General features: G+C 40.9%; 2 protein-coding genes and 1 pseudogene across 3 annotated transcripts; 1 reads left to right on the top strand and 2 right to left on the bottom strand.

Moving 5' to 3' along the window:
* Positions 1-39,625: 39,625 nt before the first annotated feature.
* TAPT1 (transmembrane anterior posterior transformation 1) lies at positions 39,626-114,984 on the bottom strand. 2 transcript variants are annotated; one of them, XM_087724625.1, is made up of 14 exons: positions 114,606-114,984; positions 102,390-102,520; positions 94,011-94,129; positions 72,255-72,417; positions 66,731-66,866; positions 63,707-63,804; positions 63,500-63,569; positions 60,200-60,280; positions 51,076-51,185; positions 48,601-48,660; positions 47,470-47,538; positions 46,572-46,648; positions 44,863-45,023; positions 39,626-41,353 (listed from the first exon to the last, which is right to left on the bottom strand). In XM_087724625.1, the coding sequence occupies exons 1-14, from the start codon at positions 114,982-114,984 to the stop codon at positions 41,130-41,132; spliced, it is 1,878 nt and encodes a 625-aa protein (XP_087580751.1). In that variant the 3' UTR covers positions 39,626-41,129. The 2 variants fall into 2 exon arrangements, with proteins under 2 accessions (XP_087580751.1, XP_087580752.1); XM_087724626.1 differs by lacking the exon at positions 63,707-63,804 and having other exon boundaries at positions 66,702-66,866.
* A 5,842-nt stretch (positions 114,985-120,826) lies between these two features.
* LDB2 (LIM domain binding 2) lies at positions 120,827-227,229 on the bottom strand. The gene is made up of 8 exons (XM_087723789.1): positions 227,017-227,229; positions 190,447-190,549; positions 162,222-162,394; positions 153,994-154,116; positions 151,980-152,063; positions 127,196-127,319; positions 124,289-124,440; positions 120,827-122,614 (listed from the first exon to the last, which is right to left on the bottom strand). The coding sequence occupies exons 1-8, from the start codon at positions 227,146-227,148 to the stop codon at positions 122,384-122,386; spliced, it is 1,122 nt and encodes a 373-aa protein (XP_087579915.1). The 5' UTR covers positions 227,149-227,229; the 3' UTR covers positions 120,827-122,383.
* Positions 227,230-254,912: 27,683 nt separating this feature from the next.
* On the top strand, positions 254,913-255,985 carry LOC148043893 (E3 SUMO-protein ligase KIAA1586 pseudogene; annotated as a pseudogene).
* Positions 255,986-272,708: the final 16,723 nt, after the last annotated feature.

Here is a 272,708-nt window from a genome sequence, read left to right as displayed (position 1 = left end):
AAGACCAGACAAGAAATAAAGGATGGAAACTGAACAAGGAGAGATTCAACCTAGAAATAAGGATAAATTTTCAGACAGTGAGAACAATCAATCAACCAGTGGAACAGAAGTTGCCTTCAGAAGTTGTGGGAGCTTCATCTCTGGAAGAGACTACACTGCCATCTGTCAGAAATGGTATAGGGTCTCCTGCTTGGGGGGGGGGGGGCTAGTTGACCTACAAGGTCCCTCTCAACTCTGTTAATCTGTTAAAGACTACATATTTAACATAGCATATTGTGGAAGTACATGATTGTTAATTCATGAGTTTGAACAGTTTTAAGTAAATGTTTTAATATCAGAGCCTTTTAATATTATTTTAATTTGTATTAATAAAATTGTTTTACATACTTTTTAAATGGTTTGCAGTGACTTTGCTGTTTCTCAGTTAAGCACTAAGATTTTTGTTGGAAATCCTCTTTAGAAGAATGCACATAAGGACATCCAAAAATAATTGTCTTAAAGTTGAAAACTGATTATTTTTAAATTATGAAATGCCTCATAATTAGCCAACTAAAACAGAGTACAAGTAACCCTCAACTTGCATTCATTTGTTTAGTGACCATTCAAAGTTACAACAGCACTGAAAAAAAGTTACTTACAACCATCACAGCATCCCTAGTCACATGATCAATATTCAGGCACTTGGCAATTAGCATGTATTTATAATGGTTGCAGCATGCTGGGATCATGTAATTGCCATTTGAGAACTTCTCAGCTGGCTTGAATGAAACATGCAAAGTTAATGGTGGAAGCTGGATTTGCTTAACAACCATATAATCCATTTAACAACAACTGCAGTTATTCACATAACAATAATGGAAAAAAGATAGTAAAACTTAAATCTGGGCTACTTCCTTGGCAATGGAAATTCTAGTCTCAATTGTGGTCAAGGACTACAGACAAGGGAGGAATGATGACCCTTAAATCAACTTCAGAAGAAGTTTGCATTGAAAACTAATTTGCCTTGTAGTCAGTTACCAACACATCAGGATTATAATTTTACTAATAGGAATAAAATCAGTTATTATTCATAAAAGCTTCCCTTGAATAACACTGTGCAACAAGAAACAAAAAATTATTAAGCAATATTAAGGCACCTCCTGAAAATGTCAAATGATGCTGCACAGTTTCTAAGACACTAGAGAGGCACACAAACTTTAAAAATAAAGTAAACTATCCCTTCATTCGCCATTCGGTTTGGAAATACCGTATTTTTCGGAGTATAAGACGCTCCGGAGTATAAGACCTTAGTTTTGGGGGAGGAAAATGAAGAAGAAAAAAATTCTGCCTCTGCCTACTAGCATCCATGGTATTTAGCTGACACATGGTAACAAGGGCAGCCAATGAATAGACACAGCTACTAAGTCAGCCAATTATAGCTATTTGGACTCTGAAATTTGCTGTGTGGGCAACAAGAAGACAGGAAGAAGCCTGGCTCAGCCGAGAACTAAAAGTGAAACTGCTTGTGTTTTGCTTGTATTTACTGCTACCTTGGAAAACCTGCTTTTGGTAATGTATGTATATTATTATTATTTTGAATACTACTGAATCAGTTACTTGTGTGCACTTTCTGAATGAAATTACTGCTGCAAACTCTGACCAGCCAGGTCAGCTTTAGCACTTATTGCAGTCTGATTCAGCACAGCTGGTTGGCGGGTGGATCGGACTGCCGGAATACCCCCAATCAGCTGTTCCAGGCTGCAGGGATTGCCACAGGCCATCGCTGCTTCCATGCCTCACATTTTTGGGTGGGGGGCTGCATTCGATGTATAAGATGCACCCAAATTTTCATCCCCTTTTGGGGGGGCAGAAAGGTGCGTCTTATATTCTGAAAAATAAGGTACTATTTTCCTGCTTCAGTTAAGTCTTGTCCAGAGTAACAACTAGATGTGGGGAGCTACATTCGATGTATAAGATGCACCCAAATTTTCATCCCCTTTTGGGAGGGCAGAAAGGTGCGTCTTATATTCTGAAAAATAAGGTACTATTTTCCTGCTTCAGTTAAGTCTTGTCCAGAGTAACAACTAGATGTGGTATTTACATCAAGGTCATACATTCCATAACTGCATCTCTGCCCTTTCAGACTTGTCTGCTCAACTCCAGGAATTTCAATAGTTCCTAACCACCCAGAATGTCCTACTCTCACCCAAACTAACAATAGGAGACAAAGCTTCTCAACCTTTGCAACCTGAAGATGTATAGGCTTCGAGAATTCTCCAGCCAGCTTTGACAGCTATGAATTTTCAGATTTGAGGTCCACATATCTTCAAGCTGCAACGGTTGAGAAACCCTGGTACATAGTAAGAAATGGAGCAATGATCAACTAAGCTGCTGAACAAGCATTTAATATTTACCATAAATTGCAGAACACAACATGATTTTATGCCCTTAGGAGTCTGGCTACTCAGAAAAACAATCATGCAAAAAAGAGATTGAAAATTATTCATCAGCCAATTAATCGTATATATTTTAAAGCATTAGAATAGAACAGAGCTGGAAGGGACCTTGGTGGTCTTCTAGTCCAGCTCCCTGCTCAAGCAGGAGAAACCATACCATCTCAGACAAGTTCTTCTTAAAAACCCCAGTGATGGAGCGCCAACATTTTCTGGAGGCAAGCTGTTCCATTGGTCAATTGTCCACAATGTTAGAAAGTTTCTCCTTAATTCGAGGTTGCTTTTCTCTTTAATTAGTTTCCAACCATTATTTCTTGTTCTGCCCTCTGGTGCTTTGGAGAATAATTTGACCCTCTTTGTGGCAGCCCCTCAAATACTGGAACACTGCTATCATGTCACCCCTAACACCATTAAAACAGAGATCTAAATAGAAACTCTGCAATCCGGAAGTATATTTTAGGAAAGGATAAAAATAATAAATGCCAGGGCTAGCTAAATTTTCTGCTTTGTGTTCAAGAAATTGGCATTAGCAGCCAAGGACAGAGTAAAGCAGATTTGCTTAGCTCCTTCTGAAGTTAATCAACTGGAGGAAATCACCCTTACTACCATGTCACCAACTTCACTATGGTTATTTTGGTTTATTCAACTAACTCAGTGGTTGTAGAATATATAGCACCATAAACCATGGCAATATACATTATAAGCTAACACCTAGTGGAAAGGTTTACAGACATTTTGAAGCCAAAGTGCAGTTGTATAATTTGGAGGTTAGGTGCGTGATGGAAACACAGCCAGTGAATTGCAAAGAGGGAAACTATAAAAATAACATTCTAGGTAATCATCATCATCAGGGTTATGATTGACTTTTTGAGTAGTCAGCTCTCAAGACATGACCAAAGTATGATAACCTCTGTTTGATGATCTTGGCTTCAAGTGATATGTTTGGTGAGATTCTTTGTATGTTATTTTTGCAGTCCATGGAATGCATAATTGTCACTCTACCACCACATTTCAAAGGCATCCATCCTTCTCCTATCTACCTTTTTCAGAGTCCACGTTTCACAGCCATAAGTAGCAATTGGAAAAAATATTGAGTTAACTAATCTGCATTTGGCTGTGACGCTGATGTCTTTACTCTTCCAGATATTATTTATGCCAGACATTGCAGTTCTTCCAAGTGCTATTTGCCTTCTGGTCTCAGGTACATTCATCTTAATTACTGAAATTCTTCCCATCATTGACAAATCTAGTTTTTCCTATCTATTTAAATGCAACTTTATCTCCCTCCATATTTTAGCATAATTGTTTTTATTTATTTTTATTTCAGACTATACCAATATTGATTAAAGGTTCTTTTTTTAAACAATGGCAGAAAGATATAACTAAATTTATTTGGCAAAACAAAAAACCAAGAATTAAATATAAGCTTTTACAGGATGCTAAAAAAAGAAGAGATCTAGATTTAGATTATATTATGATGTTGTTGTTTGGTATGGTTAAAAGATTAGATAACTTTGAAAAGTTCAGGGTTGTTAGATCTTGAAGGTTCTGATTTGAGATTTGGCATGCTTACTTCTAGTAAAGCAAAGGAAGAAACCATGAAGATGAGGATTTTTTCCAATCAGAAAATCTTTGCTTTCTTGGACTGGTCAAGACAAAACTAGACAACTGTTATCCCCCCAACCCCAGCTTCCAAACTAAAAAGAAGATAAAAGTAAAAACTTAATAAATATTTATTATTAGTTCATTTCAAAAATGAATCTTTATACAACAGAGTTCACAAACAACGGACATTCCCATAGCATTTTTAAAAATCATTTGTGTTCATCTGCATCATGATGTAATTCTTTCCAGTGATGTCTTTTTTGATTTAACAGATAATAGACACTATCATCACCTCCTCCATTTGGTCTTGAGTTTTTACAATAATATGAATATTGGTCAGCAGATTACGGAAGACTGTTCAGCATAGGAGCTTCATTTTATATGGAAATGGCTCCCTTAAGCTTGAAACAACGATATACAGGTAGTCCTCAACTTACAACAGTTCATTTAGTGACTGTTCAAAGTTACAATGGTGCTGAAAAACGGGACTTATGACCAATTTCCCAATTGCAACATTGCAGTATCCCTGTAGTTACACGATCAAAATTCAGATGCTTGGCAATTGGTTCATTTTTATGATCACTGCTATGTCCCAAGGTCATGCGATTCCTTTTTGCGACCTTCTGACAAGCAAAGTCAGTGGGGAAACCAAATTCACTTAACAACTGTTACTAGATTAACAGCTGCAAGTGGTTCACTTAACAACTGTGGCAAGAAAAGTTGTAAAGCAGGACAAAACACATTTAACAAATGTTTCCCTTAAATTTTGGGCTCAATTGTGGTTATAAGTCAAGGACTAGCTGTACTGGGTGTATACTCATGCTCTGTTAATATAGCACTTAATCAGGGATATGGGGCAAAGGAGATAGTCAAAATCTGCAAGATGGCAAGCACAGCATTGTGATCAAACCCTGAACGTACGCAAAACGTATGAGGCTTCAACAGTGACTATCCTGTTTATGTTGCAACAGATCTAATAGCCCTTCTACACATTGGATCATTTGAAGTGGAGACTGTGGGTCATATACTCCTTTGATGTTTCTTTTACACAGAAATTCGGAAAAACATATCTTTCCAATAATTGCTAGGTATCTTTGCTGTTCCAACACAGTCAAAAATTACAGCACAGGTGGCTAGATTCTGTGCATCAGCATTGGGAATTTGTAGCACACATTTTTCAAACCCACCATAGCTATTTTATACAACAAATGTGCAGATCCTTTGCACTGCTTAGTCCTTTCCCTTTTAGTAATAAACTGATTACGGGCCACACAGTTTATGGATTGTGATGCTAGTATAGTTAGGCCATGTATAATTGACAGACTGGATTTTATTACAGATTTTATCTGTAATTTATTATTTTATTCTAGAATTTTTAATTGTATATTTATTGTTTTAATTTGTTCTGGTCTGACTGTAATAAAAATTCTGAAATCTGGATCACTTCTCTGTGTTTAAGTTTGAAGCGCTTCATATTAACAATCAGGTATCAGGATTTATTAAAATCATTTTCATAAAGTGAAGATATGGCAAATAACCACTCTAAAAATCAGCCATTTTTAGTGAAGTTACACAACACTTCTCGTGTTTTGAGCTAAAGTCTCTCCAGTGCGAATGCAGGGAAAAACTTTGGCAGGCTACTTTACGCACATATGCTGTGTGAATGATGAAACTGCTTATTTCAAGGAGGCGAGAGCTGGCTACAGGTCCCTGGCAAAACCCATTGTTGTAGTCCTGTATTTGATCAAGAAGTGTAATATTGACTGCACAATTTCCACCCCTGGTCCACTACAAGCCATTAACAAGCATGACCAAGGTTATTCGCATATTGAATTCTGGCTTGAAACTTGGTTGAAAGGGATCTAGATTCGACAACTTTCTCTATAAAGGGAAGTTTGGAAACACTGTCCAATCCACTGCATGAACCCAACTATGATTCTCCTTCCTGGCCATCTAACAATGCAGGAACAATCCTAGGTGCAACAAACCAGTGGCCAAACTAAAGCACAGAGAATCCTGTCCACTTCTTTATGAGTTGCTGCCTCAAACTCATTCCAGACCCTAAGACTAGACTTGTTTTTCTTGACAACACCTGTGAAGTAAGCTGGATTGAGAAGGAAGGATATTTCCAGTCTCACACCTAACCATCTACAGCTCAAATTTGTCTGCAGTTGTGAAAACAGAAGCATTTCTGTCTCAATACATGTTACATTCACACATTCAGCCTACCCAGGTCAGTGATAAAACTGGGGCCCCGTTTGCAGAGTCACAGTAAGCTAATTAGTGCTAACTCTGGTTTTCTTGAGGGAGAGTAGCTTTGCAAACCCAGCCCCTTTGCTCACTCTCTGGTTCACTACGACGCACAGATCCAGAAGAGGGTTAATTGTACAACTAAGTTAAACACAGCTCTCGCTTGAAAGGTGAACAAGGGAGCAAATGAGATATTTCTAATCATGGAATTCATGCACGCCTGAATCTACATAATTTTACAGGGCATAAATCGCCGGTGTGCGTGCGCGCATAATTCGTGCCTTCTCTCACCTTTTTGTTTAAAAAGATTTGCCCTTCCCTCTGAGCCAAGCCCCCACGCACTCCGGTCAAGCCCAGCAGCCTTTCCCCAAGGTGGGATGGGAAGGTGCCGGAGCTGTATCCCCTCGCGCGGCTTTCCCGGTTCCAGCTGCACTGGAGAAACGCCCCTCCGAATGAAACGCTCGCGTAGAATCCGTGCTCTCCCTCGGTGAGCGGCTCTGCAATCCAGCGCCCGCGGGATCCCTTGAACGTTTCCCGGAAAGCGAGCGCTTCCTCGCGAGTAACCCAGCGGAGCCGCGCCCCCCCGTCCCCCGGGTATCCGCAGCTCCGAGCACGCCCACCGCCGGATCCTATCTGCCTCAAGACTTCGCCGCTCCTACTCCGGGAGCGGGGCCGAAGCCCACCTTGGCACTCACCCACCGATGACCCCGGCACCGCTTGGCTCGCTTCGGCTCCTCTCCGCGCGCAGCAACAACTGGGCGGCAGCTCAGCCGCACGCACTCAGCTTGTCTGCGGCCGACTCCTTAGTGCACGCCTGCCCCACGCGCCTGAGAAAAGCGGGTTTGGACAGGGCCGGACGAAGCTACACCCACCGGTGCCGGCTGGGTCGGGACAGCGGGCTCAGTTGGGGGATCCGTTGCGAGATTCCGACGCCATTGCCACCGTCGCTCGCACAGCAACCGGGAGGAACCGGTCGGGTAGCTCCAGCCGGTCCCGGGGGCCTGGAGCAGTGTGGGCGAAGAGGCAGGGGCTCTGCCCTACGGAGTGGGCACGATGACCAACCCAGGCTCTGCCCCGCGGGGGCTGAGCAACTGGATTGCGGCTCAGGGGAGCTCAACGAGCGGGGAGGTTCCCAAGGTGCAGGCGGAGGCGGAGATGTGGGCGAACCCAGCTGGCAAAGTAGGATGCTACTCTGGCGCGCAAAGCAGGGCTAGGGCTGAGTGTGAACCCTTAATTAAACCGCGACTTGGTGAGATGCCGTTGGTCTCACATACACTACACACCCCAGGGAGGAGGCTGAAACCACAGAGGCTCCTGTCGCCTTCCCTTGGCTCTATTCGAACAATCCATGCACCCTCTTTAATAGGAGAAACAGCAGTTTTGCTGCTCCTAACCTGGTCTATGCCCGACTGAGCAGATAAAGGAGTCAAAAGTCATTTGATTACTGGAAGTGAAGGAAGTGGCCAAAGGACATCAGTCCAAGATCTAGAGCAGAGCTTCTGCAAAGTCTTCCAGCAGCTCCTGAAGCACAGAAATAGTGTAGAATTAAGGCAGAACACAACTTCTGAGCTCCCGGGATGATTGGAATTTGAAATGTGCCTTCACAAAATAGCTGAAAAATGGTAGCTCTTAGAGTCCCCTTGAAAAGGAGGGAGCTGAAGGTGGTGGTTTCTTTGCAACAGACACACACACACACACACACACACAGAGAGAGAGACACACAATTTATGTATATGAAAAGATCTTTTGAAATATAGAGAAAAAAATCTGATAAAGCTAGAGTATTTGTGGCCTTAGCCAGGTGTTGTGGCCCAGTGGCAGACTCCGACAGCGAGGGGCCCTATGAGTCGGCCCTGGAGGATGTAGAGGACCCTGGACAGGGTTCCGACTCCGAGCAGGGTGCAGAGAGACTAGTTGGCCACCAGGTGGCTCCTGAGCCTTGGACCAGTGGGGAGGAGACAAGGGAGAGTGATCCAGAAACCAGCAGTGAGTTGTTCCTGGATGCATGCCATTGAAGAGCTACTAGTCAGGAGCAATTACGCAATTACAGGAGGTAATTGTGCCCAGCTGATGGTCATTAGGCTCCTCTCCAGACTATAAAAAAGACTGCTTGTGACACGCCCTTCTTGCAGAAGTCAACGCTTCGACTAAAGAGAACGTAACTACCTTGGCAGGCTAGATTGCTGCCAAGGTTTGTCGGACTTGCTACCAAGGTCCTTATCTGTTTGTTTTGCTTGGCTTTCAGCCACCGAGATTCTGGTCTTGCTAATTAAAGTACATTCTAGTAAAGCTTGTCTCGGCTTTCATTACTGGACGGAGGAGGGGGTCAGAACAGCCAGGTATTAAAGAATGTGACCCTCTCTCCATTTCTTCTTTGTCAGCGATAGCCAGAAAAGCCAATGCAATTCTAAGGTGCTTGAAACTCTAGAAAAAGTGTAGAGAAGAGCAACTAGGATGATTAGAGGACTGGAAACTAAAACATGAAGAATGGTGACAGGAACTGGGCATGGCTAGTCTAGTGAAGAGAAGTCATGAGAGCAGTCTTCCAATATTTGAGAGGCTGCCACAGAAAGGAGGGGGTCAAGCTATTTTCCAAGGCACCCAAAGACAAAAACAAGGAATGAATGGAAACAGATTAAGGAGAGAATCAACCTAGAAATAAGGAGGAACGTTCTGACAGTGAGAACAATCAATCAATGGAACAGCTTATCTTCGAAAGTTGTGGGAGCTTCATTACTGGAGGCTTTCAAGAAGAGATTGGACTGCCATTTGTCAAAAATGGTGTAGGGTCTCCTGTTTGGGTGGAGGGTTGGACTAGTTGACCTACAAGGTCCCATCTAACTCTGTTAATCTGTAAATGTGTAGAGAGTAAGGAAAATGACTTTGACAAGAATGTGAAGGAAGTCTTACCTAGTCAAAAGGGGATGAACATTTTTAAAGTTGAGAACAACCAGCTAACATTTAGAAGCAGCTCAGGCAGATATCTCCCTGATTCACTGAACCATAAGGAGGGGGGGGGGCAAGAGGAGTGATGGTCAGCACAAGCAGATTTACAAGTTTTTATGTCATAATCAATTTTTATAAAAGTCATTTTAACTTTCCCATAGAGTTGATTTCATGATCTATGTATGACACATTTTTAGAAACAGAATATGCCTGAGAAAATCTATTTTTCTCTCTCCATCAGAGGTGGGTTCCTACCAGTTCGCACCTATTCGGTAGAACCGGTTCGTCAAATCTACCGAACCGGTTAGAAGAGGTTCCACCAGTGGACCCGGAAAGCAGGCCACACCTACAGAAGAGGTTCCAAAAATTTTTGAAACCCACCACTGGTCCTTGGACATGATTATTCTACACTATCATGCTCATATTTATAAAACTCAGTGCCTCTGTGAAAGGTAAGGATGACTACTGCGTTTGTGGTGCAATCAGAACATTGCGTGTGTTGAAGTTGTTTTAACGCAAACCAAAGATGCCTTTTAAAAAACAAGTATACATCATATTCTTATGCATGACAGTGCTGTGTGTGAGGTAATTTAAGGTGGTTCTGACAAGTGCCGTCGGCATCTTCATATCCAGTCACATGGGCGGCAAGTCACTCTCATCCGGTCACATGGGCAGCAAGCCACTCCCATAAAGGAGGCCACACCCACAGAGTAGGTTCAAACAATTTTTGAAACCCACCACTGCTCTCCATCCATTCATGTTTGAACCTTGTCACCATTGACCTACATTTGGCAACATTTAGGAGACAGAGTAAAAGTTATTTTAGGGCCACTCGGGCACCTTGCATAAGGCTGTGGGGCTCCTGCAATTCTGTAATGTTCTAGGGAAAGGTAGACCAGCCTATAACGGGGCTGGTTCCATCATGGTAGAGATTGAGCCAATGGTGAGTTCCTACCTGTTCAGCCGAACCAGTAATGGTTTGGTGGCCTGGGTTGCTGGAATCGGCAGTGATCCAGGCCTGCCATGCCCCCAAACTGGTTCCCTGGTTGGCACCATCAGCGGCGTCTTCCTGTTTTGTGCAGCAAAGTACATACATGAGTGAACCAGCAGTAGTGCCAGCCAGAACCCACCCCTGTTGGCTTCATCAAATCCCTGGAATGGGTAAGTTGAGCGGTAGCAATGGGAGGTGCCCAGCCAAGGAGGGCCCGGGTGGGTAGCGGAGCACAGAGCCAGGGAAAGCCATAAGTTTCCTAGAGGGAATCAAAGCATTCAATTTTGCAGCCCGGAGGCCATGCCTATGTTTATAAATCCGGTGGACAAGTGGCGGAGGGAGAGAAGAGAACAACGGGAAGGAAATGGTGGGAGATAGGAAAAAATGCAAATGGAGGCAGTGGACTGTGCAAGCAGGGTGGGAGAGAGGGAGGAAAGCTAACCCAATCCTGGCTCAGGACAAGGGCAGAGGAACCGGCTGCAACCGCCCCAAACACCCCCAGAGGTGGCAGGGGCCATGGGAAATCGCTCGACACATTGCATTTTTGGGTGGTTTCAGGCGGCGGGGATCCTCACTTCCACATGGAGCCTGATTCTGGAAGTGGCCTGGGAATTGCGTCCAAAGCCTTTTCAACAAAAGCGTTTTTAGGCGGCAGCACCATGATCCCCTCCCCGATTCCAAAAAGGGTGCATGTGGAAGCCAAAAAAGTGCATTGCAAAAGTGGAACTGCCAGCCACCTGAAACGCAATGCACTTTTGGGCCTCTGCATGCACCCTTTTTGGAATCAGGGAGGGGATTGTGGCGCTGCTGCCCAAAAACGATTTTGTTGAAAAGGCTTTGAATGCAATTATCCAGGCCGCTTTGGGAACCATGTGGATCCCCGCTGCCTGAAATCACCCACAAATGCACTGCACGGAGCAATTTCCCATTGCCCCTGCCGCGCCTGGGGGTATTTTTTGGGGGGGGGTTGCAGCTGGTTCCTCCATTCCTCATTCCCCCCTTGTCCCGAGCTAGGATCGGGTGAGCTTTCCTCTCTCCCACCCTGCTTGCACAGTCTAGCACCTCCGCCTGCATTTTTCCTATCGCCCACCCTTTTCTTCTTGTTGTTTTCTCTCCCCCCCCCCCCCGCCACTTGCCCACCAGATTTATAAACACAGGCGTGGCCTCCGGGTTGCAAAATTGAATGTTTTGAATTGATTCCCTATGGGAAACTTATGGCTTTTCTACACCCTAAATCCTCCGGCAATCTATTTTGGGGAGTTTTCCCCCTCTTCCCCTCCCCCTCCTCTGTCAGAGTCCCAAAAAATTTTGCCACCATTTTGGTGGACATGGCTTGGTGGGGGTGTCATGTGACTGAGTGTGTGTGAGTGACATCAAGTTGGCCACACCCACTCAATCACATGCACCCTAGCCACGCCCATAGAACCAGTAGTAAAAAAATTGAAACCAATTCCTGGACTGAGCCACTGCATTTATATGAAAAGAGCCAACCCAGAATCCAAGGCTTTGAGTTTTAGGCCCCAACTCAACAAGTCTGTTTGTAATTTGTAATGTTTCCTGTATGCAATCTATGACAAATTGACCAGTGGTGGTTTTCAAAATTTTTTAGAACCTCTTCTGTAGGTGTGGCCTGCTTTGTGGGAGTGGCTTGCTGGCCATGTGACTGGATGGGAGTGGCTTGCCAGCCATGTAACTGAGTGGGAGTAGCTTGGCAGTCATGTGACTGGGTGGGCGTGGCCAACTTGTAATATGTGGTGAAACTCACTTAACATCGCTCTTGTTTAGCAACCAAAATGTTGGCTCAGAAATTCTGGCATTTGAGCACGCAAGTCTTAAAGCTGTCAAGTTACAAGACCCTTGTACCCCTAACCCTTTAGAAAAAAAGCCCCCAGGGTTGTTCAAACTTGATAGCTTTAAGACTTGTGGACTTCAACTCCCAGAATTCCTCCTCTCGCTCTTCATCTTGATGATGTGTGGACGGGCAGGGGGAGGGAGCTGGAACCGGTTCTTAACGACACTGTAGATTTGTAAAACTAACCTCTATAGAAGAGGTTAGAACTGGCAGGAACCCACCCCTGAAATTGACACTATCTCTCCTCTTTTACAACATTATATATTCAGGATTACCTTTTTTGGGTAGATAAAAAAAATTTCTAAGATCACAGGATGTGATGTTAGGTGGTTGCCACAACATTGTGACCAAACCTTTTCCTGTGCTATGGGTATCACATAAACTCACCATCTTGATTTTTTTTTTTACCCTTCCCTACAAATACTTCTAAAGAAATTCAAGGCAACGTTGTTGAAATGCAATGATTGTGCAATAGAATTAGGTAGAATAGAGCAGAGTTTTATTCTTTATTTAAAATCTTTTTTAAAAACTTCTCATGTTCAAATATCGTTTTCCCCCCTTGAATAGCATGGGGCTTTTTGCTACATTTTGTCCCCTTCAGGTCAACTTCTCTCTTTCATACGCAATCTCTTTTTAAAAGGGTTGTGTTGCATATTTGATAGTGAATTCATTCTCTCCTTGTCTGTCATCAAATATCATCATTACAACAGCCAAAAAAATAGGTCCTGGAGGGAAAAATGTGAAATGAATTGTTGGATGTAACTGGATTATTTAATATGGCATGGGGACAAGTGAATAGGAAACGATTTTCAACAAAACACAAAGGTGCATTATTTACACTTACAAAAGCTACTTTGAGTAAAATCTTCCAGTTTCCCCTTTCCTGCTAGGCATGGTCTATTGTGTAATTACAATTTTTTTGATGATGTTTTCATCTTCTGCAGGGATTGGATTGTAGGGAGTTTTATCAGCCAAACCCATGGAGAGAAGAAAGATAGGCATATAGAATCCATCCAGGGGTGGGTTTCTCGCCCTGTTCCAACCAGGGCCCGCCGCGAACCGGTTGAAACCAACCCCTGAATCCATCAAGGCAATCTCAAATGAGGTCTAGGACAAACAGAAAAAATGTTGAGGGCCCTAAAAAGATCCCTAAAGGGATCTGACCCAGATGAAAGAAGACCAAAGATCTCTGATCCTGAAGTGAACAAACTCGTAATTCTTTCCAGCCTTATTTCCTTGCTTTGGCTGGCTTTTCATCTCACATTATCTGATTTTGATTTAGCATGTGTGAACCCAACAAAACATGGTTTCATAGTTGTGCTAAGCTATAGGTTGTGCAAACATGTCTTGCTGAATTTGTCTGTATATTTGAAGCCACTTGGCTGTAACTCTTAAAATTCATGTGCATATTTGTAACACCTCACTAATTCTCCTGCTACTTAGTTGAGTTAAGGAATCCAAAGGAATTTCTAAGATCAGTTTGTTTCTCTATTAAGGAAAGGGTAAGCCATCATGTGAACCCTATGCCCTTTTATTAGAACACAGAATAACAGAGTTAGAAGGGACCTTGGAGGTCGTCTAGTACAACCTCTGTGTGAGCAGGAGACCCAAACCATTTAGAACAAATGGTTGTCCAATCTCTTCTTTTTTTTTTTTTTTAACAGAACTTTTTTTATTTTTCTTTAAAAAAAACAAAACACAAATATGTCATCATTTGTCAATCATTAAAACATTGAAGTACAATTTTTTTTGTGTGTGTACCCCTCCCTCCCTCCACCCCCCCACCCCCCCTCCTCCTCCCCCCCCCGACTTCCCAGAACCCGTACACGGTATAGAATTTTAACTAACACAGTCTAAAATCTATTGAGAAAAAAGAAATAAAGAAATTAATGACATTCTAGATTGACCTTAGCTTCTTCTTACTGAACTAACTTTAAACAATTTAAATCATTTCTGATCTTAAGCATAGGCTAACTGGAATTTCTTAGTCCCGTATTTATTTTGTATATAGTCAATCCATTTTTTCCAGTCTCGTTTATATCTCTCATTTGAATGATCTTTGAGATATGCCGATATTTTAGCCATTTCAGCTAAGTTTGTTACTTTCAATGTCCATTCTTGAATTGTAGGCAAGTCTTCCTTCTTCCAATATTGCGCCACCAACAGTCTTGCTGCAGTTATCAGGTGCAGAGTCAAATTGGTCTCTACCACTGTAAAGTCAGTACATATACCTAGTAAAAATAACTGAGGACTAAACTTTATCCTTCTTTTAAAAACATTTTGCATGACCCACCATATTTTTATCCAAAATGCTTTAACCTTTTGGCAGGTCCACCATATATGATAATATGTAGCATCGAGAGAACCACATCTCCAACATTTAGGCTGTACATTCGGATACATAGAAGCCAACTTTTTAGGATCTAAATGCCATCTATAGAACATCTTGTAAAAATTTTCTCTCAGATTTTGAGCTTGTGTAAATTTCACATTTCTTACCCAGATTCTTTCCCATGTATCCAACATTATTGGTTCCTCAATATTTTGAGCCCATTTTATCATACAATCTTTAACTAATTCTGTTTCCGAATCCATCTGTATCAATACATTATATATCCTCTTTATATGCATTAAGCTTTGATCTCTTATTTGTTTAAACAAATTATCCTCAACTTGAATAAAACCAATTTTTTGATCTATTTTCCACCTAGCCTGTAATTGCCCATACTGGAACCATGTTTGAACTACCTTCTCCTCTTTTAATACTTCTAAAGATTTTAATTGTAATACCCCCCTTTCCGAGGTAAGAAGCTGTCTGTAGGTAATTCTGTCCTGTTTTTGTGCTGTATTCATATTTTCAATTGCGTGTCTAGGAATTGCCCACATGGGTATCTTGTCATTTAATTTATATTGATATTTCTTCCAGACCCGCAATAAAGCATTTCTTAAAATATGACTTTTAAAGTTCTTATCCAATTTTTTGTTGAATAACAGGTAAGCATGCCAACCAAATACCAGATCGTGTCCCTCAATGTTCAATATTCTATCATTGGTTAAGTGAATCCAGTCACTAATTACAGATAATACCACTGCATCATAATATATTTTTCATCTTTACCCTCGGCTTCTTTCCTGCCCACACAAATTTGTTGATACCCTTCTGCCATTCTAAAAGGTTCGCATCTTTTTTAAGTATAGGTAACATTTGGAAGAGAAATAAAAATTTTGGTAAAATGTTCATTTTCACTGCCGCTATCCTACCCAGCAAAGATAAGTGCAATTTCTCCCATTTTTTCATCTCTGTCTGTATGCTATGCCAAAGTGGTTCATAATTATGCTTATATAATTTCCCATTTGAAGTTAAAATGTTAACTCCAAGATATTTAACTTTTTTAACTACCTCACATCCTAGCATCACTCCTAATTCTTCCTTTTGTTTAATATTCATATTTATAGCTAATATTTTGGTTTTTCCTAAGTTTATTTTAAAGCCCGACACTTGACCATATTGATTAATCATATTCATTAAAACCATACTAGATTCCTGCGGTTGTTCCAATATTATGACCAAATCATCCGCAAAAGCGCGGACTCTATATTCTTGCTGCCTAATCTTGATCCCTTTTAAACCATCCAAGCCCCGTATTTTATTCAACAATACTTCCAAAGTTATAATAAACAATAATGGGGACAAAGGACAGCCCTGTCTTGTACCTTTTCCAATTTGAAAAGAGTCTGTTAGACTTCCATTGACTATAATTTGTGCTGTTTGCTGTTGGTATATTGCTTTAATTGACTGTAGAAAATTATCTCCTATCTGCATTCTTTGCAGTATCTTCAACAGAAATTGCCAGTTAACTCGATCAAAGGCCTTCTCAGCATCCAAAAATATAAACGCAGCAGGGATCTGGTTGTTCTTTCCCAAATATTCTAATGCATTAATAATTAATCTAACATTACTTTTCATCTGTCTCCCTTGTATAAAACCTGTTTGGTCCGTGTGTATCAATTGTTGAATGACCAACATTAACCTATTTGCTAATATTTTAGTAAAAATTTTATAATCTACATTCAGTAATGAAATAGGTCTATAATTTTTGGGTTGAGTAGTATCTTGTTCTTCTTTGGGTATCAAAGATATAAACGCTGTCTTCCAAGATGGAGGGACTTTACCTTCCGTTTGAATCATATTAAATAATTCTCTAAGAGGTTCTACCATTTCTAACTGTAAGTTTTTATAGTAAACCGCTGTCAAGCCATCTGTACCTGGTGCTTTCCCTAACTTTAATTGCTTAATTACCTGCAGGATTTCCCCCGAGGTTATTGGTTGATTCAATTTTTGCCTGTGTTCTTCTCTAACTGAAGGTATTTTCTCTTTGTCTAAATATTTGTCTATGTCTAAACCATTAATTTTATCCCCTTTATACAGTTCTGTAAAAAATTCCCAGAAAGCCTTTTGAATCTCTTCCTGTTGAAACACCTCCTTCCCTCTGTAAAACAGTTTAGATATGTTTCGAGTTTTCCTTTTTTTCCTAATCTGATAAGCTAACCATCTGCCAGGTTTGTTTGCATTACAAAAAGTATTGTGTTTTGCATATAATAGATTAGTAGCCACCTGGTCAGAGATCAACATGTCAAATTGAGATTTTAATATGTTAATAGCTTCCTTAACCTTTGTATCGTCTGGGTTCATTGTTAACTCCAGCTCTTTTCTCTTAATTTCCTCTTCCAGTTCTGTTCGTTTTAACCCTTGCTTATTTCTATGTGTTTTATTTATATTCATCAAAACTCCTCTCATATACGCTTTGCTTGCGTCCCATACAAATTCCATAGATGTACCCTTATTCATATTCAAAACAAAATATTCAGATAATAATTTTTTACAATCATTAATATACTTTTCATATCTAAATAAGTTTTCATTCAATCTCCAAGACCTTCTTGCCTGCACTACCCTTCCCAATTCCATCCAAACTGGATTATGGTCAGAAAGGACCCTAACTGCAATCTTTGTTTTCTTGACCCTAGAAAGCAAATCGTTAGTGGTTAGGATAAAATCAATCCTTGAAAGGGATTGATGCCTGTCCGAGAAGAAAGTGAAGTCATATTCCTCTGCATTTCTTTCTCGCCAAATATCTCTCAATTCAAAATCATCCATAATGTCAAAGAAAGATTTGGGTAACTTAGCTCGCATCTTGGTATTTAGGCGGGAAATCTTCTTATCTCTCTTAGTGTCTATCACTCCATTCCAGTCACCCAATAGTATACAGGAACTATAGTCCCACTGTACTAATTTAGCATGAAGATTTCTATAGAATCTATCTTGCTGTTGATTGGGAGCATAAATTCCCAAAAGTAATGTCTTTTTCCCTTCTAAGATTAAGTCTAAAGCAATATATCTTCCGAAGGGATCTGCTTCTATTAATTCAGCTTTCATATCTTTTCTTAAGTATACAACTATACCATTCTTCTTTTCCATAGCAGAAGCTGCAAAATGTTGACCAAGTTTTGAGTTGATCAAATATTTTTGATCAGTTGACTTGATATGAGTTTCTTGCAAACAAATTACATCGTTCTTAAACTGTTTGAGATAATGAAATATTTTCTTCCTCTTCTGTGGAGAGTTCAGTCCATTGACATTCCATGTTAAAATCTTAGTTGTCATTTTTGGTTGGTTGAAGCATTTTTAGAGCTTCCTGCACGGCCTGTTTAACCTTAGGTCTAGCTCCTCCCATTGCTTCCAGATTTGTTGTTGTAGATCCTTGATCGATGGCCGATGATTGTTGATGCTGTTGCTTTTTAGCTTGTTTCTCCATACGTCTAGTAGTCATGCGGCTAGGTCTTGGTTCCATAGCACCTTGCACTTCTAGAGAAGAAAGATGCTCCATCTTGTCTGATGGTTGTGTAGTTTGCTGTCTATCCTGTCTTTCTTGTGGTCTTTCTCTGGGTCCAGATGGTGCAGGGTGTCCGGCCTTCAATATATTATAATAAAAATCTCGGGCTTTCCATACAGAGTTGAGGCGGTACCTTTGCTTATCAAATGTAAATATGATGCCAAATGGTGCATCCCATCTATACTGTATCTGACGATTTCTGAGTTCTTCGACCAAAAAAGCGTAGTCTCTCCTGGCTCTTAACATTGGAGGTGGTATCTCTTTCAAAACAACCAGGTCTTGACCGCCAATTTGAAGCTTAGTGTTATAAGATGCTTGCAGTACCATATTTCTAAACTCTCTTGTAGTAAAATATATAACGATGTCTCGAGGAAGCTGCTTCTGCTTTGCCAGCCAGGAGTTGACGCGGTAAGCTTTGTCAATTTGCCAGCCTTGATTGGTCCCTGGTCTTCCCATCAGGCGGTCAAAAGCTTCCGATAGGATCTGTTTCAGGTTCTCCTGTTTCTCCTCACGCAGCCCCCTTACTCTTAATGCGAACTCCATTTGTCGGTACTGTATCATAATAATTTCTTTTTCAGCATTTTCCACTTTTTGTTCCACCACCTCTGTTTTCAATGTCAAGTTAGCATTGGCATCATTAAGAACCTCTAAAGTATCTTCCACTCCAGAAATATGTTCTGTTAATACAGTTACAAGACTCAGCATATCGTCTCTAATTTTATCAACCTTAGCCTCAAATTTCTCATACAACTCCTGTTTAAGTCCTTTTATTTCACTTTTAATTTCATTTTTAATTTCTTCTTTCATTTCTTTTATTTCCTCTTTTCTCTCCTCTCTATTATCTCTAAATTTATCTTCCATTTTAATTGTCTGTGCATTAAGAGCCTCGCTTAGATTACTCAGAAAAAATTCTTTCGTTAACACATCCCCAGCAGGGGGCGTAGGAAGCGGAGGCTGCAGCTTTGTGCCAGGCACTGAGGATGTGCCCCTGGAAGTAGAGGGTGACGACTTCAAGTTAATATTTGGTTTTGAGGCCATTTCAAAATTTATCTGCCTGCAGTTAATAAAACTCTATTGCCTAAATAAGCAGCTTTAAAAAAAAGAGGCTTTTATTTTGAAGTTTAAGGCTTGGCAAAACTTTCAGTGAGTAAACATTGTAACAAGACCATTCAGCAGATTCATCACCATTTAACTTCCAAATAAGCAAGGTTAATAAAGGAGTAAAATTCTTCTATTGTGAAACCAAAACAAATGATAAGCAATCTCTTTTGTTTTGCATTCTTTTGAGGGTTTGCATTGTCTAGCAAAAAGTGTTCGTTATTACCGGAGAAACCAGGCTGCTCGGCGCCATTTTAGAAGCCTCTGTGTAAATAATTTTTCGGAGGAGAAAAAGAAAAGAAGCTAAAATGTTGATAAGCAATTAATGTCCACAGTGAACGGATCCAGCTCGTGATAAGAATAAATCAAACAAAGCTTAGAGCAGAGTGGGAGAGACCTACTTTGTCCTGCACAAGGCAGTTTGAAGTTCCCAGCACGGACAGCCGTTCTGCCTTGGGCTAGCCCCCCTTTCCTTGCAAGCACAAAAGCTGCAAAAATCGAAGAGCATTTGCCAGCAAAACAGTTTCTTCTTTCCTTCTTGCCTGAAGGATAAGAAAACCTGATAAGACGTCAGATGGAAGATCCTCTAAACAGGTACGTAGCCAGGAATTCGGAGGCAGCTGATTTTTTGCTGCTTCCACCAGTAGGCTCCTCCCAGGAAGTCCCAATCTCTTCTTGAAAATCTCCAGTGATGGGGTACCCACAACTCAGTGGTGGGATTCAAATTTTTTAACAACTGGTTCTGTGGATGTGACTTGGTGCTCATGTGACTGAGTGGGCGTGGCCAACTCGACTTCACTCTTGGCAAGGTGGGACAGCACAGGCGGGCTGATGCTGCAGAGACAGGGTGTTTGGTGCTATCGGCAACCAATATGCATTTTACAAGCCTTTGTAGTGTCCTGCAGTCGTGTAACCGATTTATCACATTTTTGCCACAAACTAGCATTCACTGCCGGCTTTGGGCAAAATTGTCCTATATTGAACAGTGGGTTTGCTTAACCAACCAAGTCACATCAGATCTATGGTGTTACTTAACAGCTGTGATCTCCAATATGTTCCAATAGCTCCTTTGTATTTTGTATGGCTAAATAAACTGGTACAACACAGGCCTTATCAGTAGTTTCTCTTTTTGTTATCCTTTCTTATTCCTTTCTTAAAACAAAGGCAGGATTAGATTATGAAAAATCAGTCTGTAAACTTCAGTCATCAGGCACAAAATACGCAATGGCATTTACTAAACTCACAATGTAGCATGTATTATTCATAAAGCATATTATTTTTTTACAAAATTAAACAAGGTTGGTTGTTTTGATCTTCAACATATAAACAAAGATCTTCAGAGCCGCCCTTATTTAGGCAAGATAATAAAACCACATATATGCCTTCAAAGAAAATAAGGCTTAGCAAACATAGCTTGCCTCATTCGCATGCTTCTCCATATAGTTGAAAGCATATTCATCAACATCCACCAAAACGAAGGCGCAAGCCTAGCTTGCCTTCGCCTCTGCCACCAGCGGTCAGCCGCGGGAGGAAGGTAAGTGAAGAAAGAAAGCAGAAAGATGGCAGAATTGGTGGCAACTGCCGTGACGGTTGGGGTCTCACCATACCTGGGGGTATGCAGTGGGTGAGTGTGGTAGCAGCGGCAGCAGCAAGAACAGCAGCAATGGTGGTGACAACCATGATGGCAATGCCAGAATTAGCAGCAATGGCAGTCCCAGCCATGGCGGCCCAGCATCAGAAGGCGCCAACCGGCCATGGTGCACTCCGCTGTGGGACATGGCTAAGGACGTGTTACACATGCCTAGGCCAGAGAAGCGGTTCTCCTTAACAAGCTCCAACTGCTCCAAGTCTGGGTTCATGGGCGCTGAAAGTAGCAGCATTTTCCAGCCATTTTTGAGCCTGGGAAACATCAGAAAATGGTCAAAGCTGGTGCAAGCAGCCTCCAGCTGCTGTTCTTCCCTGACCAGAACTGAGCCAGCAGCAGGCGCTAGAGGCTGCTCATGCCAGCAAAGATCAGAAGCTAGAGCTTCTTGCACTGAAAGAAAAAAGGCAGGTAGGCCGGCCGGCCGGCCTGGGAGTCTCTCAACTGGGGCTTTCCATAGAGGCAGCAGGTAGGCCGTCCATTTTGGGAGTCGACCTGGGAGGGGGGGTCACCTAGCTAGCTAGGCCGTGCGATGGAGACATGGCGGCAGTGGTGGAGCTAGCCAGGCAAGGCCTGGAATGGAGGGTGCTAGTTAGACCACGCACCACATGCAATGGAGACACGGGAGTGGCAGCGGAGCTAGCCAGGCTAGGCCAGGGATGGAGGGGGCACCTAGATAGCTAGGCCATGTGCCGTGTGCGATGGAGACACTGCAGTGGTGGAGCTAGCCAGGCAAGGCCAGGGATGGGGGGGGCAGCACAACAGCCTAGGTCAGCCCGGGAGTCGGCACTTGACTGGGGCTTTCCACAGCGGCAGCAGCAGCAGCAGGTACGTCAGGTAGGCCAGCCCGGGAGTCAACTTGACTGGAGACTGCAGGCTCTCACTCACCCAGGGAGATCAGGGCCATGGCAGAAGGCAGGCAGCAATGGTAGGTGAGCAGGTGAGATGAAGAATGACTGGGTGGGGTTGGGCAGGGCAGGTGGTAAGGGGCAGAGGCAGCCAGTAGTGTGATTTGCCAGTTCTCTGAACTGCACAAAATCGTAACAACCGGTTCACCTGAATTGGTTCGAACCGGCTAAATCCCACCCCTGCCACAACTCCTAGAGCAAACCATTCCATTGATTAATCATTGTCACTGTCAGGAAATTTCTCCTTAATTCTAGGTTGGATCTCTCTTTAATGATCTTGCACCCATTATTTCTTGTCCTACCTCAGGTGCTTTAGAGAATAGATCAACCTTCTTTCAAACTGGAAAATATTCAGACAGATATAAATATTCTCAGATGACAATGTTATGAACACATTTTGGAGAGTATATCTAATGGCACGTCATTTTAAAGACAGTAGTAGTTCTGGCCTGATTTATATCAAAAATATCTTTAGTTAACCTAATTAAAAATAAATATTTAATTCCTTTCTTGTTCTGTGATAGAAATTTTTGACAAGAAAAATCTCACAGATCTTCAAAGGAGTGTGTAATAAAATCCTTCATAGTTAGCTTGGCAGAATCACAGAATATCAACCAACAAGAGGGGCTTGAAAAGTTTTCACATGAGCATATTTTCTTCTCTTTTCATTTTTGGTTGATCATGGGATCTTGTCTTTGACTATGCATCTTATTTTGATGTCACACTTACTAATGGGTTGATTGACCCAACTGTTATATACCCATGTAATTTTCAATACATGCACTGAAAGTCCTTTTATCTTTCTATTATTTAACCATTTTTCCTGAGATTGAGCTTTACAAAAGAGGAAAGGCAAAAAGTAGTTTCTCGTAACCTTACTCCCACTTTTTATGTTAGTCATCTCCCTTCTATTGTTTTCCATTTTGCCTCTTGCATTTGGTCTCCTGCTTCATCATTGACCTGAGAAAGTAATATGACACATTTGCAAGTTTGAAGAAATTAGTGCAGTTTTATTTACTTATTCAAAATTTCCCACTATAAAATGTGGGAAACATAAAATGTTGCAAGATTGAGTTTTTCTGTTGAGTTCTTTCTGTCTTAGAAAAGATGTTGAATGGTGCTGATTAAGATATCATCATTATCTCTAAGTTGTCTTCAGTGGTGGGTTTCAAACTTTTTTAGAACCTATTCTGTGGGCGTGGCTTGGCAGTCATGTGACCGGGCAGGTATGGCCAACTTGACATCACTCATGCACACTCAGTTACATGGCCACCACCCCCAAGCCATGTGGCAAAAATGTTTGGAACTCCTATGAAAGAGGGGGGAAGAGAGGGGAAAACCTCCCAAAAATAGACAACTGGAGGATTAAGGGTCGAAATTAGGGAGATCAGAGAAGGCAGGACAGAGAGGAATCCAGTAGAAAGCTATCACACTTTGAGGAAAGAACTTTGGGAGATCGGTGGAGGCAAGATAGAGGGGAATCCAGTAGAAAGCTATCACACGCTGGGGGAAAATCTTTGGGAGATCGGTGGAGGCAAGACAGAGGGCAATCCAGTAGAAAGCTATCACACGCTGGGGAAAGTACTTTGGGAGATCGGTGGAGGCAAGACAGAGGGCAATCCAGTAGAAAGCTATCACAAGCTGGGGAAAGAACTTTGGGAGATCGGAGGAGGCAAGAGAGAGGGGAATCCAGTAGAAAACTATCACACACTGGGGAAAGAACTTTCGGAGATCGGAGGAGGCATGACAGAAAGGAATCCAGAAGAAAACTCCTGACTTGCCTCTGCTGTCTGGTGGATTGTGCCGCTGGACCTCTCCATGCTTCTCCGTTCACCACCTCCACTCCCAGGTATGGGACTTGACACCGAATTGGGCTAGGATAGTGCGGACTGGTGAGAGGAGTGAATGATGGAGCAGCTTCCAGATGGGCGCTGCGTTCCGGAAGTTACTTCTGGGTCCATTTCACCATCCGGTTCTCCCGATCCAGTGCGAACCGGCAGAAACCCGCCACTGGTTGTCTTCCAAATAAACTCTAACAAGCATTTGGTGCATGTTGTTGGGTTCTGCTTCATTGGCATTTGAGATGCACAAGTATTTTGATACCCAAACCAATAGTTCCCATGGAAGGATAATTGTTTGTTTAACTACTTACTCATTTGATAGAAAAGGAACTCATCAGATTTGCAGATGTCACCAAGCTGAGGGGAATAACCAACACTATAGAAAATAGACTAAAGATCCAGAAGGATCTTGATTTGAACACTGGGCCCTATCCAACAAAATGCAATTCAATGGTGACAAAAATAAGATTTTATACTTAGGCAAGAAAAATGAAGTGCACATGTTTAGAATAAGTGATACCTGGATCAACAATAGTGACTGTCAGAGGGATCTAGGAGTCCAGCTGTAAGGACCTGCCTGTCTTCCTTTCCCAAGAAAGTATAGACTCCTGAAGCATGGTATTTCAAAACAAACCTTTTATTGAGAAGTAGTAATAGCAGAACAGGTGAAGCAGATTCTAAATCCCTTCCCAAACTATAGAGTTAGAAATAGGGCTGTAGGATCCCTCCCTCCAGTCCGAATGTGGATTTAGCCAATCCACAGGTGTGAAGATATTTATTGTAACGGCTGTCTTGAGAAACAGATAAGGAGTCGTTCCCAGGATCTTCTTCCACTTGCAGCAAACTGAAACAACCCACATGGCTTTCCCTCCTTCTTACATTTCAAAGAAAGTGAGAAAACTGCAAGGCACTTAGACGCCAGGAAAAAGGTTATAAAATTACAGCTTATCCCCATTCTCCCCCCTCTCTCCATTTGAATGGCAGTATCACATTAGGGATCTGACACCAGCAGTGTGCTGGTACCACCAAAAAAGCTAATGCAGTCCTAGGCTGTATCAACAGAGGAATAGTATCAAGGTCACATGAAGTGTTAGTACTGCTATATACCCCCACTGGTAAGATCACACTTGGAATGCTACATCAAGTTTTGATCACCACAATATAAAAAAGATGTTGAGACTTCGGTGCATAGAAGAGCAACAAAGATGATAAAGGATATGGAGGCTAAAACATATGATGAACAGTTGCAGGAACTGGGTATGTCTAATCTAAGAAAGAGAAGGACTATGTGTTACATCAGTGGTGGTTAACCTGGTCCTTACGGCCCACTAGTGGGCGTTCCAGCTTTCATGGGGAATGTTAGGGGTTTTGTCCGATACTGAAGCACTTTCCTTTTTTTAAATTTAATTGACTAAAAAAATTCATAGCATTATTTAAAAACATTTCCATTAGGTTTTCATAAAATCGCCATTACTGTGGAACTGGTGGGCGGTTAGAAAATTTTACTACTAACAGAGATACAAAAGTGGGCGGTAGGTATAAAAAGGTTGATTACCCCTGTGTTACATGATATCAGTCTTATAATATTTGAATGGCTGTCGTAGAGAAGAGAGGGTCAACCTATTCTCCAAAGCATTTGAGGGCAGGATGAGAAAAAATGGATGGAAGTTATCAAGGAGAGAGCCAACTTACAATTAAAAAGAAATTTCCTGACAGGGAGGACAATTAATCAACTTTCCTCCAGAAGTTGTGGGTGCTCCATCACTGGAGGTTTTTAATAAGGGATTGGACAGGCTATTATCTGGAATAATATAGGGCCGTGATGGCGACCCTATGGCACATGTGCCAGAGGTGGCACACAGAGCCCTCTCTATGGGCATGTGCGCTGTCAGCAGCTGCTCTTCTGGGCTCTGGCGCGCCCATGCATGCCAGCCAGCTGGTATTCACGCTTGTGCATGCCAGAACTCAGAAGACAGCAGATGCCTGGTGCGCATGCACATGATGGAACCCAGGAGAGCAGCTGTACACCACACACACACGCACACCGGCCAGCTGCACTCTTCTGGTTTCCAGTGCTCTGGCATGTGCCACATGTGCACATAGGTGCATGCTCCAGTTTCGGCACTTGGTGCCCAAAAGGTTAACCATCACTGGTATAGGGTTTCCTACTTGAGTGGGGGCTTGGACTAAAAGACCTCCAAGGTGCCTTTCAACACTGTTGTTCTGTAATTCTGATTTATAACAACAACCTGGAAGGATTGGAGAGAGACAGAAAAAGAGGGAGGGAGAAAGAGAGCGAGAGATCGTGATTGGCCCAAAGTTGCCTTGTTATAACACTATTTTGAATTAGAGTCTATCAGAATGGTATATATCAGTGATGGCGAACGCATGCATGCCCACACCCATAATGCTATGTCCTCCCCCCCATGAGTGCACAACACCCCCCCCCCCAGTGCTTGCCACAGGCCTCACTGAAGCCTCCAGACTTCCTATAGGCACTACTTCTGAAGGCAAGTTCTTCCATTGGTTGATTGCTCTCCCCATTAGGACATTTCTCGTTACTACATTGCTTTTCTTCTTGGTTAGTTTCCAATCATTATTTGTCTTGCTTTTTGCTGCTTTGATCCTCTCAGCTTTGTAGAGCCCCTCAAATATTGCAACAGTGCTATCATTTCACCTCTAATCATTTTCATTAGACTAGACACGCCCAATTCCTGTAACAGTTTTGTATGTTTCAGCCTCCAGCCTCCTAATCAGAGGTGGGTTCCTACCAGTTCCCACCGGTTCAGTAGAACCAGTACATCAAATCTACTGAACTGGTTAGAAGAGGTTTCACCAGTGGACCCGGAAAGCAGGCCACACCTACAGAAGAGGTTCCAAAATTTTTTGAAACCCACCACTGCTCCTAATGATTCTTGCTGTTGTTCTCTGCACGTTTTTTTCAAAGTCTCAACATCTTTTTAATATTGTGGTGACTAGAACTGAATGCAGTATTTGAAGTGAAGTGAAGGCTTTATAAAACAGTGGCGCAGTGGTTAAATGCAGCACTGCAGGCTACTGCTAGATCAGCAGGTCAGAGGTTCAAATCTCACCGGCTCAGGGTTGACTCAGCCTTCCATCCTTCCGAGGTGGGTAAAATGAGGACCCAGATTGTTGGGGGCAATATGCTGACTCTCTGTAAACCGCTTAGAGAGGCCTGAAAGGCCTATGAAGCGGTATATAAGTCTACTGCTATTGCTGCTATTGCTATTCACGTGATTTTGATTCTATCAAAATCTATTAATGCCTCTATTAATGCATTCTATTAATGCAACCTAGGATAGCATTGGCTTTTTTGGTTCCACCACAAAACTGCGCTCGACTAAACCGAGCCCGACTAAACCGCGTCGCTGACGTCATCAACAGGGCGACAACAGCGCGGAGACAGAAGCACGCTGTAAACCCTAAACCTAAAATTAACCCCTAAACCTAAACCTAACCCCCCTAAACCTAATCCTAAACCTAACCCTAACCCTTAACCTAACCCTAAACATAACCCTAACCCTAAACCTAATCCTAACCCTTAACCTAACCCTAAACCTAATCCTAACCCTTAACCTAACCCTAAACCTAACCCTAACCCTTAACCTAACCCTAACCCTAACCCTTAACCTAACCCTTACCTTAAGTTGAATCGGCTTGCTTTCAAAGCGCTATTTAAAGCACCCTTCTTTCTCCGCGCTGGCTGTTGTCGCCCTGTTGATGATGTCAGCGACGCGGTTTAATCGGGCGCGGCTTAGTCGAGCGCGGTTTTGATGGGTCACGGGCTTTTTTGGCTGCTGCTACTGCACACTGTTGGCTCATATTTAAGTGATTGTCCACTAGGACTCAAAGATTCTTCTCTGTTACTGGCATTAAGCCAAGTTTCACCTAGTCTGTACTGATAGTCAGTTTTTCTTGCCCAAGTGTACAACTTTACTTTTATCTACACTGAATTGCATTTTGTTAAATAGGGGCCAGTGTCCTAATCTGTCAAAATCCTTTTGGATCTTGAGCCTATCATCTAAGGTATTGGTTATTCCTGCCATCTTAATGCAAATTTGATGAGTTCCCCTTTTTATAAAGATATTGAAGAGTACTGGGCCCAAAATGGAACCTTGGGTTATTGTTGTTGTTAGTTGCGAAGTCATGTCCGACCCATCGCGACCCCATGGAGAACGTTCGTCATGTCCTTCCTGTACTCTACCATCTTCTGGAGTCCATTTAATCTCACACCTACTGCTTCAATGACTCCTTCCAGCCACCTCATCCTCTGTCGTCCCTTTCTTCTTTTGTCCTCAATCTTTCCAGCATTAGGCTCTTCTCCAGTTAGTCCTTCCTTCTCATTAGGTGCCAAAGTAGTTGAGCTTCATCTTCAGGATCTGGCCTTCTAAAGAGCAGTCAGGGTTGATCTCCTCTAGGATTGACCAGTTTGATCGCCTTGCAGTACAAGGGACTTGCAGGAGTCTTCTCCAGTACCATAGTTTAAAGGACTCAATTCTTTGGCGCTCAGCCTTTCTTATGGTCCAACCTTCACAGCCATACATTGCAACTGGAAAAATCATAGCCTTGACTATACATACATTTGTTGGCAGGGTGATGTCTCTGCTTTTTAGTATGCTGTCTAGATTTGCCATAGTTTTCCTCCCAGGGAGCAAGTGTCTTTTAATTTCTTGGCTGCAGTCCCCATCTGCGATGATCTTGGAGCCCAGGAAAATAAAATCTGTCACTACCTCCATTTCTTCCCCATCTATTTGCCAGGAATTGAGAGGGACGGATGCCATTATCTTAGTTTTCTTAATGTTGAGTTTCAAGCAACTTTTGCACTCTTCTTCTTCACCCACATCAAGAGGCTCTTTGGTTCCCCTTCATTTTCTGCCATTAGAGTGGTATCATCTGCATATCTGTGGTTGTTGATATTTCTCCCAGAAATCTTAATTCCAACTTTTGATTCATCTAGCCCTGTCTTTCTCATGATGTGCTCTGCATATAAGTTAAATAGGAAGGACAACAATATACAGCCTTGCTGGACTCCTTTCCAATTTTGAATCAATCAATGGCTTCATGTCCAGTTCTCACTGTTGCTTCTTGACCTGCATATAGGTTTCTGAAGAGACAAATAAGATGGTCTGGTATTCCCACGTCTTTAAAAACTTGCCACAATTTGTTGTGATCCACACAATCAAAGGCTTTAGCATAGTTGAGTTTGAGTTTCATTTTATTTATATGCCGCCCTATTCCCGGCGGGACTCAGGGCGGTGCACAAACCCAAGGGGGGGAAGGGAAAGACACAAAAACTACAAAATACAGGGCATTTAAAAACAACCAACAGCCACACGATTCGAGAGGGGAAGGGAACTCATCAACCCCAGGCCTGCCGACACAGTCAGGTTTTAACGGCTTTTCAGAAGGCCTGGAGAGAGGTGAGGGTCCGAATCTCTGCGGGGAGTTCGTTCCAAAGGGCCGGAGCTGCCACAGAGAAGGCCCTCCCCCGGGTGGTAGCCAGATGACATTGGCTGGTAGACGGAACCCGGAGGAGGCCTGCTCTGTGTGATCTAATGGGTCTTTGGGAGGTAATTGGCAGCATAGTCAATGAAACAGATGTTTTTCTGGGACTCCCTAGCTTTCTCCATGATCCAGAGTACATTGGCAACTTGAACTCTAGTTCCCCTGCCTCTTTGAAATCCTGCTTGTACTTCTGGTAGTTCTTGATCCACATAGAACTGGAGCCTAGCTTGTAGGATTTTGAGCATAACTTTACTAGCATGTAAAATGAGTGCAATGGTGCGATAGTTTGAACATTCTTTGGCATTGCCTTTCTTTGGAATTGGAAGGTAAACTGACCTTTTCGAATCCTGTGGCCACTGTTGAGTTTTTCAAAATTGCTGGCAAATTGGATGCAGCACTTTTACTGCATCATCTTTTAAGGTTTTGTATAGCTCAGCTGGAATACTATCACCTCCACTAGCTTTGTTGTTGCTCAGATTTCCTAAGGCCCATTTGACTTCACATTCTAGGATGTCTGGCTCTAGAACCACCCCATCGTGGTTATCAGGAATGTTAATCTTGTTCTTGTATAGTTCTTCTGTAATTTTTCCACCTCTTCTTAATCTTGTCTGTCTCTATTAGGTACCTGCCATTTCAGTCTTTTATCATGCCCATCTTTGCATGAAACGTTCCCTTCATATCTCCAATTTTCTTGAAGAGATCTCTGGTCCTCCCTAGTCTATTGTTTTCTTCTATTTCTTTGCACTGTTCATTTAAGAAGTTATTCCGATCTCTTCTAGCTATTCTCTGGAATTCTGCACTCAAGTGGGTGTTGTTAAGTAAGCTCCCCGTTGGGAGAGCGAGTACATTCAGCGAAGCGTTGTGAGAGCTTTGTTGGAGAATACACAAACCAGCATACAGAGACACTGCAGTTTAAATAGGCTTTTACTTTCATGGAAATAGAGGTATCAGAGTCCATCAAACTGTCCAAGTCATACACGGATAAGACAGTCAGTCAGCAATGTCTTTCAGTTAGGGGATAATCCAAATAACATAGTCCAGTATCATATAATCAGTTCAGTACACAAAGTTTGCTAACAGTTGCAAAACTTACAATAGCTCACGGCACTTCCAGATCAGCCCAGCATCTAACAAACAGAGAGAGCTAACAGTCCTTCTGGCTCCCTCTTATGGCTGATTGAGGAAAACAGCAACCAATCACATTTTACAGTATGCTTTAAAGAAACAGGTACAACATTGTTACATGATTTATATATTGCCAACCCAACCGTTAGATTATATTCCTAATATTCTCCCCTTTGGGTAGGACAATATATAAATCTTACAATCTTAATCTGTATTCCTCGCAACAACGTTTATGCTTTATATTACCTTGGGCCTTAGTAAAATGATCTGCGATGTTGTCTTCAGACATACAATACTCCAGTGAAACTAATTTACTATTCACACTTTGCTGTACATTCAGATATCTTATATCTGTGTGTTTTGACCTAGTTTTTACAGCAAGATTGGATGCCATCTGGATTGCTGCTTGATTGTCTTCATAAATAATAGGCTCTCGTATGTTAATTTCCATATCAAGCAGCAGTTGTTTATAGCACACCAAGTCTGTACATAATAATGACAGACATGAGAATTCAGTCTCCATTGTCGATAGGCTTAAATGTTTTTGTCTAATAGACTGTGCAGAGCACAGTCAATCTGATTTCTGTGTTGATCGTCTGGTGATGTCCATGTGTAGAGTCATCTCTTGGATTGTTTGAAAAAGAGTGTTTGCTATGACCATCATATTCTCTTGACAAAATCTAAGTATACTATGTCCACAGCATTTCATTGATCCACTAATTTAGTCACCTTTGTTGAAGAATGAAATAGATTTCTTTGCATTATCTGTTTTTGATGAATTAATGTTGGCTTCTAGGTATAATTTTGCTTGCTTCTAAGTGTTCACAGGTTTCTTGCCTGATAATCTTTTCCAAGATCTTCAGGTCTTGATGTCAAGCTCACTGGTCTGTAATTTCCTGGATCTGTCCACGCTCCCCTTTTTTGAAGATGGAAACTACATCAGCTCTTTTCCAGTCCTCAGGCAGTTTCCCAGTGCTTTGAAAGATAAGTTTCAATGGTTCTGAAAGCATGTCTACCAGTTCCTTCAGTAATCTGGGATGTAGTCCATCAGGACTCAGTGATTTGAATCCATCTAGAGCTGGCAGGTGTTCTCTTACCTTATTTTTGCATGTTTTAATTTTCATCCCTAACCTATGATTTACTCTTCTGTTTTTGATAATTTGAGTAGTGCCTCCTTCTTTCCCATCTTATCCAGTGGTGGGATTCATTTTTTTTTACTACCGGTGCTGTGGGTGTGGCTGGGTGGGCATATGACTGGGTGGGTGTGACTGGGTGGGTGTGGCTAGCTCAACATCACTCACATCAAGGGGCACCTCGCCCAGCACCTCTCCTCCCAGCTACTCCGTGTCACACCCAAACTTAACTAGCTATAGTTATGTAAAAATGTTGTTCATCTTTTTTTGACTTTATTATCTGCATCTACATACTATAGATGTAGTTTCATGGATCACAGGCTTTTCAGGGGCTGCCACAAAGAAGGGGGAGAAATATATTATCCAACGAAGCAGAAGGCAAAACAAGAAGTAATAGATGGAAACTGAACAAAGAAAGAAACAGCCTAAAACTAAGGAGAAACTTCCTGACGGTGAGAAAAATTAACCAGTGGAACTACTTGTCTCCTGACATTCTGGGTGCTCAATCACTGGAAGTTTTTAAGAAAAGACTGGACAGCCATGAAATGGTATAGGGTTCCCCCCACCACAAGTCCCTTTTAAGTGTTATTCTGTTATTCTGACACCTTTTCCAGGCCCTCCACTCAGATTTTGGCATCCTCAGTTTTCCTGCTTGAGCAGGGGGTTGGACTAGAATAGCAATAGCAATTAGACTTATATACCGCTTCATAGGGCTTTCAGCCCTCTCTAAGCGGTTTACAGAGTCAGCATATTGCCCCCAACAACAATCCGGGTTCTCAGAAATCCCTTTCAACTCTGTTATTCCTGAAAAACACACACACACACACACACACACACAATTTAAGCAAATTTCCTTTTTTTGGAAACCTTAGAATTAGAAGGTACCTTGGAGCAGTGGTGGGCTGCAAATTTTTTAACAAATTCTGTGCTCTAATGACTGGCTGTGCACTCTGCCAGTCAAAACGGGGTGCAGGGGTTAATTACAAAATGTGGGCATTGCTTTATGACATCCAGACCCAGTGAGCAAGGGGTGTGAATTGCACAGAAAATACACTTTTGTTTGGTTATGCAGAAATATCTCCAAAGTCAGATGTATACTAAATGTAGACTGACTTTTAGCTACACATCTTCCTAGCAAACAGCAAAATTTGAAGCTCCAGATAAAGAGGATTCATTTTAGGATGAGTAACCGCAGTTTGCATGCTGGAGGTCCCTAAGGAAATGCTTGAAAACTCTGTATTTTAAAGAACATTTGAGGGAGGGGTGCAGAATAGCCCTTCTCTGCCTGAGGCTGTAGAGACCTGGCACCAATCAAAACACTGTTTGTGAAGCAACTGATCAACACTTAGAGGGGAAAGCCACTAGTATATGCAAATAAGAGCAAACCCCACTCTCTTCTAGTATTGATGATGTTATCTTGTTTGCAGGGACGTGCAGTCAGGGGAGGCAGAGCCTCACCACTGTCATGAAAAGAAAAAAAATGTAAAAGGAAAAAGGCTGAGCTAGTTGCTGCCAGAGTCTCAGTGGATGACTCTGCTTAGTGCTTAACTGTTTAAAAAAGCCTCCCAAAAACTACAGGAGGCAGGAGAATGAGGTGCCTCATCTAGTCTGACTTTATGATCACTCGAGCAGAGCTAAGCAAGGGTTAAAAGCTGAAAAATTCCTGACGTAATGAGGCACGTCGTTCTCCTGCCTCCTGTAGACGGCGTTTTTTTAGAGGCTTTTTAAAACAGGTAAGCAGAGTCATCCACACGGTGACTCTGGCAGCAACTAGCTCAGCCTTCAGCTCGTCTTTTTCCTTTTACATTTTTTTTCTTTTCATGATGGCAGGCAAGAGCAGAGTTGAAATCCTCTTTGAAACAGCTGGAAAAGGTACGTGATTGCATGCAGAGCTACATTGCCTTTTCACACACACATACACACCTCTGGATAAAAGTATATAAGCCCAGCTTCACTGATTACAAGTTTGAAAAGGCAATGTGGCTCCACCTGCAATCAAAGGCTCGGATCGGAAGGCAGCAGGGGAATGGGGGGGGGTATGGCAGAGGAGCTGTTTTCAAGCCATTGGAAAATATATCCAATCCAACTTCTTTGTTTGTGTTTGTTTGAGATTGAGTGAGAGGGATCCAACTTCTTTGTGTGTGTGTGTGTCTGTTTGAGAGAGGGGGGAGGGAGAGAGAGAGGGAGGAAGGAGGGGGAGGGAGAAGAAAAAGAATGATGGAAAATTTTTTTGCAAAGGAGAAAAACAAATGCTGTCGCTTTAAATCGGAACTGAGCATGCCTGGCTGTGGAATTCTGGGCGTTGAAGTCCACAAGTCTTAAAAAAATTTGAAACCCCTGTGTCAGTGGCCACCAGCCAAAAACCTCACTGCATGCCACTGCTTGTTTGGTAATGAAACATCTACAAGAAAACCATCAAGCTCAGAGAGCACAAATGACTCCACAGTTCAACTCTGAGCTACAAATATTCTCTTCTAACGTTTTGGTTATAGGGACTCAGTGCCTGCATTATATGAGATGGCTCCCAGTGGATTTCATTCTAAATTTTGATTTCTGTAAATAAGGAATGTAGAATTATAATGGCTGAGTATTTGAGCCTTCATACATTAAAAAAAAATACAAAGCTAAGGGATAAACAAATAAAAAAGATTTGAAAAAAGAAAAGGCTCAGGAAAGAAAAAGAGTGTAAGTGTAAGAAAGAAAGAGGAAAAGAAAGAAAACCAAAAAGGAATGACTTACAAGTTTCTTTGGTACAGATTGCATTGGCATCCTTCAGTCTCAAAAGACTATGGTATCATGCTCTGGAAAGAGGTCAAAGCTGGAATGTCCTCTCCAGCATGAGGCCTGGATAGATTAATATGGAGGATAGACTGTTACCCAAGCAGCAGATCCCTCTCTCCACGCCGCTGAAATAGTCCAATGGAACGGCAGAGCCAATATGATTGGTTCCAGATGCGTCACAGGAGTTACCAGAATGTGGTTGTACACAGTCACAAACTGCTTCCAGGACTCTGGCTCTGGATTTTGCCTCATGGTTGACTCCTGAACCCTTTTCCAGTAGTGGATATAGCCACACGGCAGTGGAGGTTTGTAATCAGTTTCCCTTCTCCTAGAAGATGATTCTGCTGCTTTATCTATCATTGGAGCGTAGAGCCCTCTTCTGCCTTCAAAACCGTTGACTGCCTTTTCCTGTAACCCTGGAAAGGGGCCCTTACAAGGTGGTAGCAATAGCAGCTAGACTTATATACCGCTTCATAGGGCTTTCAGCCCTCTCTAAGCGGTTTACAGAGTCAGCATATTGCCCCCAACAACAATCCGGGTCCTCATTTTACCCACCTCGGAAGGATGGAAGGGTGAGTCAACCCTGAGCCGGTGAGATTTGAAAAGCCGAACTGCTGAACTGCAGTCAGCTGAAGTAGCCTGCAGTGCTGCATTTAACCACTGTGCCACCTGGGACAGCTGGACCAAATTTTTTTAAGGAAGTGTTACTCCTCCATCACTCACCCTTTGTCCTGGCTTGTGACAGGCAGAGCCTGGCTTCCAAAACGTTGGGCCCAGGATGATGGGTACAGATATAAGTACAAAATATATCAAATTTTTACTCTAAGATTAACATTTGTCTACATTATTTCCATAATCCCATATCTAATCATCAAAGCACAGATGAACTTTTAATTTCAGTTTCTCACAAAAAGTCCAGTAATGATTCATATCGCTTTAATCACTATTTGTTAAGGAAACCATAACTGATATATTTAATTGCACAAAAATAAAACAGGAATGGAAAATCCTAAAATGTGGCAGGCTTGAGCCCCTAATACAATGGCTTCCAAGCTCGACAGGCTTCCCACCCTCAATAGAAGTGTGTGTCGTGTAATGAAAGTAACACAGGGGGTTCATCAGATACCTAAGCGCTCTCACCCCTCCCCCAGGGGGACCCTTTGGATTAGCAGGGTATTTATCATGAATTGTTTAATTAGTCTTCCTGCCTTCACATTCCAGCTTTTTACCCACGTAGCTTCTGACAAAGGGTACCCTTGCCAGTGAACTAAGTATTGTAATTAACCCCCATACAACCTGGTCTAGAATGTTTTTTACTTCATAATGGTTTTCCCCTTGCACTACTATAGGAGGAAGTGGGCCCTGGGTCCAAGGCCTTAACCTAGATCCCAAGGCCAGTTTTAATAGGCTACAATGAAACACAGGATGTATTTTCCTTAGAATGCTGGGGAGATTAAGCTGAACTGTCATCGGATTGATTACTTTCACTATTGGGAATGGGCCTGAGAACCTAGGTCCCAATTTCTTGGTAGGCAATCTTAGCCATATATAGTTGGTGGACAGAAAAACTTTGTCTCCCACTTGGAAGAGGGGATGAAGGAAACAATGCTTATCTGTCTGTTTTTTATATTCCTCAGCAGCGTCTGCTAGTGCTTTCTTCATATTCTCCCAACTCTTCCTCAAAGGCTCCATCCACTTAGTCACAGTCATCGAAGAGGGGAGGCTCTCTGGGTAGTTCTGGCATGGGGACAAATTCAATGCTGCTGGTGACTTGGAAGGGGGTTAGTCCGGTACTGCTATGCACAGTGTTGTTATAAGCCACTTCTGCAAACGGCAATAAGTCTGCCGAGTTCTCTTGCTGGTAATCCACATAGCATCGTATATATTGTTCCACCATGGTGTTCACTCTCTCCTCCGTGGCATTAGTACTTAGATGAAAAGCTGAGCTAAGTCCTTGTGTGGATCCGACTGATCTCAAGAATTCCCTCCAGAAATTAGTTGTGAACTGGACTCCTCAATCCGAGATGATTCAGCGGGGAATTCCATGTAGTCTGTAGATGTGCTTGATGAACAATTTAGCTGGCTTCTTCACAGAAGGCAGTCTGGAGCAAGCAACGAAGCGTCCTTGCTTGGAAAATAAGTCAATTACTGTCCAAATGACTCTGTTTTCCCCATCTCTGGAAGTTCAACTATAAAATCCATTGCCATGTCTTCGGAAGGTAAACTGGGGCTTCCTAATTGTTGAAGGAGCATTTTGTGAACAAATTGTGCCTATTAGGTTTATATTAGGTTTACACAAACACACACATACTTTGTCATTGTACATTACACATACAACGAAATTCACATAACACCCAGAGACCAGTCACAACACCCATAACAATCCCCAAACACCCACCAAGAAAAAAACTCCGCCCCTGAACCACCCGAACATCCACATAGCAGACCAAGTAGTACTGACCAATAGCTCACTGATGGTGACCTTTAGTTCATTGTTGAGTGCAATTATAGCTCTGGGATAAAAACTATTCAGAAGGCGTGTGGTCCTAGTTTGAATTCTGTATCTTCTGCCAGAAGGCAACAGTCTAAAAAGATTGTAAGCAGGATGGGAAGAGTCTCTGAGGATGTTATGCAACTTCCTCAAACAGCGAGATGTGAAGATGTCGTCCAGGCTGGTAACTGGAGCCCGATGCTATTCTGGGCAGTTTTAATAATTCTCTGTAGAGCTTTTTTGTCTGCTGCAGAGCTGCTCTCATACCATGCAAGAATGCCGTATGTCAGGACACTCTCAATGGTGCTGCGATAGTGGGACAGAAGTAGATGCTGAGATAGATTTATCTTCCTTAGCATTCTCAGGAAGTATAGCCTCTTCTGTGCCTTCTTCACAAGCATGTTAGCATTCATGGCCCATGAGAGGTCCTCTGAGATATAAATGCCCAGAAATTTAAAGCTACCAACCCTCTTCACCTCCTCGCCATTTATGTACAATAGTAAATGTACATCTCTCTTTTTCCTGAAGTCAATTATAAGTTCTTTAGTTTTTTGGGTGTTAAGTGTAAGATTATTTTCTTTACACCACAATGTCAGCCTTCCTTCCTATAAGCAGACTCAATGTTCTTATCAATGAGCCCCACCACTGTCGTGTCATCCGCAAATTTAATAATTGTGTTGGTGTTATGCAATGAGGTACAGTCATGTGTGTACAAAGAATAAAAGGGCTTAGCACATAACCCTGGGGGGCTCCTGCACTTAATATCAGAGTAGAAGAATGGTGAGATCCCATCCTTACTGACTGTGGCCTATCTGTCAGAAATTCCTTTATCCATAAACAAATCCTCTGATTTACACTTCTTTATGTAACTGGATACTTGATTTAGTTATTGTAGGCCCATTTTGTGTGAATTGGAAGAGTTTCCAATTCCATCTTCTTGAGTACAGGTTCCCCACAGAGCTATTTCTTGAGTTCGTACCAGTGGTGGGTTCCTACCGGTTCAGACCAGTTTGGCCGAACCGGTAGTGGTTTGGTGGCCTGGGTTGTTGGAACAGGCAGTGACCCAAGCCTGCCATGCCCCCGAACCGGTTCCCCGGGCAGTGCCACCATCTTGTTTTTTCAACTTTCAGAACAATTTTAATTGCACTGTGTATCAAGCATGCACGCATGGAGCACGCACACAAGCGAACCGGCAGTACTACCCACCCTTGGTCCCTACTGTTTATCTTGATGACCCATGACTGCTGTGCCAAGTCTGCTATGAATTATATTGTGAAATATGAGGATGACACAGCAGTGGTGAGTCTTCTCTGGGATGGTAGTGGAGATTCTTATAGGAAGGTGAAGACTTTGATGGACAGGTGTAATAAAATAACCTGGTTCTGAATGTTAATAAAACAAAGATCATTGTTGATTTTAGAAAGAGCCAGCATAATCACACTCCACTTTCTATCAAGGCTGCAGCTGTGGAGATGGTCAACAATATTAAGTATTTAGATACAGATAACTAATAACCAGACTTGGTCTCTTCATATGTTATTTTTAATGAAGCATAGAAATCAGCATTTGAATTTCCTGCATCAGTTGAGGAGAGCACATCTTTCTCCTTATATCCTGGACACTTTTTACAGAGGCATGAGAGCGTTTTAACAAACTGTATCACTGTTTGGTTGGTGCTAGCAGTGCCTCAGATAGGTCCATAGAGTGGTAAGGACAGCTGAGATTATAGGAAGCTCACTTCCTGATATTCAGAATACTGCTTATAAGCACTATGTGCTCAAAGCATTGTTAGAGAGCCCACACACCTACTTCATGGTCTGTTTCTGCTGCTTCCCTCTGGGAAGAGGTTTTGAAGTATTTATAGCAGCAGTACTAAATTCTGCAACAGATTTGTTCACTATGCCATCTTGTAAACTCGCAGGATTCTTTTCCCCCCGCCATGTATATGTATACATTCGAACTAAACTGTTATGGTTCTGTGTGTCATATATGTTGGTGTATGTGGCTATTTGCATAATGGTTATCCTTTGAGAGCTGAATGCAAAGAAATTTCATTTTAATGTATGCTGATTAGTGTACATTTAAAATCACAGTAAAATTCTATTGTCTTCTATTCATTTTGTATTTTCTATTTTGTTTATAGTACACTGCTCACAGTCAGTTTGGACTTGGGTGGGACTTAAATTGAGTTAATTAATTTCATTTCTGTAAAGGCTTGATGCTCTTTAAAAAGTTCAAAGGCAGGTCTGGTTATTTCACTCTATTCTCATCAATTCCTAGATTTATTTGATTCATGAATATATCTGCATTTGGTTGTATTGCAGGATTTGGTTTAAATAGATAAGATTGTATTTATTTACTACTTTCTGAGTTGAGAACAAAGCTTTGTTAAAGTGTGTGTGTGTGTGTAAGAGATAGATAGATAGATAGATAGATAGATAGATAGATAGATAGATAGATAGATAGATAGATAGGTGGGTGGGTGGGTGGGTGGGTGGATGGATGGATGGAAGGATGGATGGATGATATTGAATGATTAAAAGTTGATTTGTGTTTGATGAGATATATGCTGCATAAAAATCTTAGGTGGTGGTAATGGACCAATTCTAGTAAGTGTAATCAAAATCCTATCATCAAAAGAATACAAAATAGAGGGGAAAAGTAGGATATCATAATGAACCGGGGGGGGGGGGGGTTAAGATTTTTTTTTTAGTTGAAATTATGTCTAGTTCAACAGATTTCAGGTCAATTTTTGCTTTCTTAGAACAAAGAAATGCTAAAAACAGCTTATTTTCCCAACAGACTGATGCCAATAGAATTTTAGCATCCGATAAAACCAAAAGGGCCTTAGCCAGGATTCTAGCCAAGAAATATAGAGCTTCAACAGCACAAGAGAACAAACAGATCCTCTTTGTAGTCAGAGATACATGAACCTTCCAACAGCATTTTCCACATGAACATGGACAACCCATCAATCTTTAGGGCTCCTGCTGGAAGAATCGTATCTCCTATAAGTGTGTCCAATACTTGAGGATGGATGGATCTGAAGTAAAACTCAATTTGCTTCCTCATCCTTCAAATTCTAGCAAAAAAGCTGGGAGTCTTGAATATGTGGTTGCTGTTTTCTTTTGTAAACAAAGGCTACAAAATTTAGTTTTTATTTTGACACACAAGATGCAATTATAAAATCCATACATAATTGTTTTACAAGGAAAAGGTCATTCCAAGCTTCCTTTCAGCTACATTTAAATAAAATCAAATTACAAGATTTAACAAATGTTCTGAATTTAATTTTAATGAATCAAATTTGTCAGAAGCAGTACGTTTTATGAAATTAATATCTTGTAAACTTCAACTTCAAGCTTTATATTTCTCCCAAAATGTTCTCTTAAGTTGAGAAGCTGGTCAAAGGAGGTTGGCAGCATGAGGAGAAAATTATTAGAAACACTTGACTATCCATACTGCCTTCTTTCTTGGAACCTGCTTGTCAGGATACCATTCCCACATATTCATCCTCTCAACTTTGGGGAAATAATAAATGTATTCTGGACTTCAAACATTTGTTTTGGCCACTCTGCAACAGCTAAGAAGTAAGTTGCCAAAGATTTGCTTATTATTCAACACACACAATTTTGCTTTTTATTTTAAAAAAAAGACACTTGATATTGCATTGTGTTCCTTAGGCATTGAGGATAGAGAAGAAAGGAGCACCTTGAGTATAAATTTGCTCTTAAATATGTGGAGCTAAAAAGAACCATAATTCTTGTCTTAATCTTCTGTGCACTCCTCTATACGCATCAAGTGAAGCTGCTTCGTATTTCAAAACGCTAGTTTCATAAAGCTGGTTTTCAGGAAAATCTATTTCAGTCTGTCATTTTGGCAACATGCAGTTTTTCCAGCCAAAGCAAAAAAAGAAATACTCTTCAGTTGTTTGACATATAATGCAAAGAAAATTGTTGCACAGTGAATAGGCTGGCAGCTGGAACTGAAGCCTACTGATTTCTACCTTGATACTTAAAACGCTGAAGAGCAAAGATAAGCTCCTGACTTTTTGTTCCTTCAAACTTTCAACTCTTTCCTTGTTATGATCAATTTCTGATTTAAAAGTTTAAGATTTAGGATGAAAACAATTAATAGAAAATCTTAAAGGATGGTCCATTTTAGTTAGATGAAATGCATTTTAAGCCATCTCCTGGGGGTAAGTTTATCCTGATTATTTATTTTCCTGTAAATCGGGGGGAAAATGGCAAGAAGAGAGGTGCTTCTCAAGAACTTTTCAAAATTCTCTGTTCCAAATTCTCTGGCAAAACGAAGTGTGAAGGAAGCACAGATTCATACAGGAAAAGGGTTTTAAAGGTAGGTCACTTTTCAGAAAAGCGACACTGCAGCTCTGTCCAACTGTCAATGGTTTCTTCTTTTAAAAAAATCATTTTTCAAAATACCAAGGTTACAAAGCTGACACTTGATCCATTTTTCAAGCCAACTTACACCCTTGTCAATAGATTTGTTGTTGATAATTTAAGTTTTAAATAAATATTGGTATGCCTATTTGGCATCTGTCTGTCACTGACTGCCCTTTCTGTTCCAACTGTTCAGTCTCCCACTCACAGACTGCTAGTCAATTCGATTTCCACAAATGGTAAACCTGTCTATCTCCAACAAATCTTTCTTCGTGGATTTGGATTCTGCGCTGTCTTGGCATATGTCTTTCTCATCTCCGTCAGGAGTGGTCAGAAATTGGTCAGAGGGGCTTGTCACCAGTTGGGGGGCTACATTTTCCTTTGGTTGCACAGGCTGACTGGTCACTGAATCAGAGAAGCCTTCCTCAGTGGAAAGTCCTGTGTAAAATATAAGCACAAATTCATTTTGTTGTCTTTATTTAGATCACTGTAGCTACCCACTCAAAAAGACTCTAGTTCAGTGTCTACCAATAAAATATATTTCAAAGGGGAGGAAAAAGGGGAATCCAAGAACAACAAACACCCTTATGGCATTTTCAAGACTAACAAATGGATTGCAGTCTTCTTCATCTGATACAAAGCTGCCATCACACTTTTCATTGGGTTTTCTGCAAACAGTGCAATATAAGCACCTTGTCTCAGGGAAGACACAAGACAACTCAAAACTACTTTGTTTGGGTTTTTAAGAATTCAGTCATACATTTTCTTTGGTTTGCTAATGATAGTGTTCCATACTAAGTCTGATTCTTGGGTTCTTTGATGACGTATGATTCCATTTTCATGTAAGACCTTTCAGCCAATAAATACGCAAGCATGAAGGTGTATAGGCATTCATGACGTGAAGTCTTGAATGTGGTTTGAGTATCCTTAGCAGGTAGAACAACTCATTACACAAAAATGTAAGATGAAGCTTTGTCTCCATTATCATAACAATAGGAACTCTTAGCACAGGACAGCATAAAACATGTGTTCATTCAATAAGGGACCTTTATAATTAGAGCTTGTAATTATGACCACTAATTTGGAAAAGCTTTAAAGATCACATTAAAGAAATACATCTTATTGAAGCTGGTGGTCTTTAATCAAATAGGAAACTTTCCAATCAGAGATGTAACAAATGGGAGGAAAGGGCCATTTTCCCCCAAATTAGTTGGAGGTACCACTTTTTACTCCAATCTTGGAACAAATGAGATTAAGTGACACTGTTCTTGCAGCTTGCTTTTTTGTTTGTTTCCTAGATCACTTATTATCTATTTATTCCTGCAGTGAAAACTGAAAAAGCAAATTAGAAAATCAAATGGAAGGTACAATTATCATTTGCTAGAGCCCCTTGAAGAGAGGAAGGGGAAAGAAAGAATATGCAATTACTTACCATATTTTTCAGACTATAAGACGCACTAAATATTTTAAAGAGGTAAATTAAAAAAAAAGTTTTTGCACTCTTCAGACCTCCCAAACCCTTGGCACACCTAGTTTTTTTGTGAAAAACATGGCCTGCAGAGAGTTTGAAAGGCCTGCAAAGGGCTCCTGGGGGCTGCCCCCCCCCCCAAAACGAGCAAAAAATGACCCATTTTTCACAAAAACAGCATGCATAGGCTTTGGGAGGCTTGTAGACTGCTCCTGGGGGCTGGAGGAGGGCAAAAATGAGCAAAAAATGGCCCATTTTTTGCTCATTTTTGCATTCCCCAGCCCCCCAGGAGCATTTTGCAGGCCTCCCAAACCCTCTCCACGTCCATTTTTGCAAAAATTTTTGCTGTATTGAGTGTATAAGACGCACCCAGATTTTCACCCTCTTTTTTTGGGGGGGGGAGGTGCACGTTATACTCCAAAAAATACAGTATGTTTGGGACAGAAAACCATTTTGGGACTCAGAAAATAATTGCTGCTTCTTTGACAGGTAATAGCAATAGCAATAGCAGTTAGACTTATATACCGCTTCATAGGGCTTTCAGCCCTCTCTAAGCGGTTTACAGAGTCAGCATATTGCCCCCAACAACAATCCGGGTCCTCATTTTACCCACCTCGGAAGGATGGAAGGCTGAGTCAACCATGAGCCGGTGAGATTTGAACCGCTGAACTGCAGAACTGCAGTCAGCTGATGTAGCCTGCAGTGTTGCATTTAACCACTGCGTCACCTTGGCTGTACACTCATATTAAAAACTGTGCCATGGGGAAGTTAGACTTTTGAACTGCATCCTGAATATTATGCCTGAAGTTTTTACAATGCAGATGGCAAAAAGTTGTGTTTCATTGAGCTTTGAAAATGCAAAAGTCTGCCTTATGAAGAAGAAAACTTAATGCAACTGTCAGAGAAGGGCATTTTATATTGGCTGCTGTGATGTTCATGGCTGATTTTGAAAATAATGCATTGCTCTGACTTCTTTTTTTAAGTGGGCTCACTTTTAGGACTGCTTGTATAAAGAAAGATGAAAAAACAGGCGGCGAGTGCACTTTCATTGTTTTATGGTGGGATTTTAATGTTTATTTTAATCTTGCCCTTAAAAATTGTTTCCTTGGCCAATTTTACTGTCTGTCACAGGTAGGGCCATGTAACCTATCACCTTACTTCCTTGCATGCCTGTGTGAAAAGCAAGTAAGGAAGGTATGTATTATCACTATTCTCTATGATGGTATACCTGATACATTTATGAAATATTTGCCTCATCAAAACACAAGGTAGTTGAAATTCTCATTGTGGAGTCACTCTATTCAGAGTTTGGAATAAACCCGTTATTCTTCTTTGATACTTCCTAGCAGCACAAAATTAGCTACTGTTTGTACTGATTGAGCCTTCATCAAGATATTCTGACTACCAAGATTGTTCTTTTTACTTCTACCGTGTTTCCCCAAAAATAAGACAGGGTCTTATTTTCTTTTTACAAACAAAATATGGCTTGGGCCTTATTATGAGGGGAGGGTTTATTGTTTTGGGGTTGCCGGGCGGCTGCTCTCTTGTGAGCAGGGCACAGCTTCATGGGCGAATGGCTGTGTTGCGCTGTCAGCGCAACAGCGCAACACAGCAGCCATGAAGCAACCACACTCATGAGCAGCCACCTGACTAACTCCCTTTCCAGCCGGGCACAGCGCCATTCACTGACCTAGGGGTATCGCCAAGCCGCGTGAGCACCCGTTTGCTGCCACCCGGTTCCTGCGGCTTGGCACCTTCGAAATGGCAGTGAATGGCGCTCTGCATGGCTGGAGAGGGGGGCTGTGTGAGTGGCTGTTCTGTTGTCGCTCGCGCGCCTCCCAGCCTCACGATGCGCTGGCCCAACTCTCTCCACAGAGCCAGGGGACCTCTGCTGCCGCCCCCGCCACATGGCTTTTTCCGCGGCTTCCAAACTGAGTCTTCTGGCAGTGGCCACTCTGGGCGTATGCTCTGTGGTTGTGGGCCAGCTGCCAGCAGAGTGTACAACCATAGAGCGTACGCCCAGAGCGGCCACTGCCGGAAGAGTCAGTTTGGAAGCCGCAGAAAAAGCCATGCGGCGGTGGCGGAATTCCCCTGGCTCTGTGGAGAGAGCTGGGCCAGGGCATCGTAAGACTGGTAGGCTCTGCCTAGCCGGAGGGTTGTCCAGGAGGCTTATTTGCAGGGGAGGGCTTATATTTTTGCCCACCAGAAAAACGTGGCATGGCCTTATTATCAGGACATGTTGTAATTTCGGGGAAACACAGTATGTAGAGTGGTCTGAGGACTCTGAAGCAATAAAAGGACTGCTGAGGGTTCATATGCACTTCAAACCCTGCAAAATTCATTCTTCTTAAGAGGAAAAAGTCTAAAGCTGGTTTTATTCAGAAGATTTAGCTCCTTAGATGCTACCAGTCACTTTATACTAAGTCAAATAAGATGCCTCTACTTAATACTGGAATCAGCATTTTGAAGTTTCACTTACCTTGAGGAGACTTGTACTTGCTCTGTGCTTTGCCACCAGATTTTCCTGGGGTGCTGGAAGGAGGTGGGTTGAACAACTTCTCCTCCATGTTTGCTTCTTTGACATAATGGCAGGACTTTCCCAGCAATACAATGCTGTTAAGTACCTTAAGTGATATTAAACTGAAAACAATAAGTGCACAGGATTAGATATCATGGCCTGAGTAGGTTCACCTCCCCCAGAGGCTTCCTCAAGCTGTTTATTAGGACAACACATAGACACTATTTTAATCTGCTGTGCATTAACTAGAAATGTAGAACAAACTTATTAAATTTGTGCCAGGGAGCCTGGATTCATTTTGGTAAAGAACTTGATGTGCGTTCAAGAAGGGGCTTCAGATGAGTTTGACTACCTGGACCAGGCTGTGTGGACAAATGGTCCTGTTTTTTGCAAAAAGCTGGCTGAGGCAGATGAAGAACCACTACCCAGCTACCAGTGCTGTTCTTAAAGATGAGGAGGCAGATGCTACTGAGTCCAACTTCAAGGAGGCCTCCCAATAATTATCATGCAGCATATTACCATCATATTCGAACATCAATACTCTGCATTATTGAGTGTGTTGGGGCAGCAGGGCAGGCAAACCTGCATTCACACAACTTTCCCTGTATTTCCACACTCAAGAACAGAGAGGTTTATACCTGCCATGTTCAAATCAACTGGATAAGAGTGTACTAACGATGATAAAATATTTTATTTTATGATTTCCCATTATTATTCATCATGAAATTCTCTCTTCAATAGTTTGCCAAGTCTGGAAATCTTAACTAAATCATGAATTGAGCACTGATACCAAGTTATGACATCAAGTGTAATTAGTGGAAAATTAATTCCATTAAAAGTAGCAGCATTTGCTTTCGAAATAAAGGTTATGGTGGGCAATACTTCTGTGAAATACATTTTACCCTCTTTAGAAATGTAACTTTCTAGAGATGGGTGGCACAAAAATTCAATAAACAAACAAACAAACAAGCAAATCGGAAGCATGTTTTAAAGTGGTAGTTGACTCTTGGAAAGAGAAAATAAACACATTAAGAACTTATTGTCCAACCTTGGAGACATAAACATCTTATCTTTTAAAACAAGAATTTTATGATTCTTGACGAATGTATCTTGTCTTTTTATCTACATTGAGAGCATATGCACCAAAGACAAATTCCTCTATTGGCCAAATCACATTTGGCCAATAGAGAGTTCTATTCTGTTCTATGTGGCTTTCAACTATTGAGCAGTTTGCAGAATTGATTATTCTAGATCAATCATGGATGACTAATAAATCATGGCATCAGTTTATTAATATGTGTATGTCTGTAAGTATACATATCTTGTACGCTTTTCTTTTCTTTTTTTCTTCTAATTTTGTGTACTCTTTTTCATCACATATTGTATTTAATTAATGAAAAATATTTTCTTAAAAGCTCAATGGACAAAGTATATTCAACCTGTGTGATTAAGCAATAATCATCATGATTAAGAAATTTTAGTTCTAAACATTTTATTTATATAGTAAAACCTTAAATCTTTGTATTTAATATTTTATTACCAACTCTATGGTGCTGATATATTCTTAATAACAAAATGGAACTTTATTGTAAGAACTTTTTATGTTTCACGTTTTGGTATTCTGATATACCTACAGATAAGCTTTACACAATTATTTGATTTACACTTACCCACAGCAGAAAAGAATTACACAGGAATAGGACAAGACCCCTTGGACTTTTACAGAACTTGTAACAACTCTGATAAGCTAGAAAGAGAAATAACAGGGAATTATTTCTGAGTTATTATTATTAATTATTTCTGAAAAGGCATGTGTCAGGCCTGCAGTTATATTCCTTTTGGGATCTTTGGCCTGTCACACTCTCTTTTATTTTCCTACGCTGTTTCATTAGTGTAGTAATTGGGAGGGGGAATAGTAAGGAGTAGAATTGTAGAATGTATTGTTGTCATCCCTTTCTAGAAGCTCAAGGTCATCTTTTGTCTCTGCACCTCTGCATCTGACCGGAACTAGATGGGTGGAAATGCCAGTGTGGGTGAAGAAGATTGGACCATGTGATAGATTTATAGGTGTGGGGATAAGATCATGAACTTTCAACTGGGTGGAATCCCAGGAAGCTTTACATTTGGGAGTTCCACAGATGTGCCAACATGTCTGTCTTATTAAATTGGAACTTTAAGGATAGCTCTGCCTTGGACTCTGATTTAATTCTGCATGATATTTGGAATGCTGACAGCATGAATGTGTAGTTGAAATTGTTTTAAGTTATTTTAAATATAATTTAACATTTAAGATACCCCATGTTAAATTATTTTAACAGATAGCAGAAGCACACAATTTTATTTCAATAACATACAATAACCACACTCTAACCCAGGACAGAGGGCCATCTCAATTTAACCTTAAAATCTTGTTCACCAAGTCCAAAATTACAGGATAGAGTTATCCAAATTTTAAAATAAGAGTCAATATTATTTTATTTTTATTAACTAAACATGCTCAGGAAAATATTATTTGATCCCCTGGGGCAATTTTCACTAGGTACTATGTGGGGGAAAAACATGACTTACTAAAACAGCCAGTGGAAGTGGAATAAAGCCCATTCTCCTGGATACAGAGTCACTGTAATCTGTATATGCCTGAAGGTAGAGAACAGAGAGCAAACTATGAAAAAAAAGCATTAGAACATGCAAAACATTGAAGTACTATGAAGTCTTGGAAGTCTGTTTACGGAATTGCAAATTACATATTATTACCTTACATTATTACATATTGCAAATTTATTTACTTTAAATTCAAACTCATAAAGGGAATTAAAAGTCAGTTCACAACTGATCAGCATATATTAGTGGTTCAGGGGCAGAACCTGGCTGAAAAAAGCCAAGGAAATTTGATGGGGTTAGTACTTTGAAGGGAGAGCATCAGGAAGCAATAAATCTGGAAGCCACCCTGAGCAGTTGAAGTAAATACTGGAAGAAGTAAATGGCCATCTATTTCCATAACTGTTGCCACAAAAGTGACAAAAATATGTCCATTTTGTCATTAGGAGTATTTTTTGACACTTCTAAATTATCTAATGGAAGGCCCTGGGATGGATCATACAAATTAACAGGTACAGCATTGAATGGTTTTAAAACTAGGTTTAATTACTTCCTATAATATTTTATTCTTAGTTCATTATGACATAAATAGTGCAAGTGAAAGGCATTTCCTAGGAATACTGGAAATTAAATCAGATGCTTGTGGCCACAGGGATGTCCTTGGAAGTTCAACTTCACAGAGATCCAAGTTACATATAGCAATAGGAATAGCAGTTAGACTTAAATACTGCTTCATAGGGCTTTCAGCCCTCTCTAAGTGGTTTACAGAGTCAGCATATTGCCCCCAACAATCTGGGTCCTCATTTTACCCACCTCGGAAGGATGGAAGGCTGAGTCAACCCTGAGCCGGTGAGATTTGAACAGCCGAACTGCAGAACTGCAGTCAGCTGAAGTAGCCTGCAGTGCTGCATTTAACCACTGTGCCACCTCGGCTCATCTATATCTACATATCTACATATGATGATTTCTCCAATTGCAATACTTTTCTAGTTTCTTCCTAATGTAAAATTAAGTTGCAAGCAAATCTAATTAAATGTGCACATTTCTCAGTACTGAATTTAAAAAAAAAAGATTTGTATAAAACTACAAGCCAACACTTACATTTTTCTGCCGACTGCTAACAAAGTCAAAGGCAAGGCTGGCTTTATATTCACTGTAAACCTGTGGACAGGATAACATATGCAAATCCTTTTATTAGCCATTTGACAGATTAATAGCAGACACTTATTATTAGAGAGAAAAGATAAATGTGCATATGAAAACCCTTCAATCTGTTTGCTTTTGAATATTCATGTAGCCAGGGACAGCATCTGCAGTAATCAAAATCCTAAGTCAGATGGAAATAACACTATTTGGTTGCTTCAATTGGACTAGGGATAATAGGTGGTGTATATGTTTGTGTTCTTAAAAGGAGGATAGAAGATGAGGAAGTGTGTAGATAATCCACTCAAAGGAAGTAAGAAATATGCAAGAACCAAGTTTGTGGGCTCCAGGCAGGGGTCAAAACCCTTTCTTGGGCTTGACATGCCCCTAATAACACCCAGACATTTAATGCAGGTTTTCTTATCTTCTCTTTCTATACATAGGACAAATGAGCTGGGTGATTTGACGAAGAGAGAAATAACCATTCTGTAACCTGCTTTCAGTGAACAGCGCCTCTTTCCCCAGCCTGCCAGGTACAGACAGACCCTAACATTTAGAAGCTTCAAAGTCATTATAGTTAGAATTAGAGTACATTTTTTCTCATTTTCAGTAGGTTTATAAATTGAAATACAGTGTCATCTTGCTTTTTCATCTTTGTGCTTCAACATTTCCTTTTCCTATTTCTTTTGTACTTCAATTTTGTAACAAAAGACATATATTTTGTTCCTCCCTGCGGGGGGAACTCAGAGACTGCTAAGGCTTGTGAATCACCTAAGGATGTGTGACCTGGAGCTTTGTCAGTGAATGCAGTGTATTCCTGCCTTTCTAAATAAAAAGGGGTTTCTCCTCAGGAGTAGGCTGTTGAGTGGGGCTCAAGAAGGCTGGGTCAGAACACCATGCTGCCACTCCACCGTATGCTTCAAATGCAGAAAAAGAGGGGCACTGAGCAGCCAAATGCCGAGCATTGCACCCAACACAAAAAGCCAAATTCCTGTATGCATAATATAATAAAGGCCAAAACTGAGGATTTAGTAAACATTACAATACACATTGATTGCAGCAAGAATATACCTAGCACAGCACCAAAAAAGAGATATCTTGAATACATTATTAGACAGGGAAACTAAAATGGAACAATAAGCTGCAATGCTAAAATTGACAATATACACCCATCATGAAAGTTTCAATAGGAAGGCCTTCGTTATATACAATATATTACATAGCTAGGCAAATTTAGACATATATTTTAGAACTCAAATAGAAACCAACAACAATTAGTAAGTGTCTAAACTGTGGTTCATGCTTGGGGATACAAATAAAAAGAAAGAGGTAGATAATTATTTTTTTTCTCATTTTCACTAGGTTTTTATAAATTGAAATACAGTGTCATCTTGCTTTTTCATCTTTGTGCTTCAACATTTCCTTTTCCTATTTCTACTTTGTACTTCAATTTTGTAACAAAAGACATATATTTTGTTTAAAAGGATAAATAAAGGGATAAATACAATGTTAAAAAACCATCAATCAAACAAAAAGTATAGCAGTTCTCAACTTAACGACAATCACTTAGTGACTGCTCAAAGTTACAACAGACCTCCCCAGGCTACTTATGATCCAGATTCAAAGTTCCAATTTCCCTCCTCCTCCTCCAGATTGCATGACTGCATTTTGGGCACCTGGAATGGGTCAATAATTATGGCTATTTGCATCATCACATAATGACTGCAAATAACTTCATAACATTTGGCATTATGTGATCCATTTTGTGATTTTTTAGCTCAGTTATGTCTGTAAGTTGAGGACAGAAGTATTAATATTAGGCAGAGTTCTTTATTAAAATCTTGCTCAAGAACAGAACCAAGAGATAAGTGAATAAAAGGTGACAAAAAAAGTTAGTTTAGCTGTAAATCTGAGCAGAAGGAACAAGCGATTGCTGTATCTCTCTCCTATAATCAGCTTGGATTATTTTTCCATGTTTAACAACATAATCACCCCTGTCTTTTCCTATCCCCAACCTATGCTATCAGTTAAGTTTACAAGTTAGCTTTTAAGTTTTTAATATGCAGATAGTTCTCTATTTTGGTGTTTCTCAATCTTTGCAACTTTAAGATATGTGGACTTCCAACTCCCAGAATTTCCCAGCCAGCACTGCTTTCACAAACACTGCTCCATAGTACAAAGATGTGGGAAGAACTCAACATAGGGAGCCTGCCTTTAGGAATAGCCCCAATCTAAGTGTAACTATAATAATTAATTAATTTTGTAAGATCTAATTCCATTAAAAAAAGAAGTATGGTATATTTAGCTATTTTTAATCAATGGGAGTAACTCATGCACAGGTGAGAAAGGCAAGGTAATATTTCCCTCATTTCTTCTATAAAACCTAAAGCAGATTTGGTCCAATCATTTGGAAATGTTTAAGTATATACTTACATCAGCTGTGATATCATTGAATTTGGTTATGAAAGCATGTTTCACAATATCAACAGCAACTTCTGATGCAATCACCATGCAGACATCAGGGAACAATACCCACAAATGATCTGTAAAAGAAGGAAGGAATTCACAGGAATAAATTTGGTCTGGAACAAAAAAAAAAAAGATCTAAACACAGATGGAATGTCTTATTTTGCATTCCCCTCAATATATGCAAAATAGAATCCTTAATCCATATTCTTAAAAGCGAAGTCTGAAAATATTTAATAGAATGCCGGCAAAATGTGAATCAGGACCAATTTCCTGACATTATCAGGGTCCTAAATCTGATCAGTACAAGGGTGAAATTGCATATAACCAAAGATACTGAGACGAATTGTGCTCTACTGAATGGAGCAGAGCAAAATACAAGGCATAGTCATTTGTTATAATGTCACTAAAAGCACTTCAGTAACTTGTAAAAGAAGGAATTAAAATTATGTACCAGTCAGAACTTAATATCCAATGGCAATACAAAGATATAAAGAATAAAGTAATAAATAAATAAAGTAATAAATAAATAAATAAATAAATAAATATCTGCTGGTTTAAAAAAGATTAATGGAGTTGTTCTATACATAAAGCCTCAACTTAAACCTAAAATACTTATAGCAGATGAACATGGTAGATTTGTAATCATGGAAATTGAACTTAATGGAATAAAATCAATAGTGATTGGCGTGTACAGGTCAAATGATGATAAAAGATTTTTAAAAGAATCTGATGGATCAATTATTACCCTTTTCAAATGAAAATTAGTTTGTGTTGGGGGATTTGAATTGAGTAATTGTACCAGTTTTGGATCTACTACTTTGAATCTGCTTAAACATTTCCAGGATAAATTACCAAAGACCTTTTTTGAGATGAACAACAATTTAACACTAAAAGATTCATGGAGTATAAAAATGGCTATTCCAGAGAATATACCTTTTTTCAGAAAGACAAATCTTTTTCAAGGATATGAAATGAACTAAAAACCTTGCAAATAAGATTTTAAAAGTAGATATTTTACCTAAATCCTTTTCTGATCATAATTCAGTGCTTTTGGTAGTAGTAGGAAATAGTTTGAACTTCAGATGGAGATTAAATGAATCTATTTTTCAAAAGGAAATGATAGTAAAAGATTGTAAAAAGAAACTACACGAATATCCCAAAGCTGTTTTTTCAGGAGGCAACTGGACTTTCTTGTTTTTTTTCTTTTGAAGACTTTTCACTTCTCATCCAAGAAGCTTCTTCAGCTCTGACAGGATAGTGGGGAATGGAAGGAATTATATTCCTTGCAGACAGCTGATAATTTGCATCCTTTTAGAGGCTCCTTGAAGCACTTGGAGATTTATCTGTGTCCTCAGGGTCACCTGAGTAGTGTTCCTAGTTCCTGAAGTCTGCAATTTTTCCTCTGGAAATCCATTCCTATATGAAATTACACAAATACTTTGATAATAATTTAGGTAAAGGGACAACGCCTGTGTGGGATGCTAGTAAAACTGTTATGAGGGGTTATTTTATACAGTATAATTGCTTAGAGAAGAAAAAATCCCAGGAAAGACGCAAAAGATACTGGATGAAATCAGACAGAGAAATCGAATTGCAAAAGACACCGACGAATTCTAAAACTTTACATGAAACTAAACTGCTACAACTCTCCATGTTAACAGAAATAGAAACAAAACTGAAGTACACTAAACAAAGACACTTTGAGTTTGCAAATAAATCAGGGAGATGGCTGGCATATAAATTAAGAAAGGAAAGGGAAAAGAGAATGATTGAGAAAATTTTTGAAGGCAGCAATATAATAACAGAAAACAAATTTCTCAAAAAGTCTTTTCATGATTTTTATACTAATTTGTATAAAAGAAAGGAGTTAGATATGTCTAATATATAAATATCTTTTAAGACAACAGCTACCTAAATTATCTCAAACTCAGAGACAACTTATGAATGATCCAATAACTGCCTTTGAGATATCAGAAGCCATTAAAAAAATGAAAACAGGTAAAGCTCCAAGCCCAGATGGCCTTATGAGCCAATATGATAAGTGCTTTGCGGATGAACTTATTCAACCATTAAAAGAGGAAAGATACCTAAAATGTGGAAGGAAGCTAATATTGTGTTGTTACCGAAGGAGGGTCAAGATGATACAAAGATGAAGAATTACACAGCAATATCATTATTAAACAAGGACTATAAATTCTCAGCTAAGCCACTGAGATTGTTGATCAGAAGGTCGGTCGTTCAGTGGTTTGAATCCCTAGTGCCGCATAATCGAGTGAGCTCCCGTTACTTGTCCCAGCTTCTGCCCACCTAGCAGTTCAAAAACACATAAAAATTGAAGTAGAAAAATAGGACCACTTTGGTGGGAAGGTAACAGTGCTCCATGTGCCTTCGGCGATGAGTCATTCCAGCCACATGACCACGGAATTGTCTTCGGACAGCTCTGGCTCTTTGGCTTTAAAACGGAGATGAGCAGTGCCCCAAGACCCGGAAACGACTAGCACATATGAGCAGGTGAATCTTTACCTTTTTATAAACTCTTTGCTCAGTGGTGGGTTCCGGATCCCGGTGCAATTGGTACGGTGCAAAGTAAGGAGCTCGGGCGAGCAGTGGGCCTTCCGGAGCACCATACCGGAACGGTACCCGTTGCTCCCGGCAGGCACCAGTACGCCCGTACCGGGGCATACCGCTTGCAACCCACCACTGTCTTTGCTGCAGTTTTGGCAGAAAGACTAAAGAAGATTTTACAAGCATATATACATGAAGACCAATCAGGCTTCCTGCCAAAAAGACAGCTAAGAGATAATGTAAGTATTGTATTGAACATTATTGAATATTTACAATATCAAAATGAGAAACAGGCAGCTTTAATATTTTTAGATGCAGAGAAAGTCTTTAACAATTTAAATTGGGTTTAAAGTGCTAGAAGAAATGGACTTTGGAAAGAACTTTATTCAAGGAGTCAGAGCATGTCACAGAAAGCAAAAATTATCATTAGTGATGATTTAACTAACTCAGGTGAAATTCAAAATGGTAAGAGACAAGGATACCCTTTGTCTCCTTTACTATTTACATTGGTGTTAGAAGTTTTGAACAGATATGAGGCAAGATGAGAAAATAATGGATATAACTATCAAGAGAGAAGTTTATAAATTGAGGGCATTTGCTGATGATCTGGTTATATTCTTGCAAGATCAAAAAATAACACAGAATATTTGTTGAGCAAATTAAATGAGTTTGGGATTTTGGTGGGTTTTAAAATCAAGGAACAAAAAACAACAATGTTGATTTAAAATATGTCATCTCAAGATAGTGATATATTAACTAAAAAGGGTTTTAAGGTTGAGAAAAAGGTAAAATACTTGGAGGCTTTGTTGATAAACACAAATATAAAATTGTTTCAAAATAATTATGTGCTTCCTTGGAATGATATTAAAAAGGACTTACAGTGATGAACATATTATTGCTAAGGTTTATAAAACATTATTGTAACTGAATTTGTAAAGTGAATATGTAAAACATTATTTGATTCAGTGGGCAAAGAATTTTGCATATAATTTGATGCTTAAACAATGGGAAAATATGTGAACAAAAGGTTTAACATTCACATTAAACTATAATTTAAAAGAAAAAAATTTATAAGATGTTGTATTGCTGGAATTTAACACTCAATAAGCTATTTAAAATGTATAAAGGTATTTCAAATTAATATTGGAAATGTAAATGTAATGAAATGATCTTTTTTCATTTATAGTGGACATGCAATAAAGCAAAGAAATTTTGGAGTAAGATTCATATTTTAATGCAGAAAATTCTTAAAATAAAGATAAAGATGAAACCAGAAACTTTTATACAATACAATAGCAGAGTTGGAAGGGACCTTGGAGATTTTCTAATCCAACCCCCTTGCCTAGGCAGGAAACCCTATACCGTTTCAGACAAACGGCTATCCAACATCTTCTTAAAGACTTCCAGTGTTGGGGCATTCACAACATCTGGAGGCAAATTATTCCACTGATTAATTGTTCTAACTGTCAGGAAATTTCTCCTCAGTTCTAAGTTGCTTCTCTCTTTGATTAGTTTCCACCCATTGCTTCTTATTCTACCCTCAGGTGCCTTGGAGAATAGCTTGACTCCCTCTTCTTTGTGGCAACCCCTGAAATATTGGAACACTGCTATCATGTCTCCCCTAGTCCTTCTTTTCATTAAACTAGACATACCCAGTTCCTGCAACTGTTCTTCATGTGTTTTATTCTCCAGTCCCCTAATCATCTTTGTTGCTCTTCTCTGCACAATCTTTTCTACATCAAAACTGAATGCAGTATTCCAAGTGTGGCCTTACCAAGCATTATAAAGTGGTATTAACACTTCACATAATCTTGATTCTATCCCTCTGTTTATGCAGCCTAGAACTGTGTTGGCTTTTTTGGCAGCTGCTGCACACCGCTGGCTCATATTTAAATGGTTGTCCACTAGGACTCCAAGATCCCTTTCAGTTACTACTATTGAGTAAGATACCACCTATACTGTACCTATGCATTTCGTTTTTGTTGCCTAAATGTAGAACCTTACTCTTTTCGCCATTGGATTTCATTTTATCAGATAGTGCCCAATGTTCAAGTTTGTCAAGATCCCTCTGTATCTTAAGCCTATCTTCTGGAGTGTTGGCTATTTCTGCCAGCTTGGTGTTATCTGCAAATTTGATGAGTTCCCCATTTATTCTCATCCAAATCATTGATGAAGATGTTGAAGAGTAAAACAGAGCCTTGGGGTACTCCACTGCATACTTCCCTTCATGTAGATGCTGTTCCATTGAGGACTACATGTTGAGTGCGGTTGGTCAGCCAGTTACGAATCCATCTGGTGGTGATGCTGTGCAACCCACATTCTTCTACTTTATCTAGTAGTAGGTTGTATCAAAAGCGGTACTGAAGTCCAAGTAAACTATATCGACGGCATTCCTCTGGTCCACTAATTTTGTCACATTGTCAAAGAATGCAATAAGATTAGTCTGGCATGATCTGTTTTTGACAAACCCATGTTGGCTTTTGGCTATTACTTTGTTTGCTTCTAGGTGTTTGCTAATTCGTTGCTTGATTATCTTTTCCAGAATCTTTCCTGGTATTGAGGTCAGGCTGATAGGTCTGTTGTTTCCTGGATCTATTTTTCCCCCCCTTTTTTGAAGATGGGAACCACATCAGCTCTTTTCCAGTAGTCTGGTAGTTCCCCAGTGCTCCAGGATCTCTGAAAGATATAGTTCAGTGGTTCTGAGATCTTGTCTGCCAGTTCCTTCAGAATCCTGGGATGTAATCCATCCGGTCCTGGTGATTTGAACTCGTCTAGAGTAGATAGGTGCTCATTTACCATTTTCTTCCCTATTTCAACTTGTGTTCCTAATCTGATTTTTGTGGTACTGTTTTTGATAGATTGGATTGTTTTATCCCTTTGTGTAAAGACAGATGCAAAAAAATGAGTTAAATAGTTCTGCTTTCTCCCTGTTGCTTGTCACCTTCTTGCCACTCTCTCCCAGCAATGGACCAATTGTTCCCTCAACTTTTTTCTTGTTTTTAACATACTGGAAGAAGCTTTTTTGGTTATTTTTTACTTTTGTGGCAAGCCTTTCTTCATCGTGAGCCTTAGCTTTCCTCATTTCATCTTTACAGGCTCGGGCTATTCGCTTATTCTGCCTTAGATATGTCCCCCTCTTTCCACTTTTTATACTTATCTTTTTTGTCTTTCAATTTGTCAGAGAGTTCTTTATGCAGCCATGCTGGTTTCTTTTGGGAGCTCCTATTTTTCTTCTTCATTGGTATTGTGCTAGACTGGGCTTTTGTAATCTCATTTTTCAAAATTTCCCAAGCTTCTTGAGTTGTTTTCCCTTTGAGGATTCTCATCCATGGAATTCTTCCCAAGCTCTCTCTGAGTTTATTGAAAGTAACTCTCTTAAAGTCCAAGACTCTAGTTTGCCTTTGTTCTACTACTTGTGTTTGCATAAAGTCAAATTCCAATATTGCACGGTCACTTGCCCCCAGGGTTCCTGTGGCTTCAACGCCTTCTATCATTTCCTCTCTGTTAGTGAGAATTAAATCCAATATGGCTGATTGCCTTGTTCCCTTCTCTACTTTTGGGGAAACAAAATTGTCTGCTAGGTTTGTTAGGAACCTGTTGGCTCTTCCACTTGGTGCAAAGTTTGTTTCCCCAGGGTAGTTAAAATCCCCCACTACTATTGTGGTGTGCTTCCTACATACCTTAGTTAGCTGACTAGAAAAAAATTCATCTACTTCCTCTGCTTGATTGGGTGGCCTGTAGTATAGACCTATGGCAATGTCATCCCCCCCAACCTTTAATATTGACCCAAATGCATTCAAGATAGTTCTCATTATTGTTGTGCTCTATTTCTGTAGAGATGTAGTTATTTCTTATATATAGAGCAACTCCACTTCCTCTATTATTTGGTCTATTTCTTTTAAATAATTTAAATCCTTCTAGCTGTAAGTTCCATTTGTGGGTTTCATCCCACCAAGTTTCTGTAATGGCAACAATATCGTATCTGCCCTCATTTACTTGAATTTCTAATTCATCTTGTTTATTCACCTCATACTCTGTGCATTGGTGTATATACATTTGAATCCATTTTGATTGACCCTGTGTTTACTGTCTACATAACCTGTGTTATGTCTTGACTGCCCCTATTTTCTTGCCACTTGTATGATTCATGCACATGGTATGGCACTCACTATTAAATGCTTGGTTTTGCTTGACAGCAGGAGTGATAATCATACCCGCACAAACATCTGTGATACATGCACTGATAACCCTATGAATTTTAGATTGCTGTGGACAGAAATGTTCTGTATCAATTAATTCTCTGTCCCCGCTGTTCAGTTTAAATGTTTATCCCAAAAAAATCTGTGAATTTAATGCTAAGTAACTCAGTCCCTTTCTTGGATGGGTGCAAACCATCTCTTTTGTACAGTTTTTCATTGGACCAGCTGCAGACATGACTAATAAAGCCAAAGCCTTCCCTTTTACACTACTCCTTTAGCCACACATTAAACTCTGCTACATGCTGGCCCTTCCCTTTTTGTTCCTTATATACTGGTAAAACCTCTGAAAAGATAAGCCTACAACCTACACTGCTAAGTTCATACCCAAGCTCTGGAAATCATTCTTCACAGAAATTATATCTTTTTGGGACAGATCATTTGTGCCAAAATGTATAATAGTATCAACATCACAGTCCTTACTTGCATTCTTGACTATCTTAAGAATACGCCTCTTGTCTCTGCTGGCAGTAACACCTGGCAGACTCCTGACCTCTTTTAAAACCTCCATATCCTTTCCTAAATTTACATCCCTTACGAATGAATCACCAACCAGAAGGTGACTTCTCTTTTTACATACCTTGATCTTCTTGTGAAACTGATGTGTGATACCTGGGTCGCCTTTCCAAAGAAAGTTCTTCATGTTGGACCACGGTCCCCTGCTTATTTGAGTCATCATTATCACAACTACCTTGACCTGTCTCTTTAGTGTCCCCATTAAGGTCAGCAAGGGCACTATATCTGTTATGCTGGGTCACAGCAAAAGCTTTGTTTTTATGGTTCACAGCTCTCACCCTGCCAGATCTCACGGTTGTCCAGACTACTCTTTTCCTGCAGGATCTTTGTGGTAGAGGGGGCTGATAGCGTGGCATCTCCATAGTGTGGAATGGCCAAATTGGGCACCTAATTTCTGCTTGGAGAGCACAGATTAGAGATTCTAGATAGGTAGTCTGTCTATGTAGACTAGTAATTTGTTTACAAAGGGGACAGTATCCAAATTTGAAGAGAGTACTGCGAAAGACACGTGCAAAACAGCTATTACATTGAACTAAGTCAGTCATTTTGAAATAAAATAAAATCACAATTTTAAGCGCACTAATCTAGAATGTATTATTGCTATTTTGGTTTATGGATATATGATTTGCGTGCCGTTAGCTCCAACCACCAGCCTCAGGAAAGTTCAAATGAAATGGAGTTAAAGGGCAACTATCTACTCCTCTTTGTCTCTCTGATCTCCCCCCCCCCCCCTGTAGCCAGCAGCTCCAATCATCAGCCTCAGGAAAGTTCAAATGAAATGGAGTTAAAGGGCAACTATCTACTCCTCTTTGTCTCTCTGATCTCCCCCCCCCCCCCTGTAGCCAGCAGCTCCAATCATCAGCCTCAGGAAAGTTCAAATGAAATGGAGTTAAAGGGACACTACCTACTCCTCTTTGTCTCTCTGATTCCCCCCTTGTAGCCAGCTGCTGTGTTTCTTTTCTTCTGGGTTTAATGGAAAAAGACTTAGAAAAGAAAATTTGGAATTTGATCTTATATATGTTGATGGCAGCATGACAACTGTATGCCCCAAAATGCAAGGACATTTTGATTCCCACCATGGATGAATGGCTACAGACGTTGATGAGCTGGCAGAGATACCTAAAGTGACTGCTTTGATTAAAGAAAAGAATATAAGTAGTTTTGTTGCTACATGGAAACCACTTCTGAACATTGTGATTGAGATGGAAAAAAATGAAACTTTTTGGGTTTCACTGATTAGATTGATTTGTTGTTATAGAAATGGCTAGTTTATATTATTTTCGAAAAGTAAAAAGTTGAGGTTCAATGTTGATGCTTTATTCTACTGCAACAGAGGGAGTTGGAAGTTCCTCCCCTCTTCACTTTTCTTTCTCCTTTCCCTCCCCACGGTGTCCTATTATTTGCTTTCATATTTTTGTATTTTATTCTATAATCTAATAAAATGTTTAAATACACAGTACAAAGAAATAAAAAATAAAGTGAAAAATAAATTAAAATTAAATGAAAAAAATAAAGGAAACAACCTCATTTTATTATTGCAACAAACAAATACATGTTTGACAATTAATATATATGAACATCAGCAAGTATTGCGGGCCCAACTGGCAAAAGAAAGCTCAGAACTGTATTGGTTGGAAACATATAGAAGAGGCCGTCATCCTGTAGTGGATAGACAATGGCTAATATGATGATGATAATATATGAACATATCTGGAATATTTCATTTTAATGTTTATGTCTAAAGTATTTACCTGGGTTCCATGAAAATTGTTCCATATTTCTTAGGCAAACTATCAGTAACAGCACATAATTGGTGAATCTCTCTTTGATATCTAAAATAATGATGACAGTAATAATAGTAATTATCTCTTAACTCTACATAAGTTTCCAGTTTCCTAAAAGCCTACTATACCGAAGATCCAGGAGGAAGGCAAACAAACCACTCATAATTTCATACAGGTAGTCCTCAACCTACGCCTGTAATGGAGCCTACCCATTATAGTTGCAAGTGATGACAACTGTTGAAACAACCTTGTTTAATAACTCCCCCTGCTCTCCCTAATGCCACTGTTAAATAAACACAGACTGTTAAGCCAGCACAGGGTACCCCATAGGTGTGGGAGGCCTTGGGAGGCCCATCACCCAGCTGGGTGTAAAAAGGGGGCAGACAAACAGCAAAAAGCTCTGCAAAGCCAAAAATAGCCCAGCAAGTGGGAAGACCCCAGCTAGATTACATTACAATGCCAGAAAGCTTTCCAAGCAAGGCTCCATGCTCACGTAATGAAACCATCCTTATGGGCTGGATCTCTACTGAGATTAATTAACTGGTCATCAGGAGACTGGCTCATGGCTTTTGCTAGCTTTGAGGAAGTCAGTTGCCTAGATGCAAAGGCAGCAGCTGCAGGACCAGTTTCCCAAAACTTTTCACTTAACCCACAGCCAGAAACCCACATTTCTTAAAAGACAGTCGACAGGCAGGAAAAAGCATGGAAACCTTTGGAAAACATTTTGCTGCCCATCTGGCTGCCTTTAGGACCCAGCTTCTGCCAGGGCCGTTTGGTGCAAATTTGTGCAATAGCTGCTTTTTCTTTAGAGCTAAACTTTTTCTTCAGTTCCTCAAGGCAAAAAGTTGCAGAAAGATTCTGTTTCCTTCCTTTCCTCTATTCTTCAGCCTGGCAGTGATTATTAAGGTAAATAATTTATAGAGTTTGCCACCCTTTCCAGGCATGCAGTAAATTTAGCAAATTAAGTGGTTAAAAGGATTGGAGGGGGTCAAGATTGTTGGTTGGGCCAAACTGATACTGAATCAATGGCTTTCAAAAATTTGTAACATCTTGCATGACTTTTAAAATGATAAATGGATTTGCATATTCTTATGAATAAAATTAGAGTTACCATACTTGGGTTTCAGAAATCCAAGTTCTCAATTTTGGGCTGCTGTTTATAGGTTCTTTGGATTTTGCAATTGATACAGCAGGCCAAGCAAACCCAATAAATATCTAGTTAAATGACATAGTTTTGACAGTTGTATAATTCAAGTTAGCCGCCATTTAGATCTTACTCTAAGACAGTGGTTCCCAACGTGGGGCGGGATTTGATTTTTAATGGGGGCAATTAAAAAAATGAGCTATTAACTGAATTTTTTGAAAGCCTGCTAATTGTTCTTATATATTTGTGATGAAACAGCTGTTGTTTCATTTACCTATTGTTGTCTTTGTTAAAGTGCATTTCCTAGGGCATGGTTTGAAAAAGATATCTCAGCTGGGGGGGGGGGGAGCAACTGCCAGCCAATCCGATGTATTCCCACTAAGGATCATGGGACAGGTCTCTCTCTCTCTCTCTCTTTCCTGTGGGCTTTGCTGCTGGGTGATTGCAGGGAGAGCTGTTCTGTGGGGAGACAGAGTGGATGGCTGCTGGGGGAAGCCCAGCAGTGAGCATACAGAACCAGGACCCAAGCTTAAGTAAGAAATTGTTAGATTTACAGTTACTTTTAGTCTGTGTTTTCCCAGGCTATGTTTTACAAGACCTTTCCTCTCAGAGCAAACTGGGGCTGGACCATGAATGCATAGGCCTTGCCAGGCGTGTGTGATTACCTCCACCTACTAAAGTACCAACGCATTTCCCCACTAAGATGCAGATTCAAATAGAGCGGGAGAGTAGGGGGGGATCATAGGTTAGAACCTCCCTTTCTTCATGACAATCTTATTATTCATAAATTAAGCAAGGAATGTTTTTAAAATTTCCTTTGCGTGAGACAGAAATTAAATACCCAAATCCAACCTATTTTGCAAGAAAACTGCTGTTACATTCCCATCTTCATATTTAGCTGAATGTGGCTTTTGTGCTGTAAATGATTTGCTACCGAACAAAAGAAATTGACTGGATATCACTGAACAAGGAGACTTGAGAATGAAACTGACTAAATTGGAGCCTACTTAACTACTTAAGTAGACTAAAGCTGCAATCCTACAATTTTCCTGGGAGTAAGCTCCATAGAAGACAATGGTACTTACTTCTGAGGAGACATGCATAGAATTGTGTTGTAAATATGATCTTGAGGTGAGCTCAAATTGTATTTTGAATTTGTTAGGCACCTTTATTTTAAGATGTATAGTAATTAATATGGTCAAAGTATTACAAAAAACTTTCATTAAAATTATTCTATATTTATGCATTTCAATTCTCTTATATGTTTTGAAACTCCTGTTTTTTCATATCCTTTCATACTATTATTTTTTAAGTTCCTCAGGACTTCTACTGTCTTTTGTTCTTTTATTTTTCTCTTTCATGGAGATGCCATATTCTTTGGAACCTTGTTTAAACCAAGTTAATGGCCTTTTAGGCTTCCTCTATGTAAGTAGGAGTTCACTTTTTGAATAGTAAGAATTATATGACACGAGGGGGGGGGAATCAGGATTTTAGAGATGCTTAGGTGGGGCAGGTTAGGAACCACTGCTCTAAGCTAAAGGTAATGATTCCCCTCGCACATATGTGCTAGTCGTTCCTGACTCTAGGGGGCGGTGCTCAACTCCGTTTCAAAGACTTTGCTATCTGAAGACGTCTCTGTGGTCATGTGGCTGGCATGACTAAATGCTGAAGGCGCACAAAACGCTTTTATCTTCCCACCAAAGGTAGTTCCTATTTTTCTATTTGCATTTTTACATGTATTTAAACTGCTAGGTTGGCAGAAGCTGAGACAAGTAACAGGAGCTCACTTCGTTATGCGATGCTAGGGATTCGAACTGCCAGCATTTCTGATCAACAAGCTCAGCGTCTTAGCAACTGAGCCATCACGTCCCTCTAGATCTTACTCTAGTGATTTCCAAATTTCCTTTAGAGGAATGAGATTTGAGAGCCTTCTGACTTTGCCCACCCATGGATTTAAACATTTGTGACCCCTCTCTAAGTTGCTTGTGCTCATCCACACTCATCCCAGATCACAGCCCACAATCTAGAATCTGTACAATTCAGTGTCACTAAATCAACCTCAGATTTTAGACTTTTACACATAGAAAGTAGTATTAATGGCTATCATCCAAAAATATACATACCACTGTTTGACATCTGAAATAAATTGTTCTTCTCAAATTTCTTGAAAACACTTCCTTTTATTTCCACAAACTGCATTTTAAAGAAAACAAATTCCCATTTTAGGCAAATCTGGATTTAAAAGAACATTTCTACAAAACCAAATTATTACTTCTTAAAAACATCAATAGTGACAGATAAGACTTGCATTAGATCTTTCTAAAACTTACATTGTTAGACATCATGATAGTAAGAAGTGATTTATTGTGGGAGTTGAAGGCTACATTGAGTGTTGTTGCTTGGACCATAATAAGGATAGCATGCAAGACTGTAGTCACATACATTAAGGAAAAAAAAATTTTACCAGAAAATATTAGTCTGAATTTCAAGATCCCCTCAATAATCAGTAGAGTCTGATATTTCACCAAGCTCTACTAAACAATACACTCAAAAGTTTCCCTTAACTGTTGATTCCAGCATGCAATAGAAGTTCCTTTCTTCAATGCATGATTCAAGTAAAACTGTCAAAAGAAAGGGTTCTGCATAGTAATGAATATTGGCCAGTAAATAGTAATTAAACACAATATATTTCTTTACACTAGCTGTAGATTCTTCACATTTACTGTATAGATATTTCCAAATTGTTCATTCCCCTTATTTCATCTGATCATGAAGTTTTGTATTTCTCTTCTATACATTTCAATTTTCTAATATTCAAATATTCTAAATTAAAATAATAGCTAGACTAGAGCATAGAAGAATTTGTGTGGTGGGATAGATCAGAAAATAAGAACAACAAACGTCTTTGTAAGTTGTTGCTGATTCATGAACCAATTCCGACAAGGAGTCACTATTGTTTATGGCATAAATATTAATTTATTCTTTCCATGAAAAATATTTGTAAGAAATATTTGCTGTGATTATAGATAGCAAATGAAATAAAAGAGTCAACAAGACTTGTGAAAGCTAACAATACAATAATCTCTGCGATAGAATTGCCCCCAGAAGATTTCACAATGGTCAAAAGTTTCAAGTAGACATTTTCATATGTCTATATCCTTTTCATCTTCAGATACCCCTGCACCATGGCAGACAACAGTGATGTGCAAATCCTTTGTAAGCCACCATGGTTTTTCTGCCCCCAAACTCTTATAGCATCTTCCCTATCTGTTCCTGGCTGTGACTGAATGGTTGGGCACACTTTGGGTCTGCTGGAAAAAAAATCAAAGCATCGGTGTGTAAATATGTACACCAATGGAGACAGCCAGGAGCAGTTCATGAAGTAACTGCCTGAATCTGGGAAAAAATGCAACTGTTTCAATGATCTGTTCATTGCAAAGCATGTTTCTTGATTTGTATACACCCAATGGATAATTTTACTGTAAAAATCATGTGGAGGCACTCTTTATCAGTCTTATAATTTAGTTTTATATTTTTAATTAAATACAGATGCTGCTTTTCCATGGGACTCATGTGGCATAACTAAAGAAAATATGACGCCAAAACAAAGATACCAATGAAACAATTTAAGTAACGAAACAAGTGAAAATGTTAGCAATAAGAAAAAGTAAAACAAAAATATAGCACCATCAAACCAGCATACCAAAAGTATCCTTTCCCAGAAAAGAGAAAAGTTGCTAATTTTTTCATGTAAAGGAAGAATGAGAGTACAACACAAAGAATTATGCATGCTTATTTTAATATAGCAAAACCATGGTTTGGGATTACCTATTGATGGGCTGTCTGTTAAAATAAAAGCAAGATCATGGCACACACTTCATGCATATTAGAAAACTCCTGGGACATTAATTAGCCAAAGCTTAGGAATAGGGACAGGTAGAGACCAATAGAACAAATTGTAGAATTATTACTAAAATGTTTATTAGAGGATATTTCTTATTATCTTGCCTTGTCCCAGCTTCTCCTTTGGTGAAAATGTATAAAGCTTACTTAATCTTTTGTTCTAAACATTTTGGCCAGGAGCCCTTTTCCTTGGAGTACTCCAATAAAAAGCAACCAGAAAACCTGCACCTCATATCTGGCATCTATCATTGGCTTCGGCACCAGGCTCTTCCCTATATTGGGGACAACACTATTTTATCAGCTCTGACGGTGCACATGGCTGAAATGGAGTTGAGTTTGCTTTCTTCAGAAGAAACTGAAACTATTTTAGATCATAAGTCATTTAATTATTAAGTTGAGTGCTTCTTGATGACATATCAAAGAGAAGTTTGAAAATTAAGCAAATAAGAAGGATGAAGAAAAGCTTTTATTTGTTGGCATTAATCAAGGCAGCATTGAGGAAGAGTATTAAATGTTATATAATATACCAGGCAGCCTATTATAAGTAAACTCCAAAACTTCAATCATCACTGAAATGCTTCTAATACATGCCAAAATTGTTTATCATCCAAGAATAATCTGTAAAGTATGTTATTTATGGATGGACAGATTTAAATAATATGTAAAGGCCTTTTGAAACTAAGTTAAATGAAGTATTTTGAATTAGGATTAGCAACCTAGAGATTTAGCACAGCCAGTGAGCAAGCTGGACTGTGAAAAAAAGTACCACTTTAGCCACTGCTAACATGTGGCTCAGATAATAATGAGACTGGAACCCACCAAGTTGAACAGTTAGTCCTTTACAGGAACAAAAGCACATCCACCCGTTTTTTTCTTACTTATGCAGGTTTTCCAACACAGAGAACCCCGTTTGTGTCTTCAGGGAAAGCTTTAACTTTCCTTCATACTCCTCAAATCCAGTCAACTATTCAATAGTTCCCTCAATTCTCATGGGTCTTTCGATGGAAAAATAATTAGTAAGTTTTCAAGAATCTTCATTTTTATTTTGTAAGAACAATTCACAGAACCCGTTAAAATAGCTTTTAAACTTCTGTTTACACTTCTGTTTACCTTTGTAAAGGTTCAGAACAACTATTCTATTTATATTGACTACTGCCGTTTCTTCTAAGGTCATACAGCTACCACATATGACCAAGGAAAGGAGAATCAGTGATGCCTAGATCTGTTTGTACAGTGGAATGAAGAAATTGCCTCATAAAACTGTACATCCTAGGAAAGAATCGGTCCAGAGAAAATAGGCTGCCATTCTATTTTTTCCTTGCAAACTAAGTTTTTCAATTTACTGTATTATTAGAGCTCCTTTATTTCCTTTCCGGATTTGTTGCCCTCTTTACACTTTTATAAATTTTTGAAACTACGTACACAGATCCTGAAATAACACAAAAGGATACAGACATACAGCACTGCCATGAAGAAATGGGGAATGACCCCTATGTGTGCTCTTTTCCTTTCTTTTGGTTCTGTTGCAGTCCAATAGAGAGCATCCAAGATATCTTGTCCAAAAGATGAAAATAAACGATCAGCTACCTAAAGAAATGTACATGGGCATTCAAAAGGTTAATTTAATTTTGCAGCTTGCTTCTCTTAAGCAAAAGTTAATTGACTTTAGGGCCATAATGCAAATCTGTTTGAAGGTTAAGATACAACAACAGTGTATGAACGAACTTCTGGGTTCAGACTTTTGATTTATTACGTTACCTATTGCATTTTTTACACATCAGCATTGAAAATAATTTTAATCATTTAAGATTATTCAGAACAAAAACAGCACAAAATTTTTGACCTGCCTCGCCATTCCTTCAAAAAAGTGTAGACTCTGGTATTTCAGAAGGAATCTTTTATTGAAAAGAAGTGAAAGCAAATCAACATCAAAAGCATGCTCTGGGACCCTCAGGCTATACAATCCATGATTAAGGGACTTAGGAACCCCTCCTAATGTGGATTCCCACCAATCCACAGTTGTGAAGATGTTTTTGTACCGGACTCTCTGAGAAACAGATAAGCAGGGATTCAAACCACACTGCTTCCCCCACTTCCTGCATCCTCTAGGAAGTGAGGATTTTCCGGACCTCTGAGGCTGGTTATAAATTGGGCAAAAGGTTAGATAAATATGCAATGCAAGACATAGAAAGGAAAAAAGAACAAAATGCATCTGACAGAACCTAGTATCTTGGTACAAAGTTTCCACTGGTTAGGGAAGCCTAGTTTTTCATTCTTGTCTTTCTGGCCTAGTTCTGTCATTAAGCTTGAACAATCACTTTCACAATGAGATTTCAATTTTATTATGCTTTGTCTTGATTACAGTAATTGTTCCCTCTATGTAACTTTAAGAGAAAGCTCTCTTGTAGCTTTTCTACTATGTTACTCTGGATATAATTATGCATTAATTTCTTTCTAACTTTCTACTTAGAGACATTACATCTACCTTTGCTAAGGAGCTGTGCTATTTTTTAGTCATAGCATGATGTTTAAAACATATAGTCATATTCTTCGCCCCAGTTAGATCTATTCAACTTAAACACGCAACTCTGAAAATATTCAAGAGGCCTGTGTAGCTGTGAATCAGAGGGAATATTAGTAGTAGAATAACCCTATAATTAAGTGGGCAGCCTTAACAGAAACAATTAATTTAAATCCACATGGAAATACTGGTCTCATTGGTTAGACAGATCTTCTGAAACTGAATACTGGAGCAAGGATATGTGTGTGTGTGTGTATGTGAAATATTCAAGTCCATCAGTATAATCAGGAGTGCAGCAACAAAGCTAAATGTTGGCTGGGGAATTGTGGGACTTGAAGTTCACACATCTTCAAGATGTCAAAGGTTGTGGACTTCCGGTTGACATCACGGCGATCTTAGACACAGGGAACAGGTCTCTGTGTTCTCTGTACTGAGTTCTTCCTGGTTGTGGATCAAAGATGCTCTGTGGGAGTGGTGAACCAAAGAGGGGCACCCTGTGAGGTCAAAAAGAGTTGCAGCTCTCCTGTCTGAACCTGGTTTTTTTTTCTTTCCCTCTCAGCCATGGCAAGAAGAACAGACAGCCTAAAGATGGCTGCCACAAAGCTGGGACAACCGAAGAACAACTAAGACTGGTGCTGGAACAAAGTAGGTGAACTGTTCTGGAACTGGGGGAGGGGATTTTCTGTTTGCTTTAAATTTAACCCCAAGGGATAATTTAGAATTATCTGCTCAGAACTATGTATTAAAGGGGTGTCTAGGCATTCTGAGAAAACACTAGACTGGAAATGGAAGAGAAAAATAATAAAATTTAAAATATACAGGAAATTGGACTCTTAAATTGAGAAGAAGTGGTATTGGGAAGGCATTTTAAAATGCTGGAATATTTTATCTAGAAAACTTATTCTGCTTTTATAATTGTTTTACAACTAGAAATAACGATTGACTAACAATACTGAAATTTAAGTGGAGTGTGCACCTGCTGACAAAGGGGAAAACTACAAATTTAGAAATACCTATATGAAGGTGAGGGAAAATCCATGGGATTATTTTCAGTTACCCAATGACTACTGGAGACCCAAATATGAAAATGAGGAAACTATTTAATTAAAGGGACACTTGAATGTTATGACAGAAGATTGAACCTGCAAAGAGGATGTAAAGAGGTTTTTGATAATCTTTGGGACTATTTAAATGGGACTGAGTGTTTAAGGACGGGATATAAAGAACTGGGATTTGTGCACTCCTAGAAGGGAAATTTAAGACTGAATAAATAGTTCTTGGATTGTTCGACAAAAATTGAATCCTTTAAAACAAAATAAGATATTTTATAAGGAAGAAATTACAGGAATTTCAAGGAGATGGGTTCGCTTTTTCAAAATACCAAAGACATCGTAGAGAAAGGATTTAAGGAGATTACGGAATAAAATGGAAATATCATACGAGGAAGGATAGGTAAAGACCAAAATGCCCAGGAAAGGGAGGATTCAACCGAAGAAATGAAGGAAGAAGACAAAGAGATGACAATAATGAAAATAACAGTGATTGATGAATTAAACCAGGGAGAAAATATATTAAGAGAGTTGAAAGATATGTCTGAAAGAGAGACAGAGGTCTGGGTAGAAACTTTAAGGTTGGGGTTAGGCAGTGGAAGAGGGTAGAGGTGGGAGAAGTACCAAGATTGGTCATCCAAGAAGTAGATACAAACAGAAATAAAGATTTAAGGGAGAAATTTGGCAGGCAAGTAAAAAAAAAAAGCATAGTAAATTGTTGTGGCCCAGCAGGATCCGGTTGAGCTGCTGATGGACTCTGATAGCAAGGAATCATATGAGTCTGCCCTGGACAATGTGGAGGACCCTGGGCAGGGTTCAGACTCAGAGCAGGGACCAGAGAGGCTGGCCGGCCAACAAGAGGTGCCTGAGGCATGGAGCAGTGGGGAGGCTCAAAGGCAGTTTGTCGCTGATGCTAGATTGAGAAGGGCTGAGAAATGGAAGCAACTCCGTAGGCAGACTCACAGAAGATGATTAAGCACAGGTGGTTGTTGATTGGTCCCTCCCAAGAGAGATTATAGGTGAGTTGTTGGGAGGGGACATTTGCAGGAAACAACCATTCGAGTTAGTAGTTAAGAAAATCTATCTGTGTATTCTAGCTGTGCCTGTTCATTTGTACGTTGCTTCGTTTGAACTATCTGGGTTGCTGCAGAGCTACTCTATTGAACATGAGTTGCCTGGGCCGTCAGCCAAAGGATTCGTTGAATTGATTCGTAATTGAACAGTGGCAAACAGCCACGCCTGTGTTCTGGTTTATTCACAGGCCGGCGGAGTCAGAACAGTTTGTTTCCTGCCCAAACAATTTACATTAAGCCACCATGGAACAGCTCCGTGCCGAAAACGCTCAATTGGCACAGCAGGTGGCCTTGCTGGCCGGCCAGATAGCTCAACTTCAAGGGCATGCTATTCCCCCCAAGCCTCGGAGGAAATGTCCGGTTGCCATGCCTGATACGTTTGACGGAACCCAAGCCATGTTTCCAGCTTTCTTGGGACAATGCCAGCTCTTTATCAGCCTGAGATCGGAGGACTTTCCCACTGACTGGGCTAAAGAGGGATTTATCATCAGCTTACTCTCCAGCTCCGCAGCTCATTGGGCTACCCCTTTGTTGGTCCAATCTAGCCCTTTGTTGGACAATTTCAGGGGTTTTTGTGATCACCTCAGACTCATGTATGAGGATCCCATTAAGGAGGAAACAGCCACCATACGTCTCAAGATGCTGAAGCAGGGCCGGGATTCCTTGCAGGACTATGTTCCTTTTCTGTCTCTCTCTTTTCTTTTTTTTTAGGTAGGTGACATGATTAGAAGTTAGATAGGACAGAAAGAAAAATATTGTAATAAAGGGTGACATGATTATGAAAGCTATAATTAATGATAGAAAAAAGAGAAAGGAATACAAGTACATATATTTTTATATAACAAAATGGAAGTAATGACAAGAGATTGCAACCTATTATAAATGTGTATTATTATTAGAAATACATAAGTTGAATGAATGTAATAATTACGATTAACTTTACTAATTTTATTTGTATTAGAATATATGATACCCAGGTGCCACTGTTGACGCATTGATTTTATATATTTATAAAAAATAAAAAATAAAAAAATCACTTGAAAAAAAGATGCCAAAGGTTGAGAAACACTCCCTAACTACTACATCACTGTTGTCTTTTTCCTTTATCTGCAATTCTGCAAGACTGTGGTCAAAGATGCATCTAGCTTACAGAGTTGTTGAGAAGTACTATTTTGGCACTCTCATGCGCTGAAGCCTCTTTTAACCTTTGAACCTCTGCATAATTTTTTTAAAAAGGTAAAAAACCAAGATGTATTCTTTCTAAATGAAATAAGAGTAATAATTAACAGTATCAGTTAGAAGGGACCTTGGAGGTCTTCTAGTCCAACCCCCTGTCTAGGCAGGAAACCCTACACCACTTCAGACAAATGGTTATGCAATATCTTCTTTAAAACTTCGAGTGTTGGAGCATTCACAACCTCTGGAGGCAAGTTCTTCCACTGATTAATTGTTCTAACTGTCAGGAAATTTCTCCTTAGTTCTAGATTGCTTCTCTCTTTGATTAGTTTCCACCCATTGCTCTGCCCTCAGGTGCTTTGGAGAATAGAATTATTGGCCTCAAATTGAAAACAGAATTCATTTGTTTACCAAAGAATTTGTTTCTTTTGAACATAATTTGGATAAAAAGTAAGAATGAGTTCAACTCAGCATTTGACCCTGAATTGGGTCATTGTCAGAATCATCTATTTTACAACAGCTATGCATTGATAACCTTCTAAATCCCAAAGGAGCTTTTTCAGGAAGCAACTGGATTTTCTTGTTTGTTTTTTTCATCACTTTGTTGAGAATCGAAGGATTTATACTCCTTGCAGACAACTGGTCATTTGCATTTTTTAAGAGAGTCATTGAGGCCACTTGGAGATTTATCTGTATCCCCGGGGTCACCTGAGTGCAAATAGCTGTGAAGTTACAATGACACTGAACTAGGAGACCTATGGCTAGCCCTTAAAAGTTGTCATCGGTCCAGTGATTGCTAAGTGATCATGATTTGGTGCTTGGCAATTGGTTTGTAATTATGATGGTAGCATCCTGCAGTCACATTATTGTTTTCCACAAGGTTAATGGGGAAGCCAGCAGGATTATAAATGGTAATCTCAAGGCTGAAGAATGTGCTACCATATGCAATTTCCCTACTGTTGGCAAATAGGACTGCCAGAAATGCTGTCATGAGTAAGTACAGGTACATGAGATTGCACTGCTTAGTAATGGAATCCTTGACCCCAATTACCATTGTAAAGTGAGGACTATCTATATTCCTAACACAGTGAAAAAGGAATTACAACAAAGCTTTGATATGTTAAGAAAGACTGGGTGTTATTCATTATTTACTTACCTCAAGCATATTATAGATGATGTAGAGTTTAATTACAGACTGTCCTCTTATCAGATGGTACATCATGGAATAGTCAACATAGTGCATCATGAAGTAGCAAATTACAAGTATTACACCTTTGAAAATATCACACACCTGGGCTGGCTGCAGCAAGCGTCTATCACTGAAATATAAAATTACAAAAAATAAAGAACACATTTGATACAGATGAAGCCACTGATTACTAAATACATTAGCTTCCCTACAGAAACAGCACTTCTAGCACCTGCTTAGACTTCTTCTTCAACTGGGAGATTCCTTTCTGTTAGTCTAATGGGATGAGATGGCAGTTGGTTTCTGTTTTTGTGACCGGTTTCTGTTTTAGACTTTTTTACTTTTACTCATACCATTTAGAGATTTGCTAGCCTCAATTGTACAAACTACTTGAGCCTTTGAAGCTGAAAGTTAATAGTCTATTAATTTTAGAGACATATGAAGAGTTAACTAAGCACTAATATATTAATGAGAAAACCTGTTTTTACAAATTTCATTTCTACTGCACCCATAGTTTGAAATTTTGTGAATGTTTTCCTGATGTTCAAAATCCTCTGTAACAGTGGTGGGTTCCAGATCCTGGTGCAACTGGTAGGGTGCAATGGGGCCACACATCCATCACATGCACACGTGCAGCACGCGCACAGCAGAGCATCACGCAGGCGCTGTACGCTCTGTGCGCGAAAGCCCCGATAGGCTCAAATGCAGGTAAGGAGCACAGGTGGGTGGACGGGCCCTCCAGAGCACCGTACCAGAATGGTACCTGGTGCTCCCAGCAGGCACCGGTACGCCTGTACCGGAGCGTACTGGTCGTATCCCACCATTGCTCTGTAGTATTTTCAAGAGCAATTATTCCACATTTAAGGATCCACAGTGTGCCCTGAGGAGTTTCTAAGGCTCTATTAAGTGATTGGCTTATCTAAGAGATAGACCCAGCATGGAGCTGTCCCAAATGTCAGGAGAAGTGTGGTTGAGTTTTAAGCACAAAATGAATGCAGAAATGTTCTTTCACCTTATTCTGCCACATTGCCTCATGTGATCTTCAGTACTAGATTTTATTTCAATTATGCAAAATTCATGTCAGAGATTGGAAAATAGAAAGCAGTCAGGCAAACTCTTGGTATACTTTTTTTTTTAAATGACCCTAAATGTGAGCTCCAAAAGCATGCTTTTTACAACATAAGGACAGAGGCAACTTACCCCTCCTGGTTTGGTGTAGTGGTTAAGGCACCAGGCTAGAAACTGGAAGATCATGAGTTCTAGTCCTCCCTTGGGACAGGCCATGAAGCCAGCTGAGTGACCTTGGGCCAGTCATTTCTCCTCAGCCCTAGGAAGGAGGCAAAGCTTCTTTGCCTCCTTCTGAAAAACCTTGACACGAAAACTGCAGTCTCCAAGAATCAGACACAATCGAACAGAAGAAAAAAAAAACTCCAAATAAATTTTGTCTTCTTTAGAAAAATTTCAAAATATCTAAGTTAAATTAAATCTGATAAATACAAAAGTACATTCGAATTTTTAAGTATCAGAGTAGATTCCTATAAAAATATTGTAGAAAAACCTAAATAATAATACAGCTACTCTGAAAGTCATATTAATATTTTTCCAAACTTACTTTATATCATCCTCAACAGCCAAAGTTATCCTAAATAAATTCTATACACAAACAACATCAGATCCAGCTGCTTGTTAAGACTATATCGAGGTGCAAGGCTTTTCACAAACAGTCAATATGAGCACAGACCTAAGTATATATAAATGGAAATATTGACAATTCAGCAAGAAAACTGTCAAGATCATGGAACAAGGACAGATGTTATACAGCATCCAAGATCCTGGATGTTTGATCCTGGATGCCCAGCAACTCCACCTGCTGTGAAGCTTCTACAAACCATGATTTTTAAAATTCAGATTTTATACTAAGTTATGGTTTGAAGCAACACCTTAATTCTGCAAATGATTTAGATCTGTGATGGCGAATCTATCACATGCGTGCCACAGGTGGCACACGGAGCCCTCTCTGTGGGCATGTGAGCTGTTGCCCAGCTAACTCCACCGCACATATGCATGCGCCACCCACTGGCCAGCTGATTTTTGGGTCTGTGCCGCGCCTGGAGGAGATGCATGCACATGTATAAGCGGGACAGGTAGCATGAGGTTAGTGCTGGGGGCGGTTGTGTTGCATGAACCCCCAAGCCCTGTTTTTTGTTTCAGGAGGCTTTAGGGAGGCCTGCTAGGCCCCAAACGGGGAGAGGTTGCGCACATGTGCAGGGGGAGTGTGGGGTGTTGTGCACACATATGTAGGGGAGTGGGGCACATTGCATTATGGGTGTGGCCAGACGGGCAATTTCAGCACGCGAGAACACAAAGGTTAGTCATCACTGATTTAGATCATTCCATTGAAGAGGCTTCACTGCCAATCTCTTATGTTTAGAAAACATAATAGAAAATAACTAGTAATAGTCCTTAAGTTAGTTATCACAATTGGGACCAGTAACTCAGTTGTTTTTGATAGCTGAATAAGACCCACCACTATGCTCATGGACTTAACTTCAGCTTTCCTTTGATTTCAGACCTGAAGGTCATAAATGTGAGGACTGGTCGTGGTTATTTTTTATTACCGTAGTAACTGTGAAACATAATAATAGAGTCATGGCTATTATAAGGAAAATCAAGGGATATGGCAATCAAATAATTCAATTTCAGCAGAATTTGCAGTTTAGACCAAATCAGCATCAATTCTACAAATCCATCAAAAATGAGAAAGGAACAACCGCAAATAATGGAAAGCTTGATAAAGCTTTAGAACTCTAAACTTTGGAAAGGTTTGTGGGAAAACAACAGGAATCACACTGGGAATGAAAAATGGATCAACCAAGCTGAAAGTACTCAGTATGGAAGAGATTAGGATGGCTAAGGAAATAGTATGAAAGTAATCAGAGAAGGTAAAAAACTGGAGTGATCCTGAACCAGATGAGCTCCATGGAGTTTGGCTAAAAGCACTGACAAATTCATATTTGTGGTTGGCATACTGATGAATATAATTTTGCAAGCTGTAGAAAATGGAAACTGGCTAGCAACTGGAAGAACATTCCCATTTCTCAGAAAAAGAAAAAGAAGGGAAATGAGGAGAGACACATACCTGTTTGCAACAACAAATTCTCTTAAAGGCATAATTATAAATCAAATCTAGTTATTTGAAAATAAACAATTTATTTTCTCTAGAATAAAAAGGGTGCTGCAAAAGTTTGAAAGGAATAAAGGATGGGTTTGATTGACAAATTGGTTTTAAGGAGTGGAGTAGAGTATAATAATTTCTTTTATGGCCAAGCGCGACCGGCTGGGAAAAAGCAGGTTCTGCTTGCATAAATCCAGCTGGACAAACTGCTGTTGGGAGGTCTTCGGACTGAAAACCTGTCCTAGAGGGACAGGGGAGAAGAAGGGATGGCTCTGATGTCCTAGAGGACCCAGCAATTTCTCGGGAAGTTGGAGAAAACCCCTTCAAACTGGCAGCGGGGTGATGGCCATAAGTGAATGACCGCTATAAAGCTGGGGCACCTGGACTAAGTTATTGGGCAGAAGCGGTGTCTGGAGCAGAGTGTTGAAACCAGGTGAGTGATTGACCAACAGAAAAAGGAAAAAGCTGATCTTAATCTTAAAAAGGATCCCGAAGCGAAATCTGTACACCATGATGCCCTGTACACAATCTATACAATATGACCTCCTGGGAAGTGCAAGAAATGCACAAATACATAGACAAAAACCTAGCACGGGGGTTCATCGAGCCAGCCAAGCCACGGGTCGCAACGCCAGTTCTCTTCAAAGAAAAAAAAATACAGAACTATGAGACAATCTGCGGACTTTAGAGGAATCAATGCATGCACAACCTACACCCACTACCCCTCATGAAGGATATGTTATCTCACCTAGTTAAGGAAAAAGTCTTCACCAAACTAGACCTCAGAGAAACATACTACTGAGTATGCATCAGGGAAGGAGATGATTGGAAAACAGCGTTCAACTGCCCCCTAGGGAGCTTCCAATTCAAAGTGATGCCTTTCGGACTGCAGGGAGCCCCCAAAGTGTTCATGCAGTTAACAAACAAGGTGCTGCACGAGCACCTCTACAAAGGGGTCCTCGTCTACCTGGATGACATCCTCATCTACACGGAGACCATGAACAACCACATACCCCTGGTCTGACAGGTACTGGAAAAATTTCTGGCAGCCAACTTGTATGTCAAGCTATCAAAATGTGAAGTCCACTATGCACAGCTAGACTACCTGGGTTACCAAGTGTCAAATGAGGGAATAGAGATGGACCCAGCCAAAGTACAAGCTGTCCTAGGCTGGCAAATCCCTCGCACCTGCAGAGAACTACAAAGCTTCCTATGGTTCGCAAACTTCTACAGGCAATTCATCCCCTCCTTCGCGAAGATTGCCAAACCCATGACAGACCTCCTAAAGACAAGGAGCCCAGGAACAAAACCTCACCCGACAACCTTTACAGTGAGACCTAACCTGCCAAGAGGCATTTGAAACACTAAAAGAAATGTTTGCAAAGGAACTGGTGCTGAAGCATCCTAACCCTGAACAACTCTTCGTTATCCAAGCAGATGCCAGCGACATGGCAGTGGGAGCAGTGCTACTCCAAAGAAACAGGCAAGGAAACCTACAGCCCTGTGCCTACACGTCCCTCAAGCTCACAGAGAGACGATGGGCTGCATGGGAAAAGGAGGGTTTCACAGTGAGATGGGCACTGCTAACCTGGTAATACCTGCTAGAAGGGGGCCAGAAACCAGTCAAAGTCTGGACTGACCACAAAAATCTGGAGGCTCTCAAGACCCCATAGAAACTATCACCCAAACAAGTCCGATGCGCTCAATACTTCAAACGTTTCGACTTTGTACTAAAGCACACTCCAGGGGGGAGGAACTTTCTAGCTGATGCCCTCTCTAGCATGCCCCAGTACAAATGTGAACGGGAGCAGGTGGTGGATGCCATCGTTCCCCCTACTCAAATAACTGCCCAAGTGACCACCAGACGACAATGCCATGACCAGCAAGTGCAACCAGCAAGCGACCTTACTACAATCCAAAACTGAACTGCTAGCAGACACCTGGTTCCAAGACAACCAACACATCTTGACAAAAAGAAATGACCTCACATGGAATGGGACAAAACTCTTATGTCCCAGAATCCCTACACACCCTAATTCTCCAGAGGAACCATGATGCCAAATCAGCAGGAGACTTTGGGTTCCTAAAGACTTTACACTTATTCCAGAGGCAGTTCTGATGGCCCGGCATAAAGAAAGATGTGGACAGTAATGTGAAAAATTGCACCATCTGTGCCACAATGAAGAGACGACCCGGAAAAATACCCAGACTGCTGCAACCAGTAGCAGAGCCATGGGAGGGATGGCTCTGCTATTGGCCGTGGGAGGAGATCACAATGGACTTTATAGTAGAGTTGCCTAAAAGGGGGGGGGGGACACGATGATTTGGACTGTAGTAGACGTGTTCTCCAAACAGGCACACTTCATATCCTGCAGCGGACTACCCTCAGTTCACCAGCTGGCCAAACTGTTCTGAAGTACATCTACCGCCTGCATGGAGTACCTCAAAGAATTATCTCAGACAGAGGGGTCCAGGTCACGGCTAAGTTCTGGAGAGAGTTCCCGAGGTCCATTGGGTCATCCCAGGGCCTTAGCTCGGCTTTTCACCCAAGCACCAATTGGGTGGGTTCATAGAGATTAACACAGTAATGCAAGAAACAGAAACTTCATATAGATATTAGCACAGTAGTGAGGAAACAGAAACCTCATATACAGATCACTCCCTCCTTCCTCCCACCAAAATGCCAGGGGACCTGACACAGGTCTTCAATGGAAGGCAAGCTGCTTTATGAATATTTCAATGAAATTTTAGTGAATGAAGCTGATGGCTAATGGATTAGAAGTCAAAATCAAACGTGGAATTTTCCAAGACAACTCATTATCACCATTATTGTTTGCACTCTTAATGGTCTCACTGAAAACAAGTTTGAAGAAGACAAACTGAATATATGTGTGTCAAAACGGAGTAAAAATTTCACATTTATTCAATATGGATGATTTAAAATTACTTGGAAGAACAAAAGCTGAACTAGATTCCTTATTAAAAAACACAACAGACTCAGTAAAGATATGAAGTACAATATTGTATTAACATGTATGCAACCATAACCGTAAATGCAAGTAAGACTGTGGAAGGTGATAGAATATGCTTAACATGAAGATTTTGTAAGAAGTGGCACAAAGAGGTTACAAATATTTGGTAATTTTGGAGTCTTACAATTTATCACAGAATCAACTCAAAGAAAATACAGTGAGTTGGAAAATTTTGAAATCAAAGTTAAATAGTGAAAACATCATTAAAGCAATTAATACTTGGGCGGTCTTTATTATTCAATCTACAGCAGGGATAGTTGATATTTGTATTCATTTAAATCAGAACAGTGCAGGCAATGACCCCGTGACACTCTATAGAAAGAAAAGTTGGACTTTGATGAAGGAAGGAAGAATATTAAAGAAAAAAAGGAGAACTGAACAAATCAACCCAAAGTTCTTACTTGAGGCACAAATGACCAGGCTCAAATTCTACTTAATGAATCCTTCATTAGAACCCATCCTGTGCAACTCTTCTCTGGCAATTGATTCCACAAACACCCTAAAAGACAAGAACAGATCTGCTGCTTTTTTCTAACTTTAAATGTTTTAAACAAACTTTGAAGAAGAAATGGGAAAGCTTATGATATTTATAAAATTTTAGCTCCTCCGATAGAAATATTACCTAGTTTGAATTTTCAATGATATAAAGATAAAGAATTCCCCTATCCAATTATATTCATCTGTAGGGGCAACACTCATCTGTTTCTTAGCTGAGGGAACCAGCAGTATCCAAATACTTTCCCATGGTCATGTGGCCAGAATAACTATACATCGAGATGCATGGAATGCTGCTACCTTTTTATCTACTTGCATTTGCATGCTTTCAAACTGCTAGATGGGCAGAAGCTGAGGCAAGTAATAGGCGCTCGCCCCATTGTACAATGCTTGGGTTTCAAACTTGGGTGCTCAGCTTTCCAGCTGACAAGTTCTATCTTTAACTGCTGAGCCATCACACCTCCTTTCAACAATGTAAGTAATGTTATTAACAATACAAGTTAATAAAAATGGCTGAGGAGTTGATTTAAGCCCCATTATGATGATAGTAGAACAGCTTTCCTACTTGGGTTAAGGAACATGAAGACATAAATCAAAGAAATAAAGTTGTAGAACTTCTAACATCCGTGGTTTCAATCATGGCTATAGCTCTAGTAACTGACTCTAAAAGGAGAGTAAAGAAAGTTCTGCATATGGTATTTCTACCCACCCATGAGTCTGTGAAACAACAAATATTAGACAACTGCATCCCTAATCAAAGTCTATCTATAAATTAATGTCCCAAACTTCAATATTTGTTCATTGTCATTTCACTTTCAGCTTATCCAATTGCACTGTGAATATGCCATTTTTTTTGCAAGTCCTTATGGCAAACACACAGAAAAATCATCACTGGAAGAATCTGAAACTCTGAAATAAGACAGGTAAACCTATTTTTTTCTCTGTGCCTAATAAAAAAAAATAGTATGAATTTTGTAGCCTTAGAATAACATAATTAAACCTGAATGGACTTAGGCTCTTACTTTGCTTGAATATGCTAGCAAATGCAGTGCCCATACAATCACTCTCATCTACAATACCTAGCTGAGATTCATATCGTTTTCAGGAGCAACATTTTTTTAGGAGCATAGTCTGTTCTCACATTATATGAAATGGTAAATATTACATCCAAAAATGTAATGCATGAATGAAAACACATGCTTTGTATTCACAAAAGCTTTATTATACCTATATCATAGCCATATGATAAATGAAAGAACCTCAGGAGAAAGTTTTGGGACATTTATAGCATGCATTTTTATAAGAAATATATAAATAGACTACTAATTTTTTTTCTCAGTTGCAGCGTAACTATCAATTAACATGCTCCCTTCAGCCAAACAACATTTTAACAAAACAAAAAAATATATAAATACCAACCTCATCCTTAGGCCCATCCTTAGGTGATAGCTGTCTCAAAACAAACATGGCAAAATGAGACAAATCTTAAAACATTTTCCCTAAAAATCACGTATCTTAAAAAAACTGCCAGCTCATTATTACAACAGGTAACCATGCCGGAGGTGGTTGTTGTATTGATAGCAGATGTCACCTCTCCCCCTACTCTGCTCTCTACCAGCCCATTTTTTGGTTATCATATTGATGTATTCTCATTGCACTATTTTTCATTGTTTATTTTATTGTTCTATTATTTTGGTTCTGTTCTGTTTACACTACTTTCATTTTCTTCCTTATTACTCTAAGAACCTAGAGTATTCCCAAGGCAAGGTAGGCAGCAAATAAATTTAACAAATAAATAAATGATACCTCTCATTTAAAACCACAAACATCTTTTATTATTCTGCACATAGCCATTAGCCTTTATTGTAAATTTTCATACAAAGTGGATTAACTTTCCCATTAATCTGCAAAGTTTCCTCGGGAAACTGACGTAGGAGAGAGTCAACCTAGAAATAAGGGGAGATTTTCTGACAGTGAGAACAAATTGACCAATTGGACAGCTTGCCTTTGGAAGTTATGGGAGGCTTCCAAGAAGAGATTGGACTGCCATTTGTCTGGAATGGTGTAGGGCAGGGGTGGGTTCCGGCAGGCACTACTGCCGGTTTGCGCGCATGCGCAGTGCAATTAAAATTGTTCTGCATGCGCAGAACTGAAAAACAAAATGGTGTTGCCACCGCCCAGGGAGCCGGTTTGGGGGTGTGGCAGGTCTGGGCCGCTGCTGGTTCCAGCGACCCAGACTACCAAACCACTATCGGTTCGGCCAAACCGGTCCAAACCAATAGGAACCCACCACTGTTGCAGGGTCTCTTGCTTGGGCAGAGGGTTGGACTATATGACCTCCAAGGTCCCTTCCAACTCTGTTAATCTAATCTGCTCCATGTTTTTCATTATGATCCAAAAAAATTTTGGCTTCTTTTCATGAACACAACAAAAAAGCCAGAATTATCTTGGCTTAAAAGATGAAATTAAATCAGAGTTTGCAAAGTGTAATGAGAACATTCCGTTTCATGAAAATCTGAAATGAAATGCCAACGCTGGCATCAGAGAAGATGAAGGGCTAAATGAAATTAAAAGGATACAAAAGGACAAAAGAAAATTTGTTTCTAGTTTTAGAAACACTTTTCAAAATGAAGTTAAGGAATACCATCTAAATCAAATGACTTTGTTCAATGTGTGCAGAGTAGAAGCCAAGGTTTGAAAAAAGTTCATCTCCAAACATCTATTTTTTTTACATTTGAGTTCAATGTAATTCTGAATTACATTTTCAGTGTTTATGTGAAGAAAAGCAATTCTGCTTTAACAAAATCTCTACAGATTCCCATCTCAAGCTGCAAAAGCTGTCGGTTTTGCTGGCCCATTCCACTTTAAATGTGGCTCTTCTGAAAGCAAAGAAGGCTGCAAAAAAGCAGTCCTATTTAAATGAGCATGTAATTATTATTTTGCTACAAGACGACAGTACAGTATTCCCAAAACCTTATCCACAATTTTTACTGCCTATTATTTTAAGTGACCTGAAAACTAGTACTGTAACTATAATAAACAAAACCCGATTTTATTTTTTTACATTACAGTCAACCTAGCAAATTCTCATTTCCCCAACATGGTTAAAAACTCATCCGAGGAAGGTGACAGAGTGCATGGGGCAGCTTCACACACCTTGCCTCAGCATTAGTGCATTGCTTGTCCTCCTGCTCCATTACAGACAGAATAAGAAGAAATGGACTGGCAGACATGCGGGGGCCTGCTGAACAGGGCTGCTGGTGCTGTGACCACAAGGCGAGACAGATGTCGGGCTGTGGGTGGCCTGGCTGCAGGGGCCCCAAGATAAGCCGGTGCAGGACGCATGGGGCAGCTCCACCTCCCCCCCCCCGTCTCGCAGAGCAGCATTTACACACTGTGCTGCCTTCTGCCCCACCGCAAGCAAGCAGAAGTGGGTCTCCCATACACGGGGAAAATAAGGCACCCCCTGAAAATAAGCCCTAGGGCTTATTTGGGGACCCAAAAGTAAATAAGACCCAGTCTTATTTCCAGGGAAACACGGTACTTAAACCCAAGAATTACAAATTTCCCCCAGAAATTGGCAGAACAATAATCCTAAATGAAACATAACAATTATTTCCTAAACTTTCTCAGTACATCTCAAAGGAGGCTCTAAGGAGTCATTACAAACAAATTAATTTCTCTTAAGGGTCTTGACTATGTAGGAACCAGGAAAATGCAGAAATACTTATGAGATATGTGCTACCTACCCCAAAAAGGAAATGCCTCTACTTAAGAAAACATGTTTGTTTACAAATATATACAATGCTGCTCTAAGTAATAGTATACAGACATTACCAAGAAGATAAAACTAATCCAAATATTGGAGTATAGTCATTATGGGAGGATAGTAATCTGACCAAACTAATGTTTTAATCTTGGCACACATGTAAATAACTTTAATGAAGGAAAAGAAAAATATTTAAGAAATTTAAATATTTTAAATTTTAATAGCGGAGTTAATCAGACTTTACTAAAGCAAAAGTTGTTCTACTACTATAGACTTGGTTTAAGGAAAGTAATAAACTTAAATCTAGCAAAAATATGGTATATTACATTAATCCCATTGCCCATATATCCCATACTAACGGGATATATTACTAATCCCATTAGTATGCCCAATAATAATTAATGCTTTGACAAAAATGTTGCCTTGTGCAGACATCAACTTTTCTCCAAAGGCTGATTTAAGGTAGCAGTTTTACTTTATTAATTAAAGAAAGTATGACTATGGTAGCACTTCTTTTTTTTTGCCAGACCAAGTCTGTTATTGGAAACAACATCTGGCTTGCAGAGGTTGGTAGTGTTGGAGACCTAATTCTCCCCTCTGATTCTTCTGGGACATAGTCATACATTCTTAGGCATCAAAGTACACCGGAAAGGATTTCTTAACAAAAACTTCACATACGTGTGCAAACAGAAATAACTTTTAGCAACCATATGCTAGCCAAATGATAGAAATATATAGGTAGTCTTCTTATAGCAATTATAATTGGGACCAGCAATTCAATCATTAAGTGAGGTAATTAAAATGCAACTGTTCTTACAATATTGCTTTAGCTTTCTGTCTTAACTGGGAACAGTCACTATACAAAGAAACCACTAAACAAGGACTGACTACCTTAAAAAACTCAGAAACTCCCAAATTTGTGCTTATTTCCTCAATAAATTATAAACCGAAGCATACAAAGAGATTAATTGAAAAAAGCATAAAACTGTCCCACCTGTCTCTGTTTATAGATAAGTTCGGGAAACAGAATATAGAATTAAGGATGTAAAAATTACAACTTTCATGTTGTTATAAATAAGAATCATAATTGAACTAGAAAAGGCTGTTTAGGTTTTTGGAATATTTAAGAGTGAAATAACATATAACATGATCTGAATAGGGCAAAAATAAAAGGAAAAAGCTATAGGATAGCGATATAGGATATCGATATAATCTCTCTATTGAGATCTTGAAAAAAAATAGAATGAAGGGAAGAGCACTTTTAGTTTCCATATAGAATAGAATATGATGCTGTGCCTAAAGAAGTATTTTTCAAGCAGCTCAGTCCGAAGAGAATATCCACAGAGAAAGGAAGATAGAGCAGCCACCATCAACAGATTTAGCTTTTGTACCTCATTTCTGAACATTGCAGTTGTTTTAAACAGTCCCCCTTACGTGATGGAATGATACCCTTTTCTATCACAATGTTGATTAAACATATGGACAGTTCAAGAAAACTATAAAGCGTCAAACTTTTATTATTATTAAACAAGCATACAGAGGAGTGCTCCATAATGAATTGAGCAATAAACAAGAAAACCAAATCTGAAACATTTATGAAATATTGACAATATCAAAAAGGTATTTTGAGCTGTGCCACTAATCGATGGGGTGGGACCACATCCCTCAACAACATAAAATCTTATTCCATCCCAATTTCTAAAATCTAGGGATGCAGAGGGATAAGAAATCACTGAACTTTTACAGTCACTCAAACAATGAATCTGTATTGTGCTCAAAGCCTTTGCAGCACCTTCTGCATGTTGATTATAGGCACTCAACAATTGCTGGCAAAAGACAATTCATACATTCATTTTTTCTCATGAGCCCTATAATAGGTAATCTATACAATGTTGATTTATTTACTTGTTCTTTTATATGGCTACCAATTTACCAGAAAACACTGGGTGGCTAATAAACATTAAAAATATCAAGCAAACAAAGTGGATTATATTTGAAATGTTCTTTCTCTATGCACATCAAAAATAGTGTGCTCAGCAACCTTAAATGTTAATAGTGTGTTTCCCTGAAAATAAGACAGGGTCTTATTTTAAATAAGGGCTTAGCTTTATTTTCAGGGAGGTCTTATTATTTTTCAGGTACAGGAGGCAGCAAGCCCATCGGCCCCACCCTCTCTGTCCCACCACCTGCTTGCCTGCGGCCACAATGACCACAGTTCTCTGCGTCCCTGGCCTTTGCCTGCCCTGCTTGCTAGCCTTCTGCTGACTGGTCGCCAAACAGCTGACTGTGTTCTGGCCTCACGGGGGCACTTCGCCCTCCTGCCAGCACTGCTTTTGGCCATCCTGTTGGCTGCTCCTGCCTGGTGCAGGGTGAGTCGTCCCAGATCTATGGCCTCTGGAGCGTGCCCCTGCTGCTGCTGGAGCCTTGCACCACCTTGCACAGCCAGCACAGCTAGTGCCCGTCAGGGCCTGAAGAAAATGGATCCCCCCAAGCCCCACTGGCCATCACAGGTGCCCCGACATGAGTGACGTTGAGCTGGCCACACACACCCGCCCATGCCTCCCCGATGTCGAATGCAACCCTGATGTGCCCCTCAATGAAATCGAGTTTGATATCCCTATTTAGAAATTTCTGCCCAGAGCTATATTTTAATCAGTAAAAAACAGAAGTGGTTTCTATTTATAGAATGAGATTGTACCAACTCATTTCTGTGAGATTTCAAGTGGGAATTCTCACTGCAACAAACAGCTTTGTTTAAATCCTCCATCTGACCATGGAATCCAGGGTATAACTTTAGGCAATTATTAGATGAGTCCCTATGGATTTTACTTTGTTAGTCATTGTCACTATAGGGGGTGGTGAGTATCTCTGTTTCAAGGCTATTGGTGTCTCAAACCTGGGTTTCTGGCTTTCTAGCTGACAAGCCCAGCATCTTAACCACTTAACCACCACACTGCCATTATTAGTTAGCTACACAAATGAAATTACTGAATGATGGGATGGGGAGAGAGAGAGAGAAAGAAAAAGAAAGATAAAGATAGACATAGAGAGAAAGAGAAAGAAAGATAGAGACAAAGAGAAAGACAGAGACAGAGAGAGAAAGAGAGAAAAAGAGAGACAGTGACAGAGAGAGAGGGGAGAGAGGGAGGTATGAACAAAACACCTGAGGCCAGGTGTGGCAAGAGGTAGCTGCGAGGGGAGGGGTGAGGCAGGGCGGGCAGGGCAAATAATTTAACAATAATGTCCTAATCTGGCTGGCTGCATGTGTGTCATGTGACTGGGTGGGAGTGAGTGATGTCGAGTTGGCCACACCACTGAATCACATTGGTTGTTAAATTATTGGCTTCCAGTGTTTTCTGTGTGAAACTGGGCCAAATGGCTCTTTGAGTGTTGCAGACTCCTGGTCTAGGTAAAGGGACAAGCTTAATGACAATATGGAATGCTAGTAAAGTGGTCATGAAGGCCTATTTTATATATTATAATCATTTAGAAAAGAAACAATCCCAGGAAAAGGATATGGGATCAAATTTGTCAGAAAGAAATTGAATTGCAAAAGATACCTACGGATCCTAAAGCTATGCATCAAATTAAATTGTTATGGCAACAACTCTCTCAGCAATGGTGAACCTTTTCAGCACCGAGAGCCCAAACTGGAATGCACGTACATGCACACCAGCCACCTGGTTTTCTGGTTTCCGGTGCACGCATGCGTGTCAGCCACCTGGTCTCCGCGTCAGAGCCCCAGAAACCCAAAGACCAGCTGGCCGTTACGCATGTGTAACAGTATCAGGTGGCAAGCATGCATGCTCAAAGAAAGGGCTCTGTGTACCACCTGTGGCACACGTGCCATAGGTTCACCACCACGGGTCTAAGTTAACAGTACAGGAAATAGAAATTACATTGAATTATGCAAAACAAAGACCCTTTGAGTTTGCAAATAAACCAGGGAGATGCTTGGCATATAAACTAAGAAAGGAAAGCAAAAAGACAATGATTGAGAAAATCTGTAAAAGCAGCAAGGTAATAACAGATAATGAATTCATTAAGAAATCATTTCCTAACTTCTGTTCAAATTTTTATAAAAGACAGGAGTTAGATATGTCAAAAATAGATGAATATCTTTTATGATAACAGCTGCCTAAACTATCACAAACCCAGAGACAACTTATGAATCACCCAATAACTGCCTTTGAGATATGAAAAGCCATTAAAAAATGAAATCAGATAAAGTCCCAGTCCCAGATGGCCTTACAAGCCAATATTATAAGTGCTTTGAGGATGAACTTCTCCAACCACTAAAGGTACAATGAATGATATACTACAGGGGCGAAAGACGCCCCAGATGTGGAAAGAAGCCAACATTGTGTTGTTACCAAAAGAGGGTCAAGATGCTACAAAGACAAAGAACTATAGACTAATCTCATTATAAACAAGGATTACAAACACTTTGCTGTCATTTTGACAGAAAGACTAAAGAAGATTCTACAGGCATATAGAACTTTCTACTGAAAAGATATCTAAGAGACAACCTGAGTACTGTTTTGAATGTTACTAAATATCATAATGAGAAGCAGGCAGTCTTAACATTTTTAGAGAGAAGGCCTTTGACAACTTAAATTGGGTGTTTATGTTTAAAGTGCTGGAAGAAATGGACGTTGGAGAGAACATTATTCAAGGAATTAAAGTATAAGACAAGGATGTCCCTTGTCCCCTCTGCTGTTCATCATTGGAAGTTTTGAATAGAGGTATTAGGAAAGATGGTAAAATAAGGGGGATAAGCACCAAAAAAGAAGTTTATAAATTGAGGGAGTTTGCTGATGATCTGGTTATATTCTTGCAAGATCCAAAAAATAATATATAATATTTGATAAGGAAATTAAATGAGTTTGGGGCTTTAGTGGGTTTTAAAATAAACAAACAGAAAACAACCATGTTGATCAAGAATATGTCATCTCAGGACAGTAATATATTGACTAAAAAGTTGCGTTTTAGGGTCATGAAAAAGGTGAAATACTTGGGGGTTATGTTGACAAATACAAATATAAAACTGTTCCAAAATAACTATGTCCCTCTTTGGAGGGATTTACAAAGATGCTCCTGGGGAGGAAAGCTATGGCAAATCTAGACAGCATACTAAAAAGCAGAGATATCACCCTGCCAACAAAAGTATGTATAGTCAAGGCTATGGTTTTCCCAGATGCAATGTATGGCTGTGAAAGTTGGATCATAAGGAAGGCTGAGCGCCAAACAATTGAGGCCTTTGGACATTGATGCTGGAGAAGACTCCTGCGAGTCCCTTGGACTGAAAGGCGACCAAATCGTTCAATCCTAGAGGAGATCAACCCTGACTGCTCTTTAGAAGGCCAGATCCTGAAGATGAAATTCAAATACTTTGGCCACCTAATGAGAAAGAAGGACTCACTGGAGAAAAGCCTAATGCTTGGAAAGATTGAGGGCAAAAGAAGAATGGGATGACAGAGAATGAGATGGCTGGATGGAGTCACTGAAGCAGTAGGTGTGAACTTCAATGGACTCCAGAGGATGGTAGAGGAGAGGAAGGTCTGAAAGAACGTTGTCCATGGGGTCGTGTTGGGTCGGACATGATTTTGCAATTAACAACAACAACAAAGATGAAGAAAATTGCACCTATCACTATTGGGTAATTTGTAATTAAGATGAACATCTTACCAAAGATGCTTTTCTTATTCCAGACATTACTAATACTCGCAACTGATTATCCATTTGAACAATGGCAGAAGGATTTTTCCAAGTTTATATGGCAAGGAAAAAACCAAGATTTGTATACAAGCTACTGCAAGACGCTACGGTAAGAGGAAGTTTGGGTTTGCCAGACTTAAAATTGTATTTTGATGCATGCTGTCTGGCTTGGTCAAAAGAGTGTGTTCTGACCCAGGGTTCCTTAACAAGCAAGAAGCGGAGTCTTGGTCCCAGCAAAACCCCTTTTATTTACACGACTGTGAATTCCTTTCATTCACAGTCCATAAGGCTTAGCAAACAGTCTCTCAGAGGATTGTTTATCAAATATGAACCTTATCTCGTTTGGCGAGCTGCTAAATAACTAGTTCTAAACACAGTGCAGGGCAAAACTTGGCACAGAGTCTCTTATAGTTACAAACAGAACTTTCTCTCTTGACACAACCAAATTTCCTGCAAAAGCCCCCTCCCCATTTGCTCCTCTTTTGTTTCCTATGGGAGGGGCCAATTACCTCCGAGGTGTGGTTTACGCTTTAGTCGATCCTGCTTTCTTAGTTGTTCTTGTCTTCTGGCAGCTCTGCGCATGCGCACACTGTGAACAGGCTCCATCTGTTCTTCTGCCTTGCTGCTGTCTAATGCCCTCTCTATCTCTGAAGCAAAGCCCTTGTCTGATCTTTCAACCCCCAGGACTAGCCTATGTTCCTCTCTGACTCTGTTGCCAGCTCCGCTGGTTGCTGGTGGGCCACAACAGGGTGAACCTCCAGAACAAGAGGTTACTTGAATTAAAGGGCCATGAATTAAGGTTTGGATGGCACGGTTATCTATGGTATGACAAAGCTAAAGTTAATGTTGAAATTAATAATCACTTTACTAGACATGCCATACTAAGTGTCTCGAATAATAAAAGAAGATTCTCTACGAAGTTGCCTCTTTGGGTGTCCCCAAAAAGTTTTCTTTAGAAAAGAAATGGTGGCAAAGCCAGATTGGTGGATGTACAGTAAAATACTATCTTTCAACTTTGGTGACCCTAAAGTCGAGGGAAGAACTTGAATCAGAAAGTTATGTTTGCCATTGATTTACATATCAACAACTAAAAGAAAGATTTAAACTAGATAAAAAGAGTTATGGGTTTGATTTCATTTTAAAAATAAATTTGAAATTTTTTATAAGATGATGTATCACTGGTATTTAACACCGGATAAGTTAACTAGAATGTATGAAGATATTTCTAGTGAATGTTGGAAGTATAAAAATAAAGAAGGGACTTTTTATCATTTCTGGTGGACATGTGTTAAAGCAAAGACATTTTAAATTCATATTTTAATACAGAAAATTCTTAAAACAAAGATAAATATGAAACCTGAAGCTTTTCTTTTGGAAAAAGAGTTTGAGAAACAATTCAGAACTTCAATGTTATATATGTTGACAGCAGAAAGACTACTGTACACCTAAAAATGGAAGGACATTTTGATTCCCACCATGGACGAATGGCTACAGAAGCTGATGGAGTTGGCAGAAATGGTTAAATTGACTGTTTTGATTAAAGAAAATAATATAAGTACATGGAGACTGCTTTATGCTTGAGGTGGAAAAAATATGAAACTTTGATTTTGGGTTTTACCAATTAGACTGATACATGTTTTTATAGAAATGGCTAATTATAATTACTATGGAAAAGCAAAAAGTGGTCATTTGATGTTAGTGCTTTATTTTACTGCAACAGAGGTAGCCAGAAGTCAACACTTTTTTTTCTTTTCCCCAGCCCTTCCTCACTTTTCTTCCCCCTTTTCCCCTCACTGTCTTAAAACATGTAAAAAATGTAAAACCTCTAAATAATAATTCTCTTTATTACTCTGGCTCTTTTTTGCCTGGCATTAGGTTAAAATCTATTGATGTGATTATAATGGTATATAATGTGCATGGTATACACATTAGCATAATGTTTTCACCTTAATAAAAATCCACTTCAGAATAACCTATATTGTATACATTGATAAATCAAACTATGATTTGAAAATTACAAGTCCTCAGCCACAGATTGGGCTTTGGTCTTACTTGATACACCTGTTCTCTGGGAGGTTGAGATACCATCCAGGAATGGGTTAACTCCATCTGTCATCTAATTGGGATGAATCTGCAAACTGTAATGACATGTCTCCTCTGCTAGCTCCTCCCAGCTTTTTGATGAAGGTGTCACAGCAGATTGATGTGTTGTGATGAAGAAATGTCTCCTGGACCCAGGACCAGACACCAATCAGGGTGGAGCTGGATGCTTTCTCCACCTCCCAGAGAATGGGCATATCAGATAAGACCAAAGCCCATTCTCCATAGTGGTGGAGATAGCATCCAGGAATGGGACATACCAAAGTATGGCTGTCCAACAGGTGGACTACAGGAGAAACCATGGTTCTGGAGAACCTGATTTGTGAGTTCCAGGTCCTTCTTCGCCTGTGGTTCTGATGATGATTGAATAAGGATATCGTCCAGATAGCACTGGATCCTGACTTGCATGGTGCGAGGGTGTCTGCCAGTGCTGCGAGCAGCTTGGTGAACACTCTGCGGGCGGATGACAGGCCGTGTATTGGTAGTATTTCCCCCCATAGTAGAAATGGAGAAACTATCTGTGGGTGGGGAGGATGAGCACGTGCAGATATGCCTCTGTGAGGTCCACCAACATGAGGAAGTCGCCCCTTCTGACACTCTCCAAGATGGTCTGGAGCGAGTGCATCTTGAATCATCGGTACACAATGTGACAGTTCAAACGTTTAAGGTCTAGAATTGCCCTCGAACCCCACCTCTCCCAGGCCTTTTGAACGATAAACAGGATGGAGTAAAATCCCCAACCCTGCTGCTCCTCTGGAACCGGCTGGATCGCCTAAATATCCAGTAGATGCTGAATTGCCGATTCCACGAGGAGCTGCTTCGCCCAGTCCTTTGATACAGGATACCTGATGAATAAGCTTGGATGATGGTGGTGGTGGTGGAGAGGAACTCCAGTGGGAGGCTGAATTTTACTGTCTCCCTGACCCAGGCATCCATGGTGATCTTCTCCCATTGCGTGGCAAAGGCCAGTCGACCCTCCAACACTGTCCACTCCTACCTGATCTGTTGCCGCTATCTGGGTGGGAATTGTCTCTGTGGCCAGGGAAGGCTAAATCCACCGTCCGACCTTCAAAAGGGTGAGCAGGGAAGTGGGCAAGTCTCTGCTCGCCAGGAAAGGGACAGCAGGATTGGTTCCAGGGAGTCCCCAAACAATTTTTCCCCTGTGAAGGGGGCGGAGGCCAGTTTCCACTTATGTGTGGCATCCGCTAGCCACTGGCGGAACCAAAGGAGACATCTGGTTACTACTGACGAGGCAAAGGACTTGGATGTGAAACATGCTGCATTCAGTGTGGCATCCACCGAGAATTCCATTGTGGACTTCAATTTATTAGTATCTTGATGTGACCTAGAGTCACTTGGAGGGATCCTTTCCTGTAACTGCTTCAACCACAGCAATGAAGCTCTATTGAAGGAGGAGGCTGCTGTGGAAGCTTTTACAACCCAGGTGGCAGCCTGGTGACCTTTTACTAAGGTTTGTTCAGTTGTCTTGTCCTCCAGTCAAAGGGCTTCCTCTGAGGAACCAGCCATGACTGATGATGTTGACAATGCAGCCACAGGAGTATCAACTATGGGGACCTCTAGGGCCTTGGATAGATCTGAGCCCATGTTATATAAATGCTTGTCCTAACTGTTGGGATAGGGTCCTGACCCAGGGGAGGTCCACTGCTTTGCACTACATCCAGGAGCTGGAACCACCTCTCTCTCCGCTGCTGGTTCTGAGAAGAGTGTCTTCCAGGTCCCCTGATCCAGGTGCTACCTCCTGCGTTGTTTGATTGGCCCCCATATTGGCTTGAACAGCAAGAATCTAAATAAAGATGGTTGGAAAATGCCAACAAAGGCAGGTTGATCAGGCATTAGACCCTCACCATCTGACAGCTCTAAGTCCCTGTGTGCCTCCTCTTCTCCTAACAAAGAAGCCTGACTGGGAGAGGCAGGAGGGTAGTGGTCTGGGGGGCATAAACCCCTCAGGCTCATGATGCTCCATTTGAGCGGTGGGCTGTGTTGGTCTGAGATCACTGAAGCTGCTCTCTGTTGTAATCCTGCAGCTATCTCATCTGATGGCCTCTGAAATAATGCCATGTTGGGAGGAGGTAGAGCTTCTGTTTGTTCCTGAGAGCGGAGGCCGGTAGCAGTGGACGTGCAGGTTGCTTCTGTGGTTAAAACCCTTTATCTCCCTGGCTGCTCCCTGGCAGTCATTGGAGATTTATGCTCTGGCGGGGAGCTGAAGAAACTCCTACCATCACGAGGCTGATTGGAGGGAGAAGGAGAAGTCTGCCACTCCACGCTGTCTGGAGACCACGCGGCCAGCTGTGGACTATCACAAGGGTGAAGCAGCTCCAATGACTGCAAGGCGAAAGGATGGGGGCTGATCTGCCCAGGAGGCCTCTGATCTCTGGATCTCCTCTGCGCCTCTCTCTGGGCCTTCATGAATTCACAATCCAGGGCCCTCTGGCAGCGGCTTTTGATTCACTGTGTGGCCTTAGAGGACCTTTTGGAATATTCCCTTGTATGGGGCTCAGAAGCTTTCCTCTTTCTTGTAGGACTTGATCCCAAGGGTCTTGCAGCCTCTTCTCTGCGAATGGAGGAGATCTCCTGGGTTTCAGCCTTGAGGGCTGCAAAGCGGTATGCCCGAGATCTGGACTGTGGCTCACCAACCTCTTGGTTTAATGATGCTAAGGGCTCCAATTGGGGACTTCCACATGGCTTGAGTCATCCCGACAGTTTGGGACTCACCCCTCGCTGTGCCTTCCCTCCATTCAAATTTGGTGCGCAATTTAGCCGCTCCCCGAGCCCAAGTGTCAGCACAGCAGAGGAGGCATGTTGTCACAGTTTGCAATCCAATTAGATGACAGATGGAGGTAACCCATTTCTGGATACTATCTCGCAATACTATGAAGAATCTTGCATTTAACATATTTCAATTTGCAATATTCTCGCTTTTAAGTTTTAGAGAATATCTGAGATAGATATTCATTTATTTTGGAAGTCTTGAACATAGTTTTCATATTATAAACCTCTATTTCAGTGTTATAAAAAGATTCTATGTTCTCATTAGAAAAGCCATGTCACCAGAGTCATCTTAAGGATACATTTATTTATATTTGATTTACTTTAATGAACGTATAGGCCACTGCAATTGTAAAAAATGTATGTGATATGGATCCTGGCTCTTGATAGAAAAATCAGTAGGTTACAGTGGCAAATGAATTGCAATTTAATTATACCATAATTTGCAAGAAAAGGTACTTATGGAGGTTAATGCTTCATTCACCACTTTTAAAGTTCTATAAATGTCCTCAGCAGTTATACAGAACTCAGCCATGTGAATCATTGAAACAACTGGAAATGTTAGACTCTTCTAACATACTCTTAAGACAAAGGTATATAAACAATTAAACATTGTTTTTACATAACAGGAAGAGTAAAAAACTTACCGCAAACTACTACAAGGCAATGTGACGAACCTGAACATTGCCAGAAAAACTCGCAATGGGAGCAGGGTGAATACATAAAGGAAAGCATCCAGGCACAAAAAGATCCCAAAAATCATCAGCTACAGAGGAAAGAAAGAGAGAGAGAGATTCAAGGTTCAATCAAGTTTCATACTGAATTAATTACATGTAGAACAGATATGACTATAATCATAACCATCTTCATAAAACAGGACAATTTACATAAAATTATATATAAATACAAAATTCTATTTCAAAGCCTGGCAAAACCAGTAGATTTCCCACAATTTACTTAGAAGCAAGGAAGGGGCACCTCTCCAGGAGGAAGTTCCAATTTTATACCAGACAAGGGACAGGGACGTTCTCATTTAGCAAGGTACTATTTTTTTAGAGCCGCGATGGTGAAACTATGGCACATGGGCCACAGGTGGCCCACAGAGTCTCTGCGGGCACACAAGCTGTCGCCCTAGCTCAGATCCACGAATCTGAGTGCGGCATGCCTCACAACGGCCAACTGGTTTTTGGGTCTCTGCCGCACACACACGAGGTCACACATGCATGTGCAGGGGCCAGAGGAATGTGGGGGAGAGTGTGGGATGCATGCGCGGGGACAGGGTGCACACAGGGGGTCATGTGCATGTGGGGATCACGCAGGCATGCAAGGAGCACACGTGCATATGCACATGCAGGGGGTGGGGTGCACACATGGGATGGGGCACATGCAGGAGTGTACGTACATGCACAGGGCACACACAAACATGCAGGGCACACATGGCACACACACAGTGGTTGCGTGCACATTGCACTTGGTGCCAAAAAGATTAGCCATCACTGCTTTAGTGTAAAAAAGAAGTTGGAACACATTTAGCAAAAACTCTCTTTGTAAGCCACTGGCACCTGATCTTTGCAGATATTTATGGTTTCAGTGACCCTAATCTTCACTCAGTAGATGAAGTGTTTAGATTAGATTAGATTAGATTAGATTAGATTAACAGAGTTGGAACGGACCTTGTAGGTCATCTAGGCCAATCCTCCGCCCAACTAGAGACCATTTCTGACAAATAGCAGCCCAATCTCTTCTTGAAAGTCTCCAGTGATGAAGCTCCCTCAACTTCCAAAGGCAAGCTGCTCCATTGTTCTGTCAGAAAATTTCTCCTTATTTCTAGGTTAAACCTCCTTGTTCAGTTTCATAACCATTATTCCTTGTCTGGCCTTCAGGTGCCTTGGAAAACAGTGTGACCCCTCATCTCTGTGGCAACCCCTCAAATATTGGAACACTGTTATCATATCTCCCCTGGTCCTTCCCTTCACTAGACTAATCATGCCTAGTTCCCGTAACCGGTCTTCATATGTTTTAGTCGCCAATTCCCTAATCAACCTGTTGTGGCCCACCAGCGGCCAGCAGAGCTGGCAGCAGAATCAGACAATGAGGAGGTTGGGGAGGAACATGGGCCAGTTCTGGAGGCTGGGGAAGGCTCGGACAAGGGCTCTGTGTCAGAGGCAGAGACGAGGCCATCTGGCAGTGACCAGGTGCCTATGGAATTAGACAGCAGTGAGGCAGAGGAACAGCTAGAGCCTGTTCCCAGTGTGCACATGTGCAGAGTTGCCATCTGTGGTACTGGCTTATTTCTCGCCTCATAGGCCCGGACTATACAAGCCCACAACCACCATCCAATGGTAGAGGGGGACACCCGTGACCAAATGGCAGAAGACTGGAAAGAAACAAATAACACCTCCGTCTTCCTGGAGGGTGCTGTTCTCTTCATGTAAATACGGAGAGCTCTCCGCACATTCAGCTTGTGCCACGATTTTGTCCTTTCTATGAGTGGGGTTAGGGCAAAAATCTGGGAGAATTAACTTCTGAGTCCTATGAAAATAGGAACTTATCTTGGGGATAAATGCAGGATCAAACCTCAGCACGACTGTGATAGGCTGGAAAATACAAAGGTCCTCCCTGACAGAGAGAGCACCCAGCTCTGAGAACCTCCTAGCCGACGTGATGGCGACAAAGATGATCACCTTTAGAGCAAGGAACTGCAAGGAAACGGTCCGCAGTAGTTCAAAGGGAGAATCCCCTAGGGACAGGAGGACCGTGGACAAATCCCAAGATGGAAACCTGTGAATTACCAGGGGCTGGAGGTTAGCCGCCCCTCGTAGAAACCTCTTCACCAACGGATGATAGCCCAGGCTCTCCCGACTATCCAAGACCAGGAGAGTTGACAGAGCCAAGACTTGTCTCCGAAGCGTGTTATGGGCCAATCCCCTCTCCAACCCGTCCTGGAGGAATTCCAGGATATTAGGGAGCGAGGGACGTTTGGGATCCACACCCGCCTTATGGCACCAAGTACAAAAAGTGGACCATGTGGCGTTGTAAATCCTGGTTGTGGCTGAGCGTCTGGAAGCCACGATTGTTTGTATCACCCGCGAGGAGAACCTTGCCTCTCTCAAGATCTCCCTCTCAAATACCAGGCAATCAACTGGAGCCATTGAGGCTCTGAACAGACCAGGACCCCCTGGCGAAAGGAGATCTTCTCTTGTGGGATCCTCCAGGGTTTGACAATGGACAGACCTAAGAGGTCCGCGAACCATGGCCAGTACGACCATTATTACCTCTGCCCCTTCCTTATCTTCCCCAACACCCCTGGGGTCAGTGGAAGTGGGGGAAACGCATAAAGCAGACCCCGGGGCCACTTGATGCGTAAGGCATTGCTCCCCTCCGCTCGAGTCGGGGTCTGCGTGAAAAACCTGTGGAGCTGGGCGTTTTCCGGGGACATGAAGTGGTCCACCACTGGCCATCCGAAACTCCTGCAAATCTTCTTGAACAGTTCCGGGTCCAGCTGCCATTCTGTCTGGTCCACCATGGCCCTGCTGAGCCAGTCAGCTTGGTGATTGGCATCTCCGGATATGTGCTCCGCCTTGATGGACAACAGATGCCTCTCCGCCCAGTGGCCCAGGCGCTGGGATTCCATCCAGAGGGCTCTAGAGTGAGTCCCTCCCTGCCTGTTTACATGTGCCTTTGTAGCCATGTTGTCTGTCAGAAGTAGGATGTGTCTTTGCTCTACAAGGGCCTGAAAGTGTTGAAGGGCCAGATGAGCCGCACGGAACTCTAGCCAGTTTATGTTATGTGTAAGATCCAAAGGAGACCAGCGACCTTCAGCCAGCTGTGTTCCCAGCAATGCCCCCCAGCATAAAGGCTCGTGTCCGTGGTAAGAGTGAGTCTTTCTGGCTCCCTGAACATATACCCTTTGGTATATGGGTGGGGAAACCCACCACCTAGGGAGAGTCTCACATGGGGAGGGGGTACTCGAACCTGAAAAGGAGAGGCGCTGCGCTTGCTCCTTTGGTACGGGAGCAAGAACCACTGGAGAGTTCTAGCATGGAGCCTCACCAAGGGAACAAGATCTATACAAGAAATCATCTTCCCTAACAACTGAGACAAGGGGACAATGGGCACACGCCGTTCTTTCAGCACCTGGTTGACTATGACCACTCCCAAATGCAACAGCCTGGTAGAAGGTCGCATGCCACTCTTCTGGAAGTTTACGGAGAACCTATACCTCAGCAGGGTCTCCACTGTCAGGCCAAGATCTTGAAGGGACCGCTCCGATGACTCCGCCTGGAGGAGGATATCATCTAAATAACAATGAAGTCTGGTGGGAACTGAGGTGAAAGTCCTGGGAGCCGAAACAAGGCCAAAAGGAAGAGCCCTATACTGGTAATGGCTACCAGCGTAGGAAAACCTAAGAAACTTCCTGTGCTCAGGGAGAATTGATACATGAAGGTAAACTTCCATCAAATCGATGGAAGCTAAGTAGTCGCCTTTCCTGATACCTTCCAGAATGGAATGAAGGGAGACCATCTTAAACCGTTTGTATACTAGGTAGCAGTTCAATCTTCTAAGGTCAAGAATCGCCCTCCATCCCCCAGAGGACTTTGAAACCACAAAGAGGTTGAAATAAAACCCCTTGCCCTGGTCCTCCTGAGGAACCACCTCTACCGCCTGGATCTCCACCAGGTGGTTGATCGCCTGGTGCGTGAGCTATCTCTTAAGTGCGCACTTGGAGGATATAAACGTACGAAAGGAATTCAGAGGGATGGATAGGAATTCCAGCCGCAGGCCAAACTTCACCGTATTAAGGACCCAGAGATCCGAGGTAATACTCTCCCATCGGTCGGCAAACAACGCCAACCGACCACCAATGGGAGCCGTCCAAACCTGCTAATTTATTCCGGCAGAAGGGACGTCTGCCCCCCCAAAAGGGCTGCTTACTCTGGGGTTGAAATCGTGTCCTATCCCCGTAGGAAGACCTATCCTGCCACCTGTCCTGACGTGGCTGAAAGCTTCTAGGCTGATAATGATAGTCTGTGACAGTTCCCCTATAGGGTGCCCTATGTGTATATGGTGTGTACTTGTGTTCCTGCTTCTTAGTCGTAGCAGGCAAAACCTTACGTTTGTTCTTATTCTCAATGAGGATTGGGTCCAGAACCTCGCCAAACAGCTTCTTCCCTGCATATGGGCCAGCCGCCAGCTTCCACTTCGCTTTGGCCTCCACCTGCCAGTTTCGGAGCCACACCATCTGCCTAGCTGAAATAGAGGAAGAAAGAGCCCTGGAGGCAAACTTAGCGGCGTTCAAGGTCACATCTGTCGAAAACTGAGTCGCAGCAATGACCTTGCTGATGTCCTGAAGCAGCCTCAAATCGTGCGCCGGGACACGCTCCTGCATTTGCTCGAGCCACATCAACGTGGCGCGATTGAAGGATACAGAAGAAGCGGCTTTAATCGCCCATGTTGCCACCAGGAAGGTCTTAAGCAACACCAGTTCAGTCCTCTTCTGCTTTCAGGTTGTCGGCCACATCACTTGCCCCCATGGGAGTTGGGGATGCCAGGGCGGCTACAGGAGCGTCCACCTCCAGAACCTGTAATGCCTGGGAGAAATCAGGCTCCATATTATAGAATCATCTGCCATTCCCACCTGGGGTGGGGAAAGTACCTGGCTTGGCCCACTGCTTCTGAATGACATCCAGAAACAGTTTCGGTGCAGGGATCTCCTCTTTCCGCACCGCGGGTTCTACAAAGAAACACTTTTTCTTTGGCGCTGCCTTGGAAGTCGAAGCCTCGGCCACAGCCTCCTTCTCCTTCTCCTTGTCATCCTTCGTCTCAGCGGCTGCAGTGCTCCTGGCTTTAAATAGCAAGGAACGGAACAAATTAGGAGAAAAGAAACCGGCAAAAGCACGAGTATCCAGTGCCAAACCTTTATCATCAGAAAGCTGTCTCCTTTTGCTCCTCCTCTTCCTGGAGCAAAACCTCGCACCTCAGCGAAGGAGGAACCTCTCTCTGTGCCCTGTCTGGGCGAGAAACCAGATCCTGGATATGTTTGCGCTTGGCCTCCATCAGTTCTGTGTCTGCCTGGTCAGTGGAGCGACCCTGGAGGGCTATGCCATGTGCAATGGCTCGATGAATAAGATTGAATGTTATCAGGCAACTCCTCAAGTTCACCAGTGTCATGAATAGGCCCAGGCCTGGGTGCCAGCTGGTGCCTGTGCCCTGCGTCAGGAACAGGCGCAATGCATGGAAGCGAATGGTACTCGCCTTCCTCGTCCTCAACCTCCGAAAGTGGAGGTGAGATGGAACTGGCCCTTGGGGATCCAGAGATCTTTGGAGGGGAAGGGGAGGGAGAAAGTGGAGCCGCCCTTAGGAGGGGGGGATCTCACCAAAGGCAAAGGGGCCTTATCTCCACCTCCCTGCCTGGACTTCTCCCCATCCCCTGTACTCCCTTGCCTGGAGGGAGCTTGCTTCACTAGTGGAGGAGGATCCTGAGGGGAACCCTTCCTCTTCTTAGAGCTCTTCGATGGCGCTACAGAAGTCACCCCAGAGCTGCTCTCACCAGGGGAATCAGTCATGGTACTGTAGCAATCTCTTTGCCCCAAGGCCTCACTCTGCCCAGTTCAGCAACCAGCACAGTAATCTACAACTGTTCTCACCGGAGATGGCAGTCGCAATGAGCCTCGTGGCGGTGAAAAAAGGAAAAACAGAATGGCCGCTGACCATGTGATCCACCGGAGGTCCAAACAAAATGGCCACCACCTCATGGCCACTAACAAAATGGTCATCGACGACACAAGGACCTTCTCAAGATGGACACCGCCCAAGAAGCTCTCCCAAAATGGCCGCCCCCAGGGCCCCATACTCACAAGGGAGAAGCTTCTGGAAAACAAATGGTGCCAGCGAGCAAATGGCCCCAAGAACGTCCGGATCCGCAAGCCTAGCTAGTGCCGATCGCATCTTCCCGTCGTTCCAAACTGTTTGCATTTACACAGGAGTGCCGGCGCTCCGCACACGTGCTCCACGCACCAGCAGCCTCGATGTCCACCCACTGCAGCCCCTGAAAACCAGCAGCAATGCAGGGAAGCCTCCCTGGCCCGCTCATGAGCCAGCAATCAGAATCAAGCCAAACGGAGCCGCAATAGACTCCAATAGCCGGCACAGCCAGCTGCTTGCCTGCGAGAAACCTGAAAACCTCCAGCAGGAGCCAGCCCACACAATTCACTACTCTAACAACAACCAGGTGGGAAAAAACTTGTGAGCCAAGTTCAAACACCTTCCATACAATAGTAACATTAAAGACAAATGATAAAAGTAAAGAAAAAAATACTGTAAAGCAAACTATTCTAAAAAAATTTGTCTTTATTTATTTTCAAACCTGCTCCTTTTCCATATTCCTCTATTTTTTTCTATCAATTTGGGTGCAGTTTTAAGTGGATCCTCTAAGATGAAGACCAAGTCATCTGCAAATGCTTGCAGTTTATATTCTTCCTTTTTTATTTTCATTCCTTTTATGTCTTTTTCTTCTCTGATTTTTCTGTTTAAAACTTCTAGTGTTAGGACAAATAACAAAGGGGATAATGGACAGCCTTGTCTTGTCCCTTTCCTTATTTCAATAGAGTCTGTCAATTCTTCATTTATCGTTATCTTTGCTGTTTGTTTATGATATATAGTTTGTTTGGCTTGAGTAATTTTTTTTTACCAAATCCCATCTGTTCCAGTTGTAACAACATAAATCGCCAACTCACGTTATCAAAGACTTTCTGTGCATCAAAAAACATCAAAGCCATTTGCTTTTCAGGATGTGCCTCATAATATTCCAAAGTATCCAGAATTATTCTTATATTATCTTTAATTTGTCTCTTTGGTAGAAACCGATTTTGATCAGGGTGGATAAAGTTATTTAAGTATTTTTTGAGTCTTTCTGCCAATATTGAAGCAAATATCTTATAATCTGAATTTAACAAAGAAATAGGTCTATAGTTCTTAATTTGAAGTGGGTCAGTCTCCTCTTTTGGCACAAGTGTAATATATGCTTCTGACCACGATTTGGGTATCCTCATCTTTAACATAACCTCATTCATAACTTCTAGTAATGGGAGACACAACAATTCCTGCAATGTTTTATAGAATTCCACTGGTAGTCCATCCAGACCTGGTGCCTTGCCATTGCTTTGTTTTTTAATTGCTTCAGTTAGCTCCATCGTCGTTATGTTGCCTTCTAGCATCATTTCAGTTTCTTTAGGTATCTGGGGTAAGTTTGCTTCCTGTAAGTATTGTTTAGCTCCTCTCTCTTCTATATTCTCTTGTTCATACAATTTCCCATAATAATCTTGTGTAATTTTTTTCTTTTCTTCATTTCTATGGCAGATTTCATTAATTGCAATATTTTCCTTGATTCTCTCTTTTTTCAATATGTACGCTAACCATCTGCCTGATTTATTTGCATTTTCAAAGTAGTTCTGTTTAGCACCTCTAATTTTTTGCGCTAATTCCTTTTTTTCCATTAACCCCATTCTATATTTAATCAGGTTACTTTACTTTTCTCATGTGTTGTTCTATTACTTAAGATTAACATGTAAATTAACTCAAAAATAAGGATGTTATTAGATTGATTTAGCGTTTGTATGCTTCCATCTATCTTCCATCGGAGAGTGTTTAATTTTAAGAGACTCCCACTAGCATTTGTCCTAAAGTCCAGAAACAAAGTCTGCATTTTCCACCACAAGAGATCAACAACTTTTTAAACTTGAACACATTTTTTTTCCCATTGGTGATAGAACTGCTCCTCAGAAAGCAACAAATGAATTTTGGCTGCACATGCCGTTCTACTGCTGATACATCACTGCTTTGGAATCAGTCCAACATATTCAATTATAGTGTTATCACATCAGACTTAAGGCAAATTGAACGTCAGACTGAACACCCAAAACATGCAGTCAGAATAATATTCTTTATATACTTTAAAAAGGTTTATGTGTTCTATAAAGTGAGACTGAGCATTCCTTAGGCATAAAAATGCTGATAAATTAACTTACCTTTTCCAATTCTCTTGGTATTCGCATGCATGTGTACACTCTCTCTCTCCGTTCTGTGTACTTGGCTTCATTGTGTTCAAGGAAGTAACCTCTTGTTAGCTCTGCATTGATAAACCTCAGTAGAGAAAGATCTGCATTGAAAGAAAACCTCTTTTTAAAAATGTTGAATTATTTAGCATTCCTTTTCTCTTTTTTTTCTTAGCTGCCATAGTAAACTACTTTAAATTAATCTATGTCAGGGTCTCTAAACTGGCTGGGAGTTGAAGTCCACAAGTCTTAAAGTTACCAAGTTTGGGGACCCCTGATCTAGACCAACACACAAGTGATAACATCACTTCAAATCTTACTATCTTTCCTCAGCATGCATCAGTGCCTCATCTACAACTCCACAGTGACAATATCTAGAATTTAGCTCTTTACTATTTGTTGTTGCCTTCAGTTCCACCCACTAATTCTTCTCCTAATGTCTATGGATTTGCCTCAATCTTATTCAGTTCCAAGAATCTCCAAACTGAGTTAAACAAATTCCTGGCAGGAATTCCAGACAGCTCGCTCTACCAGTCCCCTATTCATTTTACTGGATGAAATGAGCCTTGCTGACTTATAACGTAAATCAGCAGGACTCTTCTTACTAGGGTTGCTGTTTAGCACTACAGTTTTTTTGCCTTTATTTAAAGACATGTAAAGACCCAAAAGTTTTCAAAAGCAATTAGAATTCAGAGGTTAAGGAAATAAATAATGGGTTTAAATCTGGAAATTGAGAATGAAAGTGATACATAGAGTCTATGAACAGAAGGGAGAAGGGATAATAAGGAAGCTTGACAGATTAGAGAAATGAGCTCAAAACAATGGAATGAAATTTAATAGAGACTAGTGCAAAATACTTTATTTAGAGGGAGAATCAGGTGTACAATATAAAAGTATATATGTATGAAGGGAGATCCCTGCACAAGACTAAGCCTTCCACAGAACTTCAATTTTTTTGTAATGTTTTGTAATGGATAGGATAGCCTGGCAGAGATTTTTTTTATGTTTGATATCCTTGGCCTGACTTGTTCACTATTGTTTCAAAGCAATGCAGATCGTAGAGGTGATAGTGAATCTCTTTGAAAGATTCCTCTCTTGATATTAACCTCTCCTATTTTATTACTATTGATCAGTAACTGTAGCTTCCATTGCACCACTGATCTTCTCATGATAAATTATTAATAATGTGTAATAACTATAATAATATTTAATTAATGATTCATTGTTTAATAACATATTAAGTATTATTATTAACTACAGTTTATCACAAGCTGATGATAAATCAACAAAAACTCATAGAGTATATTTTTAGTTTTTGATGTTTTGTGATGTAATTTGTTTTTGTTGTTGTACACTGCCAAGAGTCCTCCAAAATTGAGACAGGCTCTAAGTAACTTTAAAACAAATATTTATGTATTAGGCAAGAGTAAGTTAGGAATACACATGCTGAATCCATGATCACGTTGAAATGGCTTCATGCAATGTGTTACATCATTCCTTCTGTTCTTTGCATGAATTGGCAAACAAGCCAGAAATTATATGTTCCTTTATATTTAATCTAGGAGACCGCGGTTTAATCAATTTAGCACAAGCAGGCTATAAAGCTATAGTTTAAAATTAATAATGAGAAAAGCTGTATTTTAAAGTTCCAAATCCACTTGTCTAGAAATTAATCTAATATTTGTCAAAGAAAAAAATACAACCCTGCATATACAGACACTACAAATTACTAAATGTTGAAGACTAACTTTGTGATTGTGACTTGTACTCTGGAACTATTACAGAGTAAAAACAGATTCAAATATTTGCACAAGTTTCTAAACTGCAGTTTTATTAACAAAATGTACACAAGTAATGCTTCTACTTCTGCCAAAGTGTTTCTGACGCACAGAAAATTGGACACTGCACACTGTACAATCTCCCCAAATAATAATTAGCTCTAAGTCAAAAATCAGTACTCCTTTTCTGTTCCTCTAAAATAATTCAAATTTTCTAATTATAATCAAGGCTTCAATTTTTATTACACTGGTACAAACTTACTTTTCAATCCAAAAGATCATGCCAAACCAATCTTATTTCATTCTTTGACAAAGTGGTAATGAAATGCTGTGGGCATAGTAATACTTAGACTTCAGCAAGTCATTCCACAAAGTAGCCTACTTCTTCTTGGTAAACTAGAAAAATATGGGATAGACAGTATCACCACCAGATAGATTTGTAACTGGCTGACAAACTGTACTCAACCTATAGTCCTTAATACTACTACATTTACAGGGAGGGAAGTAAGCAGTGAGGTGCCACAAGGTTCTGCCTTAGGCCCATCTTCATAAATTCCTTAGATGACGAAATAGAAGGGGCACTCATCAAATTTGCAGATGACACAAAGGTGGCAGGAATAGCCAACACCCCAGAAGACAAGCTCAGGATCCAAAAAGATCTTGATAGATTTGAACAATGGACCCTATCCAACAACATGCAATTTAACGTGGAGAAAAAAGAACGTTGGTCCTTACTTTAACGTTTCTTTTCTGTGGTAAGGCGGAAGGGGCTACAGCTGGGTTTAGTCACAGCCTGATTGGTCCAGAGACTGAGGGATTTTTCTTAAGTATCCTCCTTTCCCTCTAGGCTCCCAGTTTCACAAGGTCGAATGGAAAAAGCTACAAGTAGTATGTAAGGAAAACCAAGACACACAAAAACACAGACCCCCAACTGCCCCAAACACCGCTGATCAATGTCATGGGTGGGATGTAGCCCCTCCCGCCTTACTACAGAAAAGAAACGTTCAGGTAAGGACCAACATTCTTTTTTCTGTAGTTTCGGCGGGAGGGGATACAGCTGGGACATTGACTCCGGGGGGGGCGCTACTTGTTGGAGCACCCGATGGCCGAAGGCCGCGTCCACCGAAGCGAAACAATCCAAACGGTAGTGTTGGATAAAGGGAGTCGGGGAGGCCCAAGTGGCCGCCCAACAGATGTCGTCTAGAGGAGCCCTGGTGGCCCATGCGCCCGTGGTAGCCGCACTCCAAGTGGAGTGGGCCATAATTCCCTGCGGTGGAATCTGAGATAAATGCGCAAGGTGCAGCGGACATCTAGCCTGTGCCAAAGAATTTCCCTCTCATGGGAAGGAGAGGGACAGAAGTTAGGGAGAATGACCTCCTGCAATCTATGGAACAGGGAATTGACCTTTGGGAAAAAGGTCAGGTCGAGTCGCAGGATGACCCTGCCTTGGTGGAATTGACACAAGTCATCTTTGAACGACAAGGCACCCAACTCAGATATCTGCCTAGCCGAGATAACAGCGATGAGGAAGGCCACCTTTAAAGTTAGGTACCTGAGGTGTACCGTCCTTAATGGTTCAAAAGGAGGTCCTGTGAGAACCCTAAGTACTAGGGAGAGATCCCATGTTGGAAACCTGTGCACTGGGGGCGGGCACAGGTTTGCTGCCCCTTTTAGAAAACATTTGATCAGAGGGGATTGGGCTAGGGATAAACAGCTCTCCCCTGCCAGGACTTCTTATCCTTGTTCTCCACAAGGATTGGGTCAAGGGAAGCCCCAAAGAGGTTGGGACCAGTGAAGGGGGCCGCTGCCAGATTCCATTTGGACTTGTTGTCCATTTGCCAATTGCAGAGCCACAATAGGCATCTCGATGTTACAGAGGTGGACAACGACCTAGAAGCGAATTTTATGGAATCTAGGGTGGCGTCTGCAGAGAACTGGGTGGCTGAGATGATCTTGGTGAGGTCTTGATGAAGACGCTCATCCTGCAGCGGGATGCGGTCCTGCAACTGCCGCAGCCACATGACCACCATATGATTAAAGTAGGAAGCTGCTGCAGATGACTTAATGGCCCAGGCGTTAAAATTCTTACGGATTGTAAGCTCTGCATGCTTGTCCTCGGGCTTTAGCTTGTCGGCCACATTGCCTGAGACTAAGGTAGCAGCATTAGCAAGGAGGGTGTCTATGGTAGGCAATTATAGGGCCTGGGAAAAGGCCTGCTCCATGTTGTAGAAGTGCCTATCATTACTCCCAGGGTTGGGCAAAGGAGGTTGAGACCACTGGTTCTTGACCACTTCTAAGAAGAGGGGGGGGCTGGAACCTCCCCATCAGTATTGGGATTTATAAACATGGCTAGGTTGGGATCCCTGTGTTAGGACAGGAGCCCCGTGCCAATTTGAGTAGTCTTTTTGGCCTTATGCAGAAGAGGTTTCAAGGTCAGGGGAGGAAAGAGACCTGGAAATGCCGGGGGGGTCAGGAGGAACTGAGTCCTCATCTTCCGAGAACCCTAGTTCCGGATGGGCCACCTCCCCCAAGATAGAACCCTCACTGACTACCAAGGGGGAAGGAGGCCGAGGTAGATCCTGGCCCTCCTAGATGAAGACGGAGATCTGTGTCTGGGGGCAGAGTGAGGCCTTGCTACCCTTTGGAAGGGGCATTCCCTTTGGGAGAGGCCCGAAGCGATGCCTTTGGCTATAGCGGTGGAGATGAGTCTCCTGATGCTATCAGGCAGCAGCTCCAGATCCTCCAAATCCTCTCGGAAGAGGGCCCCCGGGGGGCAAGCTGGGCAGCCGGCAGGTAGTCCCGAGATGCCCCCTCTCCTGGATCCTCTCCCCTCTCCCTATATGATCTAGGGGATATGGGGGGCAGTGAAGGAGAAGCCACCTGTCTGCAAGGACTTGCAGGTGAAATAGAAGGGGAAGAAGGGCTGAAACCCCTGGGAGGTGAGCCAGAATGGTGAGAGCTGGGCCCTATTGGGGATCTGGATCTGCAGGGGGATTCAGGCCTAACCACTTGCGCTAGCCTCTCCGCCCTAGTCACCTGCTTTTCCAAGGACTTTTATCTCCTTGACTCATCCCTAGCAACTGCTCTGGAAGGGTGCTGGTCAGCTGTAGGCTTGGAGGCCGCTGCCCTGGGCCTGAGCCTGCCTTGGCCTTCGCCTGCCATTTCTCCTTGGGCCTGCATGGATTCAGGGGCTGTGGAGGCCATGCCTCACTCACGTGGTCTGTGCCTGGATTGACTGCAGCAAGCCTGCTGGCCTTGATGCGCAGCCACACTGCAGGTGCTGGCCAGAGTTTGACCCAAAATTCCCCCCTTCCCTCCAGTGCTGGTCCTTTAAAGTTGAAACCAGCTGCCAGGATCTGTGCTATCTTGGAACCAAGAACAGAAAGGAATCTCAATTTCAGATAACATAATTTGTTCAATTTCTTTTCTAGTACTTCACTATTTTTTCCATTTTTTGATTTTCTAACTGTACCCAAATGCAGAGTAAAGAACCATTGCAGTAAAAATAAATGTTCATAGCTATTTTAATAGACGCAAGTACATTGCCAGAATCTTGTTTATTTCAAATACAATCCCTATCTTAATCATATATATGCTATAGTAATGCCGGAAATGGGATCTATCTATCTGATGTTAATTTCTACACCCAATGAGCAGCAGAAATATCATGGTTTAAAAGCACTTCATAAAAATAGATCGGTTGAACAGGTGAAAACATCCAACGGGTTACAGCTTTCTTTTGAACATCACCCTGGAGGCAAACCTTAACATTTTCCCTTTTTGGCAGTTCACTCCCTTCTATCCAGGACATAGCATATAAGTTGCTTGAGCAGGCTCTGCAGTGTTGTTGGAACACTACACATCCTCTAATCCATCTGTTTTCCTTGTCACTCTCTGGGAGGAGGCTTCATGGTATCTGAAGAACATCCAGATTCAGTCAGTTTTGTTCCATACAGTATAAACCTTGTGAACTCTCAAGCTTCCTCTTTCCACTATGTAATCAAGATGGACAGTGGTTAATATTTTATATATAGTAATATATAGGTAGGTATATACATATATGTATATAGCATATCTATATGTGTGCTATGTATGTGTACATTTTTGAGAGCAGGCAATAGAAATTCATTTTTAATCTGTGCCAGTGTGCCCACAGTAAAAAATGACAATAAAGGTTATTCTATCTTTTTCCAAAGTCTGTTTAAGAATTTGATTCCCACCTAATTTTTCCTCCATCATATCAAGTATTTTCATTACTAAACTTATGATATATTCCTAATCAATTTGACTAGCTAAATATCTCTCACTGCAAGGAAACAAAAGTACCCAACAATGTATGGACATTTACTGAAGGCAGGAAGACTGTAATACAAATAATACCCTGATTTTATAGTACATCAAGCACACAATGTTTTATGTAGACTCCAAAGTCACCAAATATAAAGAAGCTTACTTCCTGAATACACATTTAAGACTGTATGGTGAGTCATTAGCTGAAAATAGTAATGAGAGATAAAGTCTTAATCCTAAAATAGAAATGTTACCCACTTAAATATCTGTCCACAACTGTTTTTCGCTTGTTAAAGAGAAGATCTGATCAAGAAAACCTATATAGTCACACTCGTACACACTTCTCTCCATCTTCTAAGAACTAAGGATAGTATATGCCACATTTTTCGGAGTATAAGATGCACCAACGTTTTGAAGAGGCAATTAAAAAAAGTAGGTAGGTAGATAGAGGGATAGAAAGGGAGAGAAAGGGAGAGAAATACAGTAGGTAGGGAGGGAGAGAGAGAGAGAGTTAGGTAGGTAGGTAAAGGGAGAGAGAGAGGAGAGAGAGAGAAATGGAGACAGCGAGAGAGAATGTTTAGGTAGGGTAGAGAAAGAGAGAGAGAAATACAGTAGATAGGTAGAGAGAGAGAGAGTAGTTAGGTAGGTAGGTAGGTAGGTAGGTAGGTAGGTAGGTAGGTAGGTAGATAAAGGGATAGAGAGAGAAAGAGGAAAAAATAGAGAGAGAAATACAGTAGGTAGGTAGGGAGAGTGTAGGTAGGTAGATAGAGGGATAGAGAGAAATAGAGAAATACAGTAGATAGGTAGGGAGAGAGAGTAGTTAGGTAGGTAGGTAGATAAAGGGATAGAGAGAGAGAGGAAAAAATAGAGAGAGAAATACAGTAGGTAGGTAGGGAGAGTGTAGGTAGGTAGGTAGAGGGATAGAGAGAAATATAGAGAGAGAAATACAGTATAGGTAGGGAGACAGAGAGTAGTTAGGTAGGTAGATAGGTAAGTAGGTAGATAAAGGGATAGAGAGAGAAATAGAGAGAGAAATACAGTAGGTAGGGAGGGAGAGAAACAGCGTGTGTAGATAGGTAGGTAGATGGATAAAGAGAAAGAAACAGAGATAGAGAGAAATACAGTAGCTACGTAGGTGTTTCTGCTGGCACTGCACTTGATTAATGTAATTGTCATCAATCAGTTAAAGAACTTTCCAAAAGGAAAAAAAGTTTTTGCACTCTGCAAACGTCCCAAAAATGGCCCGTTTTTCACAAAAACGTCCCCGTGGTTTTTTTCCCCAAAAAAAGGCATGAATAGCCTAGGGGAGAGTGCAGAATGCTCCGGGGAGGGGGCAAGAACGAGAAAAAACTGCCTGTTTTTTGTAAAAACGGGCCCGTTTTTTGTCAAAAAATTGCATGCATAGCCTTATGGAGGCTTATAGAATGCTGCTGGGGCTGAGGGGGCAAAAAACAGCCCGTTTTTTGTTCATGTCTGCCCTCTCCAGCCCCCACGAGCTCTCTGAAAGCCTCCATAAGGGTATAAGGGGCGGGGCTTCAGGAGGCAAAAAATGCTGCATTCGATGTATAAGACGCACCCAGATTTTCAGCCTCTTTTTTTGAGAAAAGGGTGCGTCTTATACTCCGAAAAATACGGTAAGTATATAAGATTATTTTTATTGTCCCTTTTTTTCTGTGAACACACTAGATAAATAGATAGATGAGATAAGATACATAGATAGACTGGCAGACAGATACCGTGTTTCCTTGAAAATAAGATCCAGTCTTATTTTCTTTTTGGCCCCAAAATAAGCACCAGGTCTTATTTTCAGAGGATGCATTACCTGTTTACCTGAGGACCACCACAGCCACACCTCCCATGCACTGACACCTGTCATGCTGCTCCTTGACTTCTGCAGCCACTTGTAACCGCTTGCAGCCAGATGTCATGTGACTCATCATGCTGGTGCTGTCACTCGTAGAATGCCAAATGATTTGTCATACTAGTGCCGCTTGGCTTGTCACGTCAATGCTGCTGCTCGCAGGGGACTGTGTGGCGTGTTATGCCATTGTGCACACAAGTGGCAGCACTAGTGTGATGAGCCTTGCAGCAGCACCGACACCACATAGCATCTGGCCACAAGCAGTTGCAGAAGAAGTTGGGCAGCAGTGTGACCGGGGTCGGAGCATGGGAGGCCTAGTTGTGGCTGTCCTAAGTTAAGTGGTTAACTTAACCCACCCACCCACCCCGGCTTGGTTTTTACACCTGCATCTCACTCCACCTTGTACAAACAGATGGTGGGTGGGGATTAACTAGGGCTTCTTTTGGGGGTAGGGCTTATATTATATATTAGGTATAGGCATGAAAATTGGGGTAAGGTTTGTTTTCAGGGTAGGTTTTATTTTTGGGAAAACACAGTAGATATAAACACATACTTGCACATATGTATACATATAAATATACATAAGCACACACAATCTCTCTCTCTGTGTCTGTCTGTGTGTGTGTGTGTGTGTGTGTGTGTGTGTCCATTTATAATACATGACAGAAAAAGGGTTTTAAAAGTTAACAAGGTTGATACCATATGGTACAACGCTATTACAAAATCTAGTTGTTCTGTTTTGGATACCATGAAGCCTTCTCCCAGAAGGAAGGAAACAAACAAACCAAAAAACAGTCATAAAGAAGATGTATAGTGTCTCAAACAATACTGCAGACCCTGGTCACACATCGCTTTTAAAAAGTTATTTATATGCTATGTCCTGGATAGAAGAAAGTGAACTTCCAATAATCTTTTCTGCTGTCCTCACCACTTTCTGCACAACCTTCCTGTCCAAACAGTAATACTTCTAAACCACAATAATACAACACAACAGGATGCTTTCAATGATCTCTCTGTAGAAAGTGGGAAAGATGGGGGAAGGAAGATGTGCTCTTCTCATGAGACACAGAAAATGCAGCTGCTGCACCTGTTTCACCAGTTTCACTGTTGAGTGTCCAAGCTAACCTGCTTGTCAGCTGCATATCCAGAAATTTGATACTACTAACCACCTCCACAGTTGCATAGTTAATACAGAGGTGTATGGCTATGTCTGCCTTTTCTGAAATTTATCTCTTTCGTTTTCCCTACATTTAAAATCAGTCTGTTTTTATTACACCAGTTCATCAAACCTTCTACCTCAAGGGTGTCAAACTCAAGGCCCACGGGCCGGATTTGGATCGCAATGAGGCCAAATCCGCCCCACATGGTCATCCTGGAAACTGTAAGGGTCCGCCCAGTCCCTGTCATCCCAGTGGGCATGGGCGCATTCAGGCCCAGTTCTCAGTCGCTGCATGCAGAGCAACTAGTCTGTGGGACTATGGTAAAAAAATAGTTCAGACCTTCCAATCTCACGAAATATTTTTTTCCGTGAGAAGTTGGAAGATCTGAACTATTTTTTTTACCATAGTCCCACAGACTACTTTAGTTGCTCTGCATGTGCGGCAGTGAAAGGAGCTGGAAAGTTTAATGAAGGGATGTGGCTACCCTGCATGGCGCAATGTATGTGTGAGGGTTTGGCCTGGCTGAAGGGCCCTCAGGTAAGCCTGGGCGGGGCAGGTCTTCACCCACTGCCTTGCTTCATTCTTCACTTCTTCTCCTTGCTTGCCACTGTAACCTGGCAGGAGGTGCCAGGTTACATGCACTGATGCGATGGTCACAAAGAGGGGGGGGGGCTGTAGTACGAAGCAAGGCAGAGTGGTGCAGAGCTTCCTCTCATCTTGCTTCATACTCCACCACCAGTGGTTCCTGTTCCCCGCGCCGCTGCTAGCAGCTTGGGTCCCCCTCCCTCTCTCTCTCTCTCTCTCACACACACACATGGATTGCGCTCTCTCTCTCCCTCTCTCCCCCATTTGCATGCAAGCATGCTCTGTAGGACGAGGTCTCATTAAATAGTTAAATGGAAAGTAGTTGAGGGGGAAGGGAGGAGCAGGAGGTCAGCAAACACTTTTTACACCAAGAATGAAAGTTTCTGAGTCCCTGACTCTGCAAAAGAGGATGGGTGCCTGAATCTGTGCAATGTTATAGCACTCAAGAGGAGCATCCATTCTTGGCATGAAAAGCATTCTCCAGCCAACTCTCCTCTCCCTTCCTCAAAGCAACCTGTGCTCAAGAACATATTAGTCCCAACTCGTATATACTGGGGCTTATCAGTGAGAAATTCAAAAATCTAGTTACACAAAGGGTTAATGTAGCCTAAAAGAACCAGTTTATCTTTTAAATGTTAAGGAATGATCATATGAAATGCCAAAGTAAAGTCAACAAAGAACATTCACATAAATATTTCTTTCCTCTAAGTGTGCCACGCTCAGATGGAGAATAGAGGAAATAACATCCTTTGTGGAATGATTTGGATGATAAGCAAACTGAATTGAGTCAAACACTGGAGGGAGGCTGGATACTTTAAAGTCAATCAGCCTTTCAAAACATTTCATAATGATAGACGTATGTGCAATCAGACGATAATCATTAACATAAATTAAAATTATTCTTCAGCAATGAATGTAGAGCAAAAGTTCCAACAAGGAAGTCCTGGCTGACATTTTCACACAAACAAAAAAGTAAGACATTTGGGAGTTGATTGCTTGGAAGGACACCACGCTAGATTTTCTATCTGCAAAAACAGCATTTATGAGTTGACCACTCAGAGGAAAAACCTGTTCCAAAAAATCCCACAGCATTCAATCTTCTTTTTAACACTGTAGGTGAAATGAGGCTGTTGGGAACAGCCTTTGTCTACCTTCATCAACTATGAAATTTGGCAGGAAGGAGAACAAGTCAGATAAACATTATGAGTCCACATCATTTTGCCCCCACTATTGATGGGTCAATTCTCTTTTCAGAATCTTTACGTTTTACCTGGCCTCAGAAGACCCTGAAAACATCAAGCTGATATTGCAGCTGGATAATAAGGACCCTCCCTGCCAAAGAAAAAAGCAAAGGAAAAAGACCTTAACCACAAAAGGGCACCTTTTTCCAACGTATCCCTTACACTCCTGTTTTGTTTTGTTTTTTGCCACAGTAAATTAACATAGCTCTCCTACACTCTCCAAAAGACAAAAATAGTGGATCCAACATCTACTAGGCTGTACTTTAGTAGCAAAGATTACTTACGATAACATTTCAAATGCACATAGCAATAGCAATAGCAGTAGACTTATATACCGCTTCATAGGCCTTTCAGGCCTCTCTAAGCGGTTTACAGAGAGTCAGCATATTGCCCCCAACAATCTGGGTCCTCATTTTACCCACCTCGGAAGGATGGAAGGCTGAGTCAACCCTGAGCCGGTGAGATTTGAACCGCTGAACTGCTGATCTAGCAGTAACATCCAATTAAGTGGCTAGACATAAAATACTTAAGCTATCCCCTAGCAAGAAAGCAGTCTTGCGCACTCAAGTCCAATGCCAAGAATATATTTCATAGCATTAGATGATTCTTTACCACTTGTTCCTGGGCAAAAGTAAAGCTAATTTTATATTGATATGCCCTTATCTAAGTTTCACATATAAAGCAGAAACCTATCCCAGAAAACAGATTAAGACCGAGATCTGAGCCTCCTTTTTCAAACTTGGATGCCTAAAATAGATCCCCCAAAATAACTTGGTGAGGTCTTTCATGAGCCAGAGGGAGGCAATGTGAACATGGTGAGGGCCAAATTCAGGCACCCTGAGACTCCAGCATACTCGTTATGGAGAAAGCATACAGGTCAAAAATCCTCTTTTGGACATCAAGGGGAAAGAGGTATCTTTGTCGGTCTTGGCATTCCTAATCCACCCTACCTCGGTGTAAAACTTAAGGACCATAGCTTGCTAAAACGAAACCACTTTTGGAAGATGCGGGTGGAGGAAGAAAGCCCTTTATGGAATGTTTGCGACCCAACAGAACAGAGGTTGGGGTGCAAATGGGGCTTTCTCCGCTCTTTCTTCTCCCCAATTTTTCTGCATACCCCCACCCCGTTTCCCACGGGGAAGAACCCAGGAAGCGCTCTGCACACATTAAGGTTTTTCTCCTCCTTTTCTGCACTCCCTTCCCAAGCTTTTCACAGGAATGAAATTCCAAAGAGGCACTCTGCACATGTCTAGGGGTCCGCGACGGAATCTCACCCGAGGGCGCGCGGCGCTGCTGTTGCTTGCGGTATCGGTCGCTCTCGTAGAAGCCCAGCGTTTCAGTATGGGGTGGAGATTGCCCATCGCCGCCGCTGGCGAAAGTGCTCTGTCGCGGCTGCCCGTCTTCCTCTGGCAGCAGTAGTGGCAAGGGTTCCGGCGGGGAGCCCCGGTGGGGTCCGGCCCCGCCACCGCCATTCCCGCCACCCGGAGCCGCCTCGGCCAGCCCCGCCATCTTCGCGCGCGCGACGGCGGCGGCCCCCGGCAGTGGAGGGAAGCAGCCGCCACCCCGGAGGACGTCATCTCCGCGCGACACAGACCGCACCAGCCGGGTCCATTTCTCCCGCGCGCGTGAGCAACGAACTCCCTGCGCCGCCATCTTGGCTGTGTTGGCCAGCCGACTGTTGCCCTGGTGACGCCCCGCCACTCGGGAGGTGGGGCCAGAAGTCTTAGGCAGCGTTCCCTGGACGCAGGAGAGAAGAGGAGGGTTTGAGGAGCGGGGTTCTGCTCGGGGGTTTTCAGCCTCGGCAACCTTAAAACCAGTGGATCGCAACTCCCAGAATTTCCCTGCGACCTGACAGGGAAATCTTGGGAGTTGAAATCTAGTCGTCTTAAATTTGATGATACTAAGAAACGCTGCATTAACCCGTTCCTTTGGGTTTTATCCAGCAGTTGTGTAATGAAACGGCTCCAGCGCCTTTGCCCAGTTGTTCCACCTGTTCCCCTCAGGATGTGCCTACACTTCTTCTCGTGCAGAGGTAGTAGTGGCAGCGGGAGGTTTCGCCCACCCGGCTGGACGCTTCTGCGCAAGCGTCACGTCTCAGCGCGAGCGAACTGGTAATAAAAAAAAATTGGAAACCCTCCACTGTTCTTGTGCCATATCCGTCATCGGATGTTGGCGATCATGTTGGCAGTCCTATTTTTGTCAACAGTCAGATGAAAAAGTGCTGCTGAGTTTTGTCCTCCAGTTAAAATCTTTTATTCCTACATTGCATTCTGAAGTCTGGAATGCAGTTTCAATGCCTAAATCCACAGGCGCTTTAAGAGGTGTGTCTTTATTGTAGCCTACAGCAGTGTTTCCCAACCTTGGCCACTTGAAGATGTCCGGACTTCAACTCCCAGCATTCCCCAGCCAGCGAATGCTGGCTGGGGAATTCTGGGAGTTGAAGTCCGGACATCTTCAAGTGGCCAAGGTTGAGAAACGCTGGCCTACAGGATTGGGCAGGCACAAAACACTTTGCCATCTAGGAATTGAAACGGCAGGACGGAGCTGGGAAAATAAAATGGCCCTCATTGAGATACCCTGGTACAAATCCATGGATTGGCTGTCTTTTGAAGACAGACCATCCCTGGGTTCAATATGTGGCTCAGGGCTAAACTTTGGAGTTGACTCCCTGAATTTGGCAGTTTGCTTGCAGATGGTTCATTATTCAACATTTTCAGTGAATGTGCTCCCTGCCTTTATGTTTTTGAACGTCCTTCCATTGGAATCATTTTTGACTTGAACCACCAAGGAGGAAAATACTCTTCACACTCAGTGATGGGATTCAAATATTTTTACTACTGGTTCCTGAAAGATAGTCCAGACAAGAAGCACTATCTATTTTATTCTGCTTTATTAATTGTGACAGAATGTCCTCCCCCTCCTTGTCAGCTCTCCAGCCCAAGAAATTAAGGATGGTGCCTTCTGAGATGTTTGCCATATCCCCATTCTTTCTGCAGGCTCAGCTGCAGCTTAATGAATTATTGCCCTGCCTATGGCCCTTCCCCATCTTCCAAGATCATTCCGTCCCTGTCCTACTGTCCTCATTTATCTGTACTCATTTCTCTTATTAATGTCCATGTTTATACTTATACCTATTATCTTGTACATGTTTGACAAACTAAATAAAATTAAAAAATAAAATAAAATTACTGGCGGGCTGGAGAAAGTGGAAAATAGGTTAGTCCCTGTATTTGGAAGGTTTTAATGTTGCCATGGGGAGAAAGGGCTTGGATCAGTGATGCGATTCAAGTAATTTAACAACTGGTTCTCCCTAATGACTGGCTGACTAGGCGTGGCTGGGGGGGATCATGTGACTGAGTGGGCATGGCCAGCTCACTCATGGCAAGATTGGGCGGTGCAGGCAGGCCAAAGCGGTGGTGGCGATGGCTAGAGCCTTCGTGCAGGAGCGAAGCGCCCCATTGCACAGCAACAGCATTTGCCTTCACCACAGTACATTTGTACTCAAGCAGCACTTCACTCCCATTACTTCGGGCTGCGTCCGTCACTGCATGAGAGAAGCGGCCGGGTCTGATTTTCTGGCGCCTCATCTCTTGCTGGGTCTCACTGCCTGACAGTCAGTGGTTTTTAAAAGATTTTTGCAGCAGGAAATGGCAAGCGACTACTTCCGGCCTTTGTTGGTGCAACTTGGCATGTCTCAGTCGCTTGGGGAGATGCATGACCTGCTCTCCATCCCGAGACACTGACTTGCTACATTCGCCATGGTCACCTCATGGTGTCAGCCCTGGAGCCATCTTTAATAGGAGTCTTCAGGGCTGCCACAAAATAGTGGTACCCATAACAGTGTCTCAAGGGGACATAGAAGCCATCATAGACACTGGCTGTACCAGGTGCCTGATTAGCCTCCCTACCATCCACAAACTAAGGCTGAACACAAAACACCTGGGGCACGCCATGCATTTCAAGCAAGTCAATGGGACAGTAATAGGTGGACCCCTGGCACTTTAGTCACTGAGCTCATGAAACTGGAAATTGGGACACCACTGGGAACTTAAATGCTTTGTGGAAGCTCTGAAGATGACAGAGTCACTGATCCTAAACCTCGCTTGGCTGGACAAATAGGGTCCAGTCATTATATGGGAAGATTGCTACTGAAGACTAAAAATTGGCATCACCCCACTGCCTCCACCCCCTTAGGCTGAAGCTCAACCACTTCAGTCCCCAAGCAACCCTGGTCAGGGGGAGGGGGGCACAGCTGCTGCAGATAGCCTGCCTGGCTTCCCCCAGCTGCCCAAATAATACAGGGACCTGGCAGACACATTCAGCAAACATAAATGTAACTTCCTCCCCCTCCACCGCCCCACCACTTGTGCAATAGAATTTGTGCCAGGAGCTACGCTGCCAAAACCCAAGATGTATTCCATGACCCCTAAAAGAGATGAGCGAATTAAGAAAGTACATCAACACTAATTTGATGAGGAGCTTCATCCAACCCGCCAAATCAAAAATGCTGTTCAAAGAAAAGAAGGATGGGGGTATGAGGCTCTGTATGGACTTCCATGGAATTAACACTGTGTGCGTGGAGAACACCTACACTCCCCCCCCCCCGCATGAAAGACAAGCTAAATCACCCAGCGAAAGGCAAAGTATTCAAGCTAGATCTGTGGGAAGCATATTACCAGGTGTGGATTAAGGAGGGACATGAATGGAAGACCACCTTTAACTGCCCATTAGGTAGTTTCCAGTTTAAGTCATGCCGTTTGGGCTTCGGGGACCCTCTGCTGTATTCATGCAGCTAATCAATAAGGTGCTGCATGAGCACCTGTACAAAGGTGTCCTAGTTTAGCTGGATGACATTCTCATATTCAGCGAGACACTCAAAGAACATATTAAACTAGTGTGGCAGGTTCTGAAAAAACTATCCGCGAAGCTCTATGCAAAGCTGTCCAAATGCAAGTTTCATAAGACTTCCCTAGACTACCTGGGCTATCGAGTGTCAAATGACGGAGTCGAGATGGACCCAGGAAAAGAAGAAACAGTACTTGATTGGCAAACTCCATGCAATTGCAAGCAACTCCAAAGCTTCCTGGGATTTGCAAACTTACACACAGTTCATTCCAGCTTTGCTGAAGTAGCTCTACCCCTGACAGAGCTGCTGAAAACATGACGGGCTGCTAGGAAACTGACCCCTGCTGTCCCTGGGAGGAAATTGCCATGGACTTTACAGTCAAACTCCGAGAAAGTGGAGGAAACACAGTCATTTGGCTGTGATTGGCCTATTCTCAAAGCAAGCCCACTTCACTGCCTGCTCAGGATTCCCCTCTGCCAGGAAATTGGCCAGAATGTTTTACAGCAAATATACCAGCTACACAGAGTGCCCCGCAGGGTCATCCCTGACAGAGGGGTTCAGTTCACTGCTAAGTTCTGGAGGGAGTTCGTGAAGTTCATCGGATCAACCCAGGGGCTTAGTTCCATCTTTCCATCCAAGCACTAACGGAGCCTGCAGGATGTGTGAATGCCATGATGGAGCAGTACCTGAGATGCTATGTGGACTATCAATAAGATAACTGGGCAGATTTGCTGTCTTTTGCAGAGGTGTCTTATAATAACACAGTGCACAGTAGCACCGGACTGACCCCCTTTCAGATACTAGCAGCATAGAATTTGTTTCCATGCCCGAGCTGCCATGAGAGTCGCCTTCATCCATGACCCTAGCCAAATGGATGGAATAGCTAAAGCTGGGTTGGGAGAATACTACACAAGCACTAGCTGAGATGGCAGACGCATACAAAAAACAGGTGGTTACAAATGGTAAGAGATATTGGACTGCACTATTTCTGGAAGGATACAGGATGATGAAATGAAATGTCACAATACAATTTAGTTAAATGTAGTTAAACTTTGAGTATTATGTATAAGATAAAGTAATAATAGTGATAGTCAAATAAATGATCAATAATGCTAATAAAACATTTATATATACTAGATTGATAATATAAAATTTTATATAAACTGTAAGTGAGGATGGAGATGATGTCGAAAAGACTTTTTATAAAAGATAAATAATTCTATATAGAATAGAATATAAAGATGTAATATCATTGGATGATTTCAGGATGATGTAATGAAATGCCATAATATAAATTTACTTCAAATTTAATATGCCTCATATAAAAAGGATGTGATAATAGCTATGCTTAATGGAAGTTTAACAATTATAATAATTTATATAAATGTATATTAGATTGATGATACTAAAAATGGAAAAAACATGGAATTGAATATTAGAGAATGTTATTAATGCTAAAATAATAGAATGGTTTAGAATAGAATACAAAAAATTCTTTATTATTGGATATATTGAAGATGATATAATGAATCATTATAATATAAATGGATACATATTTAGAATATCTTGTTTAAAATGGTGAAACAATAGCAGTAACGTGCAGTGAGGTTTATGGCTGGTAAGGCAAAAAGAAAGAAAGCGGCTTTTGCCCGCCCCGCCGCTATGCCCGAAATAGAGGTGGGACGCCTCTATGCCGGACATAGAAAGAAAGCGGCTTTTGCCCACCATGGCGGGGCGGGCAAAAGCCACTTTCTTTTGCCAAGAGGCTGCAGCCCGCCTGAGCTGCCCGACTCTGGGCAAAAGAAAGAAAGTGCCAGCCTGCCAGCAGAGGCAGGTAAAAGACCCGCCTGTGCTGGTGGGCTGCCCCGACACAGAGAAAGAAAGCTGGCGGGCTGACCTCCCTGCCTCTCCTACCCCCTTCCCTCTCTTCTCAAACAAACTCTCTCCCAAATTGAGAGTTTGAGTGAAGAAACAAACACACACCCACACACACACAAATTATTTACAATTACTTACAAATTACATTAATTTTGAATACCCTCCCCTCCCTCTGACTCACATACCTTTTCCAGCTGTTTCACAATCATAGAGGATTTCAACTCTGTTCTTGCCTGCCATCATGAAAATGTAAAAATATAAAAGGAAAAAGGTAAGAGCTGCTGAGGTCAGGCTGGGTTAGCTGCTGCCAGAGTCCCCAATGGATGACTCTGCTTAACTGTTTAAAAAAGCCTCTTTAAAAAAGGCCCTCTACAGGAGAAGGCAAGAGAACCATGTGCCTCATCTACATAAGGAATTTTTTGGCTTTTAACCCTTGCTTAACTCTGCTCGAGTGATCATAGTCAGACTAAATGAGGCACGTGGTTCTCCCGCCGCCTCCTGTGGAGGGCACTTTTTAAGAGGCTTTTTTAAACAGTTAAGCACTAAGCAGAGTCATCCACTGTTACTCTGGCAGCAGCTACCTCAGCCTTCTCCTTTTACATTTTTTTTCTTTTCATGATGACAGTAGTGAGGCTCTGCCTCCCCTGCCTCCCCTGACTGCATATCGCTGCTGTTTATTCTGTTAGAAAGGAAATATATAAACAACATATTTGTTAACACAGTTTATTGGCACACGTATTGGCAAAGCATACATAAAATACAATTGTATCACATCAACTCACTGTATTTTTACATGATGAATTGAAAATATTATGTAAATGAAAAAAATACTTTTTTATAAAGTTTCACATAAATATATTTGATCAAAAATTAATTACTTTGAAGGGCTTTACAAAAAGTATTATACAAGAAATAATGCATGAAGAGAATCAAATAAACAATATGCAATAAAACCCAAATTGGTTTTTGTTCAAATTGTTCACAAAATTTATGGATTACATGGCTTTCAAAATTCAGATCAACAGCAATTTTACAAAGCATAAACTTTCATAGGGTACAGCTACCCTCCCACATAAAAATATTTGTCATGTGTTTGATGAAACAAAATGGCTATTTATAATTGTTTCAGTGCTTTTCACAAGGGGACGAAAAATTTTGGATTTAGAATCTGTTACTTTATTTGCCTGAAAGCAATGAAGAATAGAAAAGGGAGAGAAGGAAAGACGGCAAAAGGTCAACTTGTGTCAGGAAAGAGAAAATTATGAAGATGTTGAGAAAGAGGGCTTTTGACAAATCCCAACTTCAGTAGAATGAAACATATGTAACTTTGATCTCACAATTATTCCTAGCCAGACACATAGCTAGATATGCATGGTCACACCCCTTCCAAGAAGTTTTTCCAATCTTTGGAACTGGAGTTTTCAAGTTTCAGAGTGGTAACATTTAGGCTCTGCTATGGATCAGAGCCACAAAAAAAGATATTGGGATATTGTTATGATTTTATTGCAACTGCTTAGAATCTTATCATTTGAAATCTCAAGGCTGAATTTTGTAACCAGTAACATTAGAATGATGGGATCATTAATAAAGTCCACATTATCATGGCTGAATCATTGGTGTCCTGGAAAGCTTGGTTTCCTTCTTTGAGAAAATATTTTAACTTCAAACATTACAGTAGCATTCTCCATCATGTGGCATCAGAGCTTCTGGTCCTCAGTTGCTGATTCAAATGGGGAAAAGTTTCAGTCCAGACTATGTAGACTAAATGCTAAAACTTTGCTACTGTTTTTTTTTAATAATAACAATAAGCTGTTTTTGGAGCCTGATTTAAAAAAAAATTCTCTCCTGCCTTTCGCCTTCTCAAATGGCTATCCAGAAAAATCAATGGCACAGAAAGAAAATAAGGGCTGTTTCCAAATTCTGCTCTTTCCATTTATATTGCAGAACAAGAAAAGCCAGGATATCCTCTTTCATGGTAAAAAAAAAAGTCATTCGATCCTGAGCACTGACAGAAGATATGGCCTTTATAGAATAAAAGGAGATTATCCTGGGGAAAAATCCTCCATCAAAATCTAAAAATTGTCATGAGGTGCTACTTACATATTTAGTTTCACTGAGGTCAGTGCCAAACTCTTGCAAGTACAAGCATTTCCGAGATCATCCCCTGGGTGCTTATAAATTGTTTTTCTAGTTCATAAAAGCTGTACATTTAGAAATAGCTTCCACATCTGTTGAAAATCTAGAGGTTTTTGTTCTGCTTACCTATGGAATGCTGTGAGATGGGGGTTAGTTGCTGATACCAGTCGAGCAGGGGGTAGGTATGGAGTTCTACTGGGAAGCCTGGGGTGTGGGGTTCTCAGACTTGGTCTCCTGGTTGGTAGACATTTTACTGTTCCAAGGACTGTTATTTCCTAGGGCAGGGGAATTGTTGAAGTCTTCATCATCATCCAGGCCATTGGCTGCATCATATTGCGTGTTTTCCAGTCTAGTGATCAACCGCTCATCTTCATCACCAAATTCTCCGCCCATCAGAGTGGGTTCCCCAACGACCATCACATCCTGGGAAGGGATCCATGATTTGTTAGATGTTATAAACTGGAGCAAACTAAATAAAGTATCTCAATTCCTATGAGAGGATTACCCAGAATCCTTCTAAACATTTCCCCATATTATCATTGCTGGGCCTCAAAGGGGTATATCAAACCTGTTGGCATTCTGTTTGTATATGCTAACTTGGAATCTAATTTTCAAAAATCCCAAACTGTTGACTGAAAGGGTTGAAACAGTTGTGAAAAGGTAACACAACACTGTATAGAATCAACACATTATTAACAATTTGCATTCGTATTTTGGGGGTTTTCAGGTAGCAAAAGCAAGTAGTATCACCACAGGAATAATTTTAGTAATCTCAAAGACAGAATCTAGTGAAATCTGTTCTAACAAGATGCTTGGAAGCTTTTCTCCTGATTAAATCAGGGGTGGTCAAAAAAAGTCAAGGTGCTGGCTGTGACTGCATGACTGAAGACTTGTTCATAGGCTCATCTTGACTTTTCTGACCATCCTCCCCATATAACCCTGCCTGACATCTTTACAACCTAACTTATTTCTCCCTTCTTTGCTACAACCCTTTAAAAAGCTGCCTTTAATGCACAGCAGTGGGGGAAAAAGAATGAATTCAGGATTTCACGTTCTTATTCTTTGCTTTATTTGGATGGTTGGTCCAAGATGCTAAGTCCTTAAAAGACCCTTTTCCTGAGGTCTTATTATAGTAAGGTGTTCTAAGCCAGGAGATCACAAGGATTGTCTGGCTGTTTTTGTGGAAGAATTCTCTGAATTTGTATTGTTGCCTGGGGAACTCTTGAGTGTAGGATTTCTTCATAGGACCCAACATGGCAAATGTACTAATCCCCTCCATAAATTGTGAAAGCTCTCCTCTTTGGAATGTAGCTGTGGTGCTCCAAAGCAGACAGTGGGGCATATTCTGGATCAGTGCCCTCTGAGTGCATATCACAGGAACCCCAAAAACCTTTAGTATGCAACTCTGTATTGAGTATATAATCTAGCTCTGAATTTGTAAATAACTAGTTTCATATTTACTCTTTGACAATGTAATTGTGATGTGCTTTTAAATATTTTTTTCCACTATGCTAAATAACTAAACTCCAAGCACAATTGCTTGTTGGTGCTTCGTGACTCATCCTAAGCCAGCAAGAAACACAAAAGGATAGCAATCTTTCTTGACCTCATGGCTAATTATGCGGAAACCTCTTAAATGCAATAGCCATAAAGGTCATGGGCATTTTATGAGACGGCAAGTGACCTCATGTGCAGCACAATCGCATCATGCAAATGGCTTCAGTCACATCATTAGCCCATAGAAGTCGTGTCATGCATGGTACCGATGTTTATGACTGCACTGCTAGTCAAGAGTGCTTGCCTGCCCTGCCCATTGTTTTTTACGAATTGGATTCAATTTCTAAAGGTGTGCAGCAAGGCATGGGAGCATTGCTGAGCTCTATGGAGGGCAGGTAAAAGTGCCCCTTGAACCCAGCCCTTCCCCACTGGCCAATGCTAAGAAGGTAACTTCTGAAACCCTGCTTGGTGCTTGAATAAATTGCTTGGGGATCCAATATGGGAAGGAGTTGCTTAATGATTTGTAGCAGTTTTTGCTCTTTTAGGGATCCAGGCCTACAGGTGGTCTTAGGTGAGGCTTAAAAGGAAAAGGGGACTTACAGGTACCTGACTGGCAAGGCTCAGGTTCACTGCTGCAGCTTTCTTCTTGCTATTGGTGCTGTTGATGTTATTCCCGGCACTGCTATTGGAGGTGCTACCGGTGGAATTTTTTCTTTTTCTCCTTTTGGTGGTTGGCTGTCTTGCAGGCTCTACTGTGGGAGAGAAAAGGCTGAGATGCAGCACAAAGGCATGTGCAGAGAGTCGAAGGAACCTGGCTACCATGCATGAGTCTGTGCCCTCTCAAATTCATTAAATGGGGCAGGCACAACGTTGAAAATAGGGCTAACTCTTGGGAAAGTTAACCTGTCAAAAAGCATAGATAAATTAAGAAGTAGGAAAAAGAAGGAAAAGTTGTTTATAGTTTGGCATCCATGATACAGAAAAAATGCTCTGCTATATGCTATTCTGTACTTCTGTATAGATTGTGTTGTATTATAATAGTGTTTCCCAACTTTAGCAACTTTAAGATATGTGGATTTCAACCCAGAATTCCCTAGTCAACCATGCTGACTGGGAATTCTTGGAGTTGAAATCCACATAACCTTGCCAAGGTTGAAAAATACTGTATCGTAGTAATAGTGTTTTATAGTCTTTGCACAAAGTTGCTTGCCACACTCAGCTGAGCAAAAAGTGGAGACAAATTGCTTGGATTCATAACGGGCATAACAAGAAACTAGATTACCTTGGCTTAGAGTCAGAATAAAAACCTAAGATTTACATCCATTCACTTTGCCCTCTAAAAGACAACAGAAGCATTATCTTGCGTGGGGTGCAATGAGGTTTATTTATGCAAAGATCTCTTCTCTTCTGGACAAATCCTGAGTGGGAGGGTCAGAAAAATACACTGAATCAAAAATATTTTCTACCAGAAAGACTTCATATTTGAGGTACATAGAATCATAGGGTTGGAAAGCATCTTGGAAGTCTTGCAGCCCAACCCCTTACCCAAGGCAGAAGTCCTACCATCTTGGACAAATGGTTGTCCAATCTTTTCTTGAAAGCTGCCAGCAATGGAGCACCTACGCAGCTGGAAACATTTCCTAGATTCTGCTAGGCAAAATAACCAATGATAATTTTAGGAGATATGCTTTAGGTCATGCTTTTTTTTAGCTCTAGACAATCTTTCATATTCATATCCCTATCTGTGCCATTTAATTTCCCCCCTTCTCTTTCTGTCCCCCACCCTGTTTTATTTTCCTCTATGGCTACATAGAGGAAATTTATTACAGTCAAAGACCAGTACAATTAAAAATGCTCAAAAGAGTATCTGGTAAAGGTTCTAGAATGGAATAATAGTAAATAAAATCTCTGTTGAAATCATAATTTGACAGCTTATTTATTGTTCTATATAAACAAGAGCATGGCCTGAGCTATGAAATTGTGAAGGCCTATAGTTATTAGGTACTAAAATACAACAAGGTGATAATATGTGTTAGGGGTATCTCCGTTGGGAGACAGAAAGTAGTGCAGCAGAATGTACAGCTAGAGAGAAAGAATGTTGCTAGTAGAAACACACGAATAGAGTTTCAGACACTGCTAGTAAAAACAAGTAGCTTTACTACAGATAATGGCTTCATAAGCAGTGATAGTAGATAGTAGATATTAGTCCAAACACAATTCAAAGAACAAACAATAGCTTACAGTAGCAGTTCACATTCCAGTCATCAAGTCATCAGGCATAGGACAAGCAGAGAGAGAGAGTGAGCTTTCCTGACTCCTTCTTATTGTAAAGTTAATCACACTTTTTAAGTACATCCACTCATTTAAAGCAACAACGACCATTTGTTGTTGTATATAGAAATATATTGCCTACCCAACACTAGGAGTATACTCCCAACATTTGGAGTGTTAATTGTATAAATGGATTATATTGTATAATATGGATTATTTATCAGGCTTTGACACATCTTTAATGCTGCTGCAGCTACATTTAGTCATTTGTTACTAAATCTTGCTGGACCATTCATAAAGGAGCATGTCAATCTATAAGGAGGGAGGGAAATTGCTTTCATCATTTGGGTGGAAGGCATCAAGGAACAAGACAGTTAAAAACATTTGTATGTAAACATGGAATATGTAAATATGTGCATATTTAAAGAAAGTCATGGCACCCTACTGAAACCAGGACAACCTCAGAAACGTGATGAAAAGGATCTGCTTGCAGGAGCAGAGCACAAAACAGTTGCCTTTCTATCTCCTCCTCTGTTCTGGACATGCCAAACATCAGGCGCCAGCTGCTGGGCTGAGAAGGAATTTATTCTCTTCTGGGTGGATGGGTGGGCAATATAAAGATCAAGGAATGGTGCCACACAGTAAATGAAAGGTTAAAAGGCCCACCTGGACCCTTTCTCACCCTTCTTCTCATGACAAGACTAGTATTGCCTAAGTTTGACTTCAGGTACAATCTAAAAGCGTCAGCCTCAACCATTTTTATCCCAGATGTTCTTGACTCTGCATACTGCAAAACATCTTGGGAATGTCACCTGCACACTTTAGGAATTGTGCATTTTGGGCAACCTCTACAATGGCTGGCATGCTAATTTCAAGGGCAGTTGGGTTTCCATACCTCTTTTTAAGGGTGTGGGATTACATCTGTACATGATCCAGAAGATCTGCATGCAACTAAGAAGATGAGTAGTTCCATATGCTAGGCAGAACATATTCTTTGTCATTATTACAGTATATAATGCACACCATTTGTACAATGACGATCATCATGTGTGTGAGGTCATGTACTCTCTTTCTCCATACCCCTCTCATAGAAATGCTCACATCTAGCAATCCAATAATTCTATGAAAACAATGATTTAGAGAGAATATCTGCAAAATAGTCACAAGACTTTCAATGGTATTCCATGTTCTTAAATTCTTACCCACTTAGAATCAGAGACCAGAGAGAATTCCTACCTGGAGGTGCCACCATCCTCTGCCATTTTTGAAACAAACATGTTTTCAAGCAGTCCCGAGGACTTAAATTATATGTTTTATGTCTTGACATTAGTTCTTGCATTGGCTCCAATATAACACACAACTGCAAAGAAGGAACAGAAAAAAACATTTGTGGACATTTTAAGATTCAACCATTTCTTTCATTGCTCTCCAACTTCTTATTTTCCTGCTAAGCAGAGAATTATGAACATAAATAGTGATTAATAGGAAGTTTTCCAGTTTTAGGGTTTCAAAGATGGATTGCAGGTTCATTATTTTGTTGCAAATAAATATGAAGTGAGCAGTATAACTTTTTTGTTGTTTGGATTTTAATCAAATCAGAAAATTCCCACTTCTACTGCCAGGGGCAGGTTTACAAAGGCTCTCCCCAATGTATGGTTGCCTTCACTGTTACTGTTTCCCAACTAACCAAATGTTCCCTTCTTTCATTGCCCCCATCCTCCCCACCGCAGCTAACCCAGTGCACAGGAGGCGATCTTGCGGAGCCTGGCAGTAGTTGCAGCTCATTGGCGTTTTGGCCGCTAATAACAGCCAGCTGGGTGTTGGCCCTGGGTGTCCAATAAGCTGTGCTCAGCCCCACCTGCACTGCATTCGTGCACTTCGAGGCCCTGTAGCCAGGCCACCTCTTGCCCTGCCACCTGCGTTGCCTCACTGCAGTGGCAACACTGGCAACAGCAGCCCTGTCCAGCAGAAGCCCCGCCATCCATTTGCTCTCCTCCAGCCTGGGAAACCCATGAGCCCGGAGGGGAAGGGGGCTGGGAGTGGGCTGGGCTGCAGGGTTCTGGTACCCTATAAGCTTGAGGACTGGGCAGCCACATCAGTTTCTCTGGGAAGAGGGGAAGGGGAAGGCAGGAGGAGGAGAAAAAGGCGCTGGTCGGATACAACAGTCATCAGGAGCCTCTACTGGAATATCTAACAATTACTTTAAAGTTCCAAGGAAAGAATTACAAAGTACCAGAGTACCCAGATTTTAATTGTGAGAACACAAAGGGCCCCCAAGATATTCAGGGGCTTCCCCAAGAAGGAGTGATATGGTCTTCTAATGGGCTATTACAGAGAAGAGGATAACAATCTACCATATTTTTGTGGAGTACAAGATGCACCTTTTCCCCCCTCAAAAATGAGGGAGAAAATTTGGGTGAATCTTATACACTGAATACAGCATTTTTGGCCACCTGAAACACTGCCCCGCGCATCCTGTTTTTCGCAAAGGGTTTGGGAGGCCTGCAAAATGCTCCTGTGGGCTGGCAAGGGCAAAAACAAGCGAAAAATGGGGTCCGTTTCTCATGAAAATGGGCCTGTTTTTTAAAAAAATGAGTCGTGCAGAGGGAATAGGAGGTGTGTAAAGTACTCCTTGGGGCTGGGGAGGGCAAAAATGAGTGAAAATGGGCTGGTTTTTCACAAAAAAATGGGGCTATTTTTGCCCTCCCAAGCCCCAGGAGCATTCTGCAGCCCTCCCAAAATCTCTGCATGCCCTGTTTTTGTGAAAAATGGGCCAATTTTGCATAAGAGGCCCATTTTTTGCCTCCCAAACCTCCCATGCGTTATGTTTTTGCCCTCCCTGTCCCCCCAGGAGCACGTTGCAGACCTCTCAAACTCTCTGCATGCTCCTTTTTCACAAAAAACAGGGTGTGCAGAGGGTTTGGGAGGCCTGCAGAGTGCTCCTGGCAGCCAGGGAGGGCAAAAACGTTTTTTAAATTTACCTCTTCAAAATCTTGGTGAGTCTTATACTTTGGTGCGTCTTATAGTCTGAAAAATATGGTATTCTCCAAAGCATCTAAGGGTAGGGCAAGAAGATGAAAACTAATCAAGGAGAGAATCAATCTAGAACTAAAGAGAAATTGCCTGTCAGTGAGAACAATTAATCAGTGGAATGACTTGCCTCCAGGAGTGAGGAACCCAACGCTGGATGTTTTTAAGAAGAGAATGGACAATGTCTGGCATGGTAATTTGCATCCTTTTAGAGAGTCACTGAAGCATTTGGAGGTTTATCTGTGTCCTCAGGGTTACCTGAGAAGTGCTTCTGTCAGAGCTGAAGAAGCTTCTTAGATAAGAAGTAAAACGTCTTCAAAAGAAGTGCCACTTGAAAAAGCACCTTTAGGACAAACATGATTGAGAATCTCTACAGACGTTTAGCTATACAATTTGGGATAAACACCCTTTTAATAGTGTGGGAGTAGCAATGGATTTCCAGAGGAAAAATTGCAGACTACAGGAACCAGTAGCACTACTCAGGTAATCCTGAGGACAGATAACCTCCAAGTGCTTCAATGACCCTCTAAATTTTTGACATATGTGTACCCCTTCTATAATTTTCATAACGCTGAGTACCCCTCATAAAAAACGCTGAGTACCCCTCATAACTACATAAAAATATGTAGTTAATGATTTTCACGCTTTCATCCAGAACTTTCTGTAGATCAGCAGGCATCTTACGTGTTGCCAAAGCCTCTCTGTGTATGCAACAATGTGTGGATATGACATTTGGAGCAACATTTTGAATTCTTGCAATGAGTCCTTTATTAATTCCGACCATACTTTTTGCTCCATCTGTGCTCATTCCAACACATCTATTCCAATCAATTTTGTTCTCTTGCATAAATGTATTCATAACATTGAAGATATCTTCTCCTGTTGTGACATTCCCACGTGATCCCCACCAAACTCCGGTGCAACGCATACCCCCACCAAACTCTTTCCGTACCCCTGGGGGTACGCGTACCACACTTTGGGAAACATTGCTCTAAAAGGATGCAAATTACCAACTGTCTGCAATGAATATAAATCCTTCCATTCCCCATTATCCTGTCAGAGCTGGAGAAGCTTCTTGGATGAGAAGCAAAATGTCTTCAAAAGAAAAAACAAAGTCCAGCTGCCTCCTAAAATAGGTTTTCTTGCTATGCAAGTCAATCAGCAACAAATTGGTCCAGTCATTGAAATCATCCAGGAAGAAAAGTATTTAGCCCCCCCAAATTTCTTGGAGAAGTTTTCCCCTTTTCTTGCTTCTATTCGTACCCACAGGACTGGGCCTTGCCAGCAGCAAGACCAAGCAACAAGAAAGAGAGACTTCCTCTCCTTTAGCAGCAGTTGTAGCAATCTGTATGGGCCATTACCCAGGAAAATGCTGCGGGAGTCAGAGGGCCCTGGATGCTGGATGTACAGATACCTTCTTCTTTTACTACAGCTTTCTTCCTGGCACAATTGTCTCTTTTTGTTGAGTAAGTCTGGCTTACTTTCTGAGATGGGTCAAGAATTGGGAGAAGAGAAGAGAATTAAACCTAGACTAATTTAAGCACAGGTTGTGTACATCGCAGTTTGCTCTCCTATGGAAACTTTATTTCGATTAATATGGATAGAAAATGCAAATGAAATGAATGAAACCCTGAGATGGAAAGGATTAAGGACCTTGAAGGTGAACCAGAGGTGGGTTCCTACCAGTTCAGACCTATTCGGTAGAACCGGTTCATCAAATCTACCGAACCGGTTAGAAGAGGTTCCACCAGTGGACCCGGAAAGCAGGCCACACCTACAAAAGAGGTTCCAAAATTTTTTGAAACCCACCACTGGCAAGGATCTTGTAACTTGACAGCTTTAAGACTTGCATGCTTCAATGCCAGAGTTTCTGAATAGCTACTTGGACCGACCTAAGTACTAATTCATAATTTCATATCCGGTCAAATGGGCGACAAGCCACTCCCATTCGGTCACATGGGTGGCAAGCCACTCCCACAAAGGAGGCAACACCCACAGAGTTGGTTCCAACAATTTTTCACCACTGCGGTGAACCTATGGCACGCATTCCAGAGGTGGCATGCAGAGCCCTCTGTGGGCACGTGCGCCATCACCAGCTACTCATGGTTTCTGGCATGCACATGCATGCTGGCCAGCTGATCTTCACATATGCTGGAGCCCTGGAAATCCAACCACTTGCTGGCCAATGCACATCTGCCTGCTGGAAACCAGAAGATCATATGTGCATGCCAGCCAGCTGGTCTTTGAGTTTCTGGGGCTCAGGTGTGCACACACCCACATGTGCACATACGCATATGTGCATTCTGGTTTGGGCACTTGGTGCCAAAAAGATTTGCCATCACCGATTTAGGAGATCAAGATTGACAGATAATTTTTTTTCACAACACATGCGACAAGTTAAGCTTTTAACTTGAAGCTTAATATGAAAAGTTAAGCTTATCATCATATAGAAATTCAGGTTTCCCAAAATAAATCCTATCCAATTGTGCTTCATCTCTATCACGTCCAATTTGCTTTCTTGTATTTTTTTTCTCTTCTTTTTCTCCAACCCTGTTTCTATGATTAAGCAATTCCTTTAATCCTCCTGTTTCTGTTATTTTTATCTATTTCATTCTAATGAAAACAAATTTACCAATAATAATTTTCTTTGGATTGAATTAACTCCATAATCTTCACCATCCTGTGGTTTAAAATATTTTGACCCAGGCTGTCTTTCTTGAAGTCCCTTAGCTTCAGAGCAATAAATAACTCTTTCATACATGCAATCTTGGACTGCAGTTTTGTGAAATCACTATCTATAAAGTGGGGGGAAGAGATAAAGTTTCTTCAAGATGAACTTGATTACAAGTAACTACCTAGACATATCCATGTTGTTTCCTTGGTAACAGGACAAAAGTAGATTTCTTTCACCAGCATCTTTTTTCCAACTTCTCAGTTTAAACTAGAGTTTTGAGCATTCCTGGTTGCCTAGGTATGCTTGATCTACTTTCTGAGATCAGCTAATATGTTACACATGCACATATTTGTTACACAGGGAGGACGCTGTAAGGACTTGCCTCTCCTACCCCCTCAAAAAAGCAGAACCCTTGAGAGGTCAGTTAGTGTCGCGGTTGGAACAGTCTGGAAATAGCGGAGCTTCGTTGAGCTCCATGAAAACCAGCTGGTATCTGCTTGCCGAGAGACCCTGCAGGGTCAAAGCCACCCGGGAGGTGTGGTGAAAAAAGGAGAGGTGCTTCATTGATCACGAGGAAACCTTAATTTCCTCATTAGATCCAAAGAAAACTCGATGGCCATTTTGGCAAGTTTGACAAGCTGTGACAACTGGGACAATAAGATTATGTGCAGGAGCAGTTCATGGACAGAGCATTGAAACTGGGTGAGATAACTTCCAACTTTTATTTTAGAGATTTAACCCAAATAAAAGAATTACAAAAAATAATCTCCAAATGTTAAGAAAGCAGCGATTGGATACATGGAGAAAGATCAAAGAACTCAGATGCGAAAGAAATGTCTAATAGAAGCTTTAAAATATAGAACACCTGGAGAAGAGAATAACAACTTGAAAAGTGATTATTGAGAGAAACTGCTTTTCCTATTTTTACTTTTAATCCCCCTTGATCTGTTGACAGTCAGCTGTTCGATGTTTGCATGTTATTTAATGTTGGAATTTGGAGCAGGGTAGCCATCTACTGGAGGGAGAATATCACTGCAGTATGGGAAATTAATGGGAATTATTAAATATAAACAGAGGAAAGGATGGAAAGTAAATAACACCTGGAAGGCCACTTGACCTTGATTCCATTTCAGTAGGTAAAGATCTCACTTCAGTAAGTTCTTTAAGACAAACAGAATTGCAAATAACTAAAACTCTATTGAAACTGTTCCCTGGATGGTGGATTTGAAAGATTTGATGAAATTTGGTGGGCCGAGTTGGATTTGGATTACTAATGCTACTTGACAGAATATCCTACAAGGTGAAGGTGAAAGAAGAAAAAAAGAAAAGAAGAACAGCTAAATAAGACTTGAAAACTTGCACAATTGAGAAGGTGTGAACTGGAAAATTATAAAGAGTATAAAATATCAATTTATAGCTTTTAAGGACCATAAATGTAGGGGAATTGGCAGTATAATTTTGGGACTGACTAAATCTTATTAATAACTGGCTTTTTTTGGAGTTTTTAGGTGGCTTTTTAGTTTTTAGTTTAAGGATGACTGCTGTAGTTGTACCAATTCTGGATGCGTTCCGGCACCCCCTGGATGCCACACACCTTACGGAGGCCCAAGAAGAACATGTAAAACTGGTGCAGTAAGTTCTGAAAAAAACTTCTTGCTGCCAAACTCTACGCGAGGCTATCAAAGTGTTAATTCCACAAAACCTCCCTGGATTACTTTGGATATCGGATCTCCAATGAGGGGATAGAGATGGATCCAGGGAAAGTGAAAGCTGTGCTCAACTGGCAACCCCCACATACCCGCAAGCCAGGGGTGGGTTTCTCGCCCCGTTCCAACCGGTTCGGTTGGAATGGGGCTGGCGGCATCCTCATGCACGCACGCGGCGCACGCATGCGTACTAGCATCTGTGCGATGCTCCAGCTGCTCCTGGAGGATCGCGCAGGCACTGTATGCGTCCTGCACATGCGTGGAAGCGCAGAACTCGTCAAAACTGGGTAAGGAGCGCAGGCGGGCGGGTGAGCCCTTCGCCGTTCCCGGAAGTTACTTACTTCCGGGTTCGCCGACCAACAGGTTCGCAGGGACCGCCGCGAACCGGTTGAAACCCACCCCTGCCGCAAGCAGCTTCAAAGTTTCCTGGGGTTGGCTAACTTTTACTGGTAGTTTGTGTGGAAGTCGCCCTGCCCCTGACTGAACTGTTAAAAACAGGATCATCGCCGACAAAGCAAAAGCCAAACCAACCAATTGTGTGGACAATGCACTGTCAAAAAGCCTTTGAGAAGTTGAAATGGCTCTTTGCCTAGGAGCCCATTTTGCAGCACCCAGATCCAGAGCAGCAATTTATAATACAGGTAGACACCAGTGATGTGGCTGTAGTAGCAGTGCTGTTGCAAAGAAACCCAAAAGGACAACTCTTGCTTTGTGCTTATGTCTCCAGAAAACTCACCGACACTGAAAGATGGTAGACCATTTGGGACAAAAAAGCCTATGCAGTTTGCTGGGTCCTACTCTCATGGAGACACTTCCTAGAGGGGCGACAAAGTGCCATTCAAGGTTTGGACTGACCATAAAAACCTCAAAGCCCTGAAGACCCCCCAGAAACTGTCTTCAAAACAGGTGCGCTGGGCGCAGTACTTCAGGACATTTAAATTCGAACTGAAGTTTAAGTTTATTTTATTTATATGCTGCCCTATTCCCTAAAAGGGACTCAGGGCGGCGAACAACTTAAACGGGAAGGGGAAACATACAAGTACAAAATAGACATTTAAAATGACCAACAACCACACCTGTCGAGAGGGGAAGGGAGCTCATCAACCCCAGGCCTGCTGACACAGCCAGGTTTTAACGGCTTTTCGGAAAGCAGGGAGAGAGGTGAGGGTCCGAATCTCCGTGGGGAGTTTGTTCCAAAGGGCCGGAGCTGCAACAGAGAAGGCCCTCCCCCGGGTTGTAGCCAGATGGCATTGGCTGGTGGATGGAACCCGGAGGAGGCCGACCCTGTGCGATCTAATGGGTCTTTGGGAGGTAAATGGCAGCAGGCGGTCTCTCAAGTACATCCCTGCAGGGAAAAACTTGGTAGCAGATGCCTTGTCAAGAAAGCTGCAGTTTGACAGTCAGAGGGAGGAGGAGGATGCCATAATTCCTCCAAAACAAACAGCAGCACAAGTCACCACCAGAGGCTAGACCAGATGGCCGACCAATCCCAGACAGGACAAACTGACTGCTGCACTGAAAGCAGCACTGACAACTGACCCCTGGCTCACTGACAACAAAGATGTCTTAACGATGAGAGATGGACTAGCCTGGAAAGGATCCAAAATATACATTCCTGCCAGAGAAGGAGTCAAGTTCACTGCCAAGTTCTGGAGGGAGTTCCTGAGGTCCATTTGGTCCATGCAGGGACTCAGCTCAACTTTCCATCCAAGCACGAACGGGGCAGTTTCAAGCCTGCCACATTTTCTACTGTGGGAAAATGGGAGGGGGAATTATACGGAGTTCGGTGATGCATAGCCATAACAACATTCTTTTTAGAAAGTCAAGGTTGCTTTTGTCTCTGCACCTGGCCAGATGTGGATGGGAGGAATCTTTCTTTGTGGCAATGAAAGATTGGACCATGTGATGAACTTGTGGGTGTTGGGGCAGGATCTTGAACTTTCAACTGGGTGGGAAAACCTAGGAGCTTTCAGATTCAGATTTTCCCAGATGTGCCAACATGATATCTCTAATAAAGTGGAACTTTGAGGAAACACAAGCCTCAGAGTTTTATTTCGCTGGGAGTGTTTTTTGGAACCCTGACATCACATTGATCCTTTAAGAGCTTACAATAGAAATAATCAGAAGTACCTCAGCGAGACAGATGGAAAAAAATGTGAGCTCTGAAGAGCCTCACATAAATTCTGTCTGACAAACCAGACAGAACTTTTGGATCAGAACTTTTCGGGGGGGGGAGTGAAGAAGGAGCTGCATCTCATTAGACCCAGAGGGATGTAATAGGTTCTTCGTAGGTTGGAGATTAGCTTTCTGAATCAGTGTCGGGGGAGCATGGCAACATGGCAGCATGGCAACATGGCTGCTATCAAGTTGTGGGCCTCTGGCCAAAGCATCGGAGCGGTGTATGAATGGAATGTGAAACCTGGTAAGAAGATTTAATTAACCAACTGACATAAATCAGAATTTGGAAAAGGCAAAGAACCTTGTGAATATAAATTATATTGATGGATAGATTGGGATTTTGGCAGAAAGAAAAGGAAGAAGGGGGGAAAATAGTGGTTTAAATCATTAAGCCCAAAAAGAACTGCTTGTTTTAAACAACTTGGAGACAGAAAGGAAAAAACAGAGAATTGACTAACCCATTGAAACACAAACTTTGAATTTGGATTTGAAAAGATTGTGTCTTTAAAAGAGATTAATTGACAATTGGGAATTCTATAAAGGAATAGAAGAAGGAGGGGAGGAGAAACAAAAGTTAAAAGCATACCAAGGAGATTTTCTTTGTTCGAGTTTGTTCTAATTAACATATCTTAAGCAACTCTAATCAATGAGAGCTGGAATGTAACAAGGGAAAAAATCAAGAAAAAGCACTAGTCTGGATATAAAACTGGATTTAACAATATCAAGCTGTATTGGTGGAAACCATCGAGCTGAAAGAGCCATTTGGGAAAAACAAAGAAAATGAGTTGATCAAGACGTCTTCCCCTTCTCTTCCTCTCCATTTTAGCTGAAGCAAAACATAAGCTGGGTCAGATCCTCTCCATTTTAGCTGAATGAGAATATAAATTGGATCAGAATTGAGAAATAAGAAGAACCTTGGAAAACTTGGAACTTAAATTATAATTAACTGTATAACTAACTGTAATCGTGGAACTGGACATAATGGAAAGGTGGGAATTTGAAGAATTACATGAAATTATAAAAATATGCATAAATCATTAAAATTAAGTTTAAATAGAATTTTGAAGTTAGAATCTGAGGAGAGGCAGGAAATGAGGGAAGAAGAGGGGGAGGGTAATGAAATGGTAAAAATGGTGGAAAATAAAAAGCAGACAAAATATTTCGCTGGGTTTGACATAGGTATAGGGAAAATTGAAAAGGGGGGATATGTCCCAACAAAGGGAAATAAAAAGCAGACAAAAGATTTCACTGGGTTTGACAGTGGCTTGGGGAAAATTGAAAAGTGTGGATATGTCCCAACAAAGAAAAGGGAAGAGACAGGAATGGAGAATTGGGACAAAAGACTTACTAGGAAAAAATCAGATATTTAGAAATTGTTATGTGGGATTGCTGGAGGAGGAGCCAATGTCGCGACGATATGGACGTGTAGTCTCGATGCTCCGATCGGACCTAAACCATCCCAAAGAGATGGTGAACAGGAAAAATATGTCTTGCTGACCTCAGGGACATTGCAAAGTCCCTGAAAGAAGCAAGAGAAGTTCTTCAAGCCGGCGACAAAAAATCCAGCCAAGGCTGACGAAGTCAGGGCGGCTCCAAAATGGAAGGATACAAAAAGAGAAAGTGTTTCCAGCTGGTGAGGAACTTTTACTGTTTTAAAAAGAGACTGCCTATAAAAACTTAAAATTATTTATTTATTATTATTATTATTTATTAATGCTTATAGGCCGCCCTTTTCCCTGAGGGGACTCAGGGCGGTTTACATAAAATAAGAGGGGGGTATACAGACAATAGACACAACAATACATAGAAGTAAAATAGTAAGCAACATTCATTCATCATTCGGGAGAATAAAATTGGAGAACAGAAGAATCAAGCGGTGGAATTAAATTTGGAATGGTTTTGGGCAGTGGTTATCTTACTTTTTAAATGCTATCTTCATGGATGGAATTTATGCAAGCCTTTTGAAACGGATGGATTAAGTTTTCTTCTTCTATTTTTTATTGTTCTCTGTAACCTATGGACTAAAGTTTTCCTCTTTCATTGCTGTGAGTATTTTTCTAACTCATTTAAAGATTCAATTCTTTTTTCTAACATGAAATACAAAAAAGATACAAAAGAAATTAGATTTGCAACGGTATTACTGCTGCTCGGAGACTGGGAGGGTTTGTGGATTGGAGTATGTGTATTGAAAATGGAACACTTTTTTTCTCCACTGATTGTTTTGACTTAGCACTACAAGATTTCACTGCTTGGTTACAGAGAGTGATAAGAAGAGAAGCACACAGATGTCCCTTTGAAGTATATTTTTAATCAGAGAAAAGTGAAAACAAACGTTCTTTGTGAATCTATGTTTTAATTTTATTAACCTTCCAAGCTAGAGCAGCTGTGTTTGTTAGAATGGCACAATTTCAAAAGAAAATAGAAATCTCAAGTTTACAAAAGATACTTTCAGAAATGCAGAAATTATCAAATACATATGAAAGGATAGAGAAAAAACTGGAAGATTTAGAGCATATAACAACAAAATATGATGAAGAAATTGATGATATCTATCAAATGCAAAATGGGGCGGTTAAAACTCAAAAAATCGAAGTGGAAAATTAATATAAAGAGATTAAACCTGCTGATATTCAAGATGATTGGTTTGTCTCTGAAAATGGAAAGAATGGAATACTGAAAGAGGAATTAAATGGAGAGGAAATTTATTCCAGAGGGCAAGATACAGAAGAATAAAAAACCAAAGAATCTATGGATTTAAAGAGAGAAATTTTATTAGCAAAAGCATTGATAATACTGCTGACAATCAAAGATAAGCTCAATAAGGAAACAGAAAGAAGGCATCAAAATTATATGAGAGATCTTATAAGCAAGGAGTTGCTAAGAGGAGTCTATACAAAGCTGACCAAGAAGATGATTAGAGGACTGGCACCAGAAATGGCAGAAGATATGAGACTGTTTTGCTATTGGAAAGATACAGGTTGATAGATGGAAGAATATAATTTAAAACTAGTTAAACTTAGTGAAATTTATTGACAATAGATATAGCTTAAATAAATAACTGATAATGTTACTAATGTATACAATGTGTAGTATTATGATGAGTATAATTGGATATGCATCAGCAGTAATAATAACATTGGTGAAGGATTGGATAGAGCTAAAGAATAAAAGAATTTTGACCTTAGAAGGCCATGATCTGCAATCAGGCTGGCATGCATTCCTATGGAATGATAAAAATACTTTCAAAATCATTTAATCAGAAGAGCGTTATTGCAAAAATGGCTCAAAATCAAAAAAATCCACTATGTGAAAATCCTGAATTGGCTATCACTGACAGAAAGGACGACTCACCCAAATTTTATAGATTTGAACAAAATGCTAAGATACAGAGACTTAATTGATAGATAGGGAAATTTAAAAACAATTGAAGAATTGGTAGATCAGAACATGAAAGTTGACTGGCTAACTTACCTCCAAATCAAAACTAAATACAATAAAGATACTAAATTATATGACATCGAAACAGAACCACACGAATTGGATAAAATTATTAAAAGCTCAGAAAGAAAGATGATAGGGAGAATATAGAAATTCCTCCTGAAGTATAAAATGGAAGAGGAAATTGTGAAAGAACAAATGATAAATGGGCACTGAACTTTGGCTATAATATTGAATTAAACAAATGGGGAAAATTTTGGGGAACAAACTTAAAAATGACACTATCAGTTGCATACAAGGAAAACCAGTACAAAATGTTTTACAGATGGCACCTGGCACCAACAAAGTTAGCTAAAATTTTAACAAATACTTCCCCAAAATGTTGGAAATGCGAATCAATACATGGAACATATTACCATTTATGGTGGACCTGTGAGGGGGCTAAATTTTTTTGGAAAATGATCAAAAATTGGCTGGAGGCAATAACAGCGGTTAAAATAAAATGGAAACCTGAAGTTTTTTCATTAGGAATAATGTCTGCGAAATACAAAAAAGAAATCCAGTATTTAATACTACATATAATTATGGCGACAAGTATTGCCTTTGCCCAGAAATGGAAAAACAAATTAATTCCAAGCGAAGATGAAACAATAAGAAAGGTTATGGATTGTGCTGAAATGGATAAACTAACTAAAGAAATCCAGGAAAAGAAGAATCAGAATTCTACCAGATATGGGATAAATGGTATAGGTGGATGGAGGAAAGAAACAAAAACCAATGAAGGAATATAACAAAACTCAAAAAATAATAGTTATGAGTAAAATAAGAGGGTTAAGAATGGTGAAATCCAAATGAAATACAATAGAAGGGGAAATAATATAAGGTGAGTAGTATCGATTGATAATTGCTATTATAAAGAACAGGAAGCTCCTGTTCGTATTGTATTGTGTAAATGTGGTGTATGTCTAAGTTTTGTGTGTGTGTATTTTACATGTTTGTTAATAAAAAATAAAAAATATATTTTATATTCCACCATAATTCCAATACCCCAATTATCTAGAAAACACCAATAGGGTCAATTATTAATTATTATTATTAATTATTAATAAGGATTAATCAGTCCTGGGATTATATCTCCAGGTCCCCTAAATTTACAGTGCTTGAAAGCTATAAATTTCAATATACTTTTATATTACACTGTTAATAATAATAATACAATTAAGTATACCTAATCATAGTCTTCCATCTTCTAACCTTAATATGTTTAGGATTATAATAAATTCTATTATGTATCAATATGTGTAGTACTATTTTCCCAATTTGTACTTTCTACTTTTTTCTTTTAATTTTTAATACAGTCACTGTATTGAAAGGTATTTTATCTCTATCAATCATCTCTTGTCCTTTTTGTAATTTCATCATTTATTGACTTTTTGGTAACTCTTTTATATTTCTCTCTTGGAATCTTAAATCTCTTTCTAACATTTTTATACAAACTGAATATTCTGAATATTCTCTCTGCCTTACCCCTTGGCTCCTCCTGCTGTGTCATTTGAATATCCATCCAGAATCCTTTAATTATTTTTGGGAGATCTTTCCTTTTTTTCTCTGTTCTATTGTAATTGTTTTTCATAAAAAGTTTTTTATTTTTTCATTTTCATAATAACCACATGTATACTGTTACATAACCAACATTATTTTATATTATTAAATATTAGCAATAGCAGTTAGACTTATATACCGCTTCATACGGCTTTCAGCCCTCTCTAAGCGGTTTACAGAGTCAGCATATCGCCCCCACAGTCTGGGTCCTCATTACACCCACCTCGGAAGGATGGAAGGCTGAGTCAACCTTGAGCCGGTAAGATTTGAACCGCTGAACTGCAGATAACAGTCAGCTGAAGTGGCCTGCAGTACTGCACCCTAACCACTGCACCACCTCGGCTCTATATTTACATCATTTACATCAATTCATCTTACCATCAACCCCCAAGAACAATTATTGACTCTTCTGCTCTCCATACACCATATTTGTACTTTATCCATCACTTTCTTCTCCCTCTCTCCTCCTCCTCCCTACCTCCTTTCTTCCCTCTGTCATCCTTCTCTTCACTACTTCCGCTTCCTCTGTCCTTTTTCTCTCTCCCCTTTCCACTCCTTCTTTCTCCTCCGCTTCCCCCCGCCCTCTCTCCTAACCCTCTCTTCTTCCCTTACCTCTCTCCTCTCTTCCACATTCTTCATCTCATTCACTTTCAGCCTCTGAGAAGCTCCATTTTATGTTGATGGTATTTATAATTTCATTTCAATAAACATCTTTAATTTTAACATGTTTCCTCCTCCTTTTTTTGAAAGAAAAAAGTATACATCTATAACAATTATATTTTTAACACCCCCCCCAAAAAAAACCTTCTTTTTGGCCGGAAGGTCGACCTGGTTACGATTCCCAGCTATTCTCATCATAATATTGTATAGTTATACATCATTACATGCCCTAAATTTTTAGTTCTGTCTTTATAATCTAAATAATTTTCCATTATATGTGTGTTCCCACTCCATTTTTCCATATCTTAACAGCTTACATTTAATTGTCCCTAAATAATAATCCTTGCTGTTCAATGCTCATTACAATTCCATTGGTCTGCTATGTAAAATAACAAGCAATACACATCTCACTTTGTTCATCTTCTTAAGAATTCTACATGCATCCATATTTCATATATTTTAACTTATATTTAATTGTCTTTCCATTATCATATTCAATCAATAAGCAACTCAGTTTAATTATCATGTAAAAGAGTAAATCACATACCTCTACTTTATATTCTCCACATAACAATTTCTTTTTTTCAATAATTTTTAAAAAAAAATTAATTTAAAACAAATACAACATCCTTCTTTACATGCTATCGAAAGTGTATCAGTTGATTACAAAAGACTTTCATGCATCTTCTGTCAACAAACATAATTCATATTAACTTAAGTATTTTAACTCAAATACTCATACTTGTCACCATCATCGTATCTCCATTTTCATTTGACTATAATTGTTTAAGCATCCTTCATCATAAAATATACCAAAATTTAATACATAACCACATACTGGCCTTTCAATTACTATTTCTAAAATCCTCCACTAACACTAAATCCTTATGTCCTATTCTAGCTAAACATCCATAATATTTAATAACAAAGTTTTCTAATCCTCCTTTCCAAATCACTATTTAAAGTTTACATCCAGTTTCCTTATGCTATACCCATATCTATATATATGTTGTTATTCTTATCCCTCTTTTATTTGACATTATTATTATTATTATTATTATTATTATTATTATTATTATTATTATTACTATTATTATTATCCTTTATGTATAATCCAAAGGGATTGCTAATCTTCCTTACATTGGTACCATTCAATATAAATCCCAATTTGGTAATGCTAAACCTGCCCTCTCATTGCTGTCTTGCATTGACTTTAGTTTAATCCTCGCTTTTCGTCCCTGCCAAGTGAACCTAGCGGTTATTTTGTTTAATTCTTGAAAGAATTTTTTAACCTGGATTAATAGGTGCAGCTTGCAACAAGAATAGGATTCTTGGTAAAATATGCATTTTAATTGTCGCTATACGTCCCATGAGTGATGACTGAATATTTTTCCAATTTTCTAAATCTTTCTTTATTTGTATCACTAATTTATTATAATTATTGTCTTTAATTGTGGAACATTTTGCCAACACCCAGATCCCCAAGTATTTCACTTTCTTAGTTACTTGCATTCTGGTTGCTACTTCCAGTTCCTCTTCTTGCTTTTTTGTCATGTTCTTGGTTATTATTTTTGTTTTGTCTTTATTGATCTTTGGTCCTGCCACTTCGCCATATTCTTCTAATTTTTGAATTAATTTTAGGCTGGATTCTAATGGGTCCTCTAGAAAAAATACTAAGTCATCAGCATAGGCTTGGGCCTTATATTCTTCAATTTTTGAGTCTTAAACCTTTTATTCCCTGGTCCTTTCAAATTTCATTTAATAAAATTTCCAAAGTTAATATAAACAGCAAAGGAGAGAGGGGGCATCCCTTGTCGGACTCCTTTTTTATTTCAATCTTCTCTGTTAGATCTCCATTCATCAGAACTTTGGCTGTCTGAGTGTTATAAAATCCTTCTATCATTTTTATAAATTTTTCTCCAAATTTCATCTTGTCCAATAGTGTTATTATAAATTTCCAGATTATGTTGTCAAATGCTTTTTGTGCATCAAGGAAAAGCAGTACCATTTGTTTTTCTGGATGTGCCTGGTAATACTCTATTATGTCTAGTATGACTCTCGTATTATTTTTAATGTGTCTGTGAGATAAAAATCCATTTTGGTCCAGGTGTATTCATTCATTTAAAACCTCTTTAATTCTTTCTGCCATAATTGCTGCAAATATTTTATAATCGGAGTTTAGTAATGAAATTGGCCTGTAATTTTGAATTTCTTGTAGGTTGATTTCTTCTTTTGGGATTAGCGATATTATTGCTTCTGTCCATGATTCAGGTATCTTGGCTTTTCCTAAAACTTTGTTAAACATTTCCACTCCTAGCTCTTCCAATATTATTTTGTTATATTTGTATAACTCCACCGGTATCCTGTCTGGTCCTGGGGTTTTATTATTTTTCTCATTTTTCAGGACTAATTCCACTTCGGCTAACGTTATTGGCTTGTTTATCACCTCCCTTTGTTCTTTTGAGATTGGTGTTATCTTTTCTGTGTTTAAGTAATGTTTTATTTTGATTTCTTCCATACTATCTTGCCCGTATAGTTTTGCGAAGTATTTATGAATAATATGCTTTTTTTCTTCCGCTTTGTATTGAATTCTTCCCTCATCATCTTTTAATTGATGTTATCCTTTTTACTCTTTCATTTTTCAGTCTGTATGCCAGCCATCATCCAGGTTTGTTGGCTTGTTCAAAGTAATTTTGTCTGGCTGCTTTAATTTTCTGTGCTAATTCCTTTTGAGTTATTAAGTTGATCTTATGTTTTATCATCTCTCTTTTTTCTTTTTTAATTTTATTCTTTGGATCTTTCTGGAGTTCATCTTCGGCTTCCCCTAAGTTCTTTTTGCATACATTCTTGTTGCTCTTTTTGTTTTCTAGTTTTTCTTGCCATGTAGGCAATCGTAAGGCCTCTTGTGTATGCTTTCATAGTATCCCAGAGATTTTGAATTGAGGTGTCTTCTTTTTTATTTATTCTAAAGAATAGTTTTAATTCTTTCTCCAGCATTTGAGTGTATTCTATTTCATTTACAATATTTGAATTCATCATCCATCTTTTTCTTCTTCTTTGACCTTTTCATCTTAATTTTATTGGATTATGATCTGCCCACTCATTTACTTCTATTTCAATTTCGTCTAATTGATTACATAGATCAGGTGAGATCCAAGCCATGTCAATTCTTGATAGGGACTGATGGGGATTTGAATAAAAGGTATATTGCTTTCTTGTTTTGTGCCTTTCTCTCCAAATATCATGTAGTTTATATTCCATTGCCATCTCAAAAAAGGATTTGGGCAATGTATTTTTTTTGTTTTATTTTTCTTTTTGCTTTCATAGTCCATTTTTTTATCCACTATTGTATTATAATCCCCAATTAAGCAAATATTTTTATATTCTAATTCATTTATTTTGTTGTGTAATTTCCTATAGATTTCCTCTTGTTTCTGATTTGGTGCATATATGATTATTAATAATATCGGTTTTTCTGTTGTTTCTAATTCTAATTCATTAGCATCCTGCCTTCTTCATCAGAGTAGACTTCTTTGGAGTGTATTTTTTTCCCTTTATATAGGTTGCTATCCCTCTTTTTTCATCTGCCAGTGCTGTATATAATTTCCCTAGTTTTTTGTTTTCCAGTAAGTTCCTATGTTCTCTTTTAATATGCACTTCCTGTATACAGGTTATATCTACCTTCAGTTTCTTAAGTTTATTAAACATCTGCGCTGGGTTGTTTTTTGTTTTTTTTTGGTGCGTTCAGTCCATTCAAGTTTATTGAAATAATTGTTATTTCCTGGTCATCTTTAGATGGGGTGTTTTTTGTTGCTTCTGGTATGTATCTGACTTTTCCCTCTCGTGCCTTTCTTTTCTGCTCTCTCTCTCTTTCTTACTTCTATTCTTCTCTCCTATTTCTTTCCTTGTCTCCTCATGTTTCTTCCTCTTGACTTCTACTTTCTAGTTCCTCTTTACTTCCTTGTTCTTCTTCCCCTTTGCAGTATTCTTCACAGAACTTCTGCACTTCTTCTATATTCTCTATCTTATATCTTTTTCCTTGCCAAGATACCAGTACCCCTTCTGTACATTATTCTGTTTTTATTTAACTGATTTGTTAAAAATTGGTATTGTCTACGTTGTTCCCGAATTCTCTGTGGAATCTGTTTAAGAATGATCAACTCTTTTCCCTGTAATGTAATCGTCCCTTCTCTGTTGTTTTTTTTGTACACTTCATCTCTAGTTGTTTTTTTTTAGCAAATCTTACATGCACTTCTCTCAGCAGCCTATGTTTTCTGGCATAATTAATATGCACACGGTAAGCTTCATCAATGTCCCCTCTCAACTCTTGTTCTTTTCTCTGTAAAATTTTGGTGAAGATTTCAATCATTTTTCCTTTCAGGTCTTCCTCCTTCTCTTCCGGTATGTTTTGGAATCTTAGGTAGAGGGCAGCTCTTTCATTTTCAAGTTGGATTATTGACAACTCTATTAACTTGTCTATATTCCAGCTCCATTTTTCCATCTTCTGATTTGTTTGTTCTATTTTTGTTCCGATGTTCTGGATTTTCTGTTCATTGATTGCTAAGGCATTCTGTATCCTTTCAATTTTGTCATCCACGTTTTTGATATTTCTTTTCAATTCTCCCATTTCATTTTTCATTTCTCCATGATTCCTCCTTTTCTCTTCATGATTTGTAGCTGTCACTTCTTGGCTTTTCGTCAATGTCTCTTGTATCATCTGGAGCATCAATTGCATACTCTGCATTGTTGGTGCTGGTCCTGTTGTTCCTGCCATGGTTCCACCTTTCTCCAGCACCCATGCGCTCTCAATTGATCTTTGATTTGAGGAGGGAGGTGTTGCTGAAATCATATTGGGTGTAGTTTTTTTCACTAACTTTACTGAAGTTGCCATTTTTTAAATTAATAATTTTTAAATTATGAAACTATTAGTGACTCAACAGGGGACAACAAATACATTGTATGAAGAAATGTTATTGATCTTTAAATGTATTTATGAAGAAGTGACAAAGAATCATAAGGAGAGAATGGTATTGTTTAAAGACAAAGATGTGAATGTAGAAGAACCCCCCAAAATGGGGAAAAAGATTAGTACAAATTGGGAAAATAGCATTACATACAACGATATATAATGGAATATATTATAATTATAATGTGCATTTAAGGTTAGAAGTTGGAAGACTATTATTATGTATATTTAAGTGTATTATTGTTAGCACTGTATAAAAAGTATATTGACCCAGTCAATACACTATCCACAAAATATGTATGGCTGTTAAAGGAAAATTGCAAATAAAACATATGTACAAAAATAGAAAAGAAAAGAAAGCAGAACTCTTGAAACAGGCAGCATTTCAAAAGGAACTTTTATTGGGAGATGGTGATAGCAAGAATGGGCAGAATCAGTAGTTCCTGCTCAAAAACATTAGGTTAGAATTGTAGAAATCCCTCCCCCCTTCTCCAGTCTGAGACAAGCCAATCCACAGGTGTAAAGTTGTTGTAGGAACTTCAAGGTGAGAAGGTGAGAAGAAGTTAGGTGCCGCTTTCTTGTTCCCTTAGTGCTGAGACAAAACAGATGGCCCCAAGCCATTCTCTCCCTCCTCCCTAGCCCAAGCCTGAGATTTTAAAAGCTCATAAAATGTCACCAGCCCTCCACTCCTCAGAAGCATCCCGATAGGGATCTTTGGGGACCTGACATGCTGCCCCTCCCCCAGGAGAAGGAGAAGTCCACCTGGAAGAAAATAAAATAAAGAGGGGAAAGAGAAAACATAAATGGTTAGATAGGCTTATCTGGATAATGGTCGCGAAACTATTTTAGTAATCTAGGGGCCCTAACTTTTTTTTAAAAAATGTACCCACTTATTTGCAGATGAGTGGAAGTTTTTCCAAGTACTGGGTTATGTCATGGTGCTTTCTTGAATCAAGTATTTTCTTGATTTCAAAATGCTGCTTGCCTCCATCCATAATGGGATGTGGCAGTGCAGCAGTTTTAGGTCTTAAAGGTGAGGTTATTTTGGGCTTTAGGAGGCTACAGTGGAATACTGGATGTACCTACCTAGGATTTTTTATAATTGGAGTTCCATTGTAAATGGGTTTATGATACACGTAATGGGGAAAGGTCCTATGAATTTGGGTTCCAGCTTTTATTTTGAAAAAAGTTTTATTTTTATTTTTAAACAAACAAAAACAAACAAAACATGAAACATAAAACCCTCATCAATTGCATATAGCATGTTGTTAGGTTACAAGCATTTGTGCATCACCACTTTCAATTGTATATAAGGTCACAGATTATCCATCAAGCATACATAGATACATTATTATCATTATACATCATATTGTTCAGCTATAATTGATATTCCTTACTTTTAAACAAATATTCTAGAAACTAGATTCACATACATACCAATATTCCATTGCATCCTATTTGTCTATTTAATAATAATAATTATATGTCTTTATAGAATCACCTATCTCATTAATTATTTTTGCAATATGAAAGAATTCTCCAACATTTTATATTTATGCATGCATCACTACTCTCAGTTGTACATAGAATTACAGATTGTCCATCGAGTATACATAGGTACATTGTTATCATTGTACATCATATGTTCAACTATAATTGTTATTCCTCCATTTTAAACAAAATGTTCTAGATATTTGATTCATGTATATAGCAATATTCCATTACATCATTGTTTAATAATAATATGTCTTTATAGTATCATCTATCTTATTCTATTATTCTTACAATATGAAAAGCTTCTCTAACATTTTTCATTTCCATGTTTTTTTATCTAGCCATTGATAAAACAAGTCCCATACCTTATAAAATTGTACATCTTGGTCTCTAATTTCAAATGTCAATTTACTCATTTCAGCACATTCCATTATTTTTCGATAAATTTCCTCCCGCGTTGGTATTTTCTCATTTTTCCAATTTTTTGCAAATACAATTCTAGCTGCTGTTAAAACATTTACAATCAAATATTTCAAATCTTCATTATATGTATTTGAGGGCTGCAGGGATTGTAGGAACTGAGTGGAGAGGTATACTCTATCTCTGACTCGGAATGGTTTTGGTTCTATTCATTTGTTGCCTGCCTGTGCTTTGTAAGCAGCTCTTGCTTCGCCTAAGGCTTTGCATATGACTGGCCAGGTGTTTCATAGTTGTTCTATCCAGTCTTTATGGTGGGTTCTTCAGCTGGAAGTTCTGGCATCGCATTGAAGTCCTGCCCAGTGGCTACGCAGAATGGAGTAAATCCAATGCTGGTATGGACTGCATTATTGTAAGCAACCTCTGCGAAGGGGAGGTGGTCGATCCAGTTGTTGTGTTGGTAGTTTATAAAGCATCTGAGGTATTGTTCCAAGACCAAGTTTGTTAGTTCTGTCACAGCATTCGTTTGTGAGTGGTGACTCGAACTCAAACCCTGATCTGTTCCCAAAAGGGCCAGAAATGCCCTCCAGAACTTTGAGGTGAACTGGACCCCGCAGTCTGAGATTATCCATCGTAGGGCTCCATGTAGGTGATATATGTGACTAATTCTTTGCATCAGTCTTCATACAAAAAGAAACAATAGTCCAACCTACCAAAATATGGTAAGAGAACACCTGTCTGATCTTGATGAGTACAAATCACCAGAGCCTGATGGATTATATCCCAGAATTCTAAAGGAGCTGCCAGATGTCATTTCAGAACCACTGTATCAAATCTTCAAAAAATCCCGCAGCACCGGAGAACTACCAGAGGACTGGAAAAGAGTTGATTTGGCTCCCATCTTCAAAAAATGGGAAAAAATTACACCCAGGAAACTACAGACCAATCAGCCTAACATCAATACCCAGGAAGATACTGGGAAAGATAATTTAAAAAGCAGATCTGCCATCATCTAGAAATGAGTAAAGTAATAACTAGCAGTTAGCATCGGTTTGTTAAAAACAGATCGTGCCAAACCAATCTTATTTCATTCTTCAACAGTGACTAAAGTAGTAGACCAGCAAAATATTGTGGACATAATATATTTCGACTTCAGCAAGGCATTCTACAAAGTAGACCACAACCTACTTCTTGGTAAGCTAGAAAAAAGTGGGATAGATAGCGTCACCACCAGATGGATTCGTAACTGGCTGATAAACTGTACTCAGCAAGTAGTCCTTAATGGTACTATATCTGTATGGAGGGAAGTAAGCAGTGGGGTACCACAAGTTTCCATCTTAGGCCAAGCTCTACTTGATGTTTAGTTAAGGATTAAACAACAAAATTACATGGAAACCCCAAACTAGTTATCGACATTGGAGATGTTCTTGCACCCGAATTTTATTAATTTAGGGAAAGTAATTGCTTATAACGAGATACTAAACGAAAGAGGTGAACTAACATCTAGAAGAGAATTATATGAGGAAGGAATAGAACTGGAATAGTGGGCTTACTTACAAGTCCAATCTTGATACGTAAAAGACAAAAAAGAATGGGGTATTAAGAAAGAACCCACAGAATTAGATAAAATTTTACTAGGTGAAGAGGAGAAAATGATTAAAAAATCATATCAATATCTATTGGATTATAGACTAGCGGAAGAGCAGGTAAAGAAAACCATGTTAGCATCGAGTAGGAACTTTGGTTACAGCATAGATTTGGACAATTGGCAAGACTTATGGGAAAGAAACAGAAAGTTAACTTTAGCCACCTCGTATAAGGAAAACTTATACATGATGTTCTACAATTGGCACATCCCACCCACCAGATTAGATAAAATTAACAAAAATTTATCACCATGATGTTGGAAATGTAATCTGCATTAGGGACCTTCCACCATATGTGGTGGGAGTGCACAAAAGCTAGGGCTCTTTGGCACCAGATAAGAAAGTATTTGGAAGAGATGCTAAATCAAAGCATGGAGTTGAGGCCAGAATTTTTTCTACTAGGGATCACAAAAGAAAAACATGGCAAAGATGGACTATATTTAATGGTGCATATTTTAACGGTGCCAAGACTGGTTTTTGCACAAAAATGGGAAAATAATAAGGAGACTCCCTTGGAACAAGAAATAATAAATAAGATACTGACATGAAAAGTGTCTCATGAAAGGTGGCCAAGCCTCGCCGGGGACCACCACCAAGGCCTGGATGAAAGTGAGCAAGGCAGAGGGCAAGCAGGCGGCATGCGGGTGGAGGCCCCAGGAAGAACAGAGCCGAGGTGGCGCAGTGGTTAAATGCAGCACTGCAGGCTACTTCAGCTGACTGCAGTTCTGCAGTTCTGCAGTTCGGCTGTTCAAATCTCACCGGCTCTGGGTTGACTCCGCCTTCCATCCTTCCGAGGTGGGTAAAATGAGAACCCGGATTGTTGTTGGGGGCAATATGCTGACTCTGTAAACCGCTTAGAGAGGGCTGAAAGCCCTATGAAGCGGTATATAAGTCTAACTGCTATTGCTATTGCTATTGCTATTGAACTCATGGTCTCCTGCTTTCTAACCTCGTGCCTTAACCATTAGACCAAACTTCCCATTCAATTTCCCATTCAAATAGAAAACTTGTCTGAATGCCTTTGGACCAGTTACTAGTCTGCAACCTAACTTACTTCACAAAGTATTGTGCGTTGTTTTGACACATGAGAAAACATGAGATAAATGCAACTGCATAATATAGAATAAAACCACGCTAAAAGACTGCTATATTTATCTTTTCCTGTAAAAGTTTTTAAATTTCTGAAAGGCAATGGATCATTAACAAAGCATATATTGTCTATAGCAGTGATGGCAAACCTATGGCACGCATGCCACAGGTGGCACACAAAGCCATTTGTTAGGGCACGCAAGGCGCTGCCCTGCCAGCTGGCCAATGCGCATGCGCGCGCTGGCCAGCTGAGTTCACCCTTTTTTAAAGCCATTTTTTGCCCTCCCAAGACTCCAGTGGCTTTATAGGAGCCTGGGGAGGGCGAAGAGCCTTCCCCCCCCCCCGGAAGCCCCCCGGAGGCTTCCGGAGCGCAAAGAACCGCCCCTACGGGCAAACCGGAAGTTCGGGAATGGACTTCCGGTTTGCTCGGAGGGTCGTTTTGACTGCTCCGGAGGCTTCAGGGAAGCCTCCTGAAGGTCCCTGAAGCATCCAGAGCGCTCAAAACGACCCTCCGAGCAAACCGGAAGTGACTTCCGCTTTGCTCGAAGGGTCGTTTTGACTGCTCCGGAGGTTCCAGGGAAGCCTCCTGAAGGTCCCTGAAGCCTCCAGAGGGCTTCCGGGGGGGGCAGGGGAGGCTGTTTTCACCCCCTCCAGGCTCCTATAAAGCCTCTGGAGCCTGGGAAGAGCAAAAAAATCATGCAAAAAATGGAGGGTTGTGCCTGTAGTACGCGCATGCGCACTGGGAGGAATTGCATTATGGGTGTGGCATGCCCGCACACGACCCCCTCCAGAGCTCCTCCCACTTATGACACGCGAGCCAAAAAAGGTTCGCCATCACTGGTTTAAAGCAACACAACTGAAGGTGGAATAAGTATTTTCATTGTCCTAGAATTTTAAAAAAATGTCCCATCTTCTGACTACACTAGCGAAGTTGTATCTCTTTGTTAAGAAGAACCACTAAGTAGAATGTGGAGCTAACAGATTAATCTCAGGTTTCCAGAAAACTAGTTTTGTTAAACATTTTTGTTGTGACTTAATCATGAAGATGATGAAGGCATGCAAAGTTTGAAGGTGAAGAAAGAACAAAAGTAATGCTTGAAACGAATCACAGAAAGCTTACCCTGAGGTAGTTGAGAGTGAAGTTAGTCAGACCCATACGAGTGATATTTTTGGAGAGCTGCTCCAAAACCTGAGGGTCTTGTGCCTGCACCAAAAAATAGATATATATTTTTATGTTTAAATGAGAGATATGCAGTACTTCAACATAAATTGCAGTTGATCAAACTCTTAGGAATCATTATACTAAAAAAAATGATAGAATAGTCAAGATGGTGGGTTTGATCATAGTTGCCATCTTGAGATGTTTTTAAATAATCTGTCTGAAGCAGTTAAGTGGTTTTATCTTTAGAAGAGCCATGTTCTCACTATATGTTACCACAACACTAAAAGAGCAAGGATACTGAGGTGATCCATTTTTGACATCTTCCTGAGGCAAATATTGCTTTGAATCATAACCCTAATGTAAAGTTAAAATATGGTGCTTAAGTAAACGCCAGATTTTAACTTTATCTAATTTAGTTCATAGCTTAGGACATTCACAAGCTAATGAATTCACATTATTCTTCTGAGGTACTTCTTCAGGGTTTCTTAGACAATGCCTTAGCACAACAATTAAAAGACTTGATTTGGTCTGGTGGTTTTAATGGCTTTAATCTTGAAACCAGAAGAGCATGAGTTCTAGTTTCACTTTAGGCAAGGCATCCCACTGGATGGCCTTGATTCAGTTTCTTTCAGAAGAAAGCAGTTCTGAAAATGCTGGCAAGAAAATTTCAGAGATTTGTCCAGGCAGTCACTAGAAATCAAGATTGATTTGATAGGACAAACAAATACATTTTTAAAAAAATGCAGAACAATTAAAAGAAGTGGAAACAAATGGACAAATATATGTTAGGCTTATAAATTATTAAACAAATTATTACAAAAATATCTCAATTGGTAGGTCTAACAAACCAGTTTGTGCGATTAACACAAAATCAGTTTGTGTGACTGACAGGAAAAGAAATTCCTAGAGATGCAGGAACCATAGAGTTAGTAAAACAATAATGCAACTTGTTCTGATGCTGATACTCAATTGCACTTAGAGCTCAGAAATGAATTTACTTTACATCCAATTATTCCTGGCAAGTATTGATGTACAATACCTTTTGATTTATTTATATTGATTGAAATATTTATATAGCTATTTAAATATGCAGTTCCCAAAACAATTAAAGAAAAGAGCCATAAGTCATTTCCATCCTTCTAAAACAAAACTATCCAGTATACAAAGATGGAGAATGGAATATCAGCTGTTATGTGTACAAACCATTATTAATTAAAAGCAGAACCAATTCTTCATGGATGTTTAAAACTAAACCCCACACTTTCAGGACAAAGATGTGTAGAATTCAATATAATGCACAGAATATTCTGGTGTTCTATGAAATGTTTATTTTTGGGTCAGGTTCACCAACTAATGATTCTAGAATATAAATATTTTAGAATAGGAAATTGTGAAATTCCAGATATGATCCACCTTGACTCAGATTATATCTGAAAGGCCAAATCAGTCATTTAGAGAAAGCAAAAAATTATTCTGGAAAGCAGTGAAATATCCATGCCTGTAATGCAAAGTTCTGTGCCAAGTAGAGAAGATTACCATTTTAAAATAAATAAATAAAAGTGGATTCAGCACTTTTTCTGTTCGAAGAGGATTCTGAAGATAACTATCCACTGAAAATTCCTTGCTCTTCTATGTACTATTTAACAAATCTTGAGGGTGAACTTGAGAGCAGGATCTTCTAGCTGGCCTTCCTGGCTAACAAGTGTCTTGTTCTAACATTCAGTAAGCCTGAATATGTGCAAGTATGGCACTGAATGTGCCTCTAATTTTATTTCAAAAAGCAATGTATTAAATAAAATTTCAGAGATATCAACCTAGTGCTCTAGTTCAAAACATCACTGAACAATAACAAAGGCAAAATTCCTAAGATTTTTCCCTACAACCTAAGATAAATGTACATTTTCTGGTGCAACAAATTATGGCTTTGTTGGTTTCCTAAAGTTTTAGAAAACAATTTGGGCTGAATACTTACATGCATGGCTAAAATACTGTGTGGGACAAGTTCTCTGTATTGTCTAATGGTAAAGTGCCATGTTTTTATTCTCATGAGGTCATCAAAGGTAAATTCCAAGATCAGATGTCCTTCTGTGCACACCTACAAGCATAAAATAAAGAGCAACATTTACTAGAAAACTTTTGAAAACTTTTTCAAATGTCAATAGATTTTGCCATTTGACTTCATTAGGGAATTGTATCCTTTCCATTCCTGAGCAAAGAATTAAGAGAAAGCAATTGATGGGAGTTGATCAAGTTGTAGATTTTGTAGCAATGAGTACTAAAACCTTGTTTATCTCTTCTTTTTCTCTGAAATTGCTGTTGCTAGATAAGAATACTAAGTCTGTTAGTCTGAGTGCGATCAGTAGTAGTATATTCAGGATAGCTGATTTTTGAAGTAGATGATGTATTTGCATACATATAGACATATGGTGTTGATAGGCAATGAAATACGAGTAATTATTCAACTGATTTCAATACAGACACATCTCACAGGTGTTAATGTTTACCCCATTTTATTTACTGTAGTTTTTTTCTCTTTGCTTTTACACTTTTTCTTTAGTTTTGTTCTGGTTTCCTCCAGTCAGCATATCATAATTAAAACATGCAAGTTATCCATTAATAACATTAATTTAAATAAGGATGAACTTTCTCTGCCTCTACTGGGATGAGATACCATTTTCCTGTTGAACTTATTTAGTGACAAATTTAAAACCACTGGAAGAGGCCCACCCTTTGTCTTTAGTTTGGACTGCTGTTTCAGTGGTCAGCAGGAGTTGGTAGGTGTTAGGTTAGCTCCCCATTGGGAGTATGTTCAGAGAAGCATTGTTAGAGTTGTGTTGGAGAACACACAAACCAGCATACAGAGACACTGCAGTTTAAATAGGCTTTTACTTTCGTGGAAATAGGGGTATCAGAGTCCATAAAACAGTCCAAGTCATACATGGATAAGACAGTCAGTCATCAATGTCTTTCAGTTAAGGGATAATCCAAATAACATAGTCCAGTATCATATAATCAGTTCAGTACACAAAGTTTGCTAACAGTTGCAAAACTTACAATAGCTCACAGCACTCAGATCAGCCCAGCATCTAACGAACAGAGAGAGAGCTAACAGTCATTCTGGCTCCCTCTTATGGCCAATTGAGGAAAACAGCAACCAATCACATTTTACAGTATGATTTAAAGAAACAGGTATAGCATTGTTACATGATCTATATATTGCCAACCCAACCGTTAGAATTATATTCCTAACAGTAGGATCTGTCCCAAATTTGGCTAGGTTTTTCCTCACATCAGCTTTTATCAAGACCCAATCACCAGGTTGGGCCAAAAGAAAAGCTTAAGCCGAGATCTGAAAAAGAAACAGCTTTTTATTTTTGATCAAAGCAAAGAGCTGGGTAGACCATTTCATGCACATACAGACAAGGTGTATGTAAGGAAGGCCACACTTTGGGGAAGGTATGGCATCCTTTTATACATTCAGAGACACCTTTCCAAGCAGTCTCCATGTTTCCAGTGTCTTTCTTTCCACTTGGAACTGAGTATATAGTAACATCATGCATGGATACAGGACTATGCCTTTACCCCACCTGGGAGAGTCAGATCATATATCCCTGTTCTTGATACAGACCTCTTGTCAACAGAATCAGACCATCGATTAGAGAAATACAAGTGTGGCCAGTGGATGCATCGGAGCAACTTTAGGAGCACTGATTGGGCACTGAGGAGGACAATATTGATACTTAAACTTCTACAGCACTGTTTTATATCAAAAGCTGCATTTATGTTGTCACTACCACCAGACAAATACGGGTGTTCTCTAACAACAAGCCCTGGATAAATAGAGAAGTGTGTCTTTTACTAAGAGCTAGAAATGCTGCTTTCCATTCTGGTGATGTGCTATAGTATAGCGAGACAAGAGCTAAATTGAAAATGGTATCAGGGACGCTAAAGCTACCTACAGATGGAGGATTGAACATCTTTTTGATAACTCAAGACTCTTGTCGGGTATGGCAAGGTCTGCGACAAATCATGGAGCAGAGCAATAAAAATAGTTTGTGGTAACAGTAGTGATTCTTTGGCTGAGCAGCTAAATCAATTTTTCAGCCATTTTGAGGTGGAAACAGGAATGACCATCATTCCAACATCTACCATTGATCGACAACCATTTCTACTGCAGATCTCTGATGTGAGACACGCTTTCCAGAATGTTAACATTCGGAAGGCAGCTGGGCCTGATGGAGTCATGGACGAGTTGTTAGGGACTGTGCTTCACAGTTAGCTGGAGTGTTCACAGATATTTTCAATCTATCCCTGTTGCAGTGCTCCATCCCTACCTGCCTGAAGACATCCATTATAGTGCCAGTCCCTAAGAAGATAGTAGTGGTATCTCTTAATGATTATAGACCAGTAGCTTTAATATCTGTTGTCATGAAATGTTTTGAGAACCGGTGTTGAACCATATTAAGGCTAGTCTTCCATCTACTTTGGACCCATACAAATTTGCATACAGGAGTAATAGATCAACTGATGATGCTACGTCTATTGTTGTCCATACTGTATTGAATCATTTGGAACAACAGGGAACATATGTAAGGTTGTTATTTGTGAATTATAGCTCTGTCTTCAATACCATTCTACTCAACGGGTTGTTTCTTAAAATATCCAATTTGGGTATAAATCAGAGGATTTGTTTGTGGATAAAGGATTTTCTGACAGATAGGCCACAGTCAGTAAGGATAGGATCTCACCATTCTTCTACTCTGATACTAAGCACAAGAGCCCACCCACCCCCCGATTGTGTGCTAAGCCCCTTTCTTTATTCTCCGTACACACGTGACTGCACCCCATTGTATAACACCAACACAATTATTAAATTTGCGAATGACACAACAGTGGTGGGGCTCATTAATCAGAACAATGAGTCTGCTTATAGAAAGGAAATACAAGGGCTGACAATGTGGTGTAAAGAAAATAATCTTACACTTAATACCAAAAAAAACCCCTAAAGAATTTATAATTGACTTCAGGAGGAACAGAGATGTACATTTACCATTGTATATAAATGGCGAGGAGGTGGAGAGGGTTGGTAGTTTTAAATTTCTGGGCATTTATATCTCAGAGGATCTCTCATGGACTATGAATGTAACATGCTTGCAAGGAAGGCACAGAAGAGGCTGTACTTCCTGAGAATGCTCAAGAAGATAAATCTAAGCATCTACTTCTGTCCCACTATCGCAGCACCATTGAGAGTGTCCTGACATACGGCATTCTTGTATGGTATGGGAGCAGCTCTGCAGCAGACAAAAAAGCTCTACAGAGAATCATTAAAATTGCCCAGAATATCATGCGGCTCCAGCTACCAGCCCTGGATGATATTTTCGCATCTCACTGTTTGAGGAAGTTGCACAACATTCTCAGAGACTCTTCCCACCCTGCTTGCAATCTTTCTGGACTGTTGCCTTCTGGCAGAAGATATAGAACAATCAAAACCCGGACCACACGTCTTCTGAATAGGTTTTATCCTAGAGCTATTATTGCACTCAACAATGAACTAAAGGTCACCATCAGTGAGCTGTTGGACAGCATTAATTGGTCTGTTGTATGGATGCTTGGGTGGTTTAGGGGTGGGGAATTTTTGGAGGGTGTTTGGGGATTTTCATGTGTGTTGGGCCTGGTCTCTGGGTGTTATGTGAATTTTGTTGTATGGGTATACTGTATATATATGTACAATGTTAATAAAGTAAATCTAAATCTAAACCCAGATGGACATTTCTTCCAACAGAAGGCAAGGTTTTGATTGCATGGTTATGGCCAACATTTTGATTTTTTTAACCCTTTCATGTGGATATCCTGTGATGTGGGTAAATCTGAAATGTCCAGATTAAAGGCTATGAAATGTTGTTAAAGGGACCATTGGAGAACAGCAGAGGGTCTTCTGCATGTTTCTACTGTTCTCTGGTGGCTGGTGGTGGTTTTGCAGCTCAGATCCGTTTGTAGTGGTTCTAGTGACTAGTCCTTGTACAAATACTGAGAGTTTGATGTAAATATTCACCTCTTCCTAGTAAAACCAATGGTGGATCATATCCACTGAAATCCACCTCCATTAACACCAGAATTTGCATCTCGATTCTTGAACATCCTTCTTTAGGAAAAGCTGAGCAACAGCAACCCCCAGATTACAGCACAGTCTTTAAAAAGACATTCCCCTTTCCAATTTGTAGAAAAACAAAACCAATCCTAAACTTACTTACTAATCAATTAAGGCAAAATCTTATTTGAAGCTCTCCTCCCTAGCTACCCCTGCCAGCTGCCTTCCCCATAAAATCCAAAATGAAAAAGGTCTCCAATTAAGAAAACATTTCCAATTGTGCTGAATTCACATTCCTGCACTGTGAGCTCTGACATTCTGTTTCTGTGGCAACCCAAATCAGCTGATTTGTTGGCATAACAACAGAAAAGGTATAATCCTACCAGACTGTTTCTAATCAATGCCCCTAGTACAGAGGCTCTCTAGAGAATCAACAAGAAAGGGATCATTAACTCAGCAGATCATGTGGAGGTACTAGAGTAGGCCAGGGGAGGAGAGGGGAGAGGGAGTGGAAAAAGAACATTTCTACAACTCACCAGTCCCTAGCTAACCCTTTTCTTTTCTTGCTAATTGCAAGAATTTTACAACTTGCACTAGATGGAAGGATAACTCTTTATTTTAGTTCTTTTTTAAATGGAATGGAATATGTATCTTACAAAGTTATGAAATATTTTTTGACCTTCACTTTACCGAGACCAAAAACCTGAGATATAGTTTGTATAAATGTACAAAATAAAGTATGTGTGGGTTTTCCTCTTTTTTTTTTCAGATCAGATAAAATTGGAAAACATAAATTGAACCTCAGGGTTGTACCCAAGATTGAGGAAAATGCTTCTGATTGCATAAGAAGGAAAAGTATATTTTAGCTGTATCTGGAGCATATTATTAACATTTCTATGAGTGCTGATGTCTATAAAGATATTTATATTAAGCTATAAGAATATACTGACAATCTATTTTTAACCAAATCCATTTCTCTGCACTGAGACAAACCATAAAAAGTTATATTCCCATATGTGAAATACAGTAAAAGAATAAGGCTCAATTTATCTATGATCTAATAAAGGAGGTCTCTAAAATGTTGTTCATATAGTAATGTTGGAGACAATGCTAACAACTGCAAAGAATCCAATATAAAAGACATATATTTTAAATTGAGTATCCTTGTTCATTTCATTGAACAGCCTGCCAACGATCAGCCTGCCATATCCTTCAACATTCCAATTTTCATAATGGAAATGTCACAAAACAAACCTTTAGCATATCTTTTAAAACTTTAGCATATTTTCAAAAGCGCAAACTTTTTTCCAACTCCAAAACTCGATAATCTCCAGTTCTACTGTTATCTGCAGCAGTTCAGATATTTATTTCAAGATTGATCTTGAGGAGAAAAAAACCCACTCAAATGTTTCTTTGGATTTCTCTTCCTAGGGATCAGATGTGTTGAGCCTTTTTGGTGTGCACACAAAAAAAAAATCGGAATCCACTCTAATGCAAACTGAAACCACAGTTGAATTTCCTTTCCTAAATTTTGTATAATGTTACTTTACTATATAGGTTCTTTCCCAGGCAGAATTTTTTAAATCAACCAATTTTCTAAACACTTTGGAGTGGAACACGTATTTTATATCCCAAAACTCTAATTTAGTTGGGCAGTACTTCCTGAAGAAAAATACATTAGGCATTGCAAAACAAATAGATGGTTATCTTTTTATGGATTAAAGTAATTTTAGATCCCCTGAGAATACTGAAGGCAATATTAGAAGCACACATTTTAAAACAGCAACAGATAATGAGACAAATATACTCAGGCAACACCATAATTTAGAAAATTATGACATTAACATCTCAGAAATCAAGAAAGCTTTAAAAATTAAATGGCTCCAGCAGAAGTGGAGATTGTTCTAAAGAATTGAACAATTACTGTGAAGTTCTATCCAAGCTATTTACACTTCACTGAAACCGTATTTACAAAATAAAAAAAAATCATCTATCCAGTTATGGATCAAGAGAGCTAAATACAGTAGTAAATATTTCTAAGATACTTGAAGTCAAGCAATGCAGTGGTAATGCCTACCTTCTCTCTCTTTAGGTTTAAAAATTCAAATTAACACTCTTTTAAGCCAATTTGGTCTCTAATTTTGAGTTAAGTTGGGATTAAGAACACGAGACATAATAAAAACAATTCAGACCAGAAGCAAAGTGATCCATTGCTAGGGAAGTGGTCTTTTGTAGGTTGCTACCAATTATTAATGAATCAGATGGGTTAACTAATTATTATTTATTTGGTGACATAGCGGGGGATTACCAGCAGTAAAGAAACTCCTGATGAATGGACAGTGGTATTGCCCTTAACAGTGCTGATGAAATCTGATGAAATATTACATTTCTCACCACTACGACTTTGAACCACTGCCTCTGAGATGCTGGTGATCACACATGAAATGGTTGCACACTCCTTTGGCCAAAGATATTGCATTTAAATAAACCTGAGTAGTAAACCAAGAAGATATCAATAAAGATAATCTTTTAGTTATAAAAATCCTGCCCAATTTATGAAACCACAAGTACATAGCTGTGATAAATAGCTGAGAAAGTATCACTTGTATTTAGCTTTAATAAATAATTGGAAGTAGATTTGCCAAGGTATAGGGGTAGGGGAGGTAAGAGATATCATGCACATAATTATGCCTCTGTGCAAACTATACAATTCACATCATTTGTGTGTGAAGCCATGTTGTGCCTGGCATCATTGTAGCTTTTACTGGATGTTGTTATTATAGACAGTGGCAATCATTTTCTCAAAAAGATAAAACTTATTGGGAAAATAAAACCTGTTGCGTAAGGAAGAGCTCCCAAAACTTTGAAATAATGGCCGACTATTTATCTTTAAAGGCAAAATTATAGAGGAAAGGATGGTAAGCAGAGATATTACTGGATCACAACCTTTATCAGCTGGCTTCCAATTGGAATTCTAGTGATAGCTTTAACTTCTTTATCCAGAAGGCTTGACACCAAGATATTTGCAGTGTCTACAAATCTGATTTTTGTAAGATGGAGAAACTGTGACAATAAAGCATTGCTTATCAACTATTTTTGGGGGAACACCTACCTCTAGAAGGTAGAATAGGTGCGTTGGTAATTGACTTCCAGAAAGTATTAAATATAGTTGGGAAGTGATCCTTCACCAGTCATTTTATATATTTTTTTAAAAAAATTAAAAAATTAATAATTTTTATTATTAATGCTACTTTTGATTTGATTTAAGTTATTTTGAGCTCTAGTGTTATGAGGGTTGTAGAGTAAAAAATTAATTATTACCTTTTCTTCGTTTAGCATGAGTATTAAATTAAAGTTGGTTTTTTTATGCTTTATGTCATTTTGTTCAGTTTTTAAGGAACTGGGGACTACAATGACTTGAGGGCACTCAAATACAGCGATGATGTTGCTGTTGAGGATGATGATGTCTGATCATTTGTCATGGCATCTGGGATTGTTGGAATCTGTCCAGCTCCCTCAATACCTAGGCACACAGAGTTTTTCCATTCCATTCAAGTGCATGTTCAAACATTCAGCATGAATTCTTCCCTAGCTTTACTTTCTTCAAATTAAGTAGCTCTTCTGGTGCTGCCAGACTCTGTTTCTGGCTATCATAATCTAACATAGTTCCAGAATGTCTTCTGGATAGAGGATAGGGACAGATCACCTCCAATTTAATACGATATATGAGATGTGCATGTTTGTGTTTGAGTGGTGCAAACTTGGTCTCTATATAATTGAGTCTTTGCATGACTCATATGTCAAGCTCATGTTTAATGGAACAGTTGTATGACTGTCCCTTTGCTAAACAAATTGAAATATCCTCTGGGTTTGTGTCTAGATCTGGCAGTCTCGTTTTCACACTCTTAAACTAAATATATTAAAATTAATAGTAGTTCTTTTTCCCAGTTTCTTGCTTATGACTAACAATCTAGTTATGTCCCTTAAAAAAGAATACTGATATTTAAGAAACCAAGATATTCATCAACCATCAGGAGAAAACATTTGTTATACACTGAAAAGTATCTTGAACACCCATTATTTGCATGTTTCATATCACTCTTTACTATTACCTTTGTGAACATAGGTTTTCCATGTTGGCTGATCATGGTGCATTGATCACAATCCACTGTGATGGAGGAGCTGTGATAGGATTCTTTTGAGTGCTTGAGGATGTAATACAGGTCTGTCACTCCTCCTTCAAAGACAGTACTAAAATAACGAGGGATGAGGGTCCTTCCAATGGCTGTGGGGAAAATAAAAAGCACATGAGCTGCTAGAGAGAACACGCTAAACTTTTGACAGCTGTTAATTGACTAGACCCCATTGACTTTATAACAAACCAATCCTAGTTCCCAAAAACAGTAATAGAATAACAACTGGACATTTTTATTCATTTAACATGAATAAAAGAGAATGATAATTTTATTGTAACTTTTATTTCTGCACCATGGGTCTGCAGAGGTGGATTTCAAGAAAATTACAACTGCTGGGTCTATACAATTGAAGCCCTGCATCTTGTCCTATGCACTGCAAATGAATACAGTTTTGTCCAGTTTTGTGACAATCATAACTGCCCCTCTGGATTCTCCTGTTGCGTGTCCTTAAGTAAGACTTGCAAGGTGGAATATTCTTGCAAAGGATTACAGCCAGCCATCAATGCCATTTTCATTTATTCTCTGTTCTATTTCAGAAGGGCAGCATTCCAGCCATTCTCTGCCTATTTCAAAGTAACTGGGCCCAGCCTTCATTTTTCAGCTTTCTTTCCCCTTCTGCAAGGAGACTTATTGCCCACTATTCTGGGTAGATAAAGGTGCTTCAGATATACAATGATCCAGTTAAATGATACATACAATATTATAAAGTTATCAATGTATAAATAAGTTTATAAACTCCTACTCTGTTTACTGAGGTTAACAGAGTTTTAAAATTGTGATTTCCATGGTTTTAGAGACACTTTATGAATAAATCTTACTACCTTATCAGATTTAGAATTATTCACAAGTGTGCATAAGGTTGCAAATTCACCACTCATCCTCCTTCCTCAAAAGAGAGGAATAGGACACCTTTGGGTGTCTGCTTTCTCCCAAGGAAAAATGTTGGAGCCTGGTTGTCTCAACTGGGATCATTATGTCTCATTCATAATCACATTCGTCAAGTTCTGTTGGAATGAATTATACTTCAGTTGGTCTCCCTCAACTAGTTTTCGGACTAAACTTCAAATTATCCACCAATTGTAATTCTTTTTAGATGGGAAGAAGGCAACCTCAAACAATGTTCAAATCTCTTCCTCACTGCTATTATTGTTGATTGAAGTCTACATTTGGAGAATAGACAATTGGTTCATATTTTGCACCACTGGTGTGTAATAGCTATCCTATATGATGTCAAAATGTATGCCCAAAGGAGGTGGGGCTTGCATCACAATGCTTTCATCATTCTGCCCCTGGCAACATCTCTTGTAGATGCTGCGAATATACTTGATTAAAACTTAAATTAGTCCAGTGCCAAGTATCCACTTTTCCTCTACTCTGTTACACATCACTGCATTTTATTTTTAATTACCAGCACACATACACACATTTGTAATTTGTAGAAGACCAGCATCTTTTCTATTTAGAGTGGGGAACTTATCTGCATAGTTCCAAATAATTTTTTTTAAAAATCCTTCCAGCTTCCAGTATGTAAAAATGATAACCACAAGATTTAGAAGTTTGCTAAGCATTATTTCCATTATTTGTTTTTAAAAAAAAACATGGTAGGAAATTTTAGTATACAATACTCAGTTTGTTAAACCTTCTTAAATCAAAGGAGACCATAGGAGAGATCCTTGCAGAAAAATTAAAATGAACCCACAGCAGGCAGAGAAAGTACTTGCTCATTATTTAAAGGAGAGGATGTATTTGAGCAAAGGAAAGAGATTGCCAATATAATTAATCACTAATATTCTATTATAGATGCAATAGTATTTTTAAATTTATTAATGCAGTGCTGGAATTTAATAAAGTACTTCTTCACAATTTCTTCTCAGAATCTTGGGATATAATTTGTGGAATTACTGCTAATTCGTATTACTGGAATATGATTCATGCAGTCTTTACAGACTGAAGTATCCTCTATCTATACAATGTTACTCAACACTAGCATTTTAAGGTGCGCAGACTTCTTCCTGGCATGGCTGGCCAGTTCAAGTGGTTGGAGTCCACACATCTTTTGCTAAGGTTGAAAAACATTACTCTATAGAATAAGCTTGTTCTCTAATTAAACACACTCAGGATGGCCTGAGAACTGAAGAAGGCAAGAATGGCTTTAAGAAGAAGGCTTGCTTATGGAGAAAACCTCCTGACATCATGTTTCTCTGTCACTGTCAATTTTTATGGGATTAAGAATTTTTATTAGTAAAATAGGTAAAATATTGCTGACTGGTTATTTCAACCCACATTCCTCTACTATTTGGAGATGTTTCTTTATCACTGTAAGCCAATGAAATTTCTTGTTTTGCCATTGCAACTTCACATCAGCATGTTCTGCATTTTATTTCTCTATTTAAAAATTAGCCAGAGGAAAGAAATGGAAGGGCAGCACACAGTTATTTTTTCAAAAAAGGCAAAACATCATATGCTTTGCTTCGTGATATAGAAATATATAAAAACGTAAATATAGAAAATGTAAAGTATGTCCTATTAAATTGATTTCTTAACCTCCTGGATTAATCAATACAAATTACATTTCAAAATAATCATGCTGTAGTTGCCATATAATACCAAAAAGTTTCACTCCTATGGCTTGCCAAATATATTTGCATTGTTTACCATTATATATATATTTAATAACTGATGATCTCATGGAGTAAGCAGAGGTAAGGAAGTCAATTTCTCTTACACTAGGAAAAGTATTGCAGTTCTCTCTGCCTAGCCCTTCAAGATACTACTGGCATTGTAATCCACTGCTGGTAATGTCTGCACCCCAAATACCTTCTGCAAAACACCACATTGGATATGGCTGGTAGGAAGCTGGAGCTGGCAATAGAATCCCTAAACAGATGTGTCAGGACTGTGGGAGAGGAAGCTGTTACCTAGGCAACCGACGACCAGCAGTGGTAGACCTACTGAGGTAAAGAGCCAGAGTGACCGGTAAAAATGCTGTGGGTTCTGTGGAAGAGGACAAGAAGAATCTGCTTAAGCTGGGAGAAAGTCAAAGAGACTTCAGCATCAAAATTATCTCTCCCTAGAAGAAACCATTCAGACTCATAGAAAAGAAAAATGATTAAATGTCCCTAAAAAAGTAGCACCATCAAATGCTTCTATGATAGATAGAAAAATACCCCAAACTTTCCTAGGAAAAAAAAGGAGAGTATTGGTGATAGGATAGTCATTTTTTAAGGGAACAGAATCAGCCGTCTGTAGACCAGACAGTCAATCCAGAGAGGTATGTTGTCTTCCTGGAACAAAAATCAAAGATGTGGCTGAGAACCTAACCAAAATAATAAAATCACAAGATTACTATCCTTTTCTACTACTACAGGTAGAGGGATGAATGACTTGAAAACAATATTGAGTGATTACAAGAAGCTAGGCAAGAAAGTGGAGGACTTAGGTGCACATGTAGTTTTTTCATCTATACTGCCAACGAAAGGACAACATCTGGTAAAAGAACAAAGAATTCTAGAAATGAACCACTGGCTAAAGAGTTGGTGTCACCAAAAAAACTTTGGATTCCTGGACCATGGTCTGTGATATCTCCAGGATGACCTTTTGGCAAGGGATGGGCTGCACCTCATAATGACTGGAAGAATGTTTTCAGAAAATGACTGGCTCAATTTATCAGGAGGGCTTTAAACTAAAATTGAGGGTGGGGGGTGACCAATCTTTAGGCTCTCCAGGACCTAATTCCAAGCAAAACACCTTAGAAAGTAAGTCAAATAATGAAGTAAGGAGGGATGTGAAGGAAGACAAATTCATACATCAAATAGGAGACATAGGAAGCATATCCAGAGTCAGACATAAAGATCTCAAGTGCCTATATACAAATGAACAAAGTCTGGGGAATAAACAGGGTGAACTTGAACTATTAATACATGAAGTTAGATATGATATAGTTGGAATAACAGAAACTTGGTGAAATAAAACACATAACTGGACCATACTGATAGAAGGATACAAACTGTTCAAAAAAATGGCTTCTCTTCTAACTTGAGAAAGTAAAGACTCTTAAAACGAATTATTTCAAAAGGAACCTTTAATCAGTCAGGATGGAAACTATTAGAAGCAAACCAGCATCTGAAAATCTTTAGGCCACGCAAATGGGATTAAGCTGATAATGACCCCTCCCTTTGTCCGAATGCAGATTCTGACCAATACACAAGTGTGAAGATGCGTCCTTAACTCTTCTGCCCTGGGAGTCAATAAAGCACATGTTCTCATGGCTATCTCTAGTTAGACATGAAAGTTATATATCCCTCATGGCTATCATAAACATCCCTCCAGAGATATTGGGACCTTCAGTCTCCCGGTGACAGGAAACCAGTTGTAAAGTTGTAAAACTCAGTTGTTTCAGATGTAGCTAATGATTTAACTCCGAGGCTCCCCTCCTCCCAATTGAATGGCAGTACCACTTTTAGGGATCTGACACCAGACCCCATAAACCAGGAGATAGAGTTGCATTGTATGCAAAGGACTATATTGCTACAAAAATGCATGAAACCAAAGACAAAAACCTCCTAGAATGGATATGAGTCAATATAAAAGAAAAAAAGAATGACATGGTCATAGGTATATACTACAGGCTACCCAATCAAGCAGAAAAAATAGATGTCCTTTTTGCTAACCAATTAACATGTAGGAAACACACTACAATAATAATGGGGGACTTCAATTACTCTGACATCAATTGGAAGACTAATTCTGCACCAAATAAGAAATCAAATAGGCTCCTACCAACCTAGCTGACAACTTTGTCATCCAAAAGGTAGGAGAGTGACAGCTATACTGGACTTAATTCTAACAAACAGAGAAAAAGTGATAGAAGGAGTTGAAACTGCAGGAACCTTGGGTGAGAGTGACCAAGTCATACTAGAATTCAACATAACACAAACATAAGAAAAAGCACATAATAATACAGAATCCTAGATTTTAAAAGATTTGATTTTAACAAACTCAGAGTGAACTTGGGAAAGATTCCTTGGATGAAAATCCTTAAGGGGAAAACAACTCAAGAAGCTTGGGAAATTCTGAAAAATATGATCATAAAAGCCCAAACCAGCACAATACCACTGAGAAAGAAAAACAAGAAATCCAAGAAGAATCCAGCATGGATGCACAAAGACCCCTCTGACAAATTGAAAGACAAAAAGGGCAAGCACAAAAAATGGAAAGAAGGACACATAAATAATTAAGGCAGAATATTAACAGCCAGAATCTGCAAAGACAAAGTCCGGAAAGCAAAGGCTCAGAATGAACAAAAACTTGTGACAAAAGTCAAAGATAATAATAAAAAAGTTTCTTCCAACATAAAAATAACAAGAAAAAAAAATCAAGGAAACAGTCGGTCCACTAAAGAGAGAAGATGGCAAAGAAGTAACAGGCAACAGAGAGAGAGAGTTGCTTAACTCGTTTTTTGCATCAGTCTTCATGCAAAAAGAAAGTATAGCCCAACCTACCAAAAACATAATTGTAAAAGACAGACTAGAAGTTAAAATAAGCACAAAAAAGAAGGTAAGAAAATACATGTCATGGGTCTAGGTCAAAACCTGACCTAATGCCAGTGATACTCTGTTTCCCTGAAAATAAGACCTCCTCGGATAATATGCCCAATCGGGCTTTTGGGCGAATGCACTAAAATAGGGCCTCCCCAAAAATAAGCCCTTCCCGAAAATATTGCAACACAGCAGCAGCCATGAGGTGACCACACTCTCCGCCTCTTGCACCTCAAAATTAATGAGACCTCCCTGAAAATAGGCCAAGCTCTTATTTCGGGGATCAAAAGAAAATAAGACTCTGCCTTATTTTGGGGGTAACATGGTAGTGATCTATAAAATAAGTGTCAGACATTACCCAGTTAGATCCCTAGGAAAGAAATACTCTTAATTGCAATTGGTTGAAGTGATCAGTTCTTTTACTGAAGATCAGTGGTTGTAGTGAAAGCAAGACTAGATCTGAGTCCATTTGCCCTTGATTTATGACCACAATTGAGCCCAAAATTTTTGTTAAGTGAGACATTTGTTAAGTACATTTTGCCCCATTTACAACTTTTCTTGCAGTTGTTAAGTGAATTGGCTTCCCCATTGACTTTGCTTGTCAGAAGGTCACAAAAAGTGATCACATGACCTTGGGATATAGCAACGGTCATAAGTATGAACCAGTTGCCAAGCATCTGAATTTTGAATTTGTGACCATAGGGATGCTGCAATGTCATAACTGTGAAAAATGGCCGTAAGTCACTTTTTTCAGTCCATTGTAACTTTGAACGGTCACTAAATGAACTATTGGAAGTTGAGGACTAACTGTATTTGCATGCAAAAGGTTACAATTTTCCCTTTTCCCTGGTCCTCCCCCCTTGACCAACAATGTCCAATAGCATTCCAGATTGATATTTTGGGAACTGCTTTGAAGCTGGGTGATTCTCAAAGTAGTTTCATATTCTATCCCCAGGCCAGGTATCCTTGGTGTCTGATTTATTCTGGCTTGACATCTCTGGTTCCTGTCAGCTTGTTTCGTTTCCCCTTTTAGCTGTCTTTTTTTCTTGAGCCCAGTCTTCCCCCAATTCCTTCCCTCTCCCTTTTCAGTTTATGACAAGATGCCAACATAGTGAAGAAAAGCAACTGAAGATGAAGATCTGACAATAAGCTTGTGTAGTTCCTAATTCATAGCATTTCTGTCTTTGAGGACTAGGCTTCTGGAAGAATTGCTAGTGATCCTTCCAGTGGTGGGTTTCTGCCGGTTCACACCGGATCGGGCGAACCGGTTGGTGGATTTTATCGATCTGGTGAGAGGAGGTTCGACCAGTGGACCCGGAAGTAACTTCCGGAATGCCTGCCCCGGCCCTGTCACTCGCTCGCCCTTCACAGCTCACTCACTCCCCTGCCCGTCTGCACTAAACTAGGCTAGCCCAGCCCGCCGCTCACTGATTGGTTGGAGGCCAGCCAATCAATGAGCAGACAGGAGGAGACCTGTTTAAAAGCGTGGTGCCAACGGCCAACATTCCTCTCTTTCTCGTTCCCTAGCTGACAGCTTGCTGATCGGTCCTCCCTTCGCTTCACCTTCCAGCAGCTTGCTGCTTCCCTCTGGTAAGCAACTAAGCATGGCGGGGGGCGGGGGGAGGTTAGCTTACACCAGCTCGTGAAAGCTGTGAGCTGGTGTATGCCGCGTGGCCGAAAGCAGGTGGGCAGCAGCAGTGGTGGCAGCGCCACGCAGCTGAAAGTGGGTGGGTAGCAGCAGTGATAGCCTAGCTTTCGCGAGGGAAGGCCTAAGTTCAGGCCTTCCCTAGCGAAAGCCGCGGGCTGGTGTACACCACACAGCTGAAAGCATGTGGGTGGCGGAGGCCTAGCTTTCGTGAGGGAAGGCCTAAGTTCAGGCCTTCACTACCAGTTCCGTAGTGCTTTGGCGGCCTGGGTCACTGGAACTAGCAGCGACCCAGGCCTGCCATAACCCTGAAGCAGTTCTCTTGGCAGCAGCATAGTTGCCGCCATCCTATTTTTTGCTTTTGCACATAACAATTTTTATCGCAGTGTGCATGCATGCATAGCACGCATCAAGCGTGCGCACGGTGCACACATGAGCGAACCAGCAATAGTGCCTGCCAGAACCCACCCCTGCTAATTAATATTTCCTGAAGCTATATCTGAGCTTGAACAAGCTTATGTTTCTCTTCCTATAGATTTTTCCTGGATTTTGCAATGCTGTTTTCCTAGATTGGTGAAACAATGTGCCTATTCACATTGTAAGAAAGAAAAATGTCTCAAATGAAATGTAAAAAGCCATGGTGGTGCAGTGATTAGAATGCTACTTCTACTGACGGCCAGCTGACTGCAATTTGGCAACTCGAATCTCACCAGGCTCAAGATTGACTCAGCCTTCTATCCTTCCCAGTAAAATGAGGACCCAGATTTGTTGGAGGCAATATGCTGACTCTGTAAACCACTTTGAGAGTGCTGTAAATCAGTATATAAGTCTAAATGTTATTGCTGTTAGCCATAATACATAGTTAAATATGCATAAAATGTGTACTAATATTTGCATAACCTTTTATTTAAAATTCAAGAAATTAGAAGAAATATAGTTTTGGTTGGAAAAATGGAAAATTGCAAAATCAAATTGGACAAATTCTGCTTTACCCATTTATGTTCAATTTACAGAGCAATGAAAATTGTAATGAAATACACACATTCAAAACAGGTAGAAGTTATGCCCAAATAGTGTAATACAGTTTTTTCATTTGTATGAAAGCATCAAAATCTGCAAACATCTCTAAATGAAAGGCATCCATTAAAGAATGTTTCGACTCAAATCAGCATTTGTCTTCCAGTCCCAAGGAATTGGAGCTATGTAGGATTCAACCTCCAAGAGTTACATTCTGTCTTTAAGCAACTCATCAGAAAAACGTTGAAGGAAGTCTTAAGAGTTTTGCTAATACAATTTATCAAAACGATTCTGCATGTCCTTGGTGGCCCTTAGAAAAGGAACTCAAAGAGATCAGGTGAGGAATTGTGATTATGATTTAAGTGACACGTTTGAGGGAAGCTAAAGGCATGTTTCTAAGAGCTTTCTGAGAAGCTTAAATTAAATAGGGTTAATTCCTAGAAAAGTACATCAAGGATTACAGCTGAGATGTTCACTGATGGTCAGTGACTGACATGTCTCACATTATCTAATCACTTGGTGATTAGAAAACCCCAGGCTTTGGGGTTGAGCAGTAACAGGTAGGTGGAGATGAAATTGCTGAGCCAAACATACGTTCTTCATATCTATGCAGCTTTTGGAAAGAGCCCTGCCAGTTATAGTGACAGTGGACATTCAAAAAAGAAAATCTTCCCAAAACTCGTGTGTTTCTCCCAGATCCTCTGATAGGCTTTCCCCTTGAATTTTTCATGACCTCTGTCCAGCATTTTGAGGCAAAGAGCTTATGCTCTTCATAGTTAGCAATTCCTGATCAGCAGAGTCTACCCAACCCAACTTTATACTTGTTCATCTCATTACATTCTGCAGCTCCTTCATCTCCTGATGAAGTTTTGGATAAGACTTCGTTTTCTTACTGTGTTGGAAAGAAAGCTCAGGAGATATGATTAGTAGTTGCTTGTTTCAGTAAACACTGAATATAACATATGCCTCTCAACTAATGTGTATCCAAACACACAATTTACAAATAATTAACATCATGTTAATTAGTCAAATTAATTTATGCCACTTGGTGGGATTATTTTTTCAGAGCCTTTAGGGAATTTGCCAGCAGTTTGAGCCAGAAAACTGAAAATTAACTTAGGAAAAGTGTTGTGATTGGCTGTGACATGCAGTGTGAACAACCAAACCTGGGAGCCATCAATGCTAATGGCTACCCCTTGAAAGTAAGCTACCAATGTGGTGCTAGCAGCATTCCACCCATAAAAAATTATATATTGACTAGCAACATCTCCCCTTACATCTGGACATACTATGCTCTAATTCCAGAAAAGTTTTTAATATATTGCTTCTCCCAGGATGAAGGCAAAGTGAAGCTGAGCTAGCAAATATGTGTTTCAGACAACAAAGGGCATTTTGACTCTGCCATTGATCCAGAGGTGGGTTCCTACCAGTTTGCACCTATTCGGTAGAACCGGTTCGTCAAATCTACTGAACCAGTTAGAAGAGGTTCCACCAGTGGACCTGGAAAGCAGGCCACACCTACAGAAGAGGTTCAAAAATTTTTTGAAACTCACCACTGGTGGGTGTGTAATGTCCCACAGTTATCTACGCATTAATAATGATCTAGTAATATTTCCTTATACATTTTAGGGACCTTTCCTTACATAATTGGTGCTTTCTTTCATACTTTTGGATTTCTAATTTCTGTTTCTGTTAGTTGGCAATTGCGAAAACCAATCCCACGTGAAAAAGTATTCAAAGCCTTCTTGATTTTAATTGTCAATTTATTTATTCCTGCACATTGTAATACTTATTCTTTTACATATCTCTGTTTTTATACTGTTGTGCAAACACAATTCTAGCAGCTGCTAACATGTGTAAAATTAAATATATATTATATTCCCTTTCAAATAACCAACAAAATATTTCTGGTTTTAATTCCATATCTTGCTTCATGATTGCTTCTAACTTCTGAATAGCTACTTGGACCGACCTAAGTACTAATTCATAATTTCATATCCGATCACATGGGCAGCAAGCCACTCCCATCCGGTCACATGCTGGCAAGCCACTCCCACAAAGGAGGCCACACCCACAGAGTAGGTTCCAACAATTTTTGAAACACACCACTGCATTGATCTCAACCTCTTGGCTGATGAAAGTGATGTCCTTCAAAATCAAATCTAGACTTCAGGATGTATGCAAATGTAAGCAAGCTCACTGTTCCTATTAAATCAGGGTTTGGTTTTAAATTGCAGCTGATCATTTCTGATTCCTGGGCTGAAATCTTTAATAAGAACTGGGAACTGGAGTTGATTAAGTCTTTATATCTAGGCTAGGTCTTTTGTCTAGGCCAGGGATCACATCATCACGACAGTGTCACATGACATATCAGGACTCCCCCCCCCTCCATTTGCTAAACCAGAGTGTGCATGGCTGACGTGTGATGCATCCAGCCCTTGGCCCACGAGTTTGACAGTTCTGGTCTAGGCTAATAAACCCTTGTGTCAACCTGCTCAGGGTACAGCATGATGATAGCATAAATAGAATAAAATAACAGTTGGAAGGATCTGGAGTCTTTAAGTCCCCGTCCCCCCCCCCCCCGCGCTTAGGCAGGAAACCCTATAGCAATGATGGCTAATTTTTTTGTCGTTGCGTGCCGAAAGCGCTATCATGCACCCGTAATGCAATGTGCATGCAACCCCCCATGCCCCTTTGCACATGCAAATGCACCCCCGTGCTACTCCTGCCCCCGGGCATGTGATGCCCTGTGCTCCGCCCGCACCCCATTTTGGGCCTAGTAGGCAAGCTGTTCCACTGGTTAATTGTCCTCACTGTTAGGAAGTTTCTCCTTAATTCCAGGTTGCTTCTCTCTTTGATTAGTTTCCAACCATTGTTTCTTGTCCTGCCCTCTGATGCTTTGGAGAATAATTTGACCCCCCCTTCTTTGTGGCAGCCTCCTCAAATACTGAAATACTGCTATCATGTCATCTCTAATTCTTCTTTTCTTTAGACTAGCCAGACTGAAAACCAGCAGCCATTCTTCATATGGTTTAGTCCCCAGGCTTTTGATCATCTTAGTTGCTCTTGTTTGAACTTTTTCCAAAGTCTCAACACCTTTTTTGTAGTATGGTGATCAAAATTGGTTGCAGTATTCCAGGTGTGGTCTTACTAGGGTTTTATAAAGCGGTACTAATATTTCACATGATCTTGATTCTATGCCTGTTTATACAACCCAGGATTGTATTAGCTTTTTTGGCGGCGGCTGCACACTACTGATTCATATTCAAGTGATCATCCACTAGGATTCCAAGGTCCCTCTCACAGTTACTGTTTTGAGCCAACCAGAGAACGACGACAACAAAATCACTCAGGTTTCCTTCTGGGCTCCGGAATCATTGTGTTACTTTGTATTTCATATTTCTGTATCAAACTGTAAGACTGCAGGGAGAATAAGACCGATGACTGTCTATCTATGCCTCATAACTCTTCAGTTTGGAAACACTGATGTGGATGAATGATCTAAGCAAGGTGTGAAGTAAGAAGACTATTATCATTATTGTCTGGCTGTATGTTCATATTAGACTTCTGCAAGTTTAGGCATTTTTATTTTGCACAAATTACCTTGCAGTCAAATTATTGGTAGCAGATACTCATATGCAGAACCGTGACCCGTCAAAAGCGCGAACGTCATAAGCGCGCCGACAACACCGCGCGCTAAAACCGCGATTTCAAAAGCGCGCCGACAACAGCACGCCAACAGAAGCGCGATTTCATTTAAGGTAAGATTTACAGTTAGGTTTACGGTTAGGTTTAGGGTTACGTTACAGCGCGCTTCTGTCGGCGCGCTTTTGTCGGCGCGCTTTGGGGCTAATTAGTTGCTCATTCGTCGCACGGTTTTGTCACCACGCTTTAGACACCGCGGTTTAGTCAGGCGCGCTTTTGTTGTGCGCGCATTTGTGGTGGAACCATGCAGAACAACGTGTATTTTGTGCAGGGATGAGAGGAAATTATTTGATGCATGATGAAAAATGTATTTTGTCATTCCAGACTCAGACCTAGCATGGAAGACACAGCCCTTAGGCTAAGCCTAAGAGAGAGAAGAAAAATAAGATTTAAAGCAAAAGGATTGTTAAAATAATGTGTGCAATATGATTGTAATTTGCATGCCACATCAATGCTTCATCTCTAACAAGGAAGAGACACAATTTAAAGTGGGTGGGGCATGTTTAATGGTTGTGTGTGAAGAACTGGAAAATAAAAACCCTCCGCATATTCTTTGAGAAACTCTTGAACTCTTCTTTTTAACAATGATTGGCACAATTTTACTCCATCCTAATACATTTATAATAATCCAACTCCTGTGAAGTTTATACAAATTTATGTTATCTGGAGACCTAAGGATGTTGTTTAAAAAGTGAAGATGAAACTTCAATGATGTCATCAAAGTCCACTCAACTTTACATGCCATAAAAGTGGACTGAGCTTCAATTCCTCATTGTGATGATCATGCTTACTTTTTTGATCATATCCTGGGGACATTCCTGAACCTGGACCTTAGGGTGGTTTTGCATATTTCCCCAGAATGACTTGATTAACTTTGTAAGAACCCAGCCTGATGTCTCAATGCCATGCAGTTGTTAACTGAAGAGAGACCAGTTAGCACTAGAAATTCTATCCTTAATTTTCTGCCATCTTGCTGTTTCTGCTTTTCAAACAGCTCTGTCTTTGAAAAGAGGGGGAAGGAAGGGCTTCCACAACTAAGAGTTGTGGCTCAAAATTTCAAGATGGTGGCTGCAACTGCATGACTGAAGCCCCAACTCCTTTGATCATGTTATTCTAAATACTATCTTGACTTCTGATACTCCCACAGATCCTCTTGTGCATAAGTTGCACAAATATGCAAGCTGCTTCTGAGTCATCATAGCTGAGATACTCTTCCCACGAGACTCTTTCTATAGAACTATTTTTGCTCTTCCTAGATTTTTATGTACTTTAATTCTGTTATATTGCAAAAGCACCATTAAATTTTTGCAGTAACTTGTTTGTCCCTTTTTCTTTCCTAAAATAATTCTGTGAGTGTTGTTTCCATTCTGTTTTGAGAACCATTCCTAAAATTGATAGTGAACAATGGAATCTTAAAACACATTCCCAATTAAATAGGCATGTAGCTGGGCCCTCCACTCCCATGTGTCACTGAATGTGTGGATATACATATGGGTGAAAAAATGGAATTAGAGGTTACTCTAATGTTACTCAGTGCCGACTGGCGACTACGCGGAGGAGAGCCTTCTCAGTTGCAGCTCCGACGCTATGGAACAATCTCCCCGTGGAGATCCGCACCCTCACCACCGCCCAGGCCTTCCACACGGCCCTTAAGATCTGGCTATCCCGTCAGGCCTGGGGATAAAAATCTTAGTTTGTCCCCTCCCGAATGATGAATGAATGTTGTGCTTTATTTTTAATATTATGTATTGTCTTATGTCTTTTGTCTTTGTACCCCCCTCCCCGTGTTTTGTAAGCCGCCCTGAGTCCCCTCAGGAAAAAGGGCGGCCTATAAATTATAATAAACACTCTAAACACTCTAAACACTCTAATGCAGGAATCTCCAAACTTGGCAACTTAAAAGACTTGTGGACTTCAACTCCCAGAATTCCCCATCCAGCATAGAGACCCTTGAGTTAATGATACTGATATTTAGGAAGTTTTAATATTTAATGGGGAGGAGTTGCTCAAATTGATAACATTTTTTTCAGAAAATTAACCTTTGCGATCATAAAGACAGAAGTCAAATCCAATCTAATCATTTGTCTAGTGCTGGAATCCAATTTAAGACAACAAATGGGTATTGACTTTCCTTTTCAAGATGTCCAACCAAAAGGAACTTGACCCGTCTTTCTGGGTCGTTGATTTCAATGCTGAGCAGCTCCTGTTGGTAGGAAGTTCAAATGAAATTTGCCTTGCATCATCCAATGCCCTGCACTCTGGGATAAGAAGGATCTAGAACTTCCAAACATCCAAAAAAGGCCATCCAATGCCTTCCCCACAGAAGACAATCCCGAAGGATAGATATACACAGCTCCTCTAATCTGTCTTCAAAAGAAATAGTTTCCATCTCTTGATTATACTAGTTTCCTATGGGATGCTATTCCAATTTTTCTGAATTGTTCTATAAATTGTGGTATCCAGAATTGCACATAGACGGAGTATCTGACCAAATCAGAAAATGCCTGGATGTTTATTAACAGGAAACTATATTTCTGCTGATGCAACCTTAAACTGCATTTATCTCTTTTGTAGCTGCCTCAGACAGATTTACATTCACTTTACAATCAAGTACTGTTGCTAGATCTTTATACACAAACAAACCCCCACACCCACCCTGTGTTTCCCCAAAAATAAGACAGGATCTTATTTTCTTTTGACCCCTGAAATAAGCACTTGGCCTTATTTTTGGGGAGGACTTATTATTTTTGAGGTTCAGGAGGCGGTGAGCATGGTCACATCATGGCTGCTGCTGTGTTGCAATATTTTCAGGGGAGGGCTTATTTTAGCCTATGCACTCAAAAGCCTGATTGGGCTTAATATCCAGGGAGGTCTTATTTTCAGAGAAACAGAATATTTATACACACACACACACACACACACACACACACCAGGGGTGGTTTGCTAATCCCGTTCCAACCGGTTCGGTTGGAACGGGGCCGGCGGCGTCCTCGTGCACACGCGCAGTTCACACATGCGTCTTAGCGCCTGCGTGATGCTCCAGCTGCTCGCGGAGACTCGCGCAGGCGCTGTATGTGCCATCCAGCTGCTCGCAAAGAATCGTGCAGGTGCTGTATGTGCCATGCGCCTGCGTGGAAGCGCAGAAGCCTTCAAAGACCAGTAAGGAGCGCGGGCGGGCGGGTGGGCCCTTCGCCGTTCCCGGAAGTTACTTACTTCCGGGTTCGCCAACCAACCGGTTCGCAGGGACCGCCGCGAACCGGTTGAAACCCACCCCTGACACACACACACACACACACTTCCTCAGGTAAGGAACTATTGCTTAATATCATGTCAAAGACAACTCTTGTGCTTTCTTCCATCTTACGAAGATTCAAGCTGTCAATAATACAACTCAGGAACTTCCTGGAAGGACCATGTTTGGCAGACTTTCTCTCCTAACAAATGTTGAGGAAGATAGGCTTCTTTTACTATGACTTTATGCTTCCTGGAAAGATCTTCAATTCATTTTTGGAAGACACTGGCCACTTCTTCTGCAAGGTTGGGAGGATGACAGTAGACACTAACAACAATAAGCACCAGGTAAATTGTGTTTAACTTTCCTCTTACCTATTTCTGGTAAATACTTTCTATCATCCAACATATTTGACAAATTAATTCCAGAAAACAGAACCTGTTTAGAATCCACAGTAAGGAAACATGTTTATTTGTATTCCTGTTGGTATGAAAGTAAGAGCTGGGAGCATCTTTGATTTCTGATGTTAGCAATTATTCTTATAAATTAATTATACTTGAGAATTAAAGACAAAAGGTCTTCTGTATAGACATTGCTGCCATGTTTGACTAGAACAGATTCTTAAAGAGAAACTGCACACTGCAGTAAGAAGAGTCAATGAAAATTCTATTCTAGCCTTTTAGGACTGAATCGGAACAAACTTGTACTTCCAAATGGTCATTTGTTATATAACAAAAGGAGAAACAGAAAATTTATTGGTTGCATGTACAAATTTTATTTCAGAATTATATCCAGGATGTAATTCATATTTATATCCTACATTTCCTCCACTGTAACTAGGACAGTATTCCTATCATAGTCTAAGTGTGCCTTGTTCTGTTTAAGTTTAATATGCCTGGTATCTAAATTAATAAGCCAGTATGTTCATCTCTAGATGAAGTATGAGCACATTTTCTTTTCCAAAACAGGAAAAAATAGATGAAGAGTCTAATGCAGTGGTTTATGTTTGATGATTTTAAAAATCTAATGGAGGAGTAAATCCAATCAGTGGTGGCAGCAATTCTAATAGCATCACCAGAAGACCTTCTCTCCACAACATCCTAAGAGAGAACAAAGAAAGAAAATGAATAACAGTCTTTGTGACAGCTACTGTACATAAATGTTTATAAACTGGAAGAAAGAGACCCTTCTTTTATATTACTATATCTATACTAAGTATTTAAAACTAAATATATCTCGGTTGGCAGCAGAGGGAGGCCAACAGAGGCTTATTATCGCACAGGCAATAATTTTCATCATGCAAGTATTGAAGATATATTATTCTCTAGAGAATGATATGTCCACAATAGAAACCGCACTTGCCTTTCTTATGCAAAGGAATGGTAACATTCCAGATCATATGGAGAATGATTAGAAGAGCCGAGGTGGCGCAGTGGTTAAATGCAGCACTGCAGGCTACTTCAGCTGACTGCAGTTCAGCAGTTCAGCTGTTCAAATCTCACCGGCTCAGGGTTGACTCAGCCTTCCATCCTTCCGAGGTGGATAAAATGAGGACCCGGATTGTTGGGGGCAATATGCTGACTCTGTAAACTGAAAGCCCTATGAAGCGGTATATAAGTCTAACTGCTATTGCTATTGCTATTTCTTTGTTGCTAATATTTCTATGTCATTCTAAATCCCAACACTCAGAAGGATATATTGTGGCTCTTTTAGATGTTTCTCCACCAACACAGGCAGATGTTGTATGGACTAACATTCAAGTGGGGTCTGACTAGCATACAGGTGGATAGATTTGCTATGTGGCCCACTGCCAATAGCTGGGGAAACAAGTCCCCAGGTTTGAATGCAGCATTTGCACATGGATATAAAACATGATGAGACACCCAAGTCTTGATAGCTGCTGGTGGTAGCAGGGAGTAGACAATGAGGGAGTGGAAGGGAATTGGTCCAGACGCACATGGCAGTGAAACTTAGATTATGGAATTAAATGGAGAAAAAGAGATTCTGCAGAAAAAAATTTAACCTATGTAATTTGCTCCTGTCTTCTGTGGTTGTTCTGTGATTGTTGCACAGTGGTGGGATTCAAATTTTTTTACTACCGGTTCTGTGGGCGTGGCTTAGTAGGCGTGGCTTGGAGGGTGTGGCAGAGGACGGATACTGTAAAATCTCCATTCCATTGCCACTCCAGGGGAAGATTACTGCAAAATCCCCATTTCCACCAGATCAGTTGGAACTTGGCAGAGAATAGATGGGGGCAGGGCCAGTCAGAAGTGGTATTTACTTGAAATTTCCGCTACCAGTTCTCCAGAACTGGTCAGAACCTGCTGAATACCACCTCTGTTTAAGAACCTCTGCTGAGCGATTGAGCTGTTCAACTTGTTTTTTCCTCATTAAAAAATAACTAAAAAGGGAGAACCTGCTTATACAGCAGCTGTAGCACAGCCCTGTTGTGAGTAGATAGAAAGGATAGATTTGGAAGAAAAACCAGTGAAAGCATTTCTAGGGAAGGGAATCATTTTGCACACATTCCCTCTTCTGTCTGATTCAGTATTCAACTCTTTGCCTGCTGGAAAAAAGAAAGAATGCTAGCAATAGAGAAAGAGCAGGATAAGAAGGTAGAAAACGAATTTTTCTTAGGTCACAATGCAGTAGGAATTTTGTAATAAAAACTGAAAGGGAGGGGTTCTCCTAAAGTATCTTTCTCTTGACTTACAAAAAAATAAAAAAAAATGTGGAGATTGCCCTACCCCACCTGTGCCAACAAATCTTACACATATTGATCTGTGCTGTTTTCTAAAATTATGTAACCGAGGATAAAAATTCATGTTGATGTTGATAAACTACTAGGACATTTTGAGGAAAAGGAAAAGGTAAGTCTTTGGGGTGGGAAAAGCCCAGGGGAGGCGGAGATAATGTCATGGCGAAACAACGATTCCTCCATAGAGGGTTCGCCAAATTCCCCTTGCCAGAGGGTCCCAACAGTCCTAAGCCACCTCAGCTCAGGTGAAAGAGACGACCTTGTAGATCACAAGGAGACTGCCAACTCCTTGTTTGACCCAGGGAAGCTCTCAATCCGTCAAGAAGGAAAAGACTACCATTGTGTGCCGTCCAAGGCTGTGACAGCCTGATCGGAGAAGAATGAAGAGAGATTGAAAGAACAGAGCAATGACTGGGTGAGAATTTCCTAACTTCTGCCAAAATTGCCCCATTTAAAAAAGAAAGGGGATGGATTTATTGATCTCCCACCCCCTGAAATAGTGGTGAATAAGCACAAAGCTGAAATAGACCTGAATAAGAATTTTGGATAACTGGAGAATAAATGTGCCAAAAGAGGAAAATCAGATTGGCTAACCTAAGGAGTATATTAACTGGACATTATTGAACTTTAACTTTATTTGGGATTATTAAAACTTGGAGCCTGGAATTTTTAAAAGGGAAAAAATGGCACTTGCCAAAGAAGCTTCAGGAGAGTAGAAGAGAAATAGAGCGACATCTACTGGCCAGGGAGAAGCATAGGGAAAATAAAGTAAGTGAAAGAAGAAAGTGAGAAATTTCTGACCTTGAACTTTGTTACAAGATTGCTGCAAGACTTAGAAAAGCTGCCTGCACCTGGAAATTATTTATAGGAAAGAAGTATATAGAAAGAGAGTGGAAACAGTGTAAGTTGTAAACATTATAGCTCTTGGACTAGATACAGATTTCAGCAAGTGAGTAATTGAGCAACTGGAACTGGGAATTAATAGAGCTAGCTTGTAAAACAATAAAGATTTTTATACTTCAGCCTTCAACTCCTCTTCTGGGGTTTTATAATCTGTTGGATATAATTCTGGGGCAGTGGTGGGATTCAAATTATTTAACAACCGGTTCTCTGACCTAATGACCAGCTGGGTAGGTGTGGCTCGGTGGTCATGTGACTGGGTGGGCGTGGCCAACTCAATATCACTTACATCGATGGGCGCTTCACCTTAGCTGTGACAATATAATAAGGGTTAACAGGAGAGGCAGTTTCTGTAAGCAGGGCAATAAAAATTAAGCTAGAAACAACACCAGAATGTTTCCTTCCTGCCTTCCTTACAGGATTAGCCCTGTAAAGTGGAAAAAAACAAAATGGGATTTCTTCCAACAACTGGTTCTCCGAACTGCTTAGAAAGTTAACAACCGGTTCTCCCAAATAGGTGCAAACTGGCTGAATCCCACCACTGTTCTGGAGTCTTAGCGGGTCTTTATGGATTAAAATTTTGTGTATTCCCATGAATTATAATCAATAACTTTGTGGGATTATAACATAGAAACTAACAAAAAGAAAAGAAGAAGAAAGGAAATAACCTTTGTGGGAAAGAAATTGGATTATGGATATTTTGGGTTTGGCTTTGTGAAATATAACACTTATAAACAGAAAGTGACTTGGGGTTTGGAATTAAGAAATGGAAATAAGAAAGAAATTGATGGACTACATTAGATATATCTTATAATTAGATACTGTGGTGTATTATAGTGTTTGATTCATAGTATTGCTGACTGTTGGGCTATTGACAAGCTGTTTTTATAAAATAATAATTACTTAAAATATTTGACTATTCTAAATTTTAACTCTACACTATTAAAATGACAAGCAATATAAACTCAAGTAAAACGGAGGAAAGCACCATCACCTTCACCATCTTCAGTGGCATCGAGCCCCGTGAGTCAGCACTCCATGTTGCAGAATGAAAAATTAAATGCCTTCCAGTCAGAGATGAAAAAGATGATTCAATCACTACAGGAATCACTACAAGGAGCAATGGTCGAGAATTATGAGGACATGGCAGATAGGATGGAAAAGATGGAACAAAGCGTGGAAGAAAAAATAGATATTATTCAGCAAATAATTACTAAAAATGAACAATGGATCCAGAAAGTGGACGAAAAGGCAGAGCAAACAGATAAGAAAGTAGAAGAGATAGACTCACTAAGGTAGATCATGACCTTGAACGATCCATAATTATGTTGGAAATGGATAAAGCAGAATATTTTTTTAAGATTCCAGAATGTCGGGGAAGAAAAAGGGGAAAACCTTGCAGAGAAAATGGCAGAATTACTGGCAGAGGCACTGGAAATAAATCAATAGGAAGCTCTCTATGGGATGGAAGAAATATTTAGAGTATATACAAGTTAAGCAAGAAGGCATAAGCTTTGCAGAGAAGTACATGTGAGATGATCAAGGAAGGCAATGAAAGGGCAAGAGATGCACCACTGAAATTCAAAGAACAAGAAATAGTGGCACAGAAGCAAATACCAAGAAGGATAAGAGATATAAGAAGAGAGTACTAATTGTTGACAAAACAATTGATAAAACATGAGGTAAACTTTAGATGGCTAATACCTGAAGGAATATTGGTGACCTGGAGAGAAAAAAGATACAGACTAGACATGGTTGAGAGTGCACAACAATTCTACAATCAGCACTTTACAGTACAAAAGAAGAGAAAAGAGAGCAAGTAGAGATACAGAAACTGACACAGGAGTTCTAACAGGTTCTGGAGAACCAGTAGCGGAAATTTTGAATAGTTCGGAGAACTGGCAAATACCATTTCTGGCTGGCCCCAGAATGAGGTGGGAATGGAGATTTTGCAGTATCCTTCCCCTAGAGTGGGGTGGGAATAGAGATTTTGCAGTATCCTTCTCCTGCCATCCGCACTAAGCCACGCCCACAGAACAGGTAGTAAACAAATGTGAATTTCACCACTGAAGTGACAATACAAGGAAAGACACAACAAGAAGCAACTGAAACAGGAGAAAAGAAGAGAAGGGAAAGAGAAGGAGTAAACCAGAAAGAACAGACAGAAATAAGATCAACCGGGACAACTAAATCTATCTACAAGTAAACAATGGAAGAAGTAACATTATTATCAATTAACATAAATGGACTGAATTCAACAAACTGTATGGGACACTATTAAAGCATACAAGCAGGGCCTAGCTATAATATATATGGGAAAGAAAAAACAACAAGAAGAAACAAAATAAGACTATGTTAGAAGAATTCAAAAGATTGGAATTAGACCTACAGCGAGAACCACAAAAAAAGAAGCTGAAAAATCGAATATATATAATAAAACATAAAATCAATTTACAGGAAAAAGAACAACTGGCACATAAAATTAAAAGTGCAAAACAAAACTTTTTTTGAAAATGTTAACCAACCTGGAAGATGGTTGGCATACAAGTTGAAAAAAGAAAGGGTAAAAAACTGATATATTGTCTAATTGATGAAAAAGGGACTCTTCATTATCAGAACGAGGAGAAAAAAGCTATTATAAAAGAGTATTATGAGAAACTATATGACAAGGAAGAAATCTTGGGAAATAAAACACAACAATACTTGGAACAATCTGGCCACCATGAAGCTGGGGAGAGACTGAATATCCAAGACTGTGCTGCAGTGGAGAAAGTGAATGCAGTGTGATCTGGGTGAGAAAATATTTTTTATTGGAAGTTGACCACAGAAATCCAAGGGGGAAGCATATTTAAAGCTATTTGTTGAAGCGGGCACATAAGAAAAATACTGGAGAATTGAGGGAGGAAAAAATATGTTTTTTAAATGATAAATAGAAACTTGGTTCTCAAAGTTACCCAAAAGACATGATATGAGAGCATTTTAAAATGCTGGAATGAAAGCCCCAAATTTATTTTTATGAATATTGCACAATTATTGGATTAATAATTAAAAAATACCTGAAATTGGAACTGTCAACAATATTGCAGATAGGCTGCAGCAGACAGAAGTGAAAAAGTGCAATCTGCTGATGAAAAGGAATATATGCAAGCTTGGAAATAATTATTCAAAAAGACTGAAAATATTTGTTGGACAGAGACCACTAGAAATTTGATTATTAACTAAGGACTTCATTTAAGAGCCCCTGAACATCACTGAATATTATTGAACATATAAAGTGGATAACCTCCTGGTGAATTTAAATTGTTTGGACTGACTATTGATGAGACATTTAAAATTGTGACTTGGAAGTTTGGCTCTTTGATTTAATGAACTCTGGACAGTGGACTAAAAAACAGATTGACTAATCACAGACACAACACAATATGGAAGTGAGGGGAATCTAAACAGAATGGAGCTTTTTCAAAGCATTGAGAAAATATTTTACTGTATAGACCAAAAATTGGTTTATTGGTGAGACGTCTGAGTCAGCTCGGGAGTTCATGGCTTCCATGACGGCTATGGACCTAACTCAGTTAATTCAAGACCCCATAATGGGGGACACATGCTCGACCTCACTTTTGCCTCTGGGCAGTGGATGAATGATCTAGATTTAGGGGATATTTCTATCCAACCCTTGTCATGGTCAGATCATTTCCTCATCAGGCTACCCTTCCATACTGCTACCCCTCACTGCAGGGAGGCGGAACCAACTAGATGGTTCTGCCCCAGGCACCTGATAGACCCTGAAGGGTTCCTGATGGAGCTTGGGACTTTTCCTGAATCCCTTGCTCACAACTCGACTGAAGCCCTAGTGAAAGCCTGGGATAGGGCGGCCACTGGGACCTTGGATCGTGTTGTGCCTTTGCGGCCTCTGACCCGGTGTCAATCCCGGGTAGCTCCCTGATTTACCGAGGAGCTCCAGGAGATAAAACGCCGGAAAAGATGCCTAGAGAGTGGTTTGGAGGGCCAGCTGGTCCAAATCTGATCGAACACTAGTAAGAATTCATATTAAATCCTACTTAGTGGCGATAAAAGCGGCAAAATGGCAACATTTTTCTGCTTTTATCGCTTCCGCAGATAACTGCCCAGCCGTCCTGTTTAGGGTGACCTGCTCCTTACTCAACCAAGGAACTGGGAAAGACCCCTTGCAGGGTAGGGCTGAAGAATTTGTTCAGTCAGGTTTCAGGCCCTGATACAGCACGAAGACGGCATTGGTCACGTTGGTCGATGATCTCTGGTTGGCCTGGGACAGGGGCAGCTCCTCTGCCCTGGTCCTATTAGACCTCTCGGCGGCTTTCGATACCATCGACCATGGTATCCTATTGCAATAACTCGGGGGGTTGGGAGTGGGGGCACCGTTTTACGGTGGTTCTCCTACCTGTCGGATCGGTTGCAGTTTGTGTTGACTGGAGGGCAGGGGCGCATCACTTGTGGGATGTCCCAGGGGTCAGTTCTCTCACCCCTCCTGTTCAACATATATATGAAACCACTAGGTGAGATCATTCGTGGTTTTGGGGTACAGTATCATCAATATGCTGATGGTACCCAACTTTTCATCTCTACCCCAAACCACACAAACAATGTCCTTGACGTGATGTCTCGATGCCTGGAGGCTGTGCGGATCTGGATGGGGAGGAACAGGCTCAAGCTCAATCCCTCCAAGACTGAGTGGCTGTGGTTTCCGTCATCCCGATTTGTGCATCTTGTTCCATCTTTGATGATAGGGGAAGAAATTTTAGCCCCCTCAGAGAGGGCCCGCAATCTGGGAGTCCTCCTGGATACGCGGCTTAGTTTAGAAGAACACCTGAAGGCCGTGACCAGGGGGGCATTTTACCAGGTTCACCTGATACATCAGTTGCACCCCTTCCTGGATTGGGATGCTCTGTGCACAGTCACTCATGCCCTCGTCCTTTCTCGCCTGGACTACTGTAATGCTCTCTATATGGGGCTGCCCTTGAAGAGCACCCGGAGGCTTCAGCTGGTCCAGAATGCGGCTGCACTGGTTATCATGGGGGTACCTAGGTGCTCCTAATTTGCGCCCCTTTTAGGCGGCCTGCACTGGTCGCCGGTTTTCTTCCGAGTGCGATTCAAGGTACTAATTATGACCTTTAAAGCGCTCCATGGGTTAGGCCCAGGATACCTGCGAGACCACCTACTGCCACCAGTAGCCTCCCACCATCCAGTACGATCCCACAGAGTTGACCTCCTCAGGGTGCCGTCGGCCAGACAGTGTCGGCTAGCGACCCCCAGAGGGAGAGCCTTCTCTGTGGGAGTGCCTTCTCTCTGGAATGAGCTGCCTCCAGAGCTTGGTATAATCCCCGACCTCCGGTCCTTCCGACGCACCCTAAAAAGTTGGCTTTTCCAGCAAGCTGGCCTGGCCCCAACAAAATAAAATAAATGATTGATTATTGCTAATTTTAATCAATTTTTTTTAAATGTTATTGTTAATCTTAATTGGGTTTGTTTTTTGGATACTCAGTCTAATTTTTTTAAACTTTTGTAATATGTGTGGTTTTTTTAATGTTGTACGCCGCCCTGAGTCCTTGGGAGAAGGGTGGCATATAAATCCAATAAACAAACAAACAAACAATTGCATACTTTGCCTTGTTTGTGCTGGTCCCATTGTTCCTACCATCGCTCCACCTTTCTCCAGCCCCAATGCACTGTTGATAGATCTTTTGTTTGAGGGTGAGGATGTTGCTGATGCAGGGTTGGATGCTGTTTTTTTCCAGTCTTCATTAAATTAGTGCTAGTTGCCATCTTTATCCCTCTGTTTATCCTCGCCAACAGTTGCATATAAGTTCTACTTTACTTATACTTTATCTCAAGTATCAGTGGTTATATATCTCAATATTTAACAATTAACCTTTCTTAATATCACGTTTCGATATCTAGACAATCCTATATATTATTCTATTTTTAATCCTTAACTATTATATATCACATAATTATATATCACACTATTATCTCTCTGTTATATCAGTTATACAAGATACTCAGTTCTAATAATCAGTTTCTCTATGGTTTTCTTTCATCCACCTTATGTCACTGACAATTCTTCTTGCATCAGCCTTCGCAGGTCAAATTTATAATCCACTAGATGTTGTCCTCTTCTCATTATCACTGTCCATTCCGTCAATCACAGTCAGTAATCACAGCAGGCCCGGGGGCAAAGACAGAACAAAGGGTGGGGGGATAAGAGAATTCTTCAACCGTTCCAAAACAGCTCTTTTTCTACTGTCCCCTGTCCAGTTCCGACTCCCGAGGAGAGTAAGTACTGTATATTTGTAAAATATCACCCCCAAAAAACCTTGAGCTCTTCGTTACCTGGATTTATTGTTCATGATTGAAAGTCTGTTCAAAGTTCAGCTATTCTTTGGAAAGAAAAAAGAGCAGAAAAGAGAGAAAAAAACAACCAGCCTGACTCTTATGTGTGCCTGTCAGGTTTTCTCAACAGCCAATATATCCTGCTCCCATTGTAAATGCCGGCTTTTGGTGCTTCACTCTCCTATCGGGTTTCCCTCTACGGCCACTTCTGTTCTATTATTCACGCTGCCACTTTCAGCTCTCCGCCTCAGCTCTCACTGCTTTTCGGCAACAATCCGGACTGTAAAAACAGTCTTCACCACAGAGCCTTTTTCTTTCCAGCTCATCCACTCCGCCAATTTCACATTGTCCTCCTTTTTTGGGTATTCAATGATAATAAATGTCTCGATTTCAACTGCTTTCTCTATTCACTTCCCTCTTATACAGTCACTATCGCTCCAGTCTTGTCCAAGTGACAAGATAGATCTTTGTCCATTTAGTGGGTTTCTTCTACCCACTGGGGGGTTTGCCTTACCACCCAGGGGTGGGTTCCTACCATTCCTTGCCGGTCCTTGCGGACCGGTTGGTCTGTGAACCCGGAAGTAATTAACTTCCGGGAACGCCCTCTCTAAGGTGCGGTTAGAACTGGCCACCCGCAAAAGACCTCTCCAGACTTGTTTTGTTGAGCACTGCAACTGACAGTATGGCTTCTCAAAAGCACGGCGGAGGAGAGGGGGAGGGATAACGCGGGGCCCAGCTCAGGTGCTCCGAGCGGAGGGGGATGCGTCGCTGCCACGGGCGGGGGTGCCGGAGGGAGCTTTGGCAGCTTCACCTCAGCCGCAGCATCAGGCGGCAAATCTGGCAGTGCTGTTGGAGGAGGAGGAGGAGGAGGCAGCAGATATTCCGGTGGCGGCAGGGGCTTTGGGGGTTCACTTCAGCCACAGCGCCGGGCGCAAGTGGCTAGGACTGGCTGTCCACAAAGGGGGCTTACCAAGTTTACCCATCTTCTCCAAGAAGCAACTACATTTCTCTCTTTCTTTATCCCCTACATTACTTCTTTTTCAGTTTGTACGTGTTCCTGGGTGGTATCTTTTTGCCCATTTCTATTTAAGGATGGAAGTCCTCCCTAGGAAAATGATTGCACCTGACATACTATCTCTTTTTAGTTGGTAGTAATATTTAGAAAAGCCCTTTCTCTACTATTGTCTCGTTATTTTCATTCCCCTTGTTAGGCCTTGTTTTTCCACTCTGTTTTTCATTTGACTCTTGGCAGCTGATGGCTTCTTTAAAGACAATGGGGCCTAATAATGAAAAATGCTTCTTTCTTAAAAGAAAAAAGCAAAAAAAACCCAGAATTTCATGACTGGGGATAAGAGAAAGGGTCCTTGGATATGATTATTCTACCCTATCATGCTCATATTTATAAAACTCAGTGCCTCTGTGAAAGGTAAGGATGTCTATTGCGTTTGTGGTGCAATCAGAACATTGCGTGTGTTGAAGTTATTGTAATGCAAACCAAAGATGCCTTTTAAAAAACAAGTTTACATCATATTCTTACTAATTCATAATTTCATATCCAGTCACATGGGCGTCAAGCCACTCCCACCCAGTCACATGGGTGGCAAGCCACTCCCACAAAGGAGGTCACATCCACAGAGTAGGCTCCAACAATTTTTGAAACCCACCACTGTTACCACCCCAGTGTCTTCAGAATTCCCCCCTGAATCTGCCGACCCCTTCAGGTTCCGCAGTGCTCAAAAGTGAGCCCAAACAAAGAAATTTGGGTTACAGGTTACGGGAGCTGCCGTTCCTCAATTCCAGCATGATGACATCACCACAGGAAGTCGAGAAATATTATTCTAGATACTAGCAAATATAAGAAGACATGAGACAAAGATCCTTCTCTATTTCTCACAATCCGATATGTCTTAGGTGTTCATAAGCAGGAGATGAAAACGTATCATTTTCCCACCACTGTTCTCTCAAAATGGATATTTTGAACTATGCCACCCCCGATCTGGAATCTACAATTGATAGCCCTCAACACACCTTCCTCTAGGAATTGATTCAAATTTCTTTTAAAGATCTCCAAATTGGGGGCTGTTTCGTGTGAATAAACTTCAAAAGTTATTTATGTGATGTGTGATAATTCTCCTTCTTTTGCCATGTAATAGGAAAATGTTCAAAAGTAGAGATGGCTGACCTATCATAAGGCAGGAGCAAATCATGTCATATCAGTAAATAATAATTGAATGATTAAGGTCTGCTAAGGATCTCCCTTCATTTCAGAAACCCAGACAGGAAAGTGATTCTGGAAAAGCTTCAGGTATGTCAAATGGACAAACAAGCTGAAAGGGAATCCTGCTTTAAGACTAAAGGCTTTATAAGTATACAAAAATGTTCCTGTTTTTTAATACGATGAGTAATCTTTGAATTGACTCTTGAAAACCATAACAGAAGAACTACTCCGAAGCATAAAACACTTGTGTAGTTAACTGCATCAAGGATATCCTTTTTCCTTTGTTTCAAGCAAGTCATAATTTGCCATTATTTGAGAACTGGATGAGAATGCAGCAAAAGAACCATAAGATTACACAGTATAATATAAAAATTCTGCAACTGAAACTCTCTTTTAGAAAGAGTTGGGCTCATGGAAATATTCTGGGAAACAATCTATGACCCCTCCCTCCCACTTACTGGTTTTTCTTCTTTATTTGTGTCAGAAATAGACCAGGAGCCTTTCTTTTCACATTATCTGCCTGCCCATAATATTTGTATCAATCTCCAGTTCAGCTTTCCAAATAAATGCCATATATGAAGTTTACTCTCCTCATTCAAATACAGACTGGATGCTTGGAAAGGATCACTTCATTTCATTTTTATTTAACCTCTAAATTTGGTCAGAAGCAGAGTTTCATAATCAAGAAAACCCACAGTTGAAGGAGGACTTTATATCTCTCCTCACTTCATCACTGGAATATTAAAATATATATTTCCCTTACTGTATCGCTTTGGTCCATCTTCCAAACAAAAGGAAAGTGTTAAGGTTGCATCATCTTCAAAAAACTCTGTCGCAAAGGCATCCCACCACAGGTTGTCACTGTCCTGAGAGAGAGAGAAATGTTCTTTGAACAGGAAAGGTATACTTTACTATTTTAAAAACAATATATGTTCTTATCTAAATATCAAGAAAGTGAAATTACTATCTATCAGTAATCTACAGTTAGATATACAGCCTGGTAGATAATAAGGTTCTAATCAAGAGCTAAGAATTATTAAGGTAGGATCTAAGAATATAGTGAATTCCAAGCAGGTGGAATTTTGGAAAAGTCAGGTGCCCAGGTCTGATAAAACCTATATTCTCAAATATAGAGGAATTCTTTTAAACATCTCTCTGAGGGTTTCAGACATGATTGGTATAACAATGGATTTCATTTTCCATAATTATTCAACTTCATTCTGCACATCCCAGTATTCAACCTGCAATTCCCAGTATTTCATAATTTATTATTATTCTTTTAAAATATTGCTGATATTAAGGGGCCTCTGCATTGGGAGAGGGAGTTAAAGACATTGGATAGGATTGTGCAATCAAAGACCTGCTTTTCTTAGGGTATGCATAAGCATGCATAAACAAGGAATAAAACCTGGACCATACAGTTTAGGGGCATCTCTTGACTTAAGAATGCCCTGCATTTTACTTATAATCTCATCTGAGCCTTGGTGGTTCAGTGGTTAGAATGCAGTACTGCAGACTACTTCTGCTGACTGCCGGCTGACTGCAATTTGGCAGTTCGAATCTCACCAGGCTCAAGGTTGACTCAGCCTTCCATCCTTCTGAGGTTGGTAAAATGAGGACCCAGATTGTTGGGACAATATGCTGACTCTGTAAAACCACTTAGAGAGGGCTGTAAAACACTGTGAAATGGTATTTACTGTAAGTCTAAGTGCTATTGCTATTGCATATCAAACAAATATTTTTAAAGAATAATTGTACATTAAATGATCAAATGTAGGTATGCAATAAATTCCATCTCCAGTTTATTATTTGTGCTTCACCTTGTCAGGCAACTCTTGAGCAAGACTTTCAGTACATTAAAAAAGAAGATAGATTTTCACTCTTTTTTGTTCGAACATGAGCCCTGCTCATGAATGTGATGTTATTTTCTATTTTCAACACAGCAAAAGTTCAGGCTGTCAAGTTAGTGAAATATTGATTCACGTGAGGCTATTAAAGAATGCTTAAGATAAATACCATGGACCTCAACTGCCATACTTATCATGCTAAAATAAATGCCACATTGCAGTGACACTTCAAACAGGGTGTAATATCTAGAAATATTACCCTAGAACAGGCAATAATCCTCTATTTCTGTAAATGTTGGCATCCAGTCTCACTTCCCAAGAACGATACACCCAGAACACAGATCTCAGAATCATAAGCCGTTGGGTCAGGTAGAAGTAAGAAACAGGCTTTGCAGATACATTAATAAATCCTTCCTTCCTTCCTTCCTTCCTTCCTTCCTTCCTTCCTTCCTTCCTTCCTTCCTTCCTTCCTTCCTTCTATATGAGGGAGAACCAATAAGATATATAATGCATTCACTGAATTAGTGTTAGTTTACAGCACACTATCCTATGCACGTTTGTTGCCTATGTGTATGTGATAGAGTGAAATAACAACATACATGTTATCATACAAATTAGCTAATTTGTTTCAATTGAGCAATAGAATAGAATAGAATAGAATAGAATTTTATTATTTGTATGCCACCCTTCTCCAGGAGGACTCAGGGCGGCGAACAATTCAAAAAGGGGAAAAGGGGAACATAAAAACGAAATACAAATAATAAAAATAGGCAACAGTCGCACAACCATACATGTCGAGAGGGGAGGGAACTCATCACCCCCAGGCCTGCCGGCAAAGCCAGGTTTTAACGGCTTTTTGGAAGGCCTGGAGAGAGGTGAGGGTCCGAATCCCTGCGGGGAGTTCATTCCAGAGGGCCGGAGCTGCCACAGAGAAGGCCCTCCCCCGGGTAATAGCCAGATGGCATTGGCTGGTAGATGGCACCCGGAGGAGGCCAACCCTGTGAGATCTAATGGGTCTGTGGGAGGTAATTGGCAGCAGGCGGTCTCTCAAGTACAATGACATCTACATAGTGTCTACCGGACATCTGTCCTTTTCTATCACAAAATGTAGTTGAAATATTTCTTTTCAAATCAAGTTTAAGTTACCCTTAACTCTTGTGAGTTTACCCTTGACATTCAAAACAAGGGAAGAACTATGTAAACTAGTTAACAAATATTGAGATATACTGGTTTTTTTTTACAAAATTGTGATTATTCTGTATATTAATATATATTTTAACCTAATGTTTTCAGCAAGTAAATAGCATAAAATTCTTCTTGAATTCCTTTGAAAAGAAAATCAATCATTGAATTACCTATTTATTCATTGCCCGCATTTGTACCCTGCCAATCAGAGACTTTTAATGGATTACATAGAACATAAAACTAAATAAAGCATTTTAAAGTGACCAACTATTGAAATCCCAAATTCCTACACATTATGATTTGAGGAACACCTTATATATTATATACATCTAAATTATCAATGGGTTGGGTTGAACAATTGCTTGATTTCGGCCCATTTCATGTGTTTATTGCTTTTATTTACAACTCAACATTCTAGGTCAGAGGTTTTTCTGTAGACCAGAGGGCAGTGTGGTATGTATAGTGTTTGTATATGTGTGCGTGTTTGTGTGTGCTTGTGTATGTGTGTGTGCAATCGAAAGTGATATATATTCCCAATTAAAATGATACATACTATATTTGCCACAGAATGAAATTGTATGTATAACTCCCTCCCTCCAAAGTATAACAATAAGACAAAAATATGATTTTCAAAATTCCCCATTTTTAAGAGAAAGAGTTGAGGTTGCCCTAGTCATCCTTAACTCAAGCACTGACAGGTTACCTGGGATTTTTTTGGCAGAGTAATTATTTTCCAATTCAACAATAATGAGATATTTCCATGGCAACCCTTCTTTCACATTGCATTAATGCTCTCCAACACTGAAATAATGGACAAAAAATAATACTTAGAAAAGTACTTTAAAGATATATTTAATGCATGGGACAAAGGAATGAAAAATACAGAAGGAATTTCACAGAAGAGGACTTACCTGTGACCATTAAAAACTAACTAGATATTTTTTTAAAATTCCATTTTAATTTTCCTTATTGTTTTCCACCAAAACCTATATTCAAATAAAAGAGAATTTTTTTAAAAAGATTGTAGATTTCATTGTTGCCATTTTCTTGAATATATGGAAGCTAGGAGATATAAGCTTCTGTTAAGTTCTCTTCTCTAAGTTATAGATTCCTGTGACATTCCCCAAATTTTACTCTTTGACATCAAATATTAAGATGGAACCTTTTGGCCATAGTCAAACTCTTACCATAGACTTTTAAATAAGGGTGTGACTTTGTAGGCACATTAAATCAGCAGTCAGGGGGCCAGAGCAAAAAAGATGAAGCTCCAGGTCATTTCTGCTTCTGCACATGAAACCGCCAAATTGGATTTGGTTAATAATCCTGATTGCTCTGGCTCAGTTTTAGATCCGAGGTGGCGCAGTGGTTAGAGTGCAATACTGCAGGCCACTTCAGCTGACTGCTATCTGCAGTTCAGCGGTTCAAATCTCACTGGCTCAAGGTTGACTCAGCCTTCCATCCTTCCGAGGTGGGTGAAATGAGGACCCAGACTGTGGGGGTGATATGCTGACTCTGTAAACCGCTTAGAGAGGGCTGAAAGCCCTATGAAGCGGTATTATAAGTCTAACTGCTATTGCTATATCCCTTTCAGACATTGCATTTGCATAGCACTAGAGACTGCTGGGAAGAGCTGCTCACTGTAAGTTCAGGAGGACTGAGACGAAGTCCAGTGGACCAAGATAGGCACCTAGGAGCTGAGATACTGGTTGCATCTGCATTGCATTTGTATACCACCAGAGACTGCTGGGAAGAGCTGTTCAATGTGAGTTCAGGAAGACTGAGAGGACCAAGGTCATTAGGCCCATTAGGCACGCAAATCATATAACTGGAAATCAACCTTGGTAAGTTCTTCTGTGATTGCAATTTTATTTTAGAATGTCTGGCCTAGTTCAATGCAACACTTGTTTTGCAGCTGTCTTTCATGGTACTCTTTAAAATTTGGATATTGTCCTATCTGTAAGCAAATTGCTAGTCTACTTGGACAGGTTGCTTATCTAGAGTCTTTCGTCGGTGCTTTCCAGGCAGAAATTAGATGTCCAATTTAGCCATTCTGTTCTTTTGAGCTGCTCCACTATCAGCCCCCTCTACCAAAATGATCCTGCAGGAGAAGAGCAATAAGGACAACTGTGTGATTTGGCAGGGTGATACCTGTGAGCCATAAACACAAACTTTCGGTGTATCCTTGCATAACAGATACAGTGCCCTTGCTGAATAGGGAAACCAAGGTGGCAGATGATGATGATAACTGTCAGCTGTTCATCTTCCCTTTTTTGAAGCTTGCTAACAACTGTCATAACCAAGTGGGGGGGGGGGCTTTTGGGAAGGGAAGCATGCTGGAGGTGTAAATGGGAAATTGGGAAGTATGAACGCTAACAGGAACTAAAGTGAGCCATCTGCCAAGCCTTAAGGATGCCAGCCCTGGGAAAGGAATTTACACCAGTGCCTGAAGCACCAAGTTCCCAAAACATCAGAACAAGACCTAATTGGACTGCTCTCCCAGAGGGAGAGGTTTTAAACACTGGGGATTGCTTTCAATATATGATTTTCACATAGTTTTTCTTCAGAGCTTGCCTCATCCATGCTGCACTCAGCATCTCTAGTAAAAGTATCATTTCTCTAAAACCTATGGAGTCAAGGGTCATTCTTTCCTAAGGACAAGCGTGGGTTGCTGCCAGTTTTACTACTGGTTCACAACCCGCTGCACACATGTGTGCTGTTCAATATAAATTGTTCTTCGTATATGTGCAGAACAATTTACAGTGAACTGCGCACACGCATTCACTGAAAAACAAATTGTGGCAGCCCAGCAGCAGCAAGGGAACCGGTTCAGGGGCATGGCAGGCCTGGATCACTGGTGGTTCTACGACCCAGGCCTGAATTCCACTACCAGTTCAGCTGGACCGGGCCGAACTAGGAGCAACCCACCTCTGCCTAGGGAGTAGCTGGGGCCAGTGACAATAACTCAACTTAGCAGTTGAGGACACTTGAGGAACTCTGGTATTATGTATTGGACGCTGTCCTTTATCTATAAATGGGGGGGGGGAGACACCTCTTCCAATTCAAGCTCTGAAAACTGCTTCTACATATATATCTATCTTCTACAAATGAACAATTACTTTAATTAAGCATTATGTAAATATGTTTATATAATGAATACTTTTTATTTTCTGTCCTGAATCCTCTTTAATTCCAGCTTGCTTACCGTATATACTCAAGTATAAGCCGAGTTTTTCAGCCCACTTTTTGGGCTGAAAAAAGCCGCCTCGGCTTATACTCGAGTCAGTGAAAAATTTGCCCGAAATGGAGGAGAAAAAGGGGCGGGGCCATGCCGCTGGGTGACGCTCGTGAATGGCCCGGCGCCCCTGTGAGTTTCACCTCCCTCTGTCTTAGTTTGCCGCGCAGCGCGCACCGCACCATCCCCCCTCCTCACGTTCTAATGTAATGCAGGGCTGTCTTACGATTCCCCTTCCTCCCCCTCCTGCCGCTCTGCAACGATGTCCCACCTCCTCCTTGTTATGGCAAGCAGCCACATAGCGATGTCCCACCTCCTCTGGTACAGTGATCCAATGATAGGAATCACTGTGCCGTGTGTCATAGGAGGCGGGACATCGCTCCCACGGCTGCACGGGACATCATCATCACAGCGGGACATCAGCATCATGAGGTGAGTGAAGTATTTCATTGAATACACCGCTAGTTTACTGTTTTTCTTTGAAATAAATATTCAAAAACATTATTGGTATCTATTTTTATTTTTGAAATTTACCGGTAGCTGCTGCATTTCCCACCCTAGGCTTATACTCGAGTCAATAACTTTTCCAGTTTTTTGTGGTAAAATTAGGTGCCTCGGCTTATATTCGGGTCGGCCTATACTCGAGTATATACGGTATATGTGAAATTAGTGCCATTTCTAGCTCCCTCCTATAAAGCATTCATTTTTTTAATTGAATAATTTTTATTTTCTGAAGCAAGCAAAGATGAGTTCCAAGTTGGTGCTTCAACAAAAATGCAACTTAATTAATAAATCAGTTGCAGAATGAGTCTTGGGCTCTATAAAGTAGATTTCTTGGCAAATCACAGGATAAGTATCATTAAATCAAAAGCATGTTGTTCCTCATGCCAAGCTGTTAAATTTTTCTGCTAGTTTAAACATATACTATTGAAGATGGCAGTGAAGCATCTTTGAGAATGAAAAAAGCTACCAAGGTTGTTAGGTGAAAGCAAAAGGTAAGGAATTTACAAATTGTAAATTACAATTTAGGCATTTCCAATTTAAATAAGGGATGAGTAAAGAGTGAGTGCAATGAGAGAAGATTCAGTTTATTTATCAGTAACATATCTCTTCTTTCTTCCTAATCATCAGTCACTCTTAGTTTTTAAAAATAATTTTATTAAAAGTTGTAATTACAATAGTAAAAGAAAGAAAAAGGAAAGAAAAAGATGAAAAAAGAAAAAATAGAAACAGAAAAGCTAAGAAAGAAACTTCCCATCTTCATCATGACAACTATTAACCATTTCATAATCTCTTTGTGTACTTCACAAGAACCAGGAAGAATGGGGACAACCAGTTGGCGCCATGGCGGCAATAGTCTGGAAATAGTGGAGCTCCATCGAGCTCCATGAAAACCGGCTGGTATCTGCTTGTCAGGAGACACTATAGGGTCAAAGCTGCCCTGGAGGGGTGGTAAAGAAAGGAGAGGTGCTTTGCCAACCATGAGGAAACAGCAATTTTGTCTGACATCAACTGGGAGACAAACTCTGAATCAAGTGGGAGATCAAACATGATCCTGACCAACCTAGTTGATAAGTTTGTCACCCAAAAAGTAGAGGAGGGAACAAGAGGAGGGAACACTGGATCTAATTCTTACTAATAGAGAAAAATGATAGAGGGGATTGCAATTGCAGGAGCCCTGGGGGAGAGTGATCATTCATATTAGAATTCAATACAATGCAGACAGAAGCAATAGAACATAATCAAACCAGTATCCTAGACTTTAAAAGAACTGATTTCAACAAACTTATAGAGAGTGTGGGAAGGATTCCATGAATGAGAATCTTAAAGGGGCCAACAACCCAAGAAGCTTGGGAAACTCGAAAAAGCCCAATACAATGCCACTGAAAAAGAAAAATAAGAAATCTAAAAAACCAGCATGGTTGGACAAAAACTCTCAGACAAACAGAAAGGCAAAAATGATGAGTATATAAAAAGAGGAAAGGCAATAGCAACTTATAACCTGAACCTGCAAAGTCAGAAAAGCTAGGCTCAAAATGAACTAAGACTTGCAATAAATGTTAAAAATTATTTTCAAAAATTATTCCAACATATAAACAATAAGAAAAAGGCAAGGAAACAATCAATCCACCAATGGGAGATCATGGCAAAGATGGGCAGCAGGAGGAATGCAGAGCTGCTTAATTCCTACTTTGCATCTGTCTTCACCCAAAAGAAAAAATACTCTAACATACCGAAAGCAGAAATGTAAAACTATTAATATAAATTAAAATAGGAAAGAAAATGTTAAGAGGAATACCTGTCCTCTCTAGACCTCCATGGTCCCTTCCAAGTCTGTTATTCTGTTATTCTCCTCCTCTAAATTAAGAGATACAGTATAAAGCTCTTCAGCCCATAATTTCTCTCTTAATTATAGCTAAATCCAATAATTAACATCTTCTGCAATTACATATCAGCAAAAAAATATCCAAAAGAAACCACAAAATAGTAGTATTAATTAACATATGCTAAATTCTGCATGCTACATCTCAACTCTTAACTTTAAGCAAATCCACATTTAGAAAGCATAAAGTGGCCCAGTATCTTAGTATGGACAAAATATTAAATTTTAACATGGCAAAGAGGAATAATTTATTCTTTTAAAAAATCCCTTACTTTAAGTGGAAAGATGATTAGATAAAAAGGTTACTTTAAATTTTGTCAGATTAGAATACATAAAGTAACCTGGGGGTGGGGGGAGGCTTCAACACCATGTTAATGATAAGAAAATCCAGTACGGAACATTTTCCTATTCCAGATGTCAGCAAATTCACATGTCCCATTCAAATAAATGTTGCATAAGGCATAAAATAGTCCCACTAACAGTATGAACAAAAAACTGAAATTTAACATAACAGAGAAGGGTATATTTTTCTTTAAAGAAAACAAGCTCACAAAAATTCCTTACTTTAAGTAAAAAAACATACAAAACAAATTTAACATGCAATTATCACTGTTAGGAAGAATAGCCACCACCAGAATGAATACACCGAGACTGTTGTACTTGTTCCAAAAATTCCAATAAAGCTAGAAAGGAAATATTTCAAGGAATTAAATAGAATGGTAACCAAATGTATATGGCAAAGCAGAAACGCAAGAATTAGGTTGAAATCAATGCAAGACTATCCATAGAAGAGGTTTTGGATTGCCCAACTGGGAACTATACTATCAAACAGCTGCATTTACCTGGCTATAAGAATGGATAACTCGAAGACATAGACTGTACTGGAGGGATTGTACTGGAGGGATACGACTTACAACTGGGTGGCATGCCTTTCTATGGTATGAGAAATATAAAGGACATAAATACTTTCAGGGACACTATATTAGAAATGCCCTATTCTCTATATGGGCAAAAATCAAGGAAAAACACTACTTGAAATACCAGTCTGGCTCTCCACAATGGGGGCACAAACATACCCAAATTTGATGGTCATGGGAAAAATTGTAAGACACAAAAAGATTTTAAATGAGAAGGGGAAATTGAAAAACAAACAGAAATTGAATAACCAAGGGATAAATTTAGCATGGTGGCCACATGCACAGATACAATCTAGATACCATAAAGATGCCAAAACATAAGGTTTTTATAAAGAATCAACAGAATTGGACTAAATTTTAACAGGACCAGAGGATAAACTGATTTTAAACTTCTATAATTATTTATTGACTATCAGAATGGAAGAGGAGCAAGTAAAAGAAACTATGATAGCATGGGCTAAACTTTTTGGGTATTCCATAGAATTGGACAAATGGCAAAAGTTGTGGGATAGAAACTATATAAACTGACATTGTCCATTGCATATAAAGAAAATGTATACAAAATGTTTTATAGATGGCACTTCCCACCAGCAAGATTAGCCAGAATGTTTAAGGATATGTGTGCTAAGTGCTGGAAGTGCAACCAAATCCTGGGCACATATTACCACATGTGGTGGACATGTTCAAAAGCAAAAAAAAAACACACCTGGCTAGAAAAAATGATAAAGGAACATATAGATCTAAAACTGGAAATATTCCTGTTGGGCATCATACCAGACAAATATAGTAAAGGAAACACATATTTAATAGTACACGTGTTAACAGCGGCCAGAATTGTGTTCACACAACATTGGAAGGGTGAGAAGATCCCCACAGAAGAAAAGATAATAACAAAAATTCAAGAAAGGGGGGGGGGGGAGAGAGAGCCAGGAAACTACAGACCAGTCAGTCTAAAACAGTGATGGCAAACCTTTTTTGGCTGCCGTGCCAAAAGCGGGGGGAGCACAGGGGGGAGGGGTTCGTGTGCCAGCATGCCACACCCATAATGCTATGAGTGTGCGTGCACACACACATGCACACGATCAGCAACACCCCCTGCTTTTGCTGTGGTTTTTTCGCCTTTCCGAGTTCCAGAGGCTTTCTAGGAGCCTGGGGAGGCAAAAACAACCTCCCCTGCCCCGCTTGGATGCCCTCCGGAGGCCTCAGCAGCTTCCCTGAAGCCTCCAGAGGGCAAAAGGCAGACCTATGGGGAACCCGGAAGTTTGGGAATGGTGACTTCCGGTTTGTCCGTATGGCCGAGATCGCAAAAACCAGCCCTATGAGCAAACTGGAAGTGACTTCCGGGTTCCCAGTAGGGCCGATTTTCGACCTCCGGAGCCTTCAGGGAAGCCTTGCATGCCCCTGACAAATGGCTCCACTTGCCACCTGTGGTACGCGTGCCATAGTTTCACGGGTCTATAACATCAAAACTCACATAGAGAAATTTTTGCTCTCTTATTCTGTCCAGCAGAAAGATAATGGTGGGGGTTTAACAGGATCAGAGGATAAACTGATTTTAAACTTCTATAATTATTTGTTGACTATTAGAACGGAAGAGGAGCAAGTAAAAGAAACTATGATAGCATGGGCTATCATACCCAGTAGCAAAAGCAGTGATTACAAGCGGATGCAGAAATGCAAAATAAATGCACCTGCCTTATAACTGGCCAACTTTAATGTTATCATCACTCCTACAATGTAGAAAGCACAAGGCACTGACTGTTTCTGTTAAAGACTCTGCAGTACTGAATAGATCTGCATTTTAAGAAAAACAAGTCCAGTTGCATCTGGAAAAAACATCTTTTGGACAAATAAATGGATTCTTTCTCTAGATCCAGGGTGACAAACTCGATTTCATTGAGGGCCACATCAAGGTTGTGTTTGGCCTCGGGGGGGCTGGGACGGGGTGTTGTGGTTGAATATCAAATCCATATTCCTCTGCATCCTTTTTGTATCTCTATTGTAGCTGTAAATATGGCCACCAGTCAATACATATTCCTTGTTCTTTTCGGTCCTGATTGTTTTTGAGTTCCCCTTGGCAATCTAAAATTTCATTATACCTAAACATTTTACCTATATCTAGTGTATTGGGGTAGATCATAGCCTCCATGGTGGATAGCCACCCAGGGATCTTCATATAGTGTTTTCTCTTTATATCTTCCCAAGTTTGTACCAATGCATCCCTTATTTTATGTCTGTAAAAATATGTGTTTTATTTCCCTTATCCCACAGAAAGACGTGCCACCCCTTTTCGAAATCATGTCCTTCCAATGTTAAGATTCTTTTATTTTTTAGGTTTATCAGATCTCTGATCCATGCTAATATGGATCCCTATGTAATAGAGATTCCACGCCGGGAGTCCAAAGCCACCTCTACCTTGACTATCCTGGCTAGGTTTTTTTTTTAAATTTTAAACACAAACAACACAAAACATAGATTAAACAAAAGAAACAGACACGAGAAAAAAATTCCATCATACAGGAGTTCCATGTCTATATATCTTTACATAGAGCCGAGGTGGCGCAGTGGTTAGGGTGCAGTACTGAAGGTCACTACAGATGACTGTTATCTGCAGTTCAGCGGTTCTAATCTCACCGGCTCAAGGTTAACTCAGCCTTCCATCCTTCCGAGGTAGGTGAAATGAGGACCCAGACTGTGGGGGCAATATGCTGACTCTGTAAACCGCTTAGAGAGGGCTGAAAGCCCTTTGAAGCGGTATATAAGTCTAACTGCTATTGCTATTGCTATTACAATTGGTGTTTTTCCCCCTATACATTCATGTCTCGCATTTGTGATCCCTTTGTTCTTTACTTATTTGTGAATGTTATTCCATGTTTATTTATACTTAGCTGTTTATATCATAATATCATTGTGCAAATATTGTACACTGTATACCTACTGTCGTTGGCTACTTAACTTTTCTACAACTTCATTATTTTATATATCCCTACTTCTTGTTTCTATCTTCTAACCATTTGTACCATTTGTTCCATGTTAAACAATATTCCGACTCCTCTTTTCCTTGTATTTCTTTCGTCAGTTTGTCCATCTCTGCACATTTTAAAAATTTTCTTATCACCTCATCTTCCTTTGGGATTGTCATTTTTCCAATTCTGGGCATATATTATTCTGGCTGCAGTTATAATATGAAGAATTAGATATTGTATTTCCCTATTGTATTTTTTTGTAAATATGCCCAGTAAGAATAACTCTGGTTTCCAATCAATATAATTTCCTGTTATATCTTCAAGAAATTTTTTAATTTTAGTCCAGCCGCACTTCTGTCATTTCAATATCCTCCTCCTTATTCAACTCCGAGTCCCTCTGCTCCATCTCTGCTTTACTTTCACTTTACTTTTGATCTCTTTGCGTCTCTCGTCTCTCTAGCCATTGTTTTGAAACATCGATTTCTTCCTCCAACCTCCATCTCTGATATCCATCTGCTCAATTCTCCCTCGCTGCCACAGTCCGCTGTAGCCCATGCCCTTCTCTCTTCTCTCCTGTCACTCAGGTTCACCAGGTCTCTTTTTCCATTCCTCCGCTCCTCTTTCCTCCAGTCTCTTCTCTTTTCAGTCTCTCTATCTCAAAATTCTATGTCCTCTCTCCTCTGTTCACTTTTTATGGTTAACTTCCGTATGCGGAGTCACTGCTCCTCTCGCTGGGTCGCCACCCGTTCTTCAGGGAAATCCCCCCAACTGGAGCTACCTTCTTAACCGAATAGCCGGGACTTACTTTTGCAGTCAATTGTCACTGTTGCAGCAACAACATTTGGGATTGTCAATCAAATAGTATGTCACAGTCTGTTAACGAAATCTTCTCTTTCTTAGTCTCTCTGGCTCGTCACAGCCTCGGGTCCGCCATAATGCAATGACAGACACTTTCGCGTTGAAATCAATGAGATTTCCTTCATTGCAGTGGGTAATTGCCTTTCACCTCACTGCCCTCCAGGCTTCCCCTCTATTCCTCTTGGCTCTCCAGGCTCACTGCGCCGCGAGGGGGTGTCCCCAAACACAAAATATTCGGGGTCTAGGAACACCGCTGTGACATCACAACCAGAAGTTCTCCTTTCTCTTGCTTTCTTTTCTTTATTTCTGCCCTCCCATTTCTCCTCCATTTCTCCCTTCCTATCTCCCTTTTTCTTCTCACTCCTCTCTTCCTCTCCCACATCTTTCTGTCTCCCCGTCCTCCCATTTGTATTCCCCTCCCCTTCCTTCTTTCCTTATTGACTGTTTTCTCCTGTAACTGGGAATATGTACTTTCTACCAATGCTCTTCATCTTGCAAAAGATTAGGTAAACAGCAACAGCTGGTATTGATTTATAAACAGCAGAGCCAGCTTGTGATTTTGGGTATTATTTTCCCAACACCCCAGCTTAATTATTTGCAGACAGTTATTCAGCCTACTGGATGGCACTCTGCCTTGTGCTTGGGGAAAGAAGTAGAACCATATTTCTTTAACACTTCCTGCCACACTCTGAAAAAGTGTGACATGAACGTCTAGTATAATTGTAATTTTCAAGGTCATGCACAGTTTTGGCTCAGAAAAGCAATTAATTTCAAAGCTCAGCATTTCAAATATGAAACCACACTTAATATTAAATGCTATCCTCTCACAGTCTGTAAACTCTTCCAAAAATTGCACTGCCAAGTATTTACATATTTATTAATTTTAAGATATTACATATTGCACCACATGCATATTATGGAGAATTATGGAGAAAGGAAAGAAAAATCACAGCAAAAGATCACTAAATTAATGAAATAAATATTTTAAACCGCCCCTTCCATTTTGCATAGTGGCTGCAGACGCATCCACATATATGAAAATCAGAGTAAACCATTCTTCATTAGAACAAATAAATATTTAGTAACAACATAGAGATTCAATTCAACATAGATACACTACCATAAAGGAATACTTTCTTTTAACCTCTGAAGAAGGACCAATTAATATCATCTCTTATTAATCTTGTGATTGTCAAAAGGTATAAATTTGGTTTCCAGGTTCTGTATTTTTCTGTCCACACCCTGGGAAATTTTTAGCATGATGCCAATATCTTATGCTTTAGGTTATGCTAAGAGCCGAGGTGGCGCAGTGGTTAAATGCAGCACTGCAGGCTACTTCAGCTGACTGTAGTTCTGCAGTTAGGCTGTTCAAATCTCACCGGCTCAGGGTTGACTCAGCCTTCCATCCTTCCGAGGTGGGTAAAATGAGGACCCGGATTGTTGTTGGGGGCAATATGCTGACTCTGTAAACCGCTTAGAGAGGGCTGAAAGCCCTATGAAGCGGTATATAAGTCTAACTGCTATTGCTATTATGCTGTTTTTAGCATTTTGAAGAAGCTGCAGTGATGTCACATGTGTAATGTTGTCGTGCAAATGATGTGAATGAAGGCACTTTGAATGATGAACACTATGAATTCCAGGGTTGCAACAACCATTTTGAATTATTTTTTATTTCCCCTGCATATCATTCAGCTTCATCTTTAATAGCAGTGTTCCAATATTTGAGGTGTTGCCACAGAGAGGAAGGGGTCAAGCTGTTTTCCAAGGCACCTGAAGACCAGTGAAGAAACAATGGATGACTACCATTATCAATGACAGGGAGAATTTCCACAATCAAAATGAACATTTTACCTAGAATTTTATATCTGTTCCAGACAATTCCAATTAGACTAGGGAAAAATTACTTCGACGAATTAAATAAAATAGTATTGAAGTTCATTTGGCAGGGGGGAAAAGCAAGAATAAAATTAAAGTCGTTACAAGATGCTAGAATAAGAGGAGGCCTGGGCCTACCCAATTGGGAATTATATCACCAGGCAACAAGTTTGATGTGGGTTAAGGAGTGGATAACACTACCCTGTTTCCCCGAAATTACGACATGTCCTGATAATAAGGCCATGCCACATTTTTCTGATAAGCAAAAATATAAGTCCTCCCCTGCAAATAAGCCTCCTGGACAACCCACCTCCGGCCAGCCAGAGCCACTCACCAACCTAGCGGTATCCCAAAGGTGCCAAGCTGCGGGAACCGGGGGGGGAGGCAAAGGTGATCGTGTTGCTTAGTGCTTTCGGGATACCGCTAGGTTGGCGAACAGCTCTGTGCCCAGCTGAAGAGGGGGGTTGCCGGGTGGCTGCTCTCTTGCGAGCGGGCTCCCAAAGAGCCAGGCACAGCCTCATGGGTGAATGGCTGTGTTGCGCTGTCGCAGCAGCACAGCACAGCAGCCATGAAGCGACCACACTCATGAGTAGCCATCCGGCAAACCCCCTTTCCAACCGTGCAGAGCGCCATTCATTGACCTAGGGGTATCGCCAAGCTGCATGTGTACCTGTTCACTGCCGCCCAGCTCCCACGGCTTGGCGCCTTTGAAATGGCAGTGAATGGCGCTCTGTACAGCTGGAGGGGTTGCTGCGCAAGCGGCTGTTCCGCTCTCGCTCACACACCTGCCAGCCTCACGATGCATGGCCCAACTTTCTCCGCAGAGTCACGGCACTGCCGCCACTGCATGGCTGTTTCAGCGGCTTCCAAACAGGGTCTTCCGGCAATGGCTGCTCTGGGCGTATGCGCTATGGTTGTATACTCTGCCGGCAGCTGGCCCACAACCATAGAGCGTATATTGGTGGTTATTATATTCTATTACAGTATATGTCAATATGTATACTATTATTTTCCCCATTTATATATACTTTTTTCTATTAGTTAAAACAGTCACCTTTTGCAAGATATTTTATCTCCATCCATCGTCTCCTAGCCTTTTTTAAAATTTCATCATTTATTGACTTTTGATAACTCTTATATTTTTCTTTTGGAATCTTATATTTCTTTCTAACATTTTTGCACAGACTGAATATTTCCTCTGCCTTACCCGTCTCCTTGATTATCCATTCAAAACTTTATTTTGGGGAGATTTTTCTTTTTTCTTTTCTCCCTTCTATTCAAAACTCTTAAAGGACTATCTATTTAATTCGTAATACTTATTGTTACTATCTCTTCAATATCTATATGTTGTAATTTATTTTGATTTTTCTCCTCCATCCCTCCCTTCTGGTTTTCATCTGTTTTCTGAATATTGTGTTCATCTATTTTTCTCCATTTGTTGAAGATTTTCTACACTCACATCTTTATCTTTGAACAATAACATTCTCTCCTTATGATTCTGTCATATTTCCATAAATATTTTAAGCATCAATAACATTTCATCATACATTTTTATTGTCTCCTGTTGAGTCATTTTGTAATAATTTAATATAAAAGTTGCTCGATATACCACTAAGATTCCAATGTCCCAATATCTAAAAACTCCAAAGAAGTCAGATTAATAAAATTAGGCAATCCCAAAATTATACCTCCAAGTCCCCTAAATTTATAGTACTTAAAAGCTATAAATTGATAATTTATAACCTTTATAATTTTCCAGTTTACATCTTACCAATTGTCCAGATTTTAAAATTTTATTTATCTTTTTTTCTTTTCTCTTTTTTTCTTTTATCACCTTTCTTCTTTTGCCTCGTAGGATGTTCTGTCAAGTATCATTAATAATCCAAATTGGCCCACCCAGTTTCCTCAAATCTTTCAAATCCACCTGTCAGGCCTGCAGCTGGATCCTTTTAGGATTGTTGGCCTGCCACACCCTCTCTTATTTTACTATGCTGCTTCATTAGTGGGGAATTGGGAGGGGGAATAATAAGGAGTAGAATGTGTTGTTGTCAAAATAAAAAATTCCTTTCTAGAAACCAAGGTCATCTTTTGTTCTCTATACCTCTGAGCCTGACTGGAACTGGATGGGTGGAACTGCCAGCGTGGCAGTGGAAGATTGGACCATGTGATGGATTTATGGGTGTGGAGGCAAGATTTTGAACTTTCAACTGGGTGGGGAAACCCAGGAAGCTCAGATTCGGGTTTTCCCCAGATGTGCCAACATGTCTCTCTTAATAAATTGGAACTTAGAGCAATATTTTGCCTTGGACTCTGATTTAATTTTGGATGATATTTGGAACGCTGAGACCTTCCAGTAAACAGTTTCAATAGGGTTTTAGTTATTTGCAATTCAACTTGTCTTAAAAATCTTCAGAGAGCTCACTAGATATTTCCAAACATTCAAATTGCCTACTGAAATAGAATCAAGATCAAGTGGCCTTCCAGGTGTTGTTTACTTTCTCTCCTTTTTCTTTGTGTATATTAAATAATTATTACTTTCACTGAAGTTCCCATGCTGCAGTAAACGTCTTTCTCCAGTAGATGGCTCCCATGTTCCAAATTTAAACAGCTTACAAAAAACAGCTGATTGTCAAACAATGGGGGAGGGAGTTAGAAATAAAAGTAACCCCTTTTCAAGATGTTGTTAAAACTTTTTCCAGGCTTTCTGTTTTAAAGCTTCCTTTAAATATTATTTTCACATCTGAGTCTTTAATCTTTCCCCATGTATCCAATCACTGCTTTTTTAACATTTGGAGATTGAAAAAAAAATTAAATTAAATTTTTTACATTTTTTTTACTTGGGTTAGATTTTTAGAAAAGTTGGAAGTTGTCTCACCCAATTTCAATGCTCTGTCCATGGCCTGCTCCAGCACAAATCTTATTGTCATACCATATTTCAAAGACCTTCTAGCTGACCATAAGGCTAGAACCAGGATGAAATCCCTAAACCAGGGATGGAAATTGGTAGCAGAATACACCAAGGAGTTTCGCGAGCTAGCTTGCCACATGTGGAGATGGTCCCAAGAGGCTCTGGTGGAATGTTACAACAATCGCCTTAATAAGGATGTCTACCAACACTGTGTTTCCTGAGCCCCCCCCCCTCCCGACCTTCAGCACTGGTATGTGTTGGCAACGGATGTGGAAATTGACCTGGCCAGACGCCGGCACTGGAGAAGCAGCAGCTGAAACAAGTCTTCCACCTCCACCTCAAAAGAAGCCCCGAGAGATACCAAAGGGGGGCGAAGCCCAGGTAAACGGCATAAACAGCATGTTTCAGATGTGGAAAGGAGGTGCACCGAGCTGCTGATTGCTCCACCAAGCCTGGCTCTAAATCGACCTTGGCTGGAGGAAAGAGCCGAGAAGCAGCCAGGAAAACACCACAAAACGGCACTGAAAGGTGTGGAAGTTATTGAGTTCACTCCTCCAGGCCTGGAGAAGCTGGGAGCTCCAACCACCCCAGGGGAAAGTGAAACTGACTGCAATGATGACCCCCTGGTAAGTCAGCACATGGGCCCCTCCACTATTCCAGTGGAGTTAAGGGTGCCTTCAACCGGCACCCAAGGGAAGATGTTACACCAGGTGCGTAATTAGCCCACAGGTGGTGGAAAAAATGGGACTGAGACTGAGGACAATGAAAGTACCCATTGTATTTTCTCAGGTGGATGGGTCAGTAGCTGGGGGGCCCCAGCCCATTTTGTAACCAAACCAGTTGAAATGTGGATGGAGGAATCACCAAGAGACTTTGAGCTTTATCATAGCCCGCAGGATGGAACAGCCCCTTATACTTGGATTACCCTGGCTACGGAAATGGAGCTCTCATGTGAATTGGAGGAAGGGTTTGCTGTGCATTTGTTCAACCCATCTGGAAAGGGGGTTGGGAAAAAACCCTGCATAGCCAAAGCCACAAAGGAATTGGCAGCTGCAATGGGCACAACATTGCTGGGGAGGAGAAAATCCCTAATGAATATTGGGACCTCAGGAAGGCATTCAGCGAAAGGGCTTCAGATGTTCTCCCACCCCATCACCCCACGGCCTGCAGTATAGAAATCCTCCCAGGGGTGAGACTCCCTAAGCCAAATATTTACTTGATGACCCCATGTGAGCTGGATGAATTGAGAAACTTTATTGATAAAAACTTAAAATGGGGGTTCATCCAACCAGCTAGGCCACGGGTAGCTGCCCTGGTGTGGTTTCAAGAAAAAAAGATAGCTCTCTTCATTTGTGTGTTGACTACAAATATCTCAATGTCATTTGCGTAGAAAATGTTTACCCATTACCGCTTATGAAGGACATGTTAACTCATCTGGCCAAAGGAAAAATCTTCACTAAGCTGGACTTGAGAGTTACTACAGAGTTTGAATTAAGGAAGGGGATGAGTGGAAAACACTTTCAATTGCCCTTTGGGCTGTTTCCAGTTTAGGGTGCTCCCGTTTGGGCTGCAGGGGGCACCAGCTGTGTTCATGCAATTGATAAATGAGATGCTGCATGAACATCTTTATATGGGGGTTTTAGTTTACCTTGATGACATTCTCATTTACACTGAAATCCTGGAGGAACATGTGAAAATTGTGCGCTCAGTTTTGAAAAAACTCAGAGCTGCTGAGTTGTATGCCAAATTGTCAAAGTGCCAATTTCACCAGGAAAGAATTGACTATTTGGGTTACCGCATATCGCATGAGGGTATTGAAACGGACCCGGAGAAGGTCCAGACAGTCATGGAGTGGGTGCCCCCATGCACCTGCAAGCTTCCTAGGTTTTGCCAACTTTTACCGACAATTCATCCCCTAATTCGCTAAGATTGCATTGCCCATTATTAATCTCCTAAAGACAAACATAGAAGCAAAGCCAAAGCCTAGCCGCCCTCCTGAGTGACCATGGAGTGTCAAGCTGTGTTTGAGAAACTGAAACGATTGTTTGTGGCCAAGCCCGTCCTAAAACATCCCAACATGAATGCCCGTTTCATGATACAAGCTGATGCCAGTGACATGGCTGTGGGGGCGGTACTACTTCAAACTAATACTGCTGGGACATTACAACCTTGCACCTATACCTCCCAGAAATTAACTGAAACCGAAAGGAGGTAAGCAATTTGGGAGAAGGACGCTTTTGCGGTCCAATGGGCCCTGTTAATCTGGAGGCATTTCCTCGAAGGGGCAAAACAACCTTTTGAGGGGTGGATGGACCACAAGAACCTAGAGGCCTTGAAAACCCCGGAAGTTGTTGACCAAGCAAGTTGCATAGGTGGGGGCTAAATTGTATGTTCCCGCCAAGCTTAGAGTATGTGTGTTACAACAAGCCCATGATTCTAAAGCTGCTGGAAACTTTTGGTTTGTGAAGACATTACATTTAGTTAAACAGCAGTTCTGGTGGCCATCTTTGAAAAAAGACAGGCCTATGTCACTAATTGTCCTGTCTGGCCTTCTGCAAAGTGGCCACCTGGGTAGCTGCCTGGATTACTCCAGAACATTGCTAGAACCCCCTCTTTAAGTTTTATCAATGAAATTGCGTACCTTTTACACACTTTCATTTATCAATGAAAGCGCATAATGGCTGCTAGGTCTGTTGCAGCTCTGGCTAGGTGGGAAATCTTTCCCTCTCCCTCTAAGACAGTTTAGCTGAATGGATGCGTAGCCACCCCTTCCTCCAGTTCACATATGGATTTAATTTCCAAAGTCAAGGTAATCCCAGTATGAGGTGCCGATCCATCCCCAGCGCGATGATGAAACTCAGGGTTTCTTGGTGATCTCCCATCCACATCTCTACTGGTTCGGTTACAAAATGGGTGCCCCCCCCAGCCACTGACCCATCCAACTGGCAAAAGGCAATGGGTACTTTCAAAATTCTCAGTCTTAAACCCATTTTCTCCACCACCTCTAAGCTAATTATACATCGGATGCAGCCAGAATCTAAAAGGGCCAGCATTTTCCCCTAGGCTCCAATCGAGGGTACTTTAATTTCTACTGGGATGGTCATGGGGCCCAATCGGGGACTTACCAGGTGGTTATCATCAGAGTTGGTTTCATTTTCTCCCAAAAGAGAGGAGGGTTCTTTTTCCTCCTAGCTTGGAGGAAGGGCATCAGCAACTTCCACACTCTTCAGGGCGGTTTCTCTGCAATTCCCTGGCTGCCGATTGGGTTTCTTTTCTCCAGCTGCAATTGGTTTTGGGCCACTTTGAGTAGCCGTCAGCAGTGCCCCTCCTTCCCACAATGGAAACAGGCAGTTGACCAGGGTTTGGTTGCAGGCCATCCCTTCCCTGCTCTTGGAGCCTCTTTTGGGATGGAGGGGGATTTTTGGTTTTGCTGCTGCCTCCACGGTATTGATTTTTGGCTAGGTCAATCTCCACATCCAATACCAGCATTGCAGGCCGCCCTCCCCCCCCCCCCACATTCACACAGCTCTGGTAAACATCGTCGTTCAGGCCGTCCATAAAGCTTTCCATCAAAGCCTCCTCAGACCACCCCCACATATGCACAGACAGCTCACAAAACTCCTGGGTGTACTCAGCCACCGACCTCTTCCACTGGTTTAGGGTTTTCATCCTGGTTCTTGCCTTCCGATTTGCCAGGGGAATCATCAAAGCACTTCCTCAGGGCTGTCATAAACACATTGTAATCCCTCAGCAGGGGGGACTCATCGTTATGCAAAGCAACCATCCAGGCAGCCACTTTGCTCTCCAATGCCATAGTAACAGCTCTCACTTTGGCATCCTCCGATGGGAAATCCTCCCCATATTGCTGCATATAATTCCAAACCTGAACCAAAAAAACCCCCAACTCCTTTGGATCTCCTCCGTACTTCACTCCAAGGGGAGAGATTTTTGGAATTCGATGCCTGTGGGGCCCCACTCCCCCCCCCCCTTGGAGGGGCTCAAACAGCTGCTGCTGCTGCAGGTGGTGCTCCTCTATCCTGGCCAGCTCCGATGTCTGCCCTCAGGGCTGTCTCAGGGTTAGACAGGTCATCTACTCATCCCTCTGTCTGCTTGGCTAATTCAATCTCCCCTTCCGTGCGGTTTTCACAGAAATGGCGCTTCTCCCATCTTCTTGGAGAAGTTTCAAAGCGTGGGTCATCATGAGGTCCTCTTTTTTGGCTTCCTGCCAGGCAGCCTCTGGTTGCTGGCGTCGGCTCGTAGTGATCACTCTTTTGCCCCACTCCCAATGACCATCTGGGCCAGATGGATCTTTCCTCCAAATCCAGTTCAGCCATCCATTCCATTTCCAAAGGAAATGAGGATCCAGTAGCTCCCATTCTTCATTTGAAAAATATCCTGTTTTTCCATCAAATTTTTCAGTTTTGTATCCCATATTTTCCAATCTCTTTTCAATTCTCTCTGTCACAACGAATAGTTTGAATTTCAAACATAATCATTTTTCTTGCTGCGCCATTCTTCCAATTTTGCAGGCACTGCCACTATAGGATTCAAGGCTATTTTAATAAACTTCAAACAGGCCCTGGGCCAATAAGGGGCCACCACGATGATTAGCGCCTTCTCCACTACCACCTTCCTGAGAGTCCCTGGAATGAGGGGAATGGGAGGGAAGGCGTAGAGCAGACCCGGAGGCCACATGAGGGCATCCGTGCCCTCCCCCCAGGGAGAGAAACCGGGTGAAGAACCGAGGCAACTGTGCATTTGTCGGAGTGGCAAAGTGGTCCACCAGCGGCATGCCAAACCGCTGACAAATCCCCTGAAACAAGGACGGGTGAAGTTGCCACTCGCCATTGTTCAGAGTCACCCGACTCAGCCAGTCCACCTGGTGGTTGGACAGGCCGGAGATGTGTTCCAAAACCAAGGATGACGGGTGTTTCTCCGCCCAAGCTCCGAGCCGGAGGGCCTCTAGCCAGAGAGCTCGAGAGTGGGTCCCCCCTGACGACTTATGTGGGCCTTGGCGGCCACATTGTCCATCAGGAGGAGCACGTGACAGCCCTCCACCGAGGTCCAGAAGTGTAGCAGGGCTAGGCAGGCAGCCTTCAGTTCCAACCAATTTATGTTGTGTCAGAAATCTGAAGCTGTCCACCTGCCCTGTGTAAAGCAGGAGCCCACCAAGGCTCCCCATCAGAACAGACTCGCATCCGTGGTCACAGTCACCCTGTCCGGTTCCCAGAAACAGCAATCCCGCCAAATGGCCGGGGAGAGCCACCACCTGAAGGAAACCTTCACCCCCACCAGCAGCCGGAGGAGCCGAAGAGAGTTGCTCATCCTTTCCCTTTGGAATGGGATGAGCTCCCACTGAAGAGGACGGAGATGGAGCCTGGCCCACGGAACTATCCCTATACAAGAGACCATCTTGCCCAACAACTGCGACAACGCGAGGACTGAAACTGACTGACTTTTGTGCACTCTTTTTGCTAACAGCCGTAGGCTCGCCTGACGGTCTGGAGACAGTCAAACCACCCCCAACACGGAGTCTATGACCGTCCCCAGGTGAAGAATGCACGTGGACGGGGTCAGATGGCTCTTTGGAAAGTTCACCGAGAAACCCAGGGCCTGAAGACTCTGAATGGTAAGCTGAAGGTCCGCTACTGCCGGGGAGAGGGACCCCACCTGAACTAAGACATCGTCCAGGTAGACTTGAAGCCTTACCGGAATGGAACGGAGATGAGCCGCCAGCACCTTCATAAACGTGTGTGGGGCGGAGGCCAACCCAAAGGGAAGAGCCCAGTACTGGTAATGGCTCTGCCCAGGGGGGAATCTCAGATACCTGCGATGTGCCGGAAGAATTGGAATATGAAGGTAGTCTGTCAGGTCTATCGATGCCAAGAAATCCCCCTTCCAGATGCCCTGAAGGATAGACTTTAGGGAGGACATCTTGAAGCGTCTATAGACCAAGGACCGGTTCAGACGCTTGAGGTCCAGAATTGCCCTCCAGCCCCTCGAACTCTTCGGGACCACAAACAGGTTGGAGTAGTGGCCCAGCCCCCTTTCTTCTCAGGGAACTACCTCCACCGCCTGAATGTCAAGAAGATGTTTTATGGCCTGATCCATCAGGTGGCGGCACTCCAGGCTCGGAGACGGAGGGAATGACCAGAAGAGATTCGGGGGGGGGGGTAGAGTCTTGGACCAATCAGGTTTTGAGAATACCCCACACGTGACCACTCCCTCTCTTCCACTAGAAAATTTACACAATATTTTCCCATCACTGTGTGTATGAACCTATGGTACCGAATAAAATATGGCAGTGCCTGCCACAAGAGTGGCGTGGTGATGCTCTGAGTGTCAGGCCTGCAGTTATGTTCCTTTTTAGGAGTTTTGGCCTGCCATACTCTATTATTTTCCTATGATGTTTCATTAGTGTAGTAATTGGGAGGGGGAATAGAAAGAAGTAGAATTGTGGAATATGTTGTTGTCATTCATTTCTAGAAGGCCAAGGTAATCTTTTCCTGTGATGGATTTATGGGTGTGGGGATAAGATCATGAACTTTCAACTGGGTGGAATCCCAGGGAGTTTTCAGATTTGGGTTCCACAGTCGTTGCCAACATGTCTGACTTATTAAATTGGAACTTTAAAGATAGCTCTGCCTTGGACTCTGATTTAATTCTGCATGATATTTGGAACGCTGACACTGAGATTTGGTCACTGTGTTAGAACAAAATGTTGGATACAAGGGATCAGAGGGAAGATCAAATCTAATGAAGCTAAATATAAGACATTTGCCCCCTCCCTCCTTGGGAACATAACACCAGTAGTAATTTCTGAACCCACTGGATTGGCAAGAGTCTCTCTCACCTCACCATGTGTGTAAAATGTTCAAGTTATGCCTGCCTATGAAACAGGAAGTTTTTAAGTTCATAGAATCTTAGGGCTGGAAGGGACCTTGGAGGTTTTCAAGTCCCACCTCCCAAAACAGGAGTCCTTATTTTTAATGTTGCTAGAGGTTGAAGTTAAGTTAAGAAAAAACTACCACAGGCACCAGAATGGAAACCAAAAGAAGGAAAGAAGGAATTCCAAGAAAAAAAGAAAGAATTCCAAGCAATGGAATATTCTGTATTCAATAGCCATCATGTCAAAATGTGTGGACTTCAGCCATAGATTATTTTTAATGTTTTTTTAATGCCACTCCTTAAATACACTCTGTGAATACCAAATGTCTTTTGGCACCTCCCGCATTCAGGTCAAAAATATCTTGGGCTTTATTTTGCTCATGCAAAATAAAGCCCAAGATTCATGCTCACAACACAGAAACTTTAGATCCAGTCCTCTACAATCTGAATTTTATCACTATTTGTTGCTATGAAGATAATTAAGAACTGTAGCTGCATATTTATCCTGCTCTCATTTTTTCTCAGAGGAACTAGAACAGCTTAGAAAAGAATAATAAGAGACCTAAATAAAACCATGGCAATAAGATCAACAAAAGTACAAAAATTAAACTTTAAATGTTTGCCGAGAATGACTTGGCTGCGTGCAGTTTGGGAATCCCAGATGTTGATATTGAACTCAGAAAGAAAATAATGAAACCTTCAGTGTTCAAAGGCCAAACTCATATCATCCCCCTTGGAGCACAACCATCATTGTACTCCTCATCTACCAAATGATGTATTGAAATGATATTCTACTATCTCCTTCAAAATGGCTGCTGTAATTCCCTCTTTCAAAACAAAACTCTTCTCCCCAAAATGTCTTGATTTATTGATACATTGTAATCCAGTAGTGGGTTTCAAAAATTGTTCAAACCTACTCTGTGGGTGTGGCCTCCTTTGTGGGAGTGGCTTGCCACCCATGTGACCGGATGGGAGTGGCTTGCTGCCCATGTGACCGGATATGAAGATGCCGACCACACTTGTCAGAACCACCTTAAATTACCTCACACACAGCACTGGCATGCATAAGAATATGATGTAAACTTGTTTTTTAAAAGGCATCTTTGATTTGCATTAAAACAACTTCAACACACGCAATGTTCTGATTGCACCACAAACGCAGTAGTCATCCTTACCTTTCACAGAGGCACTGAGTTTTATAAATATGAGCATGATAGTGTAGAATAATCATATCCAAGGACCAGTGGTGGGTTTCAAAAATTTTTGGAACCTCTTCTGTAGGTGTGGCCTGCTTTCCTGGGTCCACTGGTGGAACCTCTTCTAACCGGTTCGGTAGATTTGACGAACCGGTTCTACCGAATAGGTGCGAACTGGTAGGAACCCACCTCTGTTGTAATCTCTATATTATATAAAATACTAGCTGAATACCCATGCTCCGCTATAAAACCATGTGATTGGGCTTGATAAATCGACACAGCTTGAAAATTAATGAATAGTTACCATCGGTCTCTTTTCTCCCCTTCTCTCCTTTAGCCTTGCCCCACAGAAACCTACCCTATCCTATTCCCTTCTCTCCCTCAGCCTTGCCCTACAAAATCTTCTCCTATCCTATCCCCTTCCCTCCCTAAGCCTGGTCCCATAGAAGCCCCACCTATCTTATCACCTTCTCTCCCTCAGGCTCCTCCCCAAACTCCCAGCCAGCAGGCCAGATGGGTCACATGCTGGCCCCACCCACATTTAAGTTTTTAGGTTGGGAGGGGAGTAGAACCTCTAACTCTCTAGCATCAGTGTTAATAATAATATAAGAAATACTAATGCTCTGATGGTCATTTTGAAAAATCCTTTGTTACTGAGCACCTAGAAGGCAAGTGGAACATATGTGCCAAATTTCAAGTTTGTAAGCTTTACGGTTCTGGAGATTTCATGATTCCTGTGTGAATGTTTTCACATTTATATATATAGATTTGCAGATGGCTATCAATACGAAGGAACAAGTCTATCCCACAAGAAGTGACATAAATATAAAACACAACCAAAGCAGTATTAAATCAGGCTGAATTAAATTAAAAAGTCAAGGGAAATTAAATGGTCTTCCAGGAATATGGGAAAACAGAGATGTGCATCTGATGTGGGTAATGCTGCACTATGAAGTCAGTTTCTTCCGCAGGTCACACCCTTCCCTGCAAATCCTAGATGGTATTGGCAGGAGTGGGGGCAGAAAAAGTTAATAAGGTGGTCGCAATCACCCATTTAAAGGCTACCCTTTAAAAGATGTCCTGCAACTCTCTCTGCTTTTCAAAACTGATTGAGGTTTCTAGCTGCAAAGAAATAATGAGGACATGAGCGTGGATAGTCAGGACTCTGGCTGGGTCACTCTAGGACATTCACAGAGTTGTCCCTAAGCCACTCCTGAGATGTCCTGGCTGTGTGCTTCGTATCATCATATTGGAAAGTGAACGTTTGTCCTGTCTGAGGTCCTGAGTGCTGTGGAGCAGGTTTTAATTGAGGATATTGTATTTTGCTCCATTCAGATTTTTCACAACCCTGACCAGTTTTAATTTCCCAGTCCCTGGTGCTGAAAAACTCCATCACAGCATGATGCTGCTACCATCATGGTTTGCTGTTGGGATGGTATTGGGCAGGTGATGAGCGATGCCTGATTTCCTTCAGATGTGATTTTTAAAATTGAGGCCAAACAGTTCAATCTTGGTTTCATCAGACCAGAGAATCTTGTTCATCACCATCTGAGAGTCCTTCAGATGCTTTTTCCCCCCAACTTCAAGCAGGCTTTCGTGTGTTTTGCACTAAGGAGAGGCTCCCATCTAGCCACTCTGCCATAAAGCCCAAATTGGTGGAGGGCTGCAATGATGGATGTCCTTCTGGAACTCTGTCCCATCTCCACACAGAATCTATGCCAGTTGTCAAATACCCAAAATCTGATCATTGACCATAGGGGAAAGGTGTCAGCCACTGCAACTTCAAAATCAAGTTGGCATCTGTAATAACTTTAATTAGTCACTAAGCGACCAGTCATAAGTTGAGGACTATCTGTACAAATTGCCTAGTAATTTCTTTCTAATTTTTTTTTAAACACGTCAAATGGAAAGATTGCTGGGGAAAATAATTACACTTTGGACTCTAGAAAGAATTCACTTCCACCAGTGATGATAACGTCCTTGCAATCCTTCAGGTAAACAAACACCAGGAACACTTCCAATCCCTGCTCGCTAAGTCCAGCACATGGAAATGCTGAAGAGGAGATGCACTGCATACAACTATCTCCAGAACCTGGGGATCTGACTGTGCAATGTTTTTATTGCACATGAGCAGCGCATCACTAAAGCTCACACAAGACCAGGTTTCAGTCATGATATCTCAATGAACACCTGGAGATTAGCAAGAATGCAGGGAAGTAGGTGTGCAATTTCCTCCCTCACACATTGGCAAAATGCCACCTCTCCCCCCCATTTTTAATCTGCCCAGTGTCCTGTTCAAGATGAAGATGTACCGAAACACCCACAGTAGAGGAATAGATTGCAAAAATCAAAAGTGGCCGAAGAAACAGAACTGAACTAGTTCTTCAGGAAAAAAAACAACAACAGTAAGAACTTTTATAAAAGTCTGGAAAACTTTTATGGACATTTTGCTGATAATGAAAAAGAATGAAACAATGTGTGGATTTGACGACGGAAAAAGGATTAAATAAGGAACTGAAGGGTATTTGTGACATTGATAGGAAAGGTATGAGTTTGTAATTACTGAGGTAAGACATCACTTCCTTTTCCTGACTCTTGTTAATTGAATAATCTTTTTTTTTCTTTTACTGTACTGATTTCTGCACTTTTTTTCTTTATTTTCATACTTGTCTCTAGTCTTTGTAAAAGATAAAACACACACACAGGCATTCACGTTCATAGATCCAGAACCTGGCTCTTAGTGAGGCTATCCACAAATGACGCTTTGTACGAGGTAGCTAAAAAGACGGGGTTTATGTGTGATGCACATAACAAGGGCAGTACTGCAATCACACTGTTTTGGCCGCTGCCTTGAATGTTGAAACAGTGTTGAAATACATCATGATTGAACTTATTATATTTAAGAGTACGAAGACCAAAGAAAAGAAATTCAGTTCCATTCAGATCAGACTAGTAGTTTGCAATCAAGAATCAGCAAATGAAAATTCTTAAATGTTTCATTTTTATCTTTTCCTCCCCATTACTTTTTCAGCTAGGTTTTTTAATATTATTTGGAGAAAATGTATACTGTTTTTTCTTTGATGCTGGTTGCTTTTTATCAGCAGCATAGTAATTTTTATCTGTGCTCTGGACCTTCAAATCAAAGATCCTTTTCTATTCTTAAAAAGTGCTGCCACCTAAGAAGTCTTGATTATCTCTAAGGATCTTGTTGTTCCAGCTTAGAATCATTAAAAGCAAATTTCCTACATTTATTATGGTTCTGCTTATGCAAATCCAAAGTCTTCATTTAATGTACCTACCTACTGGTGATTAAATTTTTCTAAATTCTGTCAAATGTATTACATATTTCAAAACTGAAAACTTAGTCCATATTCACAGTCATCAAGGAGTATTTGAGGAAAAAATATGAACCTTGGATGCTATACATTTATTGATCATATTCAACAGAGGATAGTATGTTTTATGTTCCTTAATTGTTTGAAATCCATTACTCTAAGTTCAAGTAGAAAGTTCTTGGATGGATCATGGGAATCCCAGGGCTGTTTGCAAGACTAGAAAATATAAATTCCGAAAGAAGCTAAAGTACTTCATCTCCACTCCCACGAAAACTATGTGGAAAATGCATTTTTTGCAATATTATTACAATTTCAACTGGAATCGGACTGGATTGGTGATATGTGAAAATTACATGAGGAAAGTAAATCTCCAGAGATACTTTTGCAATTAATATTTCAAGGCCAACTGGTAGAACATCAAAAGATAAAGAATTACCTTTCTGAAGTTGCTTTCGCTTACCTTTGTCAAACTACCTACCCTCCAAATATAGATAGATGCTGAATTCCTAGCAATGCTGTGTTGACCAAAAAACTGCAGGAGCTGCTCTACACATTTGGAGGGCACTCAATTCATGAACATTGCTTTAATTGAATTTGAATTATATGAAGGCTTTTGACTCATTTTCATCACTGTAATAGCTAAACCTTTTCTACTCTTACCCTAATGGATACACTCTGGCAGATTGTAGGGAGAGGCTATCCATCTCTTTTCCTCAAACTCCAATTCAGTTCCAGGATATGCTGCCTCTTATCTCCTCCCCGCTTTCTGGAATGTGGTCTCACCTTCCTCAGAAATCACCCAGGAAGCCCATTACACCAACTCTTCCTCCACAGGCACCATTTCTCACGCCTACAAATGCCATGGCTGATGCCTAAGTTGCTTAATATAATTAAAAGCCAATGAACAAATTAAATGAGCTGCCCTCTAGATGAGGGACAGGGTTTGGGAATATTTGAAAAAATACCCTGAAGCTCAGATAAAGCTCATCTCCATTACTGGAAACCCATCCATGCATTTTTGGGCAGGGTTTCAGAAGTTCTTTGTTCCTTTCTACAACCTTCCAATTGAGCTACAATCCCATAATATTCCTGTTGCTTTCTTCTCTGAATATTAAGCCAAACCATCCTGGAGGTAGCTTGGGAAAGTTGGCTGAGTTCTGTCACCTGCTGAAGGTTCAGACATCTACCAGTTCCACAACTGTTAAGATCACGAAGTCTAGTCCATCTCAGATTATGAAAGTCCAAGAACTGAAACCTTAAAAATGTCCTTTCTGCATTGGCAGACAGAACAGAGCAGCAGCTTTGATTTATTTTAAAAAGAAAAGAAATCTCACAGCTCTGGGCCTATTTCTACATTTGCATTTTTCCAATAAAGTTCAAAATCATCTGATTTAATTCTGAACAAGCCTGTTCAGTTAGAGATCTTAGTAGTAGATAAAAGAGTGTTTTCTCTTGATTGCTAAGGATTTTTTCGATACACTTGTGTAATTTCTTGACAACAACCTTGACTTTTCTTGAGATGTTTTCCCATTTCCCAGTTTTACCTGAAGTTCTACATAGTCTTACTCCATCCAAACAGGAGCCTCACACAATTAGCTAAGGCCAGTTTGGTACCAATGCTTCGTAAGAACACAGATCGAGTGTTTTCAGTTGATGAGAGTAGGAATGTCACCAAACTCCTTCCCCAAGATTTCACCCCTTCCCTAGACATCAGGGATATTCACATAGTGGAAAAAGATCAAGATTGTGGCATGAATGGGAAAGTAAAACTTTGAAACTTTCAGTCACAGATACAAACCAGGCAACTTTTCAGCTAAGTGATCTAAAACCAGCAAACATGATGAAAACATTCCAATCTCATTTAAACCCCCTTTTCAAAAACTTTGATTACTATATTTCTTCCTTTATTTTTCAGGTGCCTTATAATTCAAATGTAAAAAAAAACATGTGCAAAACAGCTCTTGCTTCCTTTATAAAAAGGGGAAAATGTATTGTGTAAGGATAGGGTTCCACCACAAAACCGCGGTAGACTAAAGCACGTGTGACTAAAGCGCAGTGACAAAACCGCACCGTCAAAACCGCGCGACAACAGCGCGCCGACAGAAGCGCGCTGTAACATAACCCTAAAAAATAACCATAAACCTAACCCTAAACCTAACGCTAAACCTACCCTAAACCTAACCCTAACCCTAACCCTAACCCTAAACCTAACCCTAAACCTTACCTTAAGTTAAATCGCGCTTCTGCCGGCGCGCTGTTGTCGGCGCGCTTTTGACATCGCGGTTTTAGCGCCGCGGTGTTGTCGGCGTGCTTTTGACGTTCGCGGTTATGTCGTGCCACGAAAGATAGAGTTGGGGTTTACTTTACACTGACTTGGTCCTGGTAAGAATGATGGTCCTTCAACTTCCATTTAAGTACAGACATGTCTCAATCACTTGGAGGATGAAAAAAGAAAGAATGAATGGAAGAAAACCTCAAATCATACATTTGCAACATCAAGCAATATTTTGATTTCTACCTTATGCCGGACTTCGAAATCAAATGTAAACTGAAAAATTCAGAAAAATGTAAACAGTTCCTCTAATTCTAAACACATTCACTCAGGAAACAAATATTGCACAATTCCAGAGCTCTTAATTTCAGATGTTGTTGGGGATCAGCAGCCACATTGTGTGGCTGCTGGTGGGGTTTGCCCACCCCACACACCCCAGTGAAATTCACTATATTGCCAGAGACCTTCTGGTTGAAGGACTTTTCCTATTTCAGACTGACAGAAATCTCAACAGCTGTCAATCCAGCTCAATGCAACTATTGGTAAGTTTGATACTGGTAAGCTTCTTTCTGCTAGCACCACATCCTTGAAGGAAAAACCATTATTACTAGACAGGAAACAAGAACCCCAAAAATGGGGTTCAGGGAACTTTTTCTACCACCATAAGATTACTATGATTTTGTATTTACTGATTAGCAAGACTTTTATATTTATCTGGTGCCTTTGAGATTTCCAAGAACTGTATGTGTCATGTACTCCAGACTTCCTTTGGCAGGGTAAGCAATTACTCAACCAGTGCTGAAGCTATGTAGGATCAGCCCTACTTGGTAAACCTGGGAATGCCAGGGCTGTAGCAAAATCAGAGAGTTAAAAAAACCTGCAGAAAATTATGTGAAGAAACTTGAATGTATAGGCCCAGTAAGCCACCTGAAAAGTTGAAGAAGCATTTTGGAAGAAGAAAGTTATAACTGTCTACACAGTTAGGGTTTGAATATTTCTATTTATTTATTTATTATGTATTTATTTATTATTTATTTATTGTCTGTCTGTCTGTCTGTCTGTCTGTCTGTCTGTCTGTCTGTCTATCTATCTATCTATCTATCTATCTATCTATCTATCTATCTATCTATCTATCTATCGCCTTCACTATTTTTTTACAAATAATTCATTTCAGACAAATGATTGTCCAGGCTCTTTTTGAAAGCTTCCAGTGATTAAGCTCCCACAACTTCTGAAGGCAAGCTTGGTTGATGGTTCTCATTATTAAGACGTTTCTCCTTACTTCTAGATTGCTTCTACTTCTTATTAAGTAAAGCTGTATTAGAATATCACTTTATCTGATTCTAACCCTCTATTAATGCATCTTAGGATTGCATTGGGTTTTTTGACTGTTGTCACACATTGTTGGCTCTTATTTGATTGTCCACTAGGACTCCAAGATCCCTCTCACAGTTAAATCAACCTAGTCCAGTGATTGTTAACTTTTTTGTCACCAAGTGCTGAAACTGGAGCACAGGCATGTGCCAGAGCACCAGAACCTGGAAGGGAGCAGCTGCCGGTGTGGCTGTGTGCCAGCTGCTCTTCCGGATTCTGTGCGCGAATCCCCAGAGAGAGACTGTACCCAGAAGAGCAGCTGGTGATGGCACGTGTGCCCACAAAGTACTCTGCGTACCACCTCTGGCATGCGTGCCATAGGTTCGCCATCATGAACCTAGTCTATACCTATATAGTTGGTTTTTCTTGCTTAAATGTAAAACCTAACTATCTATATTGCACTTCATTTTGTTAGATTGGACCCAGTGTTCAAGTCTGTCAAGATGTTTTGGATCTTGCGCTTATCTTTGGCTATTCCTGTCAACGTAGTGTTGTCTACAAATTTCCTAAGTTCCCCTTCATTTATGAAAATATTGAAGAGTACTCGGTGTAAAATGGAATATTGGGGTATCCACTGCTTACTTCCCTCCATGTGGATATAGTTCCATGGAAGACTACATGTTGAGTATGATTTATCAGCCAATTAGAAAACCCACCTAGTGGAGGTGCTTTCTAGCCCACATTTTACTATATTGCCAAGAAGTAAGTTGTGGTTTACTTTATCAAATGCTTTACTAAAATCTAAGTATTCTTTGTCCACAGATTTCACTGATCTACTAATTTTGTTAAAGAATGAAATAAGGTTTATTTGGCATGATCTGGTTTTGACTACTGGCTATAACCTTGTCTGCTTCTAGGGGTTCGCAGATTTGTTGCTTGATTATCTTTCCAGGTATTGATGTCAGGCTGATTGGTCTGTAATTTCCTAGATCTGTTCCCCCCACTTTTTTTTTGAAGATGGGGACCAGCATTTTTACAGTCCTCAGGTAGTTCCCCAGTGATACAAGAACCAAGAGACATGTTTCAATGGTTCTGAAATTACATTTGCCAGTTCCTTCAGAACTCTGGGATGCAGTCCATCAGGACCCGGTGATCTGAAGCCATCTAGAGAAAACAGGTGTTATCTTATTTTCTTCATATTTTAATTTGCAAGCATATGCAGCACACCTTCATTCTTTTATTTTCCTACAACTCTTTGAGGTGAGGTGAGCTGTGAGAAAGTTACTGGCCCATGGTCACCCAGCTGGTTTTCACAGCTAAGGTGGGACTAGAACTCATGGTCACCCACTTTCCAGCTTGGTACTTTAACCACTAGGCCAAATGGGATCTTATGATCACTAACATGACTCTACAAAACATAGAAGTGTGATTGTTTCGATACTTAGTTTAGAGGAAAGAAAAGGTGAAACGGAGAGAACAAAGGTTCATTGCAGACTATCTTCTATGTTTGTGATGGATACTACCAGGGGGCATCTGAAGGGGGAGAAGGGCTCAACAAAGTCTGATGGCAGCATTGACCGTGTGATCAAAGCTGCGCCTTTCTTTTTGCACACATTTTATAAATAACTCAATATCTTCTAATTCATTATTTCGCCTTTTCAGTTACTAAATGACAATAGCTCAATAATTGTTGGTCAACATTTCCATTCAACTAATCATCCAAATGTCAAAGTGTTTTAGAAATTACTCACTTAACAACATCTTAGAAATTTGGAGAACTAAAGCATAGAGATGTATTATGTGAATGCCGGCAAAGATGCTTTGTATAGAAGAGAACACAATTCTTAGAAGAGAAATGATAGCTAGGTAGTCAGAAGCTAAGAGGTAGACAGGTAACAGGATGCTAACTGTTGGAAAAACACCCAATCTCAGATCACTAGAAATTTAAGAAATCCATCTCAATGGTGGCTGATACATTAGGCCTGTAAGGAGGTATTTAGACGTTACGGAAAGAAAAAAATAAAGCTAGTTGTTATGATTCTGCACATGTTCTAAGGCACCATCATATTTCATGTGTTCGGGCATGAAATGACCTTCCAGGACTGAAATCAATTATTCACAAGTTCAAGCAATTGTTGAAATAATAGTATTCCAGATCATTGACAAGTTCGCAAAAGTTAAGATGCTGTATGAAAATATTTATAATAAAAGTACACACATATTCATGTTTAATATGTATCTCATGTTGTCATCCAAAATTGCCAAGTTGTCTGAGATGAGAACTGATACTTTGACAAACTTCTTTAGAAAGTTCTCAAAAATCAGGAGGCTGACCACACTTTTCCAACTAACAAATGTCATCATTTGTGGCACAATGAATGTCAAAGGCTTTCTTGTGCATATTAATAACAGTCAGAAAATATGTGACCAGTCCTGATCTTTGATGCCATTGAGTAATATAAATTAACATGTTTAGAAGTCACCCTGATTGCTGAAACATAGCTGCTACATGTAATTATGAAGACACACTACCAAATGTAGAATGTTAATGACAAACGGTTCAATTCTATTCACACCTTTAACACCTGATTATAATAAGAAATCCTGTGACAGACTGTAAGTAAATCCATTTATAGATAATGGAGCAGGGAATCCAAGTTCCTACATCTGATAATATTTTGAGGTGAAGATCCATTTCTTATAAAGATGACATGCTGATGGAACATTATTTTCCCTCTCTACTGGAATGTGTACAAGAGCAGAACTAGTGGTGGAAATAGGTAGTTTTGAAGCCATCAAAATATTAAAGAAGTCTGCAAAACCCAGAGATATCTTAGCATTGTCCTTCCCAAGAACCAGGGACACCAGGTGAGGCAATAGGTAACCAGGGAACAAATTCAACTGACTACAATCTTATCAATTCAAGCTAATAAGCTTCAATCTTTGTAAATATATTTTCAAAACTTTTTTAGTGTAAAAAGAAAGTGATCTCCAAAACAAACATCTTGTAATCATGGAAAATATCAGTTGCCAAATTCAAGCTGGACTGCCACAAATTACAAAATTTAATTTGCAAGCTTAAACTAGCAGAAGGAGGATCTAGGAACCGCTAGTAAAAATCTGCAGAAAAGTATCAGCAGCTATGCCAGGCTTTAGTGCCTTCCCTTATTATGAAATATTTCAGGAAAGCAGGATTCTCCAAAGTGATGCAGAAATGGAATGACTATCAGAGCACACTGTAGGTTTGGGAGTTGTATAAATCTGAGAAACCTCGAACTAAACATTTTCCAGGAGCCATGGGGACCTCAACTTCCTTTCAACTTTAGTGGAAGAGAAAACCAGCCCCCCAATTCTAAACAGAAAGCACAACGACGGCTTGGAAAGGAACCAAATCCACAAACCCAGTTTAGTGTCTGGAAATCCAAGCCATTCTCCTTAAGACACCAGCCAGAAAGCAGGTCGCATTTTGATACCCATATCCCGCAAGGCAGCCTCTGGTCCGACAACTCGGAGTCCCTTGCACGCCTTCGCCAACCTAACCAAACCCCAGGCCGCCTTTTGCAAGGCGGCCGTTCCCTAACCCCAAAAATTTAACTTCAACCTCCAAGAGAAAAACTTGGAAAGGGACAGAAAAGTAAAGCCATTGAATTCCTCAAAGGAGTAGTCCGGCCCTGGGATTAACTGTTTCCTTGCCACGCAAGAGCAACTTCAGCTAAAACCAAGAACCATCCAGGACATCAGTTTCTGCTCTGGGACCAGCAGGGAGAATCGTATTGGCCGAGCCTCGAGGGAAAGATACCACGGCCCATCAGATCCTCCAAAGCAGAACTAAGAGGTGGGGATGTGTGCCCTTTACGGGGCATTTCTGCTCCGCCGCCGCAACCTCTGGCAGCAAGTTGGGCCAAGTTGCCTTTTCCTTTACCCCCTTCCAAATCATGCAACTGGCGAGTGCGTGTACGTTGGTTGGGGCGTAGCAGAACACCCCACAACCGCGCCGCTGAGATCTTGCGACGATCACGTGTGCCCAAGAAAGAGCTGGCCGGGAGGTGCGCCCCCCGGCTCGGTCTTCCAGGCGGCGTGGAGTTGCGGTGCACCGGACCAAAGACGGAGGTGAACCGTTCCGAGGCGATGCGCCTGGGCTGACTGCGCGCACTCACCTCGGAGCGAGCCTGCAGCCGCTTGTTCATCTCGTAGATTCGGTACTCAGGCTGCACCATGTAGGGCGTATGGCGCCGGTAGAAGGGGCCGAAGGGCGAGGAGTAGAAGGGGTCGTGCGACGCGCTGGACATCGTGCCTGCTGGCCGGGGCTGAAGACGAGGCGCGCAGCAGGGGAGCGCCGGGCGAGCACATGGGCTGGGGGCTCTGCGCCCTGCAAAGTAAGCGGCGCAAGGCGGGGGCAAGCAGGGAGGCGGGCGGGCGGGCAGGGAGGAAGAGAGGCGGGGTTCGCGACTGGCTGGGAAGGGTTGCCGCCGCTGCTGCTGCTGCTGGAAAGGGAGGGGGGCGCTGGGATGAAAGCTCTCCACCTGGGTTGGGAAACCGCGGCGGTAGCAGAGGGTGACTTCCCGGTTACACGGAAGCCCCTGCGATCACCGAGCCTATAGATGCAGGAAGAGAGGCAGAGCGGGAATGGAGAAATGGAGAGACCGCGCAGGCGAGCGCGCGCGCGCACAGATCCGGGGGAAAGTCGCCCACCCCCCCCACCCCGTGCCAAGCGAGGACCCCGCTCGGCGCCACTCCCTCTCCTCGGAAGGGGGTCGGGCACACCTGGGTTTGGTGGCGCTGCCCGAAGGATGCCTTGCCTCTCCGCCCCCCACCTTGGCGCGGGTTTCAGTATGGTTGAGGGATGGCCCAGCTTTCTTTCCGCTCCACTGTCCGGCTTTGCTTCCCACACCCGAAGCAGCGGTTTTCATAGGAAGGGAGAGCGGGAAATAAGTGAGCAGAAGTCATGTGCATAAAAAAGAAGCGCCAAAAGTTTGGCAATGAAAGACACTCCCTTTGAGACGTCGTCAGGGAGGTATCTGCCAGGTATCCCAAAGAGGGCTTCGCGCAGCCTCTGGTGTTCATAGCCTGCAGTCTGAAGCATTTGGAATTGCAAACGTCCCGCAATTGCTGAAAAGGGCTTTGAAGCAAGGGTGGGATGCTGCCGGTATTACCATCGGTTCGCAACCACGTGTGCCAGGCAGGTTCTGTGTGCGCATACACTGTGCCAGCCATGAGCCGAGGTGGCGCGGTGGTTAAATGCATCACTGCAGCTACTTCAGCTGACTGCAGGTGGCTGTTCAAATCTCACCGGTTGACTCAGCCTTCCATCCTTCCGAGGTGGGTAAAATGTAGACCTGGATTGTTGGGGGCAATATGCTGACTCTCTGTAAACCGCTTAGAGAGGGCTGAAAGCCCTATGAAGCGGTATATAAGTCTAATTGCTATTGCTATTCAATGAAAATTGTTATTCCCACAGGCGCAGAACAATTTTCAGTGAACAGCGTATGTGCAATCACTAAAAACCGAAATGCCGGCAGTGGCAAGGAAACCAGTTCGGGAGTGTGGCAGGCCTGGGTCACTGCCGGTTCTGCGACCCAGGCCTGAATTCCACTACCGGTTCGGCTGAGCCAAACTGGGAGCAAACCACTTCTGCTTTGAAGGCTAAATGTGCTCAAGCCACACAACAGCTCTGTGAGGTATACTGGATGAGGAACCTCAAAGTGCTGTGCTTAAATGCATCGGCTGTTCTTTCCCCATGTTTTAATGCTAAGCAAAACTCCCCGCCTGTGGCGCCATTTCCTATCTTTTGAAATCTATTTGGACCTGACAATTCTTCCTAGAGTTTTTCAGGATCTCTACAGCAGTGGTCTCCAACCTTGGCAACTTTAAGACCTGTGGACTTCAACTCCCAGAGTTCCTCAGCCAGCAAAGCTGGGAGTTGAAGTCCACAGGTCTTAAAGTTGCCAAGGTTGGATGGAGACCATTGCTGTACAGCATTCACATGCACACCTATGCCCACATTCCCAAGTTCTCAGAACCGGCAGAGTTGTTTTCAGAAACAATAAATACATTTCCAGCTGTTGCTCCCAAATGAGGAAAATAGCAAAACAATCCATGGAGAAACATAATCCTCAGAATTTTGTTGCAATCGAACAATGCATTCCCTTTGAGACAAAACAATGCAACTTAATCCTTGGCGCATTCATTTGAAACACTGTGGATGGCAACTGTGCAAATCATTTTGAAGGGCCACAAGCAAAATTCCCCTACTAATAATTTGCACAGCTCCAGCATGGCTAAAACAATCAACCCAGTGGTGAAATTCAAAAATTTTCCCTACCGGTTGTGTGGGCATGGCTTGGTGCTCATGTGACCGGGCAGATGTAGCTTGGTAGTCATGTGATCAGGCAGGCGTGTCTTTGTGGTCATGTGACTGGGCAAGTGTGGCTGCACAACTGACTCACTCACAATGTAAAAGCAGTTGGGCTTCACACAAAATGGCCCCTGCAACAAGCAGGAATCACAGAGAGCTCAAAAACAAACTATCACACCTTACCAAAAAATAACACAAAAGCTGCACAACTGACTCACATAGAATGGAAAAGCAGCTGGACTTCACACAAAATGGCCCCTGAAACAAGTAGGAGCCTCACAGATAATCAAGCACAACTGATTGATCCACAGCTGATCAGTAGTAAAAAAAAAAATGCTTAAAAAAAAGTTCCAACAATCGTGTGGCATTTTTCACCCCTGAATCAACCCATAAATTCTAGATCAGGGAATTGGGTGAAATTTGACCAGTTCGGACCGGTTCAAGCGATGCAGTACAGACGAATTGAATCCATTCACAAACCAGTGGAAATCACCCCTGGTTGGCTCCACCCACACCCATCCGGTCGCCCCTCACCTTTTTCCGGCTTCTTCGCCCCTTCCGGCTGCGACTCCCATAAGTAGTTGGAGCCAAAGGATTCTGTTCTCCTACGCTTGGATTATGTGCTTTAATGAGCATGGAACAAAGGGATTAGCAAATATTTCTTATGAGACTTATGGAGATGTTCTCCCTGAAAGGAAACGTTCAATGCAAGATAATGCAAGAAAAGGGTTTTGTGGCAATCATCCTGGTGCATCTTTCTTTCTTTTTGATATTTTTTTTTAATTCTCCTAGACATTTTAATAACATTAATGTTGCTCTGATTTTCTAAGGTTCTTATTTTATATTTTACTTGCTCTCCCTGTTGTATTATTTATTGTATGTTGTATATTATAAGTTATATTTTAAAGTATTTTCAGCTTCCTGGATCGTTTGAATGTTGTTGTCAGCGTTCCAAATATCATGCAGAATTAAACCAGAGTCCAAGGCAGAGCTATCCTTAAAGTTCCAATTTAATAAGACAGACATGTTGGCACATCTGTGGAATCCCAAATCTAAAAGCTTCCTAGGATTCCACCCAGTTGAAAGTTCATGATCTTGTCCCCACACCCATAAATCCATCACATGGTCCAATCTTCTTCGGCCACGCTGGCATTTCCACCCATCTAGTTCCGGTCAGATGCAGAGGTGCGGAGAGAAAAGATTACCTTGATTTCTAGAAAGGAATGACAACAACACATTCCACAATTCTACTCCTTACTATTCCCCCTCCCAATTGCTACACTAATGAAACAGCATAGGAAAATAATAGAGTGTGTGGCAGGCCAAATATCCAAAAAGGAATATGACTGCAGGCCTGACAGTTCTATATCACTTTGAGATTTTTCTAATGTAAAGTGCTATACACATTTATAATAAAAGCTGGTATTAGATTGCTATTAATTTAATCATTCTCAGAATTAAAATAGAAGTGTCAGAATAAATGAATGATGAATAATTGGATAAGGGAAAAAACACAAGCGGAAAAATGTTTTGAAAGCCCTGAGCCTAAATATTTTAAATAAAATGGTCTCTTCAAGAAAAAAAATGCAACAAAGCTCTGAACCTGAAGATTTAAATAAAATTGTCTCTTTTGAAAATGAAACATGTAAAGGAAAGGTAGACAGGAGAAAGGTGAAGAAAACTGATAAATTAGAAACTAGTCATATTAATTAATTAATTAATTAATTATTAATTGGATAAAAGCATTTAGAATTTAAAGCCTTTGAAACAAAAGTATAAACACAGAGCAAGCACAGTTAATTTCAGGACCTTGAGTAAATAAATAATATAGAGGAAAAATATTAAAGGAAATGTCAAGCTGCAAAAGAGATGTTCAAAATATTTCAAAATGAAAATATCCCATACTCAAAAGAACCATAGAGTCAAAAGGGATCCTGGAGGCCTTCTAGTCCACCCCACCCACCCCTGTTTGAGCAGGAGACCTTATACCAGGGGTCCTCAATCTATGGCCTATGGGCCAGATATGGCCCACCAAAACCATTAATCCATCCCATGCAGGACCATGAGGCTGTCCTGCCCACCTGCTGGCCCCACCCTTCAGCTGAGCACTGGACTTACCTTCGCAGGCTGGAACTGGAAGTTAAGGCCAACATTTTTGTCTGGCAGAGAAGCACTCTACTAGCCAAAATCCGGGTGCATGCAGACCTTCCAGGGCCCCCGCTCTACTCTTCAGCATGCCACTCGTCGGCCTCCAGACATCAGATTCCCACGACCCAGCACTAGTTCAGGGATTCGTTCCTCCTCGGGGGACAAAGAGAAGGAGGGAGGGAGAGAAAGAGAGATAGACAAGAAAGAGAGAGAGAAAGAGAGAGACTTGTTGATTGTAAGCTCTTTGGGGCTGAGAAGAATTGCTGCAAAACTGAGTTTCCTGAAGTGGACCACTAGACTCCTAAACAACTTAAAAAAACAATCTAGTAAAAAGAAAAATCAACTAAAAGAGTAACATACAAACAAAAGCAAATAAAACACCCCAGAAGCGAAACAAATTAATGTTAATTTATGTGTATTGTTTAATGGACTGCTGAATTGCCCATGACCACCCAGTCACATGACCACCTAGCCACACCAGTGGTGGGATTCAGCCAGTTCGCACCTATTCGGGAGAACCAGTTGGTAACTTTCTAAGTAGTTCAGAGAACCAATTGTTGGAAGAAATCTCCTTTTGGTTTTTTCCACTTTACAGGGCTAATCCTTAAGGAAGGCAGAAAGGAATCATTCTAGCGTTGTTTCTAGCCTAATCTTTATTGACCTGCTTACAGAAACTGCCTCTCCGGTTAACCCTTATTACATTGTAACAGCTAAGGCGAAGTGTCCATCGACCTGAGTGACCTTGAGTTGGCCATGCCCACCCAGTCACATGATCACCGAGCCCCACCTACACAGATGGTCATTAGGGCAGAGAACCGGTTGTTAAATTATTTGAATCCCACCACTGAGCCACACCCACCCAGTCACATGACCTCCCACCCAGCCATGCCTACCCAGCTGGTCATTAGGGCACAGAACTGGGTGTTAAATTATTTGCAACGCCCAGCCCCATCTCACCCCTTTCCTCCCAGCCACCTCTTGTCACACCCACTTGCCTCAAAGGCCTCAATCTATTTATAGTTCTGCTAAAATGTTGTTCACCTTTCTCTCTCTCTCCCACTCACTCCCTCTCTCTCTTGTCTCTTTCCCTCCCTCTCTCTGTCCCTCTTTCCCCTCTCTCTTTCTCTCTCTCTCTCTTCCCTCTTCTTTCTCTCTTCCTCCCCCTCTCTATGTCTGTCTGTCTGTCTCTCTCTTTCCCTCCCTCCCTCTCTCTCTTCCTCTATCCCCTGGGGGGAAAGAAACTCCTGAACTGGTGCTGGGTGGTGGGAATCTGACATCCGGAGGCCGATGAGCCCAGGAGCAGCGTGCCGATGATCAGTGGGGAGGCGGGGCATCACAACACCATCAGTTCTGCAGGAAAAGCAACTGACATCTGGGAGGTGAGAGCGAGCTGACGACAATGCTGCTGTTGCCAGGGGCAAGTTTGGCAGGGCTGCATTGTGGCTCCATGTCTAATGGGCTCCAGGAGTAGAGGACACCATCTCCTCCATTGTGAAGTGCGCTAAATTTCACTGTGCTGCCCAAGACACTGTGAGAGCAGCAGGCAGGCCATGGAGGCAGCAACAGCAAATGTACCACAACAAAGGCGGAATGCTATTTCGCGCTAAGGCAAGTACAGGGGGTGCTTTGCTCCTGCACTAAGGCTTTAGCCATTGCCACCATCATGACAGGGCAACAGCCCTTTCATCCCTCTGCCACGACAGGGCGTCAGGGGGCTGTAACAGAGGGATGAAAGAGCCACATGCGACTCTGGAGCCATGGGTTGTCAACAGCTGGAATAGATGGTACGTGACTCAACAGCAGAGGGATCTAGGACAGGGGTGTCCAACTTACATTGTCAAGGCAGCGTCACATGACATAGCAGGACTTTTTCTATACAATGAACAATTGTGGGAACTAAGTACAACTAAACTAGTGAAGGATTTGAGACGGCATGATATCAGTTTTGCAATATTTGAGGGAAATATTGCAAAACTAATTGAGAAAAGAGAGGGCCAACTTATCCCCCAAAGGGAACCTGAGGGCAGGACAAGAAGTAACAATGGAAGTTTATCAAAGAGAGACTCAATCTAGAATAAAGGAGAAATTTCCTGTTGGTGAGAACAATTAATCAGTGGAAGGACTTGCCTCCAGAAGTTGTGGGTGTTCCATCACTGGAGGTTTTCAAGAAGGGATTGGATAGCCATTTATCGCCAATGATATAGAGTCTCCTGCTTGAGCAGAGGGTTGGACTAGAAAACCTCAAAGGTCCCTTCCAATTCTGTTATACTATGACTTCTGAGATAGTTTGTTAAGAAGACAGTCTCTGCAGTGTTTCAGAAGGAAGTATCACTAAACTGAGAATTAAATCGGAAGAAACAGAAATACCAGCTGCATCGTTTCCCTCTGGTTAAATGTTGTCCAAGACATCCCCACCATTTGAAATCTTGTTTCTTTCCCATCTCCCACTCCACCCATCCCAAGAACTGGATCATCCATTTTACTGTAAGCTTTCGCGGTTTCACTCAGAGGTGGGTTCCTGCCGGTTCTAACCGGTTTGGTAGAAGACGTTCGTCAAATCTATCGTATCGGTTAGAAGAGGTTCCAGTTCCAGAACGCCTGGCCTGGCCTTGTCGCTCACTCACCTCGCCCGTTCTGTCGCAGCTTGCTCGCTCCCGCGCCCATCCATACTAAACTAGCCCAGCCCACCACTCACTGGTTGGCTGGAGTCCAGCCAATCAGTGAGCAGGCTGGAGTCAACCTGCCTGCCTCTAACACCCATTTAAAAGCGCGGCGCCAATGGCGAATATTCCTCTTTTGAAAAGAGTCTTTCTCTTTTGAAAAGAGTCTTTCTCGTTCCTGAGCAGCTGGCGCATCGCGCTTGCTGATCGGGTCCTCGCTTCGCTTCACTTCGCCTTCCAGAAGCTTGCTGCTTCCCTCAGGTAAGCACCTAAGCACGGGGGGGGGGGGGGGGGGGCTGCAGGAGGCTAGCGTATGCCAGCTTGCGGCTTTCGCAAGGGAAGGCCTGCCTTCCCTTGCGAAAGCATCAAGCTGATGTACGCCACGTGGCCGAAAGGTCCGGCGGTGGCAGGAAGCTAGCATATGCCAGACCAAGGCCGAGAGGGGGTGGGCAGCGGCGGGAGGCTAGCGTATGCCAGCTTGCGGCTTTCGCGAGGGAAGGTCTTCAGGCCTTCCCTCGCAAATGTTGCGAGCTGGCATAAGCCGTATGGCTGAAAGGGGGTTTCCTGCTACCTCCCTGCCCCACCCCCAGTCCCCAGCTTCGCCTGGCTGGCTAAGCCTAGCTGTCCTGGTTGTCTCTTGTCCCTTCAGTCCAGCTTACCTGCTGCCTCATCGCCTGCGTGCTCCCTGCTGCATTCATCGCATCGGAGAGTTGCTGATTCTGCCTGCAGGTAAGTGACCCGTTTTTTTTTTTCTTTTATGCTTTTAATGTTTTTTTAAAGAATATTTTATTTATTTTGTATAGAATTTTTTAAAAAATAGCCCCAATGAGGACGCGGCTTGGCTTGTTGCTAGCCGCTAGGTTGTAAGTTGAGGACTTTTCAATCCTCAACACCAACAACTCCAGGGATCACAAATGATGAAGATAAGTATACCTTAAATGAAGTGATGCAGTGTATGATTTTTAAAATTTTTATTTTAAATGAAAAGCTCTAGATTTGGCCATAATGAAGCATGTAGCAATCAGTGATCAATTATAAATATGACCTTGTGCCTAAACACATGTTGTTGTTGTTTTTAAAAAATAATAATGATATTATACTTAACTAATTAAGAAAGGAAAAATATAACTTTGGATAATGGAATTTATTCCAATAGTTAATGTAGTTTCAATGTCAATAGCTGTCATAATAAAAAAGAAAGAAGGGCCTGGGAAATTAGGTTTTATGCTTTAAAATGTTAGATTTGTATTCTGCCTTTTTTTCCAGGAACTCGACATGATTTCTGTATGGCTCTTTCTTCATTTTATCTGAACAACAACCGTGTCTCATCTCAATGCTTGAGTACCTGCTTGCTGTGTTTTATACATTGCAAGCCAGACAACTGAGCTGGGGATCGCAACCTGGGGCTCAGAGCCACAGGCACACTACACAAAAAGTTTACTCTCTTGAAATCTCTTTGTCTCCAAACTTGCCACTGTATGGGGGGGAGGGGGAGGGGAAAAAAGATAAGAGGTTTTTTGCAGACAATCTCTCCTTTGCCTGACCCTTTCTTGCTCCAGCACAATCACATTGCTCCTGATGTGTAGAAGAGCTTGCTCTCTTGAAATTATCTTCAATCTTTCCAGGGGAAGGAAAAAGAGAGATTCCCTATAAAATGTCTTGCTTTTTTTCTCCCTCCCCTTTTGCAAAATAGAGAGAAAGAGATTTCAAGAGGATTCTGCAAGCTGTTTATGTAGCACACCATAGTCTCTTTTTCAGTGTTCCAAATATCATCCAAAATTAAATCAGAGTCCAAGGCAAAGCATTCCTCAAAGTTCCAATTTATTAAGAGAGACATGTTGGCATATCTGTGGAAACCCGAATCTGAAAGCTTCTCGGTTATCCCACCTAGTTGAAAATTCATGATCTTGCCCCCACATCCACAAGTCCATCACATGGTCCAATCTTCCACTGCCACGCTGGCAGTTCCACCCATCCAGTTCCGGTCAGGCTCAGAGGTGTAGAGAACAAAAGATGACCGTGGTTTCTAGAAAAGAATTTTTTATTTTGACAACAACACATTCTACTCCTTACTATTCCCCCTCCCAATTCCCCACTAATGAAACAGCATAGTAAAATAAGAGAGAGTGTGGCAGGCCAAAGATCCTAAAAGGAACTGGCTGTAGGCCTGACACCCTAGCTCTGAGCTCTGGATGCAGTCACATTATTTTCAACATGTAGAAGAGCAAACAGCTTACTTTCTTGCAAGCCATTTCTTTCCATCAACCTACTCTGCAAGAGAAAAATAAAATACCACAGGTCAAGCATAGGACAGCACAAATTTACTATAATGATTAGACCCATGAGGGGGCCAAGGAGATGTCCAAGGAGATGATCAGTAGGAAACTGCCCTCCAACTGCAAGTAGGTGGGCTGATGGTGTCTGGCAGCAGCCACCCCATCCCCTGTGTCATCTTATCTCAGCTCACAGAGCAGCAGAAGATGGAGGCAGAGGTGCAGGGGAGAGCCATGCGGCCTAGCCTGCTGGATGCTGTCCCTGCCCCAGCCACACAGGATGGAGCGGGCACATCCAGTGGTCCGCATCATGTTCCTCCCCCCAATTCTGCCAGGTGCCATCACCATCGCGCCTACTTCTTGGATGGCCAGCTGCGGAACTCCTGATGCTGGACACCTCCCCTGCCCACCTGCACATGCATGTACAAACACACACACAAGACCAGAGACACAGGTGTGATGATTACCTGGTGACATTCATGCCGGGATGGAGTGGGCTGGGCTGAGGTGACACACACACACAACAGGATGGGGTGGGCCGGGCCAAAGCGACACGGGCCAGCCCTTTACAGTAAAGACTAGCCCTCTCTGAGTTCCATCAAGGGAATATATAGAGATGATACATCTTCTACTTATGCCTGTGATAACTGATTTATCGATAATGTGCCGTCAAGTCAGTGGCGTCACCAGATAGACAATCTGTTCCAACCCTGATCTTTCAGGTCTTCTAATGGTCCCCCTGTTGCCACTGTAACTGAAAAAGTAAATGTAAAGTGTAATCAAGAATGATACCTTATAACTACATGGTATGTCAGACCTGCCCCAGTTTGCTCTCTCTGGAAAGTAAGACTCGTGACTCCATTTTGTTGAAGCAAAGGAACTTTCAATAAGACATTTCACAAAGTAGACTACAACCTACTTCTTGCAGAAAAATGAAGGATAGACATATCCCAAAGCTGTTTTTATTTTTATTTTTTTTAATTTAATTTTATTTTTGTTACATAGAAAACATAATCACATAACAATAGAAAAAGAAAGGCAGAGGGGAAAAAAAAACCCACACACAAAAAGAAAAGAAAAAAAAAACCATCATCCCATACAGTATGTCATTTGATTACAGGTGCATCCCTACTACGTTTCCCCCCATACACACACCCTGTATCTCTCTGTTATATATTTAATAGACACCACAATAACCTAGGGTTTAAAAAAAAAAGGAAAAGACCCAAAAAAGGGGAAGAAAAAAAAAACATTATCACATGCAGCATGTCGTTTGGTTACAAGTGTTTTAACATTTGCATCTTCAAGTATTATTTACCGTCTCAAATGTTTCATCTAATATAACTAAAGGCCTCATTTCCATTCTATAATATATATTCAATTAACATTAGCATTATTTTTCCCCAGAAAGTATACTTATATTTATTGTTAACCTTGCATTTCATACCTTCAAACAGAGATCTTATTCCTTCATTTTTCAACAAAACATCGCTGCCTATATATACCAGTTTTCATTTGTTCCCCTATTAGAATTGCTTATCAGGTGTTTTTTTAAGAGGCAACTGAACCTTCCTTTTTTTTTCTTTGAAGACATTTTGCTTCTCATCCAAGAAACTTCTTCAGCTGTGATTAGATGGTGGGGAATAGAAGGATTTATACTCCTGGCAGACAGCTGATCATTTGCATTCTTTTAGAGAATTGTTGAGACCACTTGGAGGTTTATCTGTGTCCTCAGGGTCACCTGAGTAATACAAATGGGGGTGGAGCCTTCTGAGAACTGCAGAAAGGACTGTGTTGTAGATGAGATAGAGGATGTCATATCCCTCCTCCTCTGTTGAATGAGGGCTGTTCAATTTTGACGTAGATAGCCTCTTTGACCCCTCTTTCAAAATCAGCTGTCTTCTCTGTCCAAAAGTGGAGTTTTTTGTTTTCAGAAGAGTGGTCTTTGTCTTTTAAATGCAGATGGACTGCTGAATCTTGTCCTGATGTATTTGTTCTCCCATGTTATTCTCCTGTCAGATTGCCTGAGACTTTTTTCAAGTTAGTTTCCTGGCCTGAGCTCAAGCCCTGCTTATCTAACCATTGCTTTACTAGTGACTCTTCTGTCCTTCAAGGCCATTTTTATGCCATCTACAGGAGCCCAAATAGAAATGTTGATCCTTAGCCATAGAATGGCAAAGTGTCTGGATTATATTTGGGTAGTCCAACCTATTCCACTGAGTTTAATTGAAGGAAAATGGGAGGAGAAAATTGTATATATGCCACCATGGGCTCCTAGAGCAGCTCTAGAGCAGTGGTTCCCAAACTTGGCAACTTTAAGACTTGTGGACTTCAACTCTCAGAATTCTCCAGCCAGCTCTGCAGAGCTGGCTGGAGAATTCTGAGAGTTGAAGTCCACAAGTCTTAAAGTTGCCAAGTTTGGGAACCACTGCTCTAGAGCAACCCCATTCTGTGAGCTGGCACTGGGCCATGGCATGCCAGGAACTGGGCTACGCAAACAAGCAAAGCCCCATCCGCAGGATGCAGGCAACATGTGAAACCAACAGGTACAAACATGGAGACCAAGAAGTAATGGTTTCTTTAAAAGCAATAAATTATCATAGAATACATAAAACAAAGGAAACTTGGCAATCTCATATTTCTAAAGGCAAAGATCCATCCATCCATCTCATACAATAGCAGAGATGTTTTCTCTTGTGTTTCCAAACAGAAAGAATTGACTCTGAGGGATCCTCATATGCAATTATTTTGTACCCCCTGAATTTCCTCCTAAGGTTGCTTCTTCATTGAATCCACCTCTTGTGGAAACTATTTTAGCAGTCTCTCTGAACCAGATGTCCTCCAGATGGAGGACAAATCCCAAGATTCTTCAGTGCTGGGTGAGTATCATGATTACCCTAGTTCAGTGAAGCCCTTGGTGCTCTGTAAACTTGGTTGTTTTTGTTGTTGTAATGAAACATCTACATTTTTCATTACTCAACGAGGTAATATCAGTGCTAGATGGGTGTGTGGTTTGTCCTTGGTTTATATACAGGTGGCTTACCCTGTCAGTGTTGTTGGGAGTATTCTTGAGGTTCCTTGATTAGGTTGCTGTTTACTTTTAAAAGCTAAAAAGGAAACAAGAAGATCAAAACATCTCTGGCAAGCAACACCCTAATAAGCAGAGATTAACACCAAGATTAGCTTCAGACCACCAACCAAACTGTAAGCAACACCCCAATCAAGGAATTATCAACTCCAATAACAAACAGTAAACAACAGCCTAGTCAAGGAACCAATGAGAACATTTCTATGACCACTTGTATATAAACCCCTTTTGACTCTGATGATGTTATCTACTTTGGTAATGAAACACTTGCAAGAAAGCAACCAAGTTCAGAGGACACAGAGGACCTCACAATTCATCCCTGAGGTACAAATGTTCTCTCCTATTAGTACCATAGTTCAGCATCATTAGAAAACTGCCTTGGAGATGCTTTTTGGGTACTGCTTCTCTTCTCTTTCCCTCTGTAAATGAGATAAAGACTAAACTGGAATACCCAAAAAGACATTATTTTTAACTGAGCAAGGCAGGATTGGTCAGAGAAGGCCTTCTCTTAAGTAGTTAATTTTTTTTAATAGTCTGCTTATAAACTTCTAATGATCTTTTAGCATTGGTACTGCACACCAGCATATCTTCAGGGATGTTAGGTTTTAAAAACTTGTTTATTGGAAACTATTCTAAATAAATGAAGAGACCAGAACCAATTAGCACAACAGCAGTAAAGAAACAAAATAGTGCACCTTACTTTACCTCCAGCATAAATGGCTTTTAAAGATGATTACAGAAATAGAAGTTGTTGCTCTTGAGCTAACCTAATATTGCCAATGGTCCTGGGTAGGTGATTAGATGCTAGCTAGCTCTGCATACCCCTAAAATTGCAGTTTGTTTAGAAGATTCCTTGCAGAAAGTTTCATAAAATACAGATAACATTCTGTTTACCAAAGGGTATAATAGATGCCGCCCGTAGGCCATCTACCCCGGGAGTCCATGGTGCCCAGCAGTCTGAATGGGAGGAGAGAAAGCTGATGGATGATGATGAGGGAGAGTGGAGTTATTCAACGGCTCTGGGAAGCTACACCATGGAGGTACTAAGGGAGCAGTTGGGAGAGGCCAGCTTCCAGGACATTCCTTCCTGGTCTGTTCCTTCCTGGAATGTGGCTACTGAGGCAACTGGGAGTTGGCAGGGTCAGTGGTCAAGGTCTCAGCAGGGTCTAGTACCACAGACCCAGTTCCACCTGGCTAGTCCAATCTGTGGTTGGATGCTGTGCCTCATTATATCCAGGATGCTCTGCAGATGAGGGCCTGATACAGGGTGCACACAGTGCCTAATCAGCTGGGCTTTGGCTGTTGAGCTCAGGTTATAGGTAAGGAAGATGCCCAAACCCATGAAGTTCGAGCAGGTTGACAGTTCCCTGTTAGAGGGAGATGCTACCCACATCACAGAGCCCATGAGGCTTGAGATGGGGAAGCACTGGGAAGTGATTCGATTCATAGTGGTGCCAACGGGGCTGCTAAGCCCCAACCTTGCCAGCCACTTCCATGGACAATGGACTACCAGCAGGCTTTCAAGGTTCTAAACGCCCTGTTTGCAAAGGAGCCTGTCCTGAAACATCCAGACCCCGAGGACCACTTGTCATCTAGACCAATGTCAGTGATGTGACTGTGGGTGCTATCCTTCTGCAGACAAATGCCCAGGGTCAATTGCTACCCTGTATGTACATGTCCAGAAAATTGACTGAGATTGAGCGAGTGTAGGTAATCTGGGAGAAGGAGGCGTTTGCGGTTTGATGGGCTTTGTTTACGTGGCGGCATTTCTTGGAGGGTGCCAGGAACCTGTTTGAGGTTTGAACAGACCACAAAAACCTGGAGGCCCTGCAAACCCCACGTCACTTGTCCCCGAAGCAGGTCCAGTGGGCACAGTATTTCTGACGGCTCTGGTTTATTATCAAATATATCCTGGCAGGCAAGAACTTCCTTGCAGATGTCCTATCACAGATACCCCAATATAACAGCCACCGAGACAAAGTGGTCCAGGCCATAATACCTCCTTATCCGCAACAGGTGGCTCAGGTGCAGCGTGCTGCAGACGATCTAACTTGGGAAATACATAATGAGTTCTGGAGCGATCCCTGGTTCCTGGAGCATCAACTTTCACTAACCTAATGGGACAGATTGATATGAAAGGGAATAAATTATATGTCCCATTGGCCCTGAGGGAGAAGGTGCTTCACAGGTGTCATGATGTCAAACAGGCAACCATTTTGAGTTTCTCAAGACACTAACCTCGCCAAACATCAGTTTTGGTGGCCTCGGATGAAAAGAAGTATAGAAGTCTATGTGAAAAGCTGTCCAGTCTGTGCAACCTCAAAGTATCAATTGCGGAAGCCCCGTCATCTGTTACAGGTGGTGGCAGACCCAACCTGACCTTGGGAGGACATAGCAATGGATTTTGTCATGGAGCTGTTGGAGAGTAACTGCCATACTGTTATATAGCATGGAAACTGGCCAAATTATTCATCACCCATATCTATCATCTCCATGGGGTGCCTTGGCGGATAATATCAGATCGGGGAGTTTAGTTTACAGCTAAGCTCTGGCAGGCATTCATCCAGATGATCGGTTGAGTGGGTGTGACTGAGGGGTAGGCGGTAGCTCCTAGCGCTGACTTTGCAATGGACTGCTACATACTCAATTTGTGCCAGGCCTCAGGCTTGAATAAATTTATATCCAACGGTTACAGAGCATGGTTGCTTCACCAGGCCTGGGAATTTGGACATTTGAGATCCCCTCTGCCAACTCACTGCCACCATCTTGTTGTAGGACATCTCAACACCAGAAATTTGCTGCAGGGATAACTCACTGCGGGTGTCAGATGGAGAACCAGACAAGCAAGTGGGTTTTTCAGAGGGCAGTGGTGATGAGCAGGACAGTGCTGGATTGGAAGCAAGCAGGTTTGTCAGTGATGGCTGTGGGTGGGGTGGTGCTGGATGTAGACCCAGGCAGGTGAGCAAGCAAGAGGGTTTGTTCAGATGGCACTGGTGGTAGATTGGATCCAGCCCAAATGCCAATCCAGCAGTTTCCCTGTGGTAGGGGAGTGGCCTCAAAAGAAGGCTGAAGTCATCTGGCCAGCGCGCATGTGTGCTGGAGCTAACAGGGCAACACTTCGCGTGCCCTAATAAATGGCTCTGTGTGCCACCTGTGGCACGCATGCCATAGGTTTACCATCACGGGCCTAGACGTTGAAGAAAACATTCCCAGAGGTTTATCAAAACAATGGAAGAGATCCAGCCCCAGCAACTTGCCCTTCATTTGTGTTGACAACACTAGGATACCAATCTGTCTTCACTGGACAAAAATTCTGCATCACTTTCCCCAGTTTGTTCCAGTTGATTTAGTGGGTGATCAAGGGCAGGAGAGTGTCAGCTTTTCCTACTGTCAAAGGAAGGGCCAAAGACAAAGAGTTTCACGGCTAGAATTCTCTTTTTGCCTCCTTTTAATGTACGTCTGCTGAATTGCATGTGGTTGTACCATAAGGATGAGTCAAAGCAATGGCTTTGCTATGTAGGGTGCCATATCCTATGGTGGCGGTGTGATAAAAGCTACTGCTCTGCCATGTTAACCCTTCATATCCTGTGTTAGGAGTATGACCTTGAGCTCTATTTGAATCAGAGAAAGAACCATGCTTTTCTCTTGACCCATCATGTATTTGTACTTACTTCATTAAAGGCATAAATGGCAATACAACTCACAGTTGGCAAAGCAATTTATCCCATTATTTGCTCACAAATTTCAGCACTTGTTTTTCAGTGAAAAAACAAGGATTTATTGTCAGTTACTCTTTTGTGCCACATACCATTGATTGCAATATTATGCAGCAGGGCAAAACAATTAGAAATACAGCTCCCAGATACAATTTGTCCTTAATCAGTCATATAAATTGCTAATAGGGAGGAGCAAACAAGATTCTGGTTTGTTTTCTGTTTAAATTTTATTGTTTCAATACTTCTAAGCGGCATCAGTGCATGCCCTGGAATATTAATCTGCTATAGATTCATGAATGAAATGCTCTGGAAAACTAATTACCATTTGTAGGAAAGCAACATCACCAGGTTCAATATACACATGCAGCCTTGTATTCTTATAACCCATATCCACAAAGGAAGAGCAGAATGTTGATTTACTACCCAAAAAGTGAGTGTATAAGATAACATTTTATGAGGGGGGCAGTCTAGCTGCCAGCACGAATGGCTGCTTGAATGGAGAGCTTCATGAAGAGCAGCTGGATCTGGCGTCCAGAGGGGTTTCTGGAAAGACTTTTGTAAACCAAAGATTTCCTCTAGGGAAGACTGAAGAGAAGGTTGGTTTGGCATGACCATAGGATGGCAGTTCATGGTCTGCGCTTGAAATTTCCTTCATAACCCCAGGCGGGGAAGAGGGCTATCTGTAAAAGCCATTCCAGAGTGCTGACAGCAGTTCAAAGTAAGTGAGGATTTATTACACAGAAGCTGCAGGAGTCGCGAGTGGCTTATCAGATTCCTGATCTTGGTGGAAGGTATTTTTATTCCAAAACAGCTCAAGAGATTAAGGGCTCAAAGAAGGAGTGGGGTGGTTGTTGTTGTTGTTTTCTATCCCCCACCTTTATAGCGGCAAGAGGCGAAGGCTGGAGACTTTTTTTCTTTTCTCTGAACTGTCTGAGGAGCTGAATCTAAACTTAATTAGTTAACACAACAAAGGGCGGCTGTAAATAATGCTGATTACATGGATGCCTTCAGGTGGAAATGAGTTAACTATTGAAGGTTTGAAGAAAGTTTAAAGAAAAAAAAAGCTGACTCATGGCAGTGCATTTTGTCAAGTCTGTATCTTGTTAGTCTGTATCTGGTTAGCTTGTGGAAGAGTGACATCTACTGGCGAAATCTGGAATTTTTCCCCCCTATGGTATACCTTAAAACAGAACTTTTGGTGACTATACTCATTGGATAACAAGAGACATGACTATTGGAGAACATTGATGTTAATCTTTGGACATTACTAAAAGAAACAATCAGAGAGAGAGAAAGAAGATTTACCGGACCTAAGGGACTCAGAATATTTCTATATAATTACTTAATTCAGGAGGGACATATGTAAGGTTGAACTTAAAGAATAGGAATTAATGTTATAATACTACTATCAAAGGAATATATTGTTATTGTCATTGGTATTGTTATTGCTATAAGATTATTAATTCCACCATTTTTGATATTATTGGCATTAGTATTGATTAATTAAGGAGATGGTTTGAATACAATATAATCAATAACTATAAGGAATTCACTCTTAGAATTTACTCTTAGGTTAATAGAATAGATTAATAGAAATATAGGAATATTATGTGATACATACATACATACATACATACATACATATTAATAAATTGATAAGTCTCTCTCATTCTCTTTCTATCCTATGATAGTTGTTTTCATATAATATACGAATCTATTGATATATAGAGTATACCACCCCTTAATACTCCTTAAAATTGATTATTGAATAGAGAAAGAGGGAAAAGGAGAGGGAAAGGGAGGGGAGGGAGAAGAAAGAAGGCAGAAAGAAAGAAAGACAGACAGACAGACAGGAGAAAGTTACGAGGGAGAAAAGAAAGTGGGAGTTCTGGAAAATAACTAAATTAGGGATCCAATTCTTCCAAAAAATGACAAGCGCTACAAATCTAACGAAAATTGGCACGGGGAAGAAGCCAGCATCCCAGCCATCTCTAGTGGCTGTCAGCCCTTCGAACCAAAGATCTTCAGAGGATATGCTCCAGAGAGAAAGATCCAATTCAACTAAGGGGCTTCAGATGATATTACAGACTATGCAAGAGGCAATGGCTAAAAATCATGAAGAACTAAAAAAGGATATTAGAGAAATAAGAAATGATACTGGAGAACTAAAGGAGAGGATGCAGCAGATGGATGATAAATTTGAGAAGTTCCAGGAACAGATCAATAAACACAAAGAAATAATAAGTGTAATAGAAGGAAAGTTGGAGAAAGAAAGAAAAAATGGAGAAGCTGAGTTCTAGGCTGATCCAGGCAAACAAAGAACATGAGTTAACGGTCCTCACGTTAGAATTGGAGAAAGCGGCCCAATTTTTACGGTTTCAGAATGTAAATGAAGAAAAAGGCGAGGATTTACCAGATTGGATGGCAGACTTTATGGCAAAGGCTTTGCGAATAGGAAAGGATGAGATGGCAAGTGAGATCGATGAGACATATAGAATCCAGACAAACTACACAAAAAAGAACAATCTCCGGAGGGAAGTCCATATAAAGTTCGTTAAAAAATCAATACACGATGAGGTGCTGAATAGAACAAGAGACGATCTGATAATACACAATCAATGACAACTAACAGTCCTAAAACAGATACCAAGGAAAATCAGAGAACTAAGAAGGCCCTATCAATTTTTAACATCTGTGCTGAATAAATACAAAATTAACTTCAGATCGCTGATGCCGGAGGGCATACTGGTAACTTGGAGAGATAGAAGATTCAGAATAGACACGGTGGAACAAGTGGAAGATTTCTACAACAATCTTGTTGGGCAGGAGGATGAGGAAGACGAAGGAGAACAGTTGGGAGCAAGGATGCAAGGACTCAGTGCACAGATAAGAAGAGAAAAAGAACTAGTGGAGACAAGAAAGGAGAAAGTTGTTTTAGAGAAAAAAGGGGAAGAACCAAAAGAAGTGAGAAAGATAAGGGCAACAAGAAGCATATGACCTAAATACACATAGAATCATGTTGGGAGAAATCAAGATTCTATCATTGAATATCAATGGTCTAAACTTACCCCAGGAAAGGAAAACAATCTTTAATAAACTAAAACATTTGAATTATGATATAATTGCAATGCAAGAGGTCCATATAACTAAATGACAGATCCAGATCTTGGAATATCCTAGATTGGGTAAACTTTACATGCTAATCAAAAGAAAAGAGGAATAGCATTTTATGTTAAAGACACGATCCAGACTAAACTAATTTATCATGATGAGGAAGGGAGAATATTAATTGTAGAAATAATGTTAAACCAAAAAAAGGTGTCACTGGTTGTAATATGTGCACCTAATGAAGGTCAGGAAAATTTTTATTATAGACTACATAGCATTATTTGAGCAATGGGAAATGAAAATGTCTGTTCAATGTTATAGTTGACCAGAAATGGGACTATAAAAGTGGAAAGAAGAGAAAAGGAGCTAGGTGAATTTTGCCCAGGTCATTCTTCTAAATGGCTGAAGAATTAAATTTCTATGATGTATGGCCAGAAAGATGTTCAGAGGGAAAACAATATACCTTCTACTCAAATAGACATGAATCCTGGTCAAGGATAGATATGGTCTGGATGTCGATGGAGTTAATTTCGGAAGTGAAGGAGATAAACATAGAACCACAATCCCATGAGGATTATATGGAAAAAACAAAAGGGCAGTTATCGTTGGTTATTCAATAGAACAATCCTAAAGGATCAGGAATATATTAAAAGAGTTAATCAGGAATTAAGATTTTTCTTCAAAGAAAACTGGCCAGGAGACACATTCATACAAAACCTGTGGGGATACAACTAAGGCATTTATAACAGCAGTCACAATATCAGCTACAGCTAGGAAGAAAAAAAAATGAAGAATCAAAAAATAAGAAAGTTGAAAGAAAGGTATAGAAATTTAGAGAGTGAACTTCAAAAGAAACCACAAAATAGAAGTATAAAAGGAAGTATGGGATTGATTAGACATGAATTGGCTATATTTGAAAAAGCAAAATTGGCACAGTCTATAAAAAAAAGCAAAACAAAATTTCTTTGAGAATGTAAATAAACCGGGGCTATCCTATAGGCTGAGGAAGCAGAAGCAAGAGAATTGGATCAATAAATTACAAGATGAAAAAGGCAAGGTCTGCTATCAATTAGAGGAAAATAAAAGGATTAACTAAGAGTTCTATGAACAATTATATAGAGAAAACCAAGACTACACAAAGGAAGGAATACTACAATATCTAGAAAAGTCAGATCTGCCAAAGATACCAGAGGAAATAAAAGATATGCTCAATGAAGAAATTAAAACATCAGAGATAATTGAGGCCATACAAAGACAAAAGAATAATAAAGCTGCAGGGCCGGATGGACTGCCAGTGGAAATATATAAAGAATTCCAGGATATGCTTGTTCCAACACTGTTGAAACTTTATAATGCTGTGTTGAAAGAGGTGAAGACACCGTTATCATTGATGGAGGCTAATATTATTACCTAAGGTGATAGACCAGATGTTTATACAAAATTACAGACCAATCTCACTGCTAAATGCAGACTACAAAATTTTTGCTCTAATAATAGCAGAACGGTTGAAAAAATTCCTTACCTCATTCATCACACAGATCAAAATGGATTCCTCCCCAGAAGACAAAAACAATATGAGAATTATGCTGAACATTCTCGAATATTATGAAGTGCATAATGAAAAACAGGCTGCACTAATTTTTCTCGATGCCCAAAAGGCATTTGATAATGTGAACTGGGAATTTTTGCATCAACAATTGGAACACATGGAATTTGGGGATAAATTTATAAACATGATTAGAGCAATATATACAAATCAAAAAGCCAAAGTAATAATTAATGGTGAATTAACGCAAAGTATAGCAATCCATAAGGTTCAAGACAAGGTTGTCCCCTATCCCCGCTGCTGTTTATAGTAACCTTAGAAGTTTTAGCCAGGAACGTATGTAAAGAGGAACAGATAAAGGGACTAGAAATTAAAAAGGAACAATTTAAGTTACAGGCTTTTGCGGATGATCTAGTGTTTGTGTTAGAGGATCCTATAAAGTCTGGTATGAAACTTACTGAGGAATTGACAGAGTATGGGAAAGTAGCGGCTTTAAAGATAAATATGACAAAGACTAAAATGCTGGTTAAAAATATGACATCAAAATCAAAAGAGGAGTTAATGAAGAAATTGGATATCCAAACTGTCAAAAAAGTCAAATATCTAGGTATACATTTATATGCGAGGTGTGTGTCCATCAAAGAAGATAACTATACTAATTTGATCAATAAAACTAAGAAAGACTTAGAAAGGTGGAAAAACCTACAAGTGTCAGTGATGGGTAGGATCACAGTCATAAAAATGAATGTATTACCAAAATTTCTTTTCCTATTTCAAAATATTCCCATTAAATTAGAAAAAGTTTTTTTAAAGGATTTGAATCAATTGGTTTCAAAATTTATTTGGCAGGGAAGAAAACCAAGAATAAAACTCAAGGCTATGCAAGACACTAAGGAAAAAGGAGGATTTGGCATACCAGAATGGGAACCCCACAGCTGATGTCGCAATGATACGCCGTGCGATCTTGGAGTTCCAAGATCGCTGTCAATATCTCTGCCACTGGATGGTCCTTTTGTACCTAAACTGTCCCGTAGAGATGGTGATAGAGAAGGGCACATCCTGCTGATCTCAGGGACATCGCAAAGTCCCTGATTGATCCAGGAGAAACTCTTTTTTTCAATGACAGAGACGCAGCCATTGAAGCTGCTGAAGTTGGGACGGCTCCAGATTGGAAGGAAAGCAGGAAAGAAGTGTGTGGCGAATTGGTGAGGTAAATTTTATTATTGGAGAAGAGATCACCCAAAGAAAACCAAAAGTTAAATTAAAATTGAAGACAGAAGAGAGTAAGCGGCGAGATTAAGCCAGAATTAAACTTAGTGTGTTATCTTTTTTTAATTTTTTCTTTTTAAGGATGGAACTTTTACAAATGTCTCCTACTTTTTAAATTGGATTGGTTATTTTTTCTTCTATTTTTCACTCTTTTTTCATACTTATGGATTAAGAATTTCTTTTTTTTTAGAACTCTTGATTGGATTGTTTTTCTTTTAAGAACTTTTCTCCTTAAGTTTAGAATACAAAGAGGGATGTAAAAGCAGAGAAAAAAGAAGTAACATTGCCACTTAGAGGCTGGAGGTTTGAAAACATTGTTTTCTTCTTTTCTCTTTGAACATTTGACTTATATCTCAAGGCTTCTGAGTTTGTTTATTGAAAGTGATATTGGGAAGAGCACAGGTTGTTTATACAGGTGCTCTTCTGGAGTACTATCAGTAGCTGGATTGGAGTGAAGACAAAGCCTTGACTTGAAAGATTATAATGAACTTGCTTGAAATTTAACAAAAAATGGATGTTATAGTGGCAGTGTTTATAAGTTGGAAGAATGCCGCAACATGAAAAAAAAACAATATTACAAATGATTATGCTAGAAATTCAAAAATACTAGTAACAACAGAGAATATTGGGAAGAGAATGGAGAATATATAACACAGAACAGGAAAAATAGATGGAAAAATTGAGGATACTTATCAAACGATGATGAAAGTTGAGGACAGAGATCTAAAAAGTGAAGAAAAAGATGAACAAAGAGAAGAAAATTTTTGATATTGACAGTAAACTGAGCGTGGTTGGAAATGGCAAGAGTGGAATATGGAAAGAAGAGATCAATAGATTGGAACTCTATCTCAGACCTCAAAATATATAAAAAGAAAAGGGAGAAAATTTGATAGAAGTAATGAGAGAAATTTTGGTAGAAGCATCGGTGATAATGAAAGGCAAGCTGATGGAAGGAACAGATGGAGGGTTTCGAGTTTTTACAAGATACGTAATGAGCAACAAATTTCTAAGAGAAGTCCATATAATACTTATCAAGAAAGCAATCAGAACACTAATACTGCAAATGGCAAGAGATATAAGATTGCACTACTATTGGAAGGACACAGGATGATGTAATGAAAGGTCATAATAAAAATTAAGTTAAATTTAGTTAAATTTAGAGTATTATGTATAAAATGGAGTGATAATAGTTATAGTCAAATAAATGAGTAATAATGATAATAATGCATATATATACACCAGATTGGTAAACTTTATACAAATTGTAAATAAGGACTATGGAAAGGATGTTTAAAAACCTTGTTATTAAATATAAACAATTTTTATATAGAATATGGTATAAAGATATAATATTATTAGATGATTTTAGGAGGATGTAATGAAATGCCATAATATAGATTTACTTTAAATTTAGAATATTTTATATAAAAGGATGTAATAATAGTTATAGTCAAATGAATGTTTAATAATCATATTAATTGTTTATATATGTATGTATGTGTATATGTGTGTGTGTGTGTATATATACCGTATTTTCACCCATATAACCCGCGGGTTATATGCGGTTTTTACAAGCACAGCGCCCCCCTGCGGGTTATATGCGTGGGCGGGGTATACGGAAAATATTTTACACGATCGGAGGCTTACACGATCGGAGGCTTGCTTCTTTCTCCGTTTCTTCCCCCACCCCGATCTCAGCTGTTTCCTTCTCCTCCGTTCCTTTCCTCTTCCCCAGCGTGCGCAGGCTTCTTTCTCCGTTTCTTCCCCCACCCCGATCTCAGCTGTTTCCTTCTCCTCCGTTCCTTTCCTCTTCCCCAGCGTGCGCAGGCTTCTTTCTCCGTTTCTTCCCCCACCCCGATCTCAGCTGTTTCCTTCTCCTCCGTTCCTTTCCTCTTCCCCAGCGTGCGCAGGCTTCTTTCTCCGTTTCTTCCCCCACCCCGATCTCAGCTGTTTCCTTCTCCTTCGTTCCTTTCCTCTTCCCCAGCGTGCGCAGGCTTCTTTCTCCGTTTCTTCCCCCACCCCGATCTCAGCTGTTTCCTTCTCCTCCGTTCCTTTCCTCTTCCCCAGCGTGCGCAGGCTTCTTTCTCCGTTTCTTCCCCCCCCCATCTCAGCTGTTTCCCTTCTCTTTTACTCGTCGCGGGTTATATGCGTGGGCGGGTTATATGCGTGGGCGGGGTATACGGGAAATATTTTACACGATCCGGAAAACCCGCGGGTTATATGCGTGTGCGGGTTATTTGCGTGGGCGGGTTATATGGGTGAAAATACGGTATATATATATATATATATATATATATATATATATATATATATATATATATATATATATATATATATATATATATATATATATATATATATATATATATATATATATATATATATATATATATATATATATATATATATATATATATATATATATATATATATATATATATATATATATATATACATACATACATACATACATACATATACTTAAAGTCACAACCCCTGGTATGCCCAAGTATGGGAGGAAGGTCACACTTCCACTCTCTGTCATTAGGCTCGTCACAAGAGACCATCCAGACAGAAACCCAATATTTTTTACTGTTGCCTTTTTGTTACATTTGTTATATTTTATGCTGATAAATAAATAAAGGGAGACTAGTATAGATCTATTTCAAGCTATTTAGCTCTCATCAGCTAGCCATACCCATGTTTGGGAATTCCCAATACATACATATATGTATATACATACATATGTATATACATACATACATACATACATATATACATACATATATATGATTGATGATATGAGAATTTGTGTAAATTGCAAGCGGGGACTACTGTGAGGAAGCACAAAGCTTTGTAACCAATTGACATACTGTATGTAACTGGAGCAGGGGTGTGTTCCTGCCACTTCTAACCTCTTCTATAGAAGAGGTTCCACAAATCTACAGTGCTGTTTAGAACCAGTTCCAGCTCCCTCCCCCTGCCCGTCTGCACATCATGAAGATGAAGAGCGAGAGGAGGAATTCTGGGAGTTGAAGTCCACAAGTCTTAAAGCTGTCAAGTTTGAACACCCCTGGGGTTTTTTCTAAAGGGTTAGGGGTGCAAGGGTCTTGTAACTTGACAGCTTTAAGACTTGCGTGCTTCAAATGCCAGAGTTTCTGAGCCAACATTTTAGTTGCTAAGCAAGAACGTTGTTAAGTGAGTTTCACCACATTTTACAAGTTGGTTACGCCCACCCAGTCACATGGCTGGCAAGCCACTTCCACTCGGTCACATGGTTGGCAAGCCACTCCCACTCGGTCACATGCTTGGCAAGCTACTCCCACAAAGTAGGCCACACCTACAGAAGAGGTTCTAAAAAAATTGAAACCCATCACTGAACTGGAGGATGATTTTTATGTATTGTGTGTGTCTATGTGTTTGTTTTATGTTTGTTTAAAATTTTTTTTTTTTTTAAAAAGGCACTCACCCCCCAAAAAAGAATGGGAAAACCACAAAATTAATTCCACAATGGTAATCCACACCTCATTGCACGAGGTAAAAAAAAGAGATGAAAAAGAAGGAAAGAAGGAAAGAAGGAAAAAGATAAAAATTGGCTAGGTAAAAAATGACCCAAAGTAGCCAAATGAACAGAAGGGGGGGAACTTTAGTACAAGTTGTCTTGGTTATCCAAATTTCTTCTCCCCGTAGGGGGAAAAAGGGGGGGGGACATACTATTAGGAAGATATTCTCAGCAGCCCATTATAATGTAGCAAGGGAGGACAAGGCAATGTTTTCACAGCTGGTCTTATTTCTTTCTTCTAGAGGACTTTTATCAGTTCATTGTTGTCAACAATGTTTCAAGGTCAACTCTTCTTAGGCAGCTTTTACCAGGCACCATTTACTACTAGACAGCAATGCAGATAATTAATTCAACATATTTTCTTTTAAGTTCCTGGCTTCGAAAGCAAATCTCAGAGATTCTCAAAAGTTACCAAGAAAATCAAAGGCATAGAGTGAAAGTTAAACACCGAAAGATTCCGATTTGCTTTCTAACATCCTTAAGCAGTTCTCAAAATCTATCACTTCCTTTCTTCTAGCTAACAGCTCCGTCCGTTTGCTGCTGGCCCGAGGGTGGGAGAGGTTTACAACTTCCGCTCCCCTCTTTCTTCTGCCACTCTCTCTTTAAAAAGCTTTAACCGGAGATTAAAAAGTTAATTTACAGGAATGTTGCACTTTCAAGCGCTCTTAATATCTCACCCAGACTCTCACCACGCTGATTTCAGTATTTTGTCTGGCCTTCCAGCTTCGCATTGGCTACCTTTCCTGCTTTGGGTCCGGAGGCAAATGCAGGTGTTTTAGGGGAAATGCGGGTTCCCCAACCACACCCACACGCCCCCCTTTCTTCACTGTCCCCCTCAGGACAGCTATGGTAGGATTAAAAATTAACCCCTCCCCGATACAGCAGGAATCTGACGGTTCTTCAGAGAGCCCTCCAGAGAACACCTCCTGTTGCTGAGATTCAGGTCACACCCCTCTAGTTTTTAGCTGTTTTTATGTTTTTAGATTTGTGCAGCTTTCTGAGATTCTGTGTGTTTCTATTGTGTTTCACTCTTACTACACAAACACACAAAATCACACCAAGCTGTATGTGACATTTTGTGCTTGTGATAATTTGTTTTGTGAGTTCTCTGTCACTGTGAGTTTCCTGCTTGTTGTTGCAGGGGGCATTTTGTGTGCTTTTACGTTGTGTGAGAGTTGTACAATTGCATTGTGCTTTTGTTAAGTGTGAAAGTTGGTTTTTGTGGCTCTGTGAGTTTCCTGCTTATAGCAGGGGCCATTTTGTGTGGTTTTGCAATTCTGCTTAGGCAGGGATTGGATTAGAAGAACTGCAAGTTCCCTTCCAACTCTGTTAATCTGTTAAATCTGTTGCAGGGGCCATTTTGTGTGAGGTACAGCAGCTGCTTTTGCATTGTGTGTGAGTTGCACAATGTTGTGAGTCAGTTGTGTTGCTTTTGTGTTGTTTTTGTGTAAAGTGTGAAAACTGGTTTTTGAGTTCTTTGTGGCTCTGCGAGTTTCCTGCTTGTGGCGGGGGCCATTTTGTGTGAAGTGCAGCTGCTTCTGCATTTTGTGTGAGCCAGTTGTGTTGCTTTTGTGTTGTTTTTGTGTTTTGTATGCTTTTGCATTGCTCCCATCACTAGTCCTCCACTAACAAAGCTCTTTTTTTTCCTTTTGCAGTAGGAGCTTTTTCCTTGCAAGGATGAAAAGGCAACAAACTTTGGTCAGTTTCTTGGCCAAGAAACCAAAACTGTGACAACAACCATCAAAATTGACCTTGGATGATCCAAAACCATCCAAAGCACCACAAATACCATCACTTTCACCACTTGAACTTGGACTCGGAGAAAGCAGCAAGCCAAGTATTGAGTCAAAATTGAAATAATTCTCCCTGACTGTTGGACATTGCAACAGTGCAGCAAGTTCCAGGAAAAGTATCCGGGATTGGATGTGTCAAACAAGAAACTAGGTTGCAAGTACAGCAGTGGTAGGATTCAAATAATTTAACAACCCGTTCCCTGTCCTAATAACCAGGTGGGTAGGCGGGGCTTAGTGGTCATTTGACTGTGTGGGTATGGCCAACTCAACATTACTCAGGTCGATGGGAACTTTGCCTTAGTTGTTACAATGTAATAAGGGTTAATCGGAGAGGCAGTTTCTGTAAACAGGGCAATAAAGATTAAGCTAGAATCAACACCAGAATGTTCCCTTCCTGCCTTCCTTACAGGATTAGCCCTGTAAAGCAGAAAAAACCAAAAGAAGATTTCTTCCAACAACCGGTTCTCTGAACCTCTTAGGAAGTTAAGAACCGGTTCTCCCGAATAGGTGCTTGCTGGCTGAATCCCACCACTGAAGTACAGTGAGAAACATGACTTCACAATAGAGAGTGGTATGCATGTGTCCAAAGAATGGAAGCATTTCAAAATTGAGCCAGCTGAGAAAAATAAGGAAGTGCAGCAGGCCTCTATATGGAAGAAAATAAGAGAATATTTCACATTGAAATCGCACACTATTTGTAGAGACAATGTCAAACAACGGGAGCAGGATGCCATAACAAAGGCAATGGAGAAGATATCTGGAAAGCATTTAGACACCACTTCTAAAATGTTCAAAACTGTTTACAGTCTGGCAAAAGCATGTAGACCAATTTCAAGCATAAAAGAATTGATAGAGTTGCAAACTGAAAATGGAGTAGATCTGGGAATAGGATTGCATTCAAGGCCAACAGTTGTGAAAATAGTTGAGTGCATTGCTAGCAAAATGAAAACCGAGATGTTTCCCAGCATCATTGCACAGACCCTGAAAATATATTTGATCATTAACAAACCCTCAGTGGTATCCTGCAAACCAGCTTTGATAGCTTTTGTGAACGTTGAGGACTCAGAGAAGCCACCAACAATTTTTGTCAAGCTTGTTGAATTGAGGAAACAAGATGCAGAGACAATACGTTCTGCAGTTCTGGAAAGTTTACAGAAGGATGGGTTTACCCAGAACTACCTACAAAATAGCGGTTTGCTCCGATGGTGCCAGCATTATACTTGGGAGAAAATCTGGAGTGAGCACTAGGAGAGCAAAAGAGTTTCCAAACATCATCATATGGCACTGTTTGAACCATCGGAAAGGGTCCATATGAAAGAAAAGTTGATGGACTAATTATTTCAAAAACATAAACTTTGTGGAAAATCAGCAATTTGTTGGACTTCATTTGGAAAGACTTTTAAGAAGCATCATAACAAATTTGCAGAAAAGACTAATGGACTGTGAACATTTAAAAACAGGGAGCCAATTGCAAGACACGAATAAATTATAATTTCTACATTTTATGGTGCCATAGTACTGGGAATTTTCAGAAGTAGTAGTTCCATGTTCAGCAGCTGAGGAACAATTGCATACATTTGGTGACATTTTCAGTTACAACATTAGCATTAATGACTACAGAGATTTTTTTGGGGAGAATGTGTTAAAAGATTCAAAGAACTATGCAATTCCTGACAGTACAATATTAAAAAAGCAGAAGATTGTCAGAACAATTGCAGTAAGTTCTGCAAAAGCAGAAAGGTTTTTTTTAAAAATGACCTTCATATGTTCAGAGAGCAGAAGTTTGTTTGTTTGTTTGTTTGTTTATTTTATTTATATGCCGCCCTTTCCCCCCGAAGGGGACTCAGGGCGGCTCACAACTCAAACCAGGGAAGGGGGATACAAACAAAAAATTAAAACAACACAAAACAATGCATTATTTAAAACATGCAACAGTCACACCATTCGAGACGGGGGCAACAGTTCTTTAGCCTCAGGCCTGTTGGAACAGCCAGGTTTTAAGGGCTTTGCGGAAGGCCTGGAGGGTGGTGAGGGTTCGAATCTCCACGGGGAGTTCTTTCCAGAGGGTCGGAGCAGCCACAGAGAAGGCTCTCCTCCGGGTAGTCGCCAGTCGACACTGGCCGGCAGATGGAATTCGGAGGAGGCCTAATCTGTGGGATCTAATCGGTCTAGTGGAGGTAATTGGCAGCAGGCGGTCTCTCAAGTACCCAGGTCCAATACCATGAAGTCACCTTGCTATTTCTAATTTAACCAACCTCATGACCATCAATATTACTGGCCTACCTCTGTAAGTATTTGTGTACTTCTTTTATTGTTTTTGTACTTCTTTTAGTCTTATTTAAGTATTAAATTGTTACATTTGTATATCATGGTATATCTTCTTTTTGTACGTCATTATTATCATTGGTGCATCGAAGACAACACTTTTATTGCTCTTATGTAAGTATTCTTACTTAAGTATTCTTCATTGTTCTTATTTAACTATTACATGCATGAAAAAATTGGTATTTTCTTTCATAAGGGCATAGTCACATGAACAAACTGGTACCCATGCCCACAGAACTGGTAGGGAATTTTTTGGGATTTTACCACTGCCATTAATCCTTGATTGTCCAATCATATTCAAACTAGATGTTGTTGGAACAGTTATCCTTAGTATGTAGCTACATTCCTTCATGAGTTTTTGTCCTTGAATTCAAATCTCCAGCTGGTACAGTGAACTGTGGGATCCTCCTTCCCCCCTCCTGTTTGGCTGCCACCTCCCCATAACTGGCATCAAAGCAAAGGTGTAAGGTGAATGTGAAGTGGCAGTTCTGATATTCTTCCCCCCCCCCCAAGAAAAAGGCTAGACCTGGGGAGAGAAAAGAGAGAAAGTTAATTAGCAAGGCTTCTCAGGATAATTGACATGAAACATATTGCCTTTGGCTTAGAGACATAATCTTCGCTTCTATTGAAACAGATTCTACCTTTTACTTCTTGGGATCCTTTGGAAAAGTGAAGGAGACTTTCCTTCTATCAGCTAAGCTCCATTCTGTTCTCAAATGACTGCAGAGAATTGCAAACAAGATTAAAAAATAATAGTAGCATTGGATTATGCTAAGGTAATGAGGATTTAATAGCTGCTAGCTGATGAAAGGTTGCGCACGGCACTGGGTGAACAGTGGGCAGGCCACTGAGGTGGCAACACAGTGGTGGGATTCAAATAATTTAACAACCGATTCTCTGACCTAATGACCAGCTGGGAAGGTGTGGCTCGGTGGTCATGTGACTGGGTGGGCGTGGCCAACTCAATGTCACTCACATCGATAGGCGCTTCGCCTTAGCTGTTACAATGTAATAAGGGTTAACAGGAGAGGCAGTTTCTGTAAGCAGGGCACTAAAATTAAGCTAGAAACAACACCAGAATGTTTCCTTCCTGCCTCCCTTACAGGATTAGCCCTGTAAAGTGGGAAAAAACAAACTGGGATTTCTTCCAACAACTGGTTCTCCGAACTGCTTAGAAAGTTAACAACCGGTTCTCCCGAATAGGTGCGAACTGGCTGAATCCTGCCACTGTGGCAACAGCAGCACCATTGGCCATGGTATGGGGTGGGTCAGTGTCTCGTATAGAGAGCAGGTCGCGTGTCTCCCCAAGTGACTGAGGCACACCTAGCAGCAACAAGGGACAGAAGAAGCCACCCACCATGTCCTGCTGCAATCTGTTGGGTAGCAAGACCAAGCAATAGATGAAATACTGGAAAATCAGCCCCAGCTGCTTCTCTCCGGTGCAGTGACTCCTGGACGCAGTTTACAGCTCTGAGTCCAAAACAGTGGGAGGTGAGGGCTGCCTTGGTTGCCACCAGCTGGTGCAAATATACTGTGATGAAGGAGGAACGTTGTTGCCGCACAAAGGCAAGTACAGGGGTGCTTCGCTCTCACACACTAAGTCTCTAGCCACTGCCACTATAGCTTCAGTCCACCTGTGCCATCCCACCTTGCTGTAACAGCACCATTACCTTTTTCCGGATGAGGAGGGCTGTGCTACTCCTTTTACCATTTCTTGTACGAGCCTCTATGTCGGAGATTTCCAGCCCCACTATGAGCTGCCCAATCGCTCCGCATGGGCAGCAGGGGTGGGTTTCAACCGGTTCGCAGCGGTCCCTGCGAACCGGTTGGTCGCCGAACCCAGAAGTAAGTAACTTCTGGGAAAGGCGAAGGGCCCACCTGTGCCCGCGCGCCCTCGCCCGCTCCTTACCCGGTTTTGACGAATTCTGCGCTTCCACGCTTGCGCAGGATGCATACAGCGCCTGCGCGATCCTCCAGGAGCAGCTGGAGCAGGACGCCGCCGGCCTCGTTCCAACCGAACCGGTTGGAACAGGGCGAGAAACCCACCCCTGATGGGCAGGTACATCCAGGTGGAGAAGCTGCTTTGGGATGACCAATGGGCCAGTCGAATGGGCCAGGGGTGGGGTGGAGCCAGCCAGTGGTGGAATCAGCTGGTTCACCAAACTGCACAAAAAGTTAGCTACCGGTTTGGCTTAACTGGTGCGAACTGGCTGAATCCAACCACTGACCACAGCCCAAGGTTTGGGGACCCTGGTATATAGAATGGTGCCTTCATGCAGTGTCCTTGCCGCAGTATTTCTCCAAAAGGTGGGAAATGTTGTGCTGGTACTGTTTTCTACTGTTAATAATGAACTTACATAGTTGTTTCTCATTTGTGCTTCAGACTAGTAACAATTCCTATAGAAAGATAGAATTAAATGTTGAACAAAATTAGCAATAGCACTTAAGACATATACCGCTTCGCAGTGCTTTACAGCCCTCTCTACACAGTTTTACAAAGCCCCCAACAATCTGGGTCCTCATTTTACTGACCTTGGAAGGATGGAAGGCTGAGTCAACCTTGAGCCTGGTGAGATTCGATCTGCCAAATTGCTGGCAGCTGGTGATAAGCAGAAGTAGTTTGCAGTACTGCACTCTAACCACTGCACCACCGCAGCTCAAAACAAATCAAAATAACTAGGAAGAAAAGGGAAGGATGGATATTCTGCAGAGCAGAATAAGGCAAATGGATAATTTTCTTCAGGTTCACTTTTTGGAGCAAATGGAAAAACTCTTTGGTAGGGTTCAGATTTCAAAGATAAACAGAAAAAGATAAATAGCCAAATGCTTATTAAAAAGATGCTGCCTGTTCCCCACTCACTTCCAGGAAAGATAATTATTCTTCAAAACCCAAGAAGATGTAATGCAACATTTTGTTTCTATCTGTTCATAACTCTTAGCAAAGCATGAAGTCAACCTTTGACTCACAGCCCCTCTCTAGTACCTCATATTCATCATTGTATCATGGCTGAGGCTGAAGCTGTCATTTAATTTTTACGCTTAAATAAGTTAATGAATGTCTACACCGCCATGATCATAAGATTATTGGCATTGGCAAGATGAAAGCAACATAAAATATTCATAGTAAAAATAAAAAAAATGTCTGTAAAACTATGATTATTAAAAAAAATAAACTTTCAGTCAACATGAAATATTCGGAATAAGCTAAAAATTTAGCTAAAAAGACTGGTTGGATGAGGTTTGATTAGCCAGCTCCAGAAGCCAATTAATGTTGGGGTGAGTTTTAACTGTTAGAAGAGAATGTTTATCTAACTATTGGGAAGTTATATAGATCAAAGTAGAAAATGTTCTCTTGTCTGCTTACTTTTCTATCTGTAAAGCCATTTGAAAGTGTTCATCCCTCTGTACCATATTGAAAGTATTACATAAATGGGACCATTATTCAAAATGAGATCCTTCTTCCCTAACAACTTCACTGTTGTTAGATCATGAAACAAAACAAATGACTCCCAAATGTAACTAAATGCAAAAATAAAAAGTAACCACTCAACTTTAATAGTTTTTTTTAATGCTATTAAACATAATGGCTCTTTGAAATTCAAACAGCTCTGCATTTAAAGTGATTTTCATTTTTAGAGCATACTATTTTATTTACATTTTAAATACTGATAGCGTGTAACATTGTACTCACATAGCAAAATGATAGCCAAAAGTATTTAATATGACTACAGTTCCAAGTTAGAATCTTTCTGCTCCCAGTTCTGGGGAGATGTCAAATAAATACAAAACATTTCCCTTTATTTCAGATAAAGTAAAGAGTAGAAGACAATATGAATGAGCATTTTGATGTCTTCCTATGAGAGAATTATAAACTTCTACTTAATATAATTAATATTTATTTAGATTTCAGATTTTTTTTAAAAACCTTAGCAAGTTGGCCAAAATTTACTCAATGGTTTTAGAAAACAATTTTATAATGTCATTTTTTTATCTTTTCCAGATTTTTCAGTAAATTATAATATATAAGATAAAACAGGAGGAGGAGAGGTGGAGTGGGAAAGATAAGTCATATAAAAAGAAAAAAAACTGGAGAAAGGAAAAGGAGAGAAAGATTGGAGAAATTGAGAGAGAGAGAGAGAGAGAGAAGCCCATCTGCACCTGGGAGGCCTGAGTGAAGCCTATCTATACCCAAGAGACCAGAGACCCATTTAAGAGAGGTGAGAATACTGCATCCAGTTTTGGTCACTACACTATAAAAAAGATGTTGAGACTCTAGAAAAAGTGCAAAAGTGCAAAGAAGAGCAAGAGGCTTGCAAAAAAGATCCATACCCAACATTGTGTCTGCCAGGATGCATTGTTTAAGTGGGGTCTTGTTTCTACCCCCACCCACAGTGTGACTGTGGTGCTCCTAGACAAAATATCCACCACATTGTGTCCAAATGTCCATCAAGAGCTTACACTGGCCCAATGTCTGATTTTCTCAACGTAGACCACCTTGTACTGGAATGGCTGGGTGGACTAGACATTACTATTAACATAACTACTATAAGTTCATGTATTTGCCATACGCTAAATAAATAAATTGATAAGTTCCCCTTTTATTTCCTCATCTAAGTCATTTATGAAGATATTAAAGAATACTGGGCTTAAGACAGAATTTTGTGGTATCCCACTCCATGTAGATGTAGACCCGTTAACCATTGAGTATGGTTTGAGTATGGTTTGTCAGCCAATTACAAATTCATCTAGTGATGATGCTGTCTATCCCACATTTTTCTAGCTTACCAAGAAGTAGGTTGCACTCTACTTTGACAAATAAAAAATGATTGTTTTTTTCCAGTATCTTTCTAGGTGTTGATGTTAGGCTGATTGGTCTGTAGTTTACTGGGGTTTTCTTCATAACCCTAACCCTAACCACTACCCCCATTTTTTTTGAAGATTGGGACCACATCAACTCTCCCAATCCTCTGGTAGTTCCCCAGTGCTCCAAGATTTTTTATAGATATGATACAATAGTTCTGAGATAACATCTGCCTGTCTCTTCAGAACTCTGAGATGTTACCCATCAGGTCCCAGTGATTTATATTCATATCAGACAGGTGTTCTCGTATCATTTTCCCCCATTTTTTTTATTTTTTGAATAAAAAAACAAACAAAATCATCCTCCGTTACAAATTGGAAAAAATGTGTTAATGGGTTACAAAGAGTTTTTGTGCATCTCTTCCACAGTCATCACCTCTGATTCATATCAAATTATCTATTTTACACCACATATACTTATATATATTGTTATCATCATACCTCATCCTTCATACGACTATAGTTGTTTTAACGTCCCTTTATAACAAATATTCCAAAATTTAAAACAAAACCACATAGTGGCATTCCCTTATCTATTTTCAATATCATCTAACCACATTATACCTTTATAACACATTCAAAATAAAAAAAAATAATTATATTTAATAACAAAAAATTGTAAACCTCTTTTCTTACTAATTGTTTACAATTTATACCCAATTTCCCTTTTATCATGTCAATACAAATTATTACATTGTTTTCATTATCAGTCATTTATTTAATGATAGTTTGACTGTTTAACTTACTTTTCCCCCTTTTTTTCACCATTTAAAATATTTACCAAATTTCCTCTTATCAAACCAATACATAGTATATATACATTGTTATCCTTCATTTCGTTTTGTTTCGTTTTGTTTCGTTTATTGGTTTTGTATGCCGCCCACTCCCGAAGGTCTCCGGGTGGCCCACAATAAAACAGGGGAGGAGATAAATAACACAGTACAAACAATATTAAAATACACAACAGTCACAATTGAAGCGGGGCTGGATGCTTCAACAGCCCCCAGCCTGCTGGAACAGCCAGGACTTAGTAGCTTTACGGAAGGCCGGGAGGGCAGCAAGGGCCCGGATCTGCACTGGGAGCTCGTTCCAGAGGGCTGGGGCAGCAACAGAGAAGGATCTCCCCCGGGGGGTCGCCAGCCGACATTGGCTGGCAGATGGAACCCAGAGAAGGCTGAGCCTGTGTGATCGAATCGGTCTTTGGGAGGTAATTGGCAGGAGGCGGTCTCTCAAGTAACCAGGTCCGATACCATGTAGGGCTTTATAAGTAATAACTAGCACCTTGAAGCGAGTCCGGAGACCAATGGGCAGCCAGTGCAGCTCGCGGAGGATAGGTGTAACGTGGGTGAACCTAGGTGCACCCACAATCGCTCGCGCGGCTACATTCTGGACTAGCTGAAGTCTTTGAACACTTTTCAAGGGCAGCCCCATGTAGAGCGCATTACAGCAATCCAGTCTTGAGGCGACGAGGGCATGAGTGACTATCTGAAGTGCCTCCCAGTCCAGATAGGGTCGCAATTGGTGCACCAGGCGGACCTGGGCAAAGACCCCCCTGGTCACAGCTGACAAATGGTGATCTAAAGTCAGCTGTGGGTACAGGAGGACTCCCAAATTGTGAACCCTCTCTGAGGGGCATATAATTTCACCCCTCAGACTGAGAGATGGAGTAATTAGCCAATCTTTGGGAGGGAACATCAATAGCCATTCAGTCTTGTCGGGATTGAGCGCAAACTTGTTCATTCCCATCCAGATCCTAACAGCCTCCAGGCACTGGCACATCACTTCTACCGCTTCACTGAGTTGGCACTGGGCGGACAGATACAATTGTGTATCATCCGCGTATTGGTGGTATTTATATAACTTTATCCATTAACAATACATTTTTAACATAATGCTCTAATTTTGACAAATTTTTTTAAACCTTTCTTAATCATTGTATACAATTTATATCCAATTTTCCCTTTTATCATATCAATACAAATTATTACATTATTATCATTATCAGTCATTTATTTAGCAATAATTTAACTATATTTAACTTACTTTTTCCCCTTTTTTCCCCTTTTAAAAATTTATACCACATTTCTTCTTATCAAACCAATATATATGTGTATATTGTTATCATTATCAATTATCATTATCACTACATTTTTAACACAATGCTCTAATTTTAACTAAATTTAACTAGTGTTTTATTATTAATTTTCATATCTCAACCTGCGTCTTTCCAGTAATAGTGTAGTCCTATTTCTTTTGCCATTTGTGGAATTGGTCTTCTGGTTTTTTCCTTAACCAAATTTGTTTGGACTTCTCTTCGCAACTTGTTGCTTATTACATATCTTGTAAAATCTCAAAACCCTCCATCAGCTTCCTTAATCAGTTTATCTTTGATTATCAGTAATGTTTTGGTCAAAATTTCTCTCCTTAAATCTATCCATTCTTCTCTTTTTCCTTCTTCTATATCTTGAAATCTGTAGTAAAACACCTTTCCATCTATCTTCCCTTTCCCTAGTCCACTCTTTCCGTCTCCAATCACACTCAGTTCACTGTCAATATTCACGGTTATCTTGCCTCTTTGTTCAATTTTTAGGGTTTTTAGGACTCCAGCCTCCACTTTTTCCTTTTGCTGAATTTCTTCTATTTGCTGTTTATCTTCCATTTTTCCATCAGGTTTTGCCACATTAAAGTTTATATTTTCAATATTTTCCTATCTCTTCTCAATTCTCTCTGTTGTTTCTAATAGTCTTTGAATTCCAACATGTTGCAATTTTATGGTTTATTTTTGAATTCGTGTCATCCTTCCAATTAATAAACACAGCCACTCTGGTTTAAAAACAAATCTTTGTTATCACTTCTTTCCAGCTAGCAACAAACATCCAAAGGGCACCTGCGTAAACAATCCAAGCCCTTCTTTATAAACAAGCTGAAGCCTTTGAAGTGCAAGGTCAAAATGATCAAAAGGAAAAAAGAATTTGCAATATTTCCAGGTCTCAACCTCCAACCTCCATGTGGCAGTGTAACTTCTCTTCCCTCTCAGGTTACTACCTTCTTTATATACCTTTTAAATATTCTTTATGTTTCAGGCATAAAAGAAATAAAGTTCTTAAAAGAAACCAAATAAAAAAAAAGAATCCATCCCAACCAATATTGTAGAAATAAAGGGAAAAAATTAATCCATAGATAAAAAAAAGAAATAGAAGGAGAAAATCCAAGACTTTCACTTTAAAAAGTAAAAAATATTTGCAAAACTTCCATCGATAGGAAAAAAATAAAATAAAAAACACACTGTCCAATTATGCTAATTCCGCTGCTTATTTCCTTTTCTTTACCAATTTGATTTAACTTCAATCTTTTTTTGGGCAGTCTTTTATAAAAATAAAATTTCCTCACCAGATGGACACACTTTCTCTTTCCGCTTTCCTCCATTGCGGAACTATCCTGACTTCAGCAGCTTGAGGCTGTGCTTTTTGTTGCTGGCAAGAAGAGATTCTCTTGGATCTATCAGGGACTTTGTGACATACTCTTCCCTGTCATCGTCTCTTCGGGATGGTTTAGGTCCAGATGGACCGTCCAACAACAAAAGTATCGACTGTGATCTCGGAGTCCTGAGATCGCACGTCGTGTCATCGTGACGTCAGCACATGTCCCTCTTATCTTTTTTTTGTTGTTGTTGTTGCTTATTTTAACTTTTATTTCTAGTCTGTCTTTTACATAACTAGTTATGTTTTTGGTACGTTGGGCTATAGGTTTTTTTGGTTTTTTTGTGCATGAAGACCAATGCAAAGAATGAGTTAAGCAGCTCTGCTTTCTCTCAGATGCCTGTTACTTCTTTGCCATCTTCCCTCTTAGTGGACTGACTGTTTCCTTGACAGTTTTTCCTCTGGTTCCCACCTCCATCTTTTGCATGACAAAGTTGTCAGCTAAGTTGGTTAGGAACCTGTTTGATCTCCCACTTGCTGCAGAGTTTGTTTCCCAGTTGATATCAGGGTAGTTAAAGTCTCCCATTTATCTGTATTTGTTAATTGTTATGCTCATCAGCAACTTCAACCCTGTTTATTTTGCATTTGGGTTCTTATTGTATGTATTTCTATTTTTCCCAATTTCATCTATCCTATTACTTTAATAAAGCATCCAGATCTATGCACACAGTCAGTTTTATTGGAAGATAGATGGGTTTAGCTTAAAGGTAGGCTGCTGCTGGTTCAAATCGGTTCAGGTGAATTGGTTGTTATGATTCTGTGCAGTTCAGTGAACTGGCAAATCCAACTACTGGCTGGCCTCTCCCGTCCCACCCCGCCCCACCCCACTCTATCTCACCTTACCTACCTTGACTGGTGGCTAGAGTCATGTCCACATCCAGGTACTCTCTGGTTCACTCACCCAGACCACGCGGCCCAGCTGATCTCCGCACCTTGCCCACTTCCCTGCCTTCACCGTGGCCTATGACACTGATCTTTGTGCCTTGACTGCTCTGCTCACTGTGGCTGTCCGGCAAGGACATGGCAAGGTTTGGCTGACTTTTGAGCCTGGCTCTCGCCATCCTTCCAGTGGCATGCCACCTGCTCACTCTTCACCTCAGGTCAGGGCCCAGGAGATGCGCTAGTCCCTGGCTCTGGCCTTCCCCTGGGGCCTCTGCCTGCATGCTGCCCACTCACAATTTGTCTCAGGTCAAGTGATGTGCCAGACTTGGATCTGGCCCTCCCTGGGGCTTCTGCCTGCATGTTACCTGCACTCCACCCTCTGACCTCAAACTATGCCCCCCTGGGCCAAAGCAATTTATCCTGCCTGTGGCCTGCCACACTCAGCCAAAGGGCCAAAGGGGTGAAGCGGTTTTGGGTGAAACTTCTTACCTGTAAGAAATCCCATTTGGAAAGCACAGCAGCAGAGAGAAGCAGCTGGGTTGACTCTTCCATGTCTCTGAGTTCTTGCAGTCACTTCTTCCATCCCTTGGTATCGGGCAAGCCCCAGTTGCTCATGGAGCCACTCCATGTGCTCTGTGGGTCAGCAGCTGCTTCTCTCCACCACTGCACTTGCTGGGGAATGCAGCACAGTGAAATTTAACAGGCGTGAACCACTGTTTTGGATCCTATAAGAAGTACTATCTGGAAATTCAACCCGGCTGCTTCTCTCCATCACAGCGCTTTCTAGAGGAAAGCAGCGGCTCACAGCTGCCAAATTTTGCTGTGCTGCACAAGACGCTCTCCCAGCAAGAGCTGCTCTTTCTATTCCTGTGGCAAGTAAGTATCCTAATGGCTGTCAGTGTTGAGTTGGCCATGCCCACCCAGTCACATGACCACCCAGCCACACCCACTCAGCCAAACATTAGGGCAGAGAACCAGTTGTTAAAAAATTTGCAGCCCACTACTGGTTTAGCTGCATGTCAAGTAATGTGTACTGAGGACAGAACAGTGCTGTTGTATGCAATTTCAGAATAAAAAAATAGTAAGAAGAATATGTAGAAAATGTTTGGCACCCTTTCAGTTCAATTCCTACTTTGGGAATGTTGGAAGAAATGTCCCTCTGGGTTCAGTTCCAAGTGGGGAAAAAGACACTGGAAACATGGACACTGTTTAGAAAGATGGTTTAATGGTGGACAGAACCACATGGTTTGAGATCCTGGGGAAAAAAGTGATCACATGCTTCCAGGTGTTGGGTGAAGAAGAAGAGAGCGAGAGGAGGGGCTTGCTGGGTTTTTAATACTCTGTTCGCCCCCCCCCCCTCTCTGTTTCCTGTTCCTGTGTAAAAAATGTATTTTGATTGGTTGTCAGACTTCCATGGGGCCATGCAGGTGCAACTCTCTAGGCTGAGTCCAGGTTTGGTTGCGTTCTCAGATGCCATGTAGTGAGTTGGGTAAAGGGCTAATACTATCTTGCCTTAATCCCATCACCCTGGAGCTGAAGGGGAGAACTCTTTATCATGTATAGACTGGCTTGGACATCTTAATGGCCCATTGACAAAGTAGGATGGGCAGGAAGCTGCAGGAAGCTACTTTGTCTTTAAAACATGTTTCTCTCTTTTCACATCCAGGGAAATATAATATTCTGCCTTTTCAATATTTCCTAGGATTTCACTTTTCTAGGAGACGGCTGGGTGCTAATTTCCTACAGGAGAAATAACAGCCAAGCATTTACTGTAGTCATCTAAAAGTCTTAAACATCATTTTAGAAGAAACAGGAAGGGACAAGAAAAGGGGGACTGCATAGGCCCACCAAGTGGGAAATTGGATATGAAAACTGGCCTTAGGACAATGACATCCAAAACACAGAATGAAGGGATAACATTCCCTAACAGCAGAAGGTCCTACCCAAAACTTGGAAATTAAAATGATTCCAGGTAGCTCTACTGGAAGGAAAATGTCTGAAAGTTGCATGATTGTTTAAAGGTTATTTTCAGTGCAACGTTGGAAAACTTCTTATGTACTTTCATTGGACATCTAGAAAATAGAGAGTTATCCATGTCATTTATTTTAGATCCCACTGAGGGTGAGTATAATGTTTAAAAGTGTCCAGTATGATCAATGATCATATTGAGTGTACATGGACAATCTAAAATTAATAGCACAATACTCCTGAAAGTTATGGTTTAGTAGTAACTAAAACAGCTTTCCTTCCTTCCTTCCTTCCTTCCTTCCTTCCTTCCTTCCTTCCTTCCTTCCTTCCTTCCTTCCTTCCTTCCTTCCTTCCTTCCTTTATTGTATGCAACTTGTTTTTTAGAAATAGCTTTCTCACTTAATGTAACCTGATTCCAGGAAGTCCCATTGCAAACTCCTTTTGCTAAGTATGTGTGAGTTCAGTGCTGTGAAAGTCCTGTGCACTCAGTTGCCATCTAATTGCTTAATTATCTACTTCTTTCCTTCTTCAGAGAACTGTGAATTCCCCAGAAAATAAAATAAAATAAGATAGATGCCATTTACCTAATGCCATTTGCTTTCAGTTTTTAAAAAGACTGTTTGCTTTTAGTTGCATATAATAGCCCATAGAAATGGAATTTGAAAAAAACTGAAAACTTAGAATCGATAGATTATAAAATCTGTAGCTTGTATTTATTTGTGTATTTCTTTATTTTACAGTACATATAAATTGCCCCGATCTTAAGGACTTTCTGCTGTATTCATCAAGCAAAGAAGAAAACAATTAAGATATGATGAGGTTGATGATGATATCATCAAGAAAAGGTTATAGAAAAGTTATAACCTTGGCATAAGGCTATTAAAATGTGGATTCTTTGGTGCTCTCAAAGCTTAGATGGTTTTTGTGCATACATTTCATTACTCAACTAGGTAACATCATCAATGCTAGACGGAAATGGGATTTGTGCTCCCTGTCTCTGTCTCTCTTGTATACTAATGGCTTGCCCTGACATTGTTGGTGGGAGTGTTCTTGGTGGTTCCTTAATTAATCTGTTCTTTACTGCTAAGTTGTTTGTCTGAGTTGGTAGTTCCTTGATTGAGGTTCTTGACTGTTGTTCTAGTATTAATCTTGGTGTTATAATCTCTGTTTATCTGGTTGTTGGTTGCTGATGACGTGTTTTGGTTTATTTTGTGTCTTTTTTCACTTTAATTGTCTCTTTTGAATGGTATTGTAGAAAGTTAGCACCCACCCCTTTCTTAGAAGAATAAAATATTTTACGAAACATCAAAAAGAGGGAAAATATTATATTTCCCTAAAGGGAGAAATATGTTCTTGGATACAGAAAGCAACCCTCACCTGGGCAATCTTTGGAAAGGAGATGAATTGCCTATAGAAGTTTGCAAACCCTAGTAAGCTTTGTAGCGGTCAGCAGGTGCGAGGGGGTTGCCAGGCTAGGATGGCTTGTACTTTGGCCGGGTCCATCTCTATTCCCTCATTTGACACTCAGTAACCCAGGTGGTCCAGCTGTGCACAGTGGAATTCACATTTTGATAGCTTGACGTACAGGTTGGCTGCCAGAATTTTTTCCAGTACCTGTCAGATCAGGGGTATGTGGTCGTTCATGGTCTCTGTGTAGATGAGGATATCATTCAGGTAGACGAGGACCCCCTTGTAGAGGTGCTTGTGCAGCACCTCGTTTATTAACTGCATGAACACCGCTGGGACTCCCTGCAGTCCGAAAGGCATTACTTGTCAACTTGTAAAGCGTTACCATGGCTATTATCAAGTTGACATTGGAGGGAGGATTCCATGCATACCTTTGGCCAGAGTCAGATCTCATATTTCTACAGCCGGTGTATGGGGGGTGCAAAGTTCACAGCAGGCTAGCATCTCATTGGTGGATATGATTTATGACACGGACTGAGAGAGGGGAGAGAAAAGGGTAAAGTGCAAAGACCATTAACCGGAAATCAGTTTCGGCTCTGCAGAAGAACATGCCAAAATATTGATCTTAATAAATGACTGGATTTCTTTTGAACTTTGTCTTGAGGCTCGTAAATTAATTAGGTCATCTTTTGGAAACTTCACATTACTTTGAATTGGAAGCTCCCTAGGGGGCAGTTGAATGGTGTTTTCCACTCATCTCACAATTTCCCATTAAGGTTTGCTATGACATCACCATCAATAAGGCACAGGGACAGACTTTGAAAGTGGCTGGTGCGCATCTGACAAATGACTGTTTCTCCCATGGCCAGTTGTATGTGGCATGCTCCAGAGTCAGTTCACCTGACAGCCTGGTCATCCTCCAGCCAGAAAGCAAAACCAGGGATGTTGTTTACAGGCAGGTCCTGAGCAATTCATCTGAGGGACGAATTGAAAGTCTGTGCTATGCAACTTATTGCCTGGCTACATAGACAAAACAGCTATGGTTGCTGCTGGGATTAAAGGCTTAAACCCATCTATTTCATAGTTGTTACACTTACAGTAATGTCTTCATCTGTAACAGAAACCTAGTTTACTGTCTCTAATGAAACAATACAATCATTTTTTTAAACTACTCATTAATTTTCAAGCTTTAAGTGTCAATTTATCAAGCCCCATCACATAGTTTCGTAGCGAAGCACAAGTATCCAGCTAGTTAATTAATATAAAACTCTTCATCCCATAACTTGTCTCTTAACAATAGGCAAATCCAATAAGTAACATGTTCTCCAGTTCAGTTGTCAGCAAAAAGTCCAATCAGATCTTTAAAATAATAACATCAATTAAAATATATAAAATGCAGCATTCCACATATCTGTAAGCATAACCACATTTAAAGGGCATTAAATGGTCACTATTCTAGTATAAACCAAAACCCAAAAACATAACAAAAGGGGGACATTTCACCTTTTAAAAAGACAGAATATTTTTCCATTGCAAATGCCAACAAGTAGAAAGACAGATACAGAGCCAGGTTAAAGTCTGCAAAATAGGATACATGACTAATTACAAAGGGAAAAGCTTAAACACCATATTAAATGTAAGCAAATCCAACATGCCACATTTATCCAGTCAAGATATCACCGTCCAAAAAATTTAAATACACACGTTTGGATTATTACATCCAATTTTGGTCACTACAACACAAAAAAGATGTTGAAATTCTAAAACAGATACCGTATGTCAAATTCAAGGCCCACGGGTGAGATCCGGCCCACAATGTGATTAGTTAGATCTGGCCCGCTGGGCTGCCCTGGAGACAGCAAGGGACTGACTCTCACTGCCTCGTCCCTTGCCCACTTCAGTCCAACCGGGCACTCTACTCTGGGCACAGAGACAGGACGCAGCGAGAGTACAAGGGCTGGCATCCCCGGTGGAAAAGAACAGCTTGTGAGCTGTGGGGCCAGCTGCGAGTGGGCCATGGAGGTGGCAGAGGCGCTAGTCACAGGCATGGTGCTGCTGCTGGGGCTCTTGCACACTGATTTACAACTTTGTAGTGGCCACCTGGGCTGGAATGTGGTCAGCCTATGCTTCCCTTTCACCAGGACGGCTTCCGTCACCATGTGGGAAAGCCATGGCCACCAGCAGCACTGCCAATCTTTTCCCCTCCCCTCGTCCATTCCTGGATGCAGATAGAGGGAGGGAGGAAAAGAGGGAGGGAGGGAGGGAGGGAGGAAGGAAGGAGGGAGTTTGGAATGAGAGGGAGGGAGGGTTTGAGGGAAGTCCTGCCTTAGCACTTGGCCAGACTTTAATTCACCAAGGCACATGCTGGCCTTTTGTTGAAGGTCTCTTAGGGGACATGTTTGAGGAAGCTGTCTGAGAAGATCTTCCGTGACTTCATTTTGCATTTCCTTTGTCAGTCTGGATGGTTCCATGTGTCTCAAAGCTGCCCCTTAAATAATTAAGTAAGTAATTGAGTGGGGAGTGGGTAGCAGTGGCTGACATCTTAACCAAGCTCTATTGTCATGTTTCAGCTGTCTCTGTGCACTTCCAGTTTAAAAGTTCTTCATAGGCAAACCATAACATACATAGGATCCAAATATTTACGGATTTCTTTGAGGGATAGCAAAATTAGAATTATGCAAATTCCAATGATTCTGAATGCGGAAATTAGCAAGTCAATTCAAAACACACATCAAGGAGTAAAACATAGACTATTGACAGCAACATCAAGCTTTTACAATAGGATTGGTTTAACTGGCAGATATAAATGATGTTTCAAGTTCTAAGGCAGTGGTTCTCAACCTTCCCAATGCCACGACGCTTTAATACAGTTCCTCATGTTGTGGTGACCCCCAACCATAAAATTGGTGTCTCAGTTCCTAAGACCATCAAAAATATGTGTTTTCTGATGGTCTTAGGCAACCCCTGTGAAAGGGTTGTTCGACCCCCAAAGGGTCCTGACCCACAGGTTGAGAACCACTGCTCTAGAGGGACAGGATTTATCTGAGGAAAATTTACTTTAGGCCAGTTGGGGTATTGAGGATTGTCAAATAACTGTTGGATGAAGAAAATAATTTGGAGATTTCTGTTGCCAGGCAACATTATGTGTGCTGGGGTGGGGAGGGAGAGTGGAGGAATGTCATAGCAACTGTAATGACTCCTCTCCTAACTTGGGAAAGTAAAGACCCTTGAAACGGATTGTTTCAAAAGAAACCTTTAATCAGGCAGGATGGAAACCATTAGAGGCAAAGCAGCATCTGAAAACCTTTAGATGCAAATGGGATTAAGCTGACAATGACCCCTCCCCTTTGTCTGAATGCAGATTCTGACCAATACACAAGTGTGAAGATGCTTCCTTAACTCTTCTGCCC

Source organism: Thamnophis sirtalis, unplaced genomic scaffold (genome assembly GCF_051295495.1).
Source record: "Thamnophis sirtalis isolate CommonGarterSnake01/CBP01778 unplaced genomic scaffold, rThaSir2_p1.2 scaffold_10, whole genome shotgun sequence".
Taxonomy (NCBI): Eukaryota; Metazoa; Chordata; class Lepidosauria; order Squamata; family Natricidae; genus Thamnophis; species Thamnophis sirtalis.
Note: the sequence above shows the minus strand (reverse complement) of the source record. Positions and strands in the feature narration are given on the sequence as shown.

Excerpts from the sequence above, each read along its gene's own strand:
- TAPT1 (XM_087724625.1), bottom strand. The coding sequence starts at position 114,984 with ATGGCGGCGCAGGGAGTTCGTTGCTCACGCGCGCGGGAGAAATGGACC. Across the intron at positions 102,521-114,605 it reads GCAGCGCCGCGCGCCCTCGG|ATCTTTCTCTACTGAGGTTT; the intron begins GTGAGATTCCGT and ends CTTTCAATGCAG. Across the intron at positions 94,130-102,389 it reads TACCAAGAGAATTGGAAAAG|CTGATGATTTTTGGGATCTT; the intron begins GTAAGTTAATTT and ends TTTCCTCTGTAG.
- LDB2 (XM_087723789.1), bottom strand. The coding sequence starts at position 227,148 with ATGTCCAGCGCGTCGCACGACCCCTTCTACTCCTCGCCCTTCGGCCCC. Across the intron at positions 152,064-153,993 it reads ACAGTATTTTAGCCATGCAT|GCACAAGACCCTCAGGTTTT; the intron begins GTAAGTATTCAG and ends TTTTTGGTGCAG. Across the intron at positions 122,615-124,288 it reads GCCTTGCCAGTCAGGTACCT|GATGTGATGGTCGTTGGGGA; the intron begins GTAAGTCCCCTT and ends ATCCCTTCCCAG.